Source organism: Spodoptera frugiperda, chromosome 25, assembly GCF_023101765.2.
Source record: "Spodoptera frugiperda isolate SF20-4 chromosome 25, AGI-APGP_CSIRO_Sfru_2.0, whole genome shotgun sequence".
Classification (NCBI taxonomy): domain Eukaryota; kingdom Metazoa; phylum Arthropoda; class Insecta; order Lepidoptera; family Noctuidae; genus Spodoptera; species Spodoptera frugiperda.
This window is the reverse complement of record NC_064236.1, coordinates 14,145,685-14,420,501: the sequence shown is the minus strand read 5'-3', so window position 1 is coordinate 14,420,501 and position 274,817 is coordinate 14,145,685. Positions and strand designations below refer to the sequence as shown.

The 274,817-nt window shown below is 34.9% G+C and overlaps 9 protein-coding genes and 4 long non-coding RNA genes across 32 annotated transcripts; 6 read left to right on the top strand and 7 right to left on the bottom strand.

Annotated features, from left to right (window-relative positions):
- Window positions 1-4,725: 4,725 nt before the first annotated feature.
- Window positions 4,726-6,795, top strand: LOC118263270 (uncharacterized). Its single transcript, XM_035575194.2, has 2 exons — window positions 4,726-4,862; window positions 6,317-6,795. Exons 1-2 carry the CDS (start codon window positions 4,841-4,843, stop codon window positions 6,640-6,642), a joined length of 348 nt encoding a protein of 115 aa, XP_035431087.2. The 5' UTR covers window positions 4,726-4,840; the 3' UTR covers window positions 6,643-6,795.
- A 1,863-nt stretch (window positions 6,796-8,658) lies between these two features.
- On the top strand, window positions 8,659-12,009 carry LOC118263347 (uncharacterized). Its single transcript, XM_035575314.2, has 3 exons — window positions 8,659-8,798; window positions 9,433-9,692; window positions 11,165-12,009. Exons 2-3 carry the CDS (start codon window positions 9,440-9,442, stop codon window positions 11,233-11,235), a joined length of 324 nt encoding a protein of 107 aa, XP_035431207.2. The 5' UTR covers window positions 8,659-8,798; window positions 9,433-9,439; the 3' UTR covers window positions 11,236-12,009.
- A 7,459-nt stretch (window positions 12,010-19,468) lies between these two features.
- On the bottom strand, window positions 19,469-20,983 carry LOC118264142 (uncharacterized). The gene is made up of 2 exons (XR_004782652.2): window positions 20,015-20,983; window positions 19,469-19,761 (listed from the first exon to the last, which is right to left on the bottom strand). It is a non-coding gene; the product is annotated as an uncharacterized LOC118264142 (long non-coding RNA).
- A 19,697-nt stretch (window positions 20,984-40,680) lies between these two features.
- Window positions 40,681-45,397, top strand: LOC126912400 (uncharacterized). 16 transcript variants are annotated; one of them, XR_007707103.1, is made up of 6 exons: window positions 40,681-42,233; window positions 42,630-42,741; window positions 42,996-43,192; window positions 43,446-43,670; window positions 43,730-43,872; window positions 44,626-45,397. It is a non-coding gene; the product is annotated as an uncharacterized LOC126912400 (long non-coding RNA). The 16 variants fall into 16 exon arrangements; XR_007707094.1 differs by lacking the exon at window positions 43,446-43,670 and adding an exon at window positions 43,390-43,445 and having other exon boundaries at window positions 40,682-42,233; window positions 42,630-42,685; window positions 43,050-43,192; XR_007707089.1 differs by lacking the exon at window positions 43,446-43,670 and adding an exon at window positions 43,390-43,445 and having other exon boundaries at window positions 40,682-42,233.
- Window positions 44,271-44,624, top strand: LOC126912401 (uncharacterized). The gene is made up of 2 exons (XR_007707105.1): window positions 44,271-44,319; window positions 44,460-44,624. It is a non-coding gene; the product is annotated as an uncharacterized LOC126912401 (long non-coding RNA).
- A 145-nt stretch (window positions 45,398-45,542) lies between the features above and the next one.
- On the bottom strand, window positions 45,543-48,862 carry LOC118265336 (uncharacterized). The gene is made up of 2 exons (XR_007707104.1): window positions 48,236-48,862; window positions 45,543-46,752 (listed from the first exon to the last, which is right to left on the bottom strand). It is a non-coding gene; the product is annotated as an uncharacterized LOC118265336 (long non-coding RNA).
- A 6,602-nt stretch (window positions 48,863-55,464) lies between these two features.
- On the top strand, window positions 55,465-74,198 carry LOC118273732 (uncharacterized). 2 transcript variants are annotated; one of them, XM_035590911.2, is made up of 10 exons: window positions 55,465-55,782; window positions 63,826-63,869; window positions 67,111-68,176; window positions 68,446-68,586; window positions 68,787-69,089; window positions 69,243-69,331; window positions 70,005-70,151; window positions 70,496-70,764; window positions 71,094-71,470; window positions 71,688-74,198. In XM_035590911.2, exons 1-10 carry the CDS (start codon window positions 55,738-55,740, stop codon window positions 71,892-71,894), a joined length of 2,688 nt encoding a protein of 895 aa, XP_035446804.2. In that variant the 5' UTR covers window positions 55,465-55,737; the 3' UTR covers window positions 71,895-74,198. The 2 variants fall into 2 exon arrangements, with proteins under 2 accessions (XP_035446804.2, XP_035446862.2); XM_035590969.2 differs by lacking the exon at window positions 55,465-55,782 and adding an exon at window positions 60,821-61,065.
- On the bottom strand, window positions 57,122-58,841 carry LOC118273923 (uncharacterized). Its single transcript, XM_035591181.2, has 2 exons — window positions 58,618-58,841; window positions 57,122-58,516 (listed from the first exon to the last, which is right to left on the bottom strand). Exon 2 carries the CDS (start codon window positions 58,512-58,514, stop codon window positions 57,987-57,989), a length of 528 nt encoding a protein of 175 aa, XP_035447074.1. The 5' UTR covers window positions 58,515-58,516; window positions 58,618-58,841; the 3' UTR covers window positions 57,122-57,986.
- A 926-nt stretch (window positions 74,199-75,124) lies between the features above and the next one.
- On the top strand, window positions 75,125-78,021 carry LOC118282417 (succinate dehydrogenase assembly factor 3, mitochondrial). 2 transcript variants are annotated; one of them, XM_035603495.2, is made up of 3 exons: window positions 75,125-75,293; window positions 75,538-75,715; window positions 76,257-78,021. In XM_035603495.2, the coding sequence occupies exons 2-3, from the start codon at window positions 75,539-75,541 to the stop codon at window positions 76,443-76,445; spliced, it is 366 nt and encodes a 121-aa protein (XP_035459388.1). In that variant the 5' UTR covers window positions 75,125-75,293; window position 75,538; the 3' UTR covers window positions 76,446-78,021. The 2 variants fall into 2 exon arrangements, with proteins under 2 accessions (XP_035459388.1, XP_035459396.1); XM_035603503.2 differs by having other exon boundaries at window positions 75,129-75,289.
- A 471-nt stretch (window positions 78,022-78,492) lies between these two features.
- Window positions 78,493-139,132, bottom strand: LOC118282405 (calpain-C). 3 transcript variants are annotated; one of them, XM_050704283.1, is made up of 15 exons: window positions 138,979-139,132; window positions 123,891-124,029; window positions 117,639-117,708; window positions 85,526-85,637; window positions 85,264-85,404; window positions 84,534-84,702; window positions 84,163-84,228; window positions 83,953-84,050; window positions 83,398-83,630; window positions 83,088-83,307; window positions 81,737-82,076; window positions 81,354-81,618; window positions 81,199-81,257; window positions 80,833-80,943; window positions 78,493-80,363 (listed from the first exon to the last, which is right to left on the bottom strand). In XM_050704283.1, exons 2-14 carry the CDS (start codon window positions 124,026-124,028, stop codon window positions 80,845-80,847), a joined length of 2,010 nt encoding a protein of 669 aa, XP_050560240.1. In that variant the 5' UTR covers window position 124,029; window positions 138,979-139,132; the 3' UTR covers window positions 78,493-80,363; window positions 80,833-80,844. The 3 variants fall into 3 exon arrangements, with proteins under 3 accessions (XP_050560240.1, XP_035459367.1, XP_035459376.1); XM_035603474.2 differs by lacking the exon at window positions 80,833-80,943 and adding an exon at window positions 80,740-80,778; XM_035603483.2 differs by lacking the exon at window positions 80,833-80,943.
- Window positions 97,786-104,763, bottom strand: LOC118282394 (eukaryotic peptide chain release factor GTP-binding subunit ERF3A). Its single transcript, XM_035603462.2, has one exon. The coding sequence runs from the start codon at window positions 101,272-101,274 to the stop codon at window positions 99,085-99,087; it is 2,190 nt and encodes a 729-aa protein (XP_035459355.1). The 5' UTR covers window positions 101,275-104,763; the 3' UTR covers window positions 97,786-99,084.
- A 4,946-nt stretch (window positions 139,133-144,078) lies between the features above and the next one.
- On the bottom strand, window positions 144,079-239,292 carry LOC118268541 (uncharacterized). Its single transcript, XM_050704282.1, has 22 exons — window positions 239,187-239,292; window positions 218,585-218,654; window positions 213,320-216,651; window positions 212,558-212,591; window positions 162,642-162,751; window positions 155,913-155,971; window positions 154,568-154,752; window positions 153,138-153,619; window positions 152,927-153,024; window positions 151,954-152,571; window positions 151,519-151,812; window positions 150,896-151,422; window positions 150,794-150,796; window positions 150,451-150,657; window positions 150,097-150,219; window positions 149,687-149,944; window positions 149,351-149,568; window positions 148,698-148,890; window positions 148,414-148,553; window positions 148,111-148,226; window positions 147,597-147,646; window positions 144,079-146,476 (listed from the first exon to the last, which is right to left on the bottom strand). Exons 2-21 carry the CDS (start codon window positions 218,600-218,602, stop codon window positions 147,615-147,617), a joined length of 7,047 nt encoding a protein of 2,348 aa, XP_050560239.1. The 5' UTR covers window positions 218,603-218,654; window positions 239,187-239,292; the 3' UTR covers window positions 144,079-146,476; window positions 147,597-147,614.
- A 4,967-nt stretch (window positions 239,293-244,259) lies between these two features.
- On the bottom strand, window positions 244,260-255,277 carry LOC118269023 (paramyosin, long form). Its single transcript, XM_035583898.2, has 16 exons — window positions 254,905-255,277; window positions 254,772-254,828; window positions 253,432-253,518; window positions 252,445-252,611; window positions 251,982-252,219; window positions 251,686-251,805; window positions 251,310-251,576; window positions 250,915-251,161; window positions 249,942-250,069; window positions 248,626-248,738; window positions 246,608-246,797; window positions 246,318-246,452; window positions 245,893-246,087; window positions 245,621-245,716; window positions 245,165-245,446; window positions 244,260-245,012 (listed from the first exon to the last, which is right to left on the bottom strand). Exons 1-16 carry the CDS (start codon window positions 255,013-255,015, stop codon window positions 244,809-244,811), a joined length of 2,637 nt encoding a protein of 878 aa, XP_035439791.1. The 5' UTR covers window positions 255,016-255,277; the 3' UTR covers window positions 244,260-244,808.
- Window positions 255,278-274,817: the final 19,540 nt, after the last annotated feature.

The following is a 274,817-nucleotide window of genomic DNA, read 5'->3' as shown; positions in this document are numbered from 1 at the left end:
ATATTCAATTTACTAGATCCATTTAATATCTATGGCCTTTAGAATTTATTGCAGACATAGAAAGTAATGTTAACACCGAATATGTAGGTAATACGGTTGTAATATTCATATCTGGGAAACAACAGGTGAACGACGCGACACGATGTCGCGAAGTCGTCCACGCTATTTATTTATTACTGAGGTAATGGCGGCCCGCCAGTGCCCCTGCTACAAACACGTGTTGATTCCCAACAATAACTTTTAGACCACTTCGACCCCCGACTTTTGTCGATGAAATTAGGTGTAGAACTCAGCCTTAATGGGTTAGAAGTCTCGCCCCTATCACATTGTACTTCGACTTCTTTGAGTATATTCATTGTGTGGTTCAAGTTTAAACATATGCATTTGGTTGTGAGTAAACGGGTCTGTTATTGTTTTAGCACCAGCTCGCATTCTGTACCTACTTCTGTACAATTTGTATTGTAGTTATGAGAAATAAAATGTCTTAAACCGTATAAATATCACTCGGTAATTTAAAAAAGAACCATAAAAGCCCACTCTTAATAAAATTAAAAAAAAATGTCTTAATACATCCAGTGATCACAAGTGTGATTACCAGCGTGCGATTTACTTGTGATACTTACTAAGTTTTTAGTTATTATGCCTACATAATAACTTAACTTAAGTATAATAGTGGGTACCTATACCCGTTTCATGGGATTTGGGTGGTCTACAGCAGGTTGTAAACATCAAACTGGGTAATTTTTACAAACTTGTGCACCTCTGCATACTCATACATATTTACATATTATTATATAAAGTTACGTTACTTTAAGAAAGAATACAATAATAGCGCACATAGTCGGTATTACAGCTATATCTACAGCACAGTATCACACAAGTCATATTGTAATCTATTCAAAATCCACCAATTTTTATGATTTTTCACGTATATAAAGCTACTGTATCAAATATTAACGTGGACACATTATTTAGTATGTATTTTTAAGTATTCATTGTGAAAACGCACGCGAAACTTGTGACATCACTATGTGAAGCTGTACATGCGGTGGTGGAGCTAGTTGTATTTATAGCTACCTCGAACGTTGAGTGAACAAACAGGCGAGGGTACCAAGAATGGGATGGGTATCGAATACCCACTACGATTCCCCATACGCTATAGCTTTGTATATTTTTGTATTCAAAACTTAGTTGGTTGTAATGTCTGGATATTTATTTAGCAATATTGATTTATCTCATATTTTCATTGGAGAAGTCTTATAACATAACAAGCGAATGGTAGGTGTTACGTGACGTCTACTTGTACGTAACCTTTCGGGGAAAAAGAAGCATAATGTTTAATTAATATTCGTATTACCCGATAGTTATAGTATATTCCACATACTCATGTGTTAAGGACGCAACAGATTGTCTGTTTGATTGAGTGGTCGCAAATGTGAATGTTTACAAAGGCAGGATGTAATTCTGGACCATATACCAAAATCTGGACAAATATAATTATATCCAACTTTGTACCATACTATTCTTAAGGGAGCAAATAGGAGTGAGCAAAGAAGAAAAACTGAAGTGAAATTTTACTAATTACGTAGATTAACAGAATGTTGATAGAAATTCAAAATTCTTTCACGTGTAGAAAGCTATAGTTTCAGACAATAACATGACTACAGTATTTACTTAGTATTACTACAAGAATACAATGATAACGCACGCAGTCGGTACTACAGCTGTAGGTATATAATGCGGTAACAAACAACGCATATTATAATATTGATTTAATCGAATCTTACCGATTTTTTAAATAAATTCATTCATAAAATTCTACAATATTGAGGAAACTCAAAATCTCAAATTTATTTTATTTGGTCGAGAGGTGGTCCAGAGGTTCGGGCGCTCACTCCTTAAGCATGAGAGTGCGGGTTCGAAACCTGGCACGAACCAATGTGACTAAGTTATATGTATCTTGTAAGTTTATTTAGATATCACTAACATACGATAAAAATTAACATTGTAAGGAAATCTGTATGGAGCAAGCGTAGTAGTTAAGGCTTCTTACTTTATCCTGTGAGAAGAGATTTTTGTCAGCAGACGCCACGTATGGACAATGCATATATTTTATGATTTTAAATTACATAACACTATTATTTTATGATTTTAAATCTATCTTACTAAAGTATTATGTACTTTTATCTTAAACCGATTGTAGTTATCGTCATTGGTTGATGATATTACAAAACATTACATTTTATAATCCGAAAATAGGGGCAGAAATAATATCAGTGGCTCAATTTTTTACTACTAGTAATTCTGATATTATATGTATAATCAAATATAATATGCCGATGAATATACTCAGAATACAAGGTGAATATTTATTTAAATACTAAAAGTACTAAATACAATCTACGTTATATTCTTATAGGATTATTTAAAAATAAATCAGGCCTATTAAAAGGAGGTACAACCATCAAAATATTATTTTGCGTCGTCGTATTCAAAAAGTTTAGGGGCCCTAAAGGGGATTTGAAGGACGCAGACATGCAATGAGAACCCCGGAGCTTTTAGCAAGGGGGTGATAAATTTTATTGATTGATGTCTGGTTCTCCCCGCACGGTTCGCAGGCCCTTCGATGCGACCCTAGTGCGCAAATGCATTTTTAGGATTTATAAAGCTAGGTGTATACTGGGTCTGTCTAGGTCATTCACCATGTATATTTTTTGTTCTAAAATGATTCCTATTCAGAATTATGAGGAAGATTTCGTTTTACGTTCTATGAAATTTAAGGCTTGTGTACTACGCAGTATGTCCATTGTGCAAATAACATTTATACCGACCTGAGAATTGAGCCCGACTGCCCTCGTTCGGCGGTCTCCTATAGTTCTGCAGTCCGTCCTACACGGGCCGTAAACGTAAAAAGGTATACAAAAACCTATAAATACGAAAACGTCCGCAGCTCCGGATCAGGCATCAGCCCTACTGGGCCCCCTCTGTGCCTCACCCAAGGCGGGAGAAGTCATTGGATGATTTCCCCCCCTCAAAAAAAAGCCTAGGCGTAGACGTAGTATTACAGGGTATTAACCCACTCCTAAAGTAACACAGGGCGCGAAAGGTGAAAAAAATCTCAATAAGTAGTATGAGATGGCATTGCTACGTCTTTTACAATCTACATGCGAATATAAGTAGCCAGGACTTTATTCAAATATACGTAATCTAGACACACGGCAGTGTGTCCGCCAAGTTCGAGCAAAAAACCGACACACTGGCCGTGGGTTATATTACACGAACCATTTCGGGCCAAGTTCGACCCACCTATAACTCAAAATCTATTTTATCTACGCATATGAAATTTCTAGTATCTGTCGAGATCTACTTACTTATCTAAAATACAAAATTTCATTAATGTACCTATTGTAGGTCTTGAGATATTGACGTCAGAAAATCGATATTTTTCTCACTCACTCATCAAAAACCTAGACCACTTCCAATGGTCGTATTGACTTGAAATTTGGCATGGAGGTAGGTCTTTAGGTCAAGGTAAAGGAAAAAATCAGAAAATGGCCAAGTGTGAGTCGGTTTTAAAAATAATGAAGGTGTAAATTCATACCCCTAAGGAACTAAAACAAAAAATAAATTAATCTATATCTTCCAATGGTCGTACCGACCTAAAATTCGTTACGAAGGTTTGTATTTAGTCAAAGTAAAGTAAAATAAGAAAAAAAGAAAATAAACCTTACAAAAATAAATGAAATCCCACCCAAAACATAAATGTGAAAGGCTGCCAAGTTCGATAATATTGGAATGCTTCGCCTATAAAAGAAGTGAGATCTAAATAAGTACAAAGTTCCATACACAGACCTCAGTTAAAAATGATATAACTTGGCAAGTTTTAATAGAAAATTATATACTTGACTCATTGCGTTTAGTAGGTTTATAACAAAGTATGTGAAAACTTGCCAACTTGTTATATCATTTTTAACTGAGGTCTGTGAGGTCAAAAAGTTACCTAGATCTCAGGAATCTAATGCGGAAAGACAAATGCGATTCAGTGAAAATCGGCAACGCCATGCATTGTCTCGGTCTTTAGAAACCTCTTCTGAAACAGAATCTCGGTTGTCCGCTGACCGCGAGCGTCATGCATTATCTTGGGGAAACGTTTACTGAAACGCAGTCTCGATTGTTGTTCAAATCCATTGAACGATTTCGAAGTTATAACGTACCAGACAGAAAGACAGACGAAAATTCCAATAATGGATTTTTTGGTTTCTGTGACTCTTCTTTATGGCGCGTTTACTTTAGGTCGGTCATAGGTCGGTCACCGAAGGCGGCGGCCGCATTCGGTTTAACAGACACCGAATTAATACGGCCAATCGAATACCGCCAAACGAATACCTGTTTATATTAGTTGGTGACCGAATACGGCCTGCAGCCGAATACGGTCTAACCGACTAATGTAAATGCGCCATTAGTTGCCTCCTGTCAGGTTTTTGAAAAAATATTTAATGTACAGACATTAGATTTTTGTCGTATTATGTGTATTGAAATAAAAAGTATAAGATCTATTACAAATCCGCATTATGACATGTGTTAAAATTTTGTGTTCATTAGTATCTTTAAAACCCTCTTAGTATTTTTACATTGTGATATTTTGCGATATCTGTCCCGTATTAAAAAGGCACCAGCCACCAGTTAAAACTGCTTACTGTGCGCCAACCCTTTCCTGCAATTTCACAGCCAGACATTGTATATTGCCGCTCCGTACACACCGCTCACAGAAGTCTCAGGCGACAGACGTACGCACGTGATTTCGAAATAATTACGAACGAAGTTTTATACTATCTTCACAATGGCATCTAAGATGGAGAACGGTAAGTGTTATTCTGTTTATTTCTTCTTTGTTTATTTTGGAATAGCTGGGCTGTGGCCACGTAGGTACCAATGTATCTATGTGCCTATCTTAAAAATATACTATTACAATGTACGGACAGTTTACATTTAATGTACATATTTATAATTACTTCCAGATAAGTATATATAAAAAAAAAACTTTTGTAAAAAAGTGTAAATTCTTTCATAGTCTTTATCTGTTCACTAGGCGTTTATTTTATATTAACTACTTCCACGCGATTTCATCTGCAGCTCGGCTCCAATTGATTATAACGTAAATAAGTGTACTATCAAACACAAAAATAATTACTTCGAAACAGCATTTCTAGAGATAACTGCGTTTAACCAAATAAATAAACTGTTCAGCTTAATAATATTAGTAAATAAATAGGTATATACTTAATTCAGTATTTCTCACATATTTTTTCTGCCTCTGCCTTAGCAAAGTTCGAAATATTTTATTAAAACTCATTGCGAAGTTCGTTGCGATTTGTTAACTGTGTTTAGTATGAAATTATTGTTTAGGATTATACTCTGAGATATAAAATATACAAACACATATTTTTTTTATATTTTCAATGAAACTCATTGATGTATGCTGTTCAATCAACATGAGGAACGGGTTAGCTTTTACTTAAATGTTATGTATTTTATTTATTGCCGGACAAGGGGTCTAAGGGTTCGATTCCCGGGTCTGACAAAGTATTTCTGGGCTTATTTCGGTTTTTCGAAAATTTCTCAGTAGTAGCACGCATGGAATTGGAATTGTGCCCATTATATGGCAAAAGGCTCACCCCCTATATATATAACCCCTAATACATTGTAATCGTAATAAAAAGTGTGACGTTGCATTATTTATTTGTTTATTTAGATTATTATTTAAGTGGCTATTTATTATTTAATATAAATTATTATATATTATTCTGTAATCGAGTACGTTATAGAATAATTGAAATTGATTACATCTCATAGTCATACGACCTCTAGGTATCGATTTCCAAGTCAGGTGCCATAGGCTCGGATAGAAAATGTATATTTTGCAATAAGATGAGTGAGTGCTTCCTCTCCCATTGTAGATGCAACAAGATTCAAAGTTACATTTATCGACTCATCTCATTACATAAAGGTTACTTTAAGTTTACTTTCACTGCATCAATGTCACAGTGCTACTGCTAATTAATACACTTCTTGTAGTGCTCCATATTTTTTGATATGGTTATCAAAACATTTTGTGGTGAACAAGAAATTTTTCAGCTTTAAATATCTTGTTTTAATTTCATATATTATGTTTAGTATAAGATTTAATAATTTTACTTGATCATATCACTAGAAAATATCACACAGAGCACCACATCTAACGTGATGGCGTGAATACATAATATGCTCGATGTTTATATAATTTATAATTATTAACATAAAATATATCTCATTCCAGGTGCTGAGGCTGCCGAGAAAAAACCTCAGAAGGAAAAAACCCTAAATGGGGCTGAAGGCGAAGCTGCAAATCCCAAAGAGAGTGAGAAAAAAAAGAAGGAAAAGAAGAAGGAGAAGAAAGCGGCACCCAGCACCCAGGCCCAAGAAGCCCAAGAGGGTGAGGAAATAATCAGTAGTTTACTCAACCGTATGGGTGCCATCACCCAGGATCCGGCGCTACGACCAATGATACTAGGTTATGACGACCGGATGTTCAATGTTACTGGAGCTACCGTTGTACACTCCCAAAATGACGATGAAATAGATTACATAGTCATGCCAATCTAATGACTTGTATGACAATTTTGTCTACTATTTTTGCGATAAAACTTTTTCATTTGCTACTATTTTTATCTACTACCATTTTGTCTACTATTTTTGCTTAAACGATAAAACTTTTTCGTTTACTTTTATAAAAATAAACGATTGCGTAGTGTGAAATTTGTTTTATTTATTATGATGTATTATTGTTTTTTATTGGTCGTCATCTCGCCTGGTACTGAGCGATACTTTTGATCTATATGGTTTACCTATATTTCAATCGTGTAAGTATAAACCACCTAAAACAAGTAAGTAACAGACCGGGCAGCAGCGCTCACTGATAAACACCTTGAACTTTTTAGCGATCTACAACCTGCTCGCCAGCCTAGAAATTATAACAAATGTAGGGGATGCCTAATTCCAGTAGTGAACTGTCACAGATTATTGATGTGTGTGTGAAAATCAGTATATAATAGAAAAAGACTACAATAATATCAATGTTGCTCCGTGTACACGAGGTCTGAAACCTTGATACCTTGAAATTAGAGATAGGTTGTCATGATGGAATAGGTAGGTAATAGTAGCTAGGTGGACGCTGGTAGTAACACCCTGGAACCGGCAGATGGTGCCTCGGATCAACTTGAAAGTAAGTTCCGATACAAACTCGGAAAAGCGATGGTAGAAAGAAAGCAATGAGAGCTACCGTTTCTGCTCACTAGATGGTATCAAAGTAGCATGAAGTCATGTTTGTCCAATGACTGTAGTAGTCAATAGTTTAATTTCCAGTAACTGCGCATTAGATTCTGACTGCAAACTCACTTGTGGTGGCCTTAACTTCTATACTATTCCTTAATCGCTATACAGTAATTGAATAATTAAAGTGATTATTATAAAATAAAAAGAAATCAAATACCAATGGTTAGTTGTGATATGCCATGAGTATGCTTATTTTTTAATCTTTATTAAATAAATTGGAGGGTTTAAATGAGTATGCTTCTTCAGTATAATATTGTCTTTTATTTACTGAAGGTGCGCTGAGGCAAAGTAAAATTATAACAATTTTGCCATCTTAAAGCCAGTCATGTTAAAAGTGTGATTTCAATAGAGTGCAATTCAGTCCCAGACTGAAAGTGTTATATTAAAATAGTCTGAATAGTTTAACAGTTAGGGACTGCTGCGTTTTCTCTTTTAGTTTAAAGTAGTGTTCTTAAAAACGCTGGATCCTAAATCATAAAATGGATGAAATCCTAATAATTTTACCGAAAACAATGCGCTTTAGTGATTGCAAAATTTATCAAAGAACAAAGTTTTAATATTTATTTACACACGGGCAATCTCAACTTTGTATTATCGGTAGATTTTAAGACGCGCTAGAAGCATACCGGTTTCATACGTTTACTATGGTTAAAGACACACTTGCATATCGTGTCGTCTTGCGTGGATTGCCAAATGCTTGCAGCTGATTGGTGAGAACGGCGCTATGACACACTACGATATACAAGTGTGACTTAATGGTGTTTTTAGCCATAAGTTCCATACAAAATCTATCCGACTGCTGATTGCTGCAAAGAAATCAATCAATAGATTTACGATGACGACTGACGGGAAGTTGACCAAATAATTAATATTTATATCATCTCTACGACTCGTCAAGAACTATTCCTTGGTTATAGAAATATATATCTATAATTCATGTCGTTCTGAAATAAATTATTCATAATTGACATCTAACTTTACACGTATCAATGATACATATTCCGAGTTAGATCTTTGAATAGTACTAGCAATCATGAACCTTTTCATCAGCACACTTGGGTTGATATTACTTTGCTATGAGATTTGCAGGCGTTGTTCGCTATAATGTAGGTTAAAACTTTAAGCTATTTTTAATTTAAAATAATTTATTTAAATCAATTCAATATTAAAACAATAGGAAATAAAATGCAGTGAAAATTTTACTTTACCAAAGCATTATGAACGATTTTCGACTTTTTGTTAATCAAACCAATAGTTATTTCGTGAGTTCAAGGGGTAAAATTGCACTTGCGCACTAAGTTAGACTGACCGATCAATAATTGCAGATTTCCGCCGCTGTTAATGGTTGACGTCTCTCAATAAAACCTTGTTCTGCCACGGCTCACCTTACTGCGAAGTGTTAATCAGTGATTGAAAACCCATCAAAGGTGAGTGTTACCATAGTACGACAGTTATTTCTAAGATTTACTTAATATTTAGCTGTGTTTCTAAAAATAGACTGTGCCTTGTTCTCGAACTAGTTAGCTGTGTTAGAAAAAAATTGCGACGCGATAAACAAAAACAGGTACAAATAATATTATCCTAAATATACAGTCGCCATAGTAACATACTATCGATACGTAAGCATTTTCTTGCGAATTATTATTTATATATTTTATATGATTCTTTGTCTAATGATCGTCCTTGGTGAAGACAATGGTATTTACGTAATATGTTCAAATGCGATGAGAAAGAAATATTTAGTCGTTGGTGTTTATGTTGTCTAGTGAGTGAATATCACGCCTACGATTTTTGGAATGGGTAGGCAGAGACATGTCCCCCACCTACGTATTATCAGTTACGTTATTAGTCTCACTGTAAAAGGCGCCGAGAGCACATCGTGCTAAAATTTATACTGGTGGTAGCAGTAATGGTGGCGGTAAAAATAGTGGTGGGAATATCTATCTAACGTGGTATCCAAGGTAAAGCATAAAGTCATTTAATTTGTATTCTATCTTTAAAGGTATTTTTCGTATTAGTAAATTAGACAGTATCTTAACATTTACACTGTTAAAATTACAGAAAGAAAATGGTACCCGGGGACGTGCCATTACCGAATCCAGTCCAAAACGAGATCCCTGTTGTCAATGCTCGTCCGCGCCGCAACCACAATAGACGGCAGAACCCACGCATGATAGTGCGTCTGCCACTGCGTACTAACGAACGGGTGGAGGACGCCCCGCCAGTGGAGGACGCCCCGTCAGCTGAGCCGCCGCGTGATGCCCAACCACGTAATAATGGTGACAATGAAAGCGGGTGTATACGTCGCCGCACCGGCCATGGTAACAATTACTCACTCTCATATTCCATTAAACTCTGAGCAAGTGTACACTTCACACCCGTGATCGATCGATTCTCAATCAACTATCTGATTTCAATCAATGTAGGTACATACTTCCCTTAATAAATGTCATAGACAGTCCTATCCAAAATTGAGTATTAATGAGTTTGCGTTAGAAACACTTATATTGAAGGTTCCTTCATATATACATACAATCAGAAAGTACTTTAAGTTATTATTTGCAAAGGTCTAAACTCAACTTCATAATGGCCGAAATATATTCATATTAAGTACGTATACCTATAAATATACATATATATTATTACGAATATTAACTTGACCGAATTAAAATTTGTTGTAATAAAAGTTAGATATCGGATTGATGTAACCCGAAGTTTGCACGACTGTGGAAAGTGTAAATTCCGACCAAAACAAAAGATACCTAGATATCAGTTTGCTCATAAAATAAAATAAAACTTCTTTGGTTGCCTTATTGTTTAAAAGTCGCTAGGTGCTGAAAGGTACAAAACATTATAATAGTCGCATTAGCTGGAGAGTAGGAGCTGTTGATTAGGAATCTGTATTTATGTGAAGATTTAATATACTAACATACAATTTGTTTAAGCATTTATTTCTTATTTTGCAAAATGGGATGTTAATTGAATCGTAGTATAATGTATTTTTTTTAATCACAAACATCGGAGTTTGTTAAACAAATTACAGCAATATTTTTTTAGTATTCACATCTGTATCTATTTAGGAATTACCTTCTAAAGATACTTCTTCTTATTACCTATAATAATAACATAACGTACAAAAATACTCCTTCAGTTTATAGAAACATTTTCTTAGTAAATTGTTTTATCTTTAGTATAAGCTTGACAAGTTATTGATAAATAATCCCTAATTCGATTCCAGCCCACGTATATCATACAGTCTGTTTTCATATGTATATAAGCATAGAGTATAGCTACATAAAGTACACAAATAGGTACACAAACAATACAACACAAGTTCATATAATACAGTACAAAATATATTATACAAACTTTTCCTGTTTATGTCGATAACATAAACAGGAAAAGGTTGTATGTCGATGACATAAACAGTAAAGAGTATTGCGAAGCATTATAAGATAATATAAATAAATAAATTACTTACATTACTTCATATTTTGCGGTAGCTACGGAACTACTATAATAATATGTTACGTAGATATATTTAATAGAAGATATAATACAAAAACACCATCACTTTCCGACCACGTTTGTGATAATGCACCACCGTGGACGGAAACCGTTGGGGTTCTTCCGATAAAGCAAGCAACTTCAGCACCCTTGTGCGCAGTCGTAGGAATTTATTTGGGCCAGTATTGATTACTCACAATCTACCCCTAAGCATCTGCAACTTATTGTAATTCTAATAAAGTGAAAATTTAGTTCCTAAAATATATTTGTTATTCTTTTTTTACAGAGCACGTGTCGATGCAAGTAACCGTGCCGTCCAGACTCGTGGCTAGCATTAGCGGAGGAGTTGAGAACTAGATGTACAATTCTTAACAGCAACATTTCCGGCATATTCTATCTGTTCTATCTTCACTTTTACGTAGTATTTGATGTCAAAGTAAAAAAAACAAAGTCGTAGTTGTAGGTGAAGAAAAGAATTTCGAACTTTTTATTTTGTACGGCCTCAATAAGAATTGTTTGTAAAGCATGGTGTTGAGAGAACAACGCTCGATTGTTTGGTTTTGTATTTAAGACTTCCATGTTTTTTTATAATTATTTTGTATTTTGTAAGTTGTAATTATTAATTCCACTTCCAACATGTATCAATCCACTAATAATTGCCAAAGGTATTGTTATTTATTTATATTATACATGAGGTTGTTGATACAATTGAAAATTTATGAATGTGGATTTATTTTTTGTGAAATTTTTTAGTCATTTGACATTTATTAAAATATACCTAGCACATATAAAATATTTATGGCTTTTCCAAGGTTTAGAATTGTTTAGTGAAAAAAATTATTCGTCAATTTACTTTATACTCTATTTACCTGAAATATCACTGCTAATATATTTATTTTAAAAAGTTTATTTTTAGATGGATATAAAAAATGCAGAAATTATCTACCTAATATGTTACAGGCTGATTAACGAACCCGTTCTAAATTCATATAAATTAGATAAATATTGTCTGTAGGAATATTTACTGTAGAGGTTACACATGTATACGTAGTGAAAATTAACTGTCTATATACAGTTCTCTACTTCTATCTGTATCTCTATATTTCAATAAAATCTTTACTTCACTAAGAAGTCTTTTAGTTCATCATGTTGTCGTTAAGTAATGCTTTCCGTACACTGGCTTGTATCCAACTCACTGCGCATAAGATGAATGAGGGTGGAATGAGTAGGGTAACAGTTTAAGGAGTTCTTTTGTCTCTGTCTTTCCCTGCTGTATTTTGGTGCAAACATATAAGTACCTAACTGCCCTATACATAAAGTGCAGAGTTGAAAAACTTTACATTTTGTGTTTTAGGCCAGTTTTATAATGAATAATCCATTGACATTTTAGGGTATGACGTCAGTGGATTATTCATATCACTAGGTCGACTGAATCTGACGTCATTACAACGTTTCACAGTACTTTATCTTCATTTAGTAGTATACATTATATAGAGGCATTACGTGCCGTAATGTACACCTCTGACTACCATTTCGGGTATAAAAAGTGTGATGTGTATGCCTATGCTTATACTGCTAAAGATTTAACCATCACATCTATCGTCAGATTAAATAACGTATATATGGGCACTGTAGAAAAAACGGAATTATTCTAGTTTAAAGGATAACTAAATTATTTAATTTAGATTTGTTCAGTATTTTTTACGAAAATGGTAACAGGCGCGTGCTTGTCACCACCTACGTACGTTCTTATTTTTCACAATTATAATAGAAGTAAGAAGGATAATAATATGTAAGAAAGGGATAAAATACAGTTGAATGGTAAATTTTATTATTGTATAAAAGATCAAGTCACTTGTTTTACTGAAAAATAAGTTTCGTAAAATAAAATCAACACCGAACAATTTTTATATAAAAAAAAAACTGTCAAAAACCGGGAGAGACGGGCGGAAAAACGGCCCCACCGAAGCACAGGCCTTGTACAACCCAAAGCCCGCCGCCTCTAGGACGGCCAATATTTTCTATGCCATACAAGGACACGTGTAAAATATAGTACATATAATCTTGTATATCTACCATGAAGATAATAAGACAAGAAACCATTATGTGCATGAATTTATCTGAGTTAAGTATAAAGTTATTAAAACTATTAAGAATTAATCTCATTATTCAGTAAGTACCTAATTACCAAGGGACTGTTCAAAAGTCAAATACAGGTTTACCTACATTATATGTCACATTCTCACTTTATGTTTACAACCATAAAATATCAAAGAGATTAAATCACAAACAAAAATAACATTTTGCTTTTTTCCCCACAATACAAAATAAACACAACTATCTTACTTTTTTCTTCACTTCTCATCAGTAAACACATGTTTTCTTGTAAATAAAAGCTTAACACAGAGATTTCTCTCACATTTTCTTGGAAATATTCTTGAGAACCTTAACAAAAACGTATCTTAGTTATTTACCGTTCTTTTATAAATCGCCAGTTTAATTTTCAATAAGTATAAAAATAAATTGCTTTTAAAACTTATGGTGATAATATTTTTCATCATATTAATTATATCATAATATTCAAGCTTGGCAAGCAGGTTTGAGGCTTAAAAAGATCAGGTTCAGATATTTATTTTTTTTTGTTTTTTTAAAAAACATTGCCCCACATTAGGATTTTCTCCTGTGTCGTGGGTGCGTTTACAAACATACAAGTTCACATACACATGACGCCCAGACCCGAAACAACAATTTATGGATCACACAAAGAGTTGCTCCGTGCGGGAATCGAACCCGCTACCCGTTGCGCGGCAGCCAGTTGCCCAGCCACCGCGCCAACCGTGCAGTCAAAATATTATTATGTAATCTCTCGTCACGACACGGCAAACATTTCAACTAGTAATTTTATTGTTATATATCTAATCAATTGTACATCCTGTCACAAGTCAATCCCACATAAAAAGAAGATACATTAAATATTAAAATATGTAATTCCACTACAATAATAAGTTATTCTATGTGAAAATGATTAACAGATTTGACTGGGTACCTTATCCGAGAAAACTAATCCTCTTCCTTTACCATACCGGTGTTAAGATTGCTTTTTACTTTATAATAGCACCAAAAACAAATGGACGACGATGACTGTTAACATAAGCATTTGTCAAAAACTTATGAATGCAGTTTGATTTGTCATAAAATTTCCAGTAAAATGTTTTATTTGTGCGTTGGCTGGCTAGCTTATTCACAATTGGCTCGTTTGGAATGAGGTGCAGAGTAATTGTCACATAGCTCCTTATGTTCCCTAAGAAATTTTGTACTGGCTCCTGATTGAAATTTCGCGTTAATTTTGAAACATACCGATATTTAAAGAACAAAACTTTGCAAACAGTTTTGACCAAGTTTGTCACCGATGGTGGTGTTGTTTCCACTTTGCGTAATGTTCCTACCGATTTTTTATATACAATATTTACAGTTTTAGTATCTTTTTAGCCTTTTGCCATAATTGGTGGTGAGGTGAGGTCCTTCTAACCACCCCTTTATAAATTATACCATCGGAAATACACATTAATGCTATCAAACAAATTGTCCAGTAATAGTGTAAAGTACCCCTGGCTATTAAATGGGATGTTACTACAGCAACGCTGTGGCTGAATATTTGAGTAGCGGACTTAATCCTCATTTTACTGATTTTTTCAGCTACAATATGCTCCTCCGTCATTTTATTAGATAAACGAGCTCTCTATAGCTTTTATCCGCTGCATGTACCTGTTCGTAATGTTCCCACTTAACATTATTTCGATTGTTACCTGACATGTATAACGATATAATACAGTGGCATCATTATATTTACACTAAAAACGATCAGAGCATTATACCTCTTTTTGGTACTCCGCATCTAACCAACGGGTCTTTAGTTAATAAATTAAATATCATGATGCCACTATATATCGTTATACATGTCAGGTAACAATCGAAATAATGTTAAGTGGGAACATTACGAACAGGTACATGCAGCGGATAAAAGCTATAGAGAGCTCGTTTATCTAATAAAATGACGGAGGAGCATATTGTAGCTGAAAAAATCAGTAAAATGAGGATTAAGTCCGCTACCCAAATTTTCAGCCACAGCGCTGCTGTGGTAACATCTCATTTAGTAGTCAGGGGTACTTTACACTATTACTGGACAATTTGTTTGATAGCATTAATGTTAGGAGTTTAAATATTCCCAATGCTAAAATTTATAAAGGGCCGGTTAGAAGGAACTCACCTTACCATCAATTATACTAAAAACTGTTAAATTTATGTATAAAAAGGACGCTTAGTGGAAACAACACCACCATCGGTGACAAACTTGATTACAACGGTTTGCAAAGTTTTGTTCTTTAAATATATCGGTATGATGCAATATTAACGCGAAATTTCAATCAGGACCCAGTAGAAAAAATCTTAGCGAACATAAGGAGCTATGGGACTAGAAACAGGAAATCATAAAGTATCTCTTAGGTAGACTGAGGAAGAATATATATTTAGTTAAGATATGTTTAATGGATTACTCCAAACAGTCTGATGCAGGACAAAGAAATTATGTGTGCTGTTGGGACATCATCAAGTGTCTGAAAAAGGTGGTAAAATCGTGTAAAAAATTGCAGATAAAATCTTCTTGACATTAATGATGAAAACAGCAATAATAGTTTTATAAAGGCTAAAGAGTATAAGAGTAAGAAATGGCAGTATTACTCAAATCCCAAAACTATTTCCATGAAAAATTTAACGCAATTTTTATTAAATTAAACAATATACAAAATACTATCAAATCGTTAGCAGACATATCGGTAGAAATCCCATTTAATTGTAACACACACAAAAATAACGTAACAGAATATTTTTAAATATGTCGACCGGCGTTATGCTGCATAACTGTAAATCTATTAATCGCATTCTAGCGCGAAAATTAAAAAAAAATTCACATATACCAGAGATGAAACAATAATTGCAGCCCAAATATATCATAATAAACAAAAATTTTAATAAAAATCTTAACTTTTTAAAGTAAAGAAAAATTAATTTAACCCTAGATCACTAAACATTAGTCTCACAGGCGACACGACCTCTAAACATTTTCTGTTTAGGTATGTTCCTGGCATTCCCGTCCCACCGCGCTCAGTACCTTCCTTATTCATTGTTTTAGCGACGAAAGTGCATGCATTGTGTTTGTACGTGGTTTACTTCCGGAGTTTTGACGAATTGTTAGTCTCACAGACTAATATTTAGTGATTACGCGTGAAAAGTGAGTTAAGGTAAGCTTGAAATAATTTTGTTTATTTATTCACTTTTTGTACAAACTAAGTTTTTTTTTATTTCTTAGAATTGTATTGTTTATGTAATATAATATAATACAAATTACATGTATTTTATTAGTATGAAGAGGAAAAAAATATATTTTGAACATTATATAGCCGTTTATTCTGTTTTAGATAGATTTAATAAGGGATCAAGACAAAATTCTGCAGTTTTTTAATTAATCTGACAGTGAGAATGATGACCTAGAACTCGCACGTCAACCTGGTGAACTATCAGGATCTGAAGAAGAAGAAAACTTAGAGGAAGAACATCGCGTAAACACCGACGCAAGTGATGAAGAAACCGAAATCCAATAAAATGATTTTTCTTCTACAAGATCAGCCAGTCATTAACTTCAGCATGAAAAAGCTTGAAATAATACATTTCTACAATGGTAGAATTGTATTATTTTAGGCTTTGGTACTATTGTTCTAAAGAAGCTGTTGATACTGTTGACCAAGTTTGTTCTGCCATGAGCTGCAACTGCAAAACAAATAGGTGGTCTCAGTGCATATTTTATAATATGCTGGACTTATGCATGGTCAATGCGTATGTTGTTTATGTGTCTAACATGGTGCGGCAACGACAAAAACCTTTTAAACGCAAAGCATTTGTGCAAAAATTGGCAGACACTCTCATTGAACCATGGTTGCGTGAACGATACACGGCTGCAACTTTGAGGGAGAATATCAGGGCCAGTATCAAAGATATCCTGCAAATTTAAAATATTGAGGCTAGTACTAGTCAAGCACAGCCAAACAAATGAAAAATTTGCGCAGTTTGCCCGTACCAGAAGCATAGGATGCCAAAAGTATCATACCACTCCTGCAAGAAGGCCATTTGTGGCGAACATACGATTCCTGTCTGCTCAAACTCCCAGGATTAACATTTTTTATATGTTTATTAATTATTTTTTAAGAAACCTTAATAATAACTCATATGTCACCTACTTTTTTCATAAATAAACAACATTTCCAAAAAAATTTACGATTTACTTTGTTAGTCAAAATGACTAATGTTTAGTGATTGTGTAACTCGAAAATATGTTTAGTGAGCTAGGGTTAAACCACAAAACAAGTGTTCGATTCAGTAGTGTAGAAAGGAACTGAAGTGTTAGATTCAGTTTCTATAGATATTATGTAACTATAAAATGTTCTATATTAATATCATTCTATATTTAATTTAATAAATAATAAAATTTTGTTTTTAATTTATCCATAGAATTAGCAGACCACCATAGATGAAGCCCAGTAGGGCTGATGCCGAACCGGAGCTGCGCACTGCCTAGTGGGTTACCGACGCTCTGGCTCGAAAATCAGGAGTAGGAACAGGGTGGTCTTTGACACCTCTCGCCTCGCCCAAGGCTGGAACTGCGTGTGGATGTAGAAAAAATAGTTTATACTGCAGTGTCATTCGTGTTTACGTGGTGTTTACAGTGCAGTGTAAATAGTTGTTCTAATACTTCACCTATTATACAACAATCTAATATATTTAAAGAAATAGATTTTGTACTATTTTTTTTTTCATTAGTCGTAATTAATTACCTTATTTTTTTAATGCACATAATAGAGTACGTTTCATTTATAATTAAACTGGCCGACAAATTCCGTTGTACATAGCAGCTGTCGCTCCGCTCCACGTTTTTCTACCTACTGCTATTTTTATACACAGGTATTATTGAAAAATGTTCCTATATGTCTACGAGTATACAGGAAAGATTTTAGATTAAAATTTTCTATTAGTATTTTAGCAGACTTTAGATCATTAGAAACAATTGTTGTTCAAGCTGAAATACATTTTTAATACGTTTTTCTATCCCTATCTTGATAACTAAATCAGAGCAATTTTGTGATTGCATTGGAACTGTTTGCGAACTACCTGAATGGAAGAAAACAGGTTGTAAAAAAATATTGTTGAATAACTAACGAATTACCTATAGAATATGGTGTGCCTCTAGGCAGCATCTTTGGACCCACACTGTTTTTATTCAAAATTCATAGTTAATACACTTACAAACGGCAAAATGTTTGCTTTCGTTGATGACACGGCACTGCTATTCTACGGGGCCTCCTGGGACAAAGTGTACAGGAGCGCTCAAAATGGTTTTGATGTACTTAATAACTGGCTCAATAATATTTAACAGTTTTCGTATGAAGTCATGTATTTCGTTTTATATCAATATTTAATGTAAGTGTATTATTATAATAATACACTTACATTAAATATTCATACGAAAACTGTTAAACATTTAGGAGTCATAATTTTGATGATGAACTAAAGTTTCATATACAGATAGAAACACTGAAGTAAAGAACTCGGAACCTCTTAACAAAATGGTGTACTTTGCACTGTGCCAACCCATAATAACATACTGCATAAATGTATGAGGTGGACCTGCAAAAACAACTCTACTGAAATTAGAGAGAGCACAGAGAGCTATATTAAAGATAAGCAGTTTTTTACCCATACGATATCCCACATATGAATTATATAAACATTGTAGGTTGCTAACAGTTCGGCAACTATGTCTGTGTAATATGTAGAATTAATGAAAATGCTTTCTTAGCGGATGCCTAAGTCATAAGATTTACTTACATGTCAAATTTCAGCCCGATCTGTCCAGTGGTGTGGGCTGTGCGTTGATAGCGCATAAATTTAGACGATCACCTTTGACTTATATATATTTGGAAAATAAGATGATTTTTTATTTGGTTAAGTATCGTTTATAGTACCTATCTACCAAACCCACCGTTTTTTTGCACTGTCTCAACAGTAAGTCTGCAAAGGTCTGTTCAAAAAGAATGCCAAATAAAACACCACTTTTTTTTTCTTTTGTATTGGGGGATAGAAAGCGGAAGAGTTTGTGATAACACAAATAATTTTAATTGAAGATACCTTTTACTTGTGCTGACTTAAAGATAGCTTAATATCACTAAAATCACTTATATACATAAAATTAACTAAGTTATGGACATAATCTATCAAAAATACACACACAATCGTGACAAAGACAACTTATTCATACCTGTGCCAATCGTAACCAAAGCTACTAGTACTTACTTGCAGAGCTTGGCAGGCGAAACCACAACTTTAATGAATAACACACATTGAACATATCTTTAAATATAACTAACCAGACAGGATATACGCGTGAAATAGCTTATGAAAATTTGCGAAGAGTAGATGACATCTAATCTAAGCCGGGTATTTAGTTGAAAACACGCTGATGGGACTAGAGGGAGCTTGTCACTTGTGTGAGCGACAATTTACAGATGCAAGATCCGGCTGATAACTTCATCTGCGGTCGGGCGAGGCCAGACTTGGTTGGCAGCCTGTCCGCGGATGACCACGTAAATGGATTCCGAGAGTCGTCGTTCGGGCGCCATATTAAAATATTCGGCGATACTGTTAGGCGCGGGCCCACGCACCAAGCGCGGGTCAGCCGAGTTGCGGATGTTCACTTCTGCTACCCCCGGCCAGTTGTAGCGAGAGAGGCAGGTGAGACTCTCAGGATCGTAAGTCATTTTAGCAGCCGATGTCCACCTGGAATTAGTTACAAGAAACAGTTAAAAAATATTCTCATATAGGTTCACACACAGGACGCAAAAGGGGTGGTAGGGAACTCCCTCAGGCCTTATTGTTGCGTTTCGATTTTATTTATAGAAGTTGTTTAAAAGTCTTTAACATTTGTTATTATTCAAAAAATTATGAAGTAACTATTGAAACCTCTGAAGATAAGAATAGATGACGACGATTAGGGGGAGGTATGATGAAGTTTGAACGCAATTTTACTCACCTGAAAGATGCTTTAGTCGGTTAAATCAGTAAAATACGCAATACACGGAAGCTGCTGGTATGGCGGCCGAAAGTCCGATTATTGATTTTTGGAAGCTTTGACGCAACACGGTATTGGACTGCACCGAAGGGTTGTCCGTGTAGGACGTGTTGTAGTGTAGATTCAGCTTTATATCTGTCCAACCAATAAATGTATCTATGACTATCCGAGCTAATAGACTAAACATAACTATTTGTAAAAATCAAATCTATCAAATCAAGTAAAAATTAAATCGACGCTCCATCGAACCGCAATGTTGCATGGTCATCTTATTTACATAATATAATTGTCAACTTTAAAAAGATCTTTTGATACCGTCTTCGCCCACCTAACAAAAATAATAAGAAAAAATAAAGCACAAAAATTATTCGAGTATCGTTCTTCAGATTTTCGGATTAAGTAGTTTTTAAAGAAGCCTTAATTTTGTAATTAATGAAACATTAACTATCTAATAGATAATAATTTTATGTAAAAGCCAAATACTATATTCTTGGGTTTGATTGAACAAGTCATGACAACAGATTTCTTTATAGTAAATAATATGAGGCGACTGATTCTTATTAAAATGCTATTAAAAGCAAAACTGGTGAAAACAGTTCATGATTATAATGTTAACCACTCATTACATACTTAAGCGTTTAATATTTTTACTCATTTTATATTCGAAAATATTACTTAGAATTCAATTTTATGTATTGTATACAACTTAGTATACAAATAAAATAAAAATCATCTAAAATGCAATCAATCCATGTAGTCAGGGAGTTCAAACTATAGACTACCTTTATTTTTCACCATAGATCATGGAATATGTCTGCCACAATTCATCTTTTATGTTGGATTATGCATAGTTATCTTTACACACGTGAACAATAAATACGGTTCCATGCAAAATAACAATGAATAAGGTTCCGTGCAAAATAACATAATAAATACAATAGAAATTAAGCACACGAGATAAAATAAATGCAAAGTGTTGATCAAATATTATCTAAAGAAGCCCATTCACATGTCTTGTGAATGGGCTTCCTTCAGACCATAAACAAAATCGACTAACAAATTGCTAACTTATTTTCACATTAATTATGTTCATAAATAACTTCATAATATGTCATACAAAATATCCTTCTATTTGCTAATAGTAATAAACTTAAATTCTTATTATTGTTTCTGTATTTTTTATGTAAACTCTAATCGATTTCAGACACCGATGACAGATTGTAACTTAGATAAATCTTTGCGCCAATGACGCACACTAATCTACTGTCAAAATGAGAACATTTGCACATTGTTCAAGCAATTGTTTGAGCAAAATATTCTTGTTGTTTCTTATAATAAAATGAAAGAAAGTTTTAAGTAATTATTTAAATAAATATTATTTAGGTACGAAGCGCCACCCACATCCCGTCGTAGCCGTGAAAGAACGGCATAAAAAAATTGTTCATTGTTTACTTGTATAACTTTTAAGAAAGTTGAAAGATCAAATGTCTTTTGTAAACTAATATTTATTAATAAAATATTTAGTTTTAGTTCCAAGTATATTTACTATAGTATATCATGACATATAGGCCAGTGCAGATAGGTTTTGGAACAAAAAAAAATAGTAGAATGAAACTTATTGGAAATGGAAGAGAATATGCTAAAAATGGAAAAAAAATAAAATTCCACTCCATCCGAGTTCGGGAAGTAGGGGGAGGGAGGTTTTAAGAGTAAAAGTCGGTTTATCGCAATTTTCAGCGAAACTACAAGTCCTATGAAAAAAAGTTAAATGTAGGTAATAACAAGATCTACAACTTTTGTATTAACACTTTTTTTATATTACCTCAATTTTTTGTGAAAAGTTAAAAAAACTACGATTTCGGTTTTTTGTTCTTATCTTCGACAAAAATATTTATTTTTTAACGGAATTTTGTGAAAACGTGCCTTTATGTACCAAAAAACACTGTAATTTTTTGGAATTGAAAAAAATATTTTTTTACCAGATATTGATTAAATACCGAAAAATTATCCTAATTTTCAATCGAAAATTCACCGAAAATTAAATACAAAAGTTGTATATCTTTTTATTACCTACAACTTAGCCATTTTTTTTTATGGGACAAGCCCGCCACAACCTCCCATACCGCTGCAACTCCTGTAAGCCAGGATCTACAGTAGATACAAACATGAAAACACCGGAACACTGAAGTCCGGCGCGTCCCAGGAAATGAATGACTGTCTTGGATCCCGCAACGAAACAAATCAGAAGATGTTATTAGAGGAGAAGAAAAAGTAAACGATAGTTTCTTTTCTTCTCCAACAACTTAGCCATTTAACTTTTTTTCATAAGACTTGTAGTTTCGCCGAAAATTACGATAAACCGACTTCTACTCTTAAAACGGGAGGTTTTAAGAGTAGTCCCCCCTACTTCCCGACCTCGGATGAAGTGGAATTTATATTTTTTTTAGCATATTCTCTTCCATTTCTAATAGGTTTCATTCTACTATAAATTTCTTTTACTTTTTACCTTTATTAAAGGTATCTGCACTGGCCTAATAGTTGAGACAAGTAGGGTAATCTATGTGGTTATAGGCAACAGTATAATTTATAAAATACAATAAGAATTGTTTTTTTTTGTAGTATTTTATATAAGAACATCCGTAGTAGTGTGCACTTCAATTTTCTTTCTGATTTTTGGAGTAAGGTAATGCTATTTGTAAACAAACGAAACTAAACATCAAAGAATTAGATTTTTTATAATAGTGCTCAATATTTATAGAGGGACTGGTGAAACATTACTTTAAGCGAACGGTGTTACGCCGTGTCCTGCGTAAGCGACAAACATGACGCGACGCGACTCAACACGACGCGATGCTATACGCGACAAATGTCCTACGTGATTTTGGTCATTACTTCTCGAATCATGGAGAAGTACAGGACAATTTTGGTCATTACTTCTCGAATCATGGAGAAGTACAGTACAATTTTGGTCATTACTTCTCGAATCATGGAGAAGTACAGTACAATTTTGGTCATTACTTCTCGAATCATGGAGAAGTACAGTACAATTTTGGTTGAAGGTTCATATTTAAAGTAGAGACTTTTAAAAAAATATCTGGGAGATTTCTGGGATTTCAAAAGATTTCTGGGAGAAATGGCAATTTCCTAATTGCATTGTTTAGCAGTGGTCGTCTCTCGGCTGATAATGATGATGATTGGTAGCCTTGATGGCAAACACATACGTATTAAGAAACCAAAAAAATTTGGTTATATGAACTACAATTAATAAGGGATTTTTCTCTATTGTGTTACTAGCCTTAACTGATGATAACTATACATTTATAATGGTGCCTATGAAAAGATAACGACGCTGGAGTTTTTGACGCATGTACTTTACAATCAATAGAACATCAAAAATTAGAAAAGCAGAAACCTGACTCTTTACCTAATACCCTCATTATAGCACCTTTTGTATTTGTGGGTGATGCTGCATTCCCATTAAAAACATAGCTTCTGAAGCCTTATGCACAAAAAATGACAGTAAGGGAAATATTAAAGAGTGGTTCAACTATAGATTGTCTCGAGGGAGGATGGTCGTTGAGTCTTTTGGTTCAATCCCGCCAAGATTTTGATTACTTAATACGCCAATTGAGACAGATATTGAAAATACAATTAACACTATAAAAGCTATAACTCTACTTCACAATAAAATACGTGATCTTGAGAGTGATTGCGAAAATTTGACGTCCCCTAATCTTCGAAGATCAAGAAGATATAATGCCTCAAGTTAAGCAGCCATACATACAAGAGAGATATTCGCGAATTATTTTAATGAACATTGAAGGTTTCGTCACTTAGCGGAAGTGGCAGGACAGAAGAATAGCCAATTAGCCAGCCACCTGACGATTAACAAAATGATTGCAAGAGTAAATTACTAAACTGAATAATAATATTGTAGCGACATTGTGTTAATATCTATTCAAACTCTTTTGATTGTAGCGGCACTGGCACTCAAGCAATGATACATTTGTCACACCTTTTGTTTTTTCCTATAATTTTATCTTAGGATCAATTTATACTAGCGCAGAGTCAAAGCGCATCGAACCATGGCATTGGACGAACGTATTTTATCAAATGAAATGGATAATGAAACAGCACTTCGGCTCATTGATATTTATGGCTCTCATATTCCATTATGGGATACTAGACGCAAAGAATATCACGACAATACTGTAAGAGAAGATCTATGGGATGAAAATGCAAAAACATTAATACAAGCAAAAGCAGCTTTAGAATTGAAAATGAAGCCTTTTGAGTTCTTATAGAAGGGAGAGAAACAGAGAAAATCAAGTAATGTCACCGGTTGTGGTAAGTTTAATCTTATCACATTTTATAACAAAAGTACCTTTTATTATTATATTTATAAATATCTAGCTGTTTACTTTTTCACTATACTAATTCTTAATTATCTCATCCATTATGGAATGCCAGCGCCGAATCGCCCAGCAGTAGACATCATCAACAGCGATGTTCAACGTGAACACCAGTTCGATAAGACATTTTTGGCTACTTTTGTTGCGGAAAATGAACAATTGCTTACTGCTGAACAACGAAATGTAAATGATCAAATGAACGTTTCAATTGCAACAAGGTGGATTCTTTTTTTTAGACGCTCCAGGTGGCACTGGTAAAACATTTATTATCGCACTGATACTTGCGCGGATTCGATCTCAAAATCATATTGCATTGGCCATTGCTTCATCAGGCATTGCAGCAACGTTACTTGATGGTGGACGGACTGCGCATTCAGCACTTAAATTACCTTTGAACGTTCATACAAATCCCGAAGCAATGTGTAACAAAAATAAGCATTCAGACATGGCTGAAGTTTTGAGAAAATGTAGAATTATTATCTGGGATGAATGTACAATGGCCCACAAGCATTCGCTTGAAGCTCTCGACAGTTCCCTGAAAGATACCAAAAATAATGCTCGGCTTTTCGGTGGTGCTCTACTGCTGTTGTCTGGTGATTTCAGACAAATATTACCAGTTATTCCACGCGCGACATATGCAGACGAAATAAACGCATGTTTGAAAGAATCTTATCTATGGCCAAGTGTCACTAAATTATGCCTTACTATTAATATGCGCGTTCGACTTTAAAATTATACATTAGCGTCAGGATTCTCTGAACAATTGTTAGACATTGGCAACGGAAAAATTCAATTGTATGAAGATACACAATATATTCGACTTCCAGAGAATTTTTGCAACATGGTGGCTACCAAAGATGAATTAATAACAAGTATCTTTCCAGATTTAAGACAAAATTATACTAATCGTGAATGGCTGCAAGAGCGAGCTATTTTAACCGCACAAAATTTAGATGTTGATGCCATCAATTTTAAAATACAACAGTCATTGCCTGGTGACGAAATTACATTTAAATCGATTGACACTGTTGTTGATCCTGAAGAAGTTGTCAATTATCCTGTAGAGTTTCTAAATTCACTAGATTTACCTGGAATACCACCACATAATTTGAGACTTAAAATTGGCTCACCTATAGAGTGAGAGCCCACAACGCCCAGACTTTCGTTATATTATAAAAGCTGAAAATTCTTCTATACATGTCTCCTATACAGGTATAGGCAAACCCAGCTTATACAACCTGGGTTGCGGTGGCTTTGGCAGGTAACAGGTAGTAAAGGTAAGTAAAATTCTGTTTAAAATTTGTGAACCCGAAAGAAAGACCCTTGTCTATGTACTAAGAGAGTCTCACAGTAGAAATACCTATATATGTATAATTTACTAGCTGTGCCCGCGACTTCGTCCGCGAGGAATAGTTTTTTGGGCATTATATTTTTGTAAACAAACTCCTCAGCTTTATTAATTATAGCTGTTACCCATGGTTAATGAGTGCATTGAAAATTCGTGATAGTTTAATTATAGGGAACAACCCCCCCCCCCCCTATTTCCACGCTCATTTCTGTACCTTTGACACAAATTGTTGCTGTATTTTCACTGTTATCGGAGACCTGCGCCTATAGGTTGGGTAACCGTCATCCCCGGTTTGTGTTTCAGAAATAAAATTCCTATGGTAATTTTTAGAATGGGCTCGCTGATATTGCAGTGGTAAGTCCCCTCTTTCATCCTAATCTTCTGCCTAACACAGGTACTTACCGAATACGGAAGTTTCGGTAGGTACCTGTTTCGGATTCGGCAGGAGAAAATCCCGGACATTTCACCCTGGTGTCGGCATTGCGAGGACTACCCGGAGGACACGGCGGAGGATACAGCGGCAGTGTGCCCTGCTTGGGCTGAGCACCGCCATGCCTTAGAGATGTGTTCGGCGACGGTAAGCTCTCGCGTGTACGTCGACGGTAAGGCCATCCCTTCTGCGAAGCAGTCATGCTAGCTAAGGAGGAGGCGGAGCGCGTGAGCGAACAATCCTCCTCACGACCCAGCTGCCCCAGAAGACACTCCGGGCGTCAGGGATCGCATGTAGGGCTGATGCCCGATCCGGAACTCTACGCAACGTAAAAGGTTACCGGGGCTCCGGCTCAAAGCAGGCGAAACAACGGGGTGGTTTTTTATTCAGTAAGAGTCTGACACTCTTCACTCTCTATGTATCGATAGAATCTGGTAATACTTTATTAGCCAGCCACAATAAAATGTGAGCGTGTGGTAAACCTCATTTTTGCCATTCTACGCTGTAAACAAAGGCTTTCGATGGTCCAAAAAATATTTCTTCGTTAGTAAGATTATCATTTTTTTTAGTTTAGTTATACCCTTCTATTGCAGCTTCGTGTTTCGTACATCATGCGGCGCGGTTGAATTTTATATCGGTGTTATTTTAAAATTGTAATACCTCTTAAGATATTGATTGAAATTAAGTGATGTCAAAGACAATATTGTTCACAATTAAATAATCATAATAAACAACACGTTTATTTGGATAAAAATAATATTGTAACGTTAATACAACTCCTAATAAATAATGCATTAATTTCGACCCAATTGTGCTCCACCGTAGGCCGCATCATCACTTACCATCAGGTGAGATAGCGGCCAAACGTCGACCCATTAAATGTAAAAAAAAAAAAAATTGATTACCATAAAAACGGTTCTAGTGAGTTAATCTTAAAAGATAGACATATACTGTCGCGGACTTTTTTTTATCATTTAAGAGGAATAATTCTTTCATACATATATTTTTCGTATCTTGAACCGTTTTCGCAGCGCACGCAATAGAAGCCCTGAAGAATGTGTAATTTTTCCCGTTTTGTCCACATTTTTCATTATTTCTTCGCCCTTAATAGTTGCAGCGTGATGTTATATAGCCTAAAGCCTTCCTCGATAAATGGTCTATTCAACACAAAATGTTTTTTTTAATTCGAACCAGTAGTTCCTGAGATTAGCGCGATCAAACAAACAAACAAACTCTTCAGTTTTATAATATTATATTATAAGTACAGTACTATCAACGGATCTTGGCACTACGAACTACGTGCAGAAGGCTGCGCAATAAGTCTTTTTTAGAACCAAATGGTGGCATGAGGCGAGGTGCCGGGGGCGGTGATCTAGGCTAGAGATTGACAATTTCTAAATACAATTGACCCTTTATCGATCAAATATCGCAATCGATATTTTTATTTTGAGTTTATTGTTTTTTTTATATGATATACTAAACGAAATAAAATTTAGAAATATAGTTAATTTTGTCATTAATAAACGATATTTCGACATGAAAATAAAACTAAAAGAAAGTATTTTCTCAATTGAAAGTTATGATTTACTCGAATATCAATTATCATTAACGACTATTTGAGAAATTTTAAAACACCAATATAACATTGAAAATAAATATATTTTTGTGTGATAAGTTATTTGTCTCGTAGTAATCGATTTTAAGAAAATCAATTAAACAACACTCTCACGCACGCCGCTTTGTTTTTTTTTTTTTTTTTGAGGGGGGAAATTCATCCAATGACTTTTCTCGCCTTGGACGAGGCGAGAGGGAGTGTCAGACTCTTACTGACTAAAAACCACCCCGTTCCTTTTCCTGCTTTTCGAGCCGGAGCCCCGGTAAACCCGCTAGGTAGTCCGCAGCTCCGGATCAGGCATCAGCCCTATTGGGCCCCATCTGTGGTGGTCTGATGGCTAGGCAGCATCTTTGGACCCACACTGTTTTTATTCAAAATTCATAGTTAATACACTTACAAACGGCAAAATGTTTGCTCTCGTTGACTCTCGTTTCGACGCGCCGCACGCACGGGTCTGGTTCTGTTCGGGCGGTGAGCTACCCTTGCTCGCCGTCCGCAGGCCCGCACTTACGGTGGCCGGAGATCCACGCACGCCGCTTGGACATCCCTTTTTGGTTACTTCGTGAATCTTCGTGCTTATTCGGCAATACTCGGTACCCGGTAATATATGTCTCTGTCACACGTTAGGATCGGCGTTGTGTTAGTGTCACTATCTCTTTCTGAGTGCAGTTGGTAACAAAACTTTTCGTATATTTCGTTATTACTGTTGTTAATTTTTATTGTTAAGTTTTTAAGTATTTTGTTCAGTGTTTAGTGTTTAAGTTTGCAATTAATTTGTGCAAATGTCAGTTGGCACTTATATTATTAAATATGCCACCAACATACAATACAGTTTTAAATCGCCAAGCGAGAAAACTCATTTATGATTTAACGCAGTTTATGAAAAAATAATATATTTGGTTTAATTGTACTGTAATAGATTAGAATAAGCAGGTAACATTGATTGATTTGTTAATATGACAGGACCTGTCATACGTCAATATCCTTGGTGATCTGTGGCCCGGAAGCAGAGATTAAGTGATTGTATCATTAATAATAAAAAGATTTCATTTTCTAAAATAATCGGAGTTTATTTTAAACATCTAAACATTACATGGCGCAATCGAAAAGGTCGGACGAAAAGAAGAAAAATAAGAACTTGGAAAAACTAATATTTTAACAAAATTTGCAAGTGGTTGCTATGACCACGAGTTCAACTACATCGAAATTGGACGCCGCGACCGCTACGGACATCGACACAATAAAAGAAGAAACCACAATGGCAGGTGTAGAATATAGGATGCCCCAACCTTTAAAACTCGACACTACAGAAGATCTTCTACCGAAATGGAGACTATTTAAACAACAGCTCAAAATTTTTGTATCAGCGTCTGGATTAGAAAGGGTGAGTGATACAAGAAAAGCTGCCATCTTGTTAAATTGCGCCGGGCACGAAGTACAAGAATTGTATTTTAATGTCCTTAAAACTGAAGAGACGATCAAGTATGAGCAACTACTGAAAAGTTTGGATGAATATTTTGAACCAAAAGAAAATGAACTTATTTCAACATTCGCATTCCACAAAAGATGTCAGGAAGAGGGGGAAAACTTTGATTTATTTTACACAGATTTAAGAAAACTAGTAAAAACATGTAATTACAAAGATCAAGAAGAAAGGATGCTGAGGGACCGAATTGTTTTGGGCGTTCTTGATAAGAAGTTACAACGAAAATTGCTGGAAATCAATGATTTATCTCTTCAAAAAGTTGTCGACATATGCAGAGCCTCGGAGCTGTCGCAAAACCATATCAAGAAGATATATCAACAGCAAGATACAAGTTCACATACACATGACACCCAGACCCGAAACAACAATTTGTGGATCACACAAAGAGTTGCTCCGTGCGGGAATCGAACCCGCTACCCGTTGCGCGGCAGCCAGTTGCCCAGCCACCGCACCAACCGTGCAGTCAAATTGTTGCGTATAGCTCTTATTTACCTTTGCTAAAAACTCAAATAAGATTTAGACAAACTACATTTAGAAATTTGGAGAAATTAAATAATTCTTTAGCTACTAAATTATGTAAGTATAAAAACATTTGATATTAGTAATGTGAATAAGTTGTACAACGATTTCTTTGAATTATTAAACAAGGAATATTTTGCCACTCAAAAATAAAGATATCCATACCAAATTTGTATTTAGCGATTGAGCTACTGTAGGTATTCGAAAGAGTAGAGATAAACTTTTTGAGCTTTATGGCATGAAACCATATAATAACGACCCCCATTTTCAACAATATGTAACATCGTACTCAAAGACTTTTAGATTAGTGTGCAAAGCCGCAAAACGTCTTTATATCAGCAATAAAATAAAATCAGCTGATGACAAAATAAAGACAACTTGGAAAATTATACAAAATGAGACTGGTGGGAAAAAAATACATAATTCGGAAATTAAATTATCTGTCTGAAAGGTCAATGGGCAAATTGTATGGGAAAAAAACCCACGGCGGACAGAAATGAAATTATCAGGATATATTAATAAAATGGGTCTAGTTTATCATGGTAAGGGTCGCTTTCTTGTGGGATGTGGGAGAGTGGAGAAAAATAAACTTTTACATAATTATTTATTCGGCGTGATCAATATCCTTAACATAATTCACATAGAGCTGAAAATTGGCATAGACGTTAAGTACATCATTATAAACAAAATGTCAAAAATCCCCATCTATCACACTTTAGGTAAAAAAAATATTCAAGGTCAAAAGGTCAAAATTATGTTTTTTCTATTTTTCTCGAAAACGGTAAGTTTTATCGTACAAATATGTTCGACGGAGTTGTAGATCGTACAATTTTCTACAAAAATGGTTCATCACTTTTACTTTTACGACTTTTCATTCGTGAGATATCACGGTTTTAATTATATAAATCACAGTTTACTACAATACTCGCTACTCCTGCACGATTTTACCTGCTGCGCGGCTCCTATTGATTATAGTCAATAATAAACTATTTAACACAAAAATAATAATTCGATTCAGGTCAAAAGTTCTTGAGATTAGCGTGTTCAAACAAACTCTTCAACTTTAAATATTAGTACTAATCCCGCACAGTTTCAGCTGCTACTCGACTCATATTGACTGTAGCGAGATGTTTTATTGCGTATAGCCTTTCTCGATAAATAGACAATTCAACACAAAAATAATAATTTGATACGAACGGAGTAGTTCTAGAGATTAGTGCGTTCAAACAAACTATTCAGCTTACAATAATAGTGATACTCCCGCGCGGTTTCATCCGCTGCTCGGCCACTGTTGATCGTCGCGTAACATTTTATAGCCTAAAAACCTTCCTCGATAAGTGATCTATCTAAAAAATAAAAAATCAATTTGCAGTAGTAGTTGTCTGGAGATTAGCGCGTTAGGAGATTCAAACTAACTCTTTATTATTTTTGTAACTTTCGTGAGACATACTAAATTAATTATTATGTTATCGGCTTACTCACGTTAATTGTTTGACGAGGAACTCGACTAGTTTCAAGCAGCGCTACAGTACATACAGCGCTATCAGTAGCAGCGCGACAATCACCGCGTCGTGTATCGAGGAATGCTGCTCATGAATATGAGCCTCCAGCATGGCTTGAAACTAGTAGAGTTCCTCGTCAAACAATTACGTGAGTAAGCCGATAACATAATAATTAACTCTTTAGTCTTAAATATCAGTACCACTCCCGCGCGGTTTTACCCGTTGCTCGGCTCCTAGTTATCATAGCGTGATGTTTTATAGCCAACACAATATAATAATGGTCTATAAGAACTGAGCAGAGCAATTGAAACAGCGCCGGAATACTTATTAAGCTAAGGTATAAGCTAAAGAGTTTGTTTCTTTGAACGCACAAATCTCCAAAACTACACGAGCAAATCGAATTACTCCTTTTGTGTTTGATAGTCCATTTATTGAGGAAGATTATAATTTATGAAACATTACGTTACGCTTAATAGTAGGCGAGCATTGATGGAAACTGCGCAGAAGTAGTACAAATACGTTAAGCTGAAGAATTTGTTAGAACACGCTAATCTCCAGAACTAGTAGTCCGAATCGACATTTTTTTTTATCAATTAGTTTATTTATCGACTTATGCTTATCCTATAAAACATAATGCTACGTACAATTAATAGGAGCCGAGCAGAAGGTAAAACCGCGCGAGTATTATTTAAAATGTGATTTATTTAATTAAAACCGCGATATCTCACGAATGGAAAGTCGTAAAAGTAAAAGAGATGAACTATTTTTGTAGAAAATTGTATGATCTACCACTCTGTTGAACATCTTTGTACGATAAAACTTACCGTTTTCGAGAAAAATTGAAAAAACCGTAACTTTGACCTTTTGACCTTGAATATTTCTTTTAGTAAAAGTCAAATCGATGGGGATTTTTGACATTTTGTTTATAATCAAGTATTTAACATCTATGCCAATTTTCAGCTCTATTAAGCGATTTGGGAATTATGTCAAGGTTGCGACTTAATTTCGTCTTTTTTTGGCTCTAACTTTTTTTCCCCATGGATTTAAAAAAAAATAACTATACTTAATGTTAAGTACATTTATACTCTTTCATTTGATATCATTTTCATTCGTGTCCGCGACCGGGTCGGATTCCGCCCAATGACCTTTGACAAATTTTTTCAAAATGTGATGTAGCACAGGAGGTTGAAAGGAGATTGACCGTTCTGGACCAAATGCTGCCCAAACATGGGAACACTTTAATTTGTTTCCTTACATGAATAGATATAAAAAAAAATATAATAAAAAAAATCTGCCACGGATTTCAAAATAAATAAATAAATAAATCCTGGACATCTCACACCAATTATTTAGTCCTAAACAGAGCATAGCTCGTATTACAGGGATCTAAATAACGGATATAACACATAAATAAGAATGTGAACAAGTAGCAACAAGTCTTATTTTATGGCTTTTGGTATTTTGTTAGTTTTTGAACGTTTACGAGGTTTACGTAAAAAAAATATATTATCCTACTTATTCTAGCTCCCGAGGTCTGGTCTTTTTGGGGTGGGCTAGGCACCAAGACGTTGTGAGACGCCCTGCTTTATTTTTAGATAGAATAATCTTAGACGACAATGATGATGACGATTGATTATGTTAGTGCCTACATGAGGTATTATAACATAGGGTATCATTTTTGTTATGTTCATCATCTCTGTAAACCTATTTTTTTCAAATAAACCCCTTGTTTATAATATATCGTCTTTTATTTTAAAAATAAGCTGTTGGTTATTATTTTTTTGTTAATGTAAGACCTCTACATTCAATATTTTTTTTCTCAAAACTCCTCGGATAGATTTTGAAGCGCTCTGAGTTACGGACTTGTATTAATCTAAGGTACATTGTGCACTATGTTTCAATGTTGGGCGACACTTGGTCCAACGTCCATACATAGATGGTCAATGTCCTTTTTTTACTAATATTCCTATTAAAATAACTAGAGATTTAAATTCTTCAGCCACACTCTCAGCTAGTTTGCTTAAAAAAAATGTAAAATCATGTCAACATGACTTTAGTTTTCAATATACGAATCCTCTAGAGATCGTAAATGTCTTTAAAGAAATTAAAATAAAATCAACCAAAGATCTTTGGGGACTATCGGTGAAAGTCTGCAAAACAATTATTCAAACTATAGCGCCCTATCTGGCAATGATTTTTAATAAAAGTATAGATGACGGTGTTTTTCCTGACCTAATGAAATACAGCAAAGTTATCCCACTATTTAAAAGCGGCGAAACCACAAAACATAATAATTATAGGCCTGTATCTATTTTGCCGGTCCTCAGCAAAGTGTTTGAAAAGTTGATACTGTCTCAGATGCTTCATCGTTTTAATAAAAACTCCCTCTTCCACCATCAGCGGTATGGTCACTAAAGGTCGTTGTACAACTGCCGCCGGTGTTACTTTAATGAAAGAAATATTTGGTGCCTGGGAGGAAGCACAGGATGCCATAGGTGTTTTTTGTGACCTCTCAAACGCATTTGATTGCGTTGATCACGAGACACTTTTGCTGAAATTAGATCATTACGGGATTAGAAACACTGCGCTCCGTCTATTGAAATCATATTTAGGGGATAGGCAGCTAAAAGTTCATATTAACGGTGTTAATTCACAAGGATCTGAGATAAAAATGGGCGTTCCTCAAGGTTTAATATTAGGTCCTTTCCTCTTTTTAGTGTACATTAACGATTTGTCACTCATATTCGAAAATGAACCAAAAATGGTGCTGTTTGCAGATGATACATCACTGATTTTTAAAATAGGTCGACGTACGAATAATTTTGACGACGTAAACAGCTCCATTCTTCAAGTCTATGATTGGTTTACTATTAATAACTTGGCGCTTAATGAGAAAAAAACCAAATGTATTAAATTTTGCTTACCAAACGTACAAAATAACGAATGTTATGTTGCTTTGAACGGACAAAAGTTGGAATTTGTTAAGGAGACTATATTTTTAGGTATCACATTAGATGACAGATTACAATGGGGGCCCCAAATAAAAGCACTTTCGAGGAGACTAAGCTCAGCTGCAGTTAGAGAGTCAGCAGTTAGACAGATTAGGCAGCTAACGGACGTAGGTACGGCAAGGCTTGTTTATTTTAGTTATTTTTGCAGCATAATGTCTTACGGCATTTTGCTGTGGGGGCGAGCCGCGGATGTAGAATCAATTTTTATTTTACAAAAGCGAGCTATTCGTGCAATATATAACTTGCCCCGTCGCGAATCTTTGAGAGAACTATTTAAAACTATAAATATTCTTACAGTGCCTTCTCAATTCATTTACGAAAATATTATGTACGTGAGAAAAAATCAACAATTGTTTGAAAAAAGAAGCGACAGACACAATTTTAATACGAGAGGGAAAAATAAATTAGCTATACCGCAATTCCGATTGCCCAAAGTGCAGAAATCCTTCATGTTAAATGTTATAATAAACTACCAACTACCATACTGAATCTGAACGAGAAAAAAATTAAATCTTGTATAAAGCGTGAACTGTGTAAACAGGCATATTATAAACTGTCCGATTATATTGAAGATAAAAATGCGGGGCAGCATGTTGGGCGGCTCCACTGGACACTCGCTCACACTAGACAATGCTCTAATACGATCACTAGTTACACGTTAACTTAAAGTATTAATTTATTCCAACGTAGTCTAGGGATCCTGTGGCATCAAGCAGCTATTTTATGATTTGAAAAATTAAATTAAAGATTATTTTTTATTTGTATAGAAGCATTATTTCAAAATTGTAAGTGTACATATGTGGGCACTATGTTTGAAATAACCCGCTATTTTATTTTATATTCTTTACAAATTGGTTTTATTGTCTCATAGTTTTGACGTCGTATTGTCGTTACATTGTTCCTACATATATATACAATAGGTAAATGATCCAATAATGTATCAGAGATATTGTAAAAAACATTTTTTAAAAAGAGTAACGATGGAGTTTCTTTCTCGTTCTTCTCCATTCGAAGCAACACTTTGGAACGAGCGCCTAGCTTCACTGATAGACAGACTGACGGACAATTCAATTTGACGTTTCAAAAGTGCCTTATTTAGGATTAATTGAAATAAATGCTTTGACTTTGACTTTGGGGAGACTAAACTCAGCTGCTTATGCAGTTACGCAGCACACGGACGTAAATACAGCAAGGCTTGTTTATTTTAGTTATTTTCACAGCATTATGTCCTACGGCATTTTGCTGTGGGGCCGAGCCGCGGATGTAGAATCAATTTTTATTTTGCAAAAGCGAGCTATTCGAGCAATATACACTCGCGAGCAACCAAATCGACTCAACCTACATGAGCGCATTCGTAGATGTTTTCTTAAAAAATACTGAATTGTTTTTAAAAACCGATATACCATTAGAAAGCTTACAACTTCAGCTTAATTGGTACCATTGTTATAAAAATTGTATCAGCACTTTTTAAAAAATGTAATTCAGCGGACAAGAGTATTTGCTCACCACGGGGACCAACGAGTTATAATACAAACTATCCCTATAAAACCTCCACATTAAGGTTAACTTTATTTTAATTTTTTTTTATTTCTTTTTTATTTAAAAAAAGACGTTGCCCCACTTTATCTGTGGCTTATCGTAAGTTGATCGTACACATCTCCGCAAAAACGCTTCATTTTATTTCCAAAAATTATGGATACGACACCAGAAGAAGCCGCTCAAGTCGTTGCTCTACTGGAACTTAGTCAGCGAAGAGTTGCTGCTCAGCTGAGTTTGAACCAATCTGCAGTATCAAGAGTGCACAGAAGGTATCAAGATACTGGTGCCTTCAATCGAAGACCAAGAATAAGCCGCCACCGGTCCACCTCGGAGAGAGACGACCGTTTTATTATTTCAACTTCACTACGAAATCGTCACTTGACCGGTGTCGATGTTCAACAGGAACTCAGAAGAGTTCGAAGAGTGGCTGTCAACAAGTGGACAGTACGAAGACGGTTGAAAGAAGCCAACCTCACCCCTAAACGGCCTGCCACAGGGCCGAAATTGACGACCCGCCATTAGCAAGCGCGCCTTCAATTTGTCCGAGAACACATCGATTGGAGCATAGAACAATGGAGGCCAGTCTAATTTACGGACGAATGCAGAATGTGTCTGCACGGTAGTGACAGGAAAGGCCGGGTATAGAGGTATCCGGGAGAGCGATTTGCCCAGTGCTGTTTCACTAAAACAGTGGCATACGGTGGCGGATCCTGTATGATGTGGGCTGGTATTTCCCTGGAAGGGAAAACCGTGCCCGGGGGAGGCCGAGGAGGAGGACTGACAGTGATCGGTATATCAATGATATTCTCCTGGATCATGTTATTCCTTACGCAGGATTTGTCGGTGATAACTTCGTGTTAAACGACAATGCCCGCTGTCACACTTCACGTATCACACAAGAGTTTCTGGAGGAAGTGGGAATACGGACAATGAACTGACCAGCGCTGAGCCCGGACATGAATCCAATTGAACACTTGTGGGACAAACTCAAGAGGAGAGTCCGGGCCAGAAATTCAGCACCTTCAACCGTTAATCAAATGAAGACGGCTTTATTAGAGGAGTGGAACGCAATACCTCAAGACACTGTCAAAAAATTGAGCAGATCGATGAGCTTCGGCTACATTAAGCTCTCATTAGAGCTAGAGGTGACCACCAAATATTAAATAAGTACTCCCGAAACTTTTCGTGAATACCCATATTTTCGTCCATTTTGACTTGACTATTATAAGAATACTCAACCAATTTTCATAACAATGGTAACAATATAAGCTGTAGCAACACCGAATGTGAAAAATCAAAATTTTTTACTAATTTTTATTAAATCCAAAATTATACAATTTTGAAGCATTTTACAGTTTATAACAAATAAGCAATATAATTCAGAAATAACTTTTTACAAATAAATATCATGAGAGACAATTTAAAAACCAAAATTTCACAAAAATAATGAAAAATAACAGTGACATGACATCTCATGTCATTGGGTAAAATCACGATAATCACAATATGTTAACGAGAAGAGCTGCAACTACACTTAAAACACGCCCACCATCTCCGACCTCGTCGCCCAGCTCCGCCCCGCCATCATCTGCACCACCACCAGTTGCAGTGGTGTGTTCATTGTTGACTGAGCATCGGATGCATCACCCACGATCATCAGTAATGAGACTGTGCATACCACGTAAATGTGGGGGGCGAGGCTTTTTAAATGCCAAAACCCTACACAATAGTGAAGTGTGCAGTCTCCGGAAATATTTTTTAAAATGGAGGTGGGGATACATCGAGATGTTGTCTCAGTGGACAAAGGACTTACTCCGCTCTCCTTGGCTAATAAGGACTGGAGAGAACCTATAGTACTAAGCACTAAGGATCGCAAGAATGTATGGCAAAGTAAGGAGTTGCACGGACGCTACTATCGGGCCCTACATGGGTCAGATACAGAATTTTTAGCGTCCGTAACCTGGCTACGTTTTGGTAACTTATTTGGAGAAACGGAAGGTTTTGTCTGTGCAATTATGGACGAAGTTATGTTGACGAACAACTACCGAAAGTATATTATAAAGGAGGGAACGGCTGACATTTGTCGGGCATGTCATCGCCTAGGGGAATCCATTCGACATATAATTTCGGGTTGTTCTCACTTAGCTAACGGAGAGTACTTGCATAGACACAATCTTGTAGCCAGGATTATTCATCAACAACTTGCTTTAAAATACAAACTTGTTGAATCTGAAGTGCCGTATTATAAGTATCTGCCTGACCCAGTTCTTGAAAATGGAGATGTCACACTGTATTGGGATCGAACTATCATCACAGACAGGACAATTGTTGCTAACAAACCTGACATTGTGGTGATAGATCGACCAAGCCGTCGCACAATGATAATAATTGATATAACAATCCCACATGACGAAAATCTTGTGAAAGCTGAAAAAGATAAAGCCAGTAAATATCTTGATTTAGCTCATGAGGTTGTCGACATGTGGGATGTAGATTCAGCAATAATTGTGCCGATAGTCGTATCTGCCAATGGCCTTATACTCGTAGCCAAAAGCCTCGACCCACACCTGAGTAGGCTAACGTTAGATGGTTGGATCAAGAGCCTGATGCAGAAGGCAGTACTTCTGGATACGGCGCGTATTGTCCGGAAATTCCTCTCTCTTGAGCCCTGACTGCCTGTTACTGGTGGGCTACTGCTTTTTATATTTTTAAATGATTTTTTTTAATTGAATATTTAAAAATGTAAATATTAAGTAAAGTAAATAAATAAGTACCAATATAAAGCTGAAGCTTTAAGCTTTCTTATGGTATATCGTTTTTTAAAAACAATTCAGTATTTTTTAACATCCACGAATGTGTAGGTTGAATCGATTTGGTTGCTCGCGAGTGTATAACTTACCCCGTCGCGAATCTCTGAGAGAACTATTTAAAACTATAAATATTCTTACAGTGCCTTCTCAATTCATTTACTAAAATATTATGTACGTGAGAAAAAATCAACAATTATTTGAAAATAGAAACGATAGACACAATTTTAATACGAGAGGTAAAAATAAGTTAGCTATACCGCAATTCCGATTGTCCAAAGTGCAGAAATCCTTCATGGGTTTTAAATGCTATAATAAAATACCAACAACCATACTGAATCTGAATGAAAAAAAAATCTTGTAAAGCGTGACCTGTGTAAACAGGCATATTATAAACTGTCAGATTATATTGAAGATAAAAATGCGCGGCAGCATTTTGGTCCGGCTCCACTGGACACTCGCTCACACTAGACAATGCTCAAACACGATCACTAGTTACATACTAGGGATCCTGTGGCATCGAGCAGTTATTTTTTGATTTGAAAGATTAAATTATAGATTACTTTTATTTGTATAGAAGTATTATTTGAAATTGTAAGTGTACATACGTGGGCACTATGTTTGAAACAACCGCTATTTTATATTCTTTAAAATTTCAATTGGTTTTATTGTCCCATTCGTTTTGACGATATATTGTCGTTACCTACATTGTTCCTACATATGTATACAATAGGTAAATGATCAAATAATGTATCAGAGATATTGTATCGGGTGTCCCAAAATTAACGCAAGATTTGAATTTGCCACCATTTGTGCAGTGAAGTGTTGGCAACCCTGAAAAAAAGCAATTTGACAGCTAACAGTATAGGGTTATTAAAAATGGAGCGTTACACGATAGAACAACGTGTCTTCATTATTAAAGAATTATTCAAAGACATTTCCAGGTCGTGTACTCTCTCGTTTTGGTGATCAAAATTGACCTCCTAGATCGTGTGATTTAACACCATTAGACTTCTTTTTATGGGGTTATTTGAACTCACAAGTCTATGTCAACAAGCCCACAACCACCCGTGCATTAAAAAAGGAGATTCAACGTTGCATCAACGAAATTCAGCCACATTTATGCAGAATGGTCATGAAAAATTTAACAAAAGAGTGCGCTTGTCTCGCAAAGCCGTGGAGGCCATTTGTCCGATGTGTTATTCCACACATAACCCTATCCTATGTACTTTACGAATCAATAAAAATATAACTATCAAAAGACTAAAAACGGCGTTTTTTATTTAATTCAAATCTTGCGTTAATTTTGGGACACCCTATATAAATCATTTCTTTAAAAAGAGTACCGATAGAGTGTCTTGCTCGTTCTCCGTTCGAAACAACACTTTAGAACGAGCGCCTAGCTTCACTGATGGACGGACTGACGGACAATTCAAATTGACGTTTCAAAAGTGCCTAATTTAGGATTAATTTAAATAAATGCTCTTTGACTTTGACTTTGTATCCTAACCCACCTTACAATCTCAGGCAAGTCACTGGAATAGTTTTCTTCTTATTTTTAGGAGCGGCAGCAGTCGGTCAAACACTGATTAAGGCAGGGGCCGCTGGATGCAGATCGCTTTCAACCGCCCTATCTGGGGGGGAGTCATTGGGGTAGGCCTATGTTCAACAGTAGACGTCTTGTGGCTGATATGATGATCACTTAAGAGTGAGAGAAGATATGTATTTAAGTAGTAAAAAGTATGGAGAGTGGTATGGGGACAATATGAGACTTAGTAGTGGAGAGTGGTTGTAGTGATAGTGTAAGGGAATTTGTGGTAGCTTTTGTAGTAATGTTTTATGCCATAGAGTAGTATGTTGGGCTATCGAAAAGTGTAAGAGTGTGGTGAGGTTTACTTATTAATAGTGCTAATAATAACGCTTTAAGTGTGTAAAGGTTTATTTGGGGATCAAATAATAATAAAACTCAGATTATTATATCTTACAAGACACTTTACTTTTATAAAAAGATACATGCGGATAAATAGTATTCGTTACATTTAATTAATAAATTAGTGGTTAATATAAATGTAATGAGTCCAGGACATATTGCGAACTGTGCACATTAAATGTCATGACCGTATGGTCATGACATTTAAAAATACTTTCGGCCGGCCTTTCAAATACTAAACATGTAATATGTACAAACTCTTAGTTTAATATCATATATAACTGTTTACTTAACTATTTAGTACAATACAACAGACATTATTAAAATGACAATACATCACCTTAAATTAATATAACACGTGTGTCATAAATCAATATGAAATAATATTATTGACTCTAACTCAGCCCAGTCATAAGATTAACAAACTAAGAAATTTTGGTCCTAAAAAAATTAATTAAATTATTCATAAAACACTACACTTATAGCACTACGTGGGACACGTGGGTACACTCTCAGATGTAGCTACTAGGCCCCGTTTAGGCCTAGGTTACGGTGACATTTAATTAATTGTATTTATGTAAATATTAATGTAATTTCAATTATTATACGACAATTGCCATTAGTCACTGTTAACGACAATTATAAGAAATTTTCATAAAATGATTAGACTTATAAAATAGTTGACGAAACAAACTCTCATTGTATGTGTTTATTTGTGTAATACTGTATATGACATGACACGCCATTTAAATTTGGAAATAATCACGATACGATAGATTTCATAAAATGAGACGTTATTTAAGCTAGTTGTTAAACACGGTACGATAGATTCTATAAAATGATACGACATTTAAATTTGGTAATATCCACGATACGATAGATTTCCTGAAATGCGACGACATTTAAGCTAGTTGTTAAACACGGTACGATAGATTCTATAAAATGATACGACATTTAAATTTGGTAATAAGCACTATACGATAGATTCTATAAAATGACACGACATTTAAAGTAGGTAATAACCACGATCAGATAGATTCCATAAAATTGCAGATTTAATATAGATGACAAACACAATACGATTGATTTGATAAAATGACACGACATTTAAAGTAGGTGATAAACATGATACGGTCTATTTCATAAAATGACAACACATTTAAACTAGTTGTCAAACACGATACGATAGTTTTAATAAAACAACACGACATTTAAAGTAGGTAATAACCACGATAAGATAGGTTTTATAAAATTACACATTTAAAATAGGTGACAAACACGAACGATCTATGTATTTTATAAAATGACACGACCTTAAAACTACTTGCTAAACATGATACGATAGACTTGCTAAAATTACATGACATTTAAATAAGGGAATAACCACGATACGATAGATTTCATAAAATGACACGAAATTTAATGTTGATTTTAGCACGATACGATACATTTAACAAATGACACCGACATTTAGAGTAATTGATAAAACACGATACGATGAATTTCATAAAATGACATCTACGTTAAGAGTAATTGATAAAACACGAGACGATATTATAAATTTCATAAAATGACACCGAGGTTTAGAGTAATTGATAAAACACACGACATTTAGAGTAATTGATAAAACACGATACGATATAAATTTCATAAAATAACACCGAGGTTTAGAGTAATTGATAAAACACGATACGATATTATAAATTTCATAAAATGACACCGAGGTTTAGAGTAATTGATAAAACACGCGACATTAAGAGTAATTGATAAATCACGATACGATATAAATTTCATAAAATGACAACGACATTTAGAGTAATTGATAAAACACGAGAGGATATTATAAATTTCATAAAATTACTCCTAGGTTTAGTGTAATTGATAAAACACGTGACGATATAAATTTCATAAAATGACACCGAGGTTTAGAGTAATTGATAAAACACGCTACGATTAATTTCATAAAATGACACCGAGGTTTAGAGTAATTGATAAAACACGATACGATATAAATTTCATAAAATGACACCGAGGTTTAGAGTAAATGATAAAACACGAGACGATATAAATTTCATAAAATGACACCGAGGTTTAGAGTAATTGATAAAACACGATACGATGTAAATTTTATAAAATGACACCGACGTTTAAAGTTATTGATTAAAATACGATACGATAAATTTCATAAAATGACATCTACGTTAAGAGGAATTGATAAAACACGATACGATATTATAAATTTCATAAAATGACACCGAGGTTTAGAGTAATTGATAAAACACACCACATTTAGAGTAATTGATAAAACACGTGACGATATAAATTTCATAAAATGACACCGAGGTTTAGAGTAATTGATAAAACACGCTACGATTAATTTCATAAAATGACACCGAGGTTTAGAGTAATTGATAAAACACACCACATTTAGAGTAATTGATAAATCACGATACGTTATAAATTTCATAAAATGACTACGACATTTAGAGTAATTGATAAAACACGAGACGATATTATAAATTTCATAAAATGACACCGAGGTTTAGAGTAATTGATAAAACACACGACATTTAGAGTAATTGATAAAACACGAGACGATATTATAAATTTCATAAAATTACTCCTAGGTTTAGTGTAATTGATAAAACACGTGACGATATAAATTTCATAAAATGACACCGAGGTTTAGAGTAATTGATAAAACACGCTACGATTAATTTCATAAAATGACACCGAGGTTTAGAGTAATTGATAAAACACGATACGATATAAATTTCATAAAATGACACCGAGGTTTAGAGTAAATGATAAAACACGAGACGATATAAATTTCAAAAAATGACATCGTGGTTTAGAGTAATTGATAAAACACGATACGATGTAAATTTTATAAAATGACACCGACGTTTAAAGTTATTGATAAAATACGATACGATAAATTTCATAAAATGACATCTACGTTAAGAGGAATTGATAAAACACGATACGATATTATAAATTTCATAAAATGACACCGAGGTTTAGAGTAATTGATAAAACACGATACGATATTATAAATTTCATAAAATGACACCGAGGTTTAGAGTAATTGATAAAACACACGACATTTAGAGTAATTGATAAAACACGATACGATATAAATTTCATAAAATGACTACGACATTTAGAGTAATTGATAAAACACGAGACGATATTATAAATTTCATAAAATTACTCCTAGGTTTAGTGTAATTGATAAAACACGAGACGATATAAATTTCAAAAAATGACACCGAGGTTTAGAGTAATTGATAAAACACGCTACGATTAATTTCATAAAATGACTACGACATTTAGAGTAATTGATAAAACACGATACGATATAAATTTCATAAAATTACACCGAGGTTTAGAGTAAATGATAAAACACGAGACGATATAAATTTCAAAAAATGACACCGAGGTTTAGAGTAATTGATAAAACACGCTACGATTAATTTCATAAAATGACTACGACATTTAGAGTAATTGATAAAACACGATACGATATAAATTTCATAAAATTACACCAAGGTTTAGAGTAAATGATAAAACACGAGACGATATAAATTTCAAAAAATGACATCTACGTTAAGAGGAATTGATAAAACACGATACGATATTATAAATTTCATAAAATGACACCGAGGTTTAGAGTAATTGATAAAACACACGACATTTAGAGTAATTGATAAAACACGATACGATATAAATTTCATAAAATGACTACGACATTTAGAGTAATTGATAAAACACGATACGATATAAATTTCATAAAATTACACCGAGGTTTAGAGTAAATGATAAAACACGAGACGATATAAATTTCAAAAAATGACACCGAGGTTTAGAGTAATTGATAAAACACGCTACGATTAATTTCATAAAATGACTACGACATTTAGAGTAATTGATAAAACACGATACGATATAAATTTCATAAAATTACACCAAGGTTTAGAGTAAATGATAAAACACGAGACGATATAAATTTCAAAAAATGACACCGAGGTTTAGAGTAATTGATAAAACACGCTACGATTAATTTCATAAAATGACTACGACATTTAGAGTAATTGATAAAACACGAGACGATATTACAAATTTCATAAAATGACACCGACATTTAGAGTAATTGATAAAACACACGACATTTAGAGTAATTAATAAAACACACGACACTTAGAGTAGTTGATAAAACACAATACGATAGATATCATAATATTACAATACCTATAAAATACTTGATAAAACACGATACTATTAACTTTGATAAGGACAAGACATTTACGACTACAGTTATAAATATTAATCTAATGTTATAATTAAAATGGTTGACTTAGCGATTGAATTACTACACCGATACCATATAGTTTTATAAAATAACGGGACATTCAGGACTACACTCAATTAATATAAATGTAATATTATATAATGGTATACTTTGCAATTAATTTATAACACTATACTACATGCAACTTTCATAATGACATGACATTTACGACTATGTTTAATTAATCTTTTATCTAGTATTGTATAAGTATGAACTTAGTGATTGAAATACTACACGACACAACATACTTTCATAAAATGACACGAGTCTTAAAATGTATCAATTATAGTTTTTAATAAATACTACCTTTACTTAAATATAATACGTCCGTTTAATACGTACGTTATACACTTACAGCACCTTGGGCTACCGAGTTACTCGAGTTAAGGTGGTATAATATTATGTTGCAGGTGGATGTTATGATGCCATTGAAATAAAAAAGAAACTTAAAACATACAAATGTACTTTTGAACTATATAAATAAATAGAAAACCTATATAACTAGGGCTACCTTACAGTAATGAGAAATTATTGAAAACTTGTGGTACAGCCAAATGAAACTATAATACAATTTATTAATTGTGAAATTATGTATGAAAACTGAATACGTTCGTAACTTAATATTTCTTGCTGCACCACAAAAGTAAGTGATATCAGAGTAACTCGATTGATTCCCCGGCCACAGGCACTTCTGTAGGTTTAGTGTCTACGCGCTATACCAAGGACCTAAAACCGTGAAATTACAAGGTCAGATGTTCTAGTAGCGATAATTTACAGACTTTAAGTCGGAGTTAGTTATACTTGTTAGATGGTTATGTAAGTAAGTCGGACATAGACAGATAGACCCCCATTAGAACCAAGTGACCGACCGCAGGCATTTTCCACAGTTTTTCACCCAGTACTAACAACTTAGGCGTCGTCACATACTTCCATACCGATAGGTTAGGTCGTACATTATAAACTTGCCTCCGATGCTGTCCTAGGGTTATTACCGCGTCCTAATACCATGCGACATAGGAATCATAATACTGCAGGTTCATTGCCCATCTGAACATTTTTCTTCTCAGGCAGGCAATATACGCCAAAGCATGCAATATTTTGACCTACAAATAAACCTAAAGAAATTACTTCCAAATTTAAAACTCAAAGTAAGGATAAAAATTAATCCGTATACTTAAATATTTCCAAATTATACCTAATAGAAATTAGGTTACATTAAAATAATACTAAAATATTGTAAAAATATTTAAGTGAGAAAACTGTATTAATCTTTAGATAATCAAAATTAATATAATATACGGCGTACAATGTACAAAACAAATGGCTAAGACAAAACTACCCAGGGTTGATCAAGCATGATCCGTTTAAATATATTTAACCGTTCATGGTCTTCCGCAAAAGACGATGGTTGGGCTAAATATATTTAAACGGATATTTAATGTCATATGGGATCCCAGAAAGCGACGCCAAATGTCTTAATCAAAAGCAGATCGAAGTAATAGTAGGGATTCCCCTGTGAAATCATCAAGTCCGTTTGTTCGTAGCCATAATCGTGGGGAAAGGCATCTTGTAGGAAGTTGGGTAAGGGGTAAATAATGGAAATAGTTGTTTCCTCTGTTATGACAACATGGCGAATGTAGCATAAGTTGCTCCACGGGTCCTTCAGTAGATTTCCAGTTTGAGTATTTATATTTTTGTATGCGCGTTCAGGTGGACAAACGCGTTCCGGCCTCGTCGGAGCCTCCTTCCCTGAAATTGAAAACAACAATACCTAAATTGGATGTAACTTATTGTAGATATCACTGTATATTTGTTTGGAAATCTCGGCCACTTTGGTAACAAATATTCATTAAATTACTTAACTAACGAAAATTCATAGATTTTCTAATCACTGTGTATTTATTATATATATTAGGACGCCTAACTTTATTTAGTAGAATTTATTTTAATTGGTACGTCCTACGCCATTTAATTTGATATTACTCAAAGGTGACTTTGATATTTTAGATACTAATTTTAAATATAGAAAACATTGAATTGTGAAAAAAGTAGATATAGAGAACTTGTAATGTTTAACCGGAGAACATAAAAACAAAAAATTGTAAGAGAAAACAAACCAAACAAAATCAAACCCTACTATAGCAACTAAAATCGATAAATCGTCGACCGACGCCGCGCCTCGTTGCTTAGTTACTCATTCCTCCCCCTAGCTACACCGCAGCGACCCTCTAAGCCTCCGCTCTTTTGCCAATTTCCAAAAATATATCAACCAACTATATTCACGATACATACATAAGTAGTACACAAATATTTACCGCTGTTTCAAGAAAATTTTATGAAAGTTATTTTCGTGGATTTCCCTCTGCCTGACTAAATTAAAACTTCTTTATTAAAATATTGCCAAAATAGAAACTCTATGGAAACTACCATTTTAAATACCCGTCATCCTCATGATGTTCGTTTCGGATGTACCCTAAGTACCTTGATGCCTACTGGTAAAATTGCTGACGGTTACTATCACTACACGTAACAATGAAAAACTGAATCCGCTCTCAAATCTTTTACCTAGTCTTTTACCTAGTATATATACTAAGATATAATGGATTATTGGGATGCTTAATATAAGTGCATAAACCTTCCTTTGTAACACGTGCTCATACTCCCCCCTCCCCCTCACGCGTTTCGCTCTGAGTCCTAAATCAAAGTCGCCTTCACAACCTCCTAAAAACAGCAAACCAACAGCCAGCAACACTAAGATCCAACAGATTTGAAATCTAAGCAATATCAAAATAAAGGACCATCACTTAGAAACACGCGTGCTTCCCCCAGAGGTAGGGGGCCCATCCCCTACCACACCCTCAGTCGCGTCGCCTTGTTCATATCATTATCAGAAAACCATCGCTCGGCGTGCTATTGCAAGAAATAATACTAAAATTAAAAATATTGCGCAAAATAGACCGCCTTGCTACACCTCTACCCTTCCTCTCGAACTCAATCTACGTCCTTAGTTGTTTACAAATAACGAAAAAACATCGAAATACTGCATGAGCGCCTATTTTGCTGCCGAAACACTATTAAACTATTTGAATTGAAGTAAAGAAACAATAGAAGTCCAACACCATGAAGTAGACAGTAGACAAACAAAGGCGTGGGCAATGTGGCTGTTACGTAACATTCCATCTTGAAGAGATGCGGGTGAAAAATCTGGAAAAAATGGTTAAAGTTCACTAACCTCTTAAATTCATCGCCTAGAGTGTTGAGCCTCTCTTTTGATGGGGTTGTTCAGCACCAAGGATGAGGAAACAGGCAGCACTCGGGACACGTCCGGTCGCTGCAGTGGCCGCAGAGGAAAGGGTCGTTCGTTTCATACGTCCTGCGCAACTGCAGTATGCTATACAAATCTAGTTATTTGAGTATATCGGTGCGGACCTAGAGTTTACATTGTAAACAGTGATTCCCAAAGTGGTTCAGGTGGACCCCAGGAGTCCACAAGGGATTCATTGGGGGTCTAAGTTGGCATGAAACGAAAAAGGGGGTTCACAAGTTGTAAGTGGGGGCTACGAATTCATTGTTTATTAAATATTAAATTTATCTGGTTTCGATATGTAGCCATCCATAAGTTAGTCACACTTTAAGAAATTCACGAGTTCACGACACACAGTGTTTTATAAACCCAAAAAAGTGACATCGTCTTTTTATTCCACATTCGTACAGATTGATGCAAAAGAAACGCTAGAGTAAAATACTAATGTTTCTAGTACATTCAGATGATGAGATATACATTTTTGAAAAAGCCTAATGGACATCACCCATTTTGGTACAAATTGGAAAGTAAAGATGAAAAAAATATGATAATCCGTTAGTAGGGTAAACTACCCAATTATCAGCACTTTAAGAGTTAGTCCTAATTTAAGCCAATTTATTATTGTGAAAAAAAGGCTTTTGTTCGTTAAGGCAAATTTTAATAGTTATAATATTTAATAAAGAACACGATAATAAAAGAAAAACATGACTGACCTCTATCCAAGATTATTTAGACAAGTAAGAATAAAAAATGGGTCTGTCACCATTTACTGGCACCATCTCCACCAATTACTAGCATAGAGCAACCCAATTATCAGCACCTAACCATCACTGTTAGGAATTGCATTAAAAAAAATTAGTTACATTATTAAAATCTGTTTTTAATTATTTTTTATATAGTTAGTAAGCAGGTAACAAAACAATTACTTATAATCTAATAATACTTTTATCTGTATAAGTCGAACAAAAAAAAGCGTCACGGCCGTACTTTTATGCATTACCATCTTTTTCTCGAAACCATTCAGGCCAATTTCGACCGCCTATAACTTCGTTGTGGATAAAACAAGAAGCCTGAATTTTCAGATACTAAGCAGGCATTGTACAAACATGGTAAATTTGAATTTTCATTAAATTTTAACCATTAATTTAAGAATTATAACACGTCAAAGTTTCGAAATTTTGTCACTGACTGACAGATCATCAAAAGTATAAGGCACTTCTAACAGACATAGAAGCTTAAAATGTTTGCGTAAAATTAGTATTTAGTACCTACATCAAGGGAAAAATCAAATATTTTGTAAATTCAGTCCAGTTTTTTAGATACATCAACTGCATCAATAACTTTGTAATCCTAAATGTATGGAATTAGAAAGTTATTGATACAGTTACAATTTTATCACACCAATAACTTTGTAAACCCATATAAATGTATGACATTACAAAGTTATTGATGCAGTTACATTTTATTGTTTAATGGAATAGTTGAATCTACAAAAAGAAGTGAGATACCATCAAAAACATTCTGTAAAAAAATCCAAGTCTCGCACCTCATCAGTTTATGTACCGTAAAAAAAATATGAGATCCATGTAATACCAAGTCGGTTATTTTATTTAGTCCCTACTTAAGAGACCTTCTGTCTTAAGTTATAATGTAAATTGTTATCATATCAATATTACATTAATTTTACGTTTTAAATAAAATAGATTGACTTAGCCATCGCATGAAAACACAAGTATACCTACTTTTGTTGACATTTCTCGTATTAAATTGTTTAGTCTATTTCATGACAACGAATTACGATGGTCTATTGCACGATAACGTACGATGGCCCAGTCAATCTCTTTTTTTAACACCTTTCCGTTCAGATGTTTTTTCAGTAATCACAAAGTCCTATAATTTGACTGGTGTTAGGAAATATTTTTGACTATCAAGACATACCAATTGCGCACTACTAAGACAATCTCCAGTATTATTATAACATTGTTTATTTGTTATAGAAGTTGTCGTAGCTTGCATACCATCTACAAAATCTTTTGCTAATATTACTGGTAATAAAACAAAAAATAAGAAGAGAAAAAATAAATAAAAAGAAATAAGAAGAGATGATGAAATTCTAGGGAAACCAATTTATCAGCATGCTTCTGATCCAATTATCAGCACCATGCTAACATTTGGATTTTGATGGTATAAACTACTTTTACAACACAAAATTAATTCTTTGCATAAAATAAACATAATTTACATTAAAAAATATGAAATTAGTATTTATGTACTTTTTTCCATTTATCAGCACCAGTGCTGATAATTTAGAATTTACAAAATATGCGATCCATTTATCAGCACTACGTATTTTACCAATTAATCACCAAAACCTCAAATTCTACTCTTCAGATTATCATCAAAAATTATCTCAAATATCAGAGAAATCAGTAGTTTCAATATTAAATTAGTAAAATATACGATATATCATAAAATGTAAACACGTGAAATTACCGGCGATCACAAGAAACAGGCAAAAACAGAAGAAACTGCAAGACACAAATGTTTGTTTACATAATTTCCACCAATTTGAGGTCTCAAAGTATAATTTTCCCAATAGCAGGATTCCAAAAACATACATTTATTTATTTATAAGTGTGGAAACCCAAATTAGTAAGTGAAAACCTTAGAATTGGTCGATTTATTCAGAGTGCTGATAATTTGGTGCAGTGCTAGCGTTTGGGTAGTTGCCCCTACTTGACCCATTAAGGACTTTTCATTTTAGGCACCTTTTCTTTTTTAGCTGTGAAACCAATAAGTTCGGTTTTATCGGTTTTATGCATGATGTGAGTTTTATCCGATCCGGATTAAAATATTATTCATCATAACTTCGTTAGTCCACGAATTTGGGCTTTGAATTTTTTTATGTATATAGAATACATATTTAGCAATTTTATGTAAAAAAAATGAAGTAGCGAAATTCGGGGGTAATCGAATTATAAAATATTATTGAAAACACTAAATACAATTATAACATCGACTTAAATCGACCTATTTTCTTTTAAATGCATGTATGTCGGATTCCATCAGCTTGCTGATAATTTTAACTGGTTATTTATTATGATGTTTTTTTTAATAATCAGGTTAAAAATGTATGTCTCATCATCTAGATGTACTAGAATAATTGGTATTTTACTCTAGCGTTTCTTTTGAATCAATCTGAACGGATGTGGAATAAAAAGACGATGTCACTTTTTTTAGTTTCTACACTGTGCGACGCTAATGTCCATCGTTATAACTTCACGATTTGGACGACTTTTGGGAATATAGTAGAAATGTGACAGCGGGGTTCACCGAAATCAGCATACTGTTTAACAAGTCCACAAGAAAAAAAAATTGGGAACCTCTGGTTTTACACGTTATGGGAGCTTTTACACTCCCCGACTTGCCTCGTTCGACTCGGCATGATTATCGATTGCACTTCATTATTTTATTATATAAACGAAACTATTTTAGTTACTTTATTACTAAGCAAGTGAGGGTTGTTAGACAGTTTCCTATAAGAAGCATATATTATGTCTCCTATACATTGTTCGAGCTTGGAATGGTGCCCAATGTTTAAAAGCATTAAAGTTTTTGAATTAGTATGTGTGCTAGGTAAATGTATAGTATACATGGCGATTTGTTATAGAGTATTATATTATATCTTATGGTGTCATAGAACAGACAATTTTCAACATTTTTGTCGAAAAACGGATAGAAAATGATTAATTAATTAAATATTTAACTTTTATTGTTAATTTCAACAGTACCGGTTTTAGCAGTACTTGGGTCCTGGATGAGATTTCTTTGGCACACCTTTTTTTTGACGAACGGAACCTTCAAAAGGCGCCTTGTTTTTGGGGAAAAACGACAAAGGAATGTGGAATTCTTAACTCACTAAAGTGACTTAAGTGGGGATGGATAGGCCAAACGCTTCAAAGGTGTCGGACCAGATTCCCCAGTAGGCTTCGGACTGGAATCCCCAAGGGAGGAAGCGTAGCCGTCCTCGGCCTCCTCCGACTTCGAATTGCGGCTGAATGGATTCGACAAAGCACTTTCGTCAGATCTCCGGCTGTTCCAGCCGCTCACGCCACCTTTCAAGCGCGTACCACCATTATCGCAGACAGCCTATTTCCGCTCGCGTAATTGTGTGTAATTTTCTTAATGCGACCGTTTTTAAAGCCTGGTTTGGTACCTGGCGATCGACGTGGACTATCCATCGATCTATGACATCAAAAGAACTCTTATAAGTGTATATTGTACAAAAAAGACCAGCTATCCCACTACTTACTTATTTAACTGTTCAAATCTTCAGTTAAAAGTTTAAAGCGTCCAAGAGACAGTTGTAAAATAAAAATACGTTTAAGAAAACCGTTTAATAGAATTCAACCGATTGGCGAGCAGCAATTTCACAACTAACCACTAGGGGGAGCACTCCATATAACGTCAGTCGCTACTAACGCTATCTATTAACCGTCTTCATCAACACCGATCGCTAATCCAAATATTAGGGTGCGTTCACATACGGCGAATGTGCTAACCGCGCGCAACCTAAGCGCAGAATGCGGACAGCGCGCGGGCACGCATATGCGGCTAGCGTCTTCCTATACCCTATTTTCTTTAAAAAAAATAGGATTTTGCCACCAACAACACCGTTGTCTCTTTTTTTCCATTTTATTAGCAATATAATAGCTAATGATGCAGCAATAATATTAAAAGCACTAGTGTTGTCAGAAATCTTCGAAACCAAGTTAAGCCAGTAAACGGAAATATAAGCTCGAGAATTGAGTGCGCGCAGATCGCCTGCCTAATGGCGCTAGAGAGACGTACCAAACCATGGCCGTGACTGCACTTGTGCACTGTGCAGCTCGCGGGCAGCTCGTAAACGGCTCGCGAGCTGCACATTCGCCAGATATGGACGCACCCTAATGTATTAAATGCGGAGGCGCTTCGTTTCGACGCATTTCAGCATTAAATACCGCGCCAGAGACAAAGGCGGAACACTCGGCTCACATTGTGAAGGTGGTAAGTTCGGAGTTAACATCGAGGACTGTGACATCGTCAGCGTAAAGCGGGTCGGCGGGAGGCAGCTCAATGTGACAAGCTCAATGTGGCCCGCCGGCCAGCTTGGACCACAAGCTTATTATTGTTTATTTGACGATTAGAACTAGTAGCGCTTGAAAACAGACTACATATGACTGCACGGTTGGCTCGGTGGCTGGGCAACTGGCTGCCGTGCAACGTGTAGCGGGTTCGATTCCCGCACGGAGCAACTCTTTGTGTGATCCACATCATTCCCCTTTTTACCCATTCTCACTTATTTTATTTTTTTGCAATAAAAAGTAGCCTATGTTCTTTCGTTTATTATAAAGTGTCTAAATACAAAGTTTCACTGTTACTGTTACAGCTTTAAAAACGACGAAATTCCATAATGAACATTCATCCCCCCTTTTTACCCATTCTCCTCTATTTTTCGCAACAAAAAGTAGCCTATTGTTCTTTCGTTTATCATAAAGTGTCTAAATACAAAGTTTCACTGTTACGGTTTTAAAAATGACGAATTTCCATATGAACATTCATCCCCCTTTTTACCCATTCTCCCCTATTTTTTTGCAATAAAAAGTAGCCTATGTTCTTTCGTTTATCATAAAGTGTCTAAATACAAAGTTTCACTGTTACAGCTTTAAAAATGACGAATTTCCATAATGAACATTCATCCCCCCTTTTTACCCATTCTCCCTATTTTTTGCAATAGCCTATGTTGTTCCTCGGGTTCTATTCTATCTCTGTACCAAATTTCATCAAAATCCGTTCACTGGTTTAGGCGTGAAAGCGTAGGTAACAGACAGACAGACAGAGTTACTTTCACATTTAAATTTATAATTTAATAATATTTATAATTATAATTTATAATAGTAGTAAGGGTAGTAAGGAAGTAAGGATTGTTAACACTGTGGCCGATTTTCAATGTGATTTGAACAGGAGGAAATCTGCTTCAGGAGAGAGTTAAAGCAGTTTGTGATGCTGAGGCCACACTACCGTGATATGCCAATAATTATTGCCATAACTTAAACAACACCTAGGTGTAACCACGATTTATGGTCATAATTTTACAATGCCAATCAATATGGCAAATGGTGGTAGGCAATAGCTCCGGTGGCGGTCTTTTTCGCACATCAAAGAAGATTACCGCAGTATTTAATGCGTTTGTGGCCACACTACCGTTTGTCCAGTGTGCAATATGAGCTCACCGGCGACGCACGTATCTACCGACATGGAGTGGTCAAATGAAAAAGTGCTCGAGGTTTTGGAATTATTCCAATCTGAACCATCTCTTTGGGATACCCGACAGAAGAATTTTAATAATCGCAGTGTACAAAATTATGCCTGGCGTCGGATCAAATCATTTTCACTCATTGACCATCTTATTTTTTATTTGTCTTCTTTTAGTTACGTTGAAATTTAAAAGATTCATGTAAAAATAATTGGCACTCATAAAACACAACACCACTGCAGCTTCAGCCCCCATTTCGAAAAGTGATATTGTTACCGCCTAATTTATTGACATATCTAGGTAAACTCTAGTGTAACCACACCAGTTCATGCAGTAACTTGAACGGTAATTTAATGTCATAATATTGCGATAACAGCCCGGTAGACGGTAAGGTAGTGTGGCCCCAGTATGATAGTGTATCGCGAGGAGGTAACCGAAACGGGTGAAAGTGGTATTGAGAGATTCAGAAAATGTCTGGAGTACTTATAAAATGCAATACTAGATCTGCATGAGGTTTTCTGAACGTTAGAAGCGTTCCGTGACCGCGCGAGCCTTACAAAATTGAATGCTGCAATCTGCCGATACATCTTATAGAAATATGCCCGTTTGGTCACATTGTCTATATCAGGCACAATTTTAGATATCATGCTATTTCTGAAAAAACTTATAAAATCTTATTTAACTGTGCATAATTGAAACCCAAAATCCGTTTCTAGGTAGTTGCACTTGCAGTTGATCAACAAGGAAGTTATGTCCTCAATATTGAAATAATTATCCAATTGCAGCTGCAGCTGTATCCCTTAAGGTATCCCTGTTATAGAATTTCCAATCGGAGACAAAATGGGAAAAGTCTGATGTATAAACCATTTGTTTGGGTACACGTGTCGGTAGGTGTAAATGCTCCGTGCGTTTTACTGCATCCCCTCTCGACAGTGAGGGACGGGGTAACACAGGAGTGGTGTGAGGGATTTATTGATCGAATCTCTTGATATGGAGATACTATCTACAGTGAAATATGGCGTCGAATGTTCTAGAAGGATAATAACCTCCTTCGAACATTAACGTTGAAACGTGCCGCCCGTAATGAAAAAATCAAATTCGGGATAAATGGTCGCCGGTACCGCGTTTTATTGAAATGGCCAACCGTACTATGGCAGAAATCTGGCACATTAATAATTTGGTAAGATTATATAACATTATGCATGTTATTTCTCAAAATTGTAGATAGCGGTGTTTCCCTTTTTCCCCCTATCAACCACAATGCTATTAGACCCGTTTCTTCGGGCATTGGCCTATTATTATCTTATACTGCATGCGACTTCAGTATTGCATCTTTTGTTTAAAAGGTCTAAGTTAGAAGCCCCAATGTGACACTGCCTGACTTAAGGTTTAATCCTAGGACCTTGTATTAGCGGTCATAGATCATATCGACGCAAGATCTAACTAGAGGTAGTTAAGCAATTATAACCTCAAAAGATCTCTCTGGTGACTTTTGGCACTAAAATAGCACCTAACTTAACTTAAGTAATAAGGCAAAATTATTAAAATTTACATAAATATGGAAATTCAATAAAGTCCATTTGCATTTGACCTAAAAACTTTAGTCATAGGTAGGTAACCTACTTAGGTTATGAATGACTTATATTAGCTCCTAATCAGGCAATTAATAGACTCATAACTAGGGAGATGTACTGAAGCTACTTTCTGTTGCCTAGATATTAAAATATAACCTTTCCCGTTCATTTATTTGTATAAAATACAACAGCAATAGCTAGGTACAAGAAAGGAGTTGAGAAGCACCCAATAAAAGAAGTTGCAACCGGTTTATACTTAATATTGGAGTATATACTACTAGGTATCTAGTACCAGTAGAGTCTTAGGGGGTAAACTACATGTACATGAGGAATTTACCTGTTTAACATAGATGACTAATTAGGGGAACATTTTAGGGCATTAAAAGCGTTAAGTGTCTAGATGGCATAATATTTTTTATGAGATTAAATGTTTTGTACTTTTTGTTAATAAAACACACTACTACAAAAGAGCACACTCACCCAAGCAGAGCAAGAGTGAGATGAAACACCCAAACGAAATCAGAGGTCATGATCTCTTTAAAGTACATCAACAGCCCGTGTCTGTCCTTTAACTTCGACTATGGGCCAACCACCATTGATAGCTGTTATAGTTCTAGATTCTAGATCTATGTCCAGGAGCTTCTTCTTAAAAAATTTTGATCTAACTATGTATTTGTCTTTTCAATTTAAAACTATTTATATACATAGGTAGGATAGGTAGATAGGAAATATTTATTATATTTTGGTATATTATATTAAAATACTATTATATTACTCATTCGATAATGTGAACTTAATCACTTGCTACTTTTATCTATATACTACATAAGAGAATTACTAAGACATTACACCTGTAAATATATTTTTGATATAAATTGAATAAATAAAATAATACTTCTACTACAATCTAAACTTTGATAATATTAAATAATATAATAAACAAAATTAAGACTTATAAATAAATCCTTTATTACCAAAATATCACATGACACCATTTGAACTTACACTAATATGAAAAGTTAGACTTTAAGCTAAAACCAACACCATAACAACAATTATAAGACTACATCACAATATTTTCTGGCGCTGAGTAAGAATTATAGAACACATAACAATGCCCAAAAATTAAACAGTCTTGAAAGAGATCTTTACCTTGTTTATTCATATGTACATAATATGCAAAAGAGATATAAATACAAGATATTAAGTAGAATGTATCCATTTTAATATATTGAACATACACTGAAGTATGTTTAGCAACCATATAATTAACATCAGATCTTATCAATTACTTGAGTGTAATAGTCAATCATAGTGTCATAGTTCATTTATTGGATCGAATGCATAAATATATTATTATAAAAGTATAAAATATCAATAAATTGGAAACTGCAATCAAATGTGGAAAACATTTATAAAGTGTAGACATTATTAAAACTCACTTTGGTAAGTTAACCTTTCTTACTATGTTCAATTTCATAAACTACTTTACAGTATTGTATACTACCAACTAGATTCTAGTAAGGAAATAAATATAGTATGACAATAAAGTATAGAAACATCATATCGTGAGACCAAAACTCAATTTTTCCATTATATAAATAAATAAATAAATAAAAACTTATAACTATTAAATAAATAATATTTACTAGTATTTCAATTATATTCTATTTTAGTGTAGTGTATACATATAAATATAATATTCATTTCAGAACTCAATTGAGACGCCATTACTTATTTATCAGAGATCAATAAATACAATTTCACCAAAAAATACCAACACCTATATGTTTAATCTGTAACCATTTAATTACAGAGCTATGCCTCTGAAATAGTCATAGCGGTTACGCCGCTGATCCTGAAGCTGTCCAATTTTAGAAGCTGTATCACAATCACGACATACCCCACAAAAAGTGCTAGTGACCATGTGGAATGGGCTACGGTAATAGAGATTTGGATCTTTAAGCTTTTTATTCTTCTTGTGACACCGCACATGTAAAAACACCTCAAGTACCATAAGTATTACACAAAAAAGACCAGGAAATATCATCAGTGTCGGTATCAACAACAAACGATGACTAGTTCTATTAGAACCAGCAATTATATTCTCTTTCAATGATTGAAACTTTTTCGTCTTGCTCATATAACCGCGAGGGAACTTCATGTACTTGACCTCGGGTTCACGTGCATCAAGAGGTTGTCTTACATTTTCAAACGGCGGTGATTTATTTTCAAGCAACAATTCACCAGTTTCATCATTAACATCATAGGTTATAATTTCACCTGTCTCATCGTCGTAATACAACTTTCGGACAGTACCTCTGCTTGTTATATTCATTTCTGTAAATAGAACACGTTAAAATTAATATTCAGTTTCATTAATTATTTATTCATGGATAATGTACTGCTAACTCTGTCGGTAAGAAATAGAATGCAAGTACCTGATTAAAATTCTGAAATCTTTAAATAAGTAGGGAATTATTTCTACTTCGCTTTAACCATCGCCAGTCTTCGAAGAATAAAAGAAAGATATTAAAATAGATACAATAAAAACAATATTCAAATTACTAGAACTTTGACAATCGACATAAAAACAAAAAGATAATACAATAGATACATAAAAACAATATTCAAATTACTATAGGACTTTGACAATCGACATTTAAAATTTTAAAATTTTTGACTTTGACGTTTTTGACGTTGATAATCCAGTCAAATAAGGTTAAATTAGGTAAGAATCTCGGAATGCGAGATACCCAGCTGTAATTTTGTATATACTTGTATATTAACCCCCTAAAACTTGTCTCAAAACCTACGTATGGTAGGGTGTAAGCAACTCTTAAAATTCAGGGTCAAAGATCCCAAAAATCGTGTTTTTTGCGGTTTTTTGGAAATATCTCATTTCCTTTGGGTTTTTGGTATGGGCATTTAATACCAATATTGTAGAATACAAAATTCTCTACAACTTTTGTGTGAACTTTTTTTTATACGGTGAACCGTTTTCGAGATAGAGGGCGGAGAGCGCGCGGTCACTGCATCTCTTCAAAAAAAAAAAATCATCTATACTATCCGTGATGGTTGTCTATGGATAGGACATTAAAAAATACATCATGATTCCTAAAACCACTTTTCGTCAAAATCAGTCGTATGAAAGATAGACGCCTCCAAAGTGGAAAAATGAGGTCTAGGTCTCAGCCACCTACAAAGGGTACAAACATGGTTAAACCACGTTAAACTGTAAACAAAATACATCAAAGATTGCTCGACTCCCATGACAATAATATTCACTGACTTATTTTATAGGTACTCTTTGACTGACACTGAAATCTGAATCTCAAACTCGATTACAATAAATAACAATGCTATTAGCATTGTTAGCATTATTACTCCGACACAAGATTAAAACGGCTACGCTTCACATTCGCGCCATACGGCCATATTGTTTATATCTTTCATCTTTGACAGAAAGCACCTTCCTTCTCTTTTTTATCTGGTCTATGGTCACTCCCGAAATATATTTAAAACTTAAAACAGTGTCAGTCATAAATTATATAAAACAGTATCTTTCAATGCCATACTTTTTGCCATGGCATTTTTTTTTATCTTTTGCCCATATTAGGATTTTCTATATAGGCCGAACGACGTATTATATTACTAGGCTTAGCATCGGGGGTGAAGTCGTAATTCAAATGTCGTCAATAAAATCACTGGCGTACAAAACGTTAAATACTATTGAACACAAAATTATGCCTCTCCTTAAACATTTATTTAAAATCGTTTCTAAGAAACTCAGTCAGAAATTCAGACAGTGGAGTTTAAGTTATAGAGTTCTCATTTATACCTTTTGGATACCGAAGCCTAAAAATATTCCTTCTAATCTTAATTTACGTGTCTTAGTCAAAACCTCCATTACGACGTTAACACTCATTCCAATTTGGTTGGACCCGACCAAATTGGATTCAACGTAGAAACTACTCCGACGTTAAAGGCGTTCCATCGGTGGGATATCCAACCATCAGTTGGCTCTACGCACCGTTGCCATTTTTGCGACAAATACCGTGTATAATTTGTGGGTTCGGCAACTATGTATTGTGGTAGCAAAATCTATGGCCATTTGTCGTACGGTAATTCACCTACTAAATATAAGGAATAAATTAATAACATCCACAGTGAACATATTATTATTGACAAAAGAATGTGATCGACACAATGGTGAAGGTGATCGCAAAAAATGTTGGTTCATGTTAAAAAATTTTAATTTTCTGTTATTAATATTATCAGAAAATAAATGAAATAATACATACCTTCTGTTCATTATAAAATAAAAAAGTAGAAAAATGATTTATTGCTACAACTTTAGAAAAAAAAAATCCTCCAAAACACGGGAATTTTCAGCGAGCTAACCACGTCTGACTAGTATAATTATTACTATGTCAGGCCGACCGCTCAACAGAAGTTCCAATTTGGTCGAGGTCGGGTGGTCGAGTCCAACAAAATTAGAACTTGTATTAACAGCTTTAAAAAAAAGCATTGTCATTTACTCTTTGATTTACGCATAGACATTAGGATTTTATGAATTGCTTGTCTATGCGCAAAGATTATACTCTGTGTGTGTCACTGTCTAACTATATTATCTATGTATGTATCTTTCTATCTGAAAATCTCTGAGTCTCTGACTAGTATATATATTATATAGTGATCTGTGGTCCTGGTCTGCAAACGAAATAATAAAGTCACGTTTATAGTTTTCTGTGAAACCTTAATAATTATTTTGATATTTGACATTGTGTTTCGAATTGTAGAAATAGTGAACAATTTGTGCCCTTCGATATAGCCGAAACTCCTAGCTTCTGTTACTGACGTGCTCACACTATCATTTTGTTTGAGAGGTACTGACTTTACCGTGTATGTTTGTTAAGATTTTTACAATTTACTGTTTAGCTATACAAAGCTTCACAGATTATAACCTCTAATGCCTATGTTATTTGCGGCTTTGATAAATTACTGTTCAAATCATGAGTTGTTTTGGTAAAAATGGGTGATGTTTCACTTATTATCTTAGTTGTTTAGGTACCTACTTCTCATAACTATGCCTAACTTTGCTTTCTCTTTTATTGTTACTAGTTTCTGAGAGGTTATCGTTACAGTGTATAAAGTTTCCTATTAGATTATTACTGTCATGACAGGGTAAGTATTCTTTTTCATGAAACATTTTCATGTATGACTAAAGTTACAAGACACTGAAGTTACATGTGTAATAATACTAGTTTTATTTGCTCTGCTTGTCTCATGAACTTCTAGTCTTAGGTCTTAGATAGGTACTGTGCCATGCAAAATGCTCAATTGATGAATATAAGTTTATAACTAACATAGATTCCCCGACATTTCTAAAATTTAACTACCATGTTTGGAATAAGTATTATATTTACATTCTGTTAAGACTTAGATCTTCTGTCAACACCAGGTTTAAGCTTAACACACCAATAGTCATCACTAGCCACTGGAATATCAAATTCTCTGGTTCAGTCTTAATTTTTGGTAAATACTCCAACTGCTGTAGTACCAGTACTAGCTAGTACAGAAGTTATTATACTGCTTTGCGATCAGTTGTATACATAGAAAGTTTAAGAATTCATCAATGCTGGCATATCTCATACTCCTATTAAATCATGAGATCTAGTTGTTGCAAGGTGATAGACTTATAAACTATTCCGATGTACACTAGAAATACATCTGACTATGCCTATAGGAACTATTAAGGGTAAATTGGATATATTGATCAGTGTTATAATTCAGCTATTGTATTTAACAGTACATTATGTGAAAAATTTACTGTGCGATTTGATTTATAAACAAATTATGCAATTGTCCACGCATTTATACATACTAATGTTTCTTGGCTTGCCTATTGCAAATATAAGTTTAATATAAAGCTGCAGCAATATTGTCTCATGTTTATATCCTGTGCGAATGTAGTACTTTCCTGGCTGGACTAGTACAGTCAGTTCAGTTGCATTTAGTTACTTACAGTTCAATTGTTTTAAGCTTTTATGCCTATTAAGAAAAGTAATTCTTGAGGTTTACCTCAACTAGGTTTATTTAATCAAAACAGCAATACAATGTTTCATTATTAGACTACTCATTGTAAATACTGCTGGCTAAAAACTTCTAATATGTATAGCTATGATTGTTTGAAATATGAGAGTAGCGAGAATAAAAATAAATTTGCTGGATTTAGATTTTGTCTTTTATTGGTAAACCGTTTATTACAGCAATGTCAAACTACTACACATGCTATATTACAGTGAAACTTGGTTAAGTGGGACCTAGATAAGTGAGAAACCTCCACAAATGGAACTCATACTGAGGTCTCGACCCATTGGCACTGAATTACCTCTATTAGTGGGACAAACAACCCTCTTTATCTGGGATTCGTTCTTTCGATTTATCATCTTAGTTACCTCTATAACTGAGACAGCAAGTGAATTTTAATGCATAAACCTCAGTAACTGAGACAACATCGTTTTGTTTGTTGATTTACTTATTCTTATTAATTTATAATGTACACATAACACATTGTTTTATTTAAGAATCACACCTCTTTATGTGATATTACTCGTATGTTCACCTCCATTAATGGAACCCTCTGTAAATGAGACAAATGTTTATTTATACCTGTTTATCACTGGGTTAGTGGAATACCTCTATAAGTGATACCAATTTGAAGGTCTCTTGATGTCTCACTTAATGAGGTTTCACTGTATTATTTTTTCAAACAAAAGAGTAATTACAGTAGCTTTAATTTTGTGTTATTTTGTTTACACCTGTGAAAGTTTATGAAAATATGTTAGTTGACATTATCCTTCTATGCAAGCAATTGTGCTGAAAGTTTCCTCTAAAAGATATTTAACTAACTATGATGCAAAGCTAAAGTAAAGCTATGTATGTATTGTCGCTTTAGCTAATGTGTATAAAATTATTAGTGATAATATCTACCTAATAGGCAACATCATTAAAGTGATAGTATACAGGATTTAACTTGCTCATTAAGATTGCACTCTACATGCAACTTGTTGAATGGTATTGTTATTTTTGTATTGTTGCACTAGCGACTTTCACAGTTATAAGTGTTTCTTTACTATGTATGTATTATACATATAAATTTGCTAATAGAAATAGATCCAAGAGGATCTATTTCTATTTAAAAAAAAAAACTAGTTTTTAGAAACTAAGCATAAGCATTGAAATATTTTGTTAAAATACTGAAATAGTCCCTGATGTTGGGCAATAGTGGGTGAGCCATATAAGCATGTACCCTGTGACTGATTACATAAATACAAGAATCGGCGGGGTGGCAACAGTGACGAAATTAACTTCGTTTTAAAGTCTTATGGGTCAAGTCTTAGGCTTTGCATTAACAACTTTTAAGGAAAATTTTGTAATTTATTTTCCCCAAAAGGTCGTAATTAGGGAAAATTGTATGAGACCCCGATACCAGCAGGCAACAATGTATCCCGCTCATTAACAGCCATTCGGAATTGTGTATCCGTCGGTTGAGTAGGCTATTAAAGAGTAGAGCTAAATATCCATCTCGCGATAAATTTAAAGTGTGCATTGGGTATTAAATTAGTGTTTTCTCTATATTACAGTTATCTGGAGAGCGCTTCCGCTACGTAATAAGAATGGGAAAAGAGTAAGTAAATCCTTATTTTTATTATTTACCTACTATGAATCATTCAACATACATTTTTACCATTGTATTTGGTACTCAATTATCAATTTCATTATTTTATTCCTCTAATTTTAGTGTAGGTCCCATAATCCCATCCCGAGTAGAGTTTTGTTCAGTGAAATGTGAAGTGACTAGTATAAATATATGTTATAAATGCAATAATATAATTACTTAACTAAAGGTAACTAAAGGTAGTCTTGATAGATTAAAAGATATTATTGCTTTATAAAATTTTATACTATAAGTTTTTAAACTGACGTGGTCACTAACACTATTATTAGAACTTATAACGGGATATTTATCATGGTAAATATCCCCTTATAAGTTCTAATAATAAAATTTTATACTTTTCTTAAGTAGATATTTTGGTTAGCTTTAGATTACAATAGAATAGAATAGTAATTTATTTCTGAGTATATGGTATACATTGAGAACTTAATTAACCCCCGACGCAAAAAAAGGGGTGTTATAAATTTGACGTGTCTGTCTGTCTGTGGCATCATAACTCCCGAACGGATGTAGTGATTTCAATTTAGTTTTTTTTCGTATTAAAGGGGACTTATGTGCGAGTGTTCTTAGACATGTTTGATGAAAATCGGTTGAGCCGTTTTAAAGTTATGGGCGGTGAAAGTGGGAAGATTAACCGAAGGTCTGCAAATATACTGGGATGGGGTCTCAAATGAAACCGCACTGAAAGATATTATTTTTTCAAACTAACAAAAATTAAAAAAAATATATATTAAAAAAAATTTAATAAAATACAAAAATATAAAATTTTTAATTTAACGTTTTATTATTAACAAAAAAACCTGCACCTATGTAATCTTTAGCCTACTTATAGAAACAAAAACTAGTAATTAATAAGTAAAAAAATAAATAAAAGCGAACGAGCTTGACCTCGAATGTAATCTTTACCTTAACAAGAATCGAAATTATAGTAAGTACATATATGTAATATACTAAGCCTACCTTAACTTAACCTACCTATAAAAAGTATGAAATAAAAAATTAAATTAAAAATTTAAAAACCCCCGACGCAAAAACTTAATTTCCCTTTAAAAAGTAAAAAATAATAAAAGAAACTTAATCTTAAAGTACCCAAGAATAGACTTATAATTATAAAAAAATAAAATACGTCGCGTTGGGGGACCGCACGAATACGGACTGCACACCGCCGCCCGCGCCGCTATATTTCTATTTTCTGCGTTATAGTTAAGTACTTAAACATCAATTTACTTTAATCTTAACACCAAGCATGTGATACTTATGAAAAAATCGTAGATAAGTAAGAAATAATTAGTAGCGGTCCCCCAACGCGACGTATTTTTTTTTATAATTATTAGTCTATTCTTGGGTACTTTAAGATTAAGTTTCTTTTATTATTTTTTACTTTTTAAAGGGAAATTTAGTTTTTGTGTCGGGGTTTTTTTTAATTTTTAATGAAATTTTTTATATAATATAAATAGTTTCACATACACTACCGTTGTCGGTGTAGAAATATTAATTCTTTGTAAATAAAATAACATTATTGTATTAAATTCAACATTTTGGTTTAAAATTAGTCAACATTAGAAATTACAATTAGTCATCATATTAAATTATTCTCTAATAAAATTATTAATTAGAGTAATAATTAAACTAAACTTAACAATACAATGAATTTTTACAAGTCTAAGGCCTCGGCCTCGAATTTTGCGGGCAGCGGGGCGGCAGCGGCGGCGGCGCGGGAGCGGGGCGGGCATCGCGGACCCGTTCTCGAAACTAGCGGGCAGATCGCGCGGCACTACAGCGGTGTAGTGTTGTGTTCGTGGTTGTGTTGTCGAGATATTTGTTTTTATTAGCGAACGAAATGTGTGAAAAACGGTGACAACATCTTTTTGATTCAAATTTATTCCTAACGCTCGCATCGCATTAGTTACTAATTATTCTATAAAACATAATAAATATTTTATTTGACATAACAAATCATTTTTATTTTCCAAACAAATTCTACGACTACACCAGAATGAGTGTAGAAACTTTTGACTATATTCTTGAAACTATCAAGAGTGATTTAGTGTCTAGAATTAATCCAAAACGATTTAGAGGTATATCGTCCGAGGACATTTTGATACATCACAAAAAAATGTAGGTACACAACACTATACTACAATGCAGACGCGCAACGCGGGCGGTCACCGCTTGACTGGAGTGCACCGCTCGTTGCCCGCTCCCGCGCCGCTCCGCCGCCGCTGTGTTCGAAAACCGGTCCATTTGATTATACGCATAAGATCCTGCCGCTCCCGCGCCGCCGCCGCTGCCGCCCCGCTGCCCGCAAAATTCGAGGCCGAGGCCTAAAGACCTCCTTATTATTATAAGATTTCGCTACCTACTTATAAACTCTTTAGTGGAAAACAACTGTAGTCGATGTATGTCTTCTGTCTTCTTCAGTAACATTTGACGTTTGTCAGTTAGTACATATTGTGAAAATATAAATAATTAGATAATGTTTTGATATAAAAATAAACTTAATAAAAAAAAAGAGACATGGTCTAGATTTTCGTAAATCTTTATCTTAACATCAACTATGAGCGGCTCAGATTATAATATAAATATTGTTATCAAATTAGAAAATTCCTCTAAAGCAGCAAGGTATCGAAGGTTGAACTCCTAGGTTGTGCGATCAGTAAACGAATTTATTATTAATTATGTACAATCAAAACATAGATACCAAAATTAATGAACATATATTTTTTAATATTGCTTTTATTTGAGTAATGTTGAGTAGTATTAATAAAACTGTAATCTACCTACTCATCGTTTATTATATATTTGTTTATGTATGCACATAAAAAATAACACATGTAATATACATTATGTAATCGTAATATTATGGCCTATGCTCAGAAATTCTGAATATTGTTTGCACTTTACAAGACTATGACTTGAAGTAGTAAGCTAGGATTTTCACATCTTTAACAAAAGACCGATGTTCTAATCAGTGCTACATCAATACTATCAATAACCATACGTTGATGATGTGCTGTATAATTATTACTACTTTGTAAGTCGTAACCCATGACTTTAAATTTGAGCCATTGCTGATCATTTAATTTACCGTTACAGAGTTGTCCAATGTATTGTGAATGGAAAAAAATTGGAATCAGCGCAAAATGTTAGAGTAAGTATATAATACTATACATATAAACTTATTTGTTAACAGGAAGAAATTGGATACAGAGAGGTCTGCAAACGGCGATAGCGTGGACGACGAAACCAAAAAGAAGAAGAAAAGTAAGAAGCATAAGAAACATAAACGCACTTCAGAAGAGTCTGGAGAAAAGTCGCATAAGAAGAAAAAGAAATCCAAGAAAGAGAAATACAAGAGTCCAAAAGAAGAGAGTGAGACGTCTTTGTCCGACGTTGAGGAGCTGATAAAGAAGGGACGCCATCAACTTAAGAGACCGAACCTTATAGTGACAACAAAAACAAGAAATGGGGATGCCTCAGGCAAAGGTCCATTTCATGGCAAATCCTATATACGAAAGGTCGAAAAACAAGAGACTTTAGAAATTTTATCTTCTAACTCTGAGACTGAAAACTATCAAGAAGACTGCGCTAGTCCTGAGCTGATACTGATAGAAGACGATTTGAACCTTGAAGATTTAATGAAGCAAAAAGAATTACTTCAAGCCCGCCTCATTGCTTATTACTCCGAAAAGAGTGACGATGAAGCTAATAAAGAAGAGAAGTTGAATGAAGTTATTTGTATAAATGATGATACAAGGTCACCGATTATTAAGAAACCAAAAAAAGAAAAAGAACACGAGCACAAAAGAAGTGGCAAGCACAAATCTAGTAAAGATCACTCGTCTGAAAGAGAAAAGCATAAAATTAAAAGACAAGAAGAAGATTTACGTGAAATTATCAACAGAGAAAGTCGTAAACAAATGGAACGTAGATTGGAGGAAAGAGAGGGTAGAGAAAGAAAAGAAAAAGAACGCCGAAAGATAGAGGAGAGAGAACGAGAAAGAAGAAGGGAGCGTGAGAGGGAAAGAGAAATTAGGGAACGGGAGCGAGAGCGGGAACGTGAAAAAGAGCGCCGATCGTTAGAAGCCAGGCGAAGGGGAGGAGAACGAGAGCTTTTGAGAATAACGCGACGGTCGCGAGATAGATCGCCGCTAGGACCGCGAAGAGATCAGAGGCCTGGGGACCGCGATCGACGATCTCGCGAGCGTATGCTAGATAGACGAGACAAATCCTCACGGTCCGATTTACGGGGCTTCAAGGTAAAAAGAAAATTCCAGGTCATATAGAAGACCACAATAAGCTTTTGAGATATTTTTTGTTTGGTATAATTTTGTTGTTTGTTTATACTTACCCCTTAGTTTCTTTTTATTATATTATGCATCTTAATGCGTTTATTATATTATAATAAACGAATTAACCGATGCGACCAGTTACTTGACAGATTGAAAATTGCTTCTACATATCAGACAATTAAGGCTACCAACTGTACGTCTGTATCTCATAAAATGAAATGCCTTTTTATTTCCAGGGCATCGTCGACGAAGTCACTCAGATTGTACCAAGTTCAAGCGATGAGGAACTCAACATATCAATTAACACTGATGATGATGAGGAGACTGAGGAGCAGATCATTGAAAGGCGGCGGAAACAAAGAGAACAACTGATGAAGGTAAGCTATAAGTATATTTACCGAATATGGATTTCATACCTCCAAACTCTATTTTTCAATTCGGTCATAAAGTAGTGAAGCACACAGATCATTTTACTGATCAATTTCTTCTTACCGATATTTTGTAGTAGTATTGTTTTATACCTAGATGTTTATGTGCATTGACCAATACTGACATTTTTATTTTGTTTTTTTTATAGCGTCTCGGTAGCGACAATGCTGCCGTTAAACCTGAAGAAGCACCAAGAAAATCTGCCTCACCGAAAGATCCGAAAAGTAGCGGTAAAAATGCTTCGGAAACAGTTGCGGAGGTCCGAGTATTGAAAGAAACTGAAACCAAAGACAAGAAATCGACTAAAGAAAAAGAAAGCAAGCCAGATAAGGCTAATAATGACACAACTCGGAATACGAATGAAACAAAGTCTGATACCAAGGTGGATAAGTCCACAAAGAGCGGAGAATGGGATATGTTTGCCGATCAGGATAACTTTGATAGTGTTGATGTGAGTAAAGTAAATGTTAAATTTTTCATTATTTATAATTTATAAGCAAACTCACGATTTCTCCTAACCTGTAGGAATATCACATTCAAAAGTAGTGTCTAGGACCTAATAAAGTGTTTTATTTTCTTAAATCTATTAAATTCTTGTTCACAGACGCCAACGGCAGGAAAGCCGAAAAACAAAAGCGCAGCAGAAAACCCTTCGTTGACCGACAATTGGGACGACGCTGAAGGCTATTACAGGTCAGTCTGCCACGCATGTTCATTGTTAATGGTATGAGTGCCATCGATCGACAGCCAAGTACGCTATTTGTAGCCTATGGAAACACATGTTATTCCGGGCTCATATTTTATACATGTCTGGTCTTTATTGTATCTAAACTAGGAAAATATAGAATTTTCTCGGCTGCCACCAGGCGGACTGCGCCATTTATACCGCACAGTAGAAGTATACGACAAATACACCTATCTTGGCACAGTTGATACTGAAATCTAACTCAAAAGTTCATGTAAAGTTGATCATTATAGTAACTGCACATAGACTATGTTATATTCAGCCATATGTAGTTTAATTTCATATATTAAATGGTTAGTGCAATTCTGGATGTAACCAAAACCAAGGTATTCTCATTAAAAGTAATTTATTGCAAGTAACAATGCAATGAAACTTACTTAAATTACTTTATATTGATTCTTATATTCAATAAAAATTTTTAGAAACCTGGGTCTTAGTTCCTAAAGCTCAGCACCATTTCTTAATCAAAGGTTTAGTAAACACCACTTTATTACTCCTATCAGGCCACTAATAATAATTTGTAGTTTGTACTATGTGACAGGCGGCTAACCAACCCCGACACTTGTTACAAATTTCATTATAAGTACAGTCACTCATTTATATTTTTACGTATTCCCGCAGAGTACGCATCGGTGAGATGCTGGATAATCGTTACACTGTGTACGGATACACTGGGCAGGGCGTTTTCTCTAACGTGGTGCGCGCTAGAGACCAGGCGCGCAACAACACTGATGTGGCCGTGAAAATCATCAGGAATAATGAGATTATGTAAGTATACTTATGCCATCTTCGCCATACGAAACTAAGCTTACAAACGCCATACGAATATAAGTGTGGGAGAGTCGTGCTTCGACACGAATAGGCCGGCCCGACCGGAGTGATACCACGGCCGCACAGAACACCGACGTGAAACAACGCTTGCGTAGTGTTTCGTGCGTAACCAGAGGCCCCTTCCCAAGGTGATCCATCTGCTCGATTACCGGCTTATTATACCTACCGTAAAAAATGCTTTGGAAGAAGCTACTGGCTTCACCAGCGGAATGATATAATCAGACTGACGATCCAATACCCAAAACTATAATAACTGATTTGTAAATATCTCATATTTACAGGCACAAGACAGGGCTACGAGAGTTGGAGATTCTCAAACGTCTTAATGATGCTGACCCAGAAGATAAATTCCACTGCCTCCGCCTGTTCCGTCACTTCTTCCATAAGAGACATTTGTGCATGGTGATGGAACCTCTTTCCATGAACCTTAGAGAGGTTCTCAAGAAGTATGGCAAGAATAGCGGCATACATATCAAAGCAGTACGGAGCTACACACAACAGATGCTATTAGCTCTGAAATTATTGAAGAAAACTGGAATATTGCATGCAGGTGAGCAATAATTATAAATTAACTAGCAAACCCGGCAAACTTCGTTTCGCCAATGATTTTCCCTGTTTTACTCTCAAAATTGTCCTGAATTTTCTTTGCTATAAACCTTACGCAGCCTGATACCTTTCTAACGAATGCAAAACCGTGGCAATCGGTTCGTGCGTTCCGGAGTTATAGCGTCATGAAGGAAAACCCGACTTATTTTTATATTATAGATAAAAATTATTGATCATGATCTTTTTTTTTCTTTTTTATTGTTGGAGAATAAGAGTTTTTTTTATTAATACTATAATTATAATATAAAGCTAACTATAATTTCTTTTTTACAGACATTAAACCAGATAACATTCTTGTAAATGAAAACAAACTGATGTTGAAACTGTGTGACTTTGGAGCGGCCGGGCATGTCTCTGATAATGAAATTACTCCATACCTCGTGTCACGGTTCTACAGAGCTCCAGAGATCATTATTGGTGTTTCATATGACTACGGCATAGATATGTGGTCTACAGCATGCACCATATATGAACTGTCCACAGGAAAAATTATGTTCAGTGGCAAGTCAAATAATGAAATGTTAAAGTATTTTATGGATCTAAAGGGGAAATTGCCAAACAAAATTATTAAGAAAGGATACTTTAAAGAACAACATTTCGACGCTAACTGCAACTTTATGTATCACGAATTGGATAAGATTACTGAGAGGGTGAGTTATATATTTTTATAATATAGGGTTAGATCTTATTAGGCATAAATTTCGCTTACAATGGATTCCATACCTAAACATAAGTTTTTTTTTTTAGTTGTGTGTACTTTAAACCTTTTAATTAAGGTAAATGACAAACTTATTTAAGAAAATCCATCATAACCATTTTACTATTTATATTCTTTATTGTTATTATGAATATTTTCTGTCTTTCCAGGAAAAGATCGTCATAATTTCAAGTATAAAACCAACACGAGATTTGCAAACTGAGCTCGCACCACCGCATCACCGACTGCCAGCCCCTGAAGCTAAAAAGATTACACAACTAAAAGATCTTCTAGAGCGCATGCTCATGTTGGACCCAGCCAAACGAGCTTCGGTCAACCATTGCCTGGCTCACCCTTTCATACAAGAAAAAATCTAAATAAGACCTATAAGCTGTAATTATACAACATGTTAAAAAAACCTTGTCTAATTCGTAGGGTACGGCTGGATATTGAGATTAGTGTAGGGATGTAATTCTGTTTACATAATAAGCTTTTGAGGAAACATGAAATTCATAACATATTTACGTAGTAGTCCAAGATCCCAGAGCCGTCAGACATAAAATATTTTTACAAGCATATAACTTTCGCATATAATATTGCTATAACAAATTTTGTAAGGTGCACTATTTTTTAGAGCTTTAAAGCGTCTGATAAACGTTTTGATCCATTGATTTCAGAGTAATATTCTACAAAACATATAAAAATCTGTCATAAAAATTTACATTAAGTAAGTCTAATTTTTAGTTACCTTTCTCACTTGGTACGTGCGCAGGTGCCACTCGGCAAGCTCCACAAACATTCAGGTATTAAAAAGTATATACAAGACTAGTGAACCGAAAGTTATATGCTTGTAAAAATATTTTATGTCTAGCGGCTCTGGGATCTTACTCTATAGGTAATTTAGTTAGTATCCTAAGGGATACTAACTAAATTACCTATACGAGTCTTAACTCGTCTTAGTTTTTTGCGATTAAATTGCACTAGTTTTTTTTTTATATATTTTCTTTCATTTTCATAACCCCTCTTTCGTGTTGGACAGGGTTTTTCTAGCAAGGTTAACCCTTAAATATGATACTGACGAAAATTGATAAAGATTTGAATGAGTTATGAACTGCGCCATGTGTTTCACATATATTCCATCAATGTAGTAAAAACAGTACAGTAGGAATACTATTCTTGCGGTAAAGCTACGATAAAACAAAGAGTCTTGAATGAAAACAATAATAATATTATGTACTCGTAAAAATATTTCAACTGATCACTATCATTACCATTTACAATTATTCAAATATGAATGTATTTAAAAAGTGTTCAGTGTTCGTATTTAGTGTCTAGATAGATGCAACGAAAAAAAAAACGTAATATTGGTAGGTACTTAATCTTTTTAATATCAATGTGTATGGTCTTTATAAACTGGTTAATTACTTAACCATTAAAGTCGTCACAAAAAAGAGGCCAACTCAGACATTTATTTTGTCATTTTATTAACTGTTTGCTCGACGTTCATAATAAGTTATTTATTATAGTTAAAAAATGAGTAAAAGTCGTATTATAAATAATAATTACTCACATTAATCATAGAGTTCATAAAGAACATCATTTATAAGCACCAAATTATTTTTTGCGGAAATGCACTTAAATGGATTCGTCTACAGAGAGTTGTATTTTAAAAAGCCACCATTAAGATGAGTATTCAGGTTGGATACCATAGTGATTTTACCTGTCGTCATATTTTCTTAAAACGTAGTCCTTATAATACATTTTGTGCGTATTATAAAATATTTAAAGATAAAAATCGAATCACAAATTGGTTCAATTTATACTATAGATAACAAGTCCTACCTGACTCACTGAGCCATCTAAGAAATTCTTATTGTAAACCACCCCTAACTGTACACTAAACTTCGTAAATAGGCTAATGACTTAAAACAAATAAAGTTTATTGTATAATTAACATCAATCCGAGCAAAGCTGTTGTGTTTACCACCGGTTCTTGAGATATTACTATATTGTCAGATCCGGTAGTTACAAGTTCTAATTTACTTCGATATGACTTGGTAATCGATCATAAACAGTGTCCAATATTATTTACCTCTTACTATGTAACAGTTGTCAGAGTTGACCTCTTATTTTGTGATAACTTCATATTCCGATTACTCTTGTAATACATACTTATATAAACTGATCTTCCTGTTTAGGTGCTAGGTGGCCAGATATCACTGATAAAGTGTTTATTCGCATGTTATTCTTATTCATATAATAAGTGTCTATTATATTGGAATAGCCATAAAACTTCTGTGTGTACTTATATGATACAGTAGTCAATTACCCCCTCTCCAATGCCACCTAGCGATAGTCTATGTTTTATCCTGGTTTCGTTTTTGTAAATAGTCTATAAATTATTAGTTTAGTTATTCTTTCTTAGTTATACTGCTAAATGGACATGTTAGGTTACTGGAATAGTTTAAATTCCTAGAATATTATGTACTTTGATAGTTTCCAGGGTGTTTCAATTCAGGTGATTCATATTACAGGTTCGGTTCTTCTCACTGAAATTATTCCATCGTTGACCTTAAATTATTTAACTGCCGTTTGTTATTTCATTTCTTCTAGCCGTGTCATGAGATGTTGTTGACTTTGTACAGTTCAAGTGAATAAAATACATACTAATAAAATTAAAAGCAGTTTTTAGTATACACCCCCTTATTACAAAATTGAGTTATCTGGGTTCTTTAGGAGTGAGGAGCTACAAATAAGTCCAGTGTAGACCAACATTAATTTCCGGATCATGAGCAGGTGCACCGTTCAAAGGAGTGTTGGACTTGTTCAGGTGTTCATCGGTACAGTTAAAAACTGAAGGTGTGTAGCCTGCGTAACTCCTTTTTGGATAAAAAGAGGAATAGACAGGGTTATAAAAATAGATGTTATCATCATGTAAGTAATATCATCAAGGGCGGCCAATATGTGCCCACGTTTGAGTAAAACCTTTTCTCACTATTGCTAATCACACTACATATTATTATATTAACCACCTTGTTTGTTTATTGCCGGTGTAGGCAATTAAAACATATGATGAGAAATTATAAGCCCCGGTTTAGAATAAGAATATTAATGAACTTCACAATCATGGTCTTATACTATAGGTATCACAATTTGTTTAATTTTGGTGTTGTCATCAACTGTATCGGTAGCCCTCAAACTAGGATCCTGTATCTTGGGGACTTGATAGGTTTGCTTACAATGTTTTTCTTTATTGTATGTCGTATTAGTGGTGTCTAAATAATCTTAGAAACTACATACGTACGAAGAAAAACATCACATTAGTACATTTCAGGTTTCGAACCCTCACCCTCGTACATGAGGATGAAGAGTGGCTCAACCAGAAGTTTTAAGCCTCCGTGCGACCACCACGATTAGTATCTGTCAACAGGTGTTTCGGAAAAATAAAAAAATGGAAGTTATACAGATTTACGTAATGTTTTATTAATAGTTTCTGTAATGAATATAATCCACATTGATTACATATTTCCAAACCGAAAACTAGTTACTAAAAAGACCACAACCTATATTGTACATCTGTGGACTACCATAGACCATAGATTAACATTCATTAGTTTATAATTGTCTATGGCATAAAAAAGTAAGGTTAAAACTACTATTGAAAATAATAACAGATTTTTGTAACTTTATCAATTAACAAACTTTAATTACAATAATTAATACATTTGTTATTAAATCTAGTCAGGCACATAACTAACTGTTTACAACAAAAGTAGGTAAGAACCATTTTATAGATTTAAAGGTTATGTACCAATGTTTTGATTACAAAAATCTTGATTTATACGAAAAATATTTATTATACGGTCTATAAAAGTCTTATTAAACACTCCTTTACTAATTAAATTAATACAATTGCGGGAAATATATTTTTTTTAACCATAAAGTTGTATTGGAAATTCTCAGAATAAAACAACTTTTATTTATTCTTACATAATAATATGAAATTGTTACTAATTACAGTATGTCGTCTGTGGAACATGTCTTCCGAGTTCGTAGACTATACAAGCTGATATTCCGTGTGCACCGCGCTTTGCCACCAGAACTCAGAATCATGGGTGACAACTATGCCAGAGACGAATTCAAGAGGCATAAGAAATGTAACCCGGAGGAAGCTAAGATATTCCTCAATGAATGGACGGTGTGTGCTATTTCAAACTTCATATTATTCCTTACATATATAAATATACACAAAGATATATACAAAAAGTGGTTGCTTACTGCATCTGCCTGACCCCCGTACTCAGAGTCATTTAATGGTTACTTAATACTTACCCAGTCTTTAGCAATCGTTTTCGATACAAAATCGTTACTAAGGAATAGTTTAAGTAATCATTAAATGTCTCTTAAGTAGCATTAATAGAAATCAAGAGGTGAATAGATACAGAAGACTCAGAGGTGAAATGAATAGGTATTGGGAAATTCTTCTTAGTATCTGATCATCCTTTTTCTGTGTCTATTCACCTCTTGATTTGATTACCATACTCAATCGATTTTTGTATGGTTCATAAATAGTGTGTTTACTTATAAAAGCTATGAACAATTCAGTGTTGTTTTGACTATTAATTTTCAATAATTCAGTATAGTCCATACCTTTTCATTCCAAACTGTTGAAAACAGATTCTGATACTAGTAAATGGCATAAAGTAATTTTTTAAAATCCTTCTTACAATAATTTTCAGGATTATGCGATAGCATTGGCTAAACAAATGAAGCCTATACAACAAGCTAAAACGAAGAAAGTTGGGGAATACTTAGACCCAAAACTGTTAGACCACATGACTGATGAACAGCTAGTTCAGTTGTACGAGCTCCACAAAGCTGCCACAGAGCCTTCCACAGATGAACAAAGTATACCAGATAAGAAATGATTATTGTGTTACCTATCTTATGTAGATAATTGTAAAGTTGTGTATGGATCGAACAGAGTATGAAATCAGCTGAAAGACTCCAAAATTAACATCATACTGATGTGAATGTATGATACATATGTATATCCATAAATTGCTTAGTGGAGTAGCTGAGCAAGAGACTGGGAATAACTTTTGAGTGTACTGTATCAAAAACTTAGTAAGGACCTCATTCTTAGACATTGTAGGTCATAGTAGGTTGGGAACCCTTGAACTATAGCAAATGAGTAATTAGTGGATTAAATGGACCAAGAGCCCAGCCCTGCCAGACATTACTTATTTTCTGAAAGACAAAACATGGGATACCAAGTAGCTTTTATTATGTACCTTGAACGCCTGCGTACCAGTTAAGTTGGATAGACAGCCGATTTACAGGTATCAGGTGAGAAAGGTTAATAAAAATAGGACTAACTTAACTTAAATTCTGTTGGCTGATTTTTATATATGCTTTACAAAACATTAATTGGAAAATAATATCCACACTGCCAGACACTTTCCGTTGGCCATAACTTCTGCCAGACGCTTTAAAGCTCCTAATAAAATGATTGAACTTTACTTATATTCTGACGTTTGATTTTTATATATCTTACTTAGAAGACTATTTTTAAGCTATATTTGTTGAGCCAGACGAATCAAAGGGGCCAAACATCCCCCCAGACATAAAACAAATTCAGCCGAGCATGAGCGCGAGAGTATTATACTAGCGTTTTGGAGCAAGTGAGACGTCTATGCCATTTCTATCTCTTAAATACATAGCCCGCCTTATTTTACTATGCGCTGTATCAGTGTTGCCGCATCTACCAACTTTTAGGTACATAGATCTAATATAAGTAAAGTTCAATCATTTATTTAGGAGCTTAATAGCGTCTGGCGGAAGTTATGGCCGACGGAAAGTGTCTGGTAGTGTACAAAATCAACAAAATTGAGACACTAAGCAAGAAATTACGGATTTTATGTAGATTACCATGTATATAAAATCCGTAATTTTTATAAAAGTAATTCGAATGCAGATAACTTCTGAAGGGTTGGTTAAGTTGGGGTACCTCGGTCAAATCGGTCAGGAATAATGGAAACTACTATTTCCTAAAGGGTTGTTGGTCTGCTTAATCCTCTATATTTATCATCACACATCCTCATCACGACCCTATTGGTGTAGTAAGAGTCACCTAAACCTAAAGGACTATACATTTTGTGGAGAAAGTTGTCAGCGGTATTCTCGAACTGGTACAACTTTCAAAAAAAGTGTGTATTCCTTTTTAAAAGGCTGGTAACCTACCTGTAAGTTAACTCCTATATGTAATCACAATAAGCAATGCACATATTTTGTTCAACCCATATCTCTTAAGTATTTAAGGGTAAATTGTGAGATCCCTCATTAACAAGCTTCTTGTGTTATTTATTTGTTAATTGTGGACTTTTATGTAAATAGTATTATTGTGACATTAAATTATTATTGAGTACTTGTGGCATATATTATGTCTAAGTAGTTTACTAGTAAGTATAAATAAGTAGTTGTTGAATAGATAAATATGAAAAAGTATTGTCTTTTATTTCAAGTAAAATAAAAAATAAAATGATAATAAGTATGTAAAGTAAATAAAATGTATTGGGCTACGGTTGTTTGATGGGGAAATATTGAATAAAAATACAAAAAGAGTCTCTCCGGCGGGGAATCGAACCCCGGTCTCCCGCGTGACAGGCGGGGATACTTACCACTATACTACCGAAGACTTGTTAAATCGTTGTGAAATATACGTATCATTACTACAAGTTAATATTATTGAGTATGGCTCAGTGTCGAGCGTTTCTTCGTGTATTATTGGTGTAAAAAGTTTGTTTGGTGTGTATCCAAACACGTCTTTTGTTTTCAGTAAATACAGTTTGCATCCGACAGCCGCATAATTACAGCATTCTTCCCTTTAGATGCTAAATAGGGAGGAATTTAGACCCCGTGAAACAGGAACTACTAAATTAATTAAGGAATGGTTGTTTAATAAAACAAAAACACTTTAAAATCAAACTTTTTATTCGATAACCAAAATAATCAAAACAAATAATGTGACGTATCTGTGACGCTTTCATTTGTGATTTAGAAAAAAAAAACTTAAAATTTTAATTTAGGTAAGTAAGTACCGACTCGGTGGATTTACGTTCCTATTATTTACACATTAACATTACCTACGTATGTATATTATGTATTAGAAAGTAAAAAAAGTATAATAATTATATTATTATTTTGAATCAAGCGAGATCGTTGGAGTTTCATGCACTGCATATGCATGCTTTATAGTACTTAGGGACTACCCATGCGTGTTGAAACATAGATTCTTAGTTTTTTTTAATCATTTACAGAAAATTATTTACTGGAAATACCCATAGGATATGAAGAAGAAAGAAGTAGTAGGTTTGAATTTGAGTTCTCAAATAGTAGTTCAAATTACTATTACTTTTTTTTTTAAAGCGTTGCCCCACATTAGGATTTTCTCCTGTATCGTGGGTGCGTTTACAAACATACGATTTCACATGCACATGACACCCAGACCGGAAACAACAATTTTTGGAGGACACAAAGAGTTGCTCCGTGCGGGAATCGAACCCGCTACAAGTTGAACGGCAACAATGAAAATGTTCGATAAACAGAGTTTTGGTCAAAATAACTACAAAAGGTAACGGTAAGATTCTGTAAGAAAACTAAGACTAAGTTTAGTTACAAAATAAAGCAGGTTATCAGTTAGAATTGATATTAAAAGAAAAATCATGAAACACTAACTAATTTTCACATTTGTGCTATTATTGAATTGCTTAAATACGTCGTTAATTGATAAGTTCGCTTTTGTTCGTACACAAGGCAAAATGTCGGTTGTAGCCTGTAGGTAGGTAGATATCATTAGCAACAAGATTACAAAATACGACTTTCTTATTCAATAAATCCTTATTTTAAGTAAGTAGGTACCTATTCTTAACCAAATGACAATTAATATAAGAACCTAACTAAAATAACAAATGCACTGAGTAGATATTTATAGTGATGAGAAAACTCATTATTATGACCAATAGCTTAGGTACTACACAATAAACTAAAATAGAGTAGGCAAAATGAAAATCCAGTTGAAAACGTGACCTTTAGGTAAGTACCTACCTAAAAATAGAGTATAGGTACTTACCTAGTAGATAGGTATACCTATATAACTATATGTATAGATACGTACCGAGTAGGCTATGTAGTCGCAAAAAACAAATATCAAGATAACATTGCACATTTCAAAATTAGTGTTGATAGAAATGCACTAAATACCCATCATTTAAAAACTCTCACATCACGTAATTGACTAACTTAATCTTTTAACAGAAATCTTATCACAACCGTGAAGTGAGCTGGTTATTCTTCTACAAAGGTATCTATAATATCATATTTTAACTAAATCTAAATAATATAGAAAACTAATAGCTATCAACTGACGGTCGTTTAGCGATTTCGTACAAACTAAGAGGTAATTGGAATGGATTGCCGTAACACTGGTTGTTAAAAGTTTAGGTACAATAACATACTTATGCCATTTATAAAACAATATTTTCATTATAGTGAAATAAGGACTGGCCCCTTTTTAAACCAGGCTTATGGCCCCGCGTCGATCTAGGACAGGGATTCCCAACTTTTCTTGATCAAGGACTACTTTCATATCATTCTTGTTAGGACCATTTTTTGTCTTCTGCGCAACTGCGGATCTCTAAAGGTCAGTGGATCACCGGTTGGGAACGAATTTTCTAGGACCATACTGGGTGCCACAATAGTCCAGTCCATGCCAGTTCTCAAGTCCAATTGCAATGACAAACAGCGCCTGCCTAGTTTTACTAGCACATAAATACATTCTTCAGCCACTGTGGACAAACATAAAATATTATTAGTGAGTAGGATTAATTATTAATCACGTATATAGTATCTATATTATGAAAACTTGTGAAAGTAAATGTTTGTTACACTTTAACGCAATCGCTACAAAAATTTTAGTAACACCTTTAGTATTAAGATAATTTGGACCATAGTTTGTAATGATATTGGTTAAATTGCCAAATTATTTTACGTAGATTATATTAATCAAAGTTACGGACAAGAATCTAATCTACTGTAATGTTTATCTACACCCACACACATAGACATTCCACCTAACACTACATTTATTACCTATATGAATTTTTAGGTACATAAAAAGCAGTTAATCCTGTCTAGACTACATTTTTTGCGGCTACTAAATACCTGCCCAAGGATGGAGTCTAGGTGTAGGTAATATTGTATCTAAAAAGAAAAAAAAATAGATGAAATCGTTTGCAACACATCTTTTTGTATTACCTCTGGAGTGTGTCATCGTCGGGGTGTATAAAAAAATCGTTTTTCAAAGACGATTAATTTCCAATTTTCCGAGTAATTCTGGACCAATTGGTAGAAATAAGGTATGAGCAGCTACGGAAATCACAAACATTCTAGTTGATTGAATTGCTTTACAACTTAGATTAGGTTCGTATCGTAGATTTGACTTTAAATAAGGATGGACAAGGATGTTTCACTTTTAGTGGCTCTATTAAGGTTTTTTGGAGTAATGTGTACTTTAAGGTAAACCCCACTACATTCCTTGTGTTTATAGTTTACAAATCAATTAAAATGTGTCTCGGTAAATATGATAAATGCAAGTTAGTTAAAAAATCTGATTTCGCTTACCTCAGTTAAATTCATTTGGACACCTTCTGTTCGAAGTGTGTTGCTTTTGTGGAAGATTTCTGAAAGTAAAATTACAACTTTCAAATAACAAAATAACTGATACATACAAACAAGAGTATTAGAGTAAGTAATAGAGTTATATAAAGAGTTATTACCAAAAGCACGGTGTAGATGCATAACAGCAGAAACGAAATCGCCAAATCTTAGCATGCCGTCTTTCCTCATATATCTTAACACAAGAAGGTTCATTACTTTCTCGGGTACTATGAAACCGACATCTCTTAAGGCGTCCCGGAATCTCTCCGCTCTGAGGACTCCCATTTTCTCTCTAGCATGCGTCCGGAAGACAAGTTGCCAATGTTTTAAACTGCACATAAGGTCCTTGAAGTCTGACAGCGATATGCGACCTGTACCTTTTTTCTGTGATATAAGTTAAGGAATGTTAATTAAGAAGTATACGCTTCCACTGTAACGCGAAGGTCATACACTTTACATTATAATTTAGGTTTAATATTGAATTAAATTTTGAAAAGGATACATCTAAAGACAAAACAATTTGTCTACACGTGTCTATGGAGGCACAGCTCTTGATGTAGTCGTTTGGAAGGCAAGCATCTAGTAATTCTTGCAATTCAAATGGGTCTATAGACTTGTGTTCGTCGGCTAGTTGAAGGAACACCGCTTCGTACTGCGCAAAGCTGTTTACTTCTACTACTGGTGGTGCCTTCACTAATGCAGTCTTTGTCATTTTAGGTGGATTGTCCAAAACTTTCATCTTAATTGGTTTGTTTGAGAATATTCTTAACGTAAAGTTAGCTTCGTCGCGAGGCTCGAATGTTGTAGGCATTATGATGAAGGCACTTGGTTCTAAAGGTGATCTGGAAGATTAAAGTCATACTTAGCGATAGTTTCATACAGGGTGTCCCATCTAATTGGCATCTAGATGATTGGCAAGGTTCTAACTGTTATCGACATCTAAATGGCACCAGATGATTGGCAAGGTTCTAACTGTTATCAAAAAATATAAAAAATCTAAGTCCTACAGTTTTTAAATGACCAGGAGTTGGGTTCTACAGTTGGAATCCACCGATCAGGATACGTTATCGTGATGCAATGCGTTACCTGTTTACATGCAACATGGTATTTGAGCATACAATTTTCTTTGGTGTGACGAGATGTACAACATGTTCGTCTAGCGATGTTATAGCCGACGAATGCTGTGCGCGAAATCATAAGTAGACAGATAATGTTGTTTAACAAGAGATCCTCGGTAATTTTCAACATGATGATGACATATCGCGTGCATGGTGTTGTCTAGTGCATACGAGGTTATAAGGTATGCTTTGACTATACTAGAAGATATTTTAGTAAATCCAAATAAACTGATAGAATCTAAGTTTCGTTGAAATTATTTTTTTCGCGCCGAATTTAAGACATACATTTCAAAGTAGTATACCATTTTAGAATCCTTATTAAATGCGCTGACTTTGGTGAAATTTGCTACTACTCGCGCAATACATTTTTTTTTTCAATACAGTCACTTAAAGCTACATGTAAAATTTTATCGAGAGTACTTGGTTCGTCTAAAAATGACATCATTTTCCAAACTAAAGCAGTTGGCTCGGAATATATCATTCCATATTATTGAAGCACTATTCAGGATTACGTAAGCAAATATACAGAAAAAATATAAGATTTATAGCAATAAGAAAAGACTGGCACAGGGCACACTATTTAGTGGATAACAAATAACTTAGATTTTTTTTATATTTTTCTGATAACAGTTCAAACCTTGCCCATCATCTGGTGCCATTTGGACGTCGACTTACGCCACCCGGTATAATAATAATTATGGTAAGAAACCTTATTACAAATGTGATGTAACTAACCTGTGTGTAACTTGCCGACTATTTGTATATTGTGAATTGATAGTACTTTTTACTTTCCTAAAGAACAGGGCTTTCGCAGTCTCGTTTAGGGGCGCAGGAATTTTGTAAATACTAAATCCAATGACTTTAGGTTCCATAATGCAGTGCTGGTTCAGAGATATAATGACAGTGTCCGGTTCAGTTAAGACTATTTGTATTTGAGGATTCGTGTGGAAAAAATCTGTAAGTAAAAAAACATGGTTATAATGAGATCACTCATATAATATGTATACATCTCAAAGTATTGAAAAGTTTAAGAAATACTACTCACGCACGTAATTACGACATCCTCCAGCCGAGACGCCTCTCTTCCATCCAGATTGGTGCATCTTCATTTGCCATTTGAGTTTATCAGCTAAAAACGGTTCTGCTCTACAGGTTTCCGAGTCTAAATGAACGATTTCGACGCGAGTGAACACGCGTTGGAAATCGGAGAAGAGCATCCAAATTCCTTTGGGTGTTGATATGAATCGGTCCCGTTCTTGTTGCGGTATTGTGTGCCACCTGTTGAAAAATTAAAGGTAAGTTTTTTAATAGTCGCTTTTAACCGACCAATCTGGAAGTTATTGAAGGAGGCCTACGATAAATGCCATAATGTTGTGCCGGAGATCATGGTCTAAATCGAAAAATGTACGTAGCTTAGCTAGGCCATGATGACACCAAGCGTCATTTTAAAATGAAGGATTCCCATTATTTGTCATCTTATCTCTGTCCATTAGAGATTATTGTTTTTATATAGTGAAAGTTTTGTAGCATATGATTACTTTTCACACACGTATACCTATAATTTAAAAATAATAAGAAGTACGAGTATTAAAGAACTTACGATTCTGGATTAAGTACTATGTAAGGTACAGGTACGACTCCAATACTGAGTGGTCGACGCACTCGTACGACATGTACAGGCCCTTTAGTGCTTTCCACCTGTAAAGTTAATAAAATATTCGTAAGAAAGTGTAATTGGAAACCTTCCTTACCTTCCTTCAAAAAGTCTAAAGTCTAAAAGACTGTAAATATAAATTCAGTAAACATTTACCTGTTCCACGTTCAACACCACATAATTCATTTCTGTTTGAAGCTCGGGAATTTTGTCTTCGGGTGCCTGAAAGAAGTTTTAGGAACACTATAAGTTAATTGCTTGATAAACTTGAGTAGATGAATAAAGTCCATTTAAACATTTTTTATGTAATTTCTTGTCTTGTGTATAAACAATTTTTGTGCGAGGAACATTAGGGACATATTTCACATCCATATGTGCACGAATAAGTTCTTTTGCAATGTCATTCGCATTTGCACAATACGCCCGCTATTGAAGTGTTTGATTACCTTTGTCGTGGTTACATTGGACGTGATTGATTGTTGGATGGACTAACTTCGTCAACTAACTTCTTTGGTAGAAACACTTACAGCGGCCACATGGTGTGCGGTAACTAGACTCGTGTTCTTTAGCAAGTTCTTCAGGGTCTCAGCATCAGCCAATTCGGTCATCTGCAGTGACTCGGTAATGCCCCCTGTAAGGTCTGCTAGCCCGTCCAGCAAGCTCCCGTATTTTAAAGCCTCGTAGGATCCATGCAATCTGGAAATAAGAAAGATTACTTTAATATTTTCTTTGTCTTCATTTTCAACAGCTCAATGTCATTTTGAGAGATTATAATTTTTGATTTTGAGTTTATGTTTTTCACTTTGACGATTATAACTAGCAAATTTAAGTGTGGGAGAGCTATGCTCCGGTACGAATTGACCGGATACCACGACCTCACAGAAAACCGACGTGAAACAACGCTGGCATTGTGTTTCGTTGTATGAGTGAGGTTACCGGAGGCCCAATTACCGTTTCCCAATCTTCCCAATCCCCGATTCCCCAACAACCCTTAAAAACCTAACCCTCAAAAGGCCGGCAACGCACTTTTAACGCCTCAGGTGTTTCAAATGCCCATAAGCGGCGGCGATTCCTTATCATCAGGTGATCCGTCTATTCTATATAACAAGAGAAGCTGCATGTTAATATGTTCGCCCTAACTTTACATTGTATTGTTAAGTAAGAACTTACTTGAAAATAAGATTATTAAGTCCATTTCTATAATTATCTTAATGATAAACCAATTTTGTGAGATTGATGTTTGAAAACTAAACTTACTTGGCATAAGCCTTTTCCAATAGTGCCGGCCACATCTGCTCAGTGTGGTTGCTTTGGAGGAATGCCAAATTTCCATTAACTGTTGGCAAGCGATCGTCCACAAGCACCTCAAGCCATTGTCCACACCACCACAGTCGAAACCTGTAAATAATATTCTTGTATTAGTCTTCGCAAATATTATTGACAAAATTATACTTACAAATAAAAATGTAAAACTATTGTTTTAGAATTAATGATTTTCTTTAAAATGAATGTCACCAACCTGAATACACCAGCGTAGGCTTCGTCAACTCTCTGGTCAGCTGGTACAACTCTGTAGAAAAGACCTTTTGTGAGGTACAGGACGCCGAGGCAGGACACCATCCATTTGTCTCCTGTAAGGAGATATAAATTATAAACAAAAAATACTAATAACAACATTGGATTTACTCCGATAGGAACGGAAACAGAGTTGAATCTAGCAAACAAAGTTGAAATCTTAATTTTTAGTCCTAATCAGATTTCGCTACTGAGATACATCTTCACTGTGTAATGACTAACGACGGTAATATAGAACCATAGGGCAGTTCCAAGGTACGCGTAGACGCGAATAGGAGATACGGATAGGTTATTAGATTCTTAAAAATGTAGCTTTATGGCAAAGGACAATTAATCTACTGAATATAGAATGACTTAAATGTTTTTGAAGTATTTCTACTGAAGCAACTAAACTAAGTAGGTAGTAGAAACAGCGGCAAGTAGAGACAAATAAACTAGTGCAGTCCATTAGAGGTAGCATATAAAATCAAATGTACCTATGTGTACCTATAGTTCAATGAAAAAAATACATTCGCGGTGTACAACAGTTTACAATATATCTTGGGTGCTTCGCATTACATGAGTCCAGTTGGCCCAATAAACAGATACTGTTGAACAAATGTCGTTCGTAAGTAAGACTCAGCCTAGATCATAGCCATATAAAGCATGCGCATGCTCAAGTAGGTCGTGAGAATGGACAACGGTGATCATTATGTTATAACGCACTTCCCGATACGATGTAATCAGCTTAGTTATTAACTTTCTTCGCTTTTAAAGAATTTACGCTTTTAACATTTGAAAATGGCAAAGTTAATACAAAAGGAAACCTTTATAAAATTATGTAAGTATTTGTAAACATTAACAGCTACGTCTACACATTACTGTGGCCATCTGAACAAACCATTTTAAAGACAAAGGCTAAAGGATTCATTTTTAGGATCTTCGATGATTTATTGTTAAATTTATTATTATTGTGAATATTAATGTCGACCTATTTATAAAATTAACGATGTATCAGCTGTAAAAAGCAAATTTTTGGTTCACTTTTAAATATAAATGGCAAATCATTGATATAGACTAAAAAGAGAAGGGGTCCTAATATTGAACCCTGAGGAATGCTCATTTTCATTTCAGAGCCTAGTATACCGCTAACATTAATTTTAGCTGCCTTTCTTCTTAAATGGGATTTCAATAGACGGAGTTCTAATTTGAACAAAGTGTGTCATGGTCAACACAATAAAACGCTTTTGAAAGCTTGCAAAACACGCCAATAGCATCCTGTAATTCGACATCAAATATTTTCTTTATCAAAGTGACCCCAGGTCGGTTATACAACCTTAAATATATTATATACTTACTAATTTTCATCCATATCGGTACAGTAGTTTTTGCGTTTTTCAAAATCTAAATAATATTTTATTTTTATTAATTTTCACATTTTTTTCGCAACTCTTTTACGTAACGTTTTAGACAAAGAATTGATAACAAAAATAAAATTAAATAAAATTTTTAAAAGGCCCCCTTTGCATTAATATTTCAGATAGAGTAGTTTGTACCGACAGATTTCATCTCGCGCTACCGCTCCGAGCGCGGGATGAAACCCGTCTGACGATTTTATCCAGCAACGTAGAGAGTTCGCCGCGAAAATAGGGACAGTGAACGCGTAGGACAGTGAGAAAAACTATCGACAACTAAAATATAATTCCTTTATTTTTTTATTGAGACTTACAGACGTAATAATATTTTTGTTTTCCAAGATAGAGTTATTGCAGATGACTTCTGCACGTCTCTATTTATCATTTTAAAATAATTTGGTAAAATTAACTTTAGTTCTTCTTTTAGTAGGTACATAAACGCACTTGGGTCTTTTACTATTCATGAAACTTTGATGAATATTGCTTCTTATTAAAAATTGATAAGCTATGAGCAAGTAAAACGGTAGTAAAACATTTTCTAACGTTGAATGAACAATTGATGGATTTTGGTACATTGGACACATTTTAATTTCTTACTTCTGTAGAAAGATGTTCTTTTTGATGTCGATACGTTGTTAGCGCACGGCTTTGTCCGGGCCTATTGTCGATAGATACAGTGACATGCGCAGTAGACTCCTACCTTTTAATTCCGAGTATAAATATGAACAGTTATTATGATATCGGGAGATTTTGTAATTTTTTTCATCCATTCCAAAATCTGTGAAATAATAATCACAATAGACTCTCGTAGAGAGTTGATCTAAAATTTAGGTAGTATCTTGTATACAACTTACATGACGTCGTTTCAAATGAACCGGATTTTTTACAAAATATGCAAAATATGCATGATATTCGAATTTTTTTTTTACATTTAATGGGTCGACGTTTGAATCTTCATCAACATAATAATATCATGTATAAAAATGTAGATTGACAGACCAAAAATGTACTAATGTAGTTTCTTTGAGGATAATATATACTGTGCATTGAAGTGAAGAAAAATAAACATTTGTTTCAGAAAACAGCTTTATAATTGGCATACTAAAATAGATTATAATAAAAATAAATTGATTCCTACTCGTTCGAGGAAGTTTAATAGTGGTCATTGTTGTATGCTTCATTTTACTTTACTAGTAAAAATTCGTAAAATTCTTCAGCGTTCATACATTGATACACGCTTTGAAGTCGTCTCATATCAAATCAATTCATATGTCGTTCAATCATCAATTGAATTATAATTTTATAAACGTAAGGGAGGAAGAGCGTCAGCCCGTCTGAGACCACTTGGTATCAACGTGACCTTATTAGTAGATGGTACATACCGAGAAGAATAATCTCAATATGATTGAACATTATTTAGTCAAAAGATCTATTCATTTATAAATACACTAGCCCCGCGACTAATAGTGACTTCCGGCAAATTTTTGGTTTTAACCACATAGTTCCCGAACTCGCGGGATCTCTTCAAAAATGACCAGGGAACTCTTATGACTTTATTTAAACCACATATTTGTTACGTCTTGGCTGACGATATACGAAATATGAGCGAAATAGGTCCAGTAGAAAAACCAAAAAGTGCATTATTCTCTATGAGCTAATTTGAACATTCTTTACAAATACGGCATTATAAACAGCAGCTCCGCGTGTGCGTAATATTCCTAGAGAACCTACCTTTTTACTATTTATTTACTTTTTTTCGATGAATTAAAACAATAACATGAACCGAAGTCGTGTAACGATCGACATAGAATTATTTATAAATAATTTATTTCTTATTTTTATTTTTTGATTTTTGAAATAAAAATATATCTATGTCCTTTCTAAGGTTCTAAACTATATCTGTACCAAATTTCAACCAAATCCGTCAAATAGTTGCGGAGATTAATGGTATAAGCATAGAATGTTCGACGTGATTCTTTAATTTGACATAACTTTTTTATTTATGAACCGATTGACATGAAACAAACACTAAATGTAAATTTAAGCATCCCACAATATATTCGTGAAAACCGCATCCAACTCGGATCAGCCGTATAAAAAAAGTTAATTACATTTTTGGGTTCGACATCGACATAACAATAACCCCTGCTATTTTTTTTATTTTTATTTTCAATGTACAGACAGCACTTTTCTAAGATTTTATTATATGTATAGATACCGTATGGCGAGACCTCTTATGACTTTATTTAAACCACATATTTGTTACGTCTTGGCTGACGATATACGAAATTTAGGTCCAATGCATTATTCTCTATGAGCTAATTTGAACATTCTTTACAAATACGGCATTATAACAGCAGCGCCGCGTGTGCGTATTATTCCTAGACAACCTACAACATTACAGCTCTTCCGTGGTCAAGGAACATGGAGCTGTTCACACAGCTTTTAATAGATGTTTTTTTTAATTATTAATTTTATTTGAAATTTATTTAATTTTCTGTTTTCATTGAAATATTTATTTTTATTATGCTTCTGTGGACTACTTCTAGATTCATTTAAATCATAAGAGTGAACTTCATACTGTATATTGGTTTTATAAAAGTCGAAGAGGTAATATTTTACTTCCTTGAGACTCTTTGCTTTATAAAATATGAGGTATATACCAATTATCTACCTTAAAACCTATAAACAACCTATTTTAGCTATGTACGGGATTTTTATAATAAACTTTACTTTTGTAAAAGCCACAAGTTCGCAGACGCGATTAGCTAACAAAAGTGTGGTAATCAGTTACCCAAAAGAACAGAAGTAATTTTTCCTACTTACTATTTATAGAACAAAAGCATAAAAATATATCTTTTTTTTGTAAAAAATCCAATAGGAAAACCGAGACCTTTGTTTACCAAAGCCCGTTTCTTACGGAGAAATTTAATGTTATTTTTAGACGGGTCTACCAATTACAAAACAAGTTATAAAAAGGTACCTGGTGTCACTTTGATAAGTTACCCTACTAGCTTTTGCTAGCGACTATGTCTGCGTAGATTGACTTCTTCATGTAAATATTTTCCTCTCTGGTCTTTCGGAAATCTTCATGCCATCTGCTACACTTTCATCAATTTGGTCATCAATCGGAAAACGTCTACTGCGGAACAAAGGCGTCAATCTAAATAACTTATATTTATAGTAAGTGGACATAATTTACACATTGAACGCCGTGGTGGTCACCGGTGAACGACGTTAGCGGAGGATTTGCCTTCAACAGTTTTCTATATTGGCAGTCAAAGACTTAATTAAAATTAAGTATCCTTAGATATCTTACGGTTTTAATCCCTCAGTTAAGAATTTAATAAAGGAATTCTTGGATACTTCCTTACCATTCCTTTCCAGGATTTCAAACAATTTTTACACCTTATTTTAGAGTTTAGACAAAATAATTTGTCTTTATATTAACATACACAGCGTGCTTTCTTATGTATATCTATAAACAAATATTTATGATGTTATGACCTTGTTATTTTTGGAAAAACATACGAAATTGTCACCTACATTGTCGCTCAAGTTATTATGTTTCTTGGCAAAAAAGAGAACAAAATATGTTATCTTGACGATAAGATATTTTTACGAAGACGTTTTTTGCGCGTGTACAAATTAATCGATTCACGGGACAATAGGTACCCACTACACATAGGTACACACACTAATACAAATATGGTTGCGCCCTTCTCCCTCTAAAAGCTGGGGAGATGTACATTTATACATAGTGCTATCAAGTTTCACTAATTAAAATTGTTATTATTAGTTGCATGTCCTATACATAAAAATCTTGATTTGATTAATACATATAACATTTTTAAAAATTACTAAAAATTAAGATTCGCATGACGATCTCCGACCACCGTGCGGATCGGTGGACGGCGATCAAGGGTTGCCTAGCGTACGGCGCGTCGCGTTCCCGTAATCGTAAGGCCATCAGGCCCAGTAGGGTTTATATTTATATTACCACTACCACCTGTATAGTAAATGGAGTGCAAAATATAAAGAATTGAGTATTGAGTATAATGTGTGTGCCAGTTAGTACAGTAACGTGCCCACTAAATGAGAATACAATGAGTTTAACAAGCAACATAGGACTTTCAAAGGTGAACAATAAATGCAACAGAAACTACTGCAGGCTATTTGTCTTATGTATAACTTAAACTGTGTTATGTGTGAAATTTAGCGTAACCGAACCAGAAGTTTTTAGTCAGTAAGAGTCTGATACTCCCTTTCGCCTCACCCTAGGCGGGAGAAATCATTCGATGATTTTCTCCTTTCACAATGTCGTTCTCCCTGTACTGTCGATTACTGAGTGTAACAAAAATAAATATGGCCGACCTGCCGGGAATATTGTATAACGTCTGACGAATTGATGGGTAGGTAACTATTAACTGTCGAGAAGTCTTATTGGTATCGAGCATTAGTCAAATACATTTTCATCAAATAAATTTAAAAAGTAGGTACATATAACGAGGAATCCGGCGACTGGGCCCGCAAATAGCAAACGTTACATTAGTAGGTACTTCCTAAGTTTCGAGCCTTAATGCCTGAGAAGCGGGCACCTTGCAAATGCAATGCTTGTGTAGGACTGAGATATTATATTATATTATGTAGTTGCGTCTAGAGACTTTACTTTTATTTATTAATCTTTGTCTGCATCTCTCACCTCTATCTACCCTTGCATGTAATTCAGATGTATTGTACATAGAAATGTACATGAACTTATTTACTCGCTGCTTTGGACGTTGCTCGCTAACTATAAATTGACCATATCCGTTCGTTTATTGAGTACAAGCCGCTGCGACTACTCATAGTAGGTTTTGTTATTCTCTCTTTTATTGTCTTTCAATACTTAGGTTATACCTACACTAGAGAATAGTGAGTTTACTAGATGCACTCATAATGCAGTGTTATGTCATATTACTCCGCTTCCGATGATTTTCACGTCCAAGAATAAAATTATATTTTCAAAGGATCAAAAGCAATCAAGATGGAGAACCAACCTTGCTAGGTAAATTAATTTCACTGCGCTATTCGTGGTTGACGCTAAAGGATACATTGCAAAGAATTACGTTTTCAAATTGTTTTCCCGCTTTATAATTTATAAGGTAATGTGATTCGCAGGTCGGGCTCTTATAGATGGGGAATACGTTAGAGATTAGTCTTGTTATTGGAACAAAATGACTGCCCGTTTGCGTGGTGGTTGTGCAACTGGCTGCCGCGCGACACGTGGTGGGTTTGATTCTTACACGAATCAACTCTTTGTGTGAACCACAAATTGTGGTTCCGGGTCTACGTGAGTTGTGTAGTTATGTGAAATTGTATGCTTGTAAACGCACCAACGGTACAAGAAGATATAAAATAAAAAATAACAATATCCATCGCTTATTTCTTTTTTAATTTTGAGTGCTTAATGTGCTTATAGTGATTATTGAAGTCAGTTAACTAAGTGTTTGGGTTTGATTAAAAACACAGGCTTTGCCGTGCCTTACAAAAGCGTGTCATCTGTAGTGTACGCGCGTACCCGCGCGTTGTTGAAAGAATACAAAAGTTGCTAACAGTGCCGTCGCACATAGTTAGGCAGTTAAAATACGTAGTGGCCGCTATCTCGCCTGATAGTAAGTGATGATGCGGCCTACGATGGAGCACGTCTGCCCATAAGCATGTTTATCGAGGAAGGGTATAGACATGTCAAACATCACGCTACAATCAGAAGGAGCAGAGCAGAGCCTACTCTGCTCTTTTATCAATGAAAAGACACGGGAATAGTCGTAGTATGATTTAGAAAATTTAAAATATTACAGTTGTCTTGTAACGTCTATAAAGTAATCAGAAGGGTCGTGAATTGATAAATTTACGAAAATGTGGACGTAAAATATTACAATTTATCTCCCGTTTAGAATCCTACAAAAGTTTATAAACTTCCTAGTAAATTGATAAACTTACGGATCTTGTTATTTTCCGGTGACATATACACGAGATTCGCACCCGTATTCTGAATGTATTATTCTCTACTGGTCAATTCGAATGGATAATTGGACATGTCTGATTTCATAAAAGCGGGAGAGACGTTCGTGCCTAAACCTGTCCTACTAGGTCGAATACGCAACAAAATACCGCGAAATACTTTGCGAAAATACTATAGTATTCAGCATTCATAAATATTATTTTTGAGTGACTGAGTTTTACATTTTAGAAACAGTTCAAGACTAAACAGTGTAAGTACGAAATTGTGTAGGTACCTAATGTCTGCTGTCGAGTCTTTGATTATAGAAGAACCAGACGACTTTATCGATTGATTACGTGACAAACGTTTAACTTTATTAAGGTCAAAATAGACTACAGCCTACCTTTTCTAGAAAAGATTCGAGATAGTAGGTAGTGAGATGTTAGTACCTACTTATTATTTTTCTTAAGCACGCGTTCTGCTTGCTTTTTCTGCACCAGGCGGCAGATGTCCACTGATATATTCATTCAATTAAATATGTGTGTATAAGAACAGTTAATATACCTACATAGCTACACGTTTGGACGTGACAGCTGGCGATCTCGCGATTCATGATCCGTCCATAATGAGGGGTTTGATCCGAAAGCAATACGCGAATAGCAACAGTAACAGCCCTTACAAAATTGCATATGGACAAAGGCATGACATCTGCTAACCAGTTTCATGTTTTATACGTGTGTCTTAATTAAAATACTTACTACATCCTTGTTCTTAGTCAAGTAAGGGTTTCTAAACTTTCTATCAAAACTGCTCTGCACAAGTACAAACAACAGCAGAATAGAGAAAATATTGTCTGAAAACTGTACGTTTTCAATCGAATTAAATATTCATCTAATATTGATTGGCCTACTTACTGACGTGCATTTATCGAACGTCGAGACTTAGATATATTCTGTTCTAGGTATTTCAGCCTTTACCGTCCTTACAACATAACAATATAACAGTTGGAACCTAGATGCGATTTGATCAAAAGATAAAAATAATAAGGAATTGCTGTATGCTGTCTAATAAAATGAAAAAATACCTATATTATTTGATATGTACCATTTATTAATATAATATCAATAGGTAACTATTTATACAGCTATACTATGGAGAGTATAATAACTTATAGAGTATAATATGATAATTAAGGAATGGAAGGAAGGTCATGGGGTTGTTAAGGTGAAAAGTGCAGTGCTGCTGAATTGTACGAAAATGGTAGACTTTGGAGAACAATTAAATGCTATAATTATGGAGGTTGTTATATGTATGGTACACTCGTTATAAGAGTGCAACGTACGGAGATATGTTGGTATTGCCGTTGCATTCTCGGATTGATCGGCAAGGAAAGGGGAGCGGAATGGCGCTGTATTGATTAATCTAAAAGCTGACCAACAGATATAGATAGACAACTTGATACATACCTATGCATCTACGTAACAGGCTGAATTTGGATTCGAATATTCAGGAATATGATCTGTGACGCTATAACTCCAGAACATACGAACCGACTGCCACGGTTTTGCATTCGTTGGGAAGGTCTCTGACTCCGTGAGGTTTATAGCAAAGAAATTTCAGAAAAAATCAATATTAACAAATCATAATTTTTCACGTACAGCGCCATCTCTGATACAAAATTAAGCGAAGCCATCTGGTGACGAAACGGAGTTCGTTGGGTTTGGTAGTGATTATTATATTTCTTATTTTCAAATCTTTCATTAAGCCCCGGCTGCAATAGGTTTGGTCCACCCGGTGAAAAATCGACAATCAACGAGAGAAAATCATCCATTTACTTCTACTCGACCGACACCCGCTCCTGCGGAGCCTGGGGCATGAGGAGGTTCGTTCCTTCACGCGCCCCGCCTCCTCTTCAGCTAGCATGACTGTTTCGCAGAAGGAGGAAACGGCGTCCCTCCACCCTGGCAAAGAGCACTTACCGCTCGTAACCATAAACGTAAGAGGCAATCCTGTAGATATGATCCGGACTAAAAATTCATACGAATTGTCTAAATGTGGCTAAAGTCACTGCTAGTCTAACAAGCCTAATCTAAATACCAACCATTAAAATAAGACAATATACTACTGTACAATAAAAACCGGTTAATACGGATACACATCAAAGAAACGCCGCGCGCTGTTCAGATTATATTCAATAATAATATTTCAACGCGTGTACCGACATGCCCCTCGTCGAATAAACCGGTTAATTTAGGTTAAAATAAAGTTCTTTAAATGTTCACGTTCTGAAGAAAACTTCGGAGGAAAACCGATATAAACCGGTATTAACCGGTATTTTTTAAACCGATTCCGAGCCTTGCCGAAAAGATGGACTTACTATTTCTATAAATAGGGTCTCTACTGGCCCTAATGACTAAACATATCATAAAAATAGCGCCATGATGGATCTAAGCATTGCTGCGTGGAATATCCATGACCATGGATAACGCGAGTGGAAGTGTCAGATTCTTACGGACAAAACCCACCCTGTTCCTAATCCTTCTTTTCGCGCCGGAGCCCCGGTAAACCTACTAGATAGTTCGCAGCCCTGGATCAGGCATCAGCCCTACTGGGCCCTATCTGTGGTGGTATGATGGTTCTTTAAGGCGCTTGTGAAATGCGACGCGCCTTACGCATCCGTACTTTTCCCCCTTAAAAATAAATAAAAAAAGCATGCATAGCAAGATAGTAACGGATTAGGATAAAGGGTTTAAAAAGAAAATGATAGAGAAACTGGCCCCCTTCTAGATAGTCAGAAAAAAAATAAAGGTAAAATAGGTACCACCCTCTGCTGATGTTATCCGAAAATTTACACGTCGATAATTATCATAGACCAGTGCAGATACCTCTAATAAAGGTAAAAAGTAAGAAAAAAATATAGTAGAATGAAATCTATTGGAAATGGAAGAGAATATGCTAAAAATGGAAGAAAACATGACGAACAAAAAGCTCACAGTATTTTTTAAAAAATCTGATATTTTGACGCGTGAATTTTCGATTAAAAAGTAGGCAAATTTTTCGTTGTTAATCAATATCTGGTAAAAAAATATTTATCAATTCCAAAACATTACAGTGTTTGGTACATTAAAAGGCAAGTATTCACCAAATTACGAAAAAAAATATTTTTTTTTGTCAAAGATAAGAACAAAAAACCGAATTCATAGTTTATTGAATTTTCCACAAAATTTTGAGGTAATATAAAAAAAGTGTAAATACAAAAGTTGTAGATCTTCTTGTTACCTACAACTCTTTTTTAGCAGTATATGACATAATATAAAAGTTATAAAATAACTTGGTTTTATATATTGTTTGTATGAACGACAAACTTATATTTGCGTTTTTTGAAAATGTATTATTTCTTAAAAACTAATAATCATAGCTTGAAAGAAAATTGGTTTGAACCCATACCAATTTTCGTTGTATGTTTCTATTGAAATCTACAGCATATATTTTTTTAGCTTTCTCACTCTCTTATTTTAAAAGTTAGAAGGGGGGGGGGGTGACTTATGATTCCTCTTTGAAAGCGTCTAACTTTCACGAAAAATGGTTTTAGAGACCTTAATATCTTTTTTAAAGTCCTACCCATAGATATCCATCACGGATGTATGGAGTGCCACCCTTTCATTTTTAAATTTATTATTTTTTTATATCAAAATTCGAATAGCGGTTACCGGAATACATCAACTTACAAAATTTCAACTATGTAGGCCTAACAGTTTCGGCAATAAATGTCTGTGACATACGGACGGACAGACCGACAGACATTACGAATCTATAAGAGTTCCGTTTTTTGCCATTTGGCTACGGTATCGGTACCCTAAAAATTTAAGTGTTTGTTATTTAATTAATCATTATTTGATATGCCTAGGTTTGCATAAACCGACTTTATGTCATACATATTTAGATTTTTTAATTCGGGAATTAACTGTAAATTGTAATTTATTTACTACAAGTCCACGTAAAAATATATATCCTTATCCTTACTAATATTATAAATGCGAAAGTAACTCTGTCTGTCTGTCTGTTACGCTTTCACGCCTAAACCAGTGAACCGATTTTGATGAAATTTGGTGCAGATATAGAATAGACCCTGAGGAACAACCTACTTTTTATCGCAAAAATGGTGGAATGGGAAAAAAGAGGGGATGACTGTCATGTGTAAATTCGTCATGTTTAAAGCTGTAACAGTGAAACAGTGTTGTATTTAGACACTTTATGATAAACGAAAAAACATCGGCTACTTTTTATCGCAAAAAATGGGGTAAAATGGGTAAAAATAGTGGATGAATGTTCAAATGGAAATGTTTGCTGATATTTTTTTTTTTATTGATAGGCAATATATAGGATAGGTAATAATATAGATAACCTTTCCTACTTTTCATCATGATTATAAAATCATGAACCGGTCGTGGTCTCTATGGAATATATATCTTTAAAAATGCTAACAGTAACATATTCTTAAGTAATTCACATTTTACATGACATTGGCATTTTGACCACCAACCACTAACACAACCACGCGGACGAAGTCGCGGGCAAAAGCTAGTAGAAAATAATTTTGATCAAAAAAACATTTTTATCAAAAAATATTTTAGAAATACAAGACAGTGAAACTTTCCTCACATTAATTTTATTGAAATAACTACTATGAATAAAATTGATATTTAATGAATTGTTTTAGTTATGATTTTAGTTATAAAATAAAAAATAAAAGTAAACATGAAAACTACTTATTTACTTGTTCATACTGATATATTTGTGAATCACATTCATAATTATTATAGGTACGTAAATGTTGAGTAAAATTACAATTTGAACATTTTAATAAGTAATCAATTTCAATGATTATTTTAATAGTTCATGTCTTACATAGAATACATACTAAGTAATATACTAGAAAAACCTAATTCGTTACATGCTACCATACACAATGCTTTGTTATTATTACTACATACTACATGATATACTTCTGTACTAAAGTTACTAATCAATATTTGCAAACATAAATCCATCGTAGGCCGCATCATCACTTACCACCAGGCAATATACCGGCCAAACGTCGACGCGTATTTACAAAGTGTCAGTACTTTAAAAAGTGTACTACAAAATATACGCGAGCAGTTTCCTACGGCTGCCTTCTAGCCATGTATACAATGTAAATACGCAACGTCGACCCATCATAAAAATATTTGTCTTATTAAATTATATTATTATATATATACCTACACTATATATATCTGTACACATGAATGTCAAACAACAATGATCAAAAAAAATATTAGCGAAACTACTTACAAGCTATATGACAAATACTGACTTACAGATACAATGTTATATTTTAATTAAACATTAGCAGCATTAATAATTATGCTTTACATGACAATTAATTTAATTAGCGTTGTTTAAAACTTAGTGTTTCTCATAAAAGTATTCACAAATGATCCGACTATTTTGAAATTTGTCGGATTCAGAACTCGACAAAAAAATTTTTTTCGGCGTGTCTGTTAGTAATAATCAAATAACCAGTTTTCACTACGTGCGTATATATTTATACATACATGCACAAAAAATATATTTTATACAATTTTTATCAGTCTGCTATTCTCTAAAATGGCTGGACCCAGATTGACTGGTCTTTTATTGGCAGGTAAGGCTTAGACTACTTTTATTAGTCACAAAGTCCGTCATCCACGCGAGCGAAGCCACGAGCGGCATCTAATTAAACATAAAGATATTTACAATATTTTACATAAAATCTACGTTCATGAAATAATTTACCTATGCCTATTTAACCTTTCCTTAAAAAGCAATATTTTTTCTATAGGAATATTTAAAAAGAAAATCAGTGCACACGTTACATTATTATTGTTTACGTAACTATCATATCTAAACCAGTTTATATTTAAAAGCTACAATTTTCAAAAAATAAATAAATTTTGATATATTTTATACTATTTTAAAATTAGGCATCATGAAGATATTTTTACAAGTAAAACTCAGTCAACTTACATTACCAATAGGTATACAAAAATTCATTTGATCACTTTTTACCTTGTACATCAAAATTTGTTCGTCCTAACTGTAAGTTTACTCAATTACTTTTAAAACCTTTCCAATGGCTACAGTTTTGTCTTCATCTCTTAGGGTAAGTCTACCTAGTTGATTGAATGTTTTAAAAGGTTCTAAACATATAATTCCGGAACAGGCTATTCGGACTATAGCTGTCTGTCCCTCTTTAATGTATCTGGGACGGGTTATGGACTTTTCAGCCGTTTTTTTGTCTATTAAACAAAGCAGGGCCTTTATGGATACTTCTTCAACAGCACAATGGATATGCATTACTGCTGAATATCCAGCACATATGATTGATTTATGCTGCAATATTACCAGTTGTGCATCGAATACTCTACCTGTCGTTATAGGTTGAGCAACATCACAAAGTACAAAACCAGTGGAAACATCACCTTCTTCAATACTTTTTATCTTAATCTTTACATTTTCCCCACATGAAATTACGGTGACTTCTATATCATTAGACCATAGCTGGTCTACAGTTACATGCAATCTGTTAGGCATAAGTAATAGAGTAGTTCCTTTCCGAGTTTTACCAGATTCTACCTTTCCCATGAGAACAGTCCCCATTTCTTTAAATTTGTCTGCAATGGGCATTACGAAATACCCATCGTCTTTACGACTGAAAAACGGTAGTTCATCCACAAATTGTATAAAAGACGGTCCTCGATACCAAGGACAGATATCGCCAGGTACTTGATGAAGAATTCCATGTCCAGTTTGTCCCGAAACGGGCATAAATGCCAAATCGGTTGGCTCTGTAAACCCAATTTGTTTGAGAAACGGTTTCAGTTTCTGTTTACACTCATTATATCTTACTTCGCTCCAGTTAACAGTCGGGTCGTCCATTTTATTTATAACGGCAATCATATATTTTGCTCCAGCCGTTCGGACAAGCATGGCGTGTTCTCTAGTTTGTCCGCCTCTATCAAATCCCGTTTCAAACTCACCCTTCCGAGCGGATATCACCAACACTGCTAGATCTGCCTGTGCCGCCCCAGCAATCATATTAGGGACGAAACATTTGTGGCCAGGAGCATCAAGTATAGTGAAATGCTTACTTTTGGTTGCGAAGTGGGCTCTGCCTACTTCAACAGTTTTGCCTCTGTCACGTTCTTCTTGACTTGTATCGAGTGCCCAAGATAAATACCAGGACTCCCTAGATTTTTCTCGTGCCTCTCTTTCATATTTTTGAAGTGTTCGTTGGTCGACTATTCCCATTAATGACATAATTTGTCCACCAATAGTAGATTTACCTGCGTCTACATGTCCCACAAAAACTAAATTAACATGATCTTTTTTGCTACGACGACTACCACGTGTCATTTTAGTTTTAGTTTTATTGTTCTTTGTTTTATTTACAGCGTTATTTTCAGATAAAAGTGAGACAGGCTTTTGACATTCTTCTTCTAATATAATAGAAGAAGTGCTAATATTTGCATCTTTATAAAATGCACATGTGGAAGCTGCAGACGCTTCTTCTGATAAAGTGTGAAATGTAGAAGCAACTTCATCAGGCAAATGTGTTTTTGCAAGGATGTCATGTTCTATATACATAGGTGATAATTGATTTCCTACCTCCATGGCCTCCGGTGTAGTATATTTTCGCATTTTGGATATTTCTTCAATTAATCTTGAATTTGTTGCCATTTGCTTTGATACCGCAGAGTAAAAACTATCTGACGTAAGTACATCGATACTACATGGTAATGATGTATCCATAATAATATCAGAATCAATCTCAGTAGATGATTTTGGTGTATTTAGAGATATTTCAGTCGATCGTTGTACATCTTCAGGCGTGAGTCTCATATAATCTGTAGGTATTTCTAATTGATTTTTATAATCCGTATTAGCAATATTAAAATAACTTTCCGAGATTAGTACATCGGTCGTGTTTACTATGGGTGGTTGTTCGTGCGCTTGAGAATTCTCTTGTCGCTTGTTCAAATGCGTATTGTCCGGTATATGAATAGTTTGGTAATCACACATTTTTTGGTATGTGTGAAAAAAAGGGTCTGTTATGGCTACCGACGAGAAACTTAGATTTGCAAATTGGTGACACAACAATTCGATTTCTTTATTTCCTTCATCAGAAATCGATGGCGTTTCTAAGAGTTGCAGTGATGGTGTGCTTTGCTCGTAACTTTCTATGTTTGTTGCGGCACTTAACCCATATTGTTTATTTTCGTCAAAAGACATCATTAGTTCAAAACCTTAGAGTATACAAAATTCACTATTCACAGATTTTTCAGCAATTATTGCGAATTTTATTAACAATTCACGTCACAATTAACACAACACCACATATTGTTTGTTGAGTAATAAATTAGTCTTCATCTTATATGAAGCCTTTGTAACCTTAACAATCCAGTCACTTATATTGTCACTAATAATAACTTTTCACATACTTTTCACCATGACTTGTGAACGGAGTAGACAATAAGAAACACTTTGCTACTCAATTTTTGACAGTTATTAAAAAGTATAGGTAAGCTTCCGAACGATTATAATCTGTACAATTATAAAGAGTATGCTCCAGTAAGTCTGGAGACTCGCGTATTTTGATCGTATCGTATTTTTCACGAGAACCTTTTTCCGCGTTTCGTTCCCAGCCAACACTGTTTTGAACTACACGATCGACGTGAATTATACTCTACGTTTGGCATTACAGTGTTGCCAGGACATTCTTGTCAAATAACACGATAAGCTTGCCGAGAATATGTAGGTCTTATTTTTGCAAGGTAAGTTAATGTTAGTCAATAGTAATTTATATATATAAGTTAAAATGTACTGTAATAATTGTCAACAAAATGTAAAAGTAAAAATATACGATCTATAATTTTTACGAGCAAAGATTTGTAACATAATCAAACTCCAAATTATCATATTATAAAGTTTATGTTTCTTGACAGGTCAAATTCAATGCATGTGCAGTTTACTGCATTGAATCTGACTATAAATCTATATCTATACTAATATTATAAAGAGGTAATGTCTGCAAGTTTGTATGTAATGGGTAATCTCCGGAACTAATGATCCAATCTCAAATTTTTTTTCACTGGTGGAAAGCTATATTATTCCTGTACATGTCAATAAAATAATTTATAGCCTATAGCACAGGCTATAAATTATTTTTTTAACATGTATATTAATCGAGCAATCACAACTTTTGTCTAGCAAGTCGGACAGAAATAGCTCATAAAACAGAATAATATGCGTGCACTGCCTAAACAGTTGCTTAAAATTGAAAACAATGTACGGCAATCTGGTTTGTCTTAATGATTTCTACAAAAAAGTCCGCGACACCATATTTCTATCTTTTATATTTTAGCTTTTATAAGTCTTTTATTGTTACAAACAAATTTCTTTCCGGCTTACTTACTTTGGCTGATTTAATTATTATCAAAATAAATTATTTCAGTATCACAAGGACATCATACAGATAAGATTTGCCATTTACAGTAGGTATGTCAATAGGTCATACAGTTTCGGAGATGATTGGTGTTCATATGTCATTATCAGTTAGTTTTTGTTGGTTTCGGTCGTTTCGTTTGGTTGTTTGTTTCTCTGAATTGTGAAATAAAAAAACGGAAATTTCAATTACATCTATTTCGGTGTACGTTTCGTATGTTCGTACTTCGAAATAATCGGCAAATGTTGTAATTTCTTTACGATTGTTTAGTATAATTAAGGCGGTGGTCGAGTTGCTCTTTGTTCATATTTTTTTTCAAGTCTGTGTAGTTTGTTTTCTAATAAAGAAATGAGCATTCCTAAAAGAAAATCGCAACTGTCCCGGCAGACGCCACAGACAAGAGCAGCTCGAGTACGCCTTACGGAAGAATGTGCTCCAGAAAATGAGTAGCGCCTCTCGAGAAATAGAGAACATAATATTTCGCAAGCACGCGTTAGAGAATCAAGAACCTGTGAGTACACACATCCTCTATAATAAAAATCCAACAGTTACCTTTAGCGGCAATGGGTCAAACAAATCCACTGAAACGACCTCAAACCGACGAATTGTAGCTGGTATCTGCAGTAATCCGGCTTGTTGTCTGCTTTATAACGCTGGCAAGCAGCACAACACCTAACATAGTCAGCAACGAAAGATATCATTCCTAACCAAAAGTAGCGAGCTCTGATACGCCGCAGGGTTCTCTCAACACCGAAATGACCTGCGGTGGGAAAATCATGGAAATCAACAAGCTCTTTCATGACTCGCAAGCACGAGACGAGCTCCGGAGGACTCCGATCCGTCAAGGGGGCCCTTCCCCTCCTCCTCTACGATCGTCTTCAACTCGGGGTCTTTGAGTTGGTTATCACGAACGTCAGTAGGTGCCCTGTGCGGTATATCTACAGTCACTAAGCATACCTCGCATCCACCTGGGTCCTTTTCACAAATGGCGGGGCGGCTTAGCGCGTCTGCAATCACGTTCACCTTACCGGGAGTGTACTGTCTGTGTTTAGGAGAGACGGCCCGTATCATATTCAGGAAGTGATAAGTCTCAACACTTATGTTATTGAGGGACTTACGCGAGCTGAACACATTGGACGGTACCATGTGTCACACCTGACACCATTCGTCGGCGACATCGTGTCTCCGGTTCGTGAGAAGCGCAAGCGTGGTTGACCCCGTAAATTGGATGCTAGTCCGAAGGCAAGGGTTCGAACTAGAAGGGGAGTGTATGTGCAAGAATACCATACGTCGCGTCGGTTTCGTGCTTTGTATAGCGAGTAGACTATTGTGAGTGAACCTAATTGTATCTTTTCTGTGTGTTATGTGATTGTCACTAATTTTATGTAATAAACATTGTACAACCCTTAAAAATGTACTAAATATTTTAATAAATTAGTGAACCATTAAGGATACATTGTTTATACCTATCATTAATGTTGGCCCGAAATTTTACCCTAATTTAGGGAAGTCTGTTTCGCAATAACTGGCAACCCTACCACCAATTTAATCACAGATTGAATATTAGTATGAAGTGGTTGCGTATGACAAATTCTGTACTATTTCGGATTTTGGCGATGTAAATTATTTGCAAATGTAAATAATTATAATATTTTTATTCTGATTTACCTAAGTAAGCAGCTTCACAGACTAGTACTATTACTAGTTCTAATTTCAGTTTCAGATTTAGTTTCTCATGTAGTTGGTGAAGAAGTGTAATGTAATATTATTATAATAAAAAACATTGTGAGACTTGGCTAATTTTTCACAAAATTGTAAACAGATAAGTTGTTTAATGTAATACTAGGTATGTACACTATATCTGTAATATTAGGCATCTATTGAGGTTTTAATGAATAATTTTGTTTATATGAGGCTTACTATGAGGAATTATAATAGTCATTTTAAGCTTTTTAGTTTTTACTTTTTATTTTTATTTTTTGGTATTTTAAGTCGGTTTTTTAAACGCAGTTTTTGTATATAATACACTAAGTTAAATATTAGACACTGCTTTGTTATTACTAAAAAAATAAGATAGGCATACTTTTAAGTACGGTACCAAAGGAGTTTAATATTAAATAACAAACAAGAAGTAATAAAAGCAAGACCAAGCTATACAACAATCTCCTTCTGTTATTTATTGAAACGTTTAAACAAAGTAAATAATATTTTTTCATTACTCTAGAGCACGTACAGAACAAGCCGTAGTAGTTCTTCACCATTGAAGACCAGCCGATTTTACTTCCATTACTGTTAACTTGGAATCAGAATATGAAAAAATTTAATTACACTTATAACTGAAATATTTTGGATGGAAAACATAACCAGGACCCTGGGTCAGGGCCTAAAATTATTTCATATTCATATTCATATATTTATTTGCATTCCATAATGTTAACAAAGATGTTTAAAGAGGCTTAGAGCTAAGTACAGATCATGGACTCTGTTAGGGCACAGCAAAAGTAGGCATTACATTGTTAGGTTTATGTTACATAATTAATATATATATACATATATATATTCGGAGAACATTATTTATTAATTTAATTATTATATTAGGCATTAAAATATGAGATTAAATTATATTTTTATCATCCAGGTATTCTTTGACGTTATAATAACATTTGCTTATAAGGATTTTTTTAACTTGTTTGTAAAATACATGTATCTTTTTTTCATTTCTCAGCGTTTCAGGTAATTTATTGTAGATTTTTATAGACATCACTAATGGGCTTGATGAGTGTATTTGTAATCGGGATGATGGTAGGTTTAAACGTGTTTTGTGTCGAAGTGTGCATCTTGTCTGTATGTCTTCACGTGTGGTGTAGAATTCTTTGTGCATGTGTGCAAATTTACAGATTTCCAGTATGTATAGGGAGGGAAGAGTTAGAATGTTTAATTTTATGAAATGTGGTTTGCAGCTGTCCGTTTGTTCTATATTAACTAAGGTCCGAATTAACTTTTTTTGCGTTGTGAATAGAGTTGGTGCGTCGGTTCTATTTTCCCCCAATTTTTATACCGTAGTTTAGCCATGCATGTGCATAGGCGTAGTAGATAGTTAGGGCCGTTTTTAAGTCCGTTGTCTTTTTTACTTCACCGAGAGCATATAAAAATTTTGACAGTTTAGATTGAATTTTTAGTACGTGTGACTTCCAATTTATGTTTGTGTCTAATGTCATTCCTAGTAATGTAAATTCGTTAACTTGTTCTATTTTGTGGTTATAAAAGAGAAGTTTAAACGTAGAGGCTTTTTTTGATGAGGGTGAAAGGTTATATACCTATAGATTTAGTTTTTTCAAAATTAATTTCAAGGTTGTGTGCGCTCATCCAGGTTATTGTTTGTGTTAATATATATTTTTTAGGTTAGATTCTATGTTTGTGATATCATGACAGGGGGTGATTATCGATATATCATCAGCGAACAAAACACAAGGAGCAGCTCCTTCTATGGTTTTAGGAAGATCGTTTATATAAACGAGAAAAAGAAGGCACTAACACTTCCCTGTGGTAGGCAAGTGGTGAGGCACTTACTGTTTTGCTATCGGAACGGTACCGTAGGTTTGAAGTTCTTTTGTTTTGTCATTAAAGTATTCGACTTCTACATATTGTGTTCTATTTTCTAGGTAGGATTTGAACCATTCATGTGTTTTCCCGCGGATACCTATTCCATAGAGTTTATCTAACAATATCTGATATTGTACCTTATCATACGCCTTAGTCGTTAGAGTTAGTCAAAGTCAAAGTCAAAGTCAAAGTCAAAGCATTTATTTCAATTAATCCTAAATTAGGCACTTTTGAAACGTCAAATTGAATTGTCCGTCAGTCTGTCTGTCAGTGAAGCTAGGCGCTCGTTCCAAAGTGTTGCTTCGAATGGAGAAGAACGAGCAAGAAACTCCATCGTTACTCTTTTCAAAAAATGTTTTTTACAATATCTCTGATACATTATTTGATCATTTACCTATTGTATATATATGTAGGAACAATGTAACGACAATACGACGTCAAAACTATGGGACAATAAAACCAATTTGTAAAGAATATAAATTAAAAAAGCGGGTTGTTTCAAACATAGTGCCCACATATGTACACTTACAATTTTGAAATAATGCTTCTATACAAATAAAAAATAATCTTTAATTAAATTTTTCAATTAAAAAAAAAAACATAAATAACTGCTTGATGCCACAGGATCCCTAGACTACATTGGAATAAATTAGTACTTTAATTCAACGTGTAACTAGTGATCGTATTAGAGCATTGTCTAGTGTGAGCGAGTGTCCAGTGGAGCCGGACCAACATGCTGCCACACATTTTTATCTTCAATATAATCTGACAGTTTATAATATGCCTGTTTACACAGTTCACGCTTTATACAAGATTTAAATTTTTTCTCGTTCAGATTCAGTATGGTGGCTGGTAGTTTATTGTAACACTTAACACAAAATCCCATGAAGGATTTCTGCACTTTGGACAATCGGAATTGCGGTATAGCTAACTTATTTTTACCTCTCGTATTAAAATTGTGTCTGTCGCTCCTTTTTTCAAACAATTGTTGATTTTTTCTCACGTACATAATATTTTCGTAAATGAATTGAGAAGGCACTGTAAGAATGTTTATAGTTTTAAATAGTTCTCTCAAAGATTCGCGACGGGGCAAGTTATATATTGCTCGAATAGCTCGCTTTTGCAAAATAAAAATTGATTCTACATCCGCAGCTCGCCCCCACAGCAAAATGCCGTAAGACATTATGCTGTGAAAATAACTAAAATAAACAAGCCTTGCCGTACCTACGTCCGTTAGCTGCCTAATCTGTCTAACTGCATAAGCAGCTGAGCTTAGTCTCCCCGAAAGTGCTTTTATATGGGGCCCCCATTGTAATCTGTCATCTAATGTGATACCCAAAAATACAGTCTCCTTAACAAATTCTAACTTTTGTCCGTTCAAAGCAACATAACATTCGTTATTTTGTACGTTTGGCAAGCAAAATTTAATACATTTGGTTTTTTTCTCATTAAGCGCCAAGTTATTAATAGTAAACCACTCATAGACTCGAAGAATGGAGCTGTTCACGTCGTCAAAATTATTCGTACGTCGACCTATTTTAAAAATCAGTGATGTATCATCTGCAAACAGAACCATTTTTGGTTCATTTTCGAATATGAGTGGCAAATCGTTTATGTACACTAAAAAGAGGAAAGGACCCAATATTGAACCTTGAGGAACGCCCATTTTTATCTCAGACCCTTGTGAATTAACACCGTTAATATGAACTTTTAGCTGCCTATCTCCTAGATATGATTTCAATAGACGGAGCGCAGTGTTTCTAATCCCGTAATGATTTAATTTCAGCAAAAGTGTCTCGTGGTCAACGCAATCAAATGCTTTAGAGTAGACCTATTGCGTATTTTTTATTATTAATTATATTAAGGGTTTCTTGAATGAATTTATATACAGCTAGAGTTGTTGACCTATGTTTGCGAAAACCATTTTGGGAATCATTGAAAATTCCATATTTCTCACAGAACGCGTACACGCGGTTGCACATAGCTTTCTCGAAAATCTTTGATGCAGTTGGTAATAGAGCTATTGGACGATAGTTGCTAGGGTCTGTTTTTTCATTTTTCTTATGTAGGGGTTTGACTATTGCTGTTTTGAGCTATTCCGGGAATACTTTCTCTTCGAAAGATTGATTTATTAGTAAATAGAAAGGTAAAGTAAGTTCATCTGCACATTTCCTAAGTAACTTTGGTGGGAGGTCGTCTATACCGTGGCTGGTTTTATTTTTTTAATTTTTTATTAATAGATTTGTTTCATATGGGTGTACAGGACTGAGAAACATTGTATTTTCGGAAGTAGAAAGTACGGGATTGTATTTTGGTGTGTTTGTTCGTATTTGGCTTTCTTCGCCGATTGATGTAAAAAAGTTGTTAAAAATGTTGGCTATTTGTTTGGGTTCGGAAATTATTTTATTGTTTAGCTGCAGTCTTAGGTTTGTTCGTTCTTTTTTAAATGTTTTGTTGGTACGTTCGTTAATTATACTCCACATTGTTTTTACTTTATTATTAGATTTATTGATTTTATTAATATATTGTATTTTTTTTGCTGTAGTTACAATTTGTTTTAATATTTTTTCGTATTTTCTGTAATAATTTGTTATTATTGGGTTTTTTTTGGTAATATCATTTCTTACAATATATTGGAAGTGATCTTGAAGTAGAATGCAGACGCCACCACCTCCGCACGTGTTTCTACAGTATGACGCTGCGATGTTATATCCGCTGAATTGTATCATGCTAAGTTTTTCCTTGGTTAGCCATGTCTCTGTTATGCATATTGCGTTATAGATTGGGTTTTGTTCAATGAATGCTTCCAAGATGTGTTGTTTGTTGTTTATACTTTGAAAGTTTTGAAACAGAACTTTAAATTGTTGGCCTTTGCTTGCGAAAGGAATGGTTGTTTGTACAATCGTCGTGTGTTGTTTTATTTGGTAGGTTGGGTTGGTATATGTTGTTATCTACGTTGTCTTTTATGTAAAAACTTTCATCCTTCTCATTATTGTTGTTTTCTTTATTAATTATTTGCTTCCCTTCGATGAATAACTGATTGTTTCGGATCACTGCATGTAAACCTTTATTTCTAGCTTTCATCATTTCTTCTCGCAAGTGTTGTCTTTCTTTACGTGAATTTTTGTCTAAATATTCAGATATGGATATTCTTGTGTCTTGGAAATAGTGGCCGTTATTCAGTATGTATCTTACCATTCTTTTACTTATTAGTTCTATTATTAGTGGTCGAGTTCTCGCACTGTTCCTGCCTACTCTGTATATGTTTTCTATATAACCTGTTAGATCTATTTGCAAGATATCTCGAAACATGTGAATTAGCCTGTCATGAAGTAGATGTTCCGGTTCCTTTGGATATTCAGCAAAGCCGTAGATGACAATTTTCTTCAAATTGCTCTCAGTACAATGGATTATGGCGGGAGTGGAATTATGTTTTATTTCTAATATTTCTTGTTTTAGTTTTTCATTTTCTCTTATTAAATTTTCTATATTTATTATTATTTATTTATTTATTCATTTTCCATATAAATTACATTACAATATACTAAGCCCCACAAAACCGTTTACTTGTGTTTACTTTTTCTAGTTCTTGTTTTCTTTGGTCGTTTTGTTTAGATAAATAATTAGTTTTCAGTTCAAAATATTCTGTGAGCTTTGAAATTGCTTTGTTTATTTCTATTTGAATTGTACTCCACAAGTCCGATATTATGGATTCATTATTTTCTTTTAGACGTATCATTATCATTTCGCTTAAATTTTGTAATGTTAATTCAGTTTGTATTTGGTGTCTAGGCTTTTTTCCAGGTGTTTGGAGTGTGTCGCCTAACAGACTTTCTTCTAAACTTGTGTCAGAGAGATTTGGGTGTATTTTTGGTTTCCTTATTGTGATGTTATTGTCTTCATTAGGTGTAATTACCTGTTGCAATATCATACTTTGTGAGCGTACGGGAGTGTCTGTGTTACCGAATTTGGGCATTTTACATCGGCAACCTTGACATTTCCATGTTTTTTTCTGTTCTATGGTCATTGAGGTTTTAAAAAGTGCTCGGGGGATATTTGCGCACTCTAAATCGTACCTGCAATTACATTGCATGCAGATTAGGTGTTCACTGGTGTGAAGGTTTTGAGTACATCCTGCACATTTCTGCTCCACTTTATTTTCTTTTGGTACTCGTGCTGCCATCTTTCGGAAAATAGCGAAGTTTGTTACTTGACTTGACCTCACTTTGTTTAAATGGATAATAGATGGCGCTGTTTTGTATTTTATAACAGGTGATTCTGGTTTCTTTGTTGTTGTTTTTTTATGTTTTGAAGATGTTATGAGGTAGTTATGTATTATAAAATTCCTTTTATCATCATCATACCTTATAGGGTCCGTACAAGTATTTCAAGTTAGCGTCCTGGTTCAATAAAATTTCATACGTGGACAATTAGTCAGTGATCATGTAAATAGTGCTCTCTCAAAAATAGTACACTGGTTTAGTGCCAATAACTTGCTACTTAATGAATCAAAAACTAAATGCATTAAATTCACAACACCAAATGTTAGACATGTCAAAACCAGCGTGCTAATCAAGGGCGGGGAGTTGGACCCTGTAGATTCAGCTATCTTTTTAGGTATAACCCTAGACGCTAAGCTACAGTGGGCCCCACATATAGATAAGTTGTCGAAAAGGCTCAGCTCAGCAGCATATGCCGTTAAAAAAATTAGTTATTTCCATAGTATCATGTCATATGGTATTCTCCTGTGGGGAAATGCTGCTGACATTCAGTCTGTCTTTGTGCTGCAGAAGCGAGCCATTCGATCAATTTATAATCTTAGTCCGAGGCATTCTCTCAGGGAACTATTTAAAGAAATTAATATAATGACTGTTGCCTCTCAATATATCTATGAAAATATAGTGTATGCTCATAAAAACATAAAATTATTTAAAAAGTACAGTGATATACATACACAATATCAACACTAGAAATAAAAATAAATATGTTGTTCCTACTACTAGACTTAAGAAAATAAGCGGTTCGTTTAGATGTCAATGTATACGCTTTTTCAATAAAGTTCCCAGCCATATTCAAAGTTTAAACCTAAGTAAATTTAAAAATGTTATTAAAGAAAAACTTTGTAGTAAAGCTTTTTATAAAATAAAAGGCTACTTGGAGGATAGTCAGGCTTGGGAATGAACTGCTATAATGTCCACACAGGTCTTGCTGACATGTTTGAAACATATAGTTAAATTTTTTATACAATTTGACATTAACATAATTTGACATTGTTTTAAATATTTTTTCCTTTTATATTTCCTTTTAAAATTGTTAGTTTGAGGACCGTGTGAGACTTTTGCTAGTCATTTTATTATTAGTAAATTATATTCTGACAGTTTGAGCATTTGTGTGGCCTACCCAAATGTTCTTTTGGTTGGTGTTGTTCGTCGGATCATTCTGCAACAGCCGTCAGCTGAGCTGATTGTAAACTGTCACATGCGTGCTGCCATCTGAACAGGTCCGCTCAAACTGCTGTGGTTCTTTCCTCAAAAGACCACTACAGAATCAACTTGCACGGTTCTCCGACATCTTTAATTGATTTTGTCTGGACTTTAAAAGAGACTATGACCTCTGAGTTTGTTTCGGCATTTCTTCTCAGAGTAGTCGGATAGGAAATGCCGGCCTCATCTAGTTATTTAAGAGATTGACGTGTAAAAGTGTTATTTTATAACCTATTTGCAAAATAAATATCATTTATCATTTATCATTTACAAAAGTTGCACTGAATTAATTTGTTATATTGACACGGGGGTCCAACTACATGACATGCACAATGACAAGAACCTAACGCCGATTGATTTTTACATGAAGTCCCTTGTTTATACAGACGGAATTGGCCGTGCATCGAAATTCTTCTCCGAAACATATTTGAACATAGTGACGAAATAAGACGCATATTCAGCCCAAGAGTGAACGTCATAGAGATAAGGAAGCGTGTTCGGGTATGTATTCGTCATAGGGGAGGTCACTTTGAACAAAATTTTGCAAATAAAGATGTTTTTGAAATTGCCCTTTTCTCTTTACACTCTACTTATCATCAATTAATTCATTTGTTTTTGAGAATATTGTAAATAATTTTACGTTTCTGTGTAGCTAATAAACCAAGGAAGTTTTTCTAATAGTTTGTACGCTTAGTGTCATATATTTTTTTTGAAATAAATCTAATTTTCTATCGACCAAATTAGTGACACAAAACAAAATTTGATAAGAAATTACTTGCTATTTTAAAACTAATGATATTTCTGCCATTATTAGTATAATTACAAATGATAACTGATGTATTGGCAACCGATTAAAACCAAAACTTCTAAAATCCAACCAGTATTTTTTTATTTACTGATGTTTTTGTAATCAATTCGGGATTTTTTTACAAAAAACGAAAATGTTGGATATCTCAGAAACTAGCCACTTTCCGCCCAAGGACCTCAGGGCTAATTTTGTAGGAAATTAGTTGTATTATCACCTCCCGAGAGGAATACGTCGAATTCAAAGTCACCCTGTATATAATGTCTGTACTCCAACTTGTATCACTGAAGGTAGCAGTTCAGCACAGTTTAAGTCACTTTTTAGAACTATTCTTTCACTTTAACTATTTATTATTACTTTTTTACACGGAGTTGATGTTTGTTTACGCACAGTAGCGCCCTCCTCCTTCATTTCATACTAGCTTCCGCCCGCGACTCCGTCCGCGCGGATGTCGGTCTTCGCGTGGATGTTTTATTTCTCCATTTTGAGTAACTCTGACAATGACATCTTATAAATATCTATTGGACCTCAATACCGCTAGGCCCATAGTAATTAAGGAGATTGAGCTACTGCTGTTGAGCTCACTTTCTGTAGTATAAAACTGAAAAATTAAGTTTTTTTTCTAGGTATTTTTCCAGCATAAAAAGTATCCTAATTTATACCCAAGATAGTAAGGTATAATTATACCAAGTTTCATAGAAATCAAACCGTTACTTTTCACGTTATGCCTGAACATACAGACAGACAGACAAAACATTTTTAGTCACATATTTGGGTTTGGTATCGATCCCCTGCTATTTATTTTTTTAATATTTTCAATGTACAGAATTGACCCTTCTACACATTTATTATAATATGTATAGATTTCATATTAAGTATGACGTAGGTAAATGATAATATTTCCATTGTAATAAGTGGTGTACATTGGTTTAAATACGTCATGTTTTGCGGGATAAAATACTTTTTTTTCATAAAAAATGGGTTTGTGTACCTTTTGATGTTTTTACAGAGAATGTGTACAATTCAACAATCATAAAATACACGTCGAAAAGGTATTAAAAAAAATGTAGGCAGACGGTAATAAATAAAATGCTTTTAAAGGTCATTGGGCGGAATCCGACCCGGTCGCGGTCACAAATGAAAATTATATCAAACTAGCTACTTCGGCGCGGTTTCACCCGCTCTGCTCGGTTCCTATTCATCGTAGCCTATAACCTTCCTCGATAAATGCGCTATCCAACACAAAAATAATTATTTGAATCGGACCAGTAGTTCCTGAGATTAGCGCGTTCAAACAAACAAACAAACAAACAAACAAACAAACTCTTCAGCTTTATAATATTATAGTATAGAAGTATAGATGAAAGAGTATAAATTTACTTAACATTAGGAATGATTATTATTTTTTAATCCATGGGCCAAAAATACCTAGTTAGAACCAAAAATAGACAAAAATTAAATTGTAACCTTGACATAATTCCCAAATCGCTTAAAGGAGCTGAAAATTAGCATAGATGTTAACTACAAGATTATAAATAAAATGTCAAAAACCTCCATCGATTCGACTTTTAGAATAAATATTCAAGTCAAGAGGTCAAAATTACGGTTTTTTCTATTTTTCTCGAAAAGGGTAAGTTTTATCGTACAAACATGAGAGTTGTAGATCATACAATTTTCTACTAAAATAAGTCATCACTTTTACTCTAACGACTTTCCATTCGTGAGATATCACGGTTTTAAATAAATAGATCATAGCTTACATATGTCAATGAATTTCACTCGCTACTCCTTGAATATTTTTTTTTCACCAAAAGTGAGATCAATGGGGATTGGGGATTTTTGACATTTTGTTTATAATGATGTACTTAACCTCTATGCCAATTTACAGCTCTATGCGAACTATGTTAAGGATATTGATCACGCCAAGTAAATAATTTTGTATAAGTTTATTTTTCTCCATACTCCCACATCCCACATGAAAGCGACCCATACCATGATAAACTAGACACATTTTATTCATATATCCTGATAATTTCATTTCTGTCCGCTGTGGGTTTCTTTTCCCATACTATTTGCCCGCAATTTTATTGTTTTCGATACAAAATCTTTACTAAGTAATAGTTTAAGCATTCATTAAATGTATCAATAAGGTATAAAGTGCTTATTTAGCTTTTTAACGAACGTCCCCAAAATTTTCTCTAAGCTTATAATAATACATATTTTCTTTACGCTTCTTTCTAAGCGAAACGAAGTTTATTGGTACATAATGCCATTAAGTACTTTTATATGTATAAAGTTTGATGAATATAGATTTGTTTATTGTAATAAGTATAATTACATGTTGTATAGTCATTCTATTATTTACATATATCTACATTCATTGTGTGAGATTTTTTTTATAAAAAACGCGCACCAATATTGATAGTTTTAAAATTGAGACCTTTAAATTAGACTAGCTTTTGCCCGTGGCTTCGCTCGCGTAGAATTTGGTCTGCCACATTAAGTTGCTGCCTGCTGAAATTTATGACGGTTGGGGCGGTGGCTGGGTAACTGGCTGCCGTGCAATGTGTAGCGGATTCGATTCCCGCACGGAGCAACTCTTTGTGTAATCCACAAATTGTTGTTTCGGGTCTGGGTGTCATGTGCATGTGAAATTGTATGTTTGTAAACGCACCCACGACACAGGAGAAAATCCTAATGTCAACGTTCTAAAAAAAAAGTTACGTGACAGTTAAGTACGTGGTTTTTAAAATACTGATATTTTTTTAATGTACCTTCACACCGTACATCCCAGATTTCTAACTTCAAAATTAGTTTCCATACAATCTTTGAACTCCTATACCTAATATTGAGAGGGTATCTCTTGAGGGTGGAATTATCTGAATTCCTTTCTAAGTGCTCATTATTTTTAGCTAGAAGTCTGCAAATTTCAAAATGCTAAGTACAGTGGTTTCTTCATCAATCTTTACCTGTATAGTGTATTTATAAAAAAGTAGGCTTAAAATTATCCTATCCAGCACAAGCGGATTACTAAACACTGACAACTAAACAGGTCGGACCAATGTTACTTGCATTTAATCACTACATATGTAGTATAAAACAAAGAAGCTTTCTTTTTCCCTATGAATGCTTAATTTTTTTAAAACTACGCAACGGATTTTGCTGTGATTTTTAGGGTTCCGTACCCAAAGGGTAATACGGGACCCTATTACTAAGCCTCCGTCGTCTGTCTGTCTGTTTCCAGGCTGTATCTCATAAACCGTGATAGCTAGAAAGCTGAAATATTCACAAATTATGTATTTCTGTTGCCGCTATAACAACAAATATGAATAAGAATTAAATACATATTAAGGGGGGCTCCCATACAATAAACGTGTTATTTTCGCCGTTTTTTATAGACAATGGTACGGACCCTTCGTGCGCGAATCCAACTCGCACTTGGCCGGTTTTTTTAATAGATTTTGTAATAAAACTTTACAGTTTCTCACCCCCTATTACATGGGACTTATATAACACAAATGGTGAAAAGTGGGTGTACATTGTATAGTGGCATTACGTGCCGTAATGTGCACCTCTGCCTCCCCCTTCGGGGATAAAAGGCGTGACGTTGCGTGTGTGTATTTTGTAATAATTAAAGAATTATATGGTACGTAATTGGAATAGGTATCTGTGTTAATTTATCTGTGTTTTTACTGCAATATACTCCTGTATACTATGTTATTTGTTTTTTTTGTTCAGCGTAAATAAGAAGATTTTGGGATTTAGAAACACGTGAGCAAGCTACGTAAAGTTGCCCATGGGAAAAACAGGGTGTGCCTAAATGTATCCCCGCTAGGTACTTTCAAAGTTTGCCCTTGTGATTTATTGATGGTCATAGAAAATGCAACTTTAAGTGGAAACTGTAAAGTTTGAAATTAAAGGTGTTAGTTAAGTTATTGGGTATTATTGGGATGCGTGGAATAAGAACATTTTCACCCTTCGCTTCTCCAGTTAAAATTGTTGCCTTAACAATATGCCTGCCTAGTTCCCTGACTCGCAATCTGATGCCATTACATAGTCTCGGGGCGACCAACTTAACGTATACTGACTTTTAATTGGAGCTTAAGTGATGACACCCCGGATAGCTCCAAAGAGTTAAGAAACTCCAACAGAAAAAAAGGCGCTCCGTTCAAGTCAATCATATCGTTATAACTTTTAAACTATTCGGCCAAATTACTTAGTGTGAAAGACAAAGTTTATCTACATTAAATACTTAATGCAAGAAATGTATTCATTTTGATAAGAGTTTGATAATAATTTTTTTTGGAGGGGGGAAATCATTCAATGTCTTCTCCCGCCTTGGGCGAGGCGAGAGGGAGTGTCAGACTCTTACTGACTAAAAACCACTCCGTTCCTACTCCTCCCTTTCGAGCCGGAGCCACAGTAAATCCGCTAGGTAGTCTGCAGATCCGGATCAAGCATCTGCCCTGGTGGCGTACCTTTAGTATCTTATTTTAATTCAAGAACACGGCATAATTGCGAAATACACCAATATTAAAAATATCAGTGACAACAGTATTATGTACTGACGTATTTTTCAGTCTCAACGCTTATTTTTACTGAATTGGTGTTAGAGTACGCAGCATGGTTCGCAGACACGATGCCTTCCTTCTCTTAAGAATTTATTTAATTTCTACTTATGTAGATATTCAGTTAGTTTTAGTTAGTGGTGAATTATTTTCGAGAAAGTAAAACTAAGTAACTTTATTTATTTACAAAAACAAAATGTTTTATTTCTTCGCATTGCAAACATTCGCTTTAACATTTTATTAATATATAAAATAGAATCAGGCGTTACTTTGCGGAAATCCATGCTACACTAACGATACATTCGATTTTTAGTTTTAATTCCGCTTATACTTACATTTATTTTTTAACATGCGGTGTGCAGCACCGCCCTCCTCGCAATTAAATTCTCATGCAGCAGTTAACATAAAACCACACAGATAACATGCAATATACCACTCGACATAAACGAGAAACGACTAAAAAATATATGTATAAGCGGAATTAAAACTAAAAATCTAATGTATTGTTAGTGTGATTTTGTTAATACCTCCTCAACTACTGAGACGGTGGTAAATAAATAGATACCTATCAAAGAAAGAATTCCCTGATTTTAAATCACATGTACATAGTTATTGCTAAAATCGCAAAATGCAAAAGTTTGCTTGGAAGAAAACTAAAAGTACCACCACATTTGCTGCTTAGCTGTTTTACTTACCTAATTTGCCAGGTATGACATCAAATACTTCGTTCCTATCATGTATGAACGAAGGATTTGAGTATATTTCCTGAAAATAGAAAGAAAACATGAATTAAAAAATGTTTCATCTGTATCTAAGAATTGACTTCCCCTATGCTTATTTACTCTTTGGAATTGACGTCTACATCCTTGGGTGGCCATCTTTAATGTCGTAGTTAACCCGCGGAATGCAATGTTGCCTTGCAAAATTTTATAGTTCCCTGTTTATGTACCGTATATTTCCATTAAAATAAAGTTTTTAAATTTCAATGTGTTTTTGAGTAGAGTAGTGGTTAAAGAGATTTATGAAAGAACTTTTAATACAAAATGTCAAGAATTAGGTGAAGAAGTAATTAGGACTGATCAGGCAAACCAAAGCTATTTATTTTACCAGTACATATTTGATTAAAATAATTCCTAACATATTTATGAAACCTGCATACAATTTTATTTGCTATGGATGTAATTTTATGGAGTAAATTGTTTTCATATAATAGGACATTTCTTTGTGAATACATAATTATGATATTTAAGTATTATTAGTACCATGATTAATGTACATTTAGTTTACCAACTAAATTTTTATTATATTTCTTTATTTTCCCCGTAGAAAGGTAACACTGACAGAAATTGTACTGTTCATAACAACTACTCATTGTTTCATAAAATTACTACAAGAAAAACATAATTATGCAAAAGTCATTATATCCTTTTACTAATTTTATACCTAAAATAAATCAGACACTTTTTTTTTATTTCCTTGAAAGATAGTTTCTTAATAATTGGTAACTCAAACTCAAATCCCTCTAATGAATGCTTTATAGGTTAGTTACGCCATCTATGATTTTACAAATGTAGGTACTATAAAGCATAGACCTTACCAGCTTAGACCAAAATATTAACAAGGATGAGAGTAATATTGATTAATTAGTTTCAGAGAAAATGACTGTCATTAAATGTAAAAAAAGAAAAACCACCACATGAAACAAAAATCAAATAAATTAAATAAAACCAATTAAATAGTGTTCACAGAATATAAAAGCGCATACTAAAATAGTTGTGACTAGGGACCCAATAACCCTAACCATCTGACAGTAAACAGTATGAAATGAGCTGCCATCTAGATGTCACAGAGTTAAAACAAAAGTACTACCAGCCAGCTTTCGTATCTAAACCCTATTTTATTTATAAGTCTCTTTTCTGCAACTGCAACGTCTTTTGTGTGTAAGTGCTCATACATGTTTCATGGACTTTGCATTCACGATTTCTATGCACATGGTGCATTGAATGCTTTGCGCTTAAGGAGTTTTAAATTATGACAGAAATTTTAACCCTTACAAAAACGGGACAGCCTTGGAAGGGGGACAGATGTACAATGCACATGAATACTTAATACGTAATAATATGAAGGTTACAAATGCCACGAAAGTTTAGTAACTCCTCTTTATAAGGATACTTGTTAATTTCGCCGTCCGCCCAATGAACTGATGTGATGAGCACCTTGTCTGCAGGTGGGCGGCACTGACAAGGTCGACCACCGGTCCACCACCCACTGACAACGCAATGCCTCTTACTTTTCATACATTCCTTTTGTGACACATTTTTACTAACTCGTTTTTACCGGCGTGTTGGTACCTACTTGTTGACGGGGAAAGTGTTGCTAAAAACAACTTTATTTCATTCAAGACAGATATCATTATTATACTCGAATGACTAGTTAGACCAGTGGTCGTAAGCGCGACCACTCAGCATATAGCCTGGGTGCGATCTACGGTTCTAGTAATGTTGTTTCCCATTTTGTTGTTTTGACAATTCTCAATAGCATTATTTGGAATTCGGCTTGGAGTCTGAGAAAATAATATACCATACATGGTATTTTACGTAACCTCCAAGAACTATCACTCATAATACAAACGTCTGATTCTCTTTATTATCTACAAGATTGATAGATTAGCTCAAGCTAAAATTTATGTAACACATGTTTGATACATTTCACATAAAAATACACCAGTTAAACTCAACCAGAATTTACTTATTTTCTAGCTACATAGTTTAAGTATCAAATGACAAAAAATATGTAAATGACACGATTTCATGATCAAATTTTATATTTTTGATAGTATAATTAAAATCTTGATGAATTATTACTTAATATAGCAGAGCAAGTTTCCAAAAGGCATGTTTAATTGGTTTTCGAATCATTAACTTGTGATGATTGTGTGACTAATATTTCTCAAAAAGGTTGACGCTTTTGTACTAACGAATTTCTATTAAATCCTATTCGATTACGAAAAAAATATTAGGATCACATATAAAGCGATACCACACGATTTATAAGTAAATACTAATTAATCTGTTACTGTCGTAGGTGTTGTGATGGGCCGGAGACGCGGGATAGGGATCGAACCCTACCAACGGGAAGTACCAATGTGACTTTTTCCTAGTTATAATGATGTACCTTCTAAGATTACTTGTGGTACCAAGCGTCAATGACCGCAAGAAGGCATAGCAAGGATCTCCACGGACGCGTCTTCCGGGCCCTTCATGGACCCAACGTAGATTTTCTGGCATCCGTATCTTGGCTACGATTCAGTAATCTCTTTGGAGAAACTGAAGTATTTGTCTGTTAAATACTACATTTAAAAATGTAATTTTAGAGAATTTTATTTAATAAATATATATAATATTATATTATTGCTTTATTATATACGTTACAGTCATAGTGATTAAATAGAAATTATCGATAATGACTGGTCATTATATATAAATGCCATGTTCACTAGACAATGTAATAAATTAATCACTTTATCTGGACATTATTGATAATAAGGAGTCCAAGTTAATCAAAGTAATAATACAATGTGTAACTTAAAATGTCACAAGAGGCTTACTTGTAAGAATAAAAATTAGTCTTTAAGATTAAAGACTAATTCGTTTTGCCATAAATTTGATTCGCATAACGTTAGTAGGCCTAATGACTTATTTAGGTAGGAAATGATGGTGGTTAACTTGTAGTGCCCTATACATAATTCTGATCAAACTAATTTGCTATAGTTTCTGTAACAATTAAATAATAAGTTGGTTAAAATTTAATATGCTGTGCAACAAAAGTTAGTGAGAGAACCGAATTGCTGCTGAGGCTGGTCGGCGAAACCGGCCAACAAGCCGAAGCTGCGGTGGTGAGCAAAAGCCGTCTGCGACGAATGGCACGCGTGGGTCCGCCGGAAGGCCGCAGCGCCAGAGCCATGACAGAATCCCTGCCTGCTGCATGCTTGTTAGCATGCTGCTCGTGTTATTACATTATCCAAGTATTCGAAGATATTGTATTAAATTGCTCAAACCTTCTCTGTGCGAGAAGAGGCCTTTGGTCAGCAATGGCCACTTATAGGCTGTTGATGTGTGATGTGATGTGGCTAATCTGTTTATTTGATTTAATAAACACATTTTTAAAAAGGAATACACCCTTTTCTTGCTGCTTTGAAGGTCGTTGCTATCGGTTCGGAAAGACCATCGACAATTAAACCGGTAAACCAACACACACTGGTGTGTCAGTTGTTGTTGTAGATATTGAAAACAATAATACCAAACTTTGAGGACCAAAATATTGTCAGTCTTTGTTTGAGTTAAGTAAGAAGACACATTGAAAATGTGCCAAAGTATTGTCACCTGAAATTGGACTTCGCTCAAAGAAGTAAATCTGTTGTGTTTTAAACTTTTGAAAGTAAAACCTGAGTTTGTATAGTGAGTTTATTTAATAAGAGATTACTGTAATCCTTATAATGACCTGCGGTCTAAAAATAACCGAATAGGTATTGTATCGATACGTATGTTGTTGTATTAATACCAAATAAAATATTCATTACGAAATCTAGACAAACAAGTTCTTGACTGGTTTTTGTTACTTGTGTATGGCAATAATGACGTCACACTATCGCTATTGCTAATTGCAACGGTTTCAAACTTTCAACGGCTTTACTCAAAATTTATTTTGTAACATCCGACTTCATCCAATTCGCATAATTTTTTGAAACATTTCAGGACCTATGAATAGTCTGTACTTTTTAATTTTTTATATATTTTTGATTTTAAGGAGCTTAAACATACCACATACAGTATTTAGAATACCAAATGAATTTCCACATAAAAATGAGCCAGATGCTGTGGCAAAAAAAAAATATTTCGTTACAAATTATCGGCATTTTTATAACATTTCCCAGAAAATAAAAAACGTGTCAAGGGTGAACTAAGAATTAGTGTGTAAATAATATAAGTGAGGAAATGTAAGTTATTTTAATTTGAAGATAGTCATGGTGCGGATCGTGACTGACATTTATGAAACTTCAATGAGATATTTTCTTTAAAATTTTAAAGCGCTATCTTTTGGAACTTAATTGATTTTTATAGGTCATGTTCGAAGTGTGTTGCATAATTTATATAGGACAACACTAAGGGTCATCGCACATAATATAAACGGTAATGACACTGCACGGTGGCGGCTTTGGTAACTATACGAAAGTGCAGCGCGCTGTCAGCAAACGGGTGTCACAATTTACACTATTTTTTAATGGACGTTATGAAATATATCATACGACATAAGATTTAATGTTCAATTTTTTTAAATTTAAATGATATGTTTATTGTTGGATTGGAGCGTGCCGCTAAAGTGTGATATGTCCTTTAGGACTATGATTGACGGACAAGCCTTGGAAACATGGCTTTCTTTTAAATGTTCAAGGTAGCAATTTTCTTCTAAAATGAATATATCCCAGACCTCTGTACAGTAGCTGCTGCATGTATCAGTTCAGCATGTTTTCCTAACGTGGTTGTCGTTACTAGCTTTACCGTTTCTAATCGTTAATTTTAAAAAGTAATTTTTAATTTTAATAAACCAGTGCCCGGAGTATTACTTAACTGATAAATTACCTTTTCTGTATTTCCATCCGTCTTCCTTATTCTTAAATGCTCTTACCTAACAGTTGCCTTTGTGTCCACCAACCCGAAGCAGTCAGATTAAGTAGCCTACCTCATTTTGGCAACACTCGGAATACAATGACTGTTGTGACATTTTGAAAATGTTGACATTTCAAGGTTTCCATTTAACAATAAGTAATTTTAAAATTAGTATTTTGTAATATTAAAAGTAAGAACTTCAACGATTTTAGCGAACAGTGTTTTTACATATTTTATAACATTATTTTAAACTTTGTGCCTGAGGGACACCTAAGTGCCTGAGAGCTTGAAGCTAGCGGCAAAAAAAAAACGGTTTTGGTAGTCAAAAAATATTATTATTTGTCTAGTGCTAGTAGTTTATGTGACGTGTAAACACTAGACGTATAGGGCTGACATTTACCATTATGGAGCTTAGTATTCCTATAATGTCTACTTCTTAGGTATTTACATAAGGCTAGAAATAAATATTCATTTACAATGCAGTTCTTAGAACTCGTAGCTTGTAAACAAATATTTAAAAATTGATCTTTCCTTGACTTTTGAAAATATCAAATTGAATTCTATGAATAGATACGAATATAAATTATTCATTAAAAATGTTTAAAACTTTCACATATGAAAATGATGCTATTTGTCAAGCAGTGTCATGTGCATAAATAAGTTTTATTTATTGTTGAAAATAATTTCGTAATCTTACGGATGAAGAGTAATCCGCTTCGCTCGTGAACATAACAGTCCGCTCAATGGTGATAAATCCACTAAAATAAAAGTTCGTGTATCAACGAACCACTCTTAGTTTCTACACATCATCTTATTCGGCAGTGTTATAATTTCTAACGGAATGTTTACAATCGCGTGTTTTCGATACGAGACTCGAATCATTTTTTTCTTATGACGTCATCGTATTGTGCTCTTTTTCGTATAACATTTGGGCAAGAGGTACACGTATATTGTATATCTTTACGAAAGCTTTATGCATTGCGGCCTTGTGATGTAAGAAATATGGTCAATCGATACTCAAGAAGCAGTTCGTTGTTCGCAATATTGTAAGGCATTTTACACCCACACTGGTAAGTGACTGACCGGATAGTTGTCACTTGCTCAAGACTCGAATATATGTATAAGTATAGTTGCAAATGCACCTCTAACGGGGATTGTAAAATAGCATACCAACAGACAGCTAAGATTTCTCGACTAAAACTATATTTAATCCATTCTTGCGAAACAAGAGAGATTTATCTATTTACATTATTAATTTATTTATGTTATTAAGACACATACCTTAGATCTCTTCCACTCGAAGTGAAAAGGGGGAGTCTGGTAGTAAAACACTGAGGACTGATTAGCGGGGAAGTCAGGGTCTTCCCAGAGCTCCCCCTTCTCCAGACACGTCTGCTTGATGCGCTCGTAGTCTGTCATCCTGTGGAAGAAGAGACATGCTATTTAGTTAAAAGTCATAGGCATAAACTCATATGAGCCCTTTATAACTCTTTAGAATCGCTATCTGTCAGAATCCCTCAATAGCTATTTAAAATTAACTACATTTGGTCACATAACACATCGTTCACTTTTGATTCTTAAGATTCCTGATAAATACAACTGCTATACCTAATATAAGACGACATTCTCAAGACTTTGGAGAAATAACACAGACTTGATCAAATCAAGGGTCACAATTTTCTGCCTACAACGAAGTATTGTTCGAAGCATAGTAACCGCGAAATTATGATGATTGCATTCAAAACAAGTAGAGTAAATAGAAATAGAAATCTTAAAGCTTAAGACGCAAAAATCTATAATAAATCTTAACGGAACTGTGTATTGCTGCTTCACTGACACAGCGAACAAGTGGAGCGTGGTAAATAAATGGTGACCAGTCGTCCAGCCATAATGTGCTACGATCAGAATAATAAATAGGACATACATATGTATAGGTAATTTACACCTAGGATGTAAAGCACCGAAGTTGCTGATAAATACATTTTGCATAATTATATGAATTAGAGTTAGCATTGAATAATCAGCTTGTATTTTATAAACAACTATATACACAACATTATCATTAGGTATTTTTACAGTCCACCCATCTCATGATATTAGTCACATTGCCATGATAGAAATATTTTATTTGATATTCAGCTTATCATAGACTATTTTTAGGTATGTGATTTGTTGGCTGGTCTGTAGGTCCAGTAGATTTCCTTAAGTTTTTCTTCCTAAGTATAAAATAACATAGACGCCCGTGTATGATAGTGTGTCCGATACACGAATTTTTATACTATCGATACACCGATGTGTATCATTGTCATTGACACCTAAGTGATTTGTCTCAGAGTGAGAGCGTGTACAACCACAATGTCACATGCTCTTTGCACCCATCAGCAAATCATCTAAATGTTTTTCTGTTGGTAATCAATCTCAGGAGACGACCAGACGTTTGTCAACAGTCAAAACAAAAATCAATATTGAACAAAGCAATGTAATTTCTGCCTTTAGATCGTAGGTACTTACATTTCCTATGGCTGAAGAGAGATGTAGATATCCGTAAAGATGTTTCTGTCGTAATAGCTGTTGTATGATGGAGCTGGTCTATCTAGGGGTCATGGTGCCTCTTTTGGTGGTTAGGTAAGAACTCCACACTCCCTAGTTTTCCTCCCCACAAAGCCAGCCGCCATTTTAAGGTTTCGTAATAAAAGGTACATAATTTGTTTTATTTTATATCGCGATGTTTTAATTCACTCTAGTGCTTATAACAACATTGTAAAGACAACGAATCCCTTTATTATAGAATCGTGTAGACCAGTCATTACGGGTTATTAGACCCCAGTCAGCTAGACTTGATTGCAATGGTGTGATAATTACTACAGTGCCATGTCACTATCGCCGTAATTATTAGTTTGACAGTATATTCACAAAATTATATGCGGCATTGTCATTTTTTTCATAGTGACTCCGTATAATACATGGGCAATTTTGTTGCTATTGAAACATAAATATTGGTTGGTACTGACATATGTAGTTGCATAATAATAGATTTGGGTTCAAACCGAAGTTCGTTTTACATCATATTTTTTTGTTGTTATCACTCAGCTTACAACACGTAGGTGTACATAATGTTTCAACGATTTTTCCTTGGATTTTGTATAAAATCTTTAAACTGATTTGCTTGAGTAGGACTTTGTTTGTATGTAGCACAATGATCCATTTATTAACTTGTGGTTCAATCTAGAGGAATCCGGATCTTTCAAAGTTAAAGATATAGTTCTATATATAAATGAATCCTAAAATAATTTAATAGTACTTTCTTTAAATTTTGTTAATAACAGCAATTGTAACAACGACTATCATCACGTGGTTACCTCAATTACGTCTGCAACCACAGTTTTCTCTCATTCCATTGGAAATCGCGAGTTATTGTTTGTGCCTACAATGGAAAATTAATTTTAATAAAATCAGATCTCAATGGGATTCCACTTTTTACGTCGGACTTTCACAAGTTCCAACGTTAATGTGTGTAAGATCGAAGACCGAGTTGTTATACTTTACTTTTGTTTTTATATTACTTCGAAATAGATATGCAGATTCAGAAGAAGTTTATGTACTATATATTTTGTGTCCAGAACTACATTTTTAGATCCTGTCCACTCACTTATGCGTATAGTATAATATACTCTTATTTCTAAAAAGTATCCGAAGCGTCCGCTGCAATTTAGTAGGTAAAATTAGTGTCTAATTTGGCAGTTTGGTCGGGTATTGTGGAACCAAAATAAACCAGCAAAATACCGAGTAGGTAATAAAATTAGCCTTATGTCAGTAAATCGTTTGTACAGTTCGTTGTCGACCTAGCACTTGCAGTAGTTAATGAGTTCAGGTCAGTCCACTCTACGAGCACCTATCACTACCACAGCAAGAGTAGCTATCGAAATATTCATCTCATATGAAAGTCCGATGATGTAATTACCAACATGATCTAATCTAACATGGTAATATAACTGCAACACTAGTTACGTTCACTCGTGCGCATTGATTTCTTTATTAGATTTAAGTACTAACTATCGTGTTCATTATACTATGAATATCTTTTTACTGGCTCTTCACTGTGTTCTTATAAAATAAGCGTGTGTTCGTTAAAGTTTAATGCCGTTATCGTTAATTAACAAGTCTACGATTAATAATGAACATGTTACAGACAGATTTTGACGTTTCAAAGATTTTGACTGCACGGTTGGCGCGGTGGGTGGGCAACTGGCTGCCGTGCAACGGGTAGCGGGTTCGATTCCCGCACGAAGCAACTCTTTGTGTGATCCACAAATTATTGTTTCGGGTCTGGGTGTCATGTGCATGTGAAATTGTATGTTTGTAAACGCACCCACGACACAGGAGAAAATCCTAATTATGTGTATATTATAACTTTCCTGAGATGAATTTTTACGTTTTTCGGCTTAATCACATAATTATTTGACGAGGAACTCGACTAGATTCAAGCCATGCTAGAGGTTCATATTCATGAGCAGCAGGTTGGTGCAGACCAACCATTTATCATCGGGTGATCAGTTCGTTTGCCCATTGCCAAAAATAACTCAAATACGAACTTCATTGCCTTTTTTCTCAGTGTAAAAATACATCAAATTACATTCCTCACTAATTAATCCTTTTGCATCAACAGCAACTAATCATAATAAGGTTGGTAAATAAATAAATTCTTATTGTAGATTACAATCTTGGCAGTTTACCTTGTTGACAATGCGGAACCAACGAGGCCAATGACCATATGATTAACTTGTCTATTTTATTGAACTCTCAACAATGTCAACATTTATTGGTATACAAAGTTTTCCTTTAGACTACAGAACTATATAGGTATTATTACCATAACAGGTATAGCGAATACTGAAGATAGTTGTGCTCGTTTACACGATCACTTATGTGTGTGTGATCAGTACAATAAGGCCATTATAATCTTAAATATTTTATGTAATTATATAGGTACATATATCTAGTTTTCATGTCCTGGAAACTCTAATCAAACGCACCAACACTACTTATTCTCTCTGATTTGGCTGAATAGAATATTTTTGCTTTGCTCACCGGTAAATTTTGCGGCTACATGATTGTGTTAACGTTCCCTGAACAGGTAGTTCATCGAGATCTAATCACTCTTAAAGATTTACAATTGCAAAAACTTCAACTACCACTTTCCTATAATTATTATTAAGTTTCATGGGGGAAGAGACTTACGATTTACTCTATAAGTACACATTTGGTGTTCCTATTCAAATAAATTATAGGAACATGAAGATATGCAGAGTTAGTTCGTAGCGGCAAATCCATATAATTATGATAGATACGAGTATCAACACAGTAAGTACCGTTGAGGAGTTTAATTGACCGAAAAGTTTTCATGTTCAGTTTTTATGGTAGATATTTCGACCTGAATAGCGTGGCAGTGGAGCGTCTGACGACTGTGCCTCGTTTAGTTGATCCCAATGAGCCACCGATCTTAACAAAAACAGAATATACGTTTATGATGTTCAATGCGTACTTATGTGTACTCAGTGTGCTTATATGGTACGTCACGAAAATGTCATGAAAGTTTTCTCCAGTATGAGTTATTTTTAAACTAGAAGTAAGATGTGGATGTTTGCTCGTCAATTCACTACTGTAAATGTATTGCTAAACAGTACAAACCTACCCCAACCGTCGTAACGGTAGGTTAGGTAAGGGTACAAGAACAACCGTATTTTTCCTCCAAGTTTATTTTTAGTGAATTCAAAATATGTTCTGTTACCTAAATGCACTGAACGTAAGGGCCTTAGTAAGACTTCTCACTAACAATCGTGTTGTTTTAAAACTTCATAAAGCACGTCATTGCGTCGGGGCGGTTGGGAAATCTTAGTACACAATAATTTTTGTTACCAAAGTACCACGTGGAGGTGAAAACTTTTACTGGTTTAATACAAAAGGCACGTGGTAGACGGTTACCAAGACAGCTCATATCTACCGAATGTTTTTATTACGAAAACAAGCCACTGATTCCCTATGCAATCGTAGCAATCGACGCTGTCCATGAACATTCGCAACACCAGAAGAGTTTACAAGTGCGTTGTCGGTCTTTTAGAGTTTTGGGAATTGGGGTTTTTGAACCATCATGGATCATCACGGATTGGAGCAAATCAAATGTCTGATGTACCTTTGAAAGTTACTCTCATCGTAATGGATTTGTTTTTGTGGGGCAAAATCATCCAATGACTTCTTCCGCCTTGGGCGAGGCAAGAGAGAGATTAAGACTCTTACCGACTAAAAACTGCTCTGGTAACCCGCTAGGCAGTCTGCAGCCATCGTACTGGCTAGGTTGTCAGCCTAGTTACAATAATTTTAGATTTCATTATAATTCAATGATGTGAATTAGAACTAATACCACCTTCGCCTTAACGGCAGCTTTTAATAATGTCGCCTTCTGCTTGATGCATTCGATTCCTATGAGCGATTGAAACAAAGTCAGAATAATTGTGTTTGTTATTTGTTGCGGAAGGTTACTTTTCTTAGGGCGGTTTATATCTGACGGAACATCGCATCGCGTACGGTCGCGTAACGCCAGAATAGAAGAACAATCGATTTTCACATAAAACGATGATACATCTGTTCACACAGTGCCCCAGCCAAGACGAGCCAAGCGAAGCGCAAGCGCAAGTACTACCTATTTTACGAAGCGCTTCGTCGTATTTTAACCTTCATATTGAGTTTGGGTTAACCAGATAAACAAAAATTTCCTAATATAATGTCAGTAGTAGACTTAATAAACCTTAAAGTTTCAATTGCATAGCTCTTATACTTTAGATTTTATTGATATCTAAAATACCCCGATTTGACTCACTCACTCACTCACTGATGATCAGACAAAATTATTAAGGTACTTCCTTTAAGTCCATAGAAAACTGAAATTTGGTATGAAGCTAGTATTAGTACCCATACAACAAAAAAATCCTCGGAACTTTTGCAAACCCCATATCAGGGGGTATTAAGTTTGTTAATTCCGCAACTTTTGACGCTAGTTGAATGCGGCCGCGGAGGGGTAAAAATCTGAAATAGGGAAACTTAATTCCCTATTTCCTGCTTGAAATCTGAAAATTTAACATACATAGGTTTTTCATCAAGCAAAATATTATCCTACCCAAAGTATAAGATATGAATAATATTACTAGTTCACTTCGGTATGTTTATTAATCAATATACTTTTGAACATAAGCATCGTAATATAGTATGCGCCAACGCCCGCCGCCTTCGTCCCCGCGCAGTAGCTAAAAATAATCGGCCTTTCAGCGAGCGCGGCACCCGAACGCGGGCAGAGCGAGGGCAGACGTCTTGACGGTTGTCTTTGAATGAAAAATTTTCGGAATACAGTGATTTAAAAGTTTGCTATCGCGCATTTGCCTAATATTTAATTGTTAGTAGTTGTAGTAGGTAAAGGTTTAGTACTAGTTTTTAATTTTCATTGATAAAAAGTATTAGGATTATTTGCAATTTTCTTTCTTTAGTAGTTTAGTAGGTGAAGGTTTAGTTAGGTACTAGTGTTTTAATTTTCATTGATAAAAAGTATTAGGTTTTTGCAATTTTCTGTTAAATTTAATTAAGAAATTCAAAGATTGAATAAGTAGGTATTTGCAATTGTAGTATAGGTTAGTTTTATGAGCGACTTTAAAAAAAACATGTACGGTTTGTCGCTCATTTTATCTATCTATCATATTCAACCTACAAAAAGAAATGAAATCCCACAAAAACATTTCATGTTAAATGTTTCCAAGTCGAGACCATATAGCTGCACTGTCAAAAAGTAATCAGATCCCGTGTAGAGCCAAGTTTATAACCCTAATGCCCAGACCTAAATCGTAAGCCCTAATTTCACACTCAAGTTACGGGGCCGCAATAATATTTTGCTATTGTCATATGGGCTTGAGCTTAAGAATCTATTCAATCTTCTAAACTCTTTCCGTGCGGCCAACTCGCCAGTTACGTCCAAGGTTTGCACGTTTGCTACGAGATTATAGCGTAAAAACTCTGCTACGCGCTACGAACTACGCAGTCGAGCTATGGCTGTAGAATTTCCCCGTAACTTGAGTGTATTGGGCTTATCGATTTAGGTCTGGGCATGTAGGGTTAGAAACTTGGCTCTACACGGGATCTGATTACTTTTTGAAAGTGCGAGCTATATGGTCTCGTCTTGGCAACATTTAACATGAAATGTTTTTGTGGGATCAGTACTTCCGATGATACGCTGGACATATTTTACGTCAGATATGAACCGATCTTTAATAGCTTCCCAATAGCACAAGTAATAATAACATAAAAACCGACTTCAAAAAATAAATATTCCAAAACAAATTATCAGCACTAAAAAGTAAAATAAATAATAGCGTATTTTTCAACAACTTAATAGATCAACTATGTTTACTAACTCATCACACACATTGTAATGTAAGTAGGTACAATTATTGGTTATTTCTGGAGTCGGTGTCAGCCATTAAGATCGGATTTACCTATTATCACAATAAAACATTACAGTTTTACACCAGTTGAAAGTAGGTACTTACCACCACTCCGCCCGTGCCGTGGCCGTGCCGTCTAGTTGTTGGCAACATTTCCTAGGCTGACACCGACTCCAAAAATAACATATAATTATACTTACTTACATTACAATGTGTGTGATTTTTTATTAATAATTATTAAAAAGATCTTTAATATAATTGCAAGACTTTTGCATTCCATTTAAATCTAGGTTTGTTATCGAGCAAAATCTTGGACAAAGCTATAAGAATATAAATATAGTCAAGTATCTTAGTATTACAATGTACTATGAATCATCTAATCGTTCTGCTTTAATCGATCTTTACAGAAAAAGCGTGCAAGGACAGTCTTAATTTGTACTTTCTGATCACTACAGCGATACTGCTTTGTGCATTTGTATAAATTACGTTTGTGTGAAATAAATCAGTATATTTTTATGTATATTGTACACATAAAAATGCACTTTTATTTCTTTTTTGTTGCTGGCTTGATATGTTCAATTGCGCATTTAGGTTTATTTTTGTTAAACTGTGAAATTAGTTTATTTTGTTTAGCTTTGTGTTTTAGAGTAACTTTAAAAGCAAATCATGTAATGTCTGTTTATTTATTATCATATTCCAAGCTTTATAAGACAATCAATTTCGTCGTTTCATGAGAAAAGTGTTTGCCTATTTATTAACTCACGTTGAAAGTTATCATAATAATATTTGTTTGTTCTGGCTGTCAAATGAAATACCTCAAGCATTTGTAATTAAACTTGCAACGCGCAACAATACGATCATTGAAGCAACTTGATTTATTGTTAAATGAATATTACTTAACAAATTATCTGGAAACAGTGACACCATAGAATGACATAGATTAATGCAACTCGACCGTAATAATCGATTAGATAATAAAATCGGAATATAGTAATAGTATTGCAACGATAATCATAACTGCATCAGTATTAAATTAATTGGAAGGCACTATGTTGCAATTACCGGTAACTTTAGTTTTCTGTCGGCCCATTTCTCGGAGCTAGCGACACTGGAACTGTAACTTACAAGTTACTGCGCCGGCGTCGGTTTGTTGCGCAACATTATGTGTCAATAATGCAACATAAATTATCACTTTTAGTGAAAGTGAGGTAACTAATTTGTAACATATTGAAGGTAATGCTGGAATTATGGCTTTATTGCCACTGAGCGTGTTCAGATTTATCTGTGTTTTGTAACTGTTGTTACAGGTATCGGATTTGAGCTTAGATTAGGTATAGTCTTTTTTGAGATAAATCGGTTCTGAGAGTCTCGATAGTAGAGAGTGAGGTTTACAGGTAGGCCTAGCTCTTATTTCTACGAATATGCCATGGTATCAAAAAGTAACTGATGAAATGAAGTTGGTATACTGTACTGTAAACCGGAGTGAAGTTTGGCCTCTTTCCATATCAGAATGAAAGGTTATATTCAATCAAACGCCACGACATTTTCAAATGTTAGACAACCATTATAATTATGTAGGTACAGTTGGCGGTCCAAAATGGAGCAAGCTACCTCATAAATGGATGACAAGGTTTCAAAAGAACAACCAACTAGGTCGTGACAACATATTGTCATAATTCACTAAGAATTATCATAGAAAATCATCATTTCAGTACAGTTTGCTTATGAATTAATCCTATAATTTCACCAAGTAGCTCGCAACGCTTGCTGGAGCGGCTGATTATATTCTCTTGTGCCAATGTCGCAGTCACATGGTCATTTAACTGTCATTGTTTTAAAATGCGTAGTTCTTAATTTGAAAAAAGTAGTTTCTCTTTTGTCATTTATGCCTTGTCCGTCTCTATGAATGCACATTTTTTAAATATTGTTTTTAAAGTATTATTTATTTTATTTGTTTGTTTTAAGGTATAAAATGGTAAGCGAGGTTTTTGTTAAGTTGTATTTAACTTTTGTAAGATTTTGTAAGCTGTGATTAGTCATTACTTTTTCATCAATAGTCGCAAGTACTATTACAGCACAATAATGTAGGATGACGGTCGAGCTACATTAAATGTAGACTCGAAAATTAAGGTTAGATTTCATTTAATAATAGTCAAAAGGAGTTTAGGTTTTAGCTTACTGTACAGAGATAGATACACCCACATAATCTTATGCTTATATCTACATCAATACAAATAATACTGCCTATTAGTAAGAAACATTTAATGCTGCCAACAAAAAAATAAAGAAAGAACATTTCGTCGATTCGTCATTTCGTCAAATTAAAGTCAACTGAGGGTAACGGATTACTGTTCATACTGACTATTCGAGGACAGGTCAGTGACCTTCGCTACCAACAATTGTGTTCTTCAAAGTTAAATATTTTATTCTGAACGTGCCATAAGTACTTAACGCGACGACGTGATTTGTGAGCGTCAATTCAAGTTCTACTTATTCCATGACCATTACGATTTTGGTATGAAAACAATGTTACTATGATTCAATAAGGACAGCAATTGAACGGGAATTCTTGACATTTGTCCTACTTTTATACCTAAGTAAGTGCTGGAACTGCTAGTAAGAAATAACACTTCGATTTGTTTGTATGAACAATGCTAATACAACCCTGGATTCAAACTACAATTCGCATTGTGATAGTGGAAGATCCCTGATTGTTTGGATAAACCGTGGACTTTTACTATAATATCTAAAGTACCTGTGAAAAAGACAATCCCATGTTGTGAAATATGAGTAATATCCTACAATCAGATCAAACGGATGTAACATAAATAAATAGACGCAAATTGTTCTTGTCTGGTTTGCGAAATATAATGAAAGTAAAGAAAACTGCGCGTTCTGCATCCAGTCGTGTTACCGACCCAGTTGTTCAACTCTCCACTGCATTTATGTGTGCACGATGGTGGCGGAAATGATGAGCGGTAGCGAGGACACACGACCAGCCAACCATCCTTCGACAAACTTAACGATAAGAGTCACTATGGAGTTTCAAACTCTTCTTCATCTTTGCCTTAGAACGAGGAAATAACTTCACTACAAAACAGATATATATTTGATTAACTTTTTTGACTTTCAAAAGCGTCTGTTTTGTTTAAATTGAAATAAATTATTTGACTACTAAAAAATACAATAGTTTTTTAAACTTGCTTGTAAACTGTTGGTTAGCCAGTACGATGTTCAGATCAAACAAATGTTGCGTCGCTTTCTACAAGCGAGTGTTCGAGTTGCGATTGACCTCTTTTCTCATAGTTTAAACTAACCGCCGATAATTGGACAGATAGATGTACTTACATCCGTTATTGATCTCAACTTGAATGGTGAGATTTACATCTTTTATGTTATTAATGTAGGCTTGGCACAAATTGTCAGAGTTAATTAAAAGGAGTTGTTTTATGCTTAAATACCGTCTGTACTGAATGTTATGAGTGAAACGTTATGAAATGATGGATTTTAGTTTGTAACCAAGCTTAGATCTAAGAATAAGAAAAAGAACCTCGTTTTTCTTGTTGTCGTTTTGATGGTCTACCGCACTCGCCACCGTTCACTGCTTATACCACTCATAAATACAAACTACCGGATGTTCATTACAACGTGAAACGTCACCATTTATACTATGTGAACTGTTACAGTGTTGTTTTTACACCTTTTCATTGTCAAGGAACGTTTACATATAAATCACCGGTTTTTGTCCCATTACGAAAGAGAAGTCCATCTAATCTGTTGCTTCAAATGTAGCTTATGGGATTTTTGATTGGAAAAATCTAAGTTCATTAATCATTTACCAACCACCCCATATTAAAGCTGGAGTTCAAAAATCCTTAAAAATTACATACGACCTTTCAAGTTTTAAGTCAAATAAAATATGTTCCGTTTGTTTTCGCCTACCACATATAGGTACGCGCCAATAAAATGTATAAGACGATACGATTTTTATGGTCAGCCACGACATAAGTAACGGTTTGATCTTTTGTTGTTTTATTTAAGCCCGGTGGCAATTTGTAATGTGTTAAAGAGCTTTTTATACACAAGCCAGCTGTTTTTGTTGTATCATTACTTGTTTAGATGTATTGATTGATATATTTTTGCTCAATTGCTATATTTGGCTACTTTTGATGCTAGGCTGATGTGTAGTTTTTGCATTCCCAGTACTTAAGCGGAGTTAACAAAAGTGTCCAAATGAAAAGGTACTAATCCAATAATAATGAACATGATAAATGACAAGCAAAAAGTGCAACATAAACATCTTCTGACCTGTGATTTTATTGTAACTTTCGTGAGACATACTAAATTAATTATTATGTTATCGGCTTACTCACGTAACGTTTTGACGAGGAACTCGACCAGTTTCAAGCCATGCTAGAGGCTCATATTCATGAGCAGCATTACGCAACACACGACGCGGCGATTGTCGCACTGCTACTGGCGATTCGAGCTACGCGCCCATCGCGCCCTCTGCCTGGAATCGCGCGTACTATCCGGCGCGCGCGACGATGTTGGCTCGTTAGACTCGCTCGCCGGCGGCTGCGGCAGTAGCCGAGCATGCTTGTAGCGCGGGCACGACTCACTTCCTCCGTTTCGACAAGGTCTCCGTACTAGCGAGGGAGAAATACTTCGTACCACGGAAAGTACGTGAGGCCATCGAAATAAGTCGTCGTCCCAACTTCAACAGAGACGGTGGCTGGGCATTACCTCCTGCCTGGAAGCCAAGTCTGCAATCTGCGTCAGCCTACAATGTTGCGGGTCTGGAGTGTGACACAGTAAGCGCGGTATGTAACACCGTTTTTGCGTCGACCCGAGAATCGAACCCAACACCTGCGCAGCCGCCGGCGAGCGAGTCTAACGAGCCAACATCGTCGCGCGCGCCGGATAGTACGCGCGATTCCAGGCAGAGGGCGCGATGGGCGCGTAGCTCGAATCGCCAGTAGCAGTGCGACAATCGCCGCGTCGTGTGTTGCGTAATGCTGCTCATGAATATGAGCCTCTAGCATGGCTTGAAACTGGTCGAGTTCCTCGTCAAAACGTTACGTGAGTAAGCCGATAACATAATAATTAATCTTCTGACCTATCGTTTTTTATGGAGGAACCATGTAACTATTAAGCACTTCAGTTGATCTTAAACACGTATTATCCATTAACAAAAATCGTCCAGATAATTCGCTGCAAACTCTAAATCATTTGAAAGTATGATTCAGACTAAATGTCGGTGATAGTCAAGGCCTGGCTACAAATGTTCTTTGCTAATCTTTCAATGTAATTAGTCTCGTTTATTTTATTGGTTGCGGTTTTCAGCCACTTCACGCCTTGACAAGTTGCTTATGTCTCCTACATTTCAATTCTTGTCTTTGAACGTAAAACACCCTGATGTGAGTTTTATCTGGATTTATAGCACAGCCGTGATGAACTGAATTAAGAGTTGGCTGGTTACAGATAGATCTATAACCCTATCTGACACTTATCAAGGACTTTTGAAACGACTTTTTCAAGGAATAGAGGGTGATGCCAAAGATATGTGTTTCTTTAATAATATGGTTTAATAAATCTACGATGAAACTACGTCTTCTTGTCCTCTTATTCAAACTTATGAAGGTACTCCTGCTAGTCTATCTGTGTTAAACATTGGGCATACGTATGAAACGAAACTTCAAAACTTAATGTTAATACTAACTTCTCATTCAACTATCTTGATTCTTATAGCTTATTGATGATAATGACTGCACGAATTTTGTTCGTATTGTGATTTAGAGGTTGGTTACATCATAAGGTTTGTTCTTAACCCATTATTTCCAAGTCATCGTTACATCAGCTTTTGAATCGTGCTAATATAGGTAGTATCGTAGACATGTGAAATTTTTAAGTATTTTGTATTTGTTTTGTTGTTAGGCCCACGTGGTTACTGGTCCATTTAATGTGATTGATGAATCGTTAGCGGAGAGAGTTTAAAGTTCTTTGCAGAATTATACAATTTGAATTCTGCAATCTATGAAGTTGCGTGAAAACTAGACGCTGCCATGTTGACTAAAAGATTGACACTAAGAACATTCGAAGTTTTATTTTTTATTATTATTGCTATCACTAGCAATATTCCATGTTGAAAACTGTACGTCTTTAGCACATATTCAGCCTTATTCAGAGTTATTTAATGGTTACTTATACCCAGTCCTTAGTGATTGTTTTCGGAACAAAATAGTTTAAGTAATCATTAAATGTCTCTGGGATCAAGAATCAGATTGTGATACTTTCGAAGATGGTTATCAATTATTGTAGGTACCTACTTAAATCCTATGTCTCTAATACGTAGGTAGGTAATACGACTATTGCTAATGCAAATTCTTATTACTAAACATAATGCTCGATTTTTTCGACTTATTTTCAGCTACTCGCTGTAAACCTTTTGAAAAAACCTCTCTGAAAGAGACCTTTGTTCAGTTGTACTCGAGAATAAAAATAATGCCGAATTTAGAGTGTTCCTTTTTCTTTATTATTGGATCATGCTTAATATTGCTACGTACTTATTAAATGAACTGTTTATTTATCGAGTGGTTGCGAATGCATTTACCGAGAATTGCGTCTTGTAGTCTATCCATTAGTGGGTATGCATTTTCATCGAAGTAGTCAATTTAGCAGATATATATGGGACTGTAAGTACTTCATGTATTGCAATAGCGTCTCCTCTTATATGTATAAGGAACCATTTTTTCCCCAATTACTTATATTTATATCTAATACAAGTCGTGACGTGACTTAAAACAAATAAAGCCGCGATGTGTAGTATTAAATCTTAAAATTGGAAACATGACCACTTCGAGAAATCTAATTACCTATCTAACTTGGCAAATACGGAACCGCGTGCCATTTGAAGTGATGCCAAAGCTGGCATTGGCATTAACATTTGTTGTAACCAATACATATTAATTGTAGTGAAAATACTGCCCACCTACCGTAACGCCTTAGTGGCCCATTGTTAGAAACCATTACCAGAGAAAACAATACGTCTTTTTATAATATAAACAGAAACCAGTGAGTTTATCATGACCTATTTTACTGGTTATAAACACACCTCCCGTTATAATTCCCTTATACATTCACAATAAAATCATGATTATGAAAGATTCTTAAAAAATCATACAACTTAGTTATTGGCAGTAAATAAGAAAACGTGTTTAAAAGTTTATTACTCAATCATTTCGAAATGTCTCAACCGATTTTAGTGAAACTCGCTGTGAAGAAGTATCGGGACTTAGCACTCTGTCTTAGGACAAACGCGAGTCTCGTATAAAGTCAGTGTTTTATCGGCACATCCAATCTGGTTCCCGATAACATCGATTTCGCGGAGGAAGCAACTTTCATGCTTATTTTTACTTATGTTTATTTATATCGCATTTTACACTTAACACGCTATTAAAAGATACCACATAAAATAATATAAGGGTCTAAAATACAATACCTTTACAAAATAATTTTACAATTTGTTCATCGTGGTCCATCAACCAGTTTGATCCACAAAAAATACAGCACTGTGACGTCACATCATAAAATCCCAACACATCTTCCCTTTAACACCAAGTTTAAAAGCATTAACCTGCCTAACCTATTTTTCACATACAAAACGGTACCCGATTAAGAAATTGCTCTTACAGTGCACCTAGATAAGTAAATATAGCGAACTTAAAATCCAGTAGTTGACTAACTCGGTCGGCCCGTAAAAGTGGTTTATTACTCAACCGGTTTATGTTATAGTACAATTTTAAATAGTTAAGCTTAAACTCGAAAAGCGGTGAATAAAACGATTTGTTTTTAAAAAAAGATTAAGTAATGAATAAGTTACAAACCTGGATGGAACATTAATATAATCACAACACTAAGAATCACTCACGCGCACCCAAGATGGTGTCCGTCGCGGCACTGCCTGTCCCCGCCCCGCCTGCGTTCGCGCAAGCCTTCCCTGTACCTGTACGTAACACTGCGCGTGAGTATACGCCAGGTAGCGGCAGTTACAAGCGAATGACTTAATACCCGGCACCCTTTATTTTTACTATTACAATATCTTATTGATGATTGATCATTTATAAATGTTCTCTGGAATGCTGTACAGTTATAATACTATAACTAATTAATTAAAAAAGAACTACTTACATTATGTATAAGTAATAATCATTATGTTGCAAGTCAATTGTCCTAGTTGGAAATTATCACTGCGATTTATTCTGTAATCTTCCAATAAATTACTCTTGTGAGTCGACTACAAATTCATACCAGGCATACCATGTTTTCAAACAATACCTATTATTTATAATAACCAGTCAATATACCAATCTACTTATATCACTTTCTATTTAGTTGACTTGCTAAGTGCGTGCTAGTGTTTATGCGTGTTCTTCTAAATTACATCTAAATCGAAATAAAATACAAAGTACCTATAATAATTAACACGGAGCATAACGTAATGAGATATATATTAATAAGGATGTACCTCGTCTTCTTGACTAATCTTGTTCATGGTTAAGGATATAATCACTCTGACGAAATAAGTAGTAATTAGCTTTGATCGAATTAAGGGTTAGGTTTTAGAGTACTTGTATTTAGGAAGAAAATCAAGTACAGAAGACGAATTTATTAATGATTGAAGCATTTCTTGTATTAATTAGTCTAAGAATCAAACCTTACGAATTTTCCTGACAATGATTTATGTCATCATTTACTGGTGATGTCTAAGAAGCACTTTACAATCTTTTAAAACGGCTTTCTTCAATGTAATGTACTTAAACTTCTAACAATTACAGGAAACAATTAAAATAATACATATTATCGGTTAATTTGTAGCAACCATAGTTGTTGCTTCACTTTATTGTAAAATTTTTATTGCAATACAACTGTATTGCAATAAAAATTTCATATGAAGAAAGTCTAGACATAACTTGTAGTAAAGTATAAGTTTCTTTAGTTGGATAATTCTATGATAACGTTTGCGTCATGTTATTATAACAACACCAAATGAAGCAATTTGTCACGTTGTTTTTAAAAAAGGCCAGGCTTGTATAATTTTCTATACTTAGTTATTTTTGTATTTAGGGGAAAACAGAAAAAAAATGTTCTTAACCTAGAAAGAAAGAAAGAAACATTTATTTTACACGTTAAAAACAAGTGACATGTACAGATTATAGACTTTTAAACATTATTCTAAGTGTGAGAGAGCCATGCTTCGGCACGAATGGGCCGGCTCGACCGGAGTAATACCACGGCCTCACAGAAAACCGACGTGAAACAACGCTTGCGTTGTGTTTCGTTGTGTGAGTGAGGTTACCGGAGGACCAATTCCCCCCTTCCCAATCTTCCCCATCCCCATTCCCTAACAACAACCCTTAAATTCCTAACTCCCAAAAAGCCGGTAACGCACTTGTAAAGCCTCTGGTGTTTCAAGTGTCCATGGGCGGCTGCGATTGCTTACCATCAGGTAATAAAAAAAAGGAGGGATTATGGGTACCTACGTGTTCATGTCCCAAGTCTGCGGCGAAATGGGACCAAGGAACAGTTCCGCGTGTGCAAGATAAGGCCTTGCGCTCCTCTCACCTTTGACACTTTATTCTGTTCTGATTATTATTAAACACAGTTCATACAAACATATAAATAGCTTATAGATTTATTTATGGAAATCTTATTTAGATAGGTTTAAATTAAATATCTAACAAGATAATTTCAATGCCAAATAGGTATATCTACCTAATGGTACGTTATTAAACCATTGATGTATAAAAACCATATTAATTTTGTTCATCCCTTAATATATCTTTTTTAAAAGTAGGATGGTATTTAACTTCTTCGTATTCATATCGATGTGACCTTTAAGATCAATGCAAGAATCCAGTTGACATATCCATAGTGGCACTGGCAGACATCTTTTTTGTGAATGACTATTTAAGTGGACAATTATATTCAACAGGTTGATGCAACAATTTGATGAGACTATTTTTTCAGAACCGTGTTTAGCAGCTTACCAAAGGAATAATAATATTCTATTCAATTAATTTTATCTTATTGTTATCCTAAATGAAGTAAAAGGTAAAAGTTAGTTTTAATCAATAAGATGTCTTCGTTTACCGTCGTCTTGCAATGAAACTTACATTAAACTATTGTTTATTGATCGACAGATATTTATTTATTTACACTTTATACACAGTCACATAAACTGAATGCCTTAGGCATTTTCTATCAATCAACTGTAGGTGATACAAAGATGAAGCAGTATGTAATTAAGGATTTACGATGTAATAAATGAAGCTTCTATAAAGATTATATATCAAAAAGAGACTGCATCATGGATTTCATACAGGAATCGGATAAACTTACCGCCGTACTCAGAGTCATTTAATGGATACTTAACCCAGTCCTTAAAAATTGTTTTCGGTAGAAAATCGTTACTAAGGTACAGTTTAAGTAATCATTAAATGTCTCTGAGTGCGGCAGTTAGTATAGAAAGTAGTCATGTAGGTTCTGAATGTGTCTGTTTATGCCATTCGGCCCTAATGAAGACGGACTAGTAACAGGACCGGTGAAAACTGTTTATACTTTAAGATAGTGTGCGTTAAATGTAGTGTGAAAAGTAACGAATGACGATAATAAACAAAGAAATATTACAGCAAAAAAACTTACTTTTATGCACAAAGAAAGTATTTTGTTGAGACGAGACTAGATTCTTATCATGCAACTTTTGCTGTCAGGTCTGTTACCATTTTATATTAAGCAGATTTGGATGAATGGTTTTTTACATATTAGGTACAACTATAATTTGTGTTCACCCTTTTTGCCAAAAATTTTCATGGTGGTATATGCATTTGCCATGGTATATTTCAATCTCTTTGAAATACTCTATTTTGTTTACTTTCAGCTACTTATCGAAGAGTTGCTGCGGTCGTAGGAAAACCAGCGATACTGATAAGACATTCTTATTATCTTCAAGATAACCAAGACTGGAGTTAACCTTTAAATCTCCATTACGTATGGTAAGTAAATTTTTCCTTAAAATGTTATGAATTTTATATTAAAGTCACCGTCGAACCTAACACAGATATACTTTAAGTGCACAACCTTGAATGTGTAAATTATAAATGCATGACTAAAAATAAAGTCTATACATTTGAGCATTTTTAAGTGAAAGTAAAACATTAATCACTTATTATTGAAATTGTAAACAAACTGCTAGGTGGAGTGACGATATCCGCAAGGTGGCTGGTAGTGGTTGGATGCGAAGAGCTGAAGATCGAGCTTAGTGGCGTGCCATTGGAGAGGCCTATGTCCAGCAGTGGACGACATCAGATTCTGTTACTTCTGCTCATGCAACCATAACGAATTTATTATATTTACTTTGCACCTGTGAATGCCTGAATTAAATTAATATTTATAGTTAGTTCTCGTTAAAAATTCAAGGATGTTCGACAAGTTTCAAAGATTACTTGTATTTGTCTGAGAAAAATCTAAATCTTTATTGAAACCTGTTTGAGCTATTAATCATCAATTTATATTGCAAACACAAAGATCGAGAATACATTATTTCCTTAGTGCCGATATCTTAGGTAGGCATCCTAGGATGACGTGAAACTGTGGTTAGATTATAAATATTCCAAAAACCTATTTACCTACTTAATAACGTCATACCTCCTTTTGTTGACGGTGGACCTTCAAAAGGTGCCTAGTTTTTTTGGGGAAAAAGTAGGAAGTGTAGGAATTTACATCATGAAAACCTCACCGATGGTCACTATCTGCACCTAAAGGAGGCACCGGGTTCTCTTAGTAGACCTAATAACATATTATCTAGACTACTGACTGCAGTACGAAACGATCCTATTTTTTTTATTAAAGTTTCTAATGATTAAACAATGTTTCTAGAAATAAAGAAAGAATGACATATTATCACTTTTATTTGTGATGTGCTTATAAACGTAGATAGCATTGACAGAACATGAAATGAAATCAATATGTATGTAACTGTGTACTCTAGTAAGTCCAATTGGAATGCAGTCAAGCCCAATTGACCTGAACTTGGATCTTGGTCTTGGTTACCTTAATGTCGTGTTTTCTTCTTATGAAAGGAGAGTACAGTTTCTGACGTGTCGTGGAAAACTCTTAGGATAATGAGCCTTGACAATTACAAGATAAAGCATTAACTGTACCCTTAGTAGTAGGTTTTACGTCGAAACGAGAACGCGTTCGGCGTTGTGATTGGTTGATACATTCGTGCCGGCCAATCAGAGCGCCGAACGTGCTCTCGTTTCGATCTCGTTGAACGTAAAGCAAACTGGTACTAAGGCCCCTAAACGTAATTTGCCGAAATAAATATTTAGACAGTTAGATAGTAATACTTTATTGTTATATATGTACAACACCAAATGGTTTATTGCCCGTAATCGAAGTATTGCATGAATGCACCATACACGGAGTGGGAGGTATAATTAGTTGCCTTGTTGACTACAATCCATTAATTTATGTGTGCAAACAAATCCACCTACAAGGTTTGAATATCAGGGTCGTATCGGTCGTCGTCTTAAGAAAGGCTAAACTAATATTATGCCAGAAAGATTTACGTAAAGATGGTTTGGGCTAGTCGAAAGAATGGACAAAGCTACCCTATAAATATTTTTCAAAAGGGATGTCCAGGAGATAGGTGTGCCTTAATTTTGGCTTGATTTAAGAGATAAGTGTGTGAAATATATGAAGTACCTAAATGGTTTGTTTGGCCAAATCTATGATGTACATACGTACCTATACTTATGTGTAAGAATCAAGTGGTAGAGCACTCCGTAGTTTACTTATATGCAGGAGAGCCCAGTAGTACTTTGCCCGACCCAGGAATTGAACCCGAGACCCTTTGTCCGGCAGTCACACTTAAGACCAACGAGGCAGTCGTAGTTTACTTAAGGTTAAATAAAGAAAAACAGTTATTACTTTGAATATTTTATTGCAGCTATAACGGTAGTGAATCAGAAATTGTCTAATATAACGAATACAATACAATAATTACATTACAATAATATTAAACGTGCAGGATGCAAGATCAGGACAAATTGGTATCTACTAATAATTTGAGAACACGTATACAATGTGTCATTAACCCCACTCGATCCGAAAGGCGTTCCTCTAGGTACTACGATACCAATACCATTTGCTATCTCATCTCATCGGGTATAGTTCCAGACTAGTAATCAATTTAAATAATCTACATCATCAACACCTTCACGAATTGGATGGAGCTCCTTATACTGTAGATCTATTACATTCAAATATCTAAAGAAAGGTACGTGAGCAAATAAAAAGAGAACAGCGCTGCGTGACCATTGTCAAGAAAAAATGTTCACAAACAACCTGCTCGAGTTTTTATTTACTTCTACTATAAAACGTGATTCGTAAAACTTGAAATATAATTAGGTGCTGGTCACAATCTATTAAACATTGAGATATTTTGAATTATAATAATATTCATAAACCGACTGGCTAAATAGAGCAAAAAACCACAAAAGACAGCTATATAGTTAGAGGCTATTTACATCAGTTATTTACATAAATACACCAACGAAATTCTTACATACCATAGATCACGGCATATTACAGTGCCGAAGTCAATACAACCGATAGGTACATAATTATGCATACATGCATGAGATTTGCATGGCCAGTTAGAAAATGCATAACGTTCTACGTATGACCTCGGCATATGCTTCGATTAAAGTCTTATTTACCTTAAACTACAAGACAGCATGCTAACATAACATCTAGATTACAATTCAAACATTTTGATGACAATAACAGCACAATTTGAGAGAAGATAGTTATCCTAATCATATTAAAGATTAATGATACATGCGAGATCAACCAATTAAATTCTTAGAGTATTTTATTTAGCTTATTTGATGGCTATGCCAAGTTGTAAGGCGATATGAATGAGAAAATACAATAATTACACTTAGATACATATAATTGAAAAACCTTCATAATTTAATGCTTAGTGCGTTTAGAAAATTAACATTGTAAAACACTTCTTTATAACATTCATTCAAAGACTAGGGCCCTTCTCCTACGTGAACAGAACTACATTAAGGTGATTTATTTTAATCTGAAGGGAACCTACTCATTTGGTAAACATATGGAAAACTTCTAGGAAATGCAGAAATAGAAATGCGATGTTTTTCTACTATAACTAATAGAAAAAACATTTCCAAATATCAAGAATAAATTGTAAACAATTTTAAAGGCATTCAATAATTAATTGCAATTGGTTTTAATGTTGTATTATTCAGTAGTATTTATATACAGTGCATAATTACCTATTTATAAGGATGTTGCAACAATTGTTTTTTATTTATTTCGAGAATAAAAGAAAAACATTGTTGCTTTACTGACTATAATAAGTGCATAAATAGTCCGATCAAAATATACGTTTTAGTTGGCGATGACGCGCCCAAAGCTGAACCATGATTCTAGTGTTTTTGTAATGATATACCCAAGAAAACCACCAAGTCGGTGCCATCTTACTTCAACCGGACTATAACATTTATATTGCAAATCTCTTCTAAATCAGGGACATATGTAACAATTTTACTACTTTAAGGTGCGTGAAATTTTTGTTTATACCTTACAATGAAATCACAGATAGATTCTTAATACCTATTTACTTTGTATGTACCACAGTACTAATTTATATAAATATCATATCTCCTATAAAACTTTATAGTGCGACTTATGTCCAATTAATTGATAATATTGGTATTTTAAAATCTTCAACACACATTGCGCCACCTCTTATATTAATAAAAGAAAAACTGGTCTTATTCTAAAATAGGCATGATTCTGATCATTTTCTTTGCATTGCCAAATTGATAGTGCACCTGCAGAAACTGATACAGATTTCAGATGCGAGGGGTTAAAGGTCGCGTGTGATTTCATTGTACAGTACAAAACAGTGCTGTTTATAAAACAATGAGTAAAATGTAATATATTTATATTATCGCACGATAAGAATTTGGTTACAATTCCAGCACTGTGTCCATATTGTCCTAAACACTGGGGGTTGGCTATTGTATGAGATTCAAAACGTTTATCATTGTACATGAGTAGGCACATAATATCACTCACGCTTTTCACAAGTGTAATGTATACGAATCACTCGTGTATCATCAGTTATATTATGTAAATGAAGGGCCTTTTGCCATCCACATTTAGCTCGTCCTTGGCAATCGACCTGCGACCACCCAATTACGAGGCACTAAGCTGACACTTCCATAAATCTTGAGTACTGATTTGAATTGCAATTCCAGGTATGTGAGCTGATTATTCTTTGATCTGTAACAAAATTTTATATGTTAGTCAGAGTCACAGTTGATTTGGCACCTAAATGAGCAAGAACGTCTAAACAATCATAAATTAATATTTAAGCATGTCTTGTCTACCTTTTAAAGCAGAAATTTTTACGTCACAATTTTGTTTCGCATAACAACTGATAGCATAATCTTCATTTCGCAGGAAGTTGTTTGGCACACATTCATTTATCATAAATTCGAATCGCATAATTTTGTTAGTAAGAACTTTAGGCATAAATTTTATGGCCATAATAAGCAGAACGCATCATGTCGCAGAAAATTCGCAGTCAGGACCTTTTTTTTAAATACATTAAATACCTACCAATAAGTGTCGATTCTGTAATAGCTTCGGCGCTGCGGTATTTGGGCCGGTATATCGTCGCAGATGGTTTCAACGGTCACCGCGGCAGCTACCCCTCCGCGCCTACGCAGACTTCAATTACATTCTAGGGGGAGGGCAGATAAGGCTGTGTATAGTCGGTTTTAGGACGATTCGTTTCTGTCACTATTAGCAGAACGTGTTGTCTTTTTATGAAACTATTTGAATTTAATATTGATAATGCTAGCAAGTGCCTAACGATCTATATATTAGTGAGAAAAAGAAATTCTATACAAAAACTCGGTTCACCAAACAATTATTTGCAAAATGAAATTATTCATAATAAAAACTGACTTGTTAAAAGTCTGCCGATATGAATTTGGACACGTAAACATTCTGCCAAACAATAAGTTATACAAAATAATGTTTATGCCTCACAAAAATATTCGACCAAAGAAGATTATGCAATTTGTGTTATGCCAAATAAAATTTGGAGTATCAAGATTCTGCCATATAGAAGAATTGGTTATGTTTTTGCATTTTTTTCCAAAATTATCAAGACATCCAGCTGTTGCAAAGGAACTGAGGCCTTAGTCTGATATTACAATTGTGTCACAATGTTCGATCATTGAGCAGTGCAAGAGGGACGGAGCTATACAACCTACATAGCTCCGTCTCTCTTGCACTGCTCAGTGATCGACCATTCTGACACAATTGTAATAGTTGTAATTTCATCTGATAGAAGAAGATCTGGAGTGTTAAAAGTAAAATTAAAACTACGTACCGTGGGAAGAATTACTCGTCATGATTGATTTCCATCAAGAGTCCTGTTCACTGTAAATAAAAGTTTTGTATAATTACCTAAATTATCTAATTGATAAGAAAAAGCACAGCAGTTAAGTGGAGACAAAGATTTTTGGAGTATACGTTGAAACAAACTAAGTAAGACATAAAGTATAGTATCGCAATGCAATTTTTAAATATATCTAGACATAACAATTATAGAAGGTAATAGAGATTAATTCGCATTAATGTGTATTCATAAACAGATTAGTACGCCAGGTGGTGATAGCTAATTCTTCTGGATGATAAACGAGAATTTGCTAGCACGTTGGCCGCAGAGCTTGTTTAAGAAATAGAACGGGGATCATGTTAAAGAAAAGAAAAGAAATTGGAATATATTCAATGTCTCGAAGTAAGGTTTAACTTAGATTCTTAACATGCTCCCAGTTCCAACAGTCTAATACAGTGATCAATTTGCCAAGCTTAATTGATTGAACAACAACTTTATAGCTTACAGTTCTTCCTGTCTGAAATTCGATTCCTTCTCCGCTCTCGTGTGACAGGTTTGCGTTTGGATGTTGCTGATCTCACAAGGCTCTCTAATATCTCTTCGTCCGCTGATAAGTCCCCACTGGAAGTGATAATTGTACAAAGATTTTAACATTTTCAGTTTAAGTTTTCCTGCAAATCATTAGTATAAAGTATGTTAAGTTGTTACTACAACTACTAAATGTAGCTTAAGTGCATTTTTAAACAATTTACTTATTTCTGTAATATATGCGAAGTGTCAATTTCTTTTACTTTGATAGTATACTTACTTGACTAGAATTCTTCTGCTGTTGGGCTGACTCTTTCTTCTGCCGTCTGTGAGGCTATCAGTGTCCGGGTCAGTTTTCAAGAGTTCTTTTAAAGCACTATCTGCAGTGTGGTCGCCATTTTTGTGAGAATAGTTGCCCACCTGGAATAACAAAGGCCCAATTTCTTAATTCTATTTTGTGGAAAAAATAATAAGAAGATTTGCCATTATTCGCTAATGGGAAAGTGATTCCCAGTATCCAGTCACCATTTTGTCTAGTATCTGAAAATGCATCGATTGACTTACATCAATAATCATTTTGCCTCTAGTCTTGTTTCTCTCTCTGTGATTAGCCTTTTTCTCCAGCTGCTGTAATACTCTCTCCCTGGTAGTCCTGTACTCCAGAGAAAATTCCGCAATGACCTTTAAGAATTCTGCAGGTTTGGTCTTGGGTATGTCACATGGGGGCACTCCGAGGAACAGTAAGAATTTGTTGAATCTGTAACAATTTCAAAGTCGAAACTAAGTATGTATTTCTTTTGTTATGTTTACACATAAAACGGTTTAAATGTCACTTGGTTACAACATATTTGTCTTTCGGTCCATTAGCGGAAATATAAGTTATTTCCTAGGTTCAGTTTTTATAATAGTAGTTATAACTATCGAGAATTTTGGTGCTACTTATAGTATGTCTCTACCCACACCCCAATTATAAACATCATCCCGTCAATTTCCGTCACACCTCTTTTTCTTTCATTCATAATTACACAGTTTATTTAGTTTTTTATTAGTTTCTTCTCTTTCCTGGACTATCATTGTCCATACCATCACCTGCCCATACCACATGAATTTATTTTGTTCACATTTTTCTGAAGTATAAGTTTTTTGGAGAGTAAAACACTAATTTTGATAATAGTTTCTGAGACCAAACTGATTTGATTTAATATTCAAACATTTACCTGCTCATCACCCTCTTTTTGATAACTGATAGTAGGATGATTCTCTCGGCTGCATCTGTGAGGAATTCGTTTATTTTTGTCTTGAAAATCTGAGATCCATCATGTTTTGCGACGCGTTTCATATGATCCCAAGACGCTTTGCAGTCAGATTCCAACTTCTGGAGATTCGCTGACAGCACATCGAAATCTACTTTAGAGGCTCGGATAACAGGACCAACCTGGAAATTTTAGTCAGTAGAATTAGAACACAAGCACTTTTTGTGGGCGTTAAAGGATAATAGGGTTAATTAGGAATCTAGAAATAGTCTAGAAAATATAATAATTTAATATACTAACTTCACTGAAAAAGTCGGAGCTTTCGGGGAATTTTTCAATGATCATTTCGCAGATGTGGTACAGAAGAGGATGCTTATGCACGGTGTCCTTTACTTCCACAACTTTAGACAAGTACTCCAAACGGAAACCTTTGGCGTAGTTTCCATTCAGGTAGTTTCCGACAGTTCTCAACGTAGACAGGATTACTTTGAAAGTTCTATTCACCTTCAACAATTCTATACCTTGCTTTAGGTCCATCAGTGGTTCGGCGATTTCTTTCTGTAAATGTAAGATACATACATTGAGTAGAGTGCAGAAAACAGCAGTAACATACCACGTTTTTTTCATTTTAAATGAAAACATAAACCTTTTTCGTTTCTTCTCTTAAACATACCCTAGGGCTTTAATTAAAAAAGAAACATGAATCTTACCTCTAAATTGTCAAAATCCAATTTAAACACCCAAAGTTTTAGTCGAGACGAGAGTTCGTTGATAGAAGCCAGAGTTAATAGGAACTGTTCAGCACTGCCCAGTGGCAAATCTGGATTAGCATACTGAAAAATATGATATAAAACCATTTAAAATACAAATTAACCACATTTGCCCTAAAAATCTCGAAAACCCAAATTCACTACGTGGGTTTTAATCCAAAATTCTCGGATCACCATGACAATACTTTGGCCCTTGTTCATCTGACACAAGACAAATACATAAAAAATACAACGTCCATGGTTAAAAAAAATATATTCTCTCTCTCCTAAACAGTGTAATTATAAATATATTACCTGGGCCTCCTGTATTTTGATCTTTTCTTCTTCAGTAGGTAACATAGTCAGCAGTTTTTCTATACCTTCTCTACCAACGACCGTTGCATCCATTTTCATTATAGCGGCCTTAATCGTCTGTGGTTTAGGCAATTTCTTCATTGCGATATTGATAGCATTTGATCTTTTAGCGTCTAAAATAAGGTTTCTCTTTGGTTCCATTAATTTCTGTAAATTAGAAACGTTTTTGTTCAAATGTCGTTAATTGAGAAAATAGCCATCATTCATTTTTCTTAAATTTTAGTATTCAAAATAAAAATTAAGTCCCTAACAGATAAAGATAATAAAAATAAAATATACTTACTTCCTGAAAGAAGCCGGAGACGTACATGAAAAAAAAAAGAAAAAATGATTAGTTTCATTTAAAAACTTACATTACATTACTACTTGTGTATACTTTACTTACTTTGATAATCAAATCATTAGTTCTAGATTCAAATAGATGCTCCAACATAGCAGTGTCAACGCTGACCTCAGGAAGGTCGTCCCATATAAATCCTCCAACCTTCGGCCTTATGGCCACTGGCGTTGGGTTCTCTTGTATTTCTCTCCAGAACAATTTAACTGTTTTCTTATTTTTCTTTATTGTACAGCTATCAGAGTCGTTTGACATTTCTGATGAGTGAGCTGGTTTTGGTGGAGCAGGAACGTTATTTTTAGACATTGGAGGGAAACAACCTGGCAGAGGCGGAGGAACACCCATTGGTGGAAACATTGTGGGTGGTGGTGGTGGCGGACCGCTAGCGGCGTTCACAGCAGGTGATGACATCTCATCATCAGAATCCTCCCGGACATCGGAAAAGTCTAAGTCGCATAAGTGGAATTCTCGATGCAGACAACCTTTTCTTAGTTCTTCCCAATGCAAATCATTTTCTGATACTTTGATTTCGTGTACTTTAGGTGATTTTTCTATTGTAGGGCTCTTTATTATTTCTGTAAGAAACGTTCATTTGAAATTGGATTTATTGAACATAATATAAACTACAAGTAAATGAAACATTACACTAAAATAAAATAAAAATATATAACCTTTTGATTGAGATTTAGCTAATTCTTCTTTGGCTTTCGATACAATTCCTGCCATATCAGAAACTCGTAATGGCTTTTCTTCTGTAGTTGGACTGACAGGGCTGGTCAACCTTTGTGCCAAATCTTTGATACTGTGTTCCCTATTCAGCAAGATTCCTCGGTCGTCCTTCACTTCTGGAGTCGCATCTGTCTGCTTTTGCCGCATGACGGTTATAGCGTCAACAGCATTCACACTGTGTCCTAAAGTCCCATTTTGGATTCTCTGTTTGAGACCAGAAGTATATCTTTGGTTACCTAATAAAAGTCAAAATTAAAATTTAATATTCAAAAATACAAGAAGAAAATAAATATAATTGCAAAATAAATTATTAGCGAAAAAAAGCAGAACAAAGCGGGTGACAAAGAAATTAGTTGTGTGTTAGTGTAAGCACAAACCATTCTTTAAAACATCTGCTAGATTAAAGTTCTTCGTAGTCCTATTCATGTATTTATCTTCCTCATCGTGATGCCCATTGACTCCATTCGACAAACTGGTACCATTCATGTTACTAGTAGTATTTGAGTAGCTCTTATTATTGGTGTAAGTTCCATTAGTGTAACTCCCAGTATTTGTACAATTCCCATTGGTGTTGGTATAATTCCCGATAATACTCGGGAAACTCACATTGGAATTTGAAAAACTTCCATTAGTGCTGGTGAAACTTCCATTGAGACTTGAGAAACTGCCATTTGGGCTTGTGAAGCTCCCATTGGCACTCGTCAAACTGCCATTGGGCGTGGAAAAATTTCCGTTTGAACTTGTGAAACTGCCGTTGGCGCTCGTGAAGCTCCCATTGTTGAGGAATAAGCCATTGTAGATATCGCTGGAGTGGTTCAACATCTCCTGTTGCTGAATGATATGATGTGCCTGCCTCGCGAAACGATCTCGTCGTCTCCTTAAAGCTGAACTCAGTTCTTTGTTCTCCTTATTATGGTCAGTGAGCGGTGGTAAGAATGAACGAATGTTATTCGTTATTTTGTTGTCTGGCTCAGTGTGAGTGATGACTGGTTTTGCTGTGGTTAGTGAAAAACAGCACAAAATAAAGACGCTTGGATTAAATTAATGTTGTTTAAAAGGCTCTGGTTTTAAATATTGAAATCAACTTGACTGAAACTCGCTCATAATACAAATGGAATGAAGTTATGCTTTTTAAACAACATTTATGAGAACAGACAAGTACTTTTGGATACAGGTCTTAAAATGTAGACTAATTAATATTTTAATAGTTGCAATATGAAAAAAATGTCTTAGTAGATTTAAGGGTATGAACTGACATACCATGCAGAAAACTATATAATTAAAATGAGTATAATAAATTAAAGCACACCAAAGAGTAAAAAGAACTTTGTAATACATGTGGTCACTGACCTTTTTCTTTGCATTGTTGCTTTTTAGACTTTCTTCTCTCACTATTTAAGTTGATGTTCCTGCGACGTATTGAGTTGATTACCGAATCATCCAATTGTCTGAAAAAAAGAAATTCTAATGAGGATTTGTTTACAGTTGTGATTAAAATGTTAATTTATGATTGATATATGATATCTGTTTTTCAGAAAATAATGTGTTACCATCAACTTACTTAAGTGCTGTTCCCGTTTCGTCACCATCCTCATATAGCAAAACAGCTTCGAAAATCTGCAACTGCCTCAATAGATCTAAATCAGTTCCTTGTTTTGACATATACAGCTGTATAATATCATCTATGCCCTGATCTTGCAAGGCATCCACTTGATCGTAGTAGGTGTCCCTATCAGGAACATTGTTTAGGCATCTATTGATCAGAGTAGTGGCGTAAATAAGAAGTTCTGTGTCGGATGCATCGAAGTCCTGAAGGATCTTCATAATGTTGTACCATGGCTGTCGAGCGTTAGAGTTATCCACGGTCACAATAGCTTCTATGAGGAGCATACAGTTTGGTTCGGTGTATTCGACAAAGACTAGAAGAAGTTTGAGAGCTGTTTTGACTACATGACGGAATTTGCTAGAAATGAGAGCGTAAAGCCACTGCACACAACGCTGATGGCCCATCACCCCGTGCATGCCGTCGACGTAGAGCAAGATCTGTAAAATATAATATAGATTTTGTGTGAATTAAAATAGTACAGGAATATGGAGTAAAATATTGTTTTATAAAAGTATCAAAACGTGGATGTAAATTTTTTTTTTCGGAAAATAAATGGGTCATTGATATTGTGTGAACCTACATTGTATAAATGTTATACTATCATTACATTTCTATTATAGTTATAACATTGTGAAGACAGACTAGAAGCATTGAGTAAGATTTCCCAGGATTTTAGCTCGTCGGCTATTGATTATTATTTGTTTACGTAACTTTATTCTTGTTATTTCTATTAAAAGTCTAAAGAAAACATGACCCAAATAATTGTAGCATTATTATACTAGGGTAACGCGAAACTATTTTTGGATGTTTGTTATTTAATCGCGCCTAAACGTGTATTTGGCATACCTACATAGAAGTTCATGGATGACCAATCTTTGAATTTAGGGCATAATCTACTTCTAATCTAGCGAACCGTAGATATAAGAAATGTGAAATAGGTGACTGAATTCGAAGATAGAATCTGCAAGGCTAATGCAAGGAAAATTCCGATGTGATTCCCGTGTTTGTTCCCCTTCCACGAGCAAGCGTCCCTATACATGCACACTACGACTTCAATCATTGTTTTTTTAATCATTCTATCAAGGGGACTCGCACACAGACTTCCTTTACAAGCCCCCTACTCCTGAATAGTACGTATACAGTCTATTTAGACCAAAAATAACTCCTAACATGGTCCCGACTTTACGAATTACTCGCTACAAAATTCGATGCAAATAAAGTTTGTAATTAAAACTTTCCGTACCGGTATCGGAAATCTGAATTTTACCAAAAACTAAGCTGAGTTCAGTTAAAAGTTCTGATTCGTATTTAATTGAATTTGGTATTCCGTATTGGCGTGGTTGTGAACAAAACATTTTTAAACTGAGTTTATGTAAAACTGTTACCTGTCCGAGGGCTCGTAGGATATAGTCCAGGTAGTTGTGATCGGCCATGTTGCCGACTTGCATGAGGCAGTCCAGGCCCTTGTTCGCGACGAACTCGTGCACAAGATCCTTATCGGACTGAAGAATTTGCTTGAGTGTGAACAGGGCTCTGCGAAGCTCTCGTCCCTGAGAGTGGAGCAACCTCTCTGTGAAGTGCGGAGATAACAATTAAACATAATATCACTATGGTATTTGGTTTAACATCTTCACAAATGTGTCTGTCAAAAATAACTGCTAATCCAGTTGTTGACAAGGGTGCTGGATTTGTATATAGATACATAAAAACACGAGGGTTCCATAACAATGCTGCTGTCAAGCCGTAACCATAGTTACTCCCTTGCAATTAGTATTGGTTGGGGAGGACCACGAGGTTTTGACGTTTTGTTTATGACAAATATTTGATGAAAGTACCTACCGTTTTGTAAATGATGAGTACCAAAAAAATTTAAACATGTGAAGAAAATTATTATCAAAGTAACTAAACAAAGTATTATTATACCCTGCATTGTATTAATAATAATAATACACATCCCCCCATATTTTCCTTCCGGCCCTTGGTTAGGTAGCTATTGATAAAAACATTTGCTTAATCCTAATCTAAATTTCTACATTTCTCTTTGGGGATATACAAGCTGATGTAATGCTAAGTTTGGAAAACAATGACACTAATGGATGTTCAAGATTGAACTTGTTTTATGGGTAACGATTTAAAGTTTTTCAAGTTGATACCCTCGGGTAACAGCTGATTGAGATCATCTGGCACTTGTATGACGTGATCGATGAGAAAAACTAAAGTAAAATAGACTAACTATACTAATATGTATATGTCGTTGGTCGTGTAGTAACCACTACGACTGGCAGATTAAGGATTTTCGAGATTGATTCCTGGGTCGAGCCGGCTTGACCGGAGTGATAACACGGTCAACACTTGCGTTGTGTAAGTGAAGTTATTGGAGGCCCAATTACTCCCTTTCCCAATATCCCAAATCCCCAACTTGCCCAAAAGGCCGGCAATGCACTCGTAACGTCACCAGTGTTTCGGGTGTCTATGGCGGCGCCGATTGCTTACCACCAGGTGATCCGTCTGCTCGTTTTCCGGTCCATCACATAAAAAACAGAGTGTTTAAGGGTTTGAAATTATGCCTTGTGTACGGGAGTAATAACCCTCTACTCGATATGGGTATAATACATTACACATAATAATCTGCTGATTTCAAATACTAAATGGTATGGAACTATGTACTTTACCTACTCATACCTACTTCCTACGTACTTTGATGAATATTACGTGTTTGGAAATACTTACCAATGATTGCGTGGACGCGAACAGATAATTGAGTGCGAAGGACCAGGGCATTTTTGCGACTGAAAAAAAAATTAGAAATATTAATATTCGCTACGTAGCTATGTTGCGATATTGTATAGCTAAGCTCAGAAATTATGGGACCGTTTCTGCTGATACTAAGCTCGTTGCGGTGCAAGTAACCCATTTTGGGTTATGAAGATGTGCAGCTCGAGTATGCGATGTATCGATAGTTGGCAAACATCCATAGCACGTATCCATAGCACTCATGCATAGCACATATTCATAGCATACATCCATAACACACATCCATAGCACACATCCATAGCACACATCTATAGCACGCATCCATAACACGCATCCCAAGCATGTATCTTCCATATAAAAACATATCTGACATAGTTTAACCCATCCCCACCAGTGCTAAGCTATGTGCACTAATAAATACGATTGGTGGAAGCCAAACGCATCCACAGCAACGTAGCATAGCATATCTCTGGTGGAAAAGCACCCTTAGGATTGGAAATTAATCAGTGTTAAATCTACAGATCATGTCTGCTTCTTCCCTGAATGTTACAGGCTTATTTTGACATATACATTGTAAATTACATAATTTAACTTAATATAAGATAATCTAATTTTAACTTGGTCAACGAATTATAATAATATTATATTTAATACGGACTTAATGAAAGACCTTATGTTTTTTATACTTAGGTATAATGGAAAAAAGAAAAAGGGAAAATATTATGAAATTTCCACACTAGGGCTTATCTCAAATAGTTTTGAATTGACTGACAGACGGTTGATTGACATCGCTTTGCATAAACAGAACATCGAACTGGAATACAAAGGCAACTTCAAGCTTTTGTGTTTGACATAATATTGTCAGTCTACCGAGCCTATCTAGGTTTCTTATGTTACCATGCAGTGTCTAAATGTTGACCCATCAAATACTAGTATTTTAAAAATCTACGTTTATGTACATACGTACGTAAGTACGAGTTTTTTAATTGGTAGTTTACTAATTGAAAGCGAATTTAAGAAGACATTATTGTTAGAGAAGAAATATCCAGCTATAACGTATTTAAATAATTAATATTTCCTGCTACTCAACACATTTTTCGAAATAAGAATACAGAATTAATATTATTGAGTTTTTAGTTGTGACTTCATAGGACATAAGACACTTTGTTGTTGCAACATAATTTTGTGCACAGGACAAAAGTAGTTAAGGGATTATGTTCACTTTTCTAAAATAAAATCAAAATTAACAACACATTTTACAATTTTAGGATACTTCAATAGATTTGTGATGGAAACAATATTAAGTTATTTAGAGAAAACTTGATGGGGATATCTACGAAGGCTTTGAAACTCACATATCTTCGTCGAAGAAGTCATCGTCCTCGTCCTCCGACATATCATAATCCAGGTCCAGATTGAAATTCACTTTAACAGGCACTTCTTCATCGGCGATACCAGAATCTAATGATATTTGTCTGAATTTCCGATTAGGTGCAGTTTCAAGATGTGCATTTCCCTCGACCAAGTCGGATCGTGTGAAGTTTCGCAAGTTATCTTCCATTTTTCTCCCATCAATTCTATACAGCTTGCTCTTTAATGTTGCTTGTTAACTTTTCCAAGATAATGTCTTGGTAGTTGGTACCATACAGTACATCGTTTATTATTACAATTATTTTGACCACTCTGCACTTAATTTTAAAGTAACTTACACTGAGAGTAATACAAGAATAAAAACTTATTAAAAAAGAAAATAAAAACTAAAAAAGATTGTTCGTTAAATCAATTTCAAATTTCGAATGCGGCGGTTTTATTTTTAATCACTGTGTCTAGTTTTTATAGGTCAGCTTTGTGGGGCTTGCGTCTCTCATCGCTCCCCGACGCGAACTGAGGGTATCGCGTTGATAATATAATTTTCCGGACGTACTGTACCTTGGTACATGAAATCTCGGGACATACGGATGGACTGTGTGGTAATTTACATACATTTTGCTTCCAAATACCTACGTTTCCTTCTTTTTGAGTAACTTAAGTCAAACAAAACCGTATTTTTGAATTAACTGGTGGCGATGTTGTTTATACGTATTTTGCAAATATTATTATGATGTTTGTCATTTATGTTATGTGTTTTTATCTTATTTTTGGCTTAAATGTAATAACATAAAACATTTATTAGATAAATAACTGATATTTTGGTTGGTTTGATTGTTTATACTGAGGGTATAAGTTTAAAATTATCTTCATTCCAAGTTCACAATCACACCCTGTGCATGAGATTTCGCAGTGTAAGTTCATTGTTTAAACGAAAAGCAAGTTTTTGTACATGTTCGACTTCATCGCGATTGAACAGAATCGAAAAAACAGTAGCTAAACAAAACACGGGCGGTTTCGCTCACTGCTAATACCCATACTTTCTATAGTGACGCTATATGACATGATACGGTGACGAGAAACTCATAAATTATACTTCATTAAATACGTTATAACAACAAGACATGTTTAGTTTGGCAACAATATTGTTTCATTATAAAAATAGTATCCAAAAATCCAGAGTATAAAAATTATTTCTCTTGCTAAGTCATAGGTATTAAGGTTTGTCATGGAAAATGGTTGTACCTAACCAGTAAAATATAACCGAACCAATAACTAAGCTGCACAAAAAAATATAGCTATGTACAATGTTCAATTAAATACCCTATTACAAAAAAAAAGATCAAATTCACATTCTCGTACATATAAAACCGCGAATCAAGTCGTTTACCCGGTTACAAGTGTAACAGTAACCCAAATAAATGTACATGTGTCGAATCCGGTGCTGATCTATTTCTGATCCCATGGAAAACGGTCCGACGACCTTTCGTACATAGAGGAAAGGTGTTAATTAAAACCAATAATTAATAAACTTATATTCTTTAACTTGATTAGTATTAAAAGTTCTTTCTCCTGACCTTCTCCTGGGAAGTAGGTTGCGGTCAGCATAATAAAATTATCTTAGAGCATACTCTAATGTGATCTGTCGAGTAATTGCGTCGTTATATGTACCTATGTGGTGTTGGTAACTACGGTCGATAAATAATATTTTAATATTGTTGCTGCGTTTTATCCTGCACTATGGTTTGTGTTAAATATATACCCCAGAAAATAGGTACATTACCTTACCGAATGTCGGTCTTTTCCAACCGTTTCATAAAATATCTTCTACACCAACCCTTTACAGGGTTTAAAAATTTCTTCTCTCAAAATGACCTAGAACATGAGATTCTGTCTCGACTGCTGAGCAATGGATCCAAACATCTGTTTGACTTAGTTTGTTTGTACTTGGATTAAAAAAAGTTATTTTAGTAACACGGAATTTGAAATGGTCGTGAGTGTATGATAATATCATCAATAATCTTCATTACATCAGTCACAACATAGCCCAAGACGTCCACTGCAGAACATAGACATCCCCCAGTAACTTATTACCGTTCGATATGGTAATTTGTCCTATATGTATTACTAGCTACTTCCGCGCGGTTTTACCCGCTCTGCTTGGCTCCTATTAATCATAGCGTGATGTTTTATAGCCTATAGCCTTCCTCGATAAATGCACTATTCAACACAAAAATAATTATTCAAATCGGACCAGTAGTTCTGGAGATTAGTGTGTTCAAACAAACAAACTCTTCAGCTTTATAATATTAGTATAGATATGGTAGTTGGAACTGTCGGAAAACTTGTGTCACATGTGCACAACTCTGCCTATCGGTTGTGGAGTAAGTACGTGGTATTTGTTAACTTTTGGACCTGTGTGTAACTAGCGAGCTGGACATGGAACGTGGAATTCAATATCAGCTCGGTTGTCTTTTATATGTGTACCAGTTCAATACTGCGAACTATTTTAGACACACTACTTCTAGCACCAACAATGAGCGTTACCTATGAATTGTTTTTTACTAGTATGAAAAATCTAAATTTCGCATTTCCTAAAACCAATAAACAATCAAAAGAAAATCGTTAGATTTGAGAGATACATTCGTGCATATTGTTATCCAGATCTGTATGCTTCTATATCAATCCATCGATATGGAGGTCCTTAAGGGTGGGATATGTTAAGGCCGTGTCCGTATTATGGTAGACATGATGATGACGATGGGATAGACTTAAACAATATAGCAAAATGCGACTAAATCGCGTCACACACCACGTGACGATGGTCACCAATATAAGTACTTAGTGTCTGTTCTCTGACTGACTTGCGTCAGTCCTCAAGCTTATGTTTTACTAATTCAATTCTGTTGAAAAGTAATAATAGGGGATTATTAGAAACGTGACCTAGGTGTTAGCACCCAGCTATTGTCATAATAGGCTAGTTAGGTACGTACATTTTAGATCAACCCTATGTATTGGATTTTGACACTGACATTTAATAAATTATGTATTTCCAATCAAGCCCATACTACTTACTGTATTGATTTTGAGTGGTATATTGTCAAGTGTTATAGAAGTTTTGCCATAGATGTATTTAACTAATAACACTTACTGATTCATTACCAGTGTCAATAAATGGATAATTTGCTGAAACCTTATCTTTTATGGTGAAAATATACCGTATCCTTTATTTCATTAATATTTTTATAATTGAGTGGCTTATTGGTTTTGTTTGAGCTGCCTGTCTGACCCGTTACACGATGGAATCCGATTAAAAGGTATTAAATTGCAATCAGGGTAAAATCATTTGGAGACATGGCTGTAACATGATTTGCGGAGCAATACGTATTATGTAGGTAAGTAGGAGTAGTATTATTTTGTTGTAAGTTTGTCACATTTACTAGTGTGATTGTCTCAAAAAATATTTGGTCTTCCTACGAATCTTTCGAGGATAATAGCACACCGATTACGGGGAGTTTAAAGGCCCATATAAAAATTATAGGTTTGCTGTCATACACTAGACCGCTGAACATGATTTTCATGATGATAAAACTGAAGAAATATTAGTTCGATCAAGGGATTTGGTTAAACCAGACCTCGTGAACGGCAGTTATCGATGCCGATGCAGCCACGCGACGAACGGGACCGCCTCGTTCCCGTACATGACGACCAAATCATTGTCATTCATTAACTTTCAAATTACTGACCCCTGCATTTGCAGTTCCTTGCGAATCGTTACGCAGGATATAGCACCCAATCACTTGAATAAAATAATCATTTAAAACCTTTTTGTAATTTTACTCCCGTTCAACTTTCAATACGAGTATCATTATTATAAGAATGTGATGATAAAAGTTTATTAGTCAGTCGAGTTTAGGAATGCTTTAAGGCTGACGTCAGCTTTGCAAAAAAGGTGTTAAGAATTTAAATATGCATGTATTTTGTTGCATGTGAGTAGTGCTTATGCATTTCGTTGAAGAAAGGGTATATATGCAGTATATTTATATTTGTACACGTATAAAGCATAGTTAAGTTACTCAAGTCTTTAAGTTTGGGTTTCAATATTGTTGTTGATTTTGTGTTTTCATCCACGACACAGAAGAAAATCCTAATGTTATAGGAATTTCTCCTATAAGTTCACGGAGACATAACACCTAGACCCACGTCACAGAATAATAAGTACAAGTACCCAAGTCAACAATTAATAGATCACACAAATAGTTGTTTGGTGCGGGAATCAAACTTGCTACAGGTTGGACGGCAGCCCATTGCCCAGCCACGACACCAACCGTGCAGTCAAATGGAAATAATTAATTATTTAACGTAATTTTTAACGCTTCTTAATTAAATTAAAACAAATGTACTGAACAAAGATTGAAAGAGAAAAATAATGTAATTTGAACACTTAATGCCTATCTTATATCCTAATTTCAATTGAAATAACCAATACATCTCAATGGATGGTGGATTTAGTTGGTTTTAACTCATATGGGAACTGAAGGGGAGTACTGCCGGAAGAAAGCAATAACTGGCAGCGAGGGAGCAACGACGCATCTCGTTTAAACTTTAAACTATATAAGTATAGTATCATTTAATCATTTTATAAATCAAACTGAGTTGTTTGTCAAACGGTTGCAAGCGTTACTGTTAACAGAAGCGCGTCGAGATTCGAATTTGAGGTTATATGTGTACCTAATGTCTAGTAAAATTCTCAGTACCTACCTTTGTGTGCAAGGAATTTGGACCAGTATGAGAGATAAGGCTAAGAACCATTATGTACATGGGCCATAAAGTAAAAGTAATTTAAGGTTCCCCACCTGCAATAAGGTTTAACTATAACCCTCAAAAAATAAAAAAAATACACTCACTCGCTTTTCTGGAAACATCAATCGCACAAACGAGTATCTATAAGTACATATTCATTCATATCAGTTTTCAAATCAAACCATTGTCTGGTGTAGCATAAACTCCGTCATCATTACATTAATTCAAATCAATATACCTACCTAAGCATTAAATAAGACACTCGTTCTCCCAGTTCTTTTTCGCCTAACCATAGTAACCATCGCATTAAAGTCACACAATCCATTCTGATGCAGAAAATGAAGAGTTTCCACTGTTAGATCGGATCCCACCATCCTACAAATGCTCATTATACAGTCATACAATATCGAACCATGTGCTTTTGCCTACCGGCACCCACAAGATGCAAGGGATTATCACACTTAACCTCTTATATTTACAAGTGGTTCTCGCGCACACTTTTAGCGTGAATAGGTAAATTCAAATTTGGCTCACCTGTCCTGTAGACCTTCCAGTTCTTCCTCTTGCTCGCCCAGCGTTGAGTCCAGATCCAGATAAGGTCCATAGTCGCCGTCTTTAAACACTTGCAGGGTGGCATCATCCAACTGCAACAAAACAGACTACTTAGCTAAATTGTCTCCCAGTTAACAATCTATTGATATTAGAAGCGGTCTAAAATATTCGGTTTACTAACAATTATCATTTGAACAAATATCATTATGGTTGGAAACCTTTTAATTAGAAATAACCTTAAAAAAAGCACGCCACCGGCGGCGTGCCTGATCCCCGCATGTTAAACCCTGTTAGGTAGGTAAGGTAGGTACCTTGATCGATTTCAATTCATTAATAGATATTTAAACCTTATCGTCTTGTTATAAAGTCGACAACGTATTGGAAGAATGTGTACTGGAAATAAATCAACAATCTAGAAGGTAGCAATGAAAACATGTACATAGTACCTACTGTACTACATAGACCGAGTATAATTTACTAAAAAAGAATTAAGTACCTAGATCAAATCATTGAAAAATTAAAGTTCGGAACTTATAGTTTATGCAAGCTCCATCTATGAAACGCTGTGAGAACCATCACAATATATGACATGACATGATGCTCCATATAAATTTTATAACATTCTTTGTACTCCATTTGCAGCATCAAACTTTACAGTGCCATCTATTTTCAAATACCTTAAACCTGTAGGAGAGTGCCATCTATGATACATAGTTATAATCATTACATAATGTAGCGTCATCTACGATGTGCGTGATAACTAAATTATTTTCAATTAGTGTGGATAGATGTCGCACCAATGCACTTTTTTGTATTTTATTTTATTATCTCCGTAAATATTAGTTATAACAACGTAAATCCATGTTTAAGTATGAAATACACGCTTATTTAAAACGTAGAAGGTGTTATTTCAATATTTAAATTTTTTTTAATTATGCTTTATTTCATTGATTTTTTTATTTTAACGAAAGATATTTAATACAGAAACTCATAATTAAATATTTTTTTTCCAAAATATTCGCAAATTCTCTCGTTTTTGATAAAATTCTTCTTCCCGAGTTTTGCTCTCACTACTCTGCTCCTGAGCGTGGTAGCGTGATGAATGGATACCCAGTCGTATTCCTTAAGAGAGTGGCTATTGTATAAAAAAAGTTTTTTTCAAATCCGACTATTACTTTCTAAGATATACCTATTTAAAAATTTATTGTCGTAATTACTCGTAACATCACGCTTCTTATTTCAAAAAAGGGTCAGCAGGTGAATCAACGACCCATTTCCGAACCCTGTGCAAAATTTCAGACTCCTATCTCACAATTTATTTTTTGGCCCTAAAAAATTCGTGGGTATAAGCCTTGATTCGTTTTCATGGATTTGTACTAATTATTTTTTATATTTTTTTTAACTTTATTTTCGCATTAAAATACACCCAAATATTTCATTTTCGCAAGCAGTTTATTTTTAGTTGCATTTACAAAGAAAATATTCAATAAAACGTCGGCGCGCTCGCTCAGTGCTCAAATTAAATGTAATATCAGACTTTTTATGCAAAAATGGGTAGGCAGGTGTAGTACGAGCCTTTGCCTATTATATACTCTGAGTATAATTTCAGAATTGTTAAAAAAATCCTCTGATAAAATCGAGCAAATGAAGTTTTGAATTCAGCTCCGTGAGTTGTGACATATTATTATTTTTCATTATATTAAAATGAACCTAGGTATATAATTTTATTTTATTTACATACCGTTACGTGATATAGATCTGTATCTAAAAAAATATAAAAATAAATAATATGATAAAAAGGTTACGTAAAAGGTACGAATGCGTCCAATGTGTTACAAAGTACCTACGTCATTAAATTAGGTACCTATATAGTAGATATTTTGAATATGTATGTAGAAATAATAAATAAAGTTTTACCGAAACGTGTTATTTTAGACAAGACTTGATGTGTGATTCAGACCGGTATCTCGGCTATTAAAAAACTATCCGTATCCATAAACATAGCATCTGGGAAGTATAAAATATGTTTTATGCAGTTCTTGTTAAACAAAAAGACTCACAATCCTTTCAATTTGGGACATTAAGGTCAAAATTCTAAATCTGTAAACTGAATAATTTTATTAAGTATACAATAAAATAATATAATGACATACGTCACTGTTAACTTGTAAGTATATCACTTTCAAATGTATAAAAATGAAATTGATCTTTTAGTAACTTGTAGAGGATCATACAATTGGTACATTAGGTATATTAATTATTAGGCTTAGATAGGTAAGTACATACAAATCAGATATAACTTGGAAAAGTAGGTACTAAATAAGTTTACTCCTATAAATATTAAACACTAGCTACTTCCGCGCGGTTTCACCCGCTCTACTCGGTTCCTATAAATCGTAGCGTGATCTTTTATAGCCTATAACCTTTCTCAATAAATGCGTTATCCTACACAAAAAGAATCATTCAAATCGGACCAGTATTTCCGGAGATTAGCGCGTTCAAACAAATAAACAAACAAACTCTTCAGCTTTATAATATTAGTATAGATAATCGCAAGCCCATCTGCCGACTGTCTCTTAGAGTTTAAGAGATTACTACACGGTGACCAGACTAAGAAAAATATTTAATTAGTTAATGTAGGTACTGAGCTGCTTTCGTTTATCATGTTAGCATTTATAATTTCCTTTTCAACAACTCCAAGACGGTAAACATTAATGGCTGCGTTACGCGCATTAAAATTGGATCCGCTCGCCACGCGTGACATCACACAAGCATGTACCTACCTACCTACCTACCTACCTAGGTAATTCTTTGAAACTGTGTCTAAATACGTAACGTTCTAATTTTGTGGATAAATGTGGGTAGCAAAACAACTGACTTTCTGATCGTGATCATGGCGTTTCAATGGCAAGGCAATTACGCGGATACCAGATAGACCAGTCGATAATTTTTGAAACCAAAAAATATATATATAGTATTATGAAATCTATTGGAGAAGGAAGAGCATACGCTTTTTAGCATGCATCCTTCAAAATGCAAATGAAAGTAAACTATTATAACTACACTACTATATTTTATTTTTAAAATATTTTATGTATAGTTACCTACTAGATTTTATGTAGAAAAGGCTACACTACACTCGTATAGGTATATGAGCCAAATAAAATGATGAGTAGTTCGTAATGCTTACCCATCTTAAGGTTAAAAAAATACAATCAACCCAAGGCTCCAAGTCTTGACTTCATAGCCTATGTTCCTTTAATCAAAATACTTTTAACAATTTTGTGGTTAATAATAATATCGATAGACTAGATATTTCGATTAATGAAGGATTTCTTTGGGGAATTTCATTCCTCCAATTTGGGGAAGATCCAAATCTGTGACATAAGCTGCCATAATCTACATATTATATGTAACTAGCGGACCCAACAGACGTTGTCCTGTCTACACGACTTTAATTTGAAAATTTGTCAGATCCAAAGTAAAACATTCCAAAATCAACAACTACTAATAAATTAAAAATTAATTAAAAAAACATTGTCCAGCGCATTGACAAAATTGTGAATCTAAACCATTCTCAGGTCCCCTTGAACACACACAAAAAAATGCATCAAAATCGGTCCAGTCGTTTAAGAGAAGTTCATTGACATACACATTTACAGAAGAATTATATATATAAAGATTAACGTAATACCTCTTCTGATTCAATCAATCATGACTTAATATATAGGTATAGTCCATTGGTCCATGATGGGAAGCTAACATAATCTCCATTAACCTGAGAGTATTATCCATTAACGAAGTGCACGTAATGTTAACGCAGTAACGTAGTATGCACTAAGTTAATGTTAACAGAGAGGCTTATACCTCTGTATCAAAATATTACTTATAAAAATATATATTAGTTTGTAACATAGGCGATTCTCTTTGTCACAACATATAATGTGCTTAATATTAAAAAGAGTAGTGTTCATTTTAGTATGTACTATTTTTTTTTACTAATGAATTAGGTGGCAATACTAATAATGAAAATGTACATGTCCTTAAGATCGTTTCGATAAATATCAGCGTTTTATCATTTACAAAAAAAAAACTAGACTTTGCTTACGATGTTATCATGAATAGTAAACGACACGACATAACCACTTTCGGTCGCTGTATCTACAATGAAAATAAATACGGTACACAAACAGAAGTACATGCTCAATGTCAGTAGTAAAATATATTATGTAGTATAAAATTGTGTAGTTTAACGCAAACACAAATGACAAATTAGTATCGATTCCTAAATAAATAGAGATATTTGCATTTTCATGCCATGTTCTTTGGCGAGTTTCCAAACTATAATTCTTTATCCGTTTCAGTAGGTGTTGGAGTTACGTACATGTCGAAAAACAGTGTTTATCGCCTCAAAACGTTCCTAACTTTGTTTGTTTTCTATCAGTCTGTTGCTAGTTTACTAAAAGTATTAATAGATGTTATTGAGATGGGTTTTTAATTGTTTTTTCGCGTTAATGACATTGACTAGATATCAATATGGTGTTCCAGACTGCCAGGATTTGTCAGCATTGTTCTATTCACTTCGTTGGTCGAAATACAAGCGCAAGTAACGGGTCTGGTGTGCGGCAGTAGGTGCCACGACTGACGAAAATGTGAGTTCTGTATATATTATGATTGTACAACTCTGCACAGTGTTTTAGAAACCCTTGGGGGAGGACATTTTTAGCTAATAGCGTATATCGATGTAGTTAGTCCTAATAACACAAATTGCAAAAGAAACCCCATGTCAATTATTTTTAGTTTTCGAGAAAAAAATACTAAAGTTGCTAATTCGGAGTGTGGTTTAAATAGGATTTTTTTAAATTTTTCTTGTATCTTTAAAATAAAGAGCAAAATTTGATATCCGGATTTTATCACATATATTTATGTGTTATTCAAGCTTTACAACACGAATGAATTGTAACTAGGTACAAAGATATTTGCAAAAAAAAACAATTTTAGTTTCTATTTTTTATTTCTTTATTGACATAGTTTCCGCACGAAATCTTCATGGTAAATGATAGTTAGCCTTTTGTACTATGTACTTAAATTAAATCAGCCACATAATCCGTGGTATTACAAAATTATGTACAATTGAAAAAAAATCTAAGCGCCTTGATTATTACAAATAGCAAAGTCAACAATCAGCACTTTGCTTTTTAAATGATACAATAATTATATCTAGAGAAGTCGACATTTTAGGAGATGATGCTTAAAATAAATTCTTAGTTAATCTACCATATAGCAAAAGTCATGTCATGATAGTTTGCAATTAAAAATCGTGTGGTGACTATTACTAGGACCTACGTAATTGAAAGAAATACACATTAAAACATGTATATATTAAACATATCTATATGGTAGATTAAATAAGAATTTATTTTAAGCATCATCTTCTAAAATGTCGCCTTCTCTAGATAAAATTATTGTATCATTTAAAAAGCAAAGTGCTGATTGTTGACTTTGCTATTTGTAATAATCAAGGCGCTTAGATTTTTTTTCAATTGTACATAATTTTGTAATACCACGGATTATGTGGCTGATTTAATTTAAGTACATAGTACAAAAGGCTAACTATCATTTACCGTGAAGATTTCGTGCGGAAACTATGTCAATAAAGAAATAAAAAATAGAAACTAAAATTGGATTTTTTGCAAATATCTTTGTACCTAGTTACAATTCATTCGTGTTGTAAAGCTTGAATAACACATAAATATATGTGATAAAATCCGGATATCAAAGGTCATTGGGCGGAATCCGACCCGGTCGCGGACACGAATGAAAATGATATCAAATGAAAGAGTATAAATTTACTTAACATTTGGTATAGTTATTTTTTTTAAATCCATGGGAAAAAAAGTTAGAGCCAAAAGTAGACGAAATTAAGTCGCAACCTTGACATAATTCTTAAATCGCTTAATAGAGCTGAAAATTGGCATACATGTTAACTACTTGATTATAAACAAAATGTCAAAAATCCCCATCGATTTGACTTTTACTAAAAGAAATATTCAAGGTCAAAAGGTCAAAGTTACGGTTTTTTCCATTTTTCTCAAGTCAAGTTTTATCGTACAAATATGTTCAACAGAGTGGTAGATCATACAATTTTCTACAAAAATAGTACCTATATCTTTTTTACTTTTACGACTTTCCATTCGTGAGGTACGCGGTTTTAATTAAATAAATCACATTTTAAATAATTCTGCTCAACTCCTATTAATTGTACGTAGCATTATGTTTTATAGGATAAGCATAAGTCGATAAATGGACTAATTAATAAAAAAAAATAGTCGATTCGGACTACTAGTTCTGGAGATTAGCGTGTTCTAACAAATTCTTCAGCTTAAAATATTTGTACTACTTCTGCGCAGTTTCCATCGATGCTCGCCTACTATTAAGCATAGCGTAATGTTCTATTAAATATAACCTTCCTCAATAAATGGACTATCAAACTCAAGAGGAGTAATTCGATTCGCTCTTGTAGTTCTGGAGATTTGCGCGTTCCAAGAAACAAACTCTTTAGCTTATACATTAGTTACTAAGTATTCCGGCGCTGTTTCAATTGCTCTGCTCAGTTCTTATAGACCATTATTATATTGTGTTGGCTATAAAACATCACGCTATGATAACTAGGAGCCGAGCAACGGGTAAAACCGCGCGGGAGTGGTACTGATATTTAAGACTAAAGAGTTAATTATTATGTTATCGGCTTACTCACGTAATTGTTTGACGAGGAACTCTACTAGTTTTAAGCCATGCTAGAGGCTCATATTCATGAGCAGCATTCCTCGATACACGACGCGGCGATTGTCGCGCTGCTACTGGTAGCGCTGTATGTACTGTAGCGCTGCTTGGAACTAGTCGAGTTCCTTGTCAAACAATTACGTGAGTAAGCCGATAACATAATAATGAATTGAATATGTCTCACAAAAGTTACAAAAACAAAAATAAAGAGTTAGTTTGAATGTCCTAACGCGCTAATCTCCAGAACAACTACTACTGCGAATTGATTTTTATTTTTTAGATAGTTCACTTATCGAGTAAGGTTTTTAGGCTATAAAATGTATCGCGTCGATCAACAGTGGCCGAGCAGCGGATAAGACCGAGCGGGAGTATCACTATTATTTTAAGCTGAATAGTTTGTTTGGACGCACTAATCTCTAGAACTACTCCGTTCGTATCAAATTATTATTTTTGTGTTGAATTGTCTATTTATCGAGAAAGGCTATACGCTATAAAACATCTCGCTACAATCAATATGAGTCGAGTAGCAGCTGAAACTGTGCGGGAGTAGTACATACTAATATTTAAAGTTGAAGAGTTTGTTTGAACACGCTAATCTCAAGAACTTTTGATCTGAATCGAATTATTATTTTTGTGTTAAATAGTTTATTTATTGACTATAATCAATAGGAGCCGTGCAGCAGGTACAATCGTGCGGGAGTAGCGAGTATTATGTAAACTGTGATTTATTTAATTAAAACCGTGATATCTCACGAATGAAAAGTCGTAAGAGTAAAAGTGATGAATCATTTTTGTAGAAAATTGTGTGATCTACAACTCTGTTGAACATAATTGTACGATAAAACTTACTGTTTTCGAGAAAAATTCAAAAATCCGTAATTTTGACCTTTTGACCTTGAATATTTTTTTTAGCAAAAGTGGCATCGATGGGAATTTTTGACATTTTGTTTATAATGATATACTTAACGTCTATGCCAATTTTCAGCTCTATGCGAATTATATTAAGGATATTGATCACGCCGAATAAATAATTATGTAAAAGTTAATTTTTCTCCATACTCCCACATCCCACAAGAAAGCGACCCTTACCATGATAAACTAGACACATTTTATTCATATATCCTGATAATTTCATTTCTGTCCGCCGTGGGTTTTTTTCCCATACTATTTGCCCATTGACCTTTTGCTCTTTATTTTAAAGATAAAAGAAAAATTTAAAAAAATCCTATTTAAACCACACTCCGAATTAGCAACTTTAGTATTTTTTTTCTCGAAAACTAAAAATAATTGACATGGGGTTTCTTTTGCAATTTGTGTTATTAGGACTAACTACATCGATATACGCTATTAGCTAAAAATGTCCTCCCCCAAGGGTTTCTAAAACACTGTGCTCTGCTTAGATCTTAATAGAACAACCGGCGTGATGTTCTGTTATATTACTTTATATTATGTACATTGCAAAGTTACTCCGAGTGAGTTTCACGTTTTACGCTAAAGAGTAAATAAACAAGAGATATAATCTACTGAATACTTCTAGAATAAAAATAAATACGCGATATTAAATAATTATTATGTTTGTAAGATAATTATGCAGATTATCCACAATACTTTTGTTACTTACCTACTATTATTACCGAAATCATTCTGATTCTGACGTCAATAATTTAATGCAAGTGTTAATGCAAGATAACACTGAAGGATATCTATTGGCGACAAAATTTTGTTCTACAAATGTTTACCTGACACACTTATGTGAATGTTAACGAACTTGTCGGATTTTCTGCGTTATGTAAATATAGGACTAATCATAAATGACCATGCTAAAACATAACAGGAACGAAAAACTATACTGAATAAATAACATTTAACCACCCTGTACCTACCTACCCGCAACAGTAGTATAAGACCTATAAGAAGTATAAGACTTTTTAAGGGGTTCATCATCCTGACTTCTCCCACCAGTGCGAGTCGAGGGGGAGTGTCAGACTCTTACTGACTAAAAACCACCCCGTTCCTACTCAGCTATAGTAGGACTAAATTGTGTGCTCTTTAAATTTTTTTCCAACCATTATTAAGTACTTAGTTTTTTCGTGTTGTTTACTTAGTCACTCCTTTTTGGTAAAGAAGGAAGGAAACCGAATAATTATGTCATCTGAACAGACACATATTTGCCGGCTATTGTCTCAAGTTCTCAACTACTCGCACAATAAAACTGCATGACTCAGTACAAACTGTTCGGAGTAATACCATTTGTTTTTATGAACACATCTTTGCATATGCACACTGGTATTCCCTGATACAGTGTCTGTTAATAAAAACCTTTTATAGGTAAAAAAAGCCTTTCAATTGTCCGTACTTATACAGGTAAAAAGAATTGTTAAGGAAACTCAAGTCAATAGGTACTTAAGTATTTGTATTTTAATTTGAAAATATATAATCTTTTATTTGTAACGAATGACTTCAAAGCATCATTACCTGACTACATTAAAACAAATTTTGTGTTGTTTGCTTTCAATTTGGTTTTCCTAAATTATGTTTATATACGTTTGCTTGTTATTAACTTAATGTTATGTTGTAGCAGAAGAAATGTTGCATCGCATATTGGTTGAAAAAAAGTGTCAATGATAAGATAAAAAATGTATGTTAAAATTAGGAAAAAATAACTAACACCTTGTAAGTCCAACGACTGATACATATGTAGATACGGAGATATTGCTTTAGAAGAGTCTACCAGTTAGTTGGTTTTTAATATTCATAAAAGAAGAACAAAATAGTCAGTTAGGATACCAAAAAACTGCTTCTCTTCAAATTGGTATTATACAATAAGTAGACAATGTTTATACCTATCCTTTCCGGGAATAAAACGCTTAATGTTATGTTAATGCTCTACTAATGTAAAGACCATAGGAAGGTCATGACATGACCCACTAATATAAGCTATTAGCCGATGTCTACAACTGTTCGCATGTTACTATGGATTCCGAACAATTACATGTGCGCTTGTAAACTTAAAAGGCTTTGTGGCTCTATACATATATGTAACTATGACAGCGTGGGTTTATGTAATAGTTCTGCTGTGGTTGAGTAGATGATTTTGTACCATAGTGATAAAATTAACTCGAATTCGACTTCAGAACAATAGTAATAAGTAAATACGTGGGTTTGAACTACAAGTTGATCGCGAATTTGTTGATGCCGCGTTTATCAATCAACTGATTGAAGAAATATTTCCATGATTTCTTAATAATATATTTAATACTATATCTCGATAGAGGAAAACGTTCTGTTGTGGGCTTGTCTTTTTAAACACGCTTTATGAGTCAGACCTCAACTGTCGTGAAGTTTTAATTTGGAACTAAAACCGACGTATATTTGTAACTTATTTTGATTGTACTGTATCGTGTTGTACACCAAACATCAATATCATCAACACACGTGTTTTATTTAAGAATCATCAATCAATTGCTCATTGTTTGTTTAAATTTATTGAATAATATGGATCCTAAATATTTTGATAACCTTCTTGTTATGATTAAGAACGAAATCAATTTGCGATTTTTCCCATACTTTGTTTAACCTTTTGAACGCCAATGGCATGTATAGATGTCATGCGCAAGCGTGCCCTGTGCGCCACCGACATCTATAGATGCCAAGAAACAGATCATAGAGAAAAACAAAATAAACACATTAAATCATTACTTTCACGTGTTTTATTGATGTATCTTAAGAACTGAATACCCAGTTATTACATAATTGTACACAGTGAACAAAATTGCAATATAGTTATTCTAATATTTGATTGATAAAAACAACTTAAATATCGGCTAAAAAAGCATGTTCTCTCGCGCCAATGGCATGTATACATGCCTACTAGTGATGTAGTGTAATTCAAGTAATATTAAAACTTCAGCTAAATGACTCGCTTATTTTTTGTAATAACTATTAAAAAGTATATATATAACCTTAGTCTCTGAGAAAAAAGGTAAACTCGTGACGTCGTAAGCGCGTGCCGTGTTTTTAAATGCGGGGAAGTTGCAAAAAATATTTTATCTAGTACCTACATTATAATTGCAAAAATGGCGAGTGAAGAGGTTTATAGTACAGAAGAACTATTGCGCATTCTAGATAATTATAAAATATTTTTGTAGGTTACTATCAACATCAGAAATTTTTGTTATTGATAATAATTATAGATAATATACAATTTAGTTTTAAATTTTACAATTCCAAGACTGTTAGTGAGCATAATGTTTTATAGGTACAATTGTTGATTTTTATATATTTTTAAGTTTCACGTAACCTTTTTCAATTACAAGGCTGTTAATGAGCATAATAAATAAATACGATTGTTGATTTTTTATATTTTTAAGTTTCATGTGACATTTTACAAATACAAGGCAACTATTTTAAGAATATGAAAGTGTATAAATAATATCACTAAAATCTACAGATTTTTTATATACCTATATAGATATTATAGATACCTATTTAGCAGTTTTCAAATTTGATTACCTAATACATAAATGAACTCGATAAGTTACATTATTCAGCTAACTACATCCCTAATCATAAACGAGAGATTAAAAAAAAGGATAGTTGCCCGCGCCATTGGCATGTATACATGCCAATGGCGCGTAACTGATAGATAATAGTGCTGTAACTTGCTGCAATTTTATATGTATTTTTGTGTCTCAAAAGGTTGATATTTCATTGATAGTTGCTATTAATGTGGTCTTAAGTTTATTACAGTGGGAGATTAGGTTAAATAAATATTCTTTTTATGTTATAAGCAGTTTATTCAAAAAAATTCAGACGAAAATTATTACTCACTTTGGTTTATCGATAACATTTTGGAATCCCTAATATTTTCAAGGTTATTTCGTTGAATTTGTGTCTCGGCGTGGAGGGCACGGCGAAGCGTTTATGCTCTGGCGGTCAAAAGGTTAAATTATATTCCGTACTGTATCACTCACTTTATTGTGTATTTTATACAAATATCGGATTGGTAATCACTCGTATATTATAAATATGAAAGTTTGTTTGATTGGCTGTTTATCCGTCAAGCATGCTAAAACTACTGAACGGATTGTGATGAAATTCAGTATATAGACAGGATATAAGCTGACTTGGGTGATAGAATACTTTTTATTCTACTGCGGACAAAACCGCTGGCAGAAGCTAGTAGACTATAACGGGGCTAATAGATAGTAGAATAAAATGGGGAACTCCATATAATCTATGTTTCTCCTAAACATAACTATTAAAATGTTTTTTATTATTGCTTCATACTCTTTATCAAATCGGTCAACTGCAGAAAATCCTTTAATCTTGTTAAAACAGAATCGGAATGTCAATTGATAAATAATAATAATAATGTTCTTATCACACTTGACTTAAGATCTATTTAATTGTCACAATTATCATCATCAGCCTATAAGTGGCCACCTGTGACTAAAGGCCTCTTCTCACACGAAGAAGGTTTGAGCAATAATCACCACGTTTACTCAGTACGGGTTGGCAATTTATTTACTTGTATTGCCATAAAACCCTATTTTACCTACATGTGTTCAGCGATTAAGATAATTCAATAAATTATAATTAGTAGTGACCTTTTAACTCAGAAGCTGATTAATGATAATAAGAAATGTCGTTCAACATGTGACAGCACACGTACAGTCCCGGACAAAACGTATTGAATTGTTTCTTAGGCACGGGGATGTTTTTGATCCTACGAATTACACGTTTTAATTTAAAACAAGCTGTGACTGAGTAGTGATGTCTGTTGAGGTAAACAGATTTAAGTTTTTAAACTTAAATCTCATGGTCACTAACACTAGTATTAGAACTCGAAACGGGATTTTTACCATGTTTTTCTATTTTTGCGCACATGGCGCTTGCAACAGTGCCGAAATATCGGGAACTCATAGAAATAGAAAAACATGGTAAATATCTCGTTTCGAGTTCTAATACTAGTAAATAGTTTTTTATTTATTGAGATTAGCGTTGACTTTTGACGAATTATACTAAACCCGTTCATTGACATTTATATTAGTTCGATTAGACTACCGTTCATGATGGCATACACGATACGGATAAGACATAGTAATATGGTTCTTAAGGGACTGTCAACCTTAATAATTTGATGTAAAGTTGACATTTTATTAAACAGTTTTGACAACAGTATGGCTTAGTTTGCTTGAGGTTCATTTTAGCGATATCAATATATAAACATTTTTGCCAGTGAGTGTTTCACTTATCAAACATTTGCCTCGGGCCAGGTCAACGTGGAATACCGACTTTGATTTATATCAGTTTATTAATACCTATGTTATTAGCCGATAACGTTGCAGCTATCTGGAATGCTATCTATTATGAACTCATGTATCTCCATACATATAGGTGTGTGTGCTCAGTCATTTTTGTTAACGACTGTCGAATCTTTTATTTCTGTTCGAATGATGTTACTTTCTATTCAGTCTGGATGCTTCACTTTCTTCTCAATTATAAATATTGCGAAAATAATAATACAAATGATTATCTTAACTTTGGAGATTTAACTATATTTGTTTCCGTTAACGTTTGAACGTTAACGACGCGATTATAATCAACAAGAGAAATAGAAATAAACTGGAAGCGATCCGAACCACTCGACCCACATTTGACGCATCGTATGCCGTCCTACTGCAACATCATACGCTCACACATCGTTTCCTGGAACACGCAGTCTACATTATTTTTGGCAGATCTAGTAATGTGATGACACACATATTATGTCGCCACAGAGGAAGTAAGGTCAGAGGGATCACTAGAAACAGACTTCTGAATAAGTAGAGGAATAGCCACGCAATTTTGAGTACAGAATAAACTACTGCAGCTTGAGAGAAGCATTTTCAAATAGATTTTATTTTGCCGTCTTACTTCGTCGGCATGCAAATGCGAATGGCATGACAAGCAATACTATATTGGTATGTGCAATTGTGCATAGAGAGTTTATTTTCAATTTTATGAAGTGGCAGAAACTGTTTTAACCTCTGCTTAACCTTTCCTCTTTTCAAGCCCAGAATTCTACAAGTGAATTTACATAAGTATTTAAAATGCAGAAAGTATAACATTTCAAGGTTTCTCTTCGTATATTCGCAGGTACAATAACGTTTACAAAATAAATTCCGAGATAACATTCTACGTAGGGGAAAGTGGGGTAATGCGAACGCGGGGTAAACCCGAACCCAATAGTTTTAATATGTTAGAAAGATATAGCCGTATATTACTCGCCGGTAACTCAAAGATCACGCCACCACCAGTGCCAGTCAACGACACGGGAGACGCGGACGCACGTACTTTTCAAGTTAGGTACATTTTAATATTTTCAATGTTTTCGATGTAAGTTTTTGATAAATTGAACTTGGTGTAGCTTTATTTCTATTGAGAATAGTTATTTAACCTTTACATAGTGGGAAACTTACATACTAACCATTCAAATGACAGTAACGCATTTGGTATAAGTTTTATAACCGAAAATATTTTTTCCATTTTATTTTTTTCGACCCGGTAGGGTAAAGGCGAACGCTGCATGTCGGGTAATCTCGAACGTTCGGCATTACTCCTCTCTCCTTTTTTTGTTAGTTCCCTGTTCATATTTTTTTTTCCAACTAGCCACTGGCAAATAGGGTATAGTGTTTTCCAGTCTATGTTGATTTCTTTGTGGCACTAAATTATGTTGTCGAGTGATTTTGATAATGCTAAACATCAAATAAATTGTTTCAGATGCCCCGTAATTATAAAAGAAAAACTGAAACTAAATACAGTTTAGAGGATCTCAAAAAGGCTATAGTCGATGTTCAAACCAAGAAACTCAGCATTGGCAGAGCAGCAAATACTTGTGTTCCAAAAACTACAATTTACCTTAGTAATGTTAGTACGTGATTACCCCACTTGGTGTTCGGCTTTACCCGACATCAGTTGGGTAAAACCGAACACTAAGGGTTTTGTTTTACGGTCATTTTGTTATAGATTATTAAAAAAAATAATGATGTTGATTAGTAATACGTTAGCTAGATAAGTAAAGTTTATAATTTAATAATTAAAGAAACTCTGTGATTTGATTCCACTGTTTTATTTATATTTTCCCTTAGGTGTTCGTGTTTCCCCACTTTCCCCTACATCTGGACATGATTAATAAACTTCCGACAAACGCAACGAGGAAAAGAAAGATTAAGTTAGTGAGTAATGAAGTCGTAAACAATGATTTATATCACTATTGTTATATTTTTAAGACCAAAACAAATAAACTTTTGGTTTTAAATACCGGTTATACTTTAATAATTGATATATGACTAAAGTAATGACTTTAGCAAATTCTTATCCGGTTGAGGAAATCTACGAGAAAGAAAACTCAACATTGATTGCGTACGATTTGCTCGTACATACATGTAATTTGTATTTCCCGATAATTGTAGAAGAAAGCAAATATTCGTTGGAATGCCTGCAATGACAGCTACGTACGAACATGAAAGCAATCATACGGTACGGAACGATAATTAGGGGTCTGGCAGTTCTCCATCATACTAATAAACTTAACATCCTTTAGAACGGGCAATAAGAGCAGTCCGGTAATAAGTATCATGCATTACGGTGTACAAAACAATAATTATCATAATTTGTTCTGCTCAATTTTCTGTGTTCCCGTTCGTACACATCCTGTGCCTTACGTCAGATTACAAGGTAAGTAATTTTGCTAAACAGTGTAATCGAGAATGTTGTGAACGAGTTCAGACAGATGGTATGACAATGGAAACAGGTTCTATACCGGGACTGGGTCTAAAGGTAATGAATGTTTCACTTGAGATTTAAGTGTCGGGTATTATATGCTAGTTCTAGTTAAGTGGATGTTACCATTAACTGGTGAGCGACGTAAAAACAGTACTTATCAAGTAGCTCCTGTTAACTGCCTGGTCGCTTCGCTACTGATTTGCTATTTAGGATCGTGTGAGCATTTAACTTGTGCAGTGGTTTTTTATATCGTTATGTATGGAAAGAGAAGGGTGCATTTCCAATAGTACTTTACAGAAGTAAAAATTGGGAGGCTAGAACTTTAAATGGCTATTGAAATATATGTAATTTAATAATATAATATAATTTTATCTTCGGTTGAGTGATTGCTAGTGCCTTGATTGTATGTTTTCGTTTTTCATTACCGTGAGTTAATCTTGCAGAAATGAATATTGAATCTTTTTGTTGACATTGGCACATCGTGTTATAGATATTTAAATATCGGATAAGAATTGTGTGAGTTCCATTTACTATCAATTACATACGTTTATCTTTCGGTTATTTTGTACTCTAAGTAAAATATCATCAGCTCAAAATATAGTACAAACTTAGTCACAATTGGTCTTTATACTCCTATTTTGACGTAATATAAAGTAGTTCTCAACCTGGATTGCAAACCCAGCATCTCGTAGGTATCTGAGGCAAATGTACGTACAATAATAGGTAAGTGACATTATGTCATAGCAACACCTGAGCGAGGTAGCGATAGAATTTAGCACGCATAATTTTAGCCAAATACCGTGATGAGTAACTCTCGGTATTAGTAATAATGTTTATTTTCATCACACCACTGCAATACTGCTACATTTCTAGTAACAAGACCATTTTTCGAAGAAAAATACCTAGTCCCTTATATTATATCGATTATTTTTAACTATAACCAAACTGTGATTTAGTAGTTGTTCGAGTATTTCGAATCGAATCAGAATAAATATTTAATTTTCTTTCTGTTTCTAGGAAAGTTTGATCTAAACTGTCTTTAGTTGCACAGTTGCATTATTTCAGCGATGTTGTCAGTCAGCGCTAACACTTTGTAATAAAACAGTCAAAATTATATCTCTTGTATACAGTACAGGTAGGTTATTAAGACTAGCCGTTAAGGATGCCTTTAGAATAGAGCATGTGTCTAGTAATATCCCTTCACATAATGGCAAGTAGTAGTTGCCAAAATAAAAACTGAGATTTGTAGTCACTAGCTATACTAATTGGTCAGTGTACTATTCTTTTTCAAGGTTTTTCTTCGATAATGGCTTTATGTGATCATCACCCTATTTTTCCAGTCTCTACAGTCTTGTGAAGTTGACAGCGGTTTTGAATTGATAGGTTTAGACAACGCGCAACGCCTTAATCAACTTCTTTACGAATGCTGAAGTGAATCAAAGTGTACTTTGATGCCAATATTTTTATTATATTCTTATGCCTATATTCTTATAGGCATCAAAGTACATTATAATATTTTTTCTTCTAATATTTATTTCATAAAGTATACTTTAAATTACCTCCCACGTGCAACCTTGTACCACTGTAATTTATCTAAAAAATTGATACGCCTTGAAAACCTATTTGATTATGTAGTTTGTTTGTCTATCAAAGCAATAGCATCGACTCTTTAATATTTCTTATCTATGCAAACCTTTGCCTTTATAACAAAAATTAATCATCAACACTAATTGTTATCTTTCTTTGTAAACCAGTCCTTTCTTGATAAAACGTTGAATTTATCGGTGACTGATTTTTATTGTCAATATTTGTTACGTGCTCGACCGATGCGTGAGCTCAGGAGCGCGAAATAATCGGCGATTGTTTTTTTTTAATTAACGAAGGAGGTCGTACACGCGTATTATTGCAAGTAATAAAATATTTTTACGGTATTTTAATAGCAGTAAATGGTTATACAACAGGTAACACTCACCCGATGTGGGGCCTGCAGCAAGCGATGAACGGCGGCTATTTGGTACGACAAGGGTATGGTGGTGTTGAACGTATGGTACAGTGGCCGTGGCGGCTCCCGAACATTGTACTCCATGAAAGGGTCCAGGTCGTCCAGGTACTGGACTCGGCACACGAACGAATCAGATCCGATATCTCTCATTGTTCCGTTTACTTTGTTGTCATTCACTTTTAACAGTTCAATCATGTTTTCATGCACTAACTTATAGAGATCACAGTTTTAATCACATTTTACACTCGACCGAACCTGTTACAAAAAATAATGTAGGTGTTTGAATTGAATGGAGGAGCCAGTTTTTGATTTGATGTTTTTCCGCGCAGGTTTTATCTTTTCCAGTATAATCGCGAGCGCGCCGCGGCTGCACAGCGCGGTATGTTTGACGTTGGAGAACTCACGTTCGCGTCTGATGTCTGTTCCACGATAAGCGTGCCAGATGTTATGATTAAGTTTTTTCAACAGCACGAGTAAGGATGTGGTTTGGTGCTAACGCTAACGAAGTTCAATCTCATTCTAAAAAGCACCGTTATTGCAAAATGACAGGTAAAAGAATGGACGTGTACAATGTACATCACCAATGTAACGTGGTGTAATAAAAATATCGCCAAGGTTTCTCCAGATTATAAACAATATAAATACGAAACAGATTGTATTTTACACCGTTGCTATTTGCAGCTGTTATGGAAAACAAAGAAGCAGTACCTACATTTGATAGGTATATTACATGAGATCAGAAATAGAATTTGTTTAATTTCTACCTCGTAAACGATTACGTAGATGCTACTAAAATCCGCCAGCGAATAATCTGCATACGTAATCGGCTCTTTAAAGTGAGAAGTGTTTTGTTTTGTTTGTGAATCGTTTCCTTGTTTTGATACAATATGGAGAAAGGATGGTGGCAGATACGTATATTTATAAAAGAAAAAAACAGATATTTCTCCTAATTTGCGTCTCGATGTTCGTATTACCGAAAGATGTTGTATCAATAAACAGCTTAAAACAATGGACACTGCTTTCGCACATCATAATATATTATTGATGTGAAAAACTACAGTTCTACATAAGACAAAAATTATGAATAAAGTACATAGTACCTGCTTGCGCCTGGCTTCACTTTCGACAGTTTGATCAGTCAGTATCAAATTTGCGGCACCATTCCAGTTTGACTCCTCGAAAAGAGTCTGTATGTGGATTAATTGGTGTAAGGCCTCTCATTTCTATATAACTTTGACAATGTAGTAAGGTCGTTTCCTACACAAGAACAGTACATTTTCAATTAAAATCTGGCCTAATGACACTAATATTCTCACGAGGTCGATTACTCGACTATGGCCCGAGTCGTACGCAACGACATAAGTATTATACAAATTGAAATCAATTCAATTCACATTCAAACTGATTGCATTGACTATCTAAATGAAACATCCATCTTTATAAAGAAAATTGATCTTATTGGAATCAATGGCTGATCGGTGTTTCGAGACTGTGTTTTAATATAAAATGAACTTTGTGAAAGTGTTTTTTGGTGTTATATTAAGTTGAGCACTGTATTGTGTTTCAAATGGGTGATATTGGAAGAACTAGATTGTATTCAGTCTGCTGATGAGCCAGTCTTGTGACACGTAAGCAATCCAAAATCTTAAAGGCCTTGTATGAGTCGTAATGTTTATTTTATACGTTTAATCAAAACATTATGTTTACTACAAATGTATGATAATACATCAATTACAGAATCCTATCTAATAAGGGATTGCTAGACCTGCTAATCTCTTCTAGAACTTCGTGGTTACTAAATGTGAACAATAGATTTTTTACGTAATAAACATTGATTATAGGGAGTTTACGTTCTGTAAGGCACTGGAATTAAAATGAATGAAAACGCACGGACAATTCAAATTCAATGATTCTAGTGAAAAGGTTATAAGGAGACATGTCATCTCATTTATCAATGCATTATTCAAATGCCGTGACGTCACCACTTAAGATAAGGAAGAGGAAAGTGCTGGAGTACCAAGTAGAAAGCCGTCACTACGATGACATCTGCATTATGCTGATGGTGTTAACACTTACAAAGGAGAAAAGGGAAACCCTATTAGCATAGGATTTTCCACTACGTAATAAGTACTTTAAAAAATATTCACCATTCATTGTTTTTGCTTTTCCGAAGGATTTGCATATAATGCGTAATTAAGAGCAAACTTGTCGACGTATTCACAAAATCTGAAGTCAGTGCTTAGAGAGGCCTTATTTTATGATGGAAACCATAATTATTTTATCTATCCCAGGAATCTTGACCAGATTGATGCTCAAGCGCTGCCTCGCGAGGCTTAAGTCTATTAGATATACATATGTTACTCCAAAATTCCCTAATTTTATTAATATTTAATTGACCCGAGATTTGAGCTTCATTTATAAGCTACTATGTAAACGTCTTTTGAATCTTTAAACCGTTTTTAGGGTTCCGTAGCCAAATAGCTAAAAACGGAACCCTTATAGATTCGTCATGTCTGTCTGTCTGTCTGTTCGTCCGTATGTCACATCTATTACGTATCCAAAGTGTTATACTGAGTGTTCTCCTCTAACTTTTAAAATAAAAGAGTGAGAAAACTAAAACTGTACTGTAGATTTCAATGGAAACTTTCAATGAAAATTGGTTTGAACGAGATATCATTATTAGTTTTTAAGAAATAACACATTTTTAAAAATCGCAAAAATAACTTTGTCGTTCATACAAACACTATGTAAACCTATGTAATTTTATAACTTTTATATTATGTCATTGCTGCTATGAAGGGTTCCCCTTCATGAGCGAGTCCGATTCGCACTTGGCCGGTTTTTTATTCGTATCCACTAATGTCACTACACAAAACTTTGTTTCACAAAAACCAGATATTCAACTTAGTTGATAGGTAAAGTGATATTAATAGACAATATAATTGGTCGGTGAGAAAAATCACACAATAAACATTCGTCTCAAAAACTTGTAGTTTTTGTGTTTTGGTACATATCGTGCTCAAATATTGTGACTTCTTAGCTACGCAGTGTCGTCAAGGTAATTTACCGTACCGTCGTCAAAGTATGGAAATTGCCATATTATCAAAGACGATTTTTCACTAGTAACTCTAACTAAAAACACGATGACTGTAATTAACATATCCTTTTATTAATGGATAAAAAATTGATCCTTACATCTTCGTAATAAAACAGATTTTAGCATGTCTGCAATCCTTTCAACTCTGACTAAATTAATTACACAATTAAGTAATTTACTGCATTGCATTATTTCATTATAAGAAAAATGTCTTGATAATCTGTTCCCAAACTTTCTGTTCGGGAAATTGTTTCACGTGAGGTCAATGATCCCGGTGCACGCGCCCGCCGCTCTTTTTCTACGATTCATCACGCCTGTGATTGGGGACTCAAATAAAAAAAAATATTTATACACTTCTGATTCCGGATAGACTGTTGCGTAATAAAACGAATGCTGGAAGAACATTTTGCCCCGGTTCTTAAGTATCGGAAATCGGACTGTAAGTAATGCCAGATTTATTATTTTAGAATTTAGTTAGTTTAAAGGTTAGTTATCCTTACAAATGATTTGTGATATGGTAATGACAAAGACTGGAGTTTCACATACCATTGAAACCAGCGCTAGGTACCGTAATCACCGAGACATATCTTGTAAAAAAGCAATAAAATAAATAATCAGTTGTTCGTGATTTACGTTTGAGTTTAATAATCCAATTTCCGAGTAAATAGACATGTTTACAAAAGAAATCCGAAGTAATGCTGTAACGGTACCTTGGTCATTATTGCAATTATTCCAATTCGTTAGACAATCTGGTGTAAACAGCTATTGGAGTGGAACATTATACGTCAATTAATTTTTACGCCTATAGCCAAAGAATAAGCACGCCTTATACAAACTATCTAAGAATTGCTCTAAAGGTATGAACATTTTGAGAGATTATCATGTTATCGGCTTAGTCACGTAACTGTTTGACGGGGAACTCAACTAGTTTCTCATGAATATGAGCCTCTAATTTGGCTTGAATCTAGTCGAGTTCCTCGTCAAAAAGTTACGTGAGTAAGCCGATAACATAATAATGTCTTAAAACATAAAAAGTTGTAATAAAATCATTTTGAGAGAGTTGTTATTGGTGATAAGCTAAATGCTCCTGCAGATTATGAATTAAATGTATTTCATCATTGTATTGTCTTTTTTGAACCACTAGTACTTTTAAATATCCATTTATAAGTTAAATAATAAAACATAAAAAAAGCACTTGCACGGGACTACGTACCGTAATTAAAATTTTCGCCCACCATGTGTATACGTGCTATTTTAAAACTCACAATATTATTATTTTTTAAATGGACTGCATCGTTCAAGGTTGGTTACCTTTCTCTTTTATTAACTGATTCGTGTTCATTGATATTAATTATAATGTTTGTACGATGTTCGGTGACCATCGGCGTTGTCGTGATGCTTCGTGACCTGCGTTGTGAACCCCACGCTGTCGTGATTGGCTGCCGGCATTATTTGCTTAAGGCCTCATTCTATATTGTTCTTTTTCGATTTCTCGTTAGCCATTTTAATTTTCAAGTGTTTTTAAAGACAAATGGCATTGTTTTAGCTTTGGGCTGTTTTGATTTTTGTTTCTAAATGTTGCACGTCATTGTAAAGTTACATCAAATGTAAAAAAATCCCGCAAATGTACTATCCAAACTCTTGCTGTTGCAGCAATACGTTGCCTGCATACATTTTATGCAATTTTCCCAGAAAGATTCGTATCACGGAAAACGGAGACCGTATTTCTATCAAATCGGTATAAAATTGTCAGGCTTACTTTATTTACAACTGATACATATCAAGTACTGACAAGACCGGCTCCTAAGTGCATGTACCCTTTGATCGAAAAATTCTTGTTGTAGGTATGTACTTAGTAGAGTTTACAAACAAACAACGGTGCAACACTATCACAATCGATAACAAATCAGTATTAATCATGTTTAGCACCTATTCTTACATTATAAGCTAGATTTGACAGGTGGTATTACTTTGACAAGCGCTACAAGCCGTCATTAGGCGGTATTCTATTCTAATTTCGAAGCGGTTACGTAAGATGCGCGTGGGCAGGGACGAATGTAGGTAAGTTGAGCAACATGCAAAAACGTGGACAGTGGGCCACCGCAACTGTTATTGTTTTAATAGGTTAATAGTCTTAGGTATCATCTGTCTTTTTAATACTAAGCTAACGTTCTATAATGTTTCCGCCTCGTTGCACAAAACTAGAGATGAGGAAGAGATTTTCTGCATCTATGAAGTGCTCTTTCATCTCTTCGGTGTCACAAATCCGTCTTAGCATCTACTTACTAACATGAAAAGGCTTTGATCGTTCGATTATAATACACGTCTTTATTTCTTAATTATAATATGAGCTAATTTCATAACCTTTGTTTTGAAGAATGCAAGTTGAATTCTATTTATGAAAGTGAAAGGTCATCTTTGAGTAAGCGGCTGTAATTATAAAATGAGACCGCGTTTGCGAACGAGGTGTGAATTATTAGGAAGAGCTCGAATTATGCGGAGCGAGTAACAATTTCATTTAAATTATGATGTACCTACATTAAGTATATTTCTGTTTTGTCTAGCTAGTTTTTGTGAGGCAAGTAGTGAATGAAATACTTTCTCTGAATTCTCGACACACCAGAATGTCGATGGCTTGATTAAGTTTAATATAGGTTAAATCTGCAATGCAAATGTGCCTATATTTAGACGCATGACTATAATTGAAAAACGGATATAATCGATTGATTGTCATAGTTTTAGAAACCGCTTCAAACTAAATGACCGGAATAACATTTTCCAAATAGAGTAATTTACATGTAGAAAAACTGAGCATCATTAAAAGAAATCGTGACATTGTTACGAAATCAAAATACATCAATCATAGAGACCCGAAACCACAGAAAATTAATATTCAAATCCAAATAACAAAGAAGTAAAATTGGACTCTATCGGGCTCATATAATTAACGAAATTAACAATCGAAGAAGCGTGCCCGATCGGAATATGCTTTCGACGTCCACTGAATAACTTATTGGAAGTATTTTGCATATAAACAAGCCAGCTTATTTCGTAATCGATATTCACTGGATTCAGTAGACAGATTTAACGGAAGTCGTTCACGGGGTAAACGATGATAGATATGGTAGTATCTACTGCCTTCACGTCTGGAAAGGGATACATCCTATCTAGATGACTGCGATATTCTAATGTAAGAATCGGAATAGTTTTTAAGTGAAAACTAATAAGTATTTTCTTAGAATTTTGGAGTTAAAACTATTGGAAGGAGACCAAGTACCTATTTAGAAAAATAAAATTACTATCGTATGAGGTGCAACTTAAAATCTTAATGAATGACGAACGAAAAGTTTACTATTTTAATACACCTAGTTAGTAGAATATAAGTTTGACTATCTAAAGTTGCATAATATATTATGCATCGAAAACGATCCTATTGCAAAATGTTGCGCACGTACTACTCATGTTGTACGCAGTACGCACGTTATTTTAAAACAGACAGTCGATTCCGTACATTACTATTCCACAAGGCACCGCCAACAATTAATATCAAATACCTCCACGTTTTGTTTCACCAACCTTGTTGTTACATTTTGATCCGGAGGAAACTAACATTAGTAGTGATACTATAAAGGACAATGAACTATAAGAAATGATATATAATAACTATTAGCGGATATGAATATTAGGTAGGCATAATAAAAGTCAAACACTTCAGGCTAATAAATTGTTTGAAGTCATAAATGTTGATATTGAACTCTAAATTGTTTTTGGGTGGTAAGGTATGTGAAATTAGGGAGAAGTATGTTGTTATGTCAATTATAAAACTGCATTCGAAATTTACTTATGTGTCTATGTTGAACCGAAATACAAAATAAAACACTATAACAAGAATTAATAGAACGATGCTATTTGCAGCCATTATCAATACCAATTTCGTATAAAGATAAACAGAAAAAAACTTCGCTTTCAATACTCTCGGATTGTTAATTAGCTTCAATAAAGTCCTTAACTTGACATTGGCATTGAGACGAACGAGTTGTTTACTAACCTACACAAGTTTAAGGCGAGAACACAACAGAATATTTTGAACACCTGGTCGATATAAAAAAACATATTTCACGCCTTTTAAAATACCTGTGGTGATAACATATCGAAATTCCTGATATTTAGCATTAATTATAATAATAATTTTGAATACTATCCAAATCTTAATAGTTCAATGGCTGGCACAAAAAATCTTTGGTTTTTATGCTTTCAAAATACCATTTTTATTAATCAGAGCGTCACGTTATGTAGGCAAATCTGAAATTGGGTCCGATGTATGAAAATAGACTCGTCATTTTTGACGGCTTCTCTCTTTAGTTAGTAAAAAGGTTTAATAATGTAAAATAACAAACAATAAGCTTTTGTAGGTGCCTGCAAAAATATTCAGTTAAATTGATGTCCATAAGTGTCGCTATTTCGAACATTAACAGTATATGATCGTCTGTTCAAACCATCTCAGTAAGTAATTAACACAAAACCTCTGAGTCGTCTCGTGAGAACATACCAGTTGACAGACAGGTGTAAATTGTATGGCAAACCGGTGTTCTTAGCCAGTATCTTGGTAATAAACTGTATGAACGCGAAAATATTTCACGGCATAATAATTATCACGAATAAACTTTTGTTTTTATTATTCCTTAATTAGTTTACGGGTCCCAAGATGAGTCCCTGGAGAACTCCTAGTCTATTAACCGACTAGTTCTTGCCGACAATTTGATTGGTTTGCTATTATGTTTAAAGTCTTAAGTATTAAAATTATTATTATTTATTACGTACATGACATTGTTAATGCCTGTAGGCTGTGAGCTCTTATTGTTATAATATTGGTGATGTACTTATGAGTGTACTGAAATGCTGTAGTAAAATTCAATCGTAATAAAATACTTTCTACTTTGCCAGGTAATCCATATCACCACCTACAATTGGCATCACCGAACGTCAATAGCGCAATGTTCGCGTGATCAGAATATCTACACGACTTTCTGCTTACAACAGACGACACCACTTCCGGTATTATGCCTATGACGTCACTGTCTATTTTGGGCAGTGATGCAGTTAGCTTCGGCCATTGGTTACATCAGAAACTTAATATCAGATGTCATCATTGATGTAAAGTATTAAAATCGTTACTTAATCCATTCAAAATTTTTGCAACGTTATTTACTTAATCCTTAAGTATTACTTTGTCGTCGTGTGCTGTTTCTTCTGCGAAATCATTTGTATTTTAGTGTTCAGCTGCGCTTTACAAAGGTCCGCTAAGTCGTGCGGCCATTAGCAACTTCATGACCAGTTCCTTCATTTTGTATGGATACTTGGACAGTTTCATGCGTACTTTTACTGCTATTATAATTCTACCGCTTTCAACAGCCTCAACACTTAAATTCTATACACTAGTTACACACACTATCTTATTATTCTTATTTTTGCAATGTAATGTAATTTCTGACCACAAGTGAACGTCGCCTGAAAATACTAGTACACATAACTGATGCTTTTATTGCACCGTGGAATCAGAAGATGTACTAATAGTATAAAAATATATCGTACGACTACACATCGTTGAAAATAAAGTTTAGATCATTAAAATATCGACAGTCATTAAAGTTTGAATACGCTGATTACGTTTACAGGTCTCATGATGGGACGCTCGAATGATGAAAGGTTGATCTAATTTATTTTGAATAGTCCTAATCAAATGTAGAAGATCGATGATATTTCTACATCCACCACTGTAAAGAGGGTTGAGGGTTGAGAGCCTGTCCAGTATCTTATGTTTAGAGAAACTTAAGATACTGAACAGGCTCTGTATTTAATTCGCTTCATTACTAACCGCTCTTTGTGGCTCACCGATGGACATAAAATCGTTTTAATATGCAATTAACATAAATACTCACAGTCCCAACACAATTGCATTTAATGGTTTCAATAAATTAATAATTTTACTACGTATACGCGGCTTCATTCTAAATAGAGCCATTACTTATATATCGTTTAATAATATATCAATGGTAATAATAGATAGCTGCTCTTTGAACTTGAACTCACTTTAATCGAAATGATATAGATCTAAGGACACAAATTTTAATACTACTCAACTATTATAGAATATACTAGATCCAGAAATTAAGCAAAACCATTGCTCATGCTATTCTTCAGAAGCTAATTTAAGGAATGCGTAATCGTTTAACTGCCACACTCAGAGTCATTTAATGGTTACTTAAACCACCCCTTAGCAATCGTTTTCGATACAAAATCATTACTAAGGACTTAAGTTATCATTAAATGTCTCTGAGTGCGGCAGTAAGTCATTTACTTAAATAGAACATTATTTAATGAGAACCTCGTAATCGAACAAATTATGGCTAAAACATTTAAAGAGCGACTTTTGCTCTAACCAGTGCGTCGAAATCAGCATCCAACAATCAGTCTTGTGACAGATGTACAAATACGTAGATTGTTTGGGTTACAACGTTTTTTATTTTGTTTTTCTTTTGTGTCTGTTAAGTCTTCCAATTATAATGAATCGGTACGAGATTCACGGGTTTGATAGCACGTGGGGTAAGTGAGATATAAGTAAACTAAACACAACAAAGCGGATTCCGTTAACGTCACTGTTCCACGTGTACTGTGTTCCTTACTAACGAGATTGGCCGTGACTTCGCGCCAGCCCGATCTTCAAGCGATAGGCGATACCGATTAGTAGCAAAGTTAAGATTACAAGGAAAAATTGTCTGATGTGATATGAGGTTATGTTAAATATTCCCTATAAATTTTTTTTTGGTGTTTTGTTAAGAATGTTTATAGATTAGGTATTTATTATAAGTTGCACTTTCATAATGATGGCAGTTTTTGTATTTGAATTTATAAGTAGTCCTAAAAGGAAAAAGGATAGGTTTCTGATCACTGTCAAATCTCACATCGCTAATACACGTTTAGGGGATGATGGACTTAACGATCGGTGTTTAAGATTTTTATTCAATATCGCTAGTGCTATCACTTGCGCCACCCATATTACCTAACCAAGGTCATAGGTCAATGTGTAAGCCGTGCTTAATGCGAAGTATACGAAATGCAAAGCCAGACAAAAGGTAATGTTTTGTTAAGAATCGAATGCGCGAAATGATTGCTATCGATTTTCGTATCGATCCTATCTTGCTTTTAACTTTTTATCGATTCGATTTGGTTGTTTTTTCTTGTAACCTGGGATTATGTTGTTGTTGTATAATTCTGTAGTTGTTATTCAGAATTGTGTATCTCCGTGGTTGAGTATCTGTATAAATTGTTTTGACTGACTTGTACATATTCCAATCTACACATTCTAAGCTAGGTCACAAGTCGTAACTTGGCATTTTCCCGTACATTTATGCATTTCTAGACATCACAGCCGAAGTCCCGTACAATGACACGTTTTACACGGCGCGACCCCGGGTTATTCTTCATTTCACAGAAGATGTACTAAAAACGACTTCGTACCGGTTTACCTCGGAACAACGGATCATGGGAAGTATGAACAATAGTGATGTTCATTAATTACAATTACGTTATGATATCATCGTTCGATTATATTGATTTCGTTTTAATGATCACTGTTAATGCTGGTTTGTGTTGACCTCACAGTGCTCCAATTTTATTATCAGATCAACAGGTTAGTGCCATTCTTGACCTCATCTTGCGCGAAACCATGTGAAAGATGCATAAGGTTAATAAAACATTGTGTTTTTGGAAACAAAAGTTTGTGAGCCGTAATAATAATATATTGTATGGCATTTCCTTATAAATGTCATTACGTCAGGTAATTTTTAGAGGTAGGTATTTACTTATACCAAATCCTCGTTTAGTAGCAAAGTTTTCCTAGAACTTGGGAGTCTGATGAGCCGTTGAGGGTATAACTTTCCCATGCTTACACAGCAATTAACGCGTTGTAATCGTGAGGAACCAAACAATCACGGATTATAATCACGATGTTAGCTTGAAGAGCGAGGTAGAAAAAAGCCGTGATATGTCAATGACTGTCGATTATCTCTGCACAAGCGGTACGGTAATCTATGTATTATGAATGTATTCAAATTTAAACCAAAGTGACAGTTATAGACGTCAGGTGCCACTTCCTTTGTTTTTGTTTCGTCGAGTCCGGTCCCGTTAAAGTCGAGTATGTTTTGTTTTTTTCTCTTACTATTTGGCTTTTGTTCCTGATCTCATTATTTTTGAGACGGTTTAAAGATTTTGATAGATAGTGCTATTTGTTTTATTTTTACTAACTGCGCTACGCGTTTTCTGTGGAGTTTTTTTTTATGAAGCACGCCGGTAGTCGAGCTGACGTATTACCTGATGGTAAGCAATCGCCGCCGCCCATGGACACTTGAAACACCAGAGGCGTTACAAGTGCGTTGCCGGCGTTCGGGAATGGATGGATGGTTGGATGGGGAAGATTGGGAAGGGGGGAATTGGGCCTCCGGCAACCTCACTCACACAACGAAACACAACGCAAGCGTTGTTTCACGTCGGTTTTCTGTGAGGCCGTGGTATCACTCCGGTCGAGCCGGCCCATTCGTGCCGAAGCATGGCTCTTCCACACTTAAGGTCTCAGCACACATATGGGATCGGAAAGGGATCGTCACCGTATCGCCTCGAGCCGTTCAGAATGGTTTGTATTAAACTCCCTACTGCAACGCACACCAATCGGAATAATAACGTAATCGCCTCGCCTCGGAACAGGCTCCGAACTTGAATTCCCGCGCTTACGGCTCATCGTCCCCGCGCTTACGTCTCTCCGTCCCCGCGCTTACGTCTCTCCGTACCCGCGCTTACGTCTCTCCGTACCCGAGCTCACATCTCTTCGTCCACCCTTTCCCCTTTCCCCTCCCGCGACGGGACGGCGAGGCGTAAGCGCGGTGTCGCCTAGCCGTAGCCGAGTTGACGTACAGGCGCTGCTGATACGCTTTCGTTACGTGCATACGGTAGGTTGACGCCTGGTTGACAGCAAGGCAAAAAGCGTTACGGTTACGATCCCTTTCCGATCCCATATGTGTGCTGAGACCTTTAAATAGGAGTAGGTGTTGATGTGAATCTTTATTTAGACTCTAGTTCTGTTTTGCTTGTGGACATCACATAGGTATTGGTCTAGTGACAAAAAAATATTCGGTCATAATTATACTCATGCTACAAAAAGAAAACGGAGTAAGGAAGAGAAACGTCATCTTGGTCTTTTAAGGAATAGGTCAATATTTTTATTGGAAATTAGATTTCATTGTATTTCACATATTATGATAATTATGCATATTCTGACTAGGTTTTGAACACGCATCCGCCTATTAGAGAAGCTGGCACTGTAACCAACCAAGGAGAGCGATAATTTCTTAAAATAAATAAATTAACGAAGACTGTGATGCACGCGGCACGCGCAACTAGCGATTGTATATCAGTTATTTGGTGAGACGTCACCAAAATTGCTGAACCGATTTCGGTAAATTGAATTGTCCTTGATTCTGATTGAGATTCCGCGTATTTTAGGTCCCACTTACAGATACTGGTTCTGTTAAAAAAAAGATACATTAGGTAGTCCGCTTATACTTTTAAGATTAAAAACTATAGTGCTTCGTTACACATAGTCAGGTTTTATCTTATTGCATAATTATTAATCAGATGACTAGATTTTCCTAAAATACATACTTAGGTGTTTTTATAATATGGTAAAATCATCCAATGACTTCTATCGCCACGGGCGAGGCGAGATAGAGTGTCAGACTCTTAGTGACTAAAAACCACCCCGTTCCTACTTCTGCTTTTCGAGCCAGAGTCCAACCCGCTAGGTAGTCCGCAGCTCCGGATAAAATACATTGGCGTGTAGCTCAGTTTAATTAAGCCAAGAGGCAGATCAATTGGGCAATATTTAAAGGATAAACTATTCATCTCTGGATGCCCTCTATGGAGGAATCCTTATGCATCTTTGACCTTTTATTTGAGGAAAACAGGCAAAACTCCTACATTATTTATTGTTCCGTTTCGTTTCAATTGTAATTCTTAGAATACGCTATTGATTTGTTCGTGTCAGTCCAATGAGTATTTGTCTAAATATTGCAATAAAATGTTTAAATGTATAATGCAAGTAAACTAAAGTTGTGCATGCATTTTAATATAATTAGTATAATGTTCACTGGCCTCATTTTCTAAATATTTAATTTATGTAGAGGTGTTGTAAATTCAATGTACTCATATGATGCGTTTTGCAAAACTTACTGAGCCATGCTGATGGGTATCTGAAGGTAAAGTGAATTCTTTAACGCTACGAAGTTGCAAATGTGCATTTCAATTAGAATATAAGTTGAGTTGAGTGATGCAATACCAACAAGTTTTGTTACTGTATTGCTGCAAACATTTTAGTCGTTACGGTTTGATTAATTATGAAGTAAAATAATATTAATAAAATTGTTGTTTTCAGGTAGTTGTTTTACTTTTTGGTTGCCAGTTTACTACTGTTAATTTAAAAACAACTTTATTCAACGGGATGCATTTTGCCAGTTCAGTGTATACAGTTTCTGTATTATACTCATAGTCAATATTTGTAAATAACGAAACGTTTTAACATATTTTTTAGTGCACATGATCACAAAAGAGATTTTGTAAGCTTCTCATTATTCATAACATTATACTTAACATTTACTTGTGTGAATAACACGTCAACGATATAAGAGAAATCGGTTTCAAAAATGTAAAGCCTTAATTCTCCAATTCACATTTAAGTCGGAATGTATTGTCAATCTTATATGACATTGAATATAATTTCATTCATAATTTCGATTTCATTTCGACCACACAAGGGAAAGATGTAAGGGTGTTATCACACAAGCGGATCGAAGCCAGCTCGATAGTTAAATAGGATCAGTTAACGTCGATTGACACAAAACCGTTCTGCATGATCGGTCGAGTATATCAATTCAGAATCGAGCATCGTCTGGACATATAATACATTGAGAAATATTATGCATTACACGCTATGATTCTGGATGAATAAATTCAATTGATTGTTAATTCTTATAAATAAATACAACTGTTTGATCTTATCTAAAAATATCTACAAGAAATAAAAAAATACTGAATTGGTCAGGTACGTGTGCTAACACCCTAAATCTCTGTTTTCAATTTAACGTCTTTTTACGGCGCATGCATACCTCGTTGCGCCCGCGCCTCCATCGCGGCACCGTGGGCATTTCCCGTGACCATTCTGTCTTTCAAAAGAGCTTTAGAATGTTGAGACAATGCCTGTCAGTAAACCGATTATTACGCACCATAATATTAACCCTCTTTACCTTCCTCAATTCTTTCCTCAACCTTAAATTGCAGCGATATGGTCGAAAGTTAAACAACAACTTTCTTTACGAAATTAAAAGGAAAAATGTTCCGTTCAGGCACCCATTGACAGGTTATAATCAGGGGACTACGTAAAGCTACTGTATTTTAAATAATTATACGATTTACTACTTTATTATAACTGTTTAAAGAATAAATTTGTTTATAGCTTGTTTGGTTACGAGTTGTTCCTGTATTTGAAAGGTGGTCGTTTTAATGTTAACAATACTTTCTGGTTGAGTGATCCAGTTCATGGGACGTTAGGATTAAGGTCGGTTAGTAAAGTAAATGATAGATTTTTTAAACCAACACAGATCATGAATACTTTTTCTGAATAACTTCAACTGATTGATATGTAAGTAACAAGCTTCCACAAATTATAAACAATTGTTTCGTCAAATTGGGTCAAGGTGCCCATCCAAATTGGTTTAGTGTCAACAAATTAATGAAGATCCTTGTATCGTCTTTGTTGTTCAGAAATAACCTCCGAGTCACTGGGTCAATATGTATGTAGGAACGGAAAAAACTTGTGTAATCTGTTCGAGGACGTAGATATAATGATGAGTGACAACCATGACGGTTTTAATTGATATAGCAGCCGCAAAAAATCGGTTACAATGACTCGTATATTTTATGTTATTATGATGATAAAGGGCTTGCTATGTTTTTACTATACCTATGGTTTATTAGCGGACGCGGTAGGAACAATGTGACAATGTAGGACAACTTCAATTGGTGGTTTGTTTAAGTACCTATCTATATATTATATTAGTTATTAAATTATATGTAATACATCCTGTATTATGTCTAATTTCTGGTGTCATTGGCCGAGGTGTTATAAGTGCCTAATGCTAAGCTTAAGTTCGTGAATCAACTTCTGAAAGATTTTTTTTTTCCTTTGGTATAACAGTCTGAATTTATTGTACTACTTTGTGGTATATAGTAAGCTATAGGACGGTTTTGTTATAAAACTACTTGAGTAAATAAACAATGCTGTCCACGCAGAGTTCCCTAGCCTTGTCGTGAGTGACATTACAAAACCAAATGACACGCACAAAATATTATACAGACTGGGAACAATTACGACCACCACACATTGTGAGAGTCACGAAATAACTATATGTACTTAGTAGGTACTACTCATCCTAATATAAATGTTGAATAGTGTTCTTATTTGATTTTACGTTCAATACTCACATACTTAGAGCATTTTTTGTAGGAGACTATTCGGGATCCTTTTTTATAATAAATTACGCAATCCTCTTTAATTTAGAGGTTACGTTCATTCGTGCGCCTGAGTTGTCTCATAAAACGTTTTTCATAAGAATCGTGACCAGACCGAGTCAAAATTTTATATTTCACACTCAATTTTGGATGAAACGAATTGATACACAAAAATGCGGTTGTATACGGAAGGCCTGCGCTTTATAGTCTGTTGCAAAGGAGGTAGCAATAGGTTAATAGAATTCATTATTATTTAATTTGCTTTATGATTCTAGATAACTACTGGTTTTATCACGTTTCAGTAAAACATATAATGAGAAAACGTTGTAAGTAATGATTATTATTTTTGCAAACAAAGAGGCGATATTTTTGCACAAAAATGTTACCTCTTCCTTCTCCATAATTATTTTGAACTACAAGATTAACAATATATACAAAAGTCCCATAATACACATATAACAATTGCAATTGCAACCGACTATATGTTATGTTTATGAATAGAGTATTTCATAGTCTACTTAACATAGACCTAGTTCGCGATGTTTTGTGACAAAGCCCCTCATTGTATGATTGTAGATTGTATGTCATGTAATAGTCCTAATACACTCGTGATACCTTATTGTATAGTATAACGTAATGTGTTACCTATTATGATAGTCTTACGGTCTGTTTTTAACCTCTAGTAAACCATCTACCTGTTTAAAGAAAATGTTATAGTTACAGTGTTCTTTGTTAGTTTAGTTGATTGAGTGACTGATACCTCGATAAGCTTATAAAGTTTATTGATGTTTTTGTTTTCCAAAAGTAGTGTCACCATTTTTAAGTGGTGTTTGGTGTATGCCATACACTTCATCTGGCTGGTAAGCTTCCATGCGATATTTGAGCTGAGTTGAGCCTTATTGTAGGATTTACACCAAACATGTAGAGTTCTAACCAGTGTTTTGGAAGTAATGTAAATAATATGTATACATATAACAATATAAGTTAAATTAAAGAAAATGTAGGTCACATATAAAACAGGTTTTAGTATTAAAGTGTCAGTAAGTGCCCGTTTCATGCGACTAATTATAGGCTTTCGTCTTGATAAAGTTGCTAGTGTTTTATTATCTATGAATTTAAATGCACCACTGTGTTATTTCCCTTGGACTCACCGTCAGTTGTTTATGTCAATCTCATGAATTTTAGAACTGATAATGCATTGGTTTGTACAAATGCGTCATAGGTAGACCTCCGAAATAGATCGTCGATCAATAATTTAATAGTAAAGTATTATAGTATTGTGTTAAAATAACGACTTCTTCTTAATATGTTTCTTATAAAAACTCTATTTGTGTTGCTGTGTTTTCTGTTGTTCTTTTGATTTTAAAAAAATATTCGTTTTGCTCCAAAAATATTTGTCCATGTTCTCGCCCCAATAGTTAGCACGACGCCCACAGAACTTTGAGTGTTATTTTCCCACGTTAGACTATTTATGCATAGGAATCCGAGAATGTGCTGCTGTCTTCTTCTTTTGTACTCAATAAAAGAGGGACAGCGAACATTGTGTATATTTGGGACGTGGCCCGTTTTTGTATGCGTGGTCACTTCTCTAGGACTCACTGTGCATTTTATAACCTGGCGATACCAGTGTTATGTGGTTAATATTCAAATATGCTTGTCAACCATAAATGTTTTTACGTGACGCATAGTTTTATCTTAAACTTCACTTAGGCCTTAACCTATCAACACGCAGGAGTGAAGAAAGAAGTGAAACTATGAAATAAAGGCTTACCTTTATTTCATAGTTTCACTTCTTTAATGATCATTGTTTTTGTCAGTTAAACGTTACTACTCTTAGTTATACAACACAAAGGAAATTCTTATACCTAATTTATCCGAAACCAGATATAGATCAATAGAAGATGCTTATTATCTGATGTGAATGAATTGACTAATTAAGACGAGAGCCTGCTATCGATTATCAAAACGCGATCGATATCAAAATATCGATTTGACAAAAGACCAGCTCTAATCTTTAAAACACGACGGGACTGCATGAATAAGAATGTGACACACTTCGCCTCCATGAATAATACCATCAGATACTGCGAACTATTGAAATGCAGGGTTCTGCCTTTTATCGGTTTATCATAAACTGATTCCACAATTCCACATACTTAGTTGCATTGATCGTGTGAAAGAAAACAGGTGCATCAGGATTCCACGTCGCTTCTTTGCCTCTGATTATTCCAGAACTTTCCTTATCTATACCTATTAGCCTGCATTATCTATTGTAATGAAGCTTTGATTGGCTAATGGGGGTGCTTCGATCAGTTGCTGCTATTTAATCGATTTTATGGACACGTGTGGCTGTTGGGTCGTCATGCATTGTAATGATATAAGGGAAAAATATATTGATATTTTTCCTAGAAGCTTCCAATGAATCGCTGCTGCAAGTTTTAAGTTAATATAGAAGTGCTTAACACATAAGTGAATTGAATTTTTTAGAATAATAAATGCATTTTTATGTAAATTTAAATTACATTCATAGCGTTATGTCATATGTTTTTTCGATATATTTAGTTTTTTTGGTAGAAAACGAATGCACTTGTATTTTATTTCCTAAATAAATCAATACACATTCTGGACTACACTAAAATTAAACAAGTACATATGTAAGATAAGACATTTCAGAAGACGGAATTATATACCCAATAAGGAAAACAAATAACTGTCAGACTATTTGTAAATACAAACTCACGAAATGTCTATATGTAAAGAAATAAATTATTTAACTGAGCATCACTTTGACGTCTGTTCGCCAAACTGAGCAAAAACCATTTTCTAGATAAATACGTTATTATATTATGACTGGCTTGTTGGTCAAATCATCGCGGTCGCGGGTCGTAGGCGCAACTCCGCAGGATTGTATATACATAGTGTCGAAGTGTGGAGGAAAGTCTTTGGTCCAAATATTAATTTCAGGATCAAATTAAGAATATCATTATCAATGACTGCTGAATATCGGTTTGCTCCAAAAGTAATATTGATCTCGATAATGTTAACTAATCAATTGTCGCTTGTCAATAGAAAATCTTCAACACCTTGCAATCCAACTTTTCATCTTAAATAGATATACCTAAATTCTTCAAAATTGAATCCAATGAGATTTAAATTTAAATTACATTAATCTCATCATGAATTACTTGTTTATGTTAGTAAAAATTGTCTATTCACCTCAGAGTCACATAACACAATCTATTTTATAAGTATAATTCGTACATAATTTGCAAGCTTGAAAAATCGGTGCGGTGTTTAAAAAGATTTATAAAAGAAAAAAGTTATTACACAAACATCTCATTGTCAGGCCCCTGTTTTAAGTCATTATAATCAACAGTTACTTTTCTAATTTGCATAAAATCTAGAACGTATTTCAGATAGACCGAACTGAATTATTATAGACCACATTAACTTGATTAATTACTAAAGACAGGCTTAGTCATCTAATACATGGGTGCGTGGTTATTATAGCAACGCGATTACTTTTAATGATTTTACCGTAGGATGTAACAGAAGATATTAATTTGTTAAATTTTGTGCGTGGTTGCAATATAACACTAAACCCGTTAACTTAGGCGGTATTTAAAACATTATTCCTCTTGATCTTACAGAAAAAACTTAGATCGTATTCGTACCGACCGCGACCTCAAACTTTGCAGACATAAGTATTTAAGTTAAGAATCTTGAATATAGAATCGGTGTTAAGATCCAGTGAATCATTAATCGATCCGATTGCAATCGGTCATTTGTCATAACTTCTTTAATAGATAAATATTCAAATTACCTACATGCAAACCAGAAAGGTTTTGTTAGGGCCCATATTATGTTTTAATTTCAGAAAGTATAAAGGAGAGTGGCGATGACGTGGCGGTTCACAATATTATCAGCTTGGCTATAAATTTAAATTTCAATGAGATTGCGACATAGGTAAAACAGGGATATGAAATTTCATCCAAGGTAAAATTAAAAAGAATATCGTCCCAAATAATCGATAATCGTTTATTAATCGATTTTTAATAGCCGTCTTTGTGTTAATATGCTTACAAGGATTTAAGCAGCCTGCATGTTAAAACATTCGATTTGTTTCTGCTATTATGGTATAATTCCATTCCATATAATGAATATGTTATCTAGCGTTGTATAATCGTGAAATTATATAAAACCCGTTTTCTAGATTTAAGCACATTAATATATTTTTTAAATATCCATTGTTAAAAGAGAGGTAACTTTTTGTATAAGGTGACAGAGAAATGATATCAATGCTTTCCAGCTTTTATTTTTCTTTGCCCAATGCTGTACAGTCTACCCAGCGAGTGTTATTGTGATGATAGAAACTACTTCTTTTTTTGTAAAAATGAGAAATCCAATAGGACATATGTGTGGGATCCCTTCTATTTGCATAATATTCTTTGTCATAATATACTTCGGCATAACGATTTTGGCACAATTTGTTTTGGCATAAATTTGGTTCGCATAACGTTAATAGGCCCAATGACTATTAGCATAATGTTATTGGGCCTAATGATTATTAGCATAACGTTAGTAGGCCTAATGACTTTAGCATAATAATATTTAGGCATACAATTATTAATATAAATAACAAAAACGTGATTTATTATACATAACATTATGTAACTTAAACGTTTTTTCAATCGCGAGTATGTGTTAGTGACAGAACCGAATTGTTGCAAAACCGACTCCATATAGTCTTGTTAGTCCTACCCCTAGAGTGTAATTTAAAATCGCGTAGGCGCGTGGGGCTGCCGGAGGCCCGCAGCGTCGGAGCTGTGACAGAAACCCTGCCTGCTGCATGCTTGCTTGCATGCTGCATGCTTGTTTGTTTGCTACATGTTTGCTTGCATGCTGTATGCTTATGCTTTAGGATATTATGCTTAGAAAAAATATGCTTTAGAACTTTATGCTTAACAAATTTATGCTTTAGAATATTATGCATACATAACGTCACGCCTTTTTATCCCCAAAGGGGTAGGCAGAGGTGCACATTACGGCACGTAATGCCGCTATACAATGTACACCCACTTTTCACCATTTCTGTTATAAGTCCCATGTAATAGGGGGTGAGCCTATTGAATATTATGCTTAATTATTATTATGGTTAGGTAAATTATGCTTAAAAAAATTAATAATAATTATGCTAAATTATACATATTAGGTCTTACAATTTTATGCAAATGGATAGGGAACCCATATGTGCACTAATTTATCCTTGGCAGTATGCAAGTATTACTGCATTTAGCATTTATGCCATGTAAGAGAAAGTATTGTAGAACGCGCAACAATTAATGGGACGGTATCCTTTCCTGTTTACTGATTAGAACATGGAGAGACATGCGCTTAACTAGGATGAAACAAAATACGACTAGAGTTTATTGAAATAAATCATGGTTAGAAGCAGCGAGACGTGCAACAAAAAAGTGAAGACCTGACAATGTTCAATCGATTACGCTGCCGGTGCGTCAGAAATCGATATAAAATTTTAGTCGCAATATTTTGGGGTCAACGTCTTTTCGTCCGTATGTCTTGACCGTTCACATCTGAAACTCTATTATAATAAAATTATACGCAATAAAATGACAAGTTTGGAAGCGAGACAAGAATAAACTTAGAATCAGGTGTCCATTACTTATCTGAGTATTATAAATCGATTATGATTTCGATCCGTGGGGAAGGCTATGCGATACTGCACTAATGATATGGTCTAACCATCACAGAAGTAATGTAAAATAATATCGATACCATAATAAAGTTACGATTATCTTTATGATCTGCTATCCACTACTACTATTGGAAAGAAAATAGGTAGAATCCTTTTTAATTTGCGTATCTGAGAATTGATAACATATGATGCTATAATTGCTTACTATTCAAGTCAAAGACTCATTCAGGGAATTTAGAAACGACCTTATTTAATGTTTGGCATATGCCAACTTAAAACTGACTAGAATAGGTACATTGAGTTTTGATTTCGAGATAGTTAGAAAAGTGGAGTGTGTAGTGAATGTGAGTAATGTTTTTTTTGGAACCAGCTGTATATAAACCTAATAACCTAATATTAAATACTACACAGGTGTAACTGCAGGTGTATACTAGTTTTCGACAACTTTTAATTTGTCTTTGCAAAGAAATGACGTCATATTTTTACGATGAATTGAGTTTAGTGGTAGGTTTACACAGGTATATAACAGATAAAACTTTTATCTGTTCTGTGGTATACACGATATAAATGATTTAGTACAAGGAAACTTATTTTAATCTAAACAAGTAAGTTTTTGATTGATAGTAAACTTTTTTCTATTGTACTATTTATAAATATACGTAACTAGCGGACCCGACAGACGTTGTCCTGTCTACACGTCTTTAATTTGAAAATTTGTCGGATCCATTGTAAAACATTCCAAAATCCACAACTACTAATAAATTAAAAATTAATTAAAAAAACATTGCCCAGCGGACAAAATTGTGAATCTAAACCATTCTCAGATCCCCTTGAACACACACAAAAAATTTCATCAAAATCGGTCCAGTCGTTTAAGAGAAGTTCAGTGACATACACACTTACAGAAGAATTGTATATATAAAGATATACGTTTCGATTCCAACCAAGTGCAAGATCATTAAAAACTATATCATAAATCACATTGATTTGAATGTAGAACTTAAATAATGGTTTACGAAAGCAAATTGTTCCATTGCATACGGGTCGTGGGTAAAAGTTTGGTATAAAATAGCATAATGTATAGTATTATAGTCTTCTACTAACTATCGTTCACTTTCTTTTATTTATAAATTGATATTGATAGAAACGCCGTGTTGATATATTGGTGATGGAGTCGTAAAATGTTCTAGATTCTCACTTATTAAAGCGCAGGCCCCACCGCCAGCTAGCGGGCGGGCGGGCTAGACCGGTGGGCGAAGCGAACGAAGGAAACTATACAAACTACGCGAAATATTGGCGAGCTAAATTATAGGGTTCACACCTAAAACTACGGACAAACGAGCGACGGGCGGAGCGGGTTAATCGTTCACAAACGAACACTTTTTTTTTTTTTTTTTTTTTTGAGGGGGGAAAATCATCCAATGACTTCTCCCGCCTTGGGTGAGGCGGGAGGGAGTGTCAGACTCTTACTGACTAAAAACCACCCCGTTCCTTCTCCTGCTTTGAGCCGGAGCCCCGGTAACCTTTTACGTTGTCCGCAGCTCCGGATCAGGCATCAGCCCAACTAGGCCCGTGTGGTGGTCTACTGAACGCGACGCGCCGTACGCACGGGTCTGGTTGTGGTCGGGCGGCGAGCTACCCTTACTCGCCGTCCGCAGACCCGCACTTACGGTGGCCGGAGATCGTCACGCGATCCCCGACGCCCGGAGTGTCTTCTGCGGCGGCTGGGGCGTGAGGAGGATCGTTCCCTCACGCGCTCCGCCTCCTCCTTAGCTAATGACTGCTTCGCAGAAGGAGGAGACGCTCCGCACCATGGCCTGAACCAAAGCCGGAGCGAGAGGTCACCGTCGCTAATCACATCCCTGAGGACACGGCGGTGCTCAGCCCATGCAGGGCACACCGCTACTGTATGCTCCACCGTGTCCTCCGGGTGATCCACGCAATGCACCCGGGCGTTTCCTCCCGCCGAATCCGAAACAGGTACCTACCGAAACTTCCGTGTCCGGTAAGCACCTGCGTCAGGCGGTAGGTGAGGACGCCGTGACGCCTCTCTAGCCACTCCTCAAAGAGGGGACTTACCGCTGCTACACAAACGAACACTACACTGCTATTCAAAACACGACCGTCGACTAGTCTACTCGAAATGGGGAGGACGGGCGAGCTAAGCTAGCGAAGCCCAGGCACGCCAACGAGATGAACGAGTAGCTATGCTGGAATCGTCGCATATTCCGTTAGCTTAGTTTGTTAGGCCCTGCTGGGCCTCATCTGTGGTGGTCTGGCTCTTTGAGGCGCGCGCGGAACACGACGCGCCTTACGCACGGATCTGGTTCTAGTCGGGCGGCAAGCTACCCTTGCTCGCCGTCCGCAGACCCGCACTTACGGTGGCCGGAGATCGTCTCGCGATCCCCGACGCCCGGAGCCCGCCCGCTAGCTGGCGGTGTGGCCTCATGGCCTGCGCTTAATACTAATAAATAAGTTCTATATTTACTAGGAAGCGATTTATGGTGAGAGGCATCGTATTGTGGGTATTGAACAAACCTTTTTTTAAATTCTGCTTGATATTGAGTAACCAATACGTCCATGTAATTAATAGACCAGATATCAGCTTTATACCTAATTTAAGATTGTAGAATTTCCATCGCTTTGTGTTTATGTTAATTTACAGGTAAAATTATTAGAAGTTTATTAGAAGAGTATTTATAAATTATTAGAAGAGTAAAATTAGTAGTACATATTAAATAGTGATGACATGTTGTAAATTTATCGAACATTTAGTACCAGTTTAACGAGATTATTTTAGTATTTGCAGTCAATTTAATCGACGGAACTATCTAGTATGAAACAACTTTAGTTTAAACTCTGTAATTAACAAAGTTAGGTTCGACCTTGTTCCTAAAAAACTGGTTGCTACTTATTAATTACCTGCCTATTAAACGATTACTCTAAGCTATAGTACGTCACTAGGACGGGTTGCACTGACATTAAAACGTAGATTCGATTAATAAAAATAAACGTAATCTGACTCGCTCCGATCTGATCGTTCGTCCTTTGTACTTTCCATAAGCGGCGAGTGAAACCGTTTTAACCAAGGCTTTCTAATCTTTTGTTAATTCATTAGGAAAGCTCGTTGTCATATTTTAATTGCTAAACTGTTCTAATCGTTAAGTAGGTATGGGGGTATCATACTAATATTGCCAAAGAAAGTTATTTATTGATCGGTCGGTCTGAATCTTATTTTGGTGTGAAAACATTTGATGCTGTCAAGTTCTTTTTTATCATATACTTATGTCTTTTCTTGGAGTGTCGAACTGGTTTTCTTTTTTACTACACGAGTATTTCTAGAAAAGTAACGTTATCGTAAAGAAATAAATTAAGTTTCGATAAATAAATAGCCCAATCGGCATGTTTAATGTATAAAGCAACGTGTGTCGGTGTAACGTCCCCTGAACATTGTGCCTAGTAACCGGTTGATGCGAAACCTGTCCGTTTTGGGCCCAGCGTTTACAGTGAAAAAAGTAAACCTACATTTCTCTTGAAGTGACTTGTAGTTGGGTACTGAGATGTTCATGATTATTTTCCTGTACTCACGTACCGTTTAATTGAGAACCTTCTCTCCGAAGGGCATGCATTCGAGCTGGTCAAAAATATTTTTAGAACAACTCACTTTTCGTCAATTATGTTAAGGGCGTCCTGTAGTAGGAATACACCCGGCTCATGCCGGTGTCGTTCAGAAAATTGACAATTATACCGAATATACTCGAACCAGATATAGGTCATACAATTTAAACCGCCATCTCTTGCTCGATAATCTTCTAACACATGTTTATGAAATCATAATATAGATGCCAAACAACGTATATTTCTTTGTCTTTCTGTCACGCAAAGATTTTATAGTATCGGTTTTGTGTCTAGACATAATAAGGAGGCTATAGACTAATAACATTTAATATTTTTCCTTTGAGTGAAGCTACTGATAACAGACTATATTTACAATATTTAAAACATAACTAGGAAGCCTGGTTAACCAGAAAAGTCCTTTAAAAAGACCACCTAGGAGACATCATAAAAACAAAAGAAACTAGGGCTCAGTTTCTATATTTGTTCTTGACAATTTAACCGTGTACTTTGGAATCGTATTTAAAAAAAGAACAAATGAAATACTACACATTTCTAGAACGTTTCCAGCTCGAAACAGGTCCGCTATAAAACCTCTTTTAATATCAGGTCTCAAAATGCGAGACCAAAAATATCCTATGTTACGCAGTAAGCAACTCAAACCGCTTAAAATATATTTATTACAATCAACACAAACTTATACCTAATTAATAATAATTTTACAATAGAACTAATCTAAGATATTATGGTGATGTCGAGAGTTAGGAATAGAATGACTTCCAATGCTACTGGCTGGGTTTATGTAATGGAACAATTCAAATAACTAATTGCAAGGTAATGGGTAAGTATGTATGTAAATTAATCATGTTTATACAATATTAAAGACCCAAAAGATGTTTATAAATCAATCAAATTTATACAAAATTAAGGGTCTTAAACACATAATATGCTAACTAATGAGTGTACTCCAACTAATGATATTTAAATTAGATAACTATTATAACATAACACCTACAACTTGTATGGTGAAGGATAAATATGTTTTTGTAGTTGTATTATCTATCTTGTCTAGTCGCAAGTGCAATTGCTGAAGAATTATTGTCTTTAAATCCAATACCTTAGGTAGAGGTGTTCGAAATGGCAGTAGAAGTTGTGGGTGTTTATTGTATTGTACAATTATATAAATTATTGAGAAAAAATAAAATAAGCAACATAAAGAGGTACATCACCGGTTAATATTTCCTGATTACAAACACAGTTGGCTTAGTGCATAGTGGCTAAGTGACCGGCTGCTGTGAAAAATGTCTCGGGTTCAATTCCTGTGCGGAATAATTTTTAAGTGATCCACGTATATAGGTATTGTTATTTTGTGTCTAATTGGACATTTCTTGGTAATTTTCAAAAGTAGAAAAAAAAATAACATTGGTTACTAAATTCATTATTATGTGTAAGCCGAAATACTTAATCATTATCACTACATAGTATAAAACAAAGTCGCTTTTTCTGTCATGTTGTATGTCCCTATGAACGCTTAAATCTTTAAAACTACGCAACGGATTTTGATGCGGTTTTTTTAATAGATAGAGTAACTCATGAGGAAGGTTTTTATGTATAATACAGGTATAATATATCACCATTGCACCCATGCGAAGCTGGGGCGGGTCGCTAGTTTAGTATATCTCAGGAAAGTTGTAATATAAACAGCATTAGATACGTTATTACATGAAAACATTTTGACTCAAAAAAATTGTTAAAGACACACTTAAAAAGTTAAAACAAAAGGTTGAAAAGAATTTCCCTCAGCTTCGAAATATATTGTATCCTTTGTTCGAAGGCCAAGGTGTTAAAGCCATAAACTTGTTATCGTGAAGGCTGGGACTCGACCGGACGTCTTAAAAAATCGACTGAACGAACAATGTACTTCCTATGAACAGATAAGGGGTATCTGTTTACCTGGTACCTCGTAATTAGTTCTTATTAGGGGTGAAATTTATACAAAACAGATTTAAATAAAGGCGACCTTTATTTATATCTCTGTTTGCTTATACATATATCAGTTGGTAATCTATGGTGCATGTAATAGAGCATGCCTTTTTTCTATTAGAACCGCTAAGGAATGTAATTTAAAACATTAGTAAGGTACCTCTGCCAAAATTTATATAACCCTTTATAATGTATTAAGAAAGGGTAAATTAAGCAAAACTTTATTGGTACGGTGTTAGTATGTTCAAAGATGCTGTATTCTGTATATCCTGTAAGCGAAATTATCGCTCGTATCGCCATCTAGAGCTATGGTAAAGAAGTAATTACCTCGCGTTTCGCTTTAGAAAAACATATTCGTCAGGAAATTTTGCGAAAAGCTGACGTTATTGCTTACATTTATAATTTTGTATAAATAATATTTATTGTTTGCCTTATTTATTGTTTACTATATATTTGGGAACAATATGTTCTATGTAATATATTTTTTTTAAGTTTCAGGTAAAAAAATATTGAAATGCTGGACTGTTTATGTATAATATACCTGGAATAATATTACCATTATATTGATAATATGGACAGTTAAAATATAATAAAATTAAGTAACGTAATAGTTACGACATTCGATTAATTAATTAATATAAATCAGTTTTTACTTTTTTGTTATAGTAGGTACGTAATTTGTAATGAAGTAGAAAAAGCTCGAAAACCAATACACAATAATTTATTCAATACAATTATGCAAATAGACAATAATTTGTTAAGATTGACATAATTTTATATAGGTGGTTTTATTATAAAGATACCAAAATACAATAAGTTACCTAACCACTATTCTTTAACAAAATATTTAAGGAAATTATAAAATAATATTGATTCCTTTTCATTTACTCGGGATTGCAATGTTTGGTTAATAATTAGGGTTTTCGCATTAATATGTTTTGGTTTAGAAAGGACAAAGTTAACCTGTCAATAGAACCAATTTATGATTTATTGCGACTCTGAGATTTTTATTGGTCAGTTATCAATTAGGTATACTATATTAAGGTTTAGTTTTTTACAGTGACAGTATGATGCTCTTCTAGTATTGTAAAGTTTAAAATTGTTTGAAAAGAAATCTAATTGGAATTACTAAAATCAGACTACACTTGACGTATAATCGCTATGGATATACCCTTAAAACAAACATACCAATCAGTGTTTAACCTTTCAAAGAAAATTAGCTATAAAAATATTTTAATACAAACTATTATAAATGTTAAATTCGCTTGGGCTAGAATACAGAAGTAGTTATCGCTCCTTAGTTTCAGCTCAAAAAATAATAATGTGGTTGGTAACAGGTACAGAAAACGATTCACCTTGTAATTAAAAGCAATAATAAATATTCAGAAGCTATTATCAGTGTTAACATCAAAACATAATATATATCGAGATTAAGATCTTAAATATTTACCTCCAAAAAGTTCGTAGAAGTTTATCGTTCGAATTCTGACGCGGAAAAAACGGAAATTTTAATTCAAAATGTTTGGCAAAACGTTAACAAATACCAATTAAAATAGTCCACGTTTACAATAATTAGACAAACAATAGCAAAATATTTTACCACGAAGAAGTACAGTAAGAGAGCTCGTAAATAAAAGGAAGAAAAAAAAAGAGAAACAAAAACCGGCTCCTATTTTTAAAAAGTTGCGCGAAATTTTTATCCTTATAATGTGGTTATAATTAAATAATTTGGAGATGAACACTACCTTCAGGGATCAAAGTAAGGTCTCTTTGTCACTATACACATTTCATTGTTTTCTTGTCAAGTTTTAGGGTGCGAGGGCACCAGCACACCCGAGTTGATACCGATACCGAGTCATAAGTATTACTGAAGAGCTTGTGAGACAAGTCGCCTCAGGTATAATTTTCAAGTCTCTATTAACCGGTTATTGTGAACAGGCCTGTATTGTGGTAGCGTTGCACCGACGAAGCCGCCTACTAGATATGGTAAGGTTGTATCGAAAAGAACATTGTATCACATCGTCCGGTGTGGAAGAAAGAGATGAAGAGTGAATGACTGAACCTTTGCATAGAATAACTACAGTAGTGCGCAGACCAGTCATGTAGGCCTGTCAATGCTTTGGTAAATTTCAAAATAATAATAGTTATTACGAAATTTATTAGGCTTCAATATATTAGTTGTTATTAGGTAAACAAATTTGTGTAGGTACTCCAAAAAGGATAGGTTTGATAAAAACACTAACTTTTTAATTATGCATATTGCACTAATAAGGATTTTTTTAACTATTTACTGAAGTTGCTGACTGAAGCTTTGAAATATTGCTTCAAGAATTTAAATATATTATTAGTTCGCGGGTTCGAGAGATGACAGATTCAAACAAAAATAGTTCTTTAGAAAACGACGTAAATATTAGGTATATTCTTTATTAAATCGATACGCGCGACAAACTAGTTTAATATATAGGTATTATATAATATGTAAACATAAGGCACAGATATCGATGAAAGGTAGAACCTATCTGCTAAAGTTTGACTCTTTGGTCCTGACGTCATCATTGTAAAATGTCAGCAACGCGCACAATGTTGCCGTCTCCCTCTAGCGTCGAGCTCCCATATGGGACCGTTTCAAGGATATAGTGCACTTCTCAGTTCACTGCTCCCGCTGTTGCGTCGAAGCCTTACTCTGCGCATGAGTGTCCGACCGTTTTTTTTAACTTCCCGAACTCGTATAAATAATTTTACTTAACTTTTTTTTTTTACATTTACATCGGACTTCATTCGATTGATTAATGTCGTTTAGACTTCTTTTAAAATATTAGCATCCATTAAATATAAATGTAATACCTAATGATATTTTTAATATGTATTATAATTTAAAAGTAACAAAAAAGTTTTGTTTTGAAAATAGGATAGGTAAATATTAAGTACAGTACGGTAATACTGCGCGGTTGGGTAGCAGGTCCGTCTCAATTAGACCGGTAACCGACTTCACTCGGCTCCCACTTTTTTTTTTATCAACTTGGACAAGTTTTTGTCCAGCCAGCTGATGTTATTAGCGGCGACCGCAATTTATTTTAATGGTCTGTGTAAATATTTGTCCCTATTCATTTAAAAATAGGATATCCATGAATGAAACCCTTAATTGCAATTTTTATAAATCAAAAATGTAATATTGTGACATATTTTTTATTCACCTTTTTTTGCAAATATTATTTTCATAAAAAAAGGACAAGCCTACGCAAAATGTGCTGATTACTATTTACGCAGTAAACTAAGCATTTGGGTTCTGCGCAAGCACAGATTCCCACACGGAACAAACATTTGTATGATTGGCAGAAGTTTGTTCCGGGTTTGATGTGTATGTAGTATGTGGGATTTGTATTTTATAAAAAATTCAACATAAGAAATTAGTTGTAAAGTGGGCAATGTTTTGAGACAAAAACAAAGTTGTAGCTGTAAGTGATAATGCGAAATGTTTTTTTACATTTCTTTAAGAAGATGCTGTTGATGTAGTAAGTGGTGGATTATTATGGTGTGAGAATAACACAGGCGATAACGATATCAAACCGCAAGCAAGCATTGGATGTAATAAAACACAATTTACTGTGGTCTACGACCAACAAATTACGTATTTTTTTATGACGCGTTTGAGTCTGAAAATAGATCGGTCTAATGTAACAGCAGGTTTCAAATTTTTTTAAATAAATATATTTTTTAAGCTCACTATGTGTTACGATTCTGTGTTCAATCCTCAAGCTAGATGAAATAACGAATTTTTAGTCATATCGAAAGGTTTGGTAATGGAGGAATGATCATCACTACATCGTATAAAACAAAGTCCCTTTATCTGTCCCTATGTCCCTTTGTATGCTTAAATCTTTAAAACTATGCAACAGATTTTGATGCCGGTTTTTTAATAGAGCGATTCAAGAGGAAGGTTTCTATGTATAATACATGCATAATATATCACAATTGCACCCATGCGAATCTGGGACGGGTCGCTTTATTATTATAATCGCACATTCCGCCCGCAATTAAAACAAACTGATTTTTATTTTTCTGTTTCCATATTCCTAGTCAGGAATCTAGTCACTTTCATAGATTGTTACAAAATAGTAAAATACATAGTGTACTGTAGTTACATATACCTATTATGTACTCGGCCTCTTTGATTTCAAATAGCCGCCATTGTTGTCTGTCCACTGTATTCAGATATCATTGATTGTATTAACTTTGCCTACCGGATTAAATCATGTTATATAGGTCAGATTACAATACATATTTGTATGTTTGCTACTTATTCCATAATGTTGCATAGTAGCAAGAATGTAATTGTATAATATCTTACTTAATTATAATATGAAGCCATCTAAGCTTCGATGGCATAATACAATATTACTTACGTATTTGTTAGTTTTTGCCTGTGAGCCATTTTTCACCTGCGATTAATTGTTGAGGCGGGGTATTTAGCGAGTTGTTATAAGGGTCCATATATTATCACGCTTTTTAAACATATGACTCACAAAAATTCTTAAGTTGACGCTAAAATCTAAGCTGAAACTTCTTGCTTGGCGATTAGGTTTGCGACCTATTGATATAATTATAATTGTTATAACTTTATAAACCATACGGTTAAACCACCAAACACCGAAAACAAAAAAACACGAAACAATTTGGACCCCAAATCTTATACACAAAGTAAATCGGCCTGAAGATCAATAAGGTTAGATATAAAAAAATTAAGTAGGTACCTACCAAAATTAGCGGTTTTTTTTGACAATTCGTGATTCACTGTAACGAGAGTCGCGTCAGAGAGGTCCCGTTAAGAAGCCTATTAGATAAATAAGGTAGGCTATTAAAGCTAGAACAATAAGCTACAGGAGTTTATGACCGAGCTATTCGAACTGAGTCATTGGTGTCTAGGTTAAATTCCAGAAATAGCAATTCCCGATAACTTTGGGCTAGTCAATTTGGTAAGGTAATTAGTCTTATCCTAATTAATATGGTATACTAATGATATCGTTGATACTGCCAATGCTAAAATAAATTTAGGAGTTCGTTTTTAACCTTACGCGTTTTTAGATAAGTCTTTAGATCCGCTAATCGGATTATTTATTGTAGAATTCAATCTTTAAAATTCTATTATACATTAAGCCTAATGCACTATAATACAAGTACATAGTTATATAAAGTACGAACATATGAACATACGTACGTAGTTATAGTGGTCTTACACAGTGTAGTGTAATCTCAAATTACAAGTTGAAATAATAAATTTATATAAAAATATGAATTTAATTATTAATTCATTCACTTACTTGTTCTTCTTCTCTATAATCGATGATATTGCTTCTGAAACAGATCAGAAATGTAGATTAGTTTCGAAGTCTACAAGTACAATAATTGTAGCTGACTTGACTTAGCTTGGATAGGCAAAATTTGGTATTGTCACAGATATTGGGAATTGAGATCATTCCATATCATATATTAGGATTTTTGGATTGTCGTACCAACTGGAAGAAACGTCAAATTGGGCAAAATTAGGTTTCTTATTTCCACATTTAACAAAATCCGATGAAAAATTTGTAAAAATGTTGATAATTATCTTTTCTGGGAGCGATATTCGAGTAAGTAGTGTGCAGTAAGCCTGGACGTGAAAGTTGTTAACGCCGTTTTCGTGCAGCACCATAGATAGAAAGTTTTTGTCTGAGTAGTAATTTGTTCGTGCTTTAATCCTCATAAAATTAACGTTTCCTTATTTTCCCAAATAAATGCTTTGCCTGCTCCGGAAATCAAACTCTACTTGCACGACAGTCGCGCTTATAACAACTTTACCAACAAGTATCTTTTTAGCTTTTGTATTGATGGTAAACTGATTTGTATGTAATTCGTAAGAACATAGGAAGAATAGTTTATAATAGATATTCACTATTCAAATAAATATCGTGTGTTAAAATACACGCATGTAAAAAGTCAAGTTTTTCACCACGCTCAATGTTTATCAAGGCCAAGGCTTAACATATCAGTTTTTGCATCCAACTACAGAAATAGCATCATTTAAATGTATTAAAATGCCTTACCTGGAACGAATCTTCTTAATAACAGGTCGCTGCGCCGTACTATCATGGATTCTGACTTGCGTTGGATCTATTTCTTCACACGCGTCGTCGTCAAATGGAAGCTGTCCGGTTCTCCTAGCTAGTATTGAGTCCATAAAAGGACTGTATATTTGACCAGAAGTTCCAAGGATATCATCTATATCTGTGTAGCGTGAGATATATTTATTTACACCTTTCTGGAAAGAATTTGAAGGTCTTCTGAATTGACGATTATTTTCGTAAGGAGATGCGCGACCTCGGTACTCTTCATTTTCTTTTGGTGTTTCTAAACCTTCAGGACTTCTTCTGGCCCCCAATGGCTCGTCATCTGGCAAGTGAAGTGGAAATGGAGGTATATGTGCAGGTGGAACATAAACTTGAACTTCCGAGTCAGATGAATCGCTTTCTTCAGGCGGTGGAGGCGTAGGCAACTTTTCAATACCTTCTGGAATGTTTTTATTACTACCCAGCCACCAAGGTCTCTCTCCTGATTCTATATGCCGTATTCGTCTTAATGGGAAGCTGCGTTCTGAACCGGATTTACTCAGCATTGCATTCTGCTCTGGTTTACTGTTATTTGTTGAATTTTCATTACTAGTGGCCCACCAATCCTTTTGATCTCCAGATTCATTATGGCGAACTTTGAAAAAGTTGTATTTTTCACTCTTCTCGCTATCGCTAGATGATTTTCTCGGAGGACTCAGTCGTTCGATACCTTCGGGAATATTAGCACAGCTGTCCAACCACCACGGCTTTTCGTCATCAACAAATTTACATTTCTTGATAACTCTATTCGAATCTGAACTCTCTGATGTATTATTTAGCGGTGCTTGATTATTTTGTTTATTTTCACTATTAGAATCAAGCCACCATGCTTTTTCGCCAGATTCAACGTGTGTAATTTTCCTAGGAATGTTCTTCTCTGATGGAGATCTTTGGCTTTCGCAATTTTGTAAGCTATTTTTCTTTTCTGATTCGGAATCTAACCACCAAGCTCTTTCTCCCGATTCAATAGGTCTTATTGATTTAAGCTTAACTAGGTTATCGTCATTAGATGCAATTATATTGTTTGTATCATTTTTACTTTTATTAGATCTGTCACTTTCAGTGGTAAGATTAGATACATCTTTCCCAGTTGATTCTGAGGTAGAATTTTCTAACCAACGGCTGTTATCACTACTTTCTTGGTGTCTCATTTTAAATAAATTAGTAACAGGTGCCAGTGCTCGAATTAGGAACGATTTGGCTTCTTCCGTACCGGTTTCATTCTTTGGAGGAGAAACAGGTGATGACTGTTTCCCAGACCGGTCAGTTGGAATTGATAACTCATCAGCAGAAGTTCTGGATAACTCATTAGTTTTTGACTTGGATACAGTCTCATCTTCACTAATTGACGACTGCGTCGATAATGTTATACTTGATTCAGGGCTAGCACTTTCTCTTGATTTGGAATGTTTCAATTTTGAAGGTCCATTTTGTAAGTTGCAACTAGACGAATTCTTTTGTAAGCTCTTAGGAGGTGATCCTTTATCACTTACTTCACTTCCTTGATCTGAATCTGTAGAGCTCACTGATTTACTTCTTCTCTTGATTATTTTCTTCTTGCCACCCGAATCTGATGATGAATCTGTGCTAGTCTTCTTTACTTTAACTTTTTTAGTCTTTACAGCGCCTTCTGTTTTAGGTGCTTGAGGTGGTAATTGACTATTTGAGATTGTAATCTCTGGTGATACTAGTTCTGTGGAAGCTATCGGGCTTTTAGCTCTTTTTAGTTTAAGGTTTACATTTATTATAATTTCTGACGTATCGTCACCTTTGTTTTGTTCAGAAGCATAAACCGATACAACCTCTTGATCATTGTCAGCTACGTGATTACTCATGTTACTGTCTATGTTGTTGTATTCGTTAAAAGAATTACAGTTAGAATTTTCTCTTTTCTCTGGTTCTGTACTGTGACTTCGACCAGTTCGTTCACTGGCAGAATAGGAATTGCTACCTGAACTTTCTCTCAAATTTGAATATTGCGTAGAGTATCTACCAGCGTATCCCGTGTAATTAGTGGAGTTTGGCGTGTAATAAGACCAATTAGTAACACTTGTTCTTGCTGTGCTGCCAAATCTACTTGAACGTGTTGGATCATCTAATCTGTCTGATTGGATTTCTTTGTCAATCATTTCAGGCCTCTTTTTACGTCTAGTTATTGACTTTTCTATGGTTTTAGCCATGTCTGCACGTCGACTTCGAACATATGCCGAAGAACCGGGTGGTGTAGGTGATGTATGACGTGTTACTATGGTAACTGTTTCAGTCTCATTTTCATTATCTTCTGGTTGTGTCTCATTGGAATTTAAAACCTCATTATTTTCGTTTCCTGGCTCGTTTTGTGGTTTTATTTCTTCTACTACAGGTTGCTGTGGCGTATTCTTATCCGACTCACTTTTAACCGATTCAGTGTGGTTTACTGGAGACACAGAGGTACGTTTTACTGTTGGTGGACTTCTTAAATAGTTTGAGGAAAGTCTATTTGATATAGCGTATCTGTTTACACTGATTTCTGGTTTAACTTCTGCTCTTGAAGCAGGTCGTGTGTAATTTGAAGTTCGAGGGTATAACTTGTAACTCGACAGGCTGTTATAGCCCGTAGACTTGTCAGTCTTACTTGGAATGTCTTTGTCGTGATCCCCTGGACTGGGATCTCGGCTTTTATCTTTGAAAGTTTTCGTTGTTCTCCGTTCTGGGCTCAAGTGCCGAGAAGGTCGGGTCAGACTGTATTTCGATGTCGAAACAGGACTTACGTCTCTACTTTTATTGGTGGTTATTGATGGAACAGTAAGTTTGGAATAATCTTTTTTCTCATATTTAGACGTTGGTTCTTTTGTTTTACTTGTACCGTACGTATCATATTTGGAGGCAGGTTTGTCAGTTTTTGTCGTGCTATAAGAATCGTATTTAGACAGTGGTTTTTCTGTTTTACTCGTGCTATAGGTGTCATATTTTATTGTCGGCTTATCTGTCTTACTGCTACTGTAGGCATCATACTTTGTAGCGGGCTTCTCCGTCTTGCTCGTATTGTAAGAATCATATTTACTGGGTTGTTTATCTGATTTACCGTAGTTTGCGTATCGGTTAGCAATAGCTGAGATTGGTGTTTCTTCTTTAGCTGATCGTTCCGGGCACAATATGGGGATGCTCGAAGACTTGTAAGATGGTGTAGTGTTGAGGTACTTCGCTGTGACTGTTGTCGGCCGTTCCGCGGCGGTGCTGCCTGAACTCCGCCCGGTGTCTCGACTTCGGCCATATGACGATGTATCATACTGAAAGTAACAAAATTTACGTTACAATGGGCATTTTATAGGTATTGTTGATTGTCCATATAGTCAAAGTCAAAATTATTTATTTCAAATAGACCAAGAGGGCACTTTTGAACGTCAAAGCAAATATAATAATATTAATAACGTCTTCTGTCTGTCGGTCAGTCCTCTAGTGAAGCTATTTGCTCGTTCCAAAGTGTAGATTCCTATAGAGAAGAACGAGCAAGAAACTCCATAGGTTACTCTTTTTCAATCAGATTCACAACATAATTCTTGGTTACACTGTTTCGATTGCTTTAACTATGTGAGAACAATGTAAAACTAATATTCAGTCAGTGATAGAAAAAGAAAGTAACCAACTCTAACATGAGATCCATATTCTTCGTTCAACACTATCATATATAAAGCTGTTCCTTTCACCGTTTTATAAATAGCGAAGGGAATGCGTGTATGTGATCACGTGAAGATTATATACAGGAGGGATTTTATTGAGCCCTTCGTTATTCAGTATATTTAAGATCTCAGAACTGATTAATCATGGGCTAAAGAATGGAATCTGCAGAAAATGTCTAGAAATAGGAAGATGGGACATTAACCTGTCTACTTACAAAATGCGTATAAAATAGAACAAATACATTCCTTTTTCATTCTTAATATATAACTAAAACAAATTAGACATTCTGAATGACTTTCTATCTTTGACTAAAACTCTTTGTGACAATAAATTAATTGAATAGAAACGCGTACATATCCGAAGTTGTTTTAATATGAAAATATAAAAGACAGGTTTTATAAAACAAAACAAGTTATTCCGAGCATCTCCTTTCGCGCCCTTCATTACAATTATCGTTAACGTCTAGCACGCCAACTCACTTGCGCGGGCGCTTGTCGTGCGCTTTGCAAATAAACGATTAACATGTTGCGTATCATATTATTAGGTTGCTCGGATGGAAAAATGGCGATAAAATTTTAATTTTTATTAGGCTTATTGTTATGTTATGTCAGGTTGTTCCGACACTCTTAATCGGCAAATTAAATTCTTGATTTTTGAATTGAGAATCTTTTGACGATTTTAACCAAACCCGAAGATCTTTGGGTTCCGATTTCATTGTAAACATTAGTATAATAAATAAAGTCGTTTTGCTGAAGCTAGTTTGAACATTGTAAATTAGTTTTTCTGTAACATTACCAATATTTCAACAATATTACCAATATTTCTTTACTAGTATACTAAATATCTGACTGTTTGTTTGTACGATCTAATCTCTTAGTAATCATATTACGGTAGAGTGTTCAGGAAAGTTATAAGCTGTCAAATAACAAGCTCACTTAGAAACGTGGTACACAAGTGAAATCGCGGGGCATAGCTAGCTAAGAAATACTTAAAATAATATGATAGACACCGTTTCTGTCACTAATTGTGTTTTTGTAATCTAATAATTTCTTTGCCCGTCTGCCTAGTTGTTTGTGGTCAAACTACTGCTGAGCTCGGTATCACTAAAATCGATGCATGGGTAGACCAAATTATTGTTTTATTTGTAATTAATATTTATTCCGAATTCATTTCAGAATAATGGAGGTTCTAGAGTTCAGTGGATCCATCAAAAACACAAATACTTAATTGAGTACGAGGCCGAATGTAAAAACATTTTTATATAACTCTTTGACAAATACGTTCTTGATATTATGTATTTGATGCATTTTATAGATACTCAAGTACAGAATAAAATCATTACCTTCTTTGGTACTACCTATGTGTAGCAAGTAAACTGCAGTGTTATTGGTTGGAGAAATATGTATATTAATCTCGAGAGAAATTCTCTTAATCTTATAATGTTGTATAAGTATTTTATTGGTTTTGTTACAATAAGAGTGGTTAGGAGAGTGAAATTGAGTTAATTTATCAATAAAAATTTGACTAGGGAGGTTTACTTACATAGTTTCGAAAAGACATGTTGCCAAAACATCAGCTCTCTTCCATTGGGTGGATTCAACTCGAGTGAATTCTGGAATGAAATTAATCATAATTTTATAACAAACTTATTCATACTGTTTTACTTGCATCAATCGAAATATTAAAGTCAGTTTGATTAGGTAATAGGTATGACTAGGTAAGAAAATAAAGTTGGTTTCGATGCAGATACAGTAGATGTCGTTACTGTTAATTATTATTGTTAGAATGTTTAGGATTTTTCTCAGTACTACTAAACGGAAATAGGTATTGCTACTATAACTTATTTTCAGTAACTCGAAGCTCGAATAACATAGTATTCTACACAACAAAATTACTTTCACATTTATAGTGTTAGTAAAGATTGCACCAATATTTATCGTCGCAACATATTATGTTTCGTGTCACGCTATCCCAATATAGAATAGTTAGCGGTTATTTTTAGAGTAGTAAGTATAGTCAATTTTCGTGGGCGGTGTTGGCAATGAAGGGTTGAATCAACTAGGTGACCAATACGAGCGACAACGATCAGTCCTTTATTAATACCCGCATAATGGTTATTTTTGTAAAAGGAATTAATTGTAATGTAACATTTTTTGTAACGTGTCAATTGCAAGCGTAGACAGTGTTGGGCATACGAAAACAACACCTAATCCTAAATTGTTATTCGGAGCTGCGGACAACGTAATAGGTTACCGGGGCTCCGGCTCAAAGTAGGAGAAGGAACGGGGTGGTTTTTAGTCAGTAAGAGTCTGTCACTAACTCCCGCAGGCGGGAGAAGTCATTGGACGATTTTCACCCCTTAAATAAAAAAAAAACTAAATTGTTCTCTAAATTCCAAAGTACATCTCTGGCTAGTCTTCCGAGTTTAACAAGCTACAAGCTAAGCTTGATGTAAATATCAATTTTATCGTAGGCTTTAATTAGTCCATAGAAAGTTTCAAACGAGCATTGTTAATAGACATCAATTTCGTTAAGTCTGACTCTAAACATGGCACTATCAGACATTTCTTAATTTACGGGTGTGTACTTGTGTAGTAACGGTCGCAGTTAATGGAATGTACATAGATGGCGTTTTCCTATTTCACAGTGAAGCCATAAGTTTAATTTTACGATTAGAGTAAAGTCGGGTATGTTCCATGGCCGACCGTGTGCGTATGCAAACATAACCTGGCCATACATGCTCAATTTCTCAACTAGAGCAAGTTTTATTTCCTTATGGGAGACGGTAAAGTACTTAGAAAGGTACTTACTGGACTGGACATAGACTAAGAGGAGTGGGGATAGTTCAGATTTTTTTTATTTCCTGGGAGTCAAAAGGGTTATCATCAGTGTACGTTAGTAAATCATACTTTTATGGATGAAAAGATAAACAGCAAGTTGAGTAGAAAACCAGAACTGTTTAGACTTTGAGGTGTAAAGCTCTTACAGATTAATAGTGCACCATATTTGGCCAAGTTAATTTGTACTGTTTAACTTAACATTCGTTTAGTGTCTAACTCCACTATAAATAGACAACGTCTCTTGTACGGTGAGGAACAAAACGTCATTGGTGATCCCACGCAGCCACGTGTAAACGTCAAAGCAATAAGAACACATTGAGTTCCTTTGCGCAAACGTCGAACAACAGAGCCATTCTATACACGACCGCGTAAGAAATACCAGTTTCTTTTTAGTTTCAAAATAGAAACGTTTTTAGTTTCCGGACTGACCTATATCGATTGAGTCAATGAACAACAGATGGATGGTCAAGTTCCTATCGTGTTCCTCCACACCAATTTTCAACTTTATGCCCCTCTCAGATAGTTTATATTCGGTTAAGAATGTTTCCTAATTATTCTGGTCCACGTTCGCCTCTGTACAACGATATAGATCTCACTGGCAGATGCTGCGATTAGACTTGTTTTTATTTACGTTCCGGATTGTCGTGTGTTGCTCTGAAACTAATTGCAGATAGTGAAATATGTAGACTTTCGCGAAATAGATCGATTTTCTTGATACCTATTTGCTTATTTTTGTTCAGCAGGTGAGATTGATTCGAAATTACATTCCTAGAAGAGTTTTGAATGCTGCAATTGAGTGGTGTGTACAAACGTATTGTGTCTGATTTATAGAATTTGCAATTTTTGGGTACCTATTGAAGAGGGATTCTGTACATAGACATAATAGAATAAACATTAGAACACGTGTATACACGTGACTATGATCATTCCTCAGTCATAAACATTTATAAAAGACTTATTTGTATTAAAATTGTAGACAACGGTCATATTTGTCTACCCAGGTAAAATTAATTGCTATTTATGTATATCTAAAGTATGTAGTGACGCTAATCAATAAGAATTTTTAGTTTCATACAAAGCTTTTATTATTTGAGTATGTGTTGTTAAGGTGTTTCTATCATTTTTCTTTCTTCCTAGAACATAAACATCGGCGAACTTAGTTCTTCCCGCAATGTAAATATTATCTAGATGAAAATAATCTTTTATGCACTTGCTTAAGCAAAAGGAATGTCTTAAAATAGTACTACAAGCAAATGTGTTTCCTGGATGATTATCTGCTGTAAAATATATGAGAAATTTCCTTTTTTATTGGTTGTAAATGACTGATTTATCGCATTCCTACTTGTTCTATTGAATGTTTTAGCACTTAACCTATGGGCTCATAGAAAATTGAAAGTGGTTGGATTACTTTAGTCACTCGTAATTTCGTCATATCTTGCTTAAGGGTTATTGTATTTTTAAGGAATATAGTATCTTATATTATAGTGTACAAAATGTGAAAATAATTTTGATCTGTCAATTAATATTATTGAACTTTTATAACTCGTAGCTTTCTGATTGTTGTATTTTACTCGCATCGTGACTACAATGTTAGCGTTGATTATGCTGTTGTTTTATTATCTGACCTAGACTGTGTCTGGTTCAGATTATGTCCAAACGGGCATGATGTTTGTACCATGACACAGGAGATACGACCAGTCCGGATCCTCTTCTCTTTTAACTTTTGTACTCATTTATAATAGTGATATAACTAAACGACTTTTAGGAATGCTGATTTTTCAAGAAATATACCGTCTTCTGTTTTGAGACACAACGTTCTTCCCAACCCAATTGGGCTAAAGCCAGAAGTAGAAAGAAACTCATAGCGGCTTGTTGACTCATTATGACGAAACGAAGTCATTAGACATTTGTTCAGTCCAACAGGTACCAATGATCAAACAAACACACGAATGTTTATACTTCTTGTTCTACTAGTAGCAAAACATTTTTATGTTATAGTTAGATATGTACATTGTACTTGTATTGTTAACATTGTAAAATAACAATGCTGGTTTATGAACTCTCTTTCCGGAATTACGGACAACCTCAAAGTAGGAGAAGGAACGGGGTTAGTCAGGGTCTGATACTCCGACTCAAGGCGGGAGAAGTCATTGAACGCCTCTCCCCCAAAATAATGATAATGAGTCTCCTCCACTACTTATGAGTGTACACCATAACCTCGCTTTGATTGAAAAAATTTGAGTACGCCTTAAGCCGTAAACCGTAAATACTTGTCGACTGTATGAGAGAAACCTCTCAAATAATTGTTATTTGAAGTAATTACCGTGCAATCGTAAATTCGAATAGGTACATTTTACGAGATTTTACTATTCGCCAATACATGAACTAGGAAAGCAGTACGGCACGACACTGTACCACAGACAATAACAGTAAAATAAAGCTTGGACAATCGCCATCGCTACTTAAAATACGTAAAATTTTATTTCCGCGTTCAAAGCGAATCGAATCAGTTCGTATGATGTCTTATTACGTTGTAATGGCGGAATATGAGAACTGCTTGTGATTGTGGAATATTATTAGTTTCATTTACATGCACTTCTATGTATGTGCAACTAGATACTTTATTCTAGGTAGGTCGATAGTTGTTTTAAAAAAATATGTAGAAATACTTTCGACGTCCATGGTTATTTGGAAGGCTTAAGAAAATTCATTTTGGTTTTGTTGTTGTTATTGATTTTAGATTCAAAGCCCGAGTGAATAGGTTGCTTATGGGCAGACGTGCTCCACCGTAGGCCGCATCATCACTTACCATCAGGTGAGATAGCGGCCAAACGTCGACCAATTAAATGTATATAAAAAAAAAGATAAACGAGTTCTCACGATGACCTAACTTAGAAATTAGCTAGTCTCAGTTCTTTGCTCTTTTGGCAAAGTTGCAATGAAATGCTCTTATTTATAACAAAACAATGTTTCCGTAAACAGTCCTATAACTTATTCTGTATATCGAGTGTGAATTTGTGGAACATAACATAATTTATCTTTACATATTGTTGTATATTTTAAATTACGTAGGCGTATCGTTTAAATAACTTCTAATAAGATGAAATAAACTTCTGAAGATGTTGTAATAACTTTGTATGCACGTTTGCACGTAGTATTAAACAAATGCTCGTACAGGCATCTTATTGATAAGTCTTCCTCTGTTTTATTTTATTTTTATTATAGATTTTCCTATAGATCTTGTGATCAGTGCGTAATTTTTATATTTGCATTACTAGATAGTAATTTCGTTCAATCAGTTTTAGTTAGCTATTTTTTCTAGATTCCTACCAATGATCAAATCCAACTGTTTTCTTTAAAATGAAACCATTTTATTACTCTCATGGTCAATCAACACTCAGTTTGAATGAGTTTAGGAAGCAATACGTATAAAAATGTCACATCAATGTTTCTAAGTTTTATAAGAAGACTTAATAGTCGGAATACCTCTGGAGACTCAACAGAACAAAAAATACAAATCCTATTTATGACGCTTAATATTCGCGCGCCACTCTAGTAGCTAATAAGAGCATACTGATTAAGTAATGCTGAATATGTCTGGCCGGTAATAAAGACCTAAGTCGGGACAATGGTCATACATCTTGAACAAATGCAGCAGACCCAGACGGTAATTACATAATATTTTAACAGCAATGTGAGGATAGAGCTATTTGTGTCTGCCACTTTATGGTGACCTGTTGTCTACTTGATCTATGGCAGTCAGATCTCAATTGCTGGCCTATGAATGTAATAGGTTTTAAGATCAGTGGTTTATTTTGTCAAAGTATTTTTGTTTTGGTGTCGTTGTTGATGGTTTATCGCTATCTCTTTGTGTTAGGGTATCTAGTATGTCAAAAAAGCATTTATTGTAGAAGATGTGTCTTCAGTCAGCTGTTGATTATAATACATGTCTGTACGTGCAGTTTAGCCCCAAATATTGATGATTGCAGCTCACTGGGCGATTTGCAATTTGAAAAAAGGAGCTATTAAAATGTGATTCAAATAAAAATAGAAAATCATTATCCGATATAAGTAATTTATAGTTTTTCAATTAATTGACTCTCACGGTAAGATTTCGCTCTGAGAACCACTATAGAATAACGTTTATAAAAAGTGGTAGTATGTAGTCAATGTGGCAGGCAATTTCAACTGTCACATTATACACAAAAAACTTGTTGGCAAGTTGTTGATCATGTCGGTAGGACAACGACTAACTTAAATCTTGTCTTATAAAAGAGAAATAAAGAAACATCATGGGAAAATATTATTTATGCCGTTCGTGTTATTGCAGGTAGGTATCAAGTATCATCTAATTTTTCAATAAGAACACTGTCGTAATAAAAATATTTACTAATTTATCAGCGGACTCCTTTGCAAAAGTTATGGCATTTTATGATACCTTATTATGAATATGTCTCTTCTTTCAAATCTGGTGGAAATCGAGTGCTGAAATAAAAAATAGACTGCCAATGTTAAGTACCGTACTATTTTCTGTTTTATATGTTTGTAAAAAGTTTTTGTTTCGTTGCACACACATGTGTGTTATGAAAACAAATTCTTTTACATTTTACCATCAGGCGAGATAGTAGCCAAACGTCGACCCATCAAATATAAAAAAAATGTTTTGTTTACGTCACTTATGATACTTATCTGTACAAAACGTTGGCGTTGTTTTTTCTTTTTCTTAATTTTACATATTACAATAGACAACGTTCCACGTTTGTTAATTGTATGCTTTGTTTTTAAGTTGTGAAAGCTTTAACGATATTAGCGATCCTTAGACTGGTTGATCGTCGCTGTATGGTTAGCTTGTGCCTTTATTTACTAACAAAAGTCGGTGTGTACACGGAAAATATGATAGGAATCTGATATTAGCAGTTTGATAAACTTTGTTTTGACTCCATTATGTTCTCGCACTATTTACTTCAACAACCCACGTTCATATACGTTTCGTCTATTTAAAATCGGTTTACAGAACCAAACGGGAGCTCGAACCAAACAATCGCTATAGGAACTGTTAGATTTATTTCTGTCGAAAGTACATTACGAAAATAAATGGCCTACTCCGAGTGGAAGTGTCAAAGACTTGGGTTCGGTGCGGGTTGTTGCCTCGGCCGAAATGGGGTCGGAACGGCTTTCCGTAGGTATTCGCCAACACCTTGCTGCCAGTTTCTAAGATCAGTTTTTACGGGCCAACCTGCGTACCTGGTCCCACCACCTCACTTGCATAGCTAAGAATAAGACACCTTCCCGTTGTGAAACGTATGCCTGATGTTCTAATTGTGTTTTCTCTGTAAACGATATACTCGTAATTCTGAGAAGCGATTGTGAATCTCTGTTCGATTTTCATTGGTTTCCCGAAATGTTTTGAAATTGTGTTTTGTAGACCGACTAGTCCTAGTGTTGAAATATACATTGTTTTGTTTGTCTTAGGTCTTTTGCGTTTTATTCCTCTTGTACTAACATTCGCTATAGCAGTTGGATAGATATTAAAATGTATATTGTTTTGAAAATTAAAGATTATAACGCTTTTACCTAAACTACTCCTTTTATCAGCTCTCAAAAAGTATGGAAATACCGTATATGAGTACTTGCATTACAAACTCATCTGTAAGATATAAATTACTGAATCATAAGCTGCTAAGAAGTTGCTATGATGACCTAAATCGAGGCCATTGACGAAAACTATAAATAAACAAATACTTGTCAGAAAATCTTAGTTTGTTTAATGATATTATCTTCCAGATTTACGATTGACATGCCAGTTCTAAAAATTTGATATAGTCGTTTGATATACACGACATGATTTCCTTTGTAAATAAATATGTTTTTTAGTAAATCTTCTAAATTTTTTTATTAATGTTGTGATGTCCAATGAGTAATTGATTTATGTTCAAGACTATATAATATTTCTTTTCGTGTCTCGCTGATCTAGTTGTCATAAGAGGCAGCTTTTTTTGAGAGGGGATAATCTCCAAATGATTTCTCCCGCTTTGGATGAGGTGGGAGGGAGTGTCAGATTCCTACTGACTAAAAACCACCCCGTTCCTTCTGCAGCTTTGTGCGGGATACCGGTAACCTGTTACGTTGTTCGCAGCTCCGGATCGGGAGCTTGGTGCAGCCTAGGTTTAGCTATACGGTATTTGAGTTCAGGATCTTGATGTAGCCTAGGTTTGGCTTTAGGGTATTTTAGTACAGATATTATTGTAGCACATTATGTCAGACTTTAAATCTGGTATGAATCTAGATCAGGTGAAGGGACGGTACGATGTCTGCAAGAGCTGAAGAAGAAGCTCAGTCACATGTCATTGGACAAGCTTATATCCAGCAATAGTCGGAAATGGGTTATTATGATGTACCTTCTTTCGGTGCATTGAGTAAGGTGATTCGAAAGATGTATTTCTATTAAACATCTCTGTGAGAGTCATGTCTATTAGTAAAACACATAATAATTCATTCATTACTAGGAGAGTTGAAAACTCTTTCATTAATCTTTCTGTCGTGTTGTGTGGCTACGATGATTTTTCATCCTCTGTTTTTTGGAGATGACATAACTACTTCTGTACACAAAAAACTACACATAATATTTTGTCTCATTCAGTAAAAGTTACGTAATAATGTATGTAACGTCTCTGACTCGAAACTACTAATATGTAAACTTTCATCAGCTGTTGTTTATAAACAAAAATCTTACCTACTAATTAATAACTACTTACTCACATCTTTGCGTGAACTAATAAGTGCAAGCTGGTATTATGCTTAAATACGTCTTTAACTTTCATCTTCCGTCACACTTATTCATCTGGTCATATAACAACGTTGCTGCACTTAGCTATCTGATAAGCAATAGGTCAGAAAACCCGATAATTATATTTAAACCAGTAAGAGATATACAAAAATAACTTTTGTCTACATTAAAAAAATACTATAATAAAACAAAACTGTAACAAACACAGAAAAGATAAAATACGTATCTTATAGGTACACATTTCTTTCCTTCCTACGATATAATTAACGCATACTTTTAATTTGTTTGTGTAACTCAAACATGACTGAACATTGTTGAGATCCATCCCCATCCATACACAATGAAGGTATGCAACAAATAAACTGTTTGGAGCACTTTAAGATCATATTAAACACTGACTGAAATGACGTATTATCCTTTTAACTCTAAGGCGTTGGAGAGACCACACACGGTTTCTCGGAACGCTAAATAAAACTAATAAATTTTGAAGCATAAACTCTCAGGATATGCGATCCTTCATGCTGAAGCTTTGAAACTCATATCAACTGCTTCGTCAGGTTCAAATGACACTGATATTGTGCCAAACTATTACAGAAAGTATCAATGTTATTGTGAAGTACCCAACATACATTATAAGACCTTCTTTTAACTAGTTAATTCTAACTTATTTCTTACTTTGCGAAACGGGTCAAACTTTTCGAGTTGCAACACATCTACCTAATGTATAATGCAATATTATGAGATGTCTATGGTATAACTACCATAGACATCTCATAACATTGCACTAATAAGTGCAAGCTGGTTCATGATACATACCTACCGTTAGGTATGTATGTATCATGTGCAATTTTCATGTGATGCATATTATCATACACATTTCATGCACATTACACATGCATTGATTACAATTACAATCTTTAAGATGAATATCTAGGGTTTGCAAAACGCTTGGTAAATCTTCAAATCCGGTATTGAGGGCCTAAAACCGGCAACCGGTACTATACTAGTATTTTAACAAGATATAATTTTTTTGGATACTCATAAATTCTAAAAGTAAAACGAATTATATACAATTAACAAACATGCATAAAAACAAAGATTACGACAACATTCCTCATTCTTTGAAGTCGATTAAAAGGGTACCCTTCATTTGACGAGGGAAAATCATTCAATTACTTTTCCCGCCTTGGATGGGCCGAGAGGGAGAGTCAGACTCTTACTGAATATAAACCACCCCGTTCCCACTCCAGTTTGAGACGGAGCTCTGGTAACCTGTAATTAAGGGTTCCATTGGGAAATTAGTCGAGTGCAATCAACTAAAGTTGATTTAAATCAAAATGTAAATATATAATTCAATATCGAAAACAGGAGGTAATACCGGTTTTGCTTTTCAATACCGGTTTTCGAAAATTGACAAATTTCATCCGGTTATGAGTTTTTGCACGCCCTACACTCATTCGACCAAAAGTGACGAGTTTGTTGATATATGTACACACGGAATTTTTCTCAAAACTGTTTTATTTATTAGCTACAACAAAGGGGAAAAAAGCTGAATTGAGGTTTCTAGTTGTAAATGGCTGGTAAGATGATCCGATAAAGGCTGGTGCACATTGAAAATACATAGTAGACTCAGGTCATTCGGAGGACTAAAATAAATGAATGGCAGAGAAAGATGAACTGGGACGTAAGAATCGGCGATGAGTTGAAGTGATGAAACGGTGTACAGTCACAGGTTGGAATCACGCCACGTGGTGCTTTGTTTACAAGGTGACCAGAGGAACTCGGATTGTGTCATCCACTACGGAAGATTTTTTTAGAAGTCTAGTAAGGTTTCGATGATGACACTTGAGAGGTTTGTTACTTAAGACCATTGAAAAAAGGTAATTGATTGTATAAGTACTATTTAGATACTAATATCTATTGCAAAATTGAAGATACAGAAGAACAATATCTTCTAAACTTTAATTTCTTTCCAATGAACAACATTTTCATAAATTGTTAACTTTATGAGCCGTAGCAGTGTAACATGCGTACGTTTTGACAGCAATAGTAAATTAAACAGACAGAATCATAGTAGCCAGCAGCAACAAGCGTAAAATGCTAAAACATTTCTTCAGAAAGAACACGTCGAAAGAACGCATTATTCGGCGCTTAAGTATTAAACTAGCGATTTTAAAAAAAGTATTTGATGTTTGGTACTAATATATTTGTCTCTCAAATATTACACGTTCTGTTAAACAGATCAATTATATCAGTCACATAAATTACCGATGATATAACATACATGAATGTAAGTCATACATTAAAAGATATAGTAAACACAGACTTTATTAACGTCTAACGGCAAATGTCTGCTGACTCATATAATTGCTCCCATAGAAAAGCCGCCGCAATAATAGTCACCTTTTTGTTGAATACGTAATAAAACTTTGTCATGTGGATGAAAGCCAATAAATTTACGCCAAAAATATGCCGTTCTAAAGATAGTGAGAATATAATAAAAGGTGAAACGTTTTCAAGTGGTTGACCGAGTACCCGAATGGCCTATTTTACTGGTAAATGCTTGCGATAATTACAGGAAAATCTTAATTAAGGAGTTTCTTTGAAAACTAATTTCAATCGCTTATGGCTCTTATGTGGGTAAAAGGGTCAAGTGGTGTATCTATATATCAGTATTTAAGTATCTGGAACTTTTCCTTGATGAACGTAAGAGTTTAAACGGAGACATGATCTGAATCAAGTGAAGTCAAAAATATAAAAGTGGATTGACACGTGGACTGGTTCAGTTTATGATATTTTGACTTGAAAATTAGAACTTCATCAACTATCATTAATATTTTTTCATTCATAATTAGTCCAGTCCGTTTTTTTATCACAAAAGTTGTAGTTTCTAGTTTTACTATTGTCCAAATTGGCTTCTCAAGATTTTTTCCGTCTTCATAGATTTATTTGTTAAGAGTAAAATCCACACCGTACAAAAACAAAATCTCGTACCATTAATTTACTTTAATCGCTTTTAAGCGCAAACTGCAATGTTTCCAGTAAAAGAGCTTAGGTACATAAAATCACGCTAACACAGATGCAGCAACAGGATAAGGCCCTGTTACAATTAGTGCGAAAGCTAAGGCACTAATTGGAAACACGTTTGGCATAGATAGAGTGCACAAAGATTTGATAAAATGTAATTAGTAATGCTAGGGCACTGGCAACTGCTATCGATACAACACCTTCAACTTCAATCGCTTTATATTCAAGGGTGTGGTCACATTGCTATGGAACTCGCTGATGGATTAGTCCGGTCAAGTGTCTAGTTTATCTGAAGTTTCTGTTGACTGAGACATTTGTGTCTATGTATAAACATGAGAGTTAGTGATACAATTTTAGGATTTTTTCAATTTTCTATAATTATCATGATCTTAAAAGTTAAACATAGCCATCTCATTGGTGATTTGGCCTAGAATGTGATTGATCCACGTATCAAACATTCAAGATTTCTTTTTGATTATATTGCATTTAAATCTTTATGATTTTTTGTTACGTTTACCCGTTTTATTTGGTTTTCAAAATGTACAATTACATGATGTACTATCATGGTGCCTTCCGTCCAACACATTCAGAACATTTCAGACGATATTCATTATCAATTATAATTATTCCTCCACAAGTTTACGGGTGTAAACACTAACTTTATCCTCTATACTAGTATGGTGTAGTATATTTAATATTTATAATTGAAAATAAATTACAATTACACACACTGTTGAAACAATTCGCAGCGCAAACGTATGAAGTATGAATACAGATGCAGAGCTTGTCAACATAATTTTATCACTACGTACGGCCGTCGCGAGGGTACAGTTCTTGACTGCAGCTCAAAATAGCTCACAGCTTGGATGCGATGGGATATCCTGACAAATTATTTTTATATATCCCAGTTTGTCTCTATATCCGTTAGGGACGGTGCCTATTTCTAATTGTTCGTTTTAGGGGATTATTTTTGGTTCGTTATGGTATTTGTGTGTTATAGCGGTGAGATTTGAAGCAATGTGATGTTTTGTCGCTTGGTTTAAATTTTTATGTTTTGTCGGCGTAAACAAACCGTTTTGATTCGTTCTTACAATGTTACGGATCGAAAACTAATGTTGATGGCTTCATGATGATTGATTTTAGGGCTCCCGGTCTTAGTATATTACTTAGTTTTGTCAATTTTTTGTGATAGTGACAATAAAAGAACTACGGTACTGATTTAAAAGATGACAAATAATAAACTATGATGACTTCTTCAAATTACTGAAAATGAGGAAAATAAATGATGAGTCTGACCTATTAAAATGGATTTCCACTCAACCAAGCAAAAGTAGTAATCTATCTTAATATTAGCCGAATGATCAGTAATGAAAGCATTCTAAATTTTTAAGAAGAGAGTATACGAAATAAAGTGTACTATTACGTGTTGGATCCAATGAAAAGAACAATCTGGTGGGCCGTGTACTTAATGTGAAACAAATAAACCGGGTTAACGTAAACATAACCTGAATTTGTAAAGGTTTAAAAGCGGCGTAATCAAAAAGGAGATCTTGACCTTATAATAGTTCTGTAATCTCATGTAAGTGGATGTACGTACAGAAATGTGTCTGTTCACAACGGTAGCTGTTTACTGATAACCAAATAGTGCTTTACCCGCCCACACTAGTACGTGCCTAGATTGTAACTCGCGGGAATCATAAAAATCCCACACGATAGGACATTTTACTATGAACTATTTTTTATTTTAATATTTAATCTTTATTTTCTCTGGTTATAATCAACTTTGATTTTAAGTAAGTAAGTTATTAATTTGGTTTTCGTGTGGTTTAGCAACGAATTTGATGTTAAGTTGCGAACTAGGGCGAACTTTGCTTTATTAATGCATATTATACATAATTTAAATGGAATCTACTGTGGTTAAAATTATGTCATAAGAATTTTACTTCTTATTGCATGCAGTTATTGTCCCCAAGTCACCAATTTTTTAACATTTTCTAATCCTGTCATCATCGTTCCGAAATGTTTCTACATCCCTCTATTAAAGCTAAATAAAAAAGTTTGTATATACAATATAGTTTGTATCTAAATCTATAAAATTGATTCAGGGAATTAAGCTTCACCTTGATCGATTATTTTAATGTCTTTCTTTTGTTTCATTTTACTCAAACTTTAGTAAAAAAAAAAATTCGTTTACGTATGATATAGTTTTTAGAAGAAAATAAATGTTGTTTTGTTTTTCTTGCAGATTATTTGTAATCAAGTTTAGAACGAGGTACACAAAAACTTTAGCATTTTTGTACAAGTTTAAATTGAAATAGGAATATTTTTGTTGTGAATGATCAATAATGAATGATGAATGATAATGACGGTGCGGTACCGTGTTGCCTGTTAACGAATGAACTCACACTTTTAGAACTATTTACCAAAAACATAAATAAAAAATAAAGAAAGAAATCAGATAAAGAAGCATCATAAATATCACATTAAGTACAGAAACATGCTGCATCTACACGTTGACTACAATAAATGTATCGCGTGTACTATTGCACATTTCACAACGTAAACATTATAATTCAGTCTGTCTTCATACGTAGATAAGTTCTATGCTCTCACGCATGTATTACCCTAAATATATTACGTACTTTCATTTACTAGACTCGGCTAAACTATTCCTGTTATTAGCCGCTTTACCCGACGTAATTAAAAGCAAAGATTTCTGTAATAAAACACTGTCAACGTGAACTATTTTGCATCTAACTGTTTGGTAGTATCAATCTTATGTGTATCAGTGGTAAAGATTAAATTCGTGTGTGGCTTGTGGTTCCTAGATTAGCTGGGCACGCGTCTCTGCTCGTCGAAGTCGGAAAACATCATTTGATCGGAAGTTATAAACTAATCAGTTGGCAGCTGACTAGAAAACTGGCTTGAAGTCAGCTAAAAGAATGCGTTAAATATTTAAGAAAGTCTATTGTTAAACAGAAAAACATGAATTTTTCGGTATAATTTTGTCATATTTTGAAATATTAAATATAATTCAATATTTGTTAGGAAAGGTTGGGGAAAATTACATCATTCGTGGTAATGAATCATTGAGGTTTTTCCTCTCGTGAGGCATTCGTTTATAAATAATAAATTAATTATAGGATTCTTTTGATTTGGAAGAGACTTCTTATTACTTGTCACAAGTTTCAAACTAACAAATAAATTGCAAAAATTAAACCGAAGCTTGCAATTTCGAATAACCTCTTTGTCATTGATTAGTAGTTATAATGAAATGAATACTTTATTTCCACATGGTTGAGTTCTGAGTACTTTATAGTCAAGATTGTGATGGTAGTAATTAAGTTCCTGCGGCAATACTTCAAAGACCTGATGACACGGAGTAAAGTGACACTTTCTCTACAGGTGCAACCAAATGCCGTGTGGCGGTTACCAATACTTAGATCGTTTTCTCTGTACTGCTGTGTTGAATTAGGATTACTTTACTTCTTTTATTTCTTATTATCCTATTGAGAGATAATACATTTTTGTGTTTTTGTGGAAGAAGTGATTGAAATCGATCTTTTGGCATTTAATACTACTTCTTGAATGAGGATATTCAAGAACTATTATTAAAAGCAAAAAAGATCTAGAAGAGAGAGAAAGAGGATATTAGAGAGGAGATGTTAATGAACACACATCACACATCAACAGCTTATTAGTGGCATGACATTGATACAAGTACCAATAGGTATAAGTACTAAGACTAAGCCCGAACCCGCACCCTTATGAATGAGACGCGGACGTCTTAAACCTCCGGGCCAATATGACGCAGTGTTAAATAACAACCCTATCGAATACCAAATAGGTAAAACCACTAGTGTTCGATAGGTAAAACCACTAGTGGTGATATATTATACTGTATTATACATAAAAACATCATTATTATTAAAAAAAACCGCATCAAAATTTGCGTATTTTAAAGATTTAAGAAGGGACAACAACATGACAGATAAAGCGACTTTGTTTTATACTATGTAGTGATGTGAAATCTATGCTATATTTATTGCTATCTGATATAGATATGCTGTTTGAAGTTAAGGCTCAGTTACAGTATCAACTTTTGAGTAAACATTTACAAGTACAACGTACAAATGGCATTTTAATATTCATTAGTTGCAATAAATAATTGCATTGCATAGGTATACATATAATAGGTATAATGTATTATATTAATCTTCTATACCAAAAGAAAATAAGTTAAAAGAAACTCATGTTAAAAACTTATGGATTTTAATAAAACTGAGTTTTTGTATAAACAAATTATAAACGTATAATTTTTCCTAGGTAGAAACTGAGTGGTGTGTAAATATTTTCACTTCATATATTTGGGACGCATTACATGCCAAAATGTGTGTCCTATTTTGTAAACAAACACTTGGCAACAGGGTTCAGTCGGTCGGTCAATCGCTTTAGTTTGATTGTTACAGCTTTGCCCCGTGGCTTCACCCACGTACGTCATTTATTTAATACTTAATGTAACGTGATGAGATTTGTTTCTGTTATGTAATTTTCTTCTAGAATTGTAAATTTTCTTTTAATCTAACAATAACAAGATTTTCAGCTTTTCACTATGTTTTTTTTTTGTTCTCGCCTAAGTTTTATCTGTTAGTTCATGCCTGCACGGTTGTCGCGGTGGCGGTGACTGGGCAACTGGCTGCCGCGCAATATGTAGGGGATTCGATTTCCGCACACAGCAACTCATTGTGTAATTCACAAATTGTTGTTTCGGGTCTGGGTGCCATGCGTATGTGAATTTGAATTCTACAATTAGGCAAACGAGCGGTATAAATAAAATTAGCGTAACTGAAATTGAGTAAAAACAGTATGGGTAAAGATTGAACAGTAGATAACGCTCATTTATTAGGCTCGTTGCAAAAACAGGAACACCCAGGCATGCAAAGCTCATAATTCATAACAATATTACAAATAAAAAGGCTCGATTGTTTATTTGTTTTGAATAGGCATCGAAACTAATAGATCTAGTTGAAAAAAATACCATGTCATTGAAAAGTTTAATTTTAAGGAATTAGGAGATTAAGTCCTTTTTTTCTGAGAGGTAGGCAGTGAGTTGATGTTCAACACCTAGTTTCCCTCAGTTATTATACCCCGAAGTCCGTAGCGACCCTATTACCATCCAGAATCTGAAGGTTTATGGAACACAGTAATATTTCATATCCCTATACTTCTACAGGATTAAAGCGATTAGAGACAAATCTAACATTCCACTCGAACAAAGCCGCAGATGTAAAACTAGTACAATATACAATAATATTAAACGTAAATGAACTTGACATAGATAACAGCACATTTTTAACGCAACATGAAGGAATGTGTGAGAGGAACCGGATCGCGTTTGTTTATTAACCGTAAAATTGACCGGTGTTGAGTAATTAATTTCGTGTAAACAAATATTTTCTTCGCGAAATTGGCCTTGGGGAAATTAGGTGAGATTTGCATCTACGTATGTTTTGCTACGATAGTTTAACTAAACATTGTTGTGACTAGTTCAACAGTAAAAGCCATTTGCTCCTCGAAAAGGTTCGAGTTTACTTAAATCTACTTATGTATTCTTGAAACTATAGTATGCTGACAATATTATACTTATGTTCTAAATTCCGTTAACTTAAATTATAAGCAAAATGTGATCCAATTTCCGAATCGAAACTTAAGATTACGTACATTATTCTCCGGTTATTTTAAAACTTAATGGTGTATCTTGTGAAGTATCTTTTTAACTCTTTGTTTTAGGGTATATTTCTCGTTTTAAAATCAAAAAGCTTTACAATAAATTGTGTAACAATACATAATTATGTAAGTAAAAAAGTTATGTATTCTCACGGTAATACGATACTAATAATTGTAAATGAATGTATTACATTCGCTACAAATAAAGTAAGGTGAATTGTAAGCAACGACAGGTGTGCTTACAAAGGCAGTATTTATTCACTAGTCAATGAAATTAAAGAAACTTACATTACAATAAACAGTGCCATCTACCACGATCCTTGTATACTTTGTAGATCAATTTTTACCAAATATTAAATATTATTTAGTCTTGTAATGTAGCTTCAATCTAAAATTCATGAATGTTATTGTGATCTAATAAGCAAATTGATTAACAATTAATATGAATTAGTATAAAAGTTACAATTGAGATTCTCTAACAACTGGTCGAATTTTCAGTTAAAACTAGTATATCATATAATAAAATGATGCTTCTACGTAATTTTTTTCATTTTTTTGTTACGTATCTTACTTTGATATTTTCAGATACGATATCAATTTCATATATGTCCCAATAAAAATGATAGATCTTTATCCTTCCATAGAATACAACCCAGGATACCGTACTAAATAAATCTAAGTAGGTTGTTACGTAATATTTTAAAATATTGCAGTTCAAGAAATGAGAAGGTCGTCGGAAATCCTTAATTAAAGTTTTCTTCGAATTCGACGGAAGTTTTCCAATTAAAAATAAACAGTTGAAACTTGCGATATACTTCGCTATAACATAACATCAACACCTGTTTTCGCCAGCTATGTTATGTTATTAGGTCCGATGTTATTATAAACTAGTGCCAGCCAATTTCTCAGCTGGACTCTTTTATAGTAACATCATGGGAAAAAATTAATGATAACAATGTTCTTTGCTAAAATATTGTCAGATTATATTATGAGGTATATACAATTTTACAAGTACCTAATGCTTGACTAAATGATAATCGTTATTTTTCATACTTCAGTAGGTAGTCCATTTCCAAATTATTAAGCGTAGACCTCAAATAGTAATTAATTTTAAATAACAAACATTTGTAACTCAAAAATGTATCTAAAGACTGTACAAGTATGTTTATATTATAACTTTCGTGAGACATACTAAATTAATTATTTTGTTATTCCACTTACTTAGTAGCAGCACGACAGTTACCGCGTCGTGTGTCGCGGAATGCTACTCATGAATATGAATCTTTAGCATGGCTTGAAACTAGTCGAGTTCGTCGTCAAATAATTACGTAAGTAAGCCTAAAAATATAATAATTAAGTGTACAGGTATATTTGTCAACCTTCATAAATAGTTAAGTAACATTTCAAAAGTAGTACAATGTTAGTATATCACGATAAGAATAATGTAAATATGTTGGTAAGTTCATTACACCAAAACTATAGATACAGGCTTGTGCCACATAGTGTTGCAAGCTGTTTATCTGACTAACTATATAAACAAAAAGAATTCTTCGAAATGTAATACACTGCTACATAACTAAATCATAAAATGTATAATATCTGTTCTGTGAGAATACAGTTTCTGCGCAAGAAATATTAGATTAATTTGAAAGGAAAGATGGAAGATAGTTGGAAGAAGTGCGACACGAAACTGTGAAACCGGGACACTAGTTCTTATAACATACATACGTCGGTAAACTCACGCCTGTCTCCCATGGGGTTAGGCAGAGAGAAATTGAACGCCAATTGCTACGAATCTTACATACCTCTTTCGCTTCATCAACAGTCATTAGTCTTTTCATGCTCGTCAGTTAAAGGTACTTTTAATTTTTTAGTTCATGTAAATATAAGTCTTTTTCAAAAGTTCTCATATCTCTACGTCTTTTGTCATGAAGGTGGTTAGTGTACATATTTAATCTATGCAAAAATACAAAATGAAAGCTTGATAAGATTAGAATTAAATAGGTTGTCCAAAGTGGGCGCTTGGCCCTTGATCCTATATGTATATGCATGACTTTTCTTCTGAGGTCAAAGAACTATTGGAAATTTGCATATCGTTTCTCAAAATGTTATTTTCATTGAGTCATGATAAACTATCATGACTCAATGAAATGAAACTTCTGGACTAACTAGTCCAGAGATTCCACAGGTTTCCTTCCAAACAAACGATATCTTAAACTTTTTATTACTTTACAGTATTATATAGCAATGAATTACTGTTAATATATGTATAAAGCTTTGCTTTTGTTATCTCAGCCATATTTTACTAGCAAGAAAGTTCAATTCACGATACATTCAGAAATAGAATCAATCAGAATACCTGGTTATAAATAATACGCATATGTATGTGTTTTTATATTCCTGGCGTCGTTGTCTAGTAGGTAGTAGCTAGCAAGCCATGGTTTTTCAAACTCATGTTGGGTTGGGTGAAAAAGTAAGTTGATTAGCGGTTATACTTATCATGTTAGGCTTGTGATTTCATGTATTCTAGTGCAGTACTTAAACTTTATTTCTCGTTTTTGTAATTAATGTTACAAATTGATTGTTGTTTTGAAGTTTCTATACTAACTGACGATGTTGCAAAACTAAAAATGGACACCAACTGTCGTTGTTTTGCCTCTGGGTTTCATGGGTAAGTGAAATTGTGTGTTTTAATCGAAAAGTTTGGGATCGAATTTCATTAAAATACTATAAAATCTGACAGTTGTTTCTTGTACACGTGTATTACAATCACAAAATGTAGGTATGTCATTCATCAATATTTGTTCACCGTAAACTTAATTTTGAATAGCCTGCCCATAGTTTTTGAATTAGAAAAAGTCTTAGGTGATTTCGTATGAATCATTGTTTTTTACGCTGCTTATGGGAACCTTCTGACGAAACACAAAACACTTATTCAATGAATTATAAACAAAAACAAAGTTTCTAGACAGAACATTCCGAGGCCTCGGTTTATAATATAATACCTATATCTGGTCGTGTTAATGAACTTAAATTGATATAAACATTGTTGCAAACTTTATTCCTGGCACCAACACACTGAAAAGCAATGAAGACGCGCCTATAACTATAAATTATTAGATTTAATTGTTAATGTACAAATCAAAACTATATATGTCACGATAGATTATGTCATATTCAAGAGCCATAAACACTTAAAATTTTAAGGTTCTTGATAGGAAGGCATTAAGTACTCTGATAACGTAAAGTTTTCAAAAAACAATTATTGAACATGTTGACACTGAATGTAAGTTTTCAAACAAGTATTTTAATAGAGCACCAAAACCTTAAAACTATTATTTTACTAAAGATATGAAAACATTCGCTCATAAATAAACAATAAAACGAAAGGTTTTATGTATGTATACAGATGAAGATGCTTTTAAAAGGACCAATAAAAGAAAAGTTAGTGGCCAATAAAAATGTGTTTAACGCGAGATCAGTAACAATACACCGCTCCACTTTATCAGCAAGAAACTGTAACATCTAGTTATTCTCAGGCGACGCGTGTTTATCTAAAAAGTGTTGCAATGCTTATACAAAATGCCGTTTTGGTTAATTACACATTCAGTCCGGACGACGTGCATCGAATATACTCCGGTACTAAAATAAAATTAATGTTGTACGGGCGCGGATAGTGCGACGCATATTTTGGGGCAGTTTGAGTCGAATGTCTTGATATAAATGGATGTATTTTTGTTAAAAATGCAGTTAATTGACTGACCTGTAACGTTGTGACGTGACGGAGCGCGTGCGCGTGCGCAGCTGGGCGGGCGGCCGACGACTGGGCGGGCGGCGTCTGGTGACTCGCTGCCCCGGCGTCGACCGATTCTCACAGCGCGGCCCGGTGACGACACGACACCGACACTTTCGTATTTCTCTGCATAACCTACATTCATATTTCGGTTTCTATAACTTGTAAAGTCAATTTTAATTTATTGCATGTTGCTAGCAAATGGACGGAACACTGGCCTAATTATTTATTAATATAATTTATTTTTCTAGTCGCTGTGGATAAATATTTAATTCCTCTTGCTCCAAGTGAGCACTTACTTACATGTTCTTTTGAAAAGTTGGTCAAAATTGTGTCAAGTGATGGAGAAAATTCCACTATCAATCAAAAAAGATTATAGCCCTTTGGTTTCTTTACTTTCTGTTTAGATTGTCTACTGAGAAGTGGAGTGGTTACAGGTACTGCGGAACTAGCAATTACCGGACCGGCAAAATATTACTGGTCTGTATTGTATCTTGTACACAGCAATTGGTCAACCCCTATGATATTGGAATTCATAACATTTGTAATAAAAATCATACCAAATGTATTCACCAAGATTCTCCCCATTCTGAACCCTGATCGCCTGTGCCTGATCCTCAGATTCCCAAAGTCCGACGATACACGTGTAATTCCTTTGATTTTGGTGGTGTCCATGGATGGCGCTGATTGGTTATCATCAGATGATTCGTATAAAAAACTGGGTATTGTACCCTACCTTTTTGACGTTTCAAAAGTGCCTAATTTAGGATTAATTGAAATAAATGCTTTGACTTTGACTACCTTGTAGTTTTACGTAGAGGACTTAGGTTTCGGCTGATGATGATTATGATGATAATGATGATATTATATGACTTTAGGTATTCATGTGCTTGTATGTATGTTTGTTGTTCCTACTCATAGGCGTAGCCAGAAATACGTACCTAGACATTACAGACTAGTTATTTTTCTAGTTAGTATAGTACATCCCCTGTTTGGCAATGGTCTCTATGACTACCTATGAATCTATTTTTTACATATTACATAAATAGTTTTTTTTTTCTTATGAATGAAGGAAGTTTTGTTCGTTTTACTTTCATGACCCCCCCCCCCCGATACTAAAACCTGGCTACGCCTATGTTCCTACTAATGACATGAAAATTCGTTGTAGGTATACAATATATGAAAATCGGTTTCTTTTAGCTAATCCTGGAAATTTGCTAGTCGCTTATTTGGAATCCGTAAAAATACATTAAAGGACGACATACATTTCGATAGCTACTCGTAAAATTATTACAGTGAACTGATAGATCTAGATTTAGACTAGATAGTAATTAGAACGATATTTAGACCTAGCCAAAACCCCACACGCGTACGTGCATACCTATCGTCACGTAATGCCTGTCTCACATTAGGATAGACAAAGATGATACCGTACATAATCTATATACTTACCACTTGTGGTGCGATCCATTGCAGTATAACTCGCTGCACTTCCACAAGATTAACATTGCGTCTTCTCCTGTGAGTGATTTCAGTTCCACAATTGACACAATATATAGATTCACTAGGCAAAATCGGAAAGTCCAAGTTTACGGGGTCGTCGTCATGTAAAACGGCTTCGTTGCCAGGGTTAACGTTTGAGCGGGTACTGAGTCTAAGAGTGAGCCGGGGTCATCGGATAGAAAATCACCAGAATCCATTTTGAATAGCACACTCGTCAAAAATAGCCAATATCGAAATAATATTCACAATATAATACGAAAAAGAACTGTCACAAAACCGTTGTCAGTGTCACCAATAATAACAATAATCAATTACAAAACTGTTTTTATTCTTATTTAATATTATTTATATTTACACTCCCGAATAGAAATCAAAATTCATTAAATATTATTATTAAATTATTTGTGAACTTTAAATACAGCTGTTCAAAACTCTAGCCCATTTTGGTTGATGTCCTTTGCTAGTCGCTTATTTGGAATCCGTAAAAATACATTAAAGGACGACATACATTTCGATAGCTACTCGTAAAATTATTACAGTGAACTGATAGATCTAGATTTAGACTAGATAGTAATTAGAACGATATTTAGACCTAGCCAAAACCCCACACGCGTACGTGCATATCGTCAGTAATGCCTGTCTCACATTAGGATAGACAAAGATGATACATAATAAGCGTAAATAAATAAACAAAAGAAGGTCCTGCATACATAGACATACTTATCTGTTAAGTGCGTTTTTAATTCAATAATAATAATATGTTGTTTTTACATCGTATCGTCACGCCTTTTATCTCTGAAGGGGTAGGCAGAGGTGCACATTACGGCACGTAATACCATAGTACGAGTACATTATCTTTCACCATTTGTGTAATAAGTCCCATTCAGTCCCAGGCAGCAGTTTGCCAGGTAGTAAAAACTATATAGGTCTTATGACTGCCTCGTTGGTCAAGTGGCTACAAGAACAACTGCCCGACCCGGTAATCGAACCCGAGACTCCTTGCCGGCACTTGCTGGCACTTGGCAAACTAGAAGTTTTGTCATATGGAGAATATAAATGCAGCGAAAATTGTTTTTTTGGTATTTGTTCCGACTCTCATGTATTTTCTATGTCACAAACAGGCGTTACCGCCTGTACTGTACCGTTTAATATATATTTTTACTAATTTTATTAAGTTTTTGTCTCTAAAGCTATTTTATCCAACCTACGACTAATAATTTTGGATTTTCCACGTTTAATTTTACTTTCAACATGAGGATTATCTAATTAATTAACTTTGTAGCAATGTGGCATAATTGTTCAATCATAAACTGAATAATTTTCGTATTTGTTGCCAGAAATACTCGTTCCAAGTGAACGAGTATTTCTTTCGTTGCTAAAAATGTTTATGAAGAAAAGTGCCATCTATCGGCAATGACGTGAACTAGACTCAAAAGTATAACTATATAATAATTTGGTTTCATTTGTTGAAAAGGGTGTCGTTGAACTGTTATTAGACTACTAGTACAGTCTTATTCTTTCTTATTTATAGTGAAGAGAATTGTACATTTTCTGGTTTGAGTAGTTTCATGTTTAGCCGTAAGTTTGCGGCATGTCGCTAGTGTTGCTATCGGTTCAGAGATTTAGTCTATGTATTCGAAAAAATATTAAGTGTGTTTATTTATTCTTAGGAATTCGGCAGTTGAGTAATAAAGTATAATAAAAGGTAATAATACTATTTAATTTACAATCTACCAAATTTTTCAGTTCTTAATTATGAGTATTCTTTCAGAAAACACAGCTATTTAATAATAAAGAAACTGCGACCACAATTTATGAACCTTCAAGAAAATCGATTGCTAACTGCATACAAAATAGTCATCTCTGCTATGAAACCTAACATCAAAATAATTTCAGTTTAAAGAACAGCTGAATATGTTGACATTTTGTCTTTTAAGCAAGCATCAGTCAAGGTATCCTTATTTCGAAGTGCACAAAAATTATTAGGATCAATATAATCAGTATGGGTAAAAATGTCGTGGTGGCCTGGAGGTTTAAGACCCGCTTCTCATGCATGAGGCACCCTCAATAAGGGTTCGGAACCAACCAACGGCAAGTTCCAATGTGACATTTTCCGAGTTACATGTACATTCTAAGATTATTTAGACACCACTGACAAACAGTGAATAAAAATATCGTGAGGAAACTTGGACTTATAATTATTAATTATAAGTAATTTTTAATTATAAGTTTGAAATCGCCAACTCGCATTAAGCAAGCGTGGTGATTAATGCTTAAACCTTCACCGTGTGAGAAGAGGCCTTTGTCCAGTAGAGGCCACTTATAGGCTGACGATGTAGTGTGATAAAGCTAAAATAATATAAGCCCAACTACAATATCTAAATGCGCGTTAATTTGAGCCCATCTTCACCGTTTTCTCGTGTAATACTCGTACAAAGTCACAGAATGCGCTTTGAGAGTAATTAACATAGTCAAACATTCCATGGACTTGATTCGCCTTATCCAGTAATTAATGGCTACTTTCCAATCAGTGAAAATGTAAATAAGGCTTAAGCTTTCTACTTTGATAAGCCTAACCCGTTGGAGTTTGTGGCATCTTCGGTAATATTATGTGGACAGGCCTTGTCTTTATTCCCTTTCTAATTAACTTTTATATGCAGGTTTACCTCATAGTGTACAAATTCTTTACAAACTTTAATTCTTCAATAGTTCAGATTCTTTAAACATTATTATGATGATGCATGATATTAAAATACTGTTCCTGTTGGATTAACACGTTATAACTAATTGTACAAAAGTTTTTTTGATATTAGTGACGGTCTATGATTTACCTACTTAAGAAAAACTTAAAACATTTTGTTTCAAGTAGCTTCATGGTCATATTATCGTTAATGGGGCAAAATTAGCGACTTGCCACTGCTTTGCACGGGTTATTCCCAACTTTCTCGGTGAAACTAGGAGCAATCACAACATAAAAGATTTGATTGACGATGACGTCACCAACAAGTCAACAATTTTTAAGTTTTCAATTATTAAGTATAAGACTTGCCACAAATCATTCGCTTAGCATCAACAGAGTTAATGTATTTCCCAATTTACTTGGCGAATTTTCCAATTTGTTTAGATTAATCTTGTAATAAATCGCTACATTTGCAATAAAAAAGTATCATAATAAGAACACAATAAAAACGTGATTCAAGGGAAACTGGGATTAATTTTAACACATCGAGCTAGTCTGCTTTTCAGACTTCTTGATTTTAAGTACAAAGTTAAGCAGGCAATACAAATGGGGTAAGACGATCGTCATCAATAGTGTCGTTGTGTTTCCTAAGAATTCCAGACATGTTATATTGTTCAGAATATTTGTTTATTAAGGATTGATGATTTCATTGGAATTTGTGGGTTTTGGTAATATACTTATATCAGTTTAAGACAGATTACTATAATCTAAAGACAATGACTTATTGTGCTAACAACTTATTCTAAAGATTTCCAATAAAATTGACTTATAAGATTCACTGGCCGAAATAAAAACCCATGTTACTTTTGAAGTTTTATTGCTTTTTTTTGTTTCTTTAACATAAATAGCATTTATTTTTAATTAATAAAAGTTACAGTTACAAACGTACAATATGCATTGCACCATTAATAAATAATAATATAAAATAATTCTTTTATTTTAAACTACTGCACCTAAATTACGGTACATAACGATATTGTATTCTATAGCGCCGGTGACCTTATATTAGAAAAATATTGAAAAAAAAAGCTTAAAGTTTTTGGTTCCTTTATTTGGTTGAATTAGCGTTACATTAATACGTCCGTTGGGACGAGCGGTCGGCGTTTGGCCGGAGTAGTGCGGAGACACGGCAACGTTAGGGCGAGCCGCAGCGCCGAGCGCCCGTCCCGACTCACCGCTAGCTGCATAGAGAGTGCCACCGAGGACGGACTAGGCCGCACCCGCTGGCGCCATCTACCGCTTTTACATCACTTAACGAACGACTAGGCTTATTATACCCGACCGGAATTGCGCCCCGATATCGACTGATGGAGAGAAATGCTGGTGTTCTGGGGCTTTGGGTAGGGCGCTCACATACGCTCTGAGCTGATGGCACGAGACTCCTGCACCAGGTAGACCTGGGAGCCGGGCACGGTGGAGGTGGTGACGAAGGTGCGGTGCTTGGCGCGGATCAGGGACAGATTGCTCTCGGCGCAGTCGGCACGGTCCTCGGCGGCTTCCAGCTCGCGTTGGAATCGTCGTACTCGTGTCACGTTCTGCTGGGACATACCCTCCTGTGGACAGAAAGCAAATACATTTAGGAAATATATAGTTAGAGTATTGTCTGCAATTATGATTAACCTTCTAGTTTTATTATCTTGACTGTCAAAAGATTATTTTACGACTTTATGACTCGAAGCTTTATTTGTTTATTCAGTCCTCGTACCTGTTCCGTCAGTTGCCTCTTGTAGATGTTGACCTTCTGGGTGGTCTTTTCGAGAGAGTCCTGGAGGAGAGCAATGTTCTTCTGGTCCTCCTCGCACTGAATCATGACCTCCTTGAGCTGACGCTCCTTCTTGCGGAGGATCTTGATGGTCTCAGCGTGCCTCCTCTTCTCCTCATCCATTTCCAGTTCCATGTCCTTGATGCGGGCTTCAAGTTTGCTGATGATACGCTTGCCACCAACAATGGCGTTGGCCTCAACCTCTTCCAGGCGGACAGAGATGTTCTAGAATGAGAAAGAAGAAGTATTATTTTTTGATGGGAAACGTCTTTAAAGTAACGAAAAAATTAAATGAATGAAGGTAACAAAAAGAAAATCAATAAACGATCTTGAAGATCTATACTGTTTAATTATTTCAATTCCTATCCCAAGTGCTATTTAAATGGTTGCAAAACTCACCTTGACTTCGATCTCGAGGGACTTCTTGACAGCTTCGATCTTGACGATCCTTTCCTGCTCTTCATGCAAGTGCTCAACGGTGTGTTTGAGTTCAGTCTGTAAACAAAAATTTGATTATTATTGTCCTCCATACATAGTATGCTTTTAAGTTGCAAATCAATAAGTTAACTGAAGTGAAAAAAAATTATTAACCACTACCAGGTTGTATAACTTAATCTATCTTAACCATGATTTGCCTAAGCAGGTTTCACTTTAAGTAAAGTATAATGTACCTGGACGCGCTGGTATCTCTCGTCAGCAATGCGCAGCTCCTTGGTGATCTCGTCGTAGTCAGCGGCGACGGCAGCGAGCTCCTGCTCGATCTTGGCCTTGCTGCTAGACAGGTTGACGTTGATGACGGTGAGCTCATTGATGCGGGTGACCGCCTCCTCGTACGACTGCTCGGCGGTGCGCTTAGCGCGAAGGGCCTGAATACAAACATGTCATTAGAAACTGAATCATTGTACTACTTTTAGATTCCTGGTCGATGAAGCCAAATCGTGACTCAATATTGGCATCCGTATTGCTATTATTGTTTTGTTAGTAGTACTACTTACAGTATTACTTAATAGCCAGATGTGACTATGCTCAGGTATGCCAGTCATACTATGTGGACGATTACTGCATCAATTTTAGGTTATAATGCTCCTAAACTGACCTGCTCGTAGTTGCCACGGATCTCTTCAACCTCTCCGGTGAGAGACTGTATCCTGCGCTGGGCAACACCGTACTGGTCGAGTGTCACCTGCAACTGCCTCTGGACCTCATCGTAGTGGGTCTGGATCTCGGTGAGCTAGAAAATATAATCAAAATGATTAGTGTGATGTTCGTAATAGAAAGGATATTGTGTGAAACTTTGTTTAGTGCTTGATCCATAGGCACAATGTAATTAATTATTTCTTTTAAAATAATATCGAGACCTGTGAAACATTCACTAAGAAGGCTTACCTGCAGAGACTGCTTCTTGACGACCTTCTGGAGGTCGATGTTGGTCTTGTTGGCGACATCAAGAGAGAGCTCCAACTCAGTGATCTGGATCTGCAGCTTCTTCTTGATGCGGGTGACCTCAGACTTCAGCTTGGTCTCAGCTTCAACCACGCGAGCGTTCAACTGCTCGATCTCGATGCTGGTCTGCTTGCTGTTGACAAAACAAAACGAAGTCAAACACTGGGTTCATACTTAAAGTTACACCAACACATTTAATTATTAACATAATAGGTCACCTCGAGTCAATCAACAAACATGTGTTAAGTTGATCAAATTGTTTTATCGTTTGTTTCAGTTCGTTCAAAGGTTGCAAATACGAGTCGTCTACTTTACATTCAATAGACGGCACTTCCCTAATCCTTACGACGCACGTCGTCGGTGACGTTTCACGTATAGCTCTGTGTATTGTTTCAGTCATCTTTTTTGAAATTTCGTTAGCCGCTGCGCCTGAAATTTTCGACTGTACCACAGCTTTAGACAGCACATTTTGAGTAATTTGAGACAAATTTTTATCAATGACGCTCCTTTTGCCACGATACTCAATCCTTGTTGGTTTACTCTCAACCACATTTTGCCTACTCTCCTGTAATAGAGTTTGAGCTATTGCTTTTGCCGATTTACCCCTGTACATTTTGGCTTTACCTCTCAATTCGGCACCCACATTTACTTCTTTCTCATAAAGTTCCAGTTCCTTTTCTATCTCATTCATTCTCTTTTTTTGTCTTTCGATTTTATATTTGTCTCTCTCCTCTTTCTTCCTCCGGGTTTTAGAAGTTACACTTTCTGTTCCAATGTGCTTCACAACGTTCGCCGCATCTGCGGTAGCAATCACTGAGAAAGGAGATCGTTTGGTCACATTAAATGTATTGAGATCCCGCTTTGCTTGATCTGCAACTTCGTGTGAAAGTCTTGTAACATCTTCTTCAGAGTAAGTTCGTATTGGCTTGTCAAACCTGTATTTGTCCAATCCTCTTTCATTATTCCATGGTAAATGGGGTGGCTTGGCTGCTACACCTTGTCCTTTTGCACTTATGTAGTCGATCATAGGTTGATAAAAATTAATACCGTAGCCATAATTATCTTCATATATTGCGGTGGGTGGTCTATTCCATTTATTAAAGTTAGGCACTTTAACTGGCGGCATGATGAAAGATATACGAGTTGCGTCTATTCACTACGATCGAGACGCAGTCACCGTGATGTGCGCCGCCCGGGGACGGAGTTGCGTAATTGGAGGCGCGAGAAAATGAACATCGTCTTTTGTACATTTTCAGTTGTACTTATTGCCAAAGCTCGTATGTGATCACCGGTAATAAGCACCAATCAGATGCGCGGTTATATATAAACGAAATTCGTGCCAATTATTCGAAATATATTTACTTAATGCATAACTGCATTTGGTTGGAATCGTTTGAATCGGAAATGCGTTGCTGGTGTTGAAATTACGTTAGATACGGTTGCTTTTATTAGTAACTGCTAGTCGTGTCGTGTTTTGAAGAATAATTTTCAGTAAACTGTAAATTTAGGTAACACTCTGTCAAACTCTAATTGGCGTCGATCCATGATGTAACTGTGTCATGGTTGTGATGGTTGATTGCAAGTTTGGATGTCACCCATCAGTCAGCGCGGGGAAGTGGTGGGGCGTGATCGTTGAAAGATAAAGTAAGCTTGTAGTTCCGAGTTGGCGATCGTCGAGTAAGGTGTGTGATGATACTTCAGTAATTCGTGGACATCATCAGTGTAAACATTAGTAAAGTTCCTAATCAAAGTAAGTAAGGATTGACTGTAAGTTATAAGTGTGTAAAGCAAACCAAAATGCGAACTAAGGATACGATATATTGTCAGTACGTTATTAATTTGCAGGTGTGGTTCAATTGTTGTTACAAAAATTACGTCCGACTTCTAATGTTTCTCTTGTTTACCAAATGTTTATAATAATATTGTATGTTCCAGATGCTGTATGGAGTATAAGAACTCACCGGATGGCTTCGATTTCCTCTTCCTTCTCCTGGAGGCGGCGCTCGGCCTCGTGGCGGAACTGGCCCAGTTCGGAAGCCAGTCTCATGGCGCGCTGCTCCTCAGCCTTGCGGCCCTGGTGAAAACAAATCGTAATGGTTCATTATACACATTAAATAATTTTGTATCTACTTTGGCTCTTATACAAATGGGCTAAACAAACAAGACCAGTGTCTTCCTCAATCATCCTTCGTTATCCAGGAAGAAGGTAATTAGCGGTAATTAGAGTCTGGATAATTGATTTACGCTTTCGAGCTGGCTGCCAGCTAGTCAGATGTATATTTACTAATGCATACACCTACATTCCGATTGAAAATAGATTTTACTGCTACATACATTCATACTGTATCATCATCGACTCTTTGGATTTTAGTTGGAGGGTGAAAAAATCGCGAAAGTCTATTTCCTTTTGTGCGAATTTGTACATAGCATACATAGCACGGCGAAATTGTTTGATTCTAACAAAATCCTTTTATCTACAGATAGTCTACTATCTGTTGTTTGTCTTTAATACGGCGGAAAAGTTGAAAATGTTATTGCAAATCTGTATTTATTGAGAACTTCGATTGTTTTCTTTGTTGCTAAATATAATAGTGTCTATTATTAGATGCTTCGGAACCCTGGCAAGACTGTTAGTATCGTGTTTAATAGCTGATTGGTTGCCAAAGTGTTGCTAATAATCTGTACAAGAATGACCTATTAATTACTGTTGTCAAATGAGACGTTCAGTTGCTGCTTATGATGTTATTTTTAAATCTGTACCGTTCGCAGAAATACGATATTTCTCTGGGAGAGTTGCGGTAGGTTTATTGGTCATCGGAATATTTTTTACTGGTTCTAAAAGGTAATTCAAAAACTTGGCACATGATGCCTGAATTGTATTATTTTGTTTGTGTGGTTTTCTTTAGTTTTTAATTTATATGTCATAGAATATTCGAAGGTTCCCCAGTTCCCTAGTTTTATTAATATATCTGTAATCCTGTATTCCGTAGTGAGACATGAATGTGAAATCTAAAAAAAGTACTTATTGCAACAATAATTTTTTGTGGAGATTCTATAGATGATGTTGATTCCTCATTCTTTTACAAAATAATTCAGTGTTCAATTAGAGAAATATTCTGTTTTTAAAACATGTTTTTCTGCATTATCCTTGAAAGTCATTCAGGTTAAATAAACATAAATAGTAGCACCTATCAAGTGATGACTCTTCTTCCTGACACCCAAAACGTTTCAATTATCCTTTTTAAATAGACAAGACTGATCATAAGAAGATACTTACGGCTTCAGCCTCCTTGTAGGCGGCGGTGAGTTCCTCTCGCTCGTTCTCAAGACGGCGCAGCTCGATCTCGAGCTCGTGAAGACGGCGGTTCAACTCCGTGAGGTTGGCGCGGGCGTCGTGCAGGTCATCTGATACAATAACACTGGTTAACTCCAAAATATATCACAAGAAAGGAATGGAAACTCAAAGACCAGAGAATGCATCAGAAGGGCTTCAAAGATTGTAGTGATTAGTGACATGATTAACATTTTAGTAATGCAAATCGGATAAGTGATAAATAGTGCAGTAGAACTGATTATGATGCTGATATATATGTCGTACTAACTTTTCCCGCGTGGTTTCACGTCTGGTTGACTCTAATTGATCGTAACATGATGTTTTAGATCCTATAGCTTTCCGCGAAAACTACTACCTCGATATAGTAAGAACTATTGTAATACAACACAAAACGAATGAATTATTAAATTCCAAGCCCGTTCAAAGAAACCATCAAACTCCAGTTTTATAATATTAGTATAGATATCTATAACCAAAATCTATTGATGCTGAGACAGCACGTCTTCTACGTACGATTAAATTAGAAGACATCAGAAATAAACTACACAACAACTACTTACTATAAACTAACTTAATCAATTTGTAAACTATTGTTTAAAATTATTGTATACTATTGTGGCGACATCTGACACGTGACAGATGACAGAAGTCGCACATAGACTATCGACGAGCAAATCAATGGATGACGTCATAAATATATTGCATCGCACATATGAAGTTTACATGCGAATTAACACGGATAGAAAATCCCAACGAACGACAGTTGGGCAGAAAGCCCGCCAGGCTGATCACCTCGCCTGGTCGGAGGAATCCTTCTTTTCTTAGAGAATCCTCCTTTTCTTAGGGAACTTTACTCGCTGTTCCCTAAACTATCAATGTAATATTATTTTGAAGAAAATTAATCAAATCAACTTACCACCCAATTTCTTGTTTTCGCGGCCAAGGGCATCCTTCTGCTCACGGGTCTTGTCGAGCTCGTGGGTGATACGCTGGATTTCAGTGATCTTAACGCGGAGGTCACGCTGGGTCTGCTCGTACAGCTGTACGGTCTCCTCCAGGCGCGACTTGATCTCAATGTTGACACGCTCCAACTGTTCAGTCCTCTTCTGGAGCTCCCGAGCTGTTCCATTGGCCTTCTCCAAGTCGATGATGAGCACTTCAACCTATTTGAGTAGTAAGGAATTTGGTTAATATTTGAGCTCTGGTTCTCTAGTAAATAAAGCAGTTTTATAAGTACTGACTTTTTAGTTTCTAATGAACATAGTTATAGTAACGTTTCAGCTGGTATAAAAATAAAGAACTAATAATAACCTCGCTCTGCAGACGAGACTTCTGCTTCTCAATGCTGCTGATCTTAGCAATGAGGGTCTCGATCTGTTCTTCCTGTTCCTGGATGCGGATGGAGTACTTGCGACGGATCTCTTCAATCTCCTCAGCCCTGGCAGCAGCCTCAGCCTCGAACTTGGATTTCCAGTGGCTGACCTCACCGTTGGACTTGACGAGCTGGCGTTCCAGGTCCAAACGGGCCTCGGATTCCTCCTCAAGCTGGACGCGGACGGATTCAAGATCGATCTCAACCTATGAAGGAAGAAATTGTAAAATATTAATACATTAGTTCATATACAAGAAAAGAAAACTGTTTAATATTCCTACAAGGAATTTATTATGTTACTTTTTAACATCTTACCTGGTGAAGGTTGGCCTCAAGCAGAGAGCGCCTCCTCTCCTCATCTTCGAGCCTGCGGCGAGAGTCCTCGAGCTGGCTGGCCAGCTGGCTCCTAAGGTACACCACATTCTCAATGTTCACCTGGAAAATAACGTCATACATTTAGTATACAATTGATCTGTTTGTTTATATTTAAATTACATAAAGTTTTTCAGTATCTTATTAGAATCAATTTAACGTACTTTACATTAATATAATGAAGTATATTAAATACTATTATTGGAAATTAGATAATTATTATTGAACAATATTAATACCTTAAGGTCCTGAACTTCCTTGACGAGCTCAACATTCTCCTGAGAAAGGCGCTGCTTGTGGGAGGTGATGTCCACAATGGTGCGGTTCAGCTCCTCGATCTTGATGTGCAGCTCGCTGATGGAGACTTCGAGCCTCTCGCATGTCTTGGAGATGGTGATCTTCTCCTTGGTCACGTTCTCCACTTGGGCCAACAACTCGTAAACTTCAGCTTGGAACTTGGACTTCTCCTTCTCAGCCCTGGCGACAAAGAAAGAATATGTTGCAATCACGGGAAACGACAATAATTTTAGTATGATGTTGGTGGACGTTTTGTTGGTGATGTATTAGTGTTTCGAGAGTGTCATAATCGCATAGCATTTTCGCCAAAGGTTTCGCGTAGCAGTATCTTATATCTAAACATAGAGACATTAGTTAGTACAAGGATGACAAGATGTATTTAGGTGATAGTCAGTGTGTCCTCACCTGGCTCTGCTTTTGGTAAGCTGGTCGATTTGTTCCTGGAAGTCAACCACGATCTCTTGGTGTTTCCTCTTGAGCAGGTGGGCGGTCTCCTCAGACTCAAGGTGGACATCTTCCAGTAGCTTGCGGAGCTTGGTAAGTTCGGTGTCGCGTTTTCTGTTGATCTCGAACTGAAAAAGGTATAGCATCATTTCAAAATATGACCCCAAAATGTGGAATCTTTGGGGTGGATATTTGAAATATTAGCATTTCATTATGGTCTGAAAGTATTTTTTTGTGAGCAAATTAAGCGTAAATAAAAATCTTTAGAGTGTCACTGAAATTGCAAAGTAAAGTTTTGGAAAACATTTTCAGAGAAGAAAATGATATTTTTAACGTTTTCCTGAAATTGAAATCAGTCATTTATTTCATTTTCAGTAACACCCAGTGCAATGAACAACAATATTTTACACAATACTTAAGTGATATATAGTTTAGATAATTCGAATGATTTGTATTTTTATGTTTGATTCCGTTCTATGTTTTCCTGAAAGAGAAACAATTTGTCAGTACAAAAATCGCATAGCCATTTCGCAATGACACCTTAAGTAAAAATCGCAAAGCATTGATCATTAGCAAGTATAGACATAAAAATTTAGCTTCTATTGTGGGCAAATCTTCTTAGAAATTTTTCTTCTTTTCCTTGTTCCAATCTTCGTATTTTCTTTATAAAACTCTCTTTACAAAATTCTTCTTTATCAATTTGTATTATTTTAGTATTCTTTTCTATTTCATCAAATTTAAGCATCTTTTTGTTTCACATAGTTCTATTTCTGTATCAATTGAACTCTTGTAAAATCTTGTTTTACTTGTTTGTTTGTATTTTCGACTTTATTTGTTCTTTTTGTATTTTTTTTCTTGCAGAATACCTAACTACCGTTTACGTCCTTACCATTACTTTGATATTATTAATTCTAAATTTGATAGTAAATAAATGTTTGGAATATCTACCTGACTCTCGGCCCCGCCTTCAGCTTCCTCCAGCCTCTCAGAAAGTTGGATAACTTGCACGCTCAAATCTGCCTTCTCCCTCTCAATCTGGAAGATATCATAGAACATTACAAAGTTGCAACTATGTGTGTATTTGGTTAGTGCAGTTAACTTGTTTTGAAGAATGTTGTTATTTATGAAATAAATGGAGATGCCTTTTTGAAGTATCGTTGTTGTTACTGTTGAGTTATTGAAGCCCTCCTTACACTGAAATGTTTACTACTAGACTCTAAGTGCGCAACTTAGTTTTTAAAGAGTTAACACTCGTAAGTAACTACTAAGTAGTGTGCATCATCCTACATCATAAGTGCTGCCTTTCTTCAAAATGTACCTTATTTGTAAATTATCTTTGTTTCAACCATTATGCAATAGCAGGTTTCTGGGTAACTCGTCCTTCACATATTTCAGCATTGTACCCATCTAAAATAAGAAACGGTTTATGTCTCACGGCGGCTCTGACTAACTCGGATATTTTCGCTACTCATACCGCAGTCTATTATTATATTTCAATATTGTGGCATTCTCAACGGGAACGAGCATCATTTGGCCCAGTTTCAAAAGTGAGACCGGAGAGCGAGAAGTTGAGATTTCAGAGAATGCTTTCGCTACAGAGCTAAATATATCGCAGAGTGAGCGAGCGCCGCGCGCCGGTAACCGCGAGTCGGAGGCGCAGCCGCGCGCAGGACGCATGCGCGTCGTGCCGTGCGCTTGCCATTCTATGACCACGCAACGCCGCAACCAAAATAGCATGCGCGAAGCTCGATCAGATGTCCGTCCTGAACAATCTCTCGCGGATTATGGATGACGTTCACCTTATCTGTGATATTGAACTTTATCAAACGGTTATGAACCTAAGAACCTACCACTAACTACACTACGTCAGATCACTTCAATGTTCGAAAAATTATGATTTTCACAACTAGTGTCACTGGATGAATATTAATTTGAGTTATTATTTCATATTTGAACAAAATTCAAAATTATTATTTAGTAAAAATTGCAAATATCTTAGTTATCGAGTAAGCGACGAAGAAGTTAATACGTACTTAGTTTTTTTACTTTAATGGATTAGTACATGAAAATTACATAATTACTAAAAATGTGTTACAAATTTATAACCAACGACAATAGGGATGAAAATAATTGCTAATGGGGGTGGAAATGCAATGTAAGGCGTAGGGCGGGCGGTATTAATAGAGGTGTTGCGGAAGGCTCGCGCCCCGCCTACACCTGAGCGGCGCGCGCGCCCTGTATGGCCGGCGCACACGCCGTATCACATTTCGCATGCTCGATCAGCTTACCCTCTGACGCAGCTCCCTTTCGGATTCCAGATCATCTTGGAGGAGACGGATTTTGTCCTGAAAAATACAACATATTCTATCATGTGTCCGCAAACACTTCACAAGCACTGCACTGTATCGTCGGGGCCGGTACCTCCAGCCTGGAGAGAGCACTCAGGTCGGCGGTGTACTCGATGTTGACGTCGGTGGTGCCACCGCCGCTGCTGCGGTAGGTGTACTTGGAAGTCTTCGCCACGGCGGACATTGTCGCTGGTTCGTCTCTCGATCGGCAGTCGGCGCTACGTTACCGGTCGGGCACCGTTCGACTAGTGAGAGCGGGTGCGGGCGGCGCGCGCGCAGCAGTGTCCGCCCCGCGTACCCCGCCGCCCGCGCACCGCAGCAGCCCGCGCTCCCGCGCGCTCTCCAGGGCGGCCGGCCGGCTGGAGCTCGCGGATCGTGTTACCACCCCCGCGCACCCCCCTCTCAGCCTTTTATAGACACGCCCGTCTTGACGCCGTCGCGGTTCTCTTTTATTTGTTTTGCCCAAAAATTTGGCGAAACCCTTCATGTCCTAAATACTGTCATCATCAGCAGTGCAGCCGTCGTGGCGCAGCTATATCGGCGATGCGCAGACTTGTTGTAAACAAGTGGAGTCGTGGGCGGTGAGGCCGGATCCAGGCGTTTCCTGGTGGATTCCTGTCGGTCCCTGGCAGGCGCCCGCGCCCCGCTAAATGCCACTAATCGGCTGAACTTAACAATGAACTTCTGCTACTCTTTAAATTAACCCCTTACAGCGAACGACTATACTGTTTACAAACACTAATTAAATCTAATTTTGTCTGTTGATCTTGAAAGTAAGTCATGAATTTGAATACTAAATAATTTTGCTGGAATCTTGAATTGATAGTTCCAAACAGTTGCGATGTCATATTATTTTAATATCAACAAGTTTTCCTAGAAACTAGATTGGTGTTGTTTATGTTACAGCATTCGGTGCGCATAAAGCTACACATCCACTGCATCGTTTACGGAGCGTCGTAGCATTTCGTAGCCGCCCGCGTAGCCCATATATAGAAATTTTAACTTTATTGGGCGGTTTAAAATAAGTAATTGATCTTGAATATTGGATTTTTTCCACATATTTTTAAAATAATGAAACAAGACCTACCTATTCTAAAACGTAGGCAACATTTTATCATAGTAATTTGGGCGAACCCGGTAGTAAAAGTTACTAAATTATAGTAGTAAAAGATAGTGCACATGAATTTCAAGCGATTAGAGACGGTATTATCCCCGTGTGACAATAGTCCCAACTTGAATGAATAATGCATTTCTTTACATTCGGCGTAGCATTCGAATAACTAATAAAGTTAGTATAACATTTACAACAGTGTTTGCTAGATACATCTAGATTTACTACAGTAAATCTATGTTTTATAGCCTTTATGCTCAACAATCTCGTGTTTGACAGAACCTTAATTACAAAGTTATTTATTAACCAATTTTAAATGCGCGCTTTAAGTTTCAGACTCATAGAATAACTCCCAAAGCAAAGCTTAGACTGTGGAAAAACAAATTACATGATAAACCCAATAAATAAGGCGGGGAAAGTAAACCAAAGACTTACTCTGATCTCACTGTTTCTGATCTGATCTCTGATCTCACTATTTTTTTTTAAATGAATAAAAATACTGTTATATGCATTGCGGTGACACTGTTTCATTGATTTCCAATAAGCTTACAAGGTGACTATTATTACTAACGTGACGTACGACTGAATCTTACGTGAGGTTATCAGTATTTTTTTCCAATATTTCTAACATGTCTGTTATGTATCGTTGTAAAAATATTCAAGAGTAGCTTCTGCCAGCAGCCCCTATTCCAAATTGCATCCTGACCACTTCATAGCTCAATGGTAAACTGAGCTCCAATCCTAGTACTAGAGGAGAATGATTCATCTAGAATTGGACATTTGAATAGATTTTTCTTAATTGTGCCATGGGTTTGACCCAAGTTATTAGATAAATATCAGATATATTGATTCTGACTTAGATTGCCATCCAAGAATAGCAATAATTGAACCTGTTGATTTCTTAAAAAAAGTTGTGAAACTGAATCTACTTACATATCTTCATATTTTATTATAGTCATCTGTCTTAAATGCACCTACGACTAAAAAGATGGACTGGGATTTTTATGTGCTACTATTATAACTATAGATCAGGAGGTGCATAATTGACATTTCAGATCCTTGCTTGCTACAAAAGTCTCTTGACGAAGGTTAGTTATAAACTAGGTTTTAAAATTGATAAGTAGAACTCTAACCATCACCTTAGTGTAGAGAGATACAGGAAAAAACTCTGCTAATTTTTATATTTTTCCAAATATATGGTCGTTTCTAGAAACTACTTCTAGAACCAACCTTAACATGTATTAACATAAGGCAGACGTTTGAGTTTCATTACACCGTTGTCTAAACAACACTGTTTAACACATTCCGCTGAATTTTATATGAATTTTACAGTCGGTTCGTGAGCTATACGAGTGTATTTCAAAAGCAGAGCACCTGCATTCGAAGCGTATACATATCGCCAGGAGTGAAATGTCAACGATATTTTCTCTTATGCTTTAATGTACTGATATTAATCATGAATTTATTTTAGTAAGTGCACGTACTGCCGTTGAGAAACTGCTGCCTCGCAAATATTATAACACATGCAATAAAACTAATTGAGAATTCTATTTTTAAGTTTAATCGGCTCCAAATGTAACGGTGGGAAAATATTTGAACGTTTATGAATGCCATAAATAATGGTGTTAACTGTCATTCCTACAACATTTATCGTACGAAGAAGAAGTGGTTCAATAAATTATAGTTACATGGAAGAAAGAACAGTTTCGAAGCATTATCAACAAAATAAACTCAGGTCCACTAGTCATGAAATAGATTAAGGCACATTCCTTCTCGACTTTATGACGAATGTTTATTGCCCATGTATATTCAAATTGGCATTTACTCGGCAAAGTCAAATTATGACATGAATAATTACGAAATGAAAATTTGTATGTGACTGTCCTGCGTCCCGATTTCCACCGCGCAGCGCTCGCGCAGGTGGGAAAGTATTCGGTTATATTCGTACCTGCGCGAAGTGGGCCGAGCGCTTTCCGCGTGTCCCCCGTCCCTCTACTCCACACCCTCCGCCGCGAATGACTCAGCCGACTCTGGACACGATGAAAATTATTAATGCTAGCATTTTCCAACGTGTTTATGTGTCGCGATGCTTTTTAACTTTATGTTCCTTCGAATAAGAATAGTTGTTAATATTAGCTATTTTGGTAACTAATTTATTTGGAATGCAAGTTTCACAGCGGTCTCCCAGTTTGACTCAGTGGTTCGTTGCAACGGATCGAATTCTTCAGTGTTGTGACAATTTTCTTATAGTTTTTTCAAAAAATGTATTTCTGTAATGGCGGTATTTCCAGTTCATCACAGTGAAGCGGGTTTGTAAAATATTTAGTGTTAGCAAAAAATGTTCTAGAATTCTATTAATTTTACCGCCTTTTGTTTATGAAGAACATATTTTCCCCAATTTCCACATGTGTTGTTTAATATAATTATATTTAAGCAGTGATGCTAAAAATGCTCTTAGCAATAACCATAAAGAAGATTCAAAACACAGACATAAACAGATCAATGAACGAAATCTAAAAATTGTAAATGCCTCTACGTATGTCTATTTAGAACGAAAGGGCATTCACATTAACAAGTTTCTTGCCAAAACACCTTCCTTAGTAAATGAAGTCACTATGGACGGCTTTTATATACATCTATTAAGCCATTTGGTCCAACGAATTTCGTCTAAAAAAATAACAATGTTATTTTTTAATACCAAATGTATGTCTATAAGTTTATTTCGATTTTAAAGAAATCGAAATAAACTTATTGACCACGCGTGAAAAAATAATTATAAAACTACATTGAAAAATGAGAATCCTGTATATATTTCACGCAAAATCTACGAACATATTATGTGGTTATTTATTACAGTTTTTTAATGATACAATTAATAAATCTTTTCTTTCAAGGCCGAAGGTCAAAGAAGGTATCGGCTCTCAATAGCATATATCAGCCAAAAAGTGAAAGTATCAAAACAATAGTCTAATCTTAGAACGATGAATCACATCGATAAAATTGACGTACTATTTTAGTGATGTGCATAACACAACTGAATCGTCCGGAATATTTTAACGTAGCGAGTCCTAAATACATTTAGAATGTAGATATCGTAAGTCAACGAGTCATGGGAGTCATCGAAGTCATCTTCGCACCCGATAAAGTTTATTTTCATCTTTACGTCCCTAACAGTCACAACGGAATAAGCGTTGGTGCCAACAATTCAGGTTATTTACGTGGCGTTCCAAAACTTCTACAGCTTGAACAACTGTTTTGTGATTACACTGTGGCACTATTGAATAGCATTTTTAGATATTTTCTGGTATCGATGGACTTGTTGAGATCAAATCTCTAAAGTAGTTTTATACTTTTCATTAAATTGCCAGCTTCTACTCAAATTTACTCAGGAGTGTCTTTGAACAATTCTTTATTTTCGTCTACTAGACGTCATCTCCTCATAAACTTCCTTTTATTCATATCACTCCTCACACAATCCATCCATCCATCCTTTCTTACATCATTATTTTCTCTTTCATTTCATCTATCAACATTCAATAAATATAATTAGTTGCTGAAATATAAACAAAAAAGATATTCTCTAAAAAGTTTATTTCTTTTATTCACTGAACTAAAAATAGTATGTAGAGGGCACAATTTTGTTTGGTTTACCTGAAATACATATTTCAATATTTTAGCAAGGACAGAAGAAAGAAGGATATTTTAGCAATAAGTATTTTTTGTTTATAGATTTATGTATACCAAATACTACACAGATTTAAACAAACATAATGATAGAATAAGCTACATAGGCACTGTAAGTATATTTTTCTAATAATGTACACTTTTATTATTAAAAGGTATCTGTGGTGTGGTGTGGTATGATGTGGTTTTTTGCTTAGCCTTGCAATCATTTTCCCTTCTTTGTACAGGTAAACTATTATTAAAGCATTATTAGCGTAAATAAGTTTATTTCTTCTCACAACTTTTAATATTACCTTATCCGTTTAAAAATATTCGTATTGAGATACGTATTTTCCTTCAGAGGACAGAAAAGAAAGAAAGAAAGAAAAAATATTTATTTTGCAATCTCATCTCTTTAATCACTGTTGTGTTATAAGACATTCCGTTTTATCTATTTCCTCTATAACACAACGACACGCCTTTTTATCCCCGGAGGGGTAGGCAGAGGTGCACATTGCGGCACGTAATACCGCTATTCAATGTGCACCCACTTTTCACCATTTGTGTTATATGTGATGTAATAGGGGTGAGCCTGTTGCTATACACAGAGAAATTTTGGAAACCGAAAAAGCCGAAATGGCCGAAAAGGCCGAAAAAAGCCCAGTAATAGTATACCCGACCCGGGAATCAAACCCTTTGTCCGGTAGTGGTGTTTGCGACCACTCGACCAATGAGGCAGTCACTTCCTCTATAATTATCTATATCTATTTATTGCAAAAGTAATAAATTCACGCTATAGATTTCAATTTTAGTCGTCCCAAAATCTTAGCGTCCTCTCAAAGCTTACTCGTTAGTCGTTACTGAAAACGAGTTTGTCATATTTCTATTTTGGCCAATATAGGTTTCTAGTACTATGGACGAATGAGCAATACGTGTGGATGTGGCTTGAATCACCGATACTAATAGCTACTTTATTTGTTATATACGTCTTTGACTTGACGATCATTAATCTTTAGGAGGTCAGCAGGTACATACATAATACAGCTATAAACTCTTAGTAAGTTTTATTGAAAATTACCAAACGATTTCTCTATTTATCTAATTTTTGGCAAGATCTTCATTACTCGGTACCTACTACCTACTACATGGAATTTTCTTTAAATCTGAAACGAGTGTCTTTGAGTGATAGAGCACAAGTGCGGTTAATTAGCGTTATCTTTAACAATAATTTGTTTCTAATCCTCAGCTAATTAATCTGGGATCAATACTTGGCTAGGTTTAGAGAAGTAAATAAATAATTAGAACACTATTATTGCAAGTGTCAGTTATGTAGGACGTTTAATTTTATAATGAATTGCTTTCACTTTCTGATTGTCATGAAACCTTTTTTAACTAGTTTGCAGTGTAGTAATAAATCTGAGCAAAAGCTGAGTGTGACGTTAGGTTCTAACATGAATGACAAAATCAACCCACAAAAACATTTCATATTAAATGTTGCCAAGACGAGACCATATAGCTCGCACTGTCAAAAAGTAATCAGATCTAGTGTGGAGCCAAGTTTGTAACACTACATGCCCAGCCCTAAATCGATAAGCCCTAATTTTACACTCAAGTTACGGGGAAATACTACAGCCATAACTCGTACCGCGTAGTTCGTAGTGCGTAGCAGAGATTTCCCGCTATAATCTCGTAGGCGTGCAAACCGTGGACGTAACTAGACTAACTAAAGCGGGAAATCTCTGCTACGCACTACGAACTACGCAGTACGCTTGGCTCGTCTTGGCGAGGGCACTCCCGTGCCCCCAGATACTGATAGTAGAGATAGTGGATCGGATCACAGCAAACTTCTAATGTCAGAAGCAAGAGGATTGAGGTTCTATTCTTGGGAGCAGGAGGGGCGATGGAATAATAGACATAAGTAGAATTACTTTATTCATATTATTAATTCTTACGTCTGAAGATAGTGCTCAAAAAATCAAAAGACACAGGTTATAAATAACAAAAAAATAAATAAAAAATAAAACACAAGTTTAATATAGAAAAAAACCACGAAGGTAAGTTATTATGTAATTAACATGAGTACAGCATCCATTCTTTTATCAAATGGCAAAGGTATCGTTGGGTTATTCGACTCTTAGAGTGCATTTCCACCAAAGATGTACTATGTAGCTATGCTACGAAGATGTAATAGCTAAGTTGTGAAACTATGTGACCGTTTCCGCTGATACTAAGCTATGTAGGTATGCGATTAGGATGTGCTTTGTAGATGCACCGCTGCAAAGCAACTGTGCGAGGAAGTTCGAGTATGCGACATATCGATAGGTAGTAGGGTACTGGAAAGCCATGCATAACACGCATCCATAGCACGCTTCGTTCCATATGAAAACATAGCTTAGCTAAGTCCATTTCCACCAGTGCTAAGCTATATGTACTAATGAATATGATTGGTTACGTCATTATAACAACGTTTTTCTTTTATAACGTCACGCCTTTCATTTATTTAAATTATTCAGTAAAACAAGAGAACATTATAACAAGAAGTTAATGTATAATGCACTGTTCTTGTACAGCATGTCCGCCCGACCGATATGTAGCCAATACGTTACAACGATTAACTAAGACACTAACAACAACTAATGATGACAACTGGACCAATGACAACAACTACTACGAACTGCTGTTGTAATAACATCATTTACAAATATCAACATACACACACACACACACCTACATACAGAGAACACTTATGTGGAGCAACGTATATATTTTTTATAATAGACTGGAATACATTTGTTACCTGTCTTCCATCGATTGTCTGACAAAGGGAATCACATTTCAGCAGCAGCGCTCTCGCACACCTTCACATGGTCATCTCCCGTAAAGACTATCGTCGTCCTAATGGCGCGGTAAGTTTCGCAGTAATCTGAAAAAGAAAGCCATACACAATTTAAATTATGAAGATGTAGGCAGTGGTGCACATTACAGCACGTAATGCCTGCCTTAAATTATATTGACTTATCCACGAAAAAGTACATCCTGTGCTAGTCTTTTGACTCTAGTTGCTACGAATCTTTATTTTTCCGTCTGGATTGCATACGTTAAGCTGAATAGTGCTTCAATAATATGGAATGATAAATTCTGAGCCTGGAACTGTTTTGGTTTGAAAAGAGATTTCATTTTTGACGAGACGAATCAAGTACCGGAATAAAATGTGCGCTTTACTTTAAGTGACTGTACTGCAAAAAAAACTGTGTTAGTAGTGAAAAATTTCACTACCACTTCCAGCTCGCAATTTTCCGTCACTATACATTTTCCAGGGTATAATTTGACAAGACTCCACACACACTTCAGATCACAAGATCAATGAGCTACTCAGAAATTAAAACATAATAACACAACTAAATATCACAACATTTACTCAACAAAATGACGAATGACTTAACGGTAAATTGTATGCTAAAAAATCTTAAAAATCAAAGAATTTTGGGAAGCTATAATTCCAACAAATTGTACAGAGATATTTTTATCATAATACATAATTTACTTCAACAACAAACCGTATTTTTTATAAGTGAAATGAAACATACGTCCGAACTATTTTCAGCGAACGTAATCCATTTTGCAAATTTTAACAGTGTGTTTATTTTGGAAGCACGTCATCGCTCCTTCAAATGTTCGCGTTTAATTATAATTTCTTACAGGTTAAGTGATCTGGGTTTTTTGAAGGATGAATGAAGTCTGTTACGAAAATATCCGATTAATTTCGCATCTGAAGTGAGTTACTTACCTTTAAACTATCAACTGCAGCAGTGCTCTTTAACTGCTGTTCAGTAACGTTTTAGTTGCTCTCAAAATGTTAGATAACTTTATTAACGACCCTTTCATTATGAATAAGATGTTATAATGCTTGAAGAATACTTCCAGCAATCTTGGTACTTTATTGTATACTAGATTTTGCTGTACATTTTGTGTCATGGCCTTAGTTTAATAACAATTTATATTCTCCATCTGCTGTGGACTAAAAATCCATTAAACTAACTTGGCCCACATAGTTTTAAAATCTTTTGAAATCCGTTTTATCTTTTAATCTCTATCAGTTTCAAATTCTAGTGACACATTTTCTGGAGGTAATGGACGCTATTATTGTTCTTTCCAGCGCACATATTTTGTTAATTATATCGTAGGTAGGTATATCTTCAAACACTATCTGGCGGATTTTGACTCAGCCGTATTCAATCGGCCTAGTCGTTTAAGCACCGTAAATACGCTGGAATATGCAAAATGTCTGAGACATATCTGGTACTACATATAAAGTTGTCTGGAAGAAATTACTGTCAATAATAAGACCGCCTTTGTGCCTATATACTTATTAATGTTTCTTTTTTTACCGACTTCACAAAAAGGAGGAGGTACTATGTTCGGCTGTTTGTATGTTTTTTTTTTTTTTTTTTTGTATGTTTGTTCATCGAATACTCCGTCAATTGTCGACGGATTTTCAAAATTCTTTTTTGTTCGAAAGTAGATAGTTCTGAGGTGGTCCCATTGTCACCAAGTTAGGATCTGATGATGGGATCTTAGAGAAATCGAGGGAACTCCTCAAATATTATAGGGAACTATATAGTGATTTTGGTATATTCATCTAGAATTGAAGCATTTACAGTCAAAAAGTAACCTTTGAAGAGGTGGAACTGATGAAGAAGACCAGAAATGGCCAATGGAACTTCATACTCACATAGAAATCACAATAAAGTTATACTCCGTCAATTGTCGACCGATTTTCAAAATTATTTGTTTGTTCGAAAGTAGATAGTTCTGAGGTGGTCCCATTGTCACCAAGTTAGAATCTGATGATGGGATCTTAGAGAAATCGAGGGAACTCCTGAAATATTGTAGGGAACTATATAGTGATTTTGGTATATTCATCTAGAATTGAAGCATTTACAGTCAAAAAGTAACCTTTGAAGAGGTGGAACTGATGAAAAAGACCAGAAATGGCCAATGGAACTTCATACTCACATAGAAATCACAATAAAGTTAATTAAGTGACTGTGACAATACAAATAAATAAAGTAGTTATTGTGATAGAGAATTTTAACCGACTTTTTTAGTTGCGATACTGAGTATCGCAACTAAAAAGTGTGAAATAAAATACTTTTTACAAAAAAATAAACCGACTTCACTAAAAAAGTTAAAAATAACTTTAATTTCGGAAGTCGGTGTAACAAAGAAATAATACCGAGAAGCACCGACTTCCGAAATTAAAGTTATTTTTAACTTTTTTAGTGAAGTCGGTTTATTTTTTTCTCCCTTGTATTCGTTTTAATTTTCGTAATGGTCGATAATAAAGTCTATTTTATCATATCAGTCACTTCGAAATAGTTCGAAGATCGTATGCCATTTCGCCTGTTCACAACTAGAATATGTTATTATTACTATAGTTCCACATTCGCTAGCCTACAAATGTAATTCGATAACAGCAGTTAAGAATAGAAGCTTTTTGCCGAAAGCATACGCTTGATTTAAAAATAAAAGATGATATCTTAATAACACTTCTTAGGAGTGGTGTTTTATTATCATGCGTAGTTTTGGAGACAAGTTGGCGACTCTTTAGAAAATTGACAATTTTGGACTTGATTTTGTAGATTTTCATTTTTTATTTAAGTTTTGCTTTTCAATGCTTAACGTGTCCTTTTTTTATGGAATAAGCCGGTAAACGAGCACACGAATCATCTAATGGTAAGCAATCGCCGCCACCCATGAACTTTTGGAACACCAGAGCCGTTATAAGTGCGTTGCCGGCCTTTTGGGGGTTAGGAATTTAAGGGTTGTTGGGGAATCGGGGATTGGTAATCGGGGTAATTGTGTCTCCGGTAACCTCACTCACACAACGCAAGCGTTGTTTCCTGTCGGTTTTCTATGAGGCCGTGGTCCACTGGTCCGTCTGTGGTTGTGGTCCACTCTGGTTGAGTCGGCCCATTCGTGCCGAAGCATGGCTACGCTTAGTAGTAATCCTAATAGTTGGATTAACTATCTAATTTCCTTACACGATCACCATATGTGGTGATATATCGATTCCTCGGCAATAGTTAAATATACTGTCCATGATGATATCAATTATTTAATTTTCATACTCTCAATTATAATGTAAATGCAAAGTATGGTGGAAATTCCAGACTTTACTTTTAGATGGTGGATTTTCCAATATTTCTGTAAACATTTGCATCATATTTCTCGAGCAATCAAGAAAATGAAGGAATTTAAACCTTACCAACAGTTTTTTAAGTTCACTTTACACTAATGTTCATCGTCATCATCAGCCTAGTTCTATCCACTGCTGCACAATTCTGTTAGTACGCCAATGTACTTGATCTGCAACTGACGAACTGAACTGAGCGATAACACCGTCCCGAATTTAAAGAAACGAGGTATGGATGAAGGGAGATGAGCTGAATGGCCTTGTAATCCCTGGTATTCTTAACTAAGATGTCTTAAAATCATCGCATCTATTTGATACAAATAAAATGAATGTTTGAAACTGCTGTCTTCGTTAGGAACGTTCTATTTTTACATATAAACAGTGACGTCAATACCGAACATTGTTTCAATAACATTCGGTAAATGCAGGAATACTTTAAACAAAGCTTCTGTTTTATCGCCCCACCGCATTACATACATATTTTGGTTTTACAGATCAATATGCACTATGGTTGCATTCAAATCAACAGCTTATAAGTGACCGCTGCTGACCAAAGACCTGTTCTCGCACGCAGAAGGTTTGAGCATTAATCACCAAGCTATAAGCTATCGTGGTGAATAATGTTGGTTGGCGATTAACAGAAGAAGGCGTATCGTAAAGATAGTATACCCTATGACTGGTGAGATACGTTCAATACTTATGGAGAGTACTCGGTACTCGATTCTCGTTAACTTGGTATAAAAAATAGGTGCTTAATTTTATATCGAAATGAATAGGTCTCGATGTAGGTAGGTAACAACTGTACAGAATACATGGGTACCTAACTATGTATTCTGTGTTGATAGCGCGCTGCGCGACCCGTGCATCCGCGCGGTGTCCAAGTATTCCGCAGTTAAATAAATAAATACTGGACTCTCGGTATACTGTCTACGAAGTTCACTAAGAAGTTATTTAATATTTCATTTTTATGTTATTTCATAATATATGTTCGCATACTATCACGCCCACAAATATTGAAGGTATCTCACCAGTCAGTCTGTATAATTTCGTCAGAAAACCACCCCACTAAACAGTGAGAGTACCTACTTCAAAGCCTAATGTGCAAAACAGCGCTACGTGAGTACCTACATCATGCTTTTTTATAGAAAACTTAAGTCATCTTCAGTGTTTACCAAATCGTTAAAATGAATAGACACATCAAAATTCCTTTTTATTCTGAATGGAGAAAATGTTAGGTCTGACACACCAATAAACTTGAGTGAATCAGTCAGTTAATTTAAGAAATTACTTTGGTCTGATTTGTTACTGATTGGTAAACTTTCAATAGTAATAATGGAAAATTTAATTAAACCATATTGTACATGACTAGCTTCTGCCCGCGACTTCTTCCGCGGAAAATTTCTTGTTTTAACATAAGATCACACTCGGCGTTATTGTAGCTGCCTATTAGTAAAATAATTTGACTGTAGCTGCTCGCTGTCTTTCTGTTGCTAGACGCTGCGAGCGCTGAGCGCTAGTCTCCCTAAACCTCGTTTCAGAGACATGCTGCCTTAAATCAGCGAGACGTTGCGCACATTCAGTTCTAGTTTCTCGAGCACGGGCTCGCGATGCTCTCACATTTTGACTAGCGAACCGCTGTGAGCGGTCGGAGCTTGATTTTCTAACGCGTGCTTGCGAAATATTATGTTCTCTATTTCTCGAAAGGCGCTACTCATTTTCTGGAGCACATTCTTCCGTACGGCGTACTCGAGCTGCTCTTGTCTGTGATGTCTGTCGGGACAATTGCGATTTCCTTTTAGGCATGCTCGTTTCTTTATTAGAAAACAAACTACACAGACTTGAAAAAAAATATGAACAATCATCTTTGTTCATATTTTTTTAATATAATTAATGCGGTCCTTAATTATATTAAACAATCGTAAAAAAATTACAACATTTACCGATTATTTCGAAGTACGAACTTACGAAACGTACACCGAAATAGACGTAATTGAATTTTGAAACCAACAAAAAACAACAAAAACTAACTGACCATGGCATATGAACACCAACATACTCACCAACTGGCTCACACCGCAGTAGAGAAAGCGAACTTGTTTGCTTCTCTATTTGCGGAGTCTTCACGTCTTGATACTGGTGGCGCTATGCCTCCTTGTCTCCATAGCGTTTAAGAGACGAAAATGTCGAAAATTCGCATTCGAAAGAAAGAGGTATACAGGGTGTCCCTGAAGTCGACGTCCAACAGGCACCAGATGATCGGCAAGGTTCCAAATGTTATCAGAAAAATATAAAAAAAAATCTAAGTCCTACAGTTTTTAAATTACAGTGACTTATGTGTTATCCACGAAAAAGTACACCCTGTGCCAGTCTTTTGACTCTTGTTGATACAAATCTTTATTTTTTCGTCTGCAGTCTTCCTTACATTATCCTGAATAGTGCTCCAGTAATATGGAATCATAAATTCTTAGCCAACTGCTTTAGATTGGAAAACATTGTTAGTTTTAGAGAAACCAAATACTCTGAATAAAATTTTCACCTTACTTTAAGTGACTGTACTGAATAAATTATGTATGGCGCTAGTAGTGGCAAATTTCACTAAAGTTGGCGCATTTAATAAGGATTATAAAATGGTATAGTACTTTGCAAATTATTTTTTAAATTCGACACAAAAAAAGATTTTTCAACGAAACTCCGTTTCGATGAATTTATTTGAACTTACTAAAAATTCTTCTAGTGTACTCAAATCAAACGTTATAACCTCATATGCACTAGACAGCACTTTGCACGCTATTTGTTATCATCATGTTGAAAATCAGCGAGGATCTCTTGTCAAACAATATTGTCTGTTTACCAGTGATTTCGCATGCAGCATTCTTCGGCAATATTATCGCTAGACGAACTGGTGTTGTGCATCTCAAGCCATCGTACCCCGGGCTTCGGCATTTTAGCTGAGCACTGGCTTTTTTACGCCGTGTTGATTATTTTTTTTTTTTTGCTTTACCTGCAATTCCTTGTAACGGTGCAAATAACTCTTTCTCGACAAACTAAAGAATATTTGATGCTTCATCCCGCATTTGATCACAAGGCATGAACACGTAACTTAATCGGAGGATTCACCCATTTCTTTTTTTTTTGATGGGGATATGACAATTAATTGTGTGTAAGGGCTCATGTACACCATACCACTACCGCGTCGATATGCTGTATACATGACGCTGCCGCGTCCGTTCCTTTTGATTTTACTACACATTTGATAATGTGTTTGATGCACTATGAACATCATATTGCAATTATTCAATATTATTTAGTGAAACATGATACACAACATCAGTTCCTCTAGTAAGTCTAGTAATATTGCCGACGAAAGCTGCAAGCGAAATCATGAGTAGACAGACAATATTGTTTGACAAGAGATCCTCGCTGATTTTCAACATGATGATAACAAATCGCGTGCAAAGTGTTGTCTAGTGCATACGAGGTTGTAACGAATGATTTGAGTACACTAGAAGAATTTTTAGTAAGTTCAAATAAATTCGTCAGAACGGAGTTTCGTTAAAAAATCTTTTTTTGTGCCGAATTTAAGAAATAATTTGCAAAGTGCTATACCATTTTATAATCCTTATTAAATGCGCCAACTTTAGTGAAGTTTGCCACTACTAGCGCCATACATAATTTATTCAGTACAGTCACTTAAAGTAAGGTGAAAATTTTATTCAGAGTATTTGGTTCCTCTAAAACTAACAATGTTTTCCAATCTAAAGCAGTTGGCTAAGAATTTATGATTCCATATTACTGGAGCACTATTCAGGATAATGTAAGGAAGACTGCAGACGAAAAAATAAATATTTGTAGCAACGAGAGTCAAAAGACTGGCACAGGGTGTACTTTTTCGTGGATAACACATAAGTCACTGTAATTTAAAAACTGTAGGACTTAGAATTTTTTTATATTTTTCTGATAACAGTTGGAATCTTGCTGATCATCTAGTGCCCGTTGGACGTCGATTTCAGGGACACCCTGTATAAGACGCTGCGTAATCTCAACGTGAACAAGGCCAGCGGACCCGACGGAATCCCAGCCGTGGTTTTAAAAACCTGTGCGCCTGAGTTGTCTCCAATCCTGACACGTCTGTTTCGCCTTTCCTTGGAGACGGGTCAAGTGCCGGTTGCATGGAAGCTGGCCAACGTGCAGCCTGTGCCCAAAAAAGGTAGTCGTGCCGACCCTAATAATTACCGACCTATCTCGGTCACGTCCATACTCTGCAAGAGTATGCGTGTGCTTAACAACAGGCTCCTGGCATACCTTGAAGATAAAGACCTCCTCAGCGATCGGCAGTACGGGTTTCGCCGCAACCGATCTACTGGGGACCTTCTTGCGTATGCCACTCACATTTGGAGCGATGCCATCGAGAAGCAAGGGGAGGCATTAGCGCCGGTCTCGCTCGATATATCTAAGGCCTTTGACAGGGTATGGCACGACAGCCTTATCGGCAAGCTTCCTGCGTATGGACTTCCCGCTGATCTGTGCAGATGGATTGCAGACTTCCTGAGGGATCGGTCAATTTGAGTAGTCATCGATGGCTGCTCGTCTGACCAATTTGGCATCAACGCCAGAGTCCCTCAGGGGTCAGTACTTTCAGCAACGCTCTTTTTGCTGCACATCAACGACCTGCTTAAGCCCGGAATCTTTGGTTATGCAGATGACAGCACAGTTGTTGAAAGGTATGAGACGCGAGAATTGACTCAGCAGTAGCACTCGATGTCAAGTAAAAATACTACTAAATAATAAAACTAAATTTTGAAGATGTGAATTGCAGTACAGTAAATCTAGCTGAACATATTCTTGATTCTGTGGTGGCCTCAACCTACTTTAGTAACTTATAGGCCAAGAGAAAAAAAAAAATATAATATGAAGAAAATCTTAATAAAATATGTAGTCATTGTCAAAGTTTCTTAGAAAACAAAGATACTACATTGCTGATTATAAAATAACTTGCGCATCATTTCGTCATATTAAATAGCCAAAAGACGTTAAAAACTAGTCCAACTAAAATCATAGAAGATGCTTAAGTTCAGCAATGGACGTCTATTCAGCAACTGGTTTTGAAACTGAGGACTCATTTCATAGCCGCTATGTATCAGATAATTTCGAATTAAAAATGTAATTTGTATGCAATTTGTATGTCACATCAGTTTGTCGGGCACTTAAATGAAGGTGGTGAAACAGGTGCTAAGAATATAACAATTGTCATCGACCCCGCTCATGCATGACTACAAGTTTAAATCTAAGTACTATTTATTTGAACCCACGGAATTCCAGTGTCAATAATATCCTAAAATTATTCACGTAAGCAAATCCGTCGGTGGCGTAAAGATGAATCATTCAGAAATAAACATATGTGAGTCACCGCTTCGTTTCTACAGAAATATGTAGGTAACGTAAGAAAGAAAACTTTGAGAATATCTTCTGGTTTCAGAGTTTTCAAACGGCTTTGACATACCAACGGTAATTATCGTTCTGTCTACTTCCACGTAAAAGTAGAGGTCACTATTTCTTTTAATCTGTTGTGTAATATTGCTGTGACTTCGTCTGCGAAGATTTTGTTTTGTTCATCGATATTATTTATTATTTTACTTTACATCTTTTAATATTATTTAAGTGAATTTAATTTGAATTTGGTTTTTTTGTAACATTATTTTTAACAGTCTTTCTGTTTGGAAGAGCCATGCTTCGACACGAGTACTCGAGTGGCCGGCTCATCTGCAGTGATACTACGACCTCGACGAAAGCTGCCATTAAATAACAGTTGCCTTATGTTTGCCCATATGAGTTAGTACCGGATGCCTAATTCCAACTCCCAAAGACTGTAAAACCCGGCAACCTATTTGTGAACCCTCTGGTGTTGAGGCTGCGAAATGTTCTCAGTAAGAAGTTTTGAGGTTTTTAGCAAAAAATTCGCCACTATCATAAGGAGATCGTAACTGATTATAGTACAGGTGTATCATTTAGTACATGTGTCTCTGTCTGCCATTGATAAAAGGTGCGATGTTATTTATGTGTCCTATTTTCTAGCCTGGATCTTTGAGCTCAACAATCAGACTAAAGCAGCCGGTCTATATACCAGCCGTTGTCGTATTTTATATAAAATATGTGGAAACCAATTCTAACCCGTCACAAATGCGAAGCATAAATAAATAATGTTGTGTTGAAAAACATAACCCAATGTTTTGCTGCTATAAAAATTTCTAAGAAAATCTTAACGTAACAATTTTGAATTTACGAAACTTTGACTTTTATTTATAGCCGTCTAATCAAACTTCTATAAACGGATGGCTATTTTTAACTATGCTTCGTTGGTCTCATGGTTAACTAAAACAGTTATGTACGCATAAGTATAAGCTGTAGTTCGAATCCAGGTTTGGAGGAAAAGTGGGTTTGGAATTTGCTGTCAAAAGGTGTTATAGTTATGTGATGTTTCTCTGCTAAATTAAAACCATGTTTACTTAACTTACTTTTTTATTAAAATTCTTGGAAATAATAAATATATTATTTCCAAAAATTTATGTTACTATTGGAATTAATAAATATATATTATTTCCAATAGTAACATCTTGCAACAATGCCAGAACCAAAGATTAAAATAAACATGTCGTCTGTCTTTATAAGTTAGAACTAGATAGAGGATAGACATATCTCTAATTAATAAAATTTCACTTTTCGTTATACTTTGAACACAATTCTAAGCTACGTTGCAATGAAAAATATCGAGGAATCGAATTTAAAACCTCAGAAATCTTGGTGACTACCACTTACACAATGTGCAAAAAATGAGGAAAGTACCTACTTTTCACTTAAAAAAAAAACCTTTTCAGCCACAACTTATGTAATGATTTAGAAGATGTCTTTATTACAAACACCATCACTTAAAAAATGAAAACTAGTTAGCAAACAATGGACACAAAGCAAACAACAACCATACCATCAATTAAAAAGAAATCTTTAAAGCCTAGTGACAAATATTATCATTCCTAAAGTTAAACAATTTAAAAAGAAATGGCGAGATATGATTATGAACAGAAATCGCGATCGGATTAGATTGCCTCACCTCACTAGCGGTAAGGTGGGTACATTCCGGAGACCACCGAAATAGTCCTGCGTAGGTGTGCAATCACCTCCGACGTGGTATTTGAAAACAGAAAAGTGTAGCTACGAACAATATTCAGATAATAAAGCGACTCACCAAGATTTATTACATCATTTGTTTTACGTAAATATTTTGTTCGGAATTACATAATTACTGTGAATCTGTCATGGATTTCCTGTCATTTAATTTCAAACGGTTGCAGTTTTAATTGTATCTGTAACTTTTATAATAATTGTCTGTCTACTACCTATTCTTAACACATATACGTACGTATTTATACTTTTTTATATTATCAGTTGAAAGGCAGAAAATAAAGTATGTAAGTTGGCTTACCCACTATTTCATGGGCCTCATAGAAGGTAAAAGGTGTTTCATTAATTGATTGATTAATGTGTGACTTTTGTATATCATTTTGGAGACCAAAATGAGCACCAATACATTTAATGAGAAATGTACTAGAATAAAGTGCTACGCCCAAACCGGGAACTATGGTAGAGTCACGTTTCTTGTCTCGTGATCGCAAGCGCATTGATCTGAGAGCCGTCTAAGTGGAAATGACGCAGCGAATATTTTGAGATTTTCGGCTAGGTACACGTTTACATGATGAGTCAGCCAGTAACTAGAGCGAAGTCCTAAACATTTAGATATTGCTGAAAAGTGTTCTATAAAAATATTTTTTTCCTAATATCCCTCATAACAATAAAAGTTTCTGAAAGAAAATCTTAATTTTTATAAGAACCTTGTAAATCTTATGATTAAAGTACCTACCTAAATGGTTACTTTTATAATAGGTATAAAGTGCCACCACTAAATCAATAAAAATCATTTATCTGAAAGCAGAAGCCAGACTAAACTTTACAATAGAATATTTATATTGCTACCGGTCTATGTAGCCAAAAATAATAATGTTACGAGTAACTGCCAAATAGTTTTAACTAAACTTTTCACCATCTTACACAGGTAATGTACAAAGTTCGACTCAGTTTTATCTTGAAGTACGACCAGCTATTGAGAGACAGGCGCACCCTCCTTTTCGGTAACTGGAGTCCGCAAGACACCTGCCAAGCGTGAACAAAGTGTAGGGGGCCATTGTTCAGCTGTGGACATGCTCTGACTGAAAGACTGTACTAAAGCACAAATACATGCTATCGCCTCGTCTTGTTGACTTTAACAACAATTTGATCAAATATGAATTTCTTGTTCTGTCTGTGTATAAATGACATATTCTGATGCAAAATAGGGTAGCATCCTAAATTTTTTAATGTTTATTATATTCTAATTAAATTAAAACACTAAACACGTAATTTTTCTTTATACAATCTATACTTATAATAAATCCGTAGAGAGGTCAATTCTGAACATGAAATATATTTCCAAAATAACTATCAGCGGGTGATTAGTGATCGATACTGACGCCAAAAATGCAATCAGATATTTTTTGTCTGTCTGTATGTTCCTTATAGAAATAAAAATCACTCGACAGATTTCAACGAAACTTGGTACAATTGTTCTTCATACTCCTGGGCAGGTTATAGTATACTTTTCATCACGCTACGATTAATAGGAGCAGAGCAGTGAAGGGAAATGTTGGGAAAACAGGAGAACTTACTCCATTTTTTAAGCTTCCGTTGCGTAGGCTGCCTTAATGGTTAAAGCTACACAGAAATCTTGAATGACAGAAATATTCTCATTAAAATTGTTTAAAAAATATTCTACGACAGCAAATGTCAATCTTTTACTCTCACAATACCACGTATAACTCCCGATAGCTTAGCAGTTCGGAGCTGTCTACTCTTACGTTTATAACACTCTCATTCATTCATTCATTCATTGATCTATAGTACTTATAATAAATCTGTAGAGAGGTCAATT

Coding starts and splice junctions, on each gene's coding strand:
- LOC118263270 (XM_035575194.2), top strand. CDS start 4,841: ATGGCATCTAAGATGGAGAACG. Junction 4,863..6,316: donor GGCATCTAAGATGGAGAACG/GTAAGTGTTATT, acceptor ATCTCATTCCAG/GTGCTGAGGCTGCCGAGAAA.
- LOC118263347 (XM_035575314.2), top strand. CDS start 9,440: ATGGTACCCGGGGACGTGCCATTACCGAATCCAGTCCAAAACGAGATC. Junction 9,693..11,164: donor ACGTCGCCGCACCGGCCATG/GTAACAATTACT, acceptor CTTTTTTTACAG/AGCACGTGTCGATGCAAGTA.
- LOC118273732 (XM_035590911.2), top strand. CDS start 55,738: ATGGCCAACCGTACTATGGCAGAAATCTGGCACATTAATAATTTG. Junction 68,177..68,445: donor CCGATTTACGGGGCTTCAAG/GTAAAAAGAAAA, acceptor TTTTATTTCCAG/GGCATCGTCGACGAAGTCAC. Junction 70,765..71,093: donor AACTGGAATATTGCATGCAG/GTGAGCAATAAT, acceptor TCTTTTTTACAG/ACATTAAACCAGATAACATT.
- LOC118273923 (XM_035591181.2), bottom strand. CDS start 58,514: ATGAATATAACAAGCAGAGGTACTGTCCGAAAGTTGTATTACGACGAT.
- LOC118282417 (XM_035603495.2), top strand. CDS start 75,539: ATGTCGTCTGTGGAACATGTCTTCCGAGTTCGTAGACTATACAAGCTG. Junction 75,716..76,256: donor TATTCCTCAATGAATGGACG/GTGTGTGCTATT, acceptor AATAATTTTCAG/GATTATGCGATAGCATTGGC.
- LOC118282394 (XM_035603462.2), bottom strand. CDS start 101,274: ATGATGTCTTTTGACGAAAATAAACAATATGGGTTAAGTGCCGCAACA.
- LOC118282405 (XM_050704283.1), bottom strand. CDS start 124,028: ATGACAGACTACGAGCGCATCAAGCAGACGTGTCTGGAGAAGGGGGAG. Junction 85,405..85,525: donor GCCTACGCTGGTGTATTCAG/GTTGGTGACATT, acceptor TATTATTTACAG/GTTTCGACTGTGGTGGTGTG. Junction 83,631..83,952: donor ATAGTACTTAATCCAGAATC/GTAAGTTCTTTA, acceptor ATTTTTCAACAG/GTGGCACACAATACCGCAAC.
- LOC118268541 (XM_050704282.1), bottom strand. Junction 153,025..153,137: donor GAAACGGGAACAGCACTTAA/GTAAGTTGATGG, acceptor TCTTTTTTTCAG/ACAATTGGATGATTCGGTAA. Junction 148,891..149,350: donor AAAAAGAGGGTGATGAGCAG/GTAAATGTTTGA, acceptor AAATTGTTACAG/ATTCAACAAATTCTTACTGT.
- LOC118269023 (XM_035583898.2), bottom strand. CDS start 255,015: ATGTCCGCCGTGGCGAAGACTTCCAAGTACACCTACCGCAGCAGCGGC. Junction 251,577..251,685: donor TTGAGGCCAACCTTCACCAG/GTAAGATGTTAA, acceptor CTTCCTTCATAG/GTTGAGATCGATCTTGAATC. Junction 245,447..245,620: donor CCCTCGAGATCGAAGTCAAG/GTGAGTTTTGCA, acceptor TTCTCATTCTAG/AACATCTCTGTCCGCCTGGA.